Consider the following 218,764-nt stretch of genomic DNA (forward strand, 5'->3'; position numbering starts at 1 on the left):
CCCCCATCCCTCGACAGGCCCTGGTATCTGATGTTCCCCACCCTGTGTCCATGTGTTCTCATTTTTCAACTTCCACTTATGAGTGAGAACATGCAGTGTTTGGTTTTCTGTCCTTGTGATAGTTTACTGAGAATCATAGTTTCCAGCTTCATCCACGTCCATGCAAAGGACATGAACTCATCCTTTTTTAAGGCTCCATGGTGTATATGTGCCACATTTTGTTAATCCAGTCTATCATTGATGAACATTTCAGTTGGTCCCAAGTCTTTGCTATTGTGAATAGTGCTGCAACAAACATACGTGTGCATGTGTCTTTATAGTAGCATGATTTATAATCCTTTGGGTATACACCCAGTAATGGGATGGCTGGGTCAAATGGTATTTCTAGTTCTAGATCCTTGAGGAATCGCCACGCTGTCATCCACAATGGTTGAACTAATTTACACTCCCACCAACAATGTAAAAGCATTCCTATTTCTCCACATCCTCTCCAGCATCTGTTTTTCCTGTTTAATGATTGCCATTTTAACTGGCCTGAGATGGTATCTCATTGTGGTTTTGATTTGCATTTCTCTGATGACCAGTGATGATGAGCATTTTTTCATATGTCTGTTGGCTGCATAAATACCTTCTTTTGAGAAGTGTCTCTTCATATCCTTTGCCCACTTTGTGATGGGGTTGTTTGTTCTTTTCTTGTAAATTTGTTTAAGTTCTTTGTAGATTCTGGATATTAGCCCTTTGTCAGATGAGTAGGTTGTGAAAAGTTTCTCCCATTCTGTAGGTTGCCTGTTCACTCTGATGGTAGTTTCTTTTGCTGTGCAGAAGCTCTTTAGTTTAATTAGATCCCATTTGTCTATTTTGGCTTTTGTTGCCATTGCTTTTGGTGTCTTTGCCCATGCCTATGTCCTGAATGGTATTGCTTAGGTTTTCTTCTAGGGTTTTTATGGTTTTAGGTCTAACATGTAAGTCTTTAATCCATCTTGAGTTAATTTTTATATAAGGTGTAAGGAAGGGATCCACTTTCAGCTTTGTACATATGGCTAGCCAGTTTTCCCAGCACCATTTATTAAATAGGGAATCCTTTCCCCATTGCTTGTTTTTCTCAGGTTTGTCAAAGATCAGATGGTTGTAGAAGTGTGGTGTTATTTCTGAGGCCTCTGTTCCGTTCCATTGGTCTGTACATCTGTTTTGTTACCAGTACCATGCTGTTTTGGTTACTGTAGCCTTGTAGTATAGTTTGAAGTCAGGTAGCATGATGCCTCCAGCTTTGTTCTTTTTGCTTAGGATTATCTTGGCTATGCAGGCTCTTTTTTGGTTCCATTTGAACTTTAAAGTAGTTTTTTCCAATTCTGGAAGAAAGTCATTGGTAGCTTGATGGGGATGGCACTGAATCTATAAATTACCTTGGGCAGTATGGCCATTTTCACAATATTGCTTCTTCCTATCCATGAGCATGGAATGTTCTTCCATTTGTTTGTGTCCTCTTATTTCGTTGAGCAGTGGTTTGTAGTTCTCCTTGAAGAGGTCCTTCACATCCCTTGTAAGTTGGATTCCTAGGTATTTCATTCTCTTTGTAGTAATTGGGAATGGGAGTTCACTCATGATTTGGCTCTCTGTTTGTCTGTTACTGGTGTATAGGAATGCTTGTGATTTTTGCACATTGATTTTGTATCCTGAGACTTTGCTGAAGTTGCTTATCAGCTTAAGGAGATTTTGGGCTGAGACGATGGGGTTTCCTAAATATAAATCACATCATCTGCAAACAGGGACAATTTGACTTCCTCTTTTCCTAATTGAATACCCTTTATTTCTTTCTCTTGGCTGATTGCCCTGGCCAGAACTTCCAACACTATGTTGAATAGGAGTGGTGAGAGAGGGCATCCTTGTCTTGTGGCAGTTTCAAAGGGAATGCTTCCAGTTTTTGCCCATTCAGTATGATATTGGCTGTGGGTTTGTCATTAATAGCTCTTACTATTTTGAGATATGTTCCATCAATACCAAGTTTATTGAGAGTTCTTAGCATTGAAGCTCTGTTGAATATTGTCAAAGACCTTTTCTGCATCTACTGAGATAATCACATGGTTTTTGTCATTGGTTCTGTTTATGTGATGGATTACATTTATTGATTGGCATATGTTGAACCAGCCTTGCATCCCTTGATCGTGGTGGATAAGCTTTTTGATGTACTGCTCGATTTGGTTTGCCAGTATTTTATTGAGGATTTTCACATCGATGTTCATCAGGGATATTGGCCTAAAATTTTCTTTTTTTGTGTGTCTCTGCCAGGCTGTGGTATCAGGATAATGCTGGCCTCATAAAATGAGTTAGGGAGGATTCCCTCTTTTTCTATTGATTGGAATAGTATCAGAAGGAATGGTACCAGCTCCTCTTTATACCTCTGGTAGAATTCAGCTGTGAATCCGTCTGGTCCCGGACTTTTTTTGGTTGGTAGGCTATTAATTATTTCCTCAATTTCAGAACCTGTTATTGGTCTATTCAGAGATTCAACTTCTTCCTGGTTTAGTCTTGGGAGGGTGTATGTGTCCAGGAATTTATCCATTTCTTCTAGAGTTTCTAGTTTATTTGCGTAGAGGTGTTTATAGTATTCTCTGATGGTAGTTTGTATTTCTGTGGGATCGGTGGTGATATCCCTTTTATCATTTTTTATTGCATCTATTTGATTCTTCTCTCTTTTCTTCTTTATTAGTTTTGCTAGTGCTCTATTTTGTTGATTTTTTCAAAAAACCAGCCCCTGGATTCATTGATTTTTTTGAAGAGATTTTTGTGTCTCTATCTCCTTCAGTTCTGCTCTGATCTTAGTTATTTCTTGCCTTCGGCTAGCTTTTGAATGTGTTTGCTCTTGCTTCTGTAGTTCTTTTAATTGTGATGTTAGGGTGTCGATGTTAGATCTTTCTTGCTTTCTCTTGTGGGCATTTAGTGCTATAAATTTCCCTCTACACAATGCTTTAAATGTGTTCCAGAGATTCTGGTACACTGTGTCTTTGTTCTCATTGGTTTCAAAGAACATCTTTATTTCTGCCTTCATTTCGTTTTCTACCCAGTAGCATTCAGGAGCAGGTTGTTCAGTTTCCATGTAGTTGTGTGGTTTTGAGTGAGTTTCTTAATCCTGAGTTCTAATTTGATTGCACTGTGGTCTGAGAGACAGTTTGTTGTGATATCTGTTCTTTTGCATTTGTTGAATATTTTACTTCCAATTATATGGTCAATTTTAGAATAAGTGTGATGTGGTGCTGAGAAGAATGTATATTCTGTTGATTTGGGGTGGAGAGTTCCATAGATGTGTATTAGGTCCACTTGGTCCAGAGCTGAGTTCAAGTCCTGGATATCCTTGTTAATTTTCTGTCTCATTGATCTAATATTGACAATGGGGTGTTAAGATCTCCCATTATTATTGTGTGGGAGTCTAAGTCTCTTTGTAGGTCTCTAAGGACTTGCTTTATGAATCTGGGTGCTCCTGTATTGGGTGCATATATATTTAGGATGGTTAGTTCTTCCTGTTGAATTGATCCCTTTACCAATATGTAATGGCCTTCTTTGTCTCTTTTGAACTTTGTTGGTTTAAAGTATGTTTTATCAGAGACTGGGATTGCAACCCCTGCTTTTTTTTTGCTTTCCATTTGCTTGGTAGATCTTCCTCCATCCTTTTATTTTGAGCCTATGTGTGTCTTTGCATCTGAGATGGGTCTCCTGAATACTGCACACCAATGGGTCTTGACTCTTTATCCAATTTGCCAGTCTGTGTCTTTTAATTGGGGCATTTAGCCCATTTACATTTAAGATTAATATTGTTATGTGTGAATTTGATCCTGTCATTATGATGTTTGCTGGTTATTCTGCCCATTAATTGATGCAGTTTCTTCATAGCGTCAATGGTTTTCACAATTTGGCATGTTTTTGCAGTGGCTGGTACCTGTTGTTCCTTTCCATGTTTAGTGCTTCCTTCAGGGGCTCTTGTAAGGCAAGCCTGGTGGTGACAAAATCTCTCAGCATTTGCTTGTCTGTAAAGGATTTTATTTCTCTTTCACTTATGAAGCTTAGTTTGGCTGGATATGAAATTTTGGGTTTGAAAAGTCTTTTCTATAAGAATGTTGAATATTGGCCCCCACTTTCTTCTGGCTTGCAGGGTTTCTGCTGAGAGATCCGCTGTTAGTCTTATGGGCTTCCCTTTGTGGGTAACCCGACCTTTCTCTCTGGCTGCCCTTAGCATTTTTTCCTTCATTTCAGCCTTGGTGAATCTGACAATTATGTGTCCTGGGGTTGCTCTTCTTGAGGAGCATCTTTGTGGTGTTCTCTGTATTTCCTGAATTTGAATGTTGGCCTGCCTTGCTAGATTGGGGAAGTTCTCCTGGATAATATCCTGAAGAATGTTTTCTAACTTGGATCCATTCTCCCTGTTACTTTCAGGAACACCAATCAAATGTAGATTTGGTCTTTTCACATAGTCCCATATTTCCTGGAGGCTTTGTTCGTTTCTTTTCACTCTTTTTTCTCTAATCCTGTCTTCTCGCTTTATTTCATTAATTTGACCTTTGATCACTGATATCCTTTCTTCCACTTGATCGAGTCGGCTGTTAAAGCTTGTGCATGCATCACGAAGTTCTCATGCTGTGGTTTTCACCTCCATCAGGTCATTTAAGTTCTTCTCTACACTGTTTATTCTAGTTAGCCATTTGTCTAACCTTTTTTCAAGGTTTTTAACTTCCTTGCAGTGGGTTAGAACATGCTCCTTTAGCTTGGAGAAGTTTGTTATTACCGACCTTCTGAAGCCTACTTCTGTCAACTTGTCAAACTCATTCTCTGTCCAGTTTTGTTCCTTTGCTGGCGAGGAGCTGCAATCCTTTGGAGGAAAAGAGGTGCTCCAGTTTTTGGAATTTTCAGCTTTTCTGCTCTGATTTCTCCCCATCTTCGTGGTTTTATCTACCTTTGGTCCTTGATGTTGGTGACCTACAGATGGGGTTTTGGTGTGGATGTGCTTTTTGTTGATGTTGATGCTATTCCTTTCTGTTTGTTAGTTTTCCTTCTAACAGTCGAGCCCCTCAGCTGCAGGTCTGTTGGATTTTGCTGGAGGTCCACTCCAGACCCTGTTTGCCTGGGTATCACCAGTGGAGGGTGCAGAACAGCAAATATTGCTGCCTGATCCTTCCCCTAGAAGCTTCATCCCAGAGGGGCACCTGCCTGTATGAGGTGTCTGTCGGCCCCAAGTGGGAGGTGTCCCCCAGTCAGGCTACACAGGGGTCAGGGACCCACTTGAGGAGGCAGTCTGTCCGTTTTCAGAGATCGAACACCATACTGAGAGAACCACTGCTCTCTTCAGAGCTGTCAGACAGGGACGTTTAGGTCAGCCGAGGCTGTCAGCTGCCTTTTGTTCTGATATGTCCTGCCCCTAGATGTGGAATCTAGAGAGGCAGTAGGCCTTGCTGAGCTGTGGTGGGCTCCGCCCAGTTTAAGCTTCCCAGCCTCTTTGTTTACACTGTGAGCATAAAACCACCTACTCAAGCCTCATCAATGGTGGACGCCCCTCCCCCCACCAAGCTGCAGCATCACAGGTCTACCTCAGACTGCTGCGCTAGCAGTGAGCAATGCTCTGTGGGCGTGGGAGCTGCCAAGCCAGGCAGGGGAGGGAATTTCTTGGTCTGCGGGTTGTGAAGACTGTGGGAAAGCGCAGTATTTGGGCAGGAGTTTACTGGGCAGGAGTTTACTGTTCTTCCAGGTACAGTCCCTCACAGCTTCCCTTGATTAGGAAAGGGAAATCCCCTGACCCCTTGCGCTTCCCAGGTGAGGCAACACCCCGCCCTGCTTCAGCTTGCCCTCCGTGAGCTGCACCTCCTGTCCAACCAGTCTCAATGAGATGAACCAGGTACCTCAGTTGTAAATGCAGAAATCACCAGTCTTCATCGATCTCGCTGGGTGCTGCAGACCGGAGCTGTTACTGTTTGGCCATCTTGGAAGCAACTTCTCGTTTCTTCTTTATAAGGCTGTAATCCCATTGATGAAGGTGTCTACCCTCATGATGTAATTACCTCCTAAAGGCCCAATTTCCTAATACCATCACAATGGAGGTTAAAATTTCAATACAGTCATGTATCACTTAATGACAGGGATATATTCTGAGAAATGTCTTGTTAGGCAATTACATTGTGCAAACATCATAGAGTGGACTTATACAAACCTAGATGGCACAACTACTACACACCTAGGCTATATGGCATAGCCTATTGCTCCTAGGCTACAAACTTGTACAGTGTGTTACTGTACTGAATGCTGTAGGTAATTTTAACACAATGGTAAGTATTTGTGTATCTAAATATAGAAAAGGTAGAGCAAAATATGGAATTATAATATGGGAACACCATCATACATTAGGTCCATTGAAATATTATTATGCAGTGCATGACTCTATAAATTTTAGGTGGGCACACACATTCTGTCCACAACACCTTCCCATAGGATTATTCATTTAAACTCGAAATGAGCCTGTGAGGTCACCAAGCCTGATATCCTTGTCCCTGGGAATCAGAGCTGTTAAGAAACTTACTCAGAATCATGGTAAATGGGAGAATCAGAAAGGAAACCCCTGGTCTTCTGATTCCTGGCTCTAGCTCTTATTACTTCCCAGTATCACTTCTTGTAAACAAGCAGATGGTGAACAAAGTTGCATCCACAGAAGCCAGGTTTGATGACAAAACATCAGAAGGTCCAAAGCCATTAGTGTACTCACAAAATCTCCATGTGGAAAAATAATAGAATTATGATACCTTCAAATTATTTAGTAATTGCTAGCCTAGACATGAGGAAAATATTGTTCAGTGTTATCTTTAGAAAACAGGAAGAAGTATGTTTAGGAAAAAGGCATTCCATAAACAAATTTGAAAACCTTAATATCCCTAATACAAACAATGAAAAAGTTTCAATATACATATCTTGATAATCCCCTAAGTCAGGATGACATTTCATTCTCTTCAGGGTAAAGATACAATTGAAAATTGTTTGTTGAAATAAAGATCTAGGCTACAATAGTCTCAGAACTTAGCAGAGTCAAGACAGCATGAGTTTGGACTATGTCCAGAACTAATGGTAAATTTGCCCCTATGGCCTATTAATACTTAAGTCCATATACAGACTTCTTTTAAATTACTATTTCAGCATTCCACTTGATACTAACTTTCTTAAAATTGTGGTTTTCGATATGCTTTGCTTAAGAACAGGATTCAGTGTTCAAAAGGAATCATATGCTGAAGTCCAACATCGATATACCGTAATCAAGATAAAAGGCAAGTAGTCCTTGTTGAATGTTGAAAGGAGGTAGTGAGGCCAACCCGCCCTCTCTACTCCCCATCTCTATTCCCCTCTCTTCCCCTTCTGCTCACCATAGGCCAAAGGCATGGCCATGGAGCAGCTTCCCTAGATGTTGTGGAGGGGGCCTGAAGGAGAGGCAGATTTGCTTGGTTATTACCTTAGCACAGAATACATTTTCCTGCAGAAACTGTTTCATGGATACTGGTTATAACCTCCACACCAAAAGCAGGGTTTCAAACAGGGAAGCCTTCAGCAGGGCCAAGCATAGAACTAAGGAGATCCTCAGAGCTACCTCGCTGACCCCAGGACCGGACTAGAAATGTTTAGGTCTTAAAGGTGCTCTGTACAATAGGACAAGTTAGACCTGTTGGAGACAAAGTTCTCCATGCCTTGGCACAGTGACCTTAACAAAGCTTCCATTTCCTTATCTATAGAACAGGCATAATACTACTACCTACCTCGGAGGATTGTTGTGAGGATTAGAGGATGTAATGTACATAATGTGGTTAGCATGGAGCTTGGCACAGTCAGTACTCAGTACATGCTAGCTGTTGGCATTTGCCATCCTTGCCCTCTGAGGCATTAGGTCTGAACTCCGAAGACAAAGCACATCCTCAAGGAACAATACTATCATTTTTTGGGGACCATGTGACAGCCACCATACATAAGTTAATCATTAACAGTTTTCTTAAAAAGAATTACACACCATAAAACTCACCCATTTAAAAGGTATATTTCAATGATTTTTACTAAGTTTACAGAGTTGTGTATCCATTGCCACAACCCAATTTTAGAACATTACCTTCACTCCAAAAAGATCCCTAATGCCTGTTTTTAGTCACTCCCTGTTCCTATGCCCAACCCCAGGCAGCTACTAAACTACTTTCTGTCTCTACAGATTTACCTGGACATTTTACATAAATGAATTCATATGTGGGTTTTTTTTAATCTTAGCATAATGTTCTCAAGATTTGTATTGTAGCATATATCAGTATCTTGTTCTTTTTTTATTGCTTAGCAGTATTCTGTTGTATGAATAAACCACGTTTCATTTATCTATTTCACCAGTTGATGGACATTTGAATTGCTTCCAGTTTAGGGCTATTATGAATAAAGCTGTTATGAATACACAAGTCTCCATGGGGACATATGTTTTCATATCTATTGAATCATTTCCTAGGAGTAGAATTTCTGAGTTACATGGTATATTTATGTTTAACTTTGAAAAAAAATTTTTAGTGTGTATAAAAGAATATTTCATTCTGGTTTTAATTCTCATTTCTCTAGTGGCTAATGATGTTGAGCATCATTATGTGTGCTTATTGACCATCCACATCTATTCTTCAGTGAAATGTCTATTTAAATCTTTCGCCAATTTTATAATTAGGTTATTTCTCTTGTTGAGTTATAAAAATTCTTTATATATTAGATATTAATCCTTTATCAGATATAAGATTTGCATATATTTTCTCCCAGTCTGTGACTTGTCATTTTCTTAATGGTGTCTTTTGAAGCAAATAAGTTTTAAATTTTGATAAAGTACACTTCATTAGTTTTTTTATTTTACGAATTATGCTTTTAGCATCATATCTAAGAAATATTTGCCCAATCCAAGTCACAAAGTTATCCTTTATATTTTCTTCTAAAATTGTTATAGTTTTAAGTTTTACATTAGATCTAGAGTCCATTTTGAGTTAACATTTTTGTATGGTGATAGGGTCTAGATTCATCTTTTTACCTGTGGATATCTAATTGTCCCAGCACCATACGTTTCAAAAAAAAAAAACATTCTTTTTCCCCTTTAAATTGTTTTGGACCTTTGTTGAAAAATCAATTGGATATAAACATAAGGGTTTATTTCTGGACTCTTAATTCTCTTACATTGACCTATATGTTATTCCTTATGCCAGTACCACACAATCGTACTTACTGTAGCTTTGCCAGAAGTTTTGATATTGGGAAGTGTAAGTCCTCCAACTTTCAAAATGATTTTGACTATTTTGGGTAGTTTGATCAGCTTGTCAGCTTGTCAATTTTTGTAAAAAAAAAAGTAATAATAATAATAATAGTAAGCCTGCTGAGATTTCTATGGAGATTAAGACGGCAGTCCTCTCCAAAATGACCTATACTGAATCTCAGTTTGGGCGGCATTGCCATCTTAATAATATTGAGTCTTCCAATTTGTAAACATGAAATTTCACATTTTTTCCATTATTTAGTTCTTCTTTAATTTCTCTTAGAAATGTTTTAGTTTCCAATGTATAATATTATGCTTCTTTTGTTAAATTTATTCCTAAATATTTTATTTGATTTGATGCTGTTACTAATGAATTGTTTTCTTAATTTCATTATTGGATTGTTCATGGTTAGTATATAGAAATACAATAGATTTTTGTATACTAGTTTTGTATTCTGTGACCCAGCTGAGCTCATTTATTCTAGTAGGGGTGTGTGTGTGTGTGTGCGCGCGTGCGCGCTCCTCGGAATTTTCTGCATACAGGGTCATGTTGTCTTTACGTAAAGACAGCTTTTTTACTTCTTCTTTCCATTCTGGGAACATTTTCTTTCTTTTCCTTACCTGACTGCACTAGCTAGAAACTCCAGTACAATGTTAAATAGAAGTGGCGAGAGCAGACATGTTTGCCTTGTTCTTGATCTTAAGAGAAAGCTTTTAGTCTTTCATCATTAATTATGATGTTAGCGACAGGTTTTTTGTAGATGCTTTTTATCAAGTTGCAGAAGTTCTCATATAGTCCTAGTTTATTGAGAGTTTTTATGATTGGCCATTAGATTTTGTTAAATGCTTTTTCTGTGTCTGCTGAGATGATCATGGGGTTTTTGTCCTTTATTAATATAGAATATTATATTAACTTTTAAAAGGGATAAACCAATCTTATGTTTCTGGGATAAAGCCTACTTGATCGTGATGTATAATTCCTTTTATATGTTGCTGGATTTTGTCTGCTTATATTTTGTTGAGAATTGTGTCTATATACATGAGGGATATTGGTCTCTAGTTTTCTTGTCATGTCTTTGTCTGGCTTCGGTATCAGGGTAATTTTTGCCTCATAGAGTGAATAGTGAAGTTTTCCCTACTCCTCTGTTTTCTAGAAGAGTTTGTATTATTTATTTAAATGCCAATGAAATTCACTAGTGAAGCTATCTGGTCCGGGCTTTTCTTTGTGGGAAAATTTTAATTATTACTTAATATCTTTCCTTGTTATAGCTCTGTTCAGATTTTCTATTTCTTCTTGAGTCCATTTTGGTGATCTGTGTCTTTTAAACTTGATTTGACCTTTATAATAACCTTGAAAGTAAGAATTAGGCCTATTTTATTTTGAGACTTAAAAGACTGAGTGATAGTATTCCAAGATCAAGTATCTGGAAAATGGCCAGTCTGTGGAGTGCTAACATCTGTGCTGCTTCCACCAGGCCACACTGCCTCTAGCAGACATAGGGCTTCTTGAAGGAAAAGGTGACTCCTCACTGCACCACCAAGGCTGCCACCAAAAACAGCCTTCTTTTGTGGGTGTCCTAGTTCAAGTGTTTTTGTTTGTTTGTTTTGTTTTTCCTCAATGACTTGTGCCTCCTGGGAGTTCCAAATGCTGGCAACAGGGAAGCTAACAAAACCCAAGCCTGCTTCTGCCCAAAGACCAGAGTTCTCCTCACTTGAAAGCCCCCTTGAAAACTGCTGCCTTAGGAGCCCCAGCCTCCTGGGAAAGCACCCAATGATAAGCGCTGTACTTAATTCAGATGGACACGTTTTCCTCCCTTGCCTGCCAAGGAAAGGAAAAACAAAATGCCAAAGGACCAAGGTGTGGTTTGCAATGAACCACACTTGTTTTGATATTTACTGCTGACAACTGATGACCAAGACCTCTGCTAAATAAGAGGAGCTCAGATGCGTTGACTTCCCAAATGTTGTTTACTCACACAGAAATGAAATGGCTGCTCCCTCAACAGGAGGAACCCATCCAAGATCAAACTTACTGGCTCTGTGGGTTTCACATAAAATGAAAAATTAGGCTGAGTGCAGTGGCTCATGCCTGTAATCCTAGCACTTGGGGACACCAAGGCAGGCGGATCACTAGGTCAATAGATCGAGACCAGCCTGGCCAACAGGGTGAAGCCCCGTCTCTGTTAAAAATACAAAAATTAGCTGGGCATGGTGGTGCACACCTGTAGTCCCAGCTACCTGGGAGGCTAAGGCAGGAGAATTGCTTGAACCTGGGAGGCAGAGGTTGCAGTGAGCTGAGATCACGCCACTGCACTCCAGCCTGGCAACACAGCAAGACTTCGTCTCTAAATAAGTAAAATGAAGAATTAAGCTTTTCACTTATCTGGTCAATGTGTCTTTTATCAGGTGTGGTGACCTGCTGCCTCAGTCTTTTAAGGCTGCTATAACAAAATACCTTAGAGTGAGTAATTTATAAACAGAAAATTGTTGCTCACAGTTCCAGAGGCTGGGAAGTCCAAGATCAAGGCACCAGCAGATTTGGTGTCTCAGGAAAGGCCCTTCCTTATAGATGACACCTTCTAGCTATGTCCTCACAGCAGAAGGGACAAACAAGCCCCTTAAGGCCTCTTTTTATAGGGTCAGTAATTGGTCCTCATGATCTAGTCACCTCCTAAAGGCCCCATCTCTTAGTAATATTGCACTGGAGATTACATTTCATATGAATTTTGGGGTAACACAAACACTCACATCATAGCACTTGCCTGAAAAAATTATTATGTAACATAGGGCCAACAGGCTTTTTTGTACTTGAGGTATGCACGACAGATCTCCCTTCATTACAAAATTGTATACATTAAATTGATAAAACAGAAAAGAACTGAGCTATCATTCTTCCCATTTGGTATGATTTCTTTTGGTTTTTGTTTGGTTGGTTGGTTATAAAAACAACATTGCAGCTTGGAAATTCTTCCTTTTCATCAGCTTGAGGAAAATCTTCCAAAAGTCAGTGCTGATTGAGCTGAAACCTTTTCTAATCCTAAATATATCCGTTGGTCATGATAAATTATTTCATGAATCATTACCAAGGAATTTTGATAGATAAAATTATGAGTAATCAAACTAAAACAGTTCTTTGGCTTCAGATAAAATGTTTGCTATATATAAAGTTTACTTCATAACCAAAGTTTTTATATTAACAAGAGTTGCACCCAAGAATTTGGGGAGAGTATATATCCATATACGTGTGTGTATTCATTTATGTGCATATATATGTATATAAATAAATATATATATATACAAAACCCTGAAAATAATCAATAAAACATGAATCGAGAACTGTCCCAGAGCTTGGAAAACAAACATATATCAGTCAGTCATTATTTTTAATATTGAAAATATGAGTACTTAAGAATAGATAGGATTTAATGGCCAAACGTAATAGCCGTATTTTGGAGAAAATACGTTTATTTTATTGAAGATAGTATGCTAAATGTATAAGGCACCCAAAGTTTTGGGGAGAATAAAACTTTAGATATATAAAGATTTAAAAATTCTCAGATGAGAGTGAGATTAACCCAGAAGCTGAATTTTGAGTTGGACCATAAAGGATGAGTTGGAAAAGAAGTGAAGGAAGAAGAAGCTAAGTAAACGGATGTTCTCATGTGCTTGCTACCTGGCTCATCATTCGTTCCACAGAATTCACTGAGAACCCACCAAGGGTCAGACATTGGCCCAGATGCTAGATGATAGCCCACAATCCTGAATAAACATGGATAGTGTGGTCCAATGTTATGTTCATTGGTTAGTTTACCAGTCGACATAGCTGTTTTCTACTTAGATATTCACAAATAAGTTTTAAATAATTTTAAAGATGGTCTTAAGTTGTCAGCTTTACAGAGTTTGTAGCAACACTTTCATGTTTGGATGGAGGTGGAGGAGATGAAGGAAGTGGGAACAGGTTCACCTCATTAGTTTGCCATTTCTTTCACTCAGTTCAGCAGTCAGGTCAAAAAGCATTTCTTGACTGTCTATTGCAAGCCAGGCTGTGCTAGGTTTTAGAGGTATGAAGTTGAGTCAAAAACAATTCATGCTCTCAAAAAGTTCCCAAATGAGTGTCAGACACCTATACAGATCATTAAAAAACAACATGCAATATTAAAAACATGTGCACAGCATTATGGAAGCTCAAACGAAGATACCTAACCCAACTTGGGGGGGCAGGTAGCAGTGTGTGTATTAGGAGAGGGTGGAAAATAGGAGTTATCTAAAAAAGGCTCCCCAAGGAAATGATGTCTAGCTGAGTTTTAGAGGCTCAACAGCAGTTAGCATCAAGGGATAGGAGGGATTGACTTCACAGGCATGTGACACAGGGTCTTGTGCTCAGAAGGGCTTGGTTGAATGCTCTGCTCTTGACATCTTGAACTTAATAATTTTCAAAGCCAGGTCCCTGCATTTTTATTTTGCACTGGGCCCTGCAAATAGTCTACCTGCTCCCGAAGATAGGGTAAGGATGGGAAGCAGATAGTGCTTTTGATTATATCTGTCCCACGGCTTCATAAAGTCATGAACAGGCTATGGGACAAACATAATCAAAACTGTGACATGGAACTCCTGATACAAGTGCCTTTCTTTCATGTTTCTCTGTTCCCTCTTAGGCCACATTTTCTCAAGTTGCATTTACCCTCCAACATACATACACTTATTCTTCCTGCTAAGTACAACTAAAATCTCTGGACTTATATATGAAATAAACACAAGATGACTGAAAGATAGAGAGAGAAGGAAGACTGGCTAGAACCCTCAGGAGCAAAAAAACAAGCTGGTGAGTTTCCTGGATTTTCTTTTTGCCTCATAATTATGGCTTGAATTGTGTTCTCCCAAAATTCATATGTTGCTGTCTTAACCCCTAGTGCCTTAGAATGTGACCTTATGTGGAAATAGGGTCACTGCAGATGTATTAGTTACTAAAACGAGGTCATTTTGGAGTAGAGTGGACCCTTAGTCCATTCTGACTAGTGTCCTTATAAAAGGGGGATATTTAGACACAGTTGCACCCAGGGAGAACACCATGTGAATGTAAAGGTAAATATCAAGGTGATGCTTCCACAAGTCAAGAAGCATCAAAGATCACCAGCCAACCACCAGCAGCTGGGAGAGAGGTCTGGAACAGATTTTCCCTCACAGCAATCAAGAGGAACTAATCTACTGACACCTTGACTTTGGACTTCCAGCCTCCAGAACTGCAAGGCTATACATTTCTGTTGTTTGAGCCACCCAATGTGTAGCACTTTGTTACAGCTGCCCTAGGAAACTACTACACTCATACATCCCAGACTTGGAGCTGAACAAACTGGCAACAGGCACAGACAGAAAAGGCCCCATCAAAAGCCTGCTCTCTCTTGGCAAGGACCGAGAAAGGGGCAGCACAGCCAGACAGAAAACTTACAGATAAGAACCACTAAAATCCAGCCAACCACCCCCAAAAAAGCTGTTGGCCACACTAACACCCACACCAGCAAAGGCAGAGGGAGAGCCTAGACTTCTGCCCTCTCTTCAAACACATAGCAAAGTGGCATCGCAGAGGGCTGAGTAGGGCAAAAGAACTCTCATCCATGCCAGCAGGTGATGCAATGTACACCTCTGCAGCATCAGTACAGATTATGTGGGTATCTCATACAAGGCAGGAACAGGCAACTCTACCCCTCACCCCTAGGGTGGGGCAGTGGAGGCCTGGTGGAGAGTCAGAATATTCACCTGAGCTTAGCGGTAAAAAGGACCCTTCTGCAGAAACTGAAACTGGACCCCTTTCTTACACCTTATGCAAAAATTAATTCAAGATGGATTAAAGACTTAAATGTAAGACCTAAAACCATAAAAGCCCTAGAAGAAAACCTAGGCAATACCATTCAGGACATAGGCATGGGCAAAGACTTCATGACTAAAACACCAAGAGCAATGGCAACAAAAGCCAAAATTCTCAAATGGGATCTAATTAAAGAGCTTCTGAACAGCAAAAGAAACTGTCATGAGAGTGAACAGGCAACCTACAGAATGGGAGAAAATTTTTGCAATCCATCTGACAAAGGGCTAATATCCAGAACCTACAAAGAACTTAAACTAATTTACAAGAAAAAAACAAACAACCCCATCAAAAAGTGGGTGAAGGATATGAACAGACAGATTGAGAAATGTCTTCTCAAAAGAAGACATTTATGCAGCCAGTAAACATGAAAAAAAGCTCATCATCACTGGTCATTAGAGAAATGCAAATCAAAACCAGAGTGAGATACCATCTCAGGCCAGTTTGAATAGCAATCATTAAAAAGTGAGAAAATAAAAGATGCTGGCAAAGATATGGAGAAACAGGAACACTTTTACCCTATTGGTGGGAGTGTAAATTAGTTCAACCATTGTGGAAGACAGTGTGGCGATTCCTCAAGGATCTAGAACTAGAAATACCATTTGATTTAGCAATCCCATTACTGGGTATAAACCCAAAGGATTAGAAATGATTCTACTAGAAAGACACATGCAAAAGTATGTTTATTGCAGCACTATTGACAATAGCAAAGACTTGGAACCAACCCAAATGTCCATCAATGATAGACTAGATAAAGAAAATGGGGCACATATACACCATGGAATACTATGAAGCCATAAAAAAGGATGAGTTCACGTCCTTTGCAGGGACATGGATGAAGCTGGAAACCATCATTCTCAGCAAACTAACACAGGAACAGAAAGCCAAACACTGCATGTTCTCACTCATCAGTGGGAACTGAACAATGAGAACACATGGAGACAGGGAGGGGAACATCACACACCAGGGCCTGTCAGGGGGTTGGTGGGGCTAGGGGAGGGATAGCACTAGGAGAAATACCTAATGTAGGTGACGGGTTGCTGGGTGCAGCAAACCACCATGGCACATGTATACCTGTGTAACAAACCTGCACATTCTGCACATGTATCCCAGAACTTAAAGTATTTAAAAAAAAAAAAAAAAAAGAACTAAGGGAGTAGAATACTCATTAGAATTTTTTTTATTTTTTATGTTTGGGGGAGCAATAATTTATATCTCATTGTATTATCGAAATCCAGAAAATTTAATAAAATGAAATGAAGATCCTTGAAGAGAATCAATAAAATAAATAAAACGATTAAATCACTTAAAAAAAAAAGGGACCCTTCTGGTTCCAAGCTAAAGCAGTGCTAAGAAGGAAATTAATAGCACTAAATGCATACATTAGAAAAGGGGAAAAGTCTCAAATCATCTAAGTTCCCATCTCAAGAACCTAGGGATAAAAAAGACCAAAATAAACCCAAAGCAAGCAGAAGGAAGAGACAATAAAGAGCAAAAGCCAATAAAATGGAAATCAGAAAAATTGAGAAAATCAATGAAATAAAGAGCTGGCTCTTTGAAAAAAATAAATAAAATTAACAAATCTCTAGCAAGACTGACAAAAGAAGGAAGAAAATACAAATTACCATTATCAGGAATGAAACAGAGGATCTCACTGCACACTCTGCAAAAGGCAAAAGGATACAGGACTGCTATGAACACAAATATTTATTTGACAACTTTGTTGAAATGGACCAAGTTCTCAAAAAACACAGATTATTACAATTCACTCAGTAGGAAACTAGTAAATTTAAATAGCCCTAAACTACTGAGGAAACTGAATTCATAATTTTTAAGTTACCAAAAAAGAAATCTCTAGGTCCAAATGATTTCATCAGAAAATTCTAGCAAAAGTTAAAAAAAACAAAACAAAACACGAATTTCAGAAATCTCTTCTAGGAAATAGGAAAGAAAACATTTCCCAATTCATTTGAAAATAATATTCCCATAATAGCAAAATGAGACAAGGACATAGCAAACTACAAACAAAAAATTCTCATGAATATCCATGCAAAAATCCTTAACAAAATATATATATACCATGATTAATTGGGATTTATTCCAGAGATGCAAGGCTGGTTCAAAAGTGAAACAATGTAATCCACCTGAGGACATGAGAAGACTAAAGAAAAAAATTCACATGATCATATGAATTAATGCAGAAAACGCATTTGACAAAATTAAACACTCTTTCATGATTAAAAAAAAAACTTTCAGAAAAATAAGAACAAAGGGAACTTGATAAAGAATGTTTACAAAAACCTATGGATCACATTTTACTTAATGGTAAAAGGCAGAATGTTTTCCCCTTAAGATCAGGAACAAGGGCTGTAACCCCAGCACTTTGGGAAGCCGAGGTGGGCAGATCACGAGGTCAAGAGATCGAGACCATCCTGGCCAACTTGGTGAAACCCCGTCTCTACTAAAAATACAAAAATTAGCTGGGCACAGTGGCAGGCGCCTGTAATCCCACTACTCAGGAGGCTGAGGCAGGAGAATCGCTTGAAACCGGGAGGTGGAGGTTGCAGTGAGCCGAGATCACACCACTGCACTCCAGCCTGGCGACAGAGTGAGACTCCGTCTTAAAAAAAAAGATCAGGAATAAGGCGAAGATGTCCATTCTCACCCTTCTTATTCAACATAGTGCTGGAAGTTCTAGCCAGTGTGATAAGTGACAAAAAATAAAAGGTGCATAAATCAGAAAGGAAGACATAAAACTTTCCCTATTTTCTAGTAAAATGATTGTCTAGTGAAGGTCCCAAGGAATCTACAAAAAAACTTCTAGAACTGATAAGAGAGCCCAGTAAGCTCAAAGGACACAAGATAAATACACAAAAATCAATTGTATATATACCAGCAATAAACACATGGACATTGAAATTAAAAATCTGATAACATTTACAATCACTAAATAAATTAAATACCTAGGTGTAAATCTAACAAAACACATGCAGGATTTGTATGCTGAAAACTGCTAAATGCTGATGAAAGAAATCAAAGACTTTTTAAAATGAAAGACGTACCATCAATTAGAAGACTCGACATAGTAAAGGTCTCAGATATACAGGTTTAGAAATTGATGTACAGATTTAATGCAATTCCAATTAAATGCCAAGACTTTTTGTTACACACAGACAAGGTTATTCTACATTTTATATAGTAAACAAACTAGAATAGCTAAAACAATTTTGAAAAAGAATAAAGAGAAAAGATTCAGTCTACTCAATTTTGAGACAATATATAGGGAAAGTAACGAAGTCTGTGTGATATCAATGAAGAACTCAGAAGTGGACCCACACAAGTACGCCTAACTGATTTTTGACAAATGTACAAAAAGAATTCAATGGAGGAATGATAGCCATCCAATAAACTATGCTGAAGCGATTGGATATCCAAAGGCAAAAATATGAACCTTACGTCTCACACTTTCTATAAAAATTATCTTTTTTTGTAATTAATAAATTATAAAATTAATTATACAAAAATGGATCATGAACTTAAATGTAAAACTATGAAACTTTTAGGGTGAAAACATAGGATAAAAGCTGTGGGACCTAGAGCTAGGCAAAGAATTCTTAGATGTGACAGGAAAAGCACAATCCATGAATGGAAAAATTAAATTGAAAGTTGTAAAAACCAAACACTTTTGCTCTGATAAAAAGTCTGGGCTTTGGGTTCCAAGATGGCCGAATAGGAACAGCTCCAGTCTGCAGCTCCCAGTGTGACTGATGCAGAAGACGGGTGATTTCTGCATTTACAACTGAGGTACCTGGTACATCTCATTGGGACTGGTTGGACAGTGGGTGCAGCCCACAGAAGGCGAGCTGAAGCAGGGTGGGGGATTTCCCTTTCCTAGCCAAGGGAAGCTGTGACAGACTACCTGGAAAATCGGGACACTCCCACCCAAAGGCTGTGCTTTTCCCAAGGTCTTAGCAACCAGCAGACAAGATGATTCTCTCCCATGCCTGACTTAGCGGCTCCCACTCCCACAGAGCCTTGCTCACTGCTAGCACAGCAGTCTGAGATCGATCTGCAAGACGGCAGCCTGGCTGAGGGACGGGCGTCCACCATGGCTGATGCTTGAGGAGGTAAACAAAGTGGCTAGGAAGCTCGAACTGGGCAGAGCTCACGGCAGCTCAATAAGGCCTACTGCCTCTAGACTCCACCTCTGTGGGCAGGGCATAGCTGAACGAAAGGCAGCAGATGACTTCTGCAGACTTAAATGTCCCTGTCTGACAGCTCTGAAGAGAGCAGTGGTTCTCCCAGCATGGCTTTTGAGCTCTGAGAATGGACAGACTGCCTCCTCAAGTGGGTCCCTGACCCCCGTGTAGCCTAACTGGGAGACACGTCCCAGTAGGGGCTGACAGACACCTCATATAGGCGGCTGCCCCTCTGGGATGAAGCTTCTATACGAAGGATCAGGCAGCAATTTTTGCTGTTCTGCAATACTTGCTGTTCTGCAGCCTCCACTGGTGATACAAAGGCAAACAGGGTCTGGAGTGGACCTCCAGCAAAATCCAACAGACCTGCAGCTGAGGGACCTGACTGTTAGAAGGAAAACTAACAAACAGAGAGGAATAGCATCAACATCAACAAAAAGGTCATCCACACCAAAACCCCATCTGTAGGTCACCAACATCAAAGACCAAACGTAAATAAAACCACAAAGATGGGGAGAAGTCAGAGCAGAAAAGCTGAAAATTCTAAAAATCAGAGCACCTCTTCTGCAAAGGATTGCAACTCCTCGTCAGCAATGGGACAAAGATGGATGGAGAATGACTTTAATGAGTTGACAGAAGTAGGCTTCAGAAGGTCGGTAATAACAAACTTCTCCGAGCTAAAAAAGGATGTTCAAACCCATTGCAAGGAAGCTAAAAACCTTGAAAAAAGATTGGACGAATAGCTAACTAGAATAAACAGTGTAGAGAAGACCTTAAATTGCCTGATGGAGCTGAAAACCATGGCATGAGAACTTCGTGACGCATGCACAAGCTTCAATAGCTGATGCGATCAAGCGGAAGAAAGGGTATCAGTGACTGAAGATCAAATTAATGAAATAAAGCAAGAAGGCAAGATTAGAGAAAAAAGAGTGAAAAGAAATGAATAAAGCCTCCAAGAAATATGCGACTATGTGAAAAGACCAAATCTGCGTTTGACTGGTGTACCTGAAAGTGATGGGAAGAATGGAACCAAGTTGGAAAACACTCTTCAGGATATTATCCAGGAGAACTTCCCCAATCTAGCAAGGCTGGCCAACATTCAAATTCAGGAAATACAGAGAACACCACAAAGATACTTCTCGAGAAGAGCAACCCCAAGACACATAATTGAGAGATTCGCCAAGGTTGAAATGAAGGAAAAAATGTTAAGGGCAGCCAGAGAGAAAGGTCGGGTTACCCACAAAGGGAAGCCCATCAGACTAACAGCAGATCCCTCGGCAGAAACTCTACAAGCCAGAAGAGAGTGGGGGCCAATATTCAACATTCTGAAAGAAAAGGATTTTCAACCAGAATTTCATATCCAGCCAAACTAAGCTTCATAAGTAAAGGAGAAATAAAATCCTTTACAGACAAGCAAATGTTGAGAGATTTTGTCACCACCAGGCCTGCCTTACAAGAGCTCCTGAAGGAAGCACCAAACATGAAAAGAAACAACCAGTACCAACCACTGCAAAAACAGGCCAAATTGTAAAGACCATCGATGCTGTGAAGAAACTGCATCAATTAACAGACAAAATAACCAGCGAACATCATAATGACAGGATCAAATTCACACATAACAATATTAACCTTAAACGTAAATGGGCTAAATGCCTCAATTAAAAGACACACACTGGAAAATTGGATAAAGAGTCAAGACCCATCAGTGTACTGTATTCAGGAGACCCATCTCACATGCAAAGACACACATAGGCTCAAAATAAAGGGATGGAGGAAGATCTACCAAGCAAATGGAAAGCAAAAAAAAACAAGGGTTGCAATCCTAGTCTCTGATAAGACAGATTTTAAACCAACAAAGATCAAAAGAGACAAAGAAGGCCATTAGATAATGGTAAAGGGATCAATTTAACAAGAAGAACTAACTATCCTAAATATATATGCACCCAATACAGGAGCACCCAGATTCATAAAGCAAGTCCTTAGAGACCTACAAAGAGACTTAGACTCCCATACAATAATAATGGGAGACTTTAACACCCCACTGTCAACATTAGACACATCAACAAGACAGAAGGTTAACAAGGATATTCAGGACCTGAACTCAGCTCTGCAACAAGCAGACATAATAGACATCTACAGAACTCTCCACCCCAAATCAAAAGAATATATATTCTTCTCAGCACCACAACACACTTATTCTAAAATTGACCACATAATTGGAAGTAAAGCACTCCTCAGCAAATGTAAAACAACAGAAATAACAACAAACTGTCTCTCAGACCACAGTGCAATCAAATTAGAACTCAGGATTAAGAAACTCACTCAAAACTGCACACCTACATGGAAACTGAACAACTTGCTCCTGAATGACTACTGGGTAAATAACGAAGTGAAGGGAGAAATAAAGATGTTCTTTGAAACCAATGAGAACAAAGACATAACGTACCAGAATCTCTGGGACACATTTAAAGCAGTGTGTAGAGGGAAATTTATAGCACTAAATGCCCACAAGAGAAAGCAGGAAAGATCTATAATCGACAACCTAACAACACAATTAAAAGAACTAGAGAAGCAAGAGCAAACACATTCAAAAGCTAGCAGAAGGCAAGAAATTACTAAAATCAGAGCAGAATTGAAGGAGATAGAGGCATAAAAAACCCTTCAAAAAATCAATGAATCCAAGAGCTGGTTTTTTGAAAAGATCAACAAAATTGAAAGACTGCTAGCAAGACTAATAAAGAAGAAAAAAGAGAAGAATCAAATAGATGCAATAAAAAATGATAAAGGGGATATCACCACCGATCCCACAGAAATACACACTACCATCAGAGAATACTATAAACACCTCTATGCAAATAAACTAGAAAATCTAGAAGAAACAAATAAATTCCTAGACACATACACCCTCCCAAGACTAAACCAGGAAGAAGTTGAATCTCTGAATAGACCAATAACAGGATCTGAAATTGAGGCAATAATTCATAGCGTACCAGCGAAAAAAAGTCCAGGACCAGACAGATTCACAGTCGAATTCTATCAGAGGTACAAAGAGGAGCTGGCACCATTCCTTCTGAAACTATTCCAATCAATAGAAAAAGAGGGAATCCTCCCTAACTCATTTTATGAGGCCAGCATCATCCTGATACCAAAGCCGGGCAGAGACACAACAAAAAAAGAGAAGTTTAGACCAGTATCCCTGATGAACATTGATGCAAAAATCCTCAATAAAATACTGGCAAACTGAATCCAGTAGCACACCAAAAAGCTTATCCACCACGATCAAGTCGGCTTCATCCCTGGGATGCACGGCTGGTTCAACATACACAAATCAATAAATGTAATCCATGACATAAACAGAACCAAAGACAAAAACCACATGATTATCTCAATAGATGCAGAAAAGGCCTTTGACAAAATTCAACAGCCCTTCATGCTAAAAACTCTCAATAAATTTGGTATTCATGGAACATATCTCAAAATAATTAGAGCTATTTATGACAAACCCACAGCCAATATCATACTAAATGGGCAAAAACTGGAAGCATTCCCTTTGAAAACTGGCACAAGACAGGGATGCCCTCTCTCACCACTCCTATTCAACATAGTGTTGGAAGTTCTGGCCATGGCAATCAGGCAAGAGAAAGAAATAAAGGGTATTCAATTAAGAAATGAGGAAGTCAAATTGTCCCTGTTTGCAGATGACATGATTGTATCTTTAGAAAACCCCATCGTCTCAGCCCACCATCTCCTTCAGCTGATAAACAACTTCAGCAAAGTCTCAGGATACAAAATCAATGTGCAGAAGTCACAAGCATTCCTATACACCAATAACAGACAAACAGAGAGCCAAATCATGAGTGAACTCCCATTCACAATTGCTTCAAAGAGAATAAAATACCTAGGAATACAACTTACAAGGGATGTGAAGGACTTCTTCAAGGAGAACTACAAACCACTGCTCAACAAAATAAAAGAGAACACAAACAAATGGAGGAATATTCCATGCTCATGGATAGGAAGAATCAATATCATGAAAATGGCAATACTGCCCAAAGCAATTTATAGACTCAATGCCATCCCCATCAAGCTACCAATTACTTTCTTCACAGAATTGAAAAAAACTACCTTAAAGTTCATATGGAACCAAAAAAGAGCCCGCATTGCCAAGACAATCCTAAGCAAAAAGAACAAAGCTGGAGGCATCACGCTACCTGACTTCAAACTATACCACAAGGCTACGGTAACCAAAACAGCATGGTACTGGTAACAAAACAGATATATAGACCAATGGAACAGAACAGAGTCCTCAGAAGTAACACCACACATCTACAACCATCTGGTCTTTGACAAACCTGACAAAAACAAGAAATGGGGAAAGGATTCCCTGTTTAATAAATGGTGCTGGGAAAACTGGCTAGCCATATGTAGAAAGCTGAAAGTGGATCTCTTCCTTACACCTTATACAAAAATTAATTCAAGATGGACTAAAGACTTAAATGTTCGACCTAAAACCATAAAAACCCTAGAAGAAAACCTAGGCAATACCATTCAAGACATAGGCATGTGCAAGGACTTCATGACTAAAGCACCAAAATCAATGGCATCAAAAGCCAAAATAGACAAGTGGGATCTAATTAAACTAAAGAGCTTCTGCACAGCAAAAGAAACTATCATCAGAGTGAACAGGCAACCTATAGAATGGGAGAAAATTTTTGCAATCTACCCGTCTGACAAAAGGCTAATTTCCAGAAGCTACACAAATTTACAAGAAAAAAAACAACCCCATCAAAAAGTGGGCAAAGGATGTGAACAGATACTTCTCAAAAGAAGACATCTATGCAGCCAACAGACACATGAAAAAATGCTCATCATCACTGGTCATCAGAGAAATGCAAATCAAAACCACAATGAGATACCATCTCACGCCAGTTAGAATGGCAATCATTAAAAAGTCAGGAAACAAAAGATGCAGGCATGGATGTTAAGAAATAGGAATGCTTTTACACTGTTGGTGGGAGTGTAAATTAGTTCAACCATTGTGGAAGACAGTGTGGTGATTCCTCAAGGATCTACAACTAGAAATACCATTTGACCCAGCAATCCCATTACTGGGTATATACCCAAAGGATTAGAATTCATGCTGCTATAAAGACACATGCACCCGTATGTTTATTGCAGCACTATTCACAATAGCAAAGACTTGGAACCAACCCAAATGTCCATTAAAGATAAACTGGATAAAGAAAATGTGGCACATATATACCATGGAGTACTATGCAGCCATAAAAAAGGATGAGTTCCTGTCCTTTGCAGAGACATGGATGAAGCTGGAAACCATCATTCTCAGCAAACTATCACAAGGACAGAAAACCAAACACCGCATGTTCTCACTCATAGGTGGGAAATGAACAATGAGATCACTTGGACACAGGATGGGGAACATCACACACCGGGGCATGTCGTGGGGTGGGAGGCTGGGGTAGGGATAGCATTAGGAGAAATACCCAATGTAAATGATGAGTTGATGGGTGCAGCAAACCAACATGGCACATGCATACCTATGTATCAAACCTGCACGTTGTGCACATGTACCCTAGGATTTAAAGTATAATAAAAAAATACTTTTGCTAGTGGAGACACAAACAAATTGAACTAGGTAACTTAAAAAAAAAAGTCTGTTAAGAGGGTGAAAAGAAAAGCTACTGGGAGAAAATATTTGCAAACCACATATCTAACAGGGGACTAACATCTAGAATGTATAAAGATCTATCAAAACTGAACAGAAAAAAAACTGAAGGATCCAATTAGAATATGGAGAAAAGATGTGAGATGCATTGCACTGAAGAGAATAGATAGGTGGCCAGTAAGCTCATGAAAAGGTGTTCAACAGTATTAGCCATTAGGGAAATGCAAATTTAGCCACAGTAAGTTATCACTACACACTTGTCAGAGTAGCTAAAAACAAAAAATAGTGACAACCCTAAATAATGGCAAGAACACAGAGAAACTGATCACATTGCTGGTGGAATGCACAGTGGAACCACTCCTCTGGAAAATAGTTGGACAGTTTCATGCAACTACCATACAACCCAGCATATGAACTCTTCAAAATTTATCCCAGAGAAGTAAATACTTATGTTCACCAAAAAACCTATATGTGAATGCTCAGAGCAGCTTTATTCATAATAGCCAAAAACTAGAAACAGCATAGATATCCTTCAACAGGTGAATGGTTAAAACAAAAAAAAAGTGGTACCTCCATACCATGGAATACTACTCAGCAGTAGAAAAAACAAAAACCGATTGCTTCATGCAAAACCTGGAGGATTCTGCAGAGCATTATGCTGAGCAAAAAGAGGTCAATCTCAAAAGGTTCCATTCTGTACTCTACCATTTATATGACATTCTTGAAATAACAAAATTATGGAAATAGAGACCAGATTAGTGGTTACCAGGGGCTACAGAGCGAGTGGGAGCATGAGGGCAGGGGATGTGGCTATAAAAAGGGAAGCTGAGAAGTCCCTGTGACGATCTGTTCTGTATCTTGGCTGCATCAATGTCAATGTGCTGATCATACTAAGATACTGTACTGTAGGTTTGAAGAAGTTAATACGGGGGGGACTAGGTAAAGGGTATACAGGATCTATCTGTATTACTTCCTACAACTGCATGTGAAAATACAGTTATTTCAAAAAGTTTATTTTTTAAAAATAACTATTCTTAGCTTTCCATCTGTTCAAAAGCAGGTGGCAGGCTAGATTTGGCCCACAGGCTGTAGTAGTTTATAGAGTTTAGTGCAAACACCAAGAAACACTGTATGTTCATTCAATGGTGTTTTAAATGTTAAAACTACAGAGTTCCAAACAGAGAGGTCCTAAAATGTGTTTTCAGTCATTTGGTTCTTATAATTGCAATAGTGGTTTTTCTACAGGGACAATGTCCATCCCAATCCTAATTGGGAGGGGATAGGAGCAGTGGGTATGTAACCTCTAGATTTGGAATCTTCAAAATCCTCTTTGTCTTGTTTTAATATGAGCACCATGAGTTCATCTTCTCCAGTTATATGCTTCCATATACTACATCCTGGATTCTCACTATACCATGGAAGCTGGTGTGTGTTTTATTCAAATGTGTTGCAGGCCACAAAATATGACTGTTCTTTGAATAGGAGTTCGGTTTGAATTGTATATATTGGTTTTAACTTTCTTAGCCCTTCCATTCACAATCTGTTTTGGTCACTGTGCAGCAGAAAAACAAATTTTAAACCATATTTAAAACATATATATTCACATTCACATTAGGAAGTTTATTTTGATCCAAACAGCAATCATCATTCAGTCATTCAGTATGGTCTCTGTTTCCTTTGCATCGCTATTTAATGTTTCCTTATGTTGGCTTCTGTCTTTTAAAAAATATATCATGATCCTTAGCCATCTGCTTGTATTTAAAAGTGGGACACTAAAAATCTCTGTGCCCATGGGTGGGCTCAGTGGAATTTTACTAACCTGGAGCTTTACTGCAGGTGAATCCAAATAGATTTCTTTGGGTAACCCTCAATATTAGTGTCCTTAGGTCTTTTCTCTTGGATCTGTTACATTTCTCAGAGAGGCTGCTTCTAATTTTCTGTCTGAAGGGTATACTCTTCCTTGCCACATTCTGGGGGTCCAGGTGGAAAAAAAAGGTTGAGGATCTCAGCATTCGATATGTATATTACTGGAGCCCATATTTTTAGTACAAGATCTCTTCCTTCAGCTGTACCTGGTGCCGTCAGCCAAGAGACTCTGTGTTCGACTCTCTCTTGAGAATGAATCACCTGCCTTCTGTCACGATTGGGGAAAGAATCTGGTAGTTTAACGAGTTCTTAGGCTGACTTTCTACCAATCCTTCTTCTAGCTTTACCTTCACAGTCACTTCCAGAATAATCTGGGTATACCCATTCCTGAGCTTTGTGAGGATCTGCAGTGACAGTCAGGCTGATTTTGAGATGCTCTCACTGCCAACTATAACTCATTGTTCTCAGGTCTGCTAAGGCAGTTACCACTCAACCCTTTGCTTTCCATTTTTCAAAATGGAGCTGCTCTTACCTCTGCTCCCTTTCTCTTCATGCTAGTGATAGGGACAGGAGGCAGAGAAATTCTAGGCAAGAAAGGGCGGGTCCCTGGCAAAAACCCCACCCTCAAGCTGAAAAGCCTGAAACCATGGCCCAAAATAAGAACTTCTATCCCTGTTTTCCCACTCGAATGTTGCCTTTTCGTGAACTACCCATGGCCCCACCCCTCCCTATCCTGTGCCTATAAAGACCCCAGACTCAGCCAGCAGAGAAGTAGCTGGACGTCAGGACTACAGCTGGATGTCAGGACTGCAGCTGGATGTCAGAGAGAAGCAGCTTGACTTTAGACAGACAGCTTAACAGCATAACTTCAGAGAAGAATCCAGCTGGAGACAGACAGACTTCAGAGGAAGATTACCTTCCCACCCCATTTCGGCTCCCCTTCTCACTGAGAGCCACTTTCATCGGCAGTAAAATCCCCCACATTTACCATCCTTCAATTTGCCTATGCAAACTCATTTTTCCTGGACACCACACAAGAGCTCAGGAGCCATGAGTGCAGAGCACTGTAACATGCCCTCTGGGGCTTTGGGGGTTACAGGTACCCCAACCTAGACACTGCCACAAGGGCCTGCATGGAGTTCTCTCCTGCCAGTGCCGAGGCAGCCAACCAGTTCCAACACTCACACACTCCAGTTCCCACCTCATTTGCTGATGCGCTCCCTCCTGCAAGGAGTTGAGAGCAGCAGGCTGAGTAAATGAGGCACCCCTGTTATGAGTCTTGTGAAGGGGATAGGGAAATATCCTGCTTCACTAGGAATGTATGTCTTTTTTCCTTTTACTTTACTATGGCTTTACCTTTAAGAGGGAGCATGTATTCAACTCACCATCATTAACCAGAAGTCTTTATTCAGCCTGAGCCAACACATAGGAATTGTGGTTGTAAGGGTTTAACATGACATATGAGTTTGTCAGCATCTTTCTTTTTTTTGAGACAAAGTCTCACTCTGTGGCCCAGGCTGGAGTGCAGTGGTGCAATCTTGGTCCACTGCAGCCTCTCCTTCCTGGGTTCAAGCAATTCTCCTGCCTCAGCCTCCCTGAGTTTGTCATCATTCTTATCCAGTTAAGAGCTGGGACATAGGCTCCTCTCCCATACCTGCTTCATGCACATGGACTCAAGTTATTCTGATTGTAGCTAGGATTAATTCTTATCATTACTATAGGTAATGACAAAGACTCTAAGGCAGGGGCCAAATCCCAAGCCTAACTTGAAGGAGAAAGTACAAGATATCCTTATTTGGATATGGAATCTTCTTCAAAATCCTTTTTCTTCTGTTACTTTGTTTTATTTTTTAACACCAGTATTTGGGGCCTATCTTCTCCAGTTCTAGGCTCTCCTAATGCTAGATACTTAATCAGAATCTATCAGGATGCTCCAGGAAGTGGTAGGAGATCTAGCCAGTAAACTCTAAGAAACTTTTCATCTCTAATGTTCTAAAATTCAAATAGGTTTTTTAAGATAGTCTGAAAATCTAACCATGAAATATAGACCTTAATTGCTACATAAATATGGTCTGGGCTCCATGCAGCAAATTTACGTATCAGCAGTAGACTAAATAAGAGCCTCAGGGAGATATTTCCTCAGGGTACAGCAGTGCAGTGGGGCAGATGGACAATGATGGGCAAGAGCAGCTAAGCAGAGCTCCTGGGACCCAGCTCAGGGTGGGTCGGCCCATGTGGTAGGTCTATCCGGAGGACATGTCACCCTGCTTAGGTATAAGCCACTCACAAATCCAGGGGAAGTTAGGATGGGACAAACACAACGTAATGCATTTCCTCACAGGCCATGGCTGACTTGGAAGTTTGCATGAGAGTAATGGGAATTGGAAAGAACTCTTCATATTTATTCAGCTCAACGTTTTGGAAAGTTGACAAATTATCTACGTATGCTTTTATGTATAAAGCAAAGGATTTAGAGCATTCTGCTTTTTAAAAGCTTTGCTGATTTGATAGGTAAAATGATATTCTATTGTTACTTGAACAGAAATTTTTGTTTACACAGCTGTGCTTTTTTTTTTTTCATGAGCATACTGGTCATTTGCATTTTTCTTTTGTGAATTATCTGCTCTTTCACTTTGTAAAAAATATTTATTGATATTCTCTTTTAGCTCTAGGAAAATGGGGTTAACAAGACAGACAACTTCTTTTGAATCTCCTAGAGCTCAGGATTTAGAGGAGATAAACATACATCAGGTAATTTTTTTTTTTTTTTTTTTGAGACAGAGTCTCACACTGTCGCCCAGGCTGTAGTGCAGTGCCATGATAGCTCACTGCAACCTCTGCCTCCCGGGTTCAGGCAATTCACCTGCCTCAGCCTCCCAAGTAGCTGGGATTACAGGAGCACACCACCACATCTGGCTAATTTTTTATATTTTTAGTAGAGACAGGGTTTCACTATGTTGGCCAGACTGGTCTTGAACTCCTGACCTCGTGATCCACCCACCTCGGCCTCCCAAAGTGCTGGGATTACAGGTGTGAGCCACCAAGCCAGGCCAGTAAATAATTTTCGTAAATGTTTCTGAAACTTGAAAAAAAATACATAGCCTCTGTTTTTAGGAACAGTTTGATATGTATGAGTCAGATATATTTTGTCTTCTAAATCCTTATCTTTTATTTACTTGCTCAAATAAAAGATAAGGATTTAGAAGACTCAAAGTCTCCAATTACTAATACATTTCTGTCTATCACTCTTTGTATTTCCTATAATTTCTGTTAAGATAAATTTGGTCATTTTGTATGTATTCATAATTTCTAGATCTTCATTATAAATTGTATACTTTACACCATAAAGTGCCCTTTATCTCTTTTATGCTTTTTGCTCCCAACTTTATTGAATAGTAAGGCTGTAACTACTGCTTCCTGTTTGTTTCCCTGACAATTTCCTGTTCGTAGATACCTGTTTAAAGCTATGAATTTTCATCTGAGCTCTCCTCTAATGGTATTACTTTCTTCTAGATGCATCACTGACATACTTTTGTCCATCTTTTTACTTTCAACTGCTTTGAGTCACTTTAAGGTGTATCTTTTTTATAAGATGTGCATTAGGTTTTCCTTTATATTCCAATTTAAGTCTTTTTTCTTTAAATAAGTATATTCACGCCATTTTCTCAGATTTGATAGCTATGTTTGGTCTTGCTTCTGTCATCATATTTTGCATTACATTATTTCCATCAATGGTTCAAAATAACTTCCAATGTATATATAACTTCCAATATACATAACTTCCAATGTATATAGAAGCTGTATAGCTTGTTTCCTTCACTCGTGTGTGCTGTCATGATTTTATAAGCTTTTATTTTGTCTTAGTTGTTCCTAATGGCTACTTTATTTTTTTTCTCGTTGTCAGGAAGGTTTTTCATTTTTCAAATGATCATTATATATTTTCTACAATTTCCTGATTTTTCCTTTTAATTTCAGCATTTATTTTAGATACAGTGAGTACCTATGCAGGTTTGTTACATGGGTATACTGCACCCAGGTAGTGAGCACAGTACCTGGTAAGTTTTTCAACCTACACACCTGTCTCTCCTTCCCACCTCTGGTAGCCCCCAGTATCTATTGTTCCCATGTTTACGTCCATGGGTGCTCAACGTTTAGCTCTCACTTATAAGTGACAACATGGGGTATTTGGTTTTCTGTTCCTGCATCAGTTAGGATTATGGCCTCCATCCAGCTCCATCAGTGTTGCTACAAAAGACATTATTTCATTCTTTAGGCTGCATAGTATTCCATGTATCACATTTTCTTTATCCAGTTCACACTGATGGGCATCTAAGTTGATTTCCCATCTTTGCTATTGAGAATAGCATGGCAGTGAACATGTGTGCCTGTCTCTTTTTGGTATAAGGTTCTATTTGCCTTTGGGTATATACCCGTAATGGGATGGTGGGTCAAATGTTAACTCTGTTTTAAATTCTTTGAGAAATCTCCTAACTGCTTTCCACAGTGGCTGAACTAATTTACATTCCCACCAATAGCGTATAAGCGTTCCCATTTCTCCATGGCCTCTCCAGAATCTGTTGGTTTTTAACTTTTTAATTGATAAAAATTGTGTATAATTATCATGTATATGTTGTTTTGAAATATGTACACATTGTGGAATGGCTAAATGGAGCTAATTAACATATGCATTACCTCACATAGTTGTCATTTTGTGATGAGAATACTTAAAATCTACTCTTAGTAATTTTCAAGAATACATTAACTGTAGTCACTATGCTGTATTACATGATTTCTTGAACTTATTCCTCCTAACTGAAATTTTGTATTGTTGACCAGTAGCTCTCAAACCCCCTTCCATCCAGCCCCTGCAACTCTTCTATGAGTTCGACCTTTTCAGATTACACATATAAGTGAGATCATGCAGTATTTATCTTTCTGTGCCTGGCTTATTTCATTTAACATAAACCCTTCCAGGTTCATCCATATTGTCACAGATGACAGAATTTCCATCCTTTTAAAGGCTGAACAGTATTCCATTGCGTATATACCTTTTTCTTTATCCATTTATCCACTGATAGACACTTAGGTTGGTTCCATATCTTGGCGGTTGTGAATAGTGTTGCAATGAATATAGGAGTACAGATACCTCTTTGACATACTGATTTCATTTCCTTTAACTATGTACCCAGTAGTGAGATTGGTAGATCACATGGTAGTTCTACTTTTAATGTCTTGGGGAACCTCCATATTTTCCATAATGGCTGTACTAATTTACATTCCCACAAGTAGTATGCAAGTGTTCCCTTCTCCACATCCTCTCCAATACTTGTTTTTTCGTCATTTTGATAACAGCCATTCTAACAGGTACAAGGGTGATATTGTGGTTTTAATTTGCATTTCCCTGATTAGTGAGGTTGAACGTTTTTTCATATACCTGTTGCCCATTTGTATGTCTTTTGAGAAATGTCTATTCAGGTCTTTTGCTCATTTTCTAATTTGTTTTCTTACTATTGAGTTCCATATATATTTATATATATTTGGGGTTTGGGGTTTTTTCTTATTTAAAAATTTACATGATTATATAGTAGGTGTATATATTTATGGGGTACATGAGATGTTTTGATACAGGCATGCTATGTCAAATAAGCACATCATGGAGCATGGGGTATCCATTCCCCCTCAAGCATTTATCCTTTGAGTTACAATCCAACTACATTCATTATTTTAATATACATTATTGACTATAGTCACCCTATTGTGCTATCAAATAGCAGATCTTATTCATTCCACTTTTTGGGGGGCATCCATTAACCGTCTCCCTGTATATATTTTGGATATTAACCCCCTATCAAATATATAGTGTGTACTTTTTTTTTTAACCATCCTGTAGGATGTCTCTTCACTCTGTTGATTGTTTCGTTCGATGTAATCCCATTTGTCTATTTTTGCCTTCGTTGTCTGTGCTTTTGGGTTCATATCCAAAAAAATTATTGCCCAGACCAGCGATACAGAGTTCTCTACCATGTTTTCTTCCAGCACCTTTATTCGTTAATCCTTTATTCCCTTAATTTCTATGTACTGACACCATACCTGAGCAACAATAAAATAATAGCATGCTTCACTTCATACTGGTCCTCCACCAAATAAGCTGATTATATTATTTCTATTTTTTCTTTCAGTACTTACCTTTACACTTCAAAGTATATTATCAGCTTTAAATAATTTAAAGTCCTAACATTAAAAGAGCAAGAAAGAATACTTATGTCACCTCATGTCTTCTCACTTCCAACTTGTTATAACATTTCTGAAACCATAGTTTGCACAGTTGATTTTATTGTAATCCTATAGCAAATTATTTTACTGTAGCTTCTCCATTTCTCTTGTTTGGACACTATGCTCTTATGGTTTCTCCACAAAATACTCATGAAAAATAGTCCCTAATTTTTCCATGTTTAGAAATGCTTATGTATTGCAGTTATACATGTTAGTTTGATGTGTTCCCCTGCTAAAATGTACTCTATTTAATAAAGACAGGAATATTTTACATTTTTCTCACTGATGTATCTCCCAGTACCAAGAACAGTACCTGGCACATAGTTGTTACACTGAAAATAGTTGTTAAATGAGCAACATATTATACAAAGGAAACATACAAAAGAGCTCTTGGGTTGGTCTTTTTCCCCGAGAACTTTGTAGGCATTGCTCCTCAAGTGCTAAATGGTAGAGAAGGTTGAGGCTAGATTTCCATGCCCACTGCTATTTATTTTTGGTTTTTAGTAATTTGACTCTGACATGCCTAGGTGTGGTTTTCTTTGTTTACCCTACTTAGAGCTTGTTGAATTTCTTGAATCTGTGGGTTATTTTCCATCAAAGTTGAAAACAAAGCCAATTTTTATTAACGTTTTTCATGTGCACTCTTAAAAAATTATATTCTCCATTGGGTAAAAGGATCTAGTTTTATATACCATATCAAGCTTATTCATGTGATTATTCAAATCCTCTATATACTTGCTCCTTTCATCTGCTCGATCTATCAACGTCTAAAAGTGCTACCTTAAAAACAACTAAAATTGTGATGTATTTCTTCTCGTGGTCCTGTCAAGTCACTTGCTTTATATATTTTGAAGCTATATTAACATACACATTCATGATCATAATCTTTTTTTTATTACAGTACTAGTATATGTTGGCCAGGCGCGGTGGCTCACGCCTGTAATCCCAGTACTTTGGGAGGCCGAGGTGGGTGGATCACGAAGTCAGGAGATCGAGACCATCCTGGCTAACACGGTGAAGCCCCGTCTCTACTAAAAATACAAAAAAAAAAAAAAAAACCAAAAAAAAACTAGCCGGGTGTGGTGGCAGGTGCCTGTAGTCCCAGCTACTCAGGAGGCTGAGGCAGGAGAATGGCGTGAACCCAGGAGGCGGAGCTGGCAGTGAGCCGAGATCATGCCACTGCACTCTAGCCTGGGCGACAGAGCGAGACTCCATCACAAAAATAAATAAATAAATAAAAATAGAGTACTAGTATATGTCATCCTTTGCCCCCATGGCATGTTCACCTTATATTTCTTTGCTGATGTTAAAACTGTTGCTATCGCTTTTGTTCATATTTGCCTTTTTTCTTTTCACCATTTTGTACATTTTTGCTTTAAATATGTCTTTGTAGACATTGTTACATCTTTTAAAATCCAATCTGGGAGGACTGTGTGAGATAGGGGAATTTCAATGTCTCTGGAGAATTGGGGTGGAGGAAACAGATGGGCAGACCTTTGACAGAATCAGGTGGAGACAGAGAAATTTCAAGGTAGAGGAGTCTGCAAAAGGAGTTCATAATGGGCTTTCTTAATTTATTCTAACCTAAACTTGTTGGCGCCTTTGAAGTTAAGTCTGATCCCAAATGACTTAATATGGTTTCTGAAAAAGCTGGGGTGATCCACGTGTAACCAGTTGTGCCTGTTTCAATTGGAAAGGGAATATTCAAAGGTTGGATGAAAGTTTCCTTGTGGGAAAATTCAAAAGCAGACAACCTTTACGAAACAATGGGGAAGGGAACACAAGGGAAGGAGAGAGACAGACCCTTAACCATGACATTACTGAGCATCCAAATCCTCTCTCAGCTCCACATTCCTTAAGTTGTCACTCAACAGTTCAAGGGACTAAAAGCTTTTTGAAAAGACTGGCTCCTTTCCAAAGAACTGGCAGGCAGGGAGATAATACACATGACAAGACTGAAATACACTGAAGTCAGGGATATTTGCCTTGTAATGAGAAAATACTCAGAAGAGGACTGCCTACTGAAGTACATGATTCATAAGAAAAAATTAGGCCTGATAGAGTAAGAGGTTTGCTGTGTAGAGGCAAACCATATGTGCACAGTTGCTCTGCCTGATATTTGAAGCATGGAGGAAGGGGGACACGGATCCAGAAGACGTACAAACCCTTCTGCAATTCTAGTACAGATACTCTCAAAAGATTTAGAGGAAGCTATTCATATATCTTCTTGATCCCAAAATTCTGTATCTCATTTCTAATGTTTAAGGAAAAGTCTGTGGCAAATATTGTACAGAACACAGAATTAGACAGTTTCAAATACATTCAAAGGCAGACATCTTTGAAAAATATCCTGTATGGGATATTTTCAAGGCAGAGCTATAGGGAATGTGATAGTAGACTTCCAAAAAAAAAACCTGAGGGCCATAATTTCAACAGATTTCCTGATTTTTCTACCTCTGACAAGTAATTAATGGTGTGAGACCCTTTTGGGGAAGAGGGAAGGACAATCATCTCTCAAATTTTCCTAGCGACCTACGGCAATGTCTTAACCATCTCCAGTTCACAGACGAGCTTGGCTGCAGGTTCCCTATCTTACCTCATGAAGGACACATGAAGGATGGATGGGTGCATATTTGCTCTGTCCTTGAACTGACCAGGAAAACTTATAGCTGGCGGCCTCAGGACCAATCAAACTGAACTTAACCTTTACAGGTTTAGACTCATGACCAGTTGGTAGCAACCGCTGCATTTATAGAGCTCTGGGAAGATCACAAGGAGATACACAGTCTACCTTGTAGCTTCTATCCTCAGACCTCTTAGACCAGGTGCCGTTGGTTCTCTGAGCTCCAAGTAAATCTATTCATTCACATAGGTATTTTGTTAACTCTACGTTCACAGAATCTCTGGGATACAAGAGCTCTCAGGAGATTCTATGGTCCAACATACCTATATGAGGTGCCTGGCCAATGTCACACTCTGAGTGGCAGACTGGGTCTAGATCCTTCTTCTCTCAGTCTCATACCCTCCATAATGACAATGATAATCACCAAGATTTTCGTTGGCCAGAAAATGAATACACAAACACATCTTGGTATCAGGACTTTTAAAAAAAATACATCAAATGACACCTTTTAAATCAATGACAATGGTTTCTATTCTTGTCTCCAACTCGGAAGTTGCCCTTCAAGAAACATTAGGCTTGGTAATGAGGACTCCGAAAGCCAAGAGTCCTAGATTCTATTGCAGGAACCCCAGCATGACTTTCTGTGAAACTCCTAATAAATAATTCAGTATTGCCTTGAAGCCATTGAATAGCTGGAAATAATTTGGAACCTGGTGTCTCAAATCATTACCAAGTACACCCATACGAGAGTACTATTTCCCCTGAGAATTGTTAAAATTCCACCGAGCAAGTCCACAGTAAATTGGCATCTGGTCCCTGCCAGGTGACTCACATCAAAATTGTTATCTTTTAAAGGTCCATTTTCAGCCTGCCTTCACCAAGCCTGTCTAGTAGTTGCCTTCTGAAGGTCCAGTTCAAACCAACTAGGCCTCCTGATGGACAACAAAGAGAAAAACAGTGGTGAAAACAGAGCCACAAGCACCTAAAGGATCTATTACACTGTGTGTGGCATGTCCATTTGGCCAGTAGAGCCTTGGGAAGCAGGCCTTCATTTATATTCTGAGTTTTTGAACACACTGACGAAAAGGGAATGGCCATTTATGGGGCCTCCATAATGTACTAGGCACAAAGTATGCCATTTTCATATTTCAATATATCCTCCCAACATCCCTTAGAGAGTAAACCTTACTTCACAGATGTGGGGCAAGTGCGGCTCAGGTCATGGGGCCTGAGTAACGTCATTCAGCTAGAAAGCGGCAGAGGTAGAATTCAGATAATGTCGGTTTCCCAAAGATTATATTCTTTTCACATCATATACAAAATCTCCTAAGCAAGAACACTGAAATGTTTTAAGTAAGGAGCCCATGGAAAAGATTATTTCTCATATCGCTACCAGGTGAGGCTCCTCTTTCACTGAGCAACAGACCAGAGGCTGGGTGGAGTTAGTGCCCACAGGGCAGGCCAAACTCACAGCCCATTTGTCTAAAGATGGCATCAAAGGCTGTTCACCATGACCAGGTGAGGGCTGTTCAAATACCCTGGGCAGGCAAGGTTTCTTTAGACCAGGGGAGTAGAAAAAATTATTTATTGAAAGGCAACAGATTTTAATGATGTAGAAGAGCATGGACTCTGGAGCCAGGCTGCCTGGGTTTAAAATCCCATCTCCTGTTTTGCTCCAAACAGTCCAAGGAATGTGTGCACATGAGGGTGTCTGGATGTGGGGGCAGTGCAGATGGATGGGCAGGAGCAGCCAGTGAGGTTTGCTGAAGAATGGTGAACGGGGACCTGAGGCATGCTGCATCTATTTTTGTATATGTTTAAAATGTACCGTAACAAAAGCTTAAGAATAAACAAACCAGGGCTCCTCCACTCACTAGAGCTGTGTGACATGGACAGGTTTCCTGGCCTGCCTCAGCTTCTTCATGTGTAAGATTGAGTAATAATCATACCTACCTCATGAGGCTGTGTGAGAAATAAATATATGTAAAATATCAAGCTACTATTGTTTACACAGTAACTATGAGTAACTAAGCCCCAGGCGCTAGATTTGGCTTTACAAATACACTATTTCAACTTAACCCTCCCCACAATCCTATGAGGCAAGATAACCTCTAAGTGGACTCAGAGGGGTTCCAGCAGCAAAATCTGCACCAAAACCCAAGTTTGTTCTAAAAGCCTTATTTTCTACTAGGGCTCACCTTCCTGAAAGTGACTTTACCAGTTCTTTACAGACAGGGAAACTGAGGTTCAGTGGGGTTAAGTAATCCACAATTCTGAGTGGTAGACTGGGAACTAAATGCTGATCAGGTAATTGCAAGACATGCAGACTGGGGTCTTTCTGCTGGAGTGGACAGGCTGTCCTTGCTCCATCCTCACAGCATCTGCCCTGGGAAGGGGACTCATCAGCCGCACAGCAGCCCCTGTGAGGAGCAGGGATGGCCGCAGACGCCTTCCTCCACCCTCCAGCCCCTGAATGAGAAAGTCCTTGGGACAGTGGCCTGCAGTCTTTCTCAGACCAGCAAGCACTGAAGTTCATAACAGAACCAAATAAAGGGGAGGAAAACAGAAACCTCAGAGGAACTTGATGCTAGCAGCCTCTGAATTTGGCAAGTATTTTAGCAAATCTCTTACCAGGGCCATTGGCCCTTGAGTGAGCATGAGGAGACACGGAGTCTCTCTGAGACCAGCTCACAGAGCGGGGCCGCAGAGCTCTGTCAGCCTGCTGAGTCCAGGCTCTCCAGGCATCAGCCAGAGAAGTCCTTCCTTTCAATAGCTGCTTCGTCTTCCAGAGAGACTCACTCCAAGAGGCCCCAAATCTCCACTAACAGCCTCTGCCATCTGTGAGCGAGTCGCGCAGCCACGGGGATTAGGAAAAGCACTTCTCTCCCCACAGATCTCCATAATCAGCAATGACAGGAAAACAGACATCCTCAGAACAGTAACCATGAATCTGACTTCCAAAAAGAGGCTGCTCCATCAGGAACCAGGACCGCCTGAGCAGTGCTGTTAGAATAAAATGAGGCAACCATTCCAGCCAATTTGCATTGAAAACTCAGCTGGAATGCCAACAATTTGCATCCTTTCAGCTAAGAACAAAACCAAGCCTGACCTTTACTTCCAGGATCACTCTGTATTGCTGTTTGCACAAACATACCGAGTTGAAGTAGGAAAAACTAACTGGTGTAAAAAGCACCTGTCGTCACAGTCTAATTAGAACTCTCACTTTCTAAAGCAAGCCAATTAATATACCCTTTCTGTCCCTCTCCATCTTAAAATTATCGGTCAAAAAGCATAATTTTACTCAGAAATGATGAGCAGAGGGAGTGCTGGGGAAGGTGGAGAGAGCCACAGGAGAAAGGGAAGGGGAGGGAAGAGGGGCAGACCCGTGGGCAGGGGGAGACCCACAGACAGCACCTCCTTGCAAAACATGATAAGCATCCAGTTTAAGGCTATTATCTCCTTTATTCAAAAAATAAATATTTCACTTTGATTCAACATATTTCAAATCACATTAAGCACAGAGAAGAAATACAGTCCCTTTGGAGATTGTGAACACGTGTTGGAAAGAAGCATGATCCAAACAATGGGAATGAGGTGAGTGTGGATTCCAGCTGTTTCCTGACCCAGAGGTTCCATCCCTCTTCAGGTGGAGCTACTTATCGATTTTTAGGAGAGAAAAAGAAGCACACACACACACACACACACACACACACACACACACACATGCGCGCGCGCTTTGAAGTCTGAAAGGCACATGAAGTGGACCATAAGGTGTATGGCACATTCACTGATAAAACATCCCCTATTCCCTCCCAAGAAAGCGGAGATACTTTAATCAAGTCAAAGACCAGAGAAGACAGGGTGCTCCTGCTTACAGCTCAGCAACATGAACATCTCTGAATATGAAAGCCATTTTTTGTTTGCGTCCCCCTCCCGCGCCTCCTCTCCCTGCCGATGGGGTCCGCAGCCGGCTGCGGGGCTCACTCGGTGATGGTGGGGCGCGTGGCCACGTACACAAACACCACGATCAAGAGCACGACCACGGCCAGCGTGGGCAGCACCACTGTAGTGATCTGCTGCCGGGCCTCCTGCATGGCTTGCTTCCGCTCCTTCTTGTCCTTGGAGGTCTCCTTCTTGGGCTTCCCTTTGAGCTGCCGCATCTTTCCTAGAGGATGCTAGGAGGGTGTGTCCAGAGGGATTCCAGGAAGGGCCACACTCCTCTTGCCAAGGCTGGAACCTCCTGTAGAGAGAACAACTGTGATAGTAGAGAATAAACCAAATAGAAGAAAAAATAAATCACTTAAAGGCAAATACACAACTAGGAAAAATATCTGCAACTTACATGACAAAGGGCTAAGAACAGAGGCCACACCAGGCTCTAAGTTCTCTTGGGATCAGCGCTCTAAGTAGTGGGCACTGGGTCACCGGTGTGCTGTGAGAGGGGCCTCCGCTCCAGCGCCAGCTGGACAAAGCCCTGGGTACCAGACAAATAATACTGTGTTCTGTACATGCCATGAGGTGAAAGGATTGGGAAGCACCAACTACGCCGCCTCCACTCAGAGGAGCGGCTCTCCCTTTCGTGGCTCTAGCTACTTGCTTTCCTGCTCTAAGTTCCATGATCTCCCCAGCCCATCTCCAGCATGGAACTGCAGGCAGCCTGCAGTCTCCAGGCACGTAGCCCCCTTCCTGCCCAAGCCAGGCCAGCCTCATTAAGGCTGCAGAGAGCCCACAGGCATCAACTTCTCTCATCTCTTTGTTGGTTCCTTGGCCCATTCATCCAAACCTTCCCAAGCACCCACCGTGTGCCAAGCATTACTCAAGGAGCTGAGGATAGAGATGAAGGACTCAGTTGTGTCCCCACAGAGGTCACCGTCTAGGGGGCATGATGGAGACCCGGGTCACAGTAATAATGAAGGGAGACGGCTGAGCCCACAGTCCTGCCACCCACTCAACCTGGGATTCTCCTGTTAATTCTGTAGCTCACGGAGGTGCCTAACAGGTGAAGTAGAACTTTCAGGGGCCAGAAGAATGAATACAAATGTTTGGATAACTACAGAGGAACATCTCTATAAAAGTCGGCTTCTTAGCTTTAAGCAGATGAAGCAGACTTCAGCTGATTTAAATCGAGTTTACTTAAAGGCCTTTGGCATCTCACTGATTCCCAGAAAAGCCAAAGAACCAGGCTCAGAAAATGGGCAGGACATTATGCTGTGCTGCCATAACTGGAGCCCAACTCACACTCCCAGTGTGAGGATGCCAGAGCCTGCATCACCACCGTCAGCACTGGACATGGGCACTGGAGCAGGAGGTGCCGAGCCACCATGACCACCCCCAAAAACTAGATGTGGCTGCTGGCACAGTCTCCAGATGAACTCGCCACCCCCCAGCATTCTGCATCACCAGCTTCCATGCATGTGTGACTAGCCAAGCCCCGGCCCATATGCCCACAGCCTAGCCTTCCAATTTGTACAGCAGGAAGAGTACTTTTCAAACACAGTGACGGAGTGGGGTTGGGTATCAGGGCTATATCAAAGGCAGATGTCCATTACAATATTCTCGGAGAGTAGCATGGAGTGAGGGGTTCTTGGAAGCAGAAGAGCACTGAATACCAATGTTCCTCTAGCAGAGGGACCTATGCTGTATACTGTCTGCCCTGTTTTGTCCCAGGGTAGTGGGTGGCCTGTCATCATCTTGAGGAGGAAGATGACATTTACACCTAAGTGACCGAGGTGGTAGAATGTGAACTCAGAGTTGGGAAAGGTCTTACTGACACCATCCTGTTTTTATGAGGGATACTTAATCTCTTACCATTCCTCTCACTCCATTTAGACCCCAAAACCTTTTTTGTATCATTCAAAATCAGGCAGAGTTTCCTAAGGTATGAGATGACAAATATTATTGTGCTAGGATGGCATAATGCCAATCAAAAGCAAACATTAAGGTTCAGCAAATATTAAGGGAAGCGCCATTTGGGCAAATGTATAATTTCCTTCATGAAATAAGGAACAGAGAGAAAAAAAAAAACACCTACTATTACTTTCTTAAGGCCTGAAAGGTATAGGAACCCCTGGCTTTACCAATTCTCCTTTTCAAGTCTTCCAAAGGACTTCCAGGCAGACTTGCCTTCAAATCCAGGACCAATCACTTACAGGCTAAATGGCTTTGAGCAAGTCACTTAACTCCACTAGGCCTCCATGCCATCATCTGAACAATGAGAACAGCTTGTCTTAAAGGATGACTGTGAGAATCTGGAAAACAAATGCATCTGTACCCAGAGCTCTGCCCGCCCGCAGGGACGCGGTACAGGTGGGCTGAGACATCTCCACCCATACCCGTGGGCGGCCCAGGGACGGGTGCACTGAGCTCCTCTAAGCCTGACTGCAGCCTTGAGTGATGCCCACCTTCGCGGGACCGTGGTGAGGATGGAGTAGGAAGCTGTATAACTCAGGGCTTGGCACAGAGCGGGCGGCGAATTCGTGCTAGCTGACATACCAACACCTGGAACACACCCCAACGGCCCTGTGAGTCAGACAGACAGGCTTTATTATCCCCATCACGGAAGGGAGGAAACCAAGGAGCAAAGGGGAAAAATGTCTTGCCAACAGTCACCCAGTTTGTAAATACCCCATGGCTTCTAACAGAGCAATGGACAGCATTCCTGTTCAAAGCTGCAAATGGCAGCCTATTCTCTCCGACACGGCCTCAAAAAAATTGTTTAAAAAGAAACAAGCCATTAGCAGCACTCTGATTCGTGGCCATTTCCTTGTGGAGCTAATGGCCTGTCGGAGCCCGCTGCTGTCTCTCCCAAATTCCTCACAGGACTGGCAGGTGGCACCCCAGGCCTGGGGCTAGCCATGCCCTGGCTGGCTGGCTAGCAGTGCTGGGCCTGACTTCCCTCCTGCACTTCATGCTGCTGTCTGCATCCACCCACACAAGTGTAGTTGACATTCAAAGGCCCCAGCCTCCACAATGACCAGTTCTCAACATTTGTAAGATGCATTCAGAAGTTCCTGGAGGCATGGAAAAAAGCCTCAAGCTGCTGGGGCCAGGGCCGGTCTGGTCAGGATTTAAAGGGCAAACATGCCCGTCTGAATCCTGGGTACTTCATCAGGCTTCAGGAGGAGCAGCGTCTCTGCTCTCACTCACCTGTGAGCTGGGGCAGCAAGGGAAAGCATCTCTGAGATAACGACTGGGGAGGGGACCCTATGGTGAAAAGGGACCAACCAGGAAAAAAGCTGGGAAGAGCACCAGGCAGAGGGCAGAGTGGCCTGAGCCAGGGAGGGCATGGGCACTGGGGAAGGGCGGACTCAAGAAGCGCATTGAGTGCTCTGCATGTGAGGATGCTTCTTAGACATCGTCATGGAAATAATATCAAGGAGGCAATTGGATAAATGAGTCAGGAGCTGGGTCTGGGCTGAAGATCTGTATTTGGAAGTCATCAACTATTGGATTAAGAGAGATCATGTCCAAGGCAGGCAGAGAAAGGGCCCAGGACTGAGTCCTTTCACCCTGACAGCTACAGGGCAGGAAGGGGAAGAGCAAGCATGGGGTACTCAGAGAAAAGGAGTGAGGCAAAAGAGAACGTGCTGTCGTGGGGACCAAGACAGTCAAGAAGGTCAACTGTGAGAAGACAGAGGCATTTGTGCCAGAACATAAGCGAACGCACTGCTTCCTTCCTCGGGAATATTTGGCCAGGGAAAAACTGTCAGTGGCACGTGCTCAGTGCAGAGCTGGCTGACACTCTGCTGCAAGCCCCTCTGTCTTCCGGTAGCTTGTGATGACGGGTCTGCATGCCAGCACGCCAAACAGCACCAGGGCAGAAAACTGCTTTGAAGTTTTGTGGGAAGAATGTGTGTGGCCAAAATGGTTTTTCTTTCTTTTTCTTTAAATAATAAGCGAAACTAGAGAATGATGTTTGAGGGGTCTAATAGAATGGGAGAAAACCCTGACACTGAAAAAAGAAGAGGTCTCTGTAGGAGCAAGACAAGAAGCTGAATGGACAGACCTGCCTTCGAGAGGCAAAGGACCCTTTGAACTCAACAAGAGGAGGTAGGAAGATGGCACTGGGGGCGAGGGGTGGCTCCGTACTGTGAGGGTTGGGGGACTAAAGGCTTCTGTTTTTTTCAATGAAATAGGAGAAGGTTTCAGCTTAAAGTCTGGGAAGTTGGGAGGCAGACTCAGGGAAAGAGAAATCAAGAAGCAATCACTTTTGGAGGGTGGAAAGGCCACCACAGAGCACTGTCCATGCCCGCCTCCCTCTGGGCTAAGGATCGCCTCACCATGGCTCTGGGCCCAGGGGCTGCACCGGGCGGCCTCCTGGGCCAGGGCTGGCTCAAGCACATCTGCTAGGACCTCTGAAATGTGGGCTTGCCTAAAGGAGAAGCTGGGCCAACTGGCCTCTACTTCAAGAATCTAAGAGACATGAATGGACACTGAAGTTGGACAATCACACAGTTGTAGTCACCAGGGAAGCCAGGTGGGAGAGAGGCCTGGGGGTGGAGGGAGCACTCCAGAGAGGCCACAAGAGAAGCCTCCACACTCTCCTCCTTCTAGTCGAGTCCCCTGTGAGGCCAGCTCTACACAGGTTCCTGTCCTCAGGGTACTCCGACGTGTCTCTGTATGTGATGAACGCCTCTTTCAACTTTGGCTGGCTCCAAGGGGTCTCTGTCCCTTACACTGGAAAGAGCTCTGCCTAAAATGACTGCTCCAGTTTCACAAGGAAGAATCCAAGGCCCTGCCACTGACACAAAAGAAAGGACTGGCAGAGTCAAAGGTCAAACCCACATCTGTGACTCTGAAGCCTGGACAGTCCCCACCTTCCTGGGTGTACCCCACTTATCTTCCCGCCCTTCGCCCACTTTGTGCCCCCATCATGGTTCAGCAGCCCCTTGCAGAGAGAAATAAATGAAGCTCACACGCTCAGCCTGGCTTCTGCCCAGCAAGCAGCTCAGGCAGGATGGAAGCTGCAGCCTCCAGCTTCTCAAATGCCAGTGCCCCACGGCCTCTAGCTTCCCTAACCAGGGAAACGGAAACTTCACAAATGCCTGAGTTCTACTAATTCTAATGAAACTCCACCTGCTATGCTCCTACCCCCCACCAGCACACACCCACGGCAACCGGTCAGCATGGGGACACTCCAAATGGTCCCCAGTATGTGTGGGCAGGAGACCAGAGGCAGAGAGGAGGAAAGCAGGGACGCATTCTTCAGCACAGAATTGTTTGTGATTTTTTTTCTGTGATTAGAACTTTCCCGTCTTTTCCTACTTATGTATATAGATATGCATGTATGCACACATGCTAACTTCTTATATGCACTTTTCTCCGATTTGGAGATTATAATGTACACAGAGTGTTAGATCCTATTAAGGAATGGTAGGAACACAGGTTTGAAGTCAGGTTTGTGCCTTAGCTCTGCCCCATCTGGTTAAACGATCTTGGACAAGGTACTAAATCTCTCACGTCCCGACTCTCCTCCTCTGTAAAATGGGTAAGAAACCTGTTTTGCAGACATCGAAAAATTAGAAATAATGTATTATCTGAAGTATGCAGTGGATGAACAGGCCATACCAGAGGCTCAATAAATGGTACACAGTAACTTGCTGTCCAGCGAGGTCTGTGCTGTGGAGATGTACATGAATCTGGGAAACACCAGGGAATTCTTTTTTTTTTTTTTTGCACCATATAACCCATGCATGACAAAATCCCCCAGGTTTTCTCTTTTCCCTGAGGTACCAATTAGCTGTTGGGCAGGTTTGTTCAAAGGTTTGATGCGAGAAGCCTGGTTCAGGCTCTCAGGGGAAGGTCTAAGACAAGGAAGATCACTTTCAACTCTCATCACCCCAGACCTGCTAACCCTGTGCAGCCAATGCAGCAGCCACCGGCCATGTGTTGAACATCTGCAATATGGCTGTGGTCCAAAATCAGCTGTGCTGTGGTATAAAATACACACAAGATTTTGAAGGCTTAGTACCAAAAGAAAGAATGCCAAATAGCTCATTAAAAGTTATTTATGCTGATTATATGTTGAAATAATGTTTTGAATATACTGGGTTAAATAAAATCTATTATTAAAATCGATTTCACCTGTTTTCTTTTCTGTTTTAATGTGGCTACTAGAAAAGTTTTAAATTCCATGAGTAGCTGGCATTATACTTTTACCGGACAGCTTGCCCCATGCAGTCAGGGGCTCACACTGCCCTCCTGTAAGCTTTCCACATCATAGGCTCAGCCCACAAGGCTGAGAACTCCCTAAGCCTTCACAGCCCAGCCCCATTCATTCTTTCCAGCCTCACCACACCCAAATGACCCACTATTACCATCACACCTGAGCCTGCCTGTGGATTCTCACCTCCATGCCTTTGCTGATGGAACATCTATGCTGGAATGCGCTTTTCCCTCACACTGTCACCTGCCTGTGCAGTCTCTCATCTTTGGACAACCATCACATGTGGCCTTTGCCAGCTCCTCCATGCAGAAGCAACAGCTTCCTCCTCAGTGCTATCTCAGGACTTGGTTTATACCTTTACTGCAGCACTGACTGGCAGCTACTGCCTAGCTGGCTGGGCCTCTGACGTCTCCACTTCTCGGGGACTGCAAATGTGCCTTGCTGGTAATAATATTCTCCTGGGCTGGCATGATGCCTTTTATATAACAGGTGCTCAACAAACATCTGCTGGACTGAATATCAAAGCCGGAATATTTTAAGACAAGCAGTTCATCTTAGGCAACTAACCATTGAGTTAGAATAGAAAATTCTGTAATAATAAAGCAGCTAGCTGCCATTTATAAATACTTATTTCATTCCCACCACAATCATACAAGATTGGTATTTTTACCCCCATTTAAATGATGAAACTGGGATTCAGTAAAGTATGCTGTTGTCCAACATCAAAGACTGCTGGGAACAAGCACAATCTCAACTCCACTATAAAACCTGCAATAAGTACTCGTTAAGTATTTAATGAATGACCAACTGAATGAGGATTTGAACTCAGATGTGATTCCAAAGCCCACCCATCCTGTGTGACCCCACAGTGCCTCTCAACCACCCTACAAATAAGAACAGCAGCTACTGCTTCCTGAATGCTCAATACCTATCAAGCGACTGCACTAAAGCCCTCCACAAACATGCAAGCCTCACAGCAGCCTTCATCCCCATTTTGCAGACAAGGGAACTGAGGCTTAGAGCAGGCCCCAGGTGGTTAGAAAGTCAATAGTGCAGCTGGGATTCCAATCAAGCTCTTTCTGGCTCAGAAACCGTGTTGCCCCCACCCCAAGCAGCTGCTTCCAGGGAGGCCAGGCTATCCCCTACAAGGCATGTGGACCAATGGGACACAGATCAAGAGTCCAAGCCTGGTTCCCGCTCATCAGCTTTGGAAGCTGAGGACACAGGGAAGGTTGTGAGAGGAACACAAGCCTTCTTGGTATGTCTCATTTGGCAGCAGGTAAAGTCTGTTGCTTACAATCAGGCTAGCCCTGATGCCTGGAAGGTGCCGCTACACGCTGGCTGGGCAGTCATTCTGGGTTAAAAGATGCACCACATCCCGCTTGAGTTTTCAGTGTGGGCCAGGCTGCTCTGAAGGCCCCCAGGAAAAGTGCAACTCTCTCCACCCACCCCTACACTGCCCAGGGCCTACAGCATGGAGGGAGCCAAGGATGTCACAGGCTGTTGAAGGGGTGCCTGCCGAGAAGAGCTTGACCAGACCTGGAGTCCATGCTAAGTCCCTGTACACTAACGCCCATTACACCCCACTGTACAACCCATGTGAGAACAGTAACCAGGCCCAGACATCCAACCACTAGACTATTCTCAATGCTGTTCTCCTTTTCTAAAGTTTCAAAGCTCTCCTGTCTTCAGAAAAAAACAGTTGAAGGCGCTCCCTAAGAAGTGGCTGCATGTTTCTCCCACTTCAAAATCAGGAACACAAATGAATAAACAACACGAGAAGGGTATATATGGAGAAAGCTCCACCATCTCTTCTTGTAACTGTGTCATTATTACAATATGAGGCATTAGAAGGGCCAAACTGCTCTATGCTTTATGCTATAAGCCCAGGGAAGCTGCCCTGGGTTCAGGGAGACATAAATTCTGCACTTGAGAGCAGCAGCTCTGCGGTTCATCAAGTGTGCTTGCTTCATTTTATGTCCCTGGTATTTAGCCATAACGGGCCTGTGATCACTTCACTCCAGTCTGCGGCAGAGTGGGGGTAGGGGGCAGACAGGCTGACAGGAGAATTGTGCAAGATGGGACTCCGGACACCCGCAAAGCACCTGCTGATAACATAAGCGTCTGCCCCAGGAACATATACATGAACAAACAATGACAGCCACACAGGTGCCAGCTCCACTAGCTCCCTGCTGCCGACAGGCCACAGGGGTCAGGAAAGCTCTTGACCTGAAGGCCAGTGGGTGTATGGAGGGGAGGAGGGATCATAGCTACAGACAGATAAAAGATACACACACACACTTCTCATACCAAGGGCAGAAAAAATAAGAAAATGTTATTTGGCAGCAGTGGCAGCAGCACTGACTACTCCCAAATAAAAATCCAGAAACACAAAAGAATCTTTGAGTGGGTTGCCGAATGACAGAGACATGAAAGCTAGCATTCTCAATAAATCAGATAAGTCACATTTTTTTGGCACACTTGGATTAATAAAGTGCTTTTCTGTGCATTATTCATTTCATCCTCAAAGTAACTGTGTTATGTATTATTGTCCTTAGTCAACAAGAAAAAGCAGCACACGGTAAATTAAGTGCATGTCAGGGTTTCAGTCCCATCCTGGCAATTCTAGGGTCTGTGATCCTGGGCAAGTAACTTAACCTCTTAAGACCTTCAATTACTATGTTGTCAAACAAAGATAAAAGTATCTATCATTCAAATATTTTTTAAGCATACCCTGTATGTCAGGGGACAATGTTGAGGATGCAGCTATGAACAAAACAAGCAAAAATGTTGCCTTCAGGTAATGAAGCTGTCTTCATTCACAGGGAATGTGGAGAGACAGACAACTAACAAATGGATAGAGCATGTGTCAGATGATGCTATGTGCTGCTGGAGGCGCAGAGGCTGTAAATTTAGAGTAACTGATCAGGGAAGGCTTCATGAGAAAGTGACACTGGACCAGAGACTTGAAGGGACCTGTGCAGGGGGAAGATCTTCCAGGCAGGGCAGGACCCATGCACAGACCCTCAGGCGGGGCATCCCTTGCATGTCTGAGAAGCACGCAGGGGCCAGCAAGTCCGGAGAAAGCAAAGGGAGAGCTGAGGGGTCACAGAGGGAGCAGCAGAGGGCAAGATGGGGCCACAGAAGGGTGCTGCTTACATTTTAAAAGAACTCTGTGTGGACAACTGACTGCAGCTGTGAAAGGGCTAAGGCAAGGAAATCAGTGAAGATGCTAATGAATTATTCAGGTAAAACTTAATGTTCCAGGATACGGGTAGATGTGGTGCAAAGTGGTCTGATACCGAGTACACTTTGAAGGCAGAGGCATACAATTTACCGAGATTGGAAATGGAGTGTGAAAAAAAGAAAACAGACTGAAGGTCTCAGGCCTGCGCAACTGGAAGAATGGTGTTGCCATTGAGAGAGGTGGGAAGTTGCAAGGGGGTGTGAGGCGGGTGGGGACAGCTGGAGTTTGACAATCTATCAGCCATCCCTAGTAGAGGCATGAAAAGGCAGCTGGAGGCATGCGCCTGCAAAGCAGGGAGAATGGGCTGGAGACAGGACCCTGGGAGCTGTGGGCCCTTAAAGCTGGGAAGTGGAGTGTGTGCAGAGTAGGGGACTAAGCCCTGGAGCAATCCAAAGTCTAGACCTTGGGGGAGTTGAAGAGGAAGCAGGAAAAGACTGAAAAGGGAGTCAAGAAGAAAACCAGGAAGACGATGGTGGCTTGGAAGGCAAATGAAGAAGGTGTCCTGAGGAAGGGGGAGCTGGCCATCTGGTCTGGCCACATGCAGGTCCTCTATGACTTGCAGAGCAGTTTCAGTGAAGAGGGGTCAGGGGCAAGATTGGAGTAAGTCTGAGGGAGGGTGGCAGCAGGCAGACAGAAGGCAGTGAGAGCAACTCTTCTCCAGACTGCAGTAAACAAGAGCACAGGGAAGACTCGGAGGCAGTGCCGGCCTGAAATCCTAGTTCTGCCGTTTATCGGCCCTGCAACCTCAGGCAGGTTACTTAATCTTTCTGTGCCTCAGATGTCTCACCTGAAAAATGGGGCTAATAATTGGACCTAGAAAACTGATATACAAGAATAGTGACTGGTACATAGTAGGTATAATATAAGCATTAGCTGTCATCATCATAAGGAATAATGACAAAATAATTATGTATGAAAAATAATTCCTCAAAGAAGAGCATCTGCTTAGGAGGCAGGGAGAGAAGGGAGATGTTGGAAGTCTGAAGAGAGAGAAGCCATGAACAGCTGTCCAGGAGGCGATGACTGAATGGGAGGAGTGGCATGACCTGCCACCAGCTTGGGGCCCACTGCAGTTGGAGGCCACACAGCTTGAAGCAGGAAAGTCAGGATGGCACCAACCGCGCAGGTGTAGGCATAGAAAAAGTAGGAGGTTCAATTTAACCAGGGATGGGGTTTCATCAGGCCAGTACGACAAAGTAAGAGAAAGACAATGTGAGGATGACATGAGATTACAAAAGAAAAGTCCCTGGCATAGGCCCTGAACCTGAAATCTGACCGTTGTTCAAAGAGCTTAAGTCATGTGTCCAAGGAGCCCCCTCTCTCCACAGCTGTCCCTCACCTGTCCCCCCACACCTCTCCCCCTCCATCCCCAATGCAGAGTTCAAGATCAGAAAACAATGCTAGACTCTCAACTCTGTTCTTTCAACTAAGCCACATCCCTCCCTTTCCAGTTGGAGGTATTGTCACATCCCTCACACCAAGTTGTGATAAGGTGACTCTCTTGTTTGTGAGAATACTTCCAGGCTCAGGGCAGTCTAGAGACCAAAGCAGCCCGGGTAAGTGCAGGCTCGTCCTCAAAAGCTCCTTCCCAGAGCCAGCAGCAAAGGAGGTTCCTCCTGCCTTGAGGAAAGGCTGCCTTTTAAGGACAGGCCCTAAGATTGCACGAAATCCTCTAGGTGCTCACAACCAGCTTCTCTCACTGAAGGTGGAGTAAGGAAAAAGGAGGAAGCAGAGCTTTTGAACAGGTCTTGTTATTTAACCCTGGCCAGCCAGGAAATGCTCTTCTTTACAGAGCAATCAGAGTTAAATTAATAGCCATCAGCAACCTGAAACACAGCTACTATGTCTTTAACTAGTTGACCTGAAGCAAATTCAACCATTAAAAGGACAAAGATGATAACTAAATAAACGTGAAGTAACTTGAAATTCCTGTAAGAGGGTCCAAAACAATGGCTTTTGAAATGCTTATGATGTGCAGAAAGAATATAACGGCAGCACATGCAACACAAACTGAAATCAGAGTTTTAGAAAATATGTGTTTATATACTCTGATATTTCATTTCATTAAAAAAATGCTGGTTGAGATCCACAAAAGAGATTTCACAATCAGTCAATGAGTTGAGACCTGTAGCTGAAGTCCACCAGACTAAGCCGACCTACCAGTCAAGGCTGCCTCTCGCAGACTTCATATATTTAATGGTTAAATCGCAATGGTTAAATGGCCCAGGTGAGGTTGTGGAAACACTACCTCCAGAGGTCTGTATATTAAAAGGGCATAAATTACAGGTTGAAGAAGTGCTAGATTTAGCTGCGGCTCTAAAAGACAGAACCTAAACCAATGCGTAGAAATTATGGGGAGCCAGACTGAACTGCCTTTGGGGCAGGGAACGCTCTATCTCCCGGAGAAACCAAGCAGGGTCTGAAAGACGAATAGGATGCTGAAGAAGGGACTTCAGAAATCATATCAAACAGATGGACCCAAGAGTTACTGAAGTCTCTTTCCATTCTGACAGTCTTCGCTACCTTGATGAATAAGTGGTTATAAGAATGAAATGCAAGCAATGTGTGTGAAAATGCTCAAATTACAAGCTCCTCTATATACCGTCATTCCTTAGATGGCAGTTCTTTATCCAAACCTGTAGGTTCCCTCGACTTCATTTGCTATTCAAATAGGTACTTTAAAACAGCAGGTACTAAAAGTAAGCATGGCTAATTCATCACTTCCTTAACGGCAGCTCAACTCCAAGGCAAGGCTGGGGAAGAATTCCTGAGAAAGCATGCAAGCCATCCAATGGTGTGCACTGGGTTTTGTTAAGGCAGTGCTTCTCCTAACTTGCCCATCTGAAATATGCAGAAGTAAGTGAATGCCTATCCCTGGAGGCCATGTTAGGGCATGGCCAGGGTAAGAATAAAATTTCCTTTGGCTCCTCTGTTATCTTAAAACATCAAGTGATCACATGAAACATCTGCCTTGTTGTTTACTTACAATGTGCACACACTGTGATAAAGCCTTCCGTGGCTCTCACTGATCCCTGACATCCCCGTGCTGTTGGCTCTACTGCATCACAGGCTCCCACCTTAGAAGTGAGAAATGAGTTTTGAGATTATGTAACTTGCTCAGGACCACTAGGCAAGTAAGTGGTGAGACACAGTCAAACCTAGGCAGTCTGGTTCCACAGCCTGCTCTTAACTACTAAGTGATATTGAATTCTCCTTTAACAAATATCAGTATTGGTTGTAAAATTTTAAAATGTTATTTCTCCCAAATCTTTGGGTTAAATGTGACCCTTGAGGAAGATGACCACACTGACCCTGATCCTTGGCCCCCATGCTGGCATGCTGGTGCACTGGAGCTAGAGAAACACAACTTCGCCAGAACTTGCCAGCCTGTCCCCATGTTTTTATGGCCAGGTGTGGGCTAACAGCCCCTTCTCCCCTAGACACGTAACACAGCCCTCATGTTCTTTTAGGCATGAACTTCATCAACAACCAAGATGCACAAGCACCAGTTGTTTATAACATCTTTAAAATGGAAAATTCACCTCTCAGCTAAATTACAGTAAGTTAATTACAGAGCCTGGCTGATGGCAGACAAACGGAAAGAATGAGGGACTAACTGAATTTATCAAACAGAAACAATAGCACACATCAAAGATTGTGCATCCGGGCCTTCCCCCAATAAAGAAGCTAGGGACTAGCCCCAGAGACAGGCGAGTAAGCTCCAGCAACCGTTCATTTATCCAGCTAACAGTTGCTGAGCACCAGTGTTGGCAACTAACCATGCACAGATTCATTTACTCACTCACCAATTCATTCTTTCAAACACTTCCTGAGCACCTACCACGTGCCACAAGCTGATTAACTGTTGTGAATATACAAACTGATTGACTGGTCCATCTGATCATTCATTGATTCACCAAATACAAGGCAGACTCGATGTGCTGGGTAATGTCCTGGTGACAGGACAGAATAATGAAAACAAAGTTCCTGGTCTCATGGAATTCACAGTCCAATTGAGGGAGATAAAAAATAAACAAATAAAAGTGTAATATGTCAAGGAACAAAGTGCTATGAAGAAAGACAAAAGAGTGTAAGGTGACCAGGTGGGAGACGTGATTTAACCCAGAGAGCATTACAAGGGACTGCCTCTGTGACTGGAGAGCAGAGGCCTGCAGGAAAGGCTGGAGCAAGCCCCAAGGAGACCTCAAAGAAGAGGGTGCCAGGGAAGGGCATGGAGGGCAAAGGCCACAAGGCAGGAGCAGCCTGAAGGTTTTAAGGGGTAGCAAGGGGCCAGGGCGACCAGAGCAGAACGAGTTGATGAACGATGAGCAAGGGGACTAGCCAAGGAGCTGAGACGGCCGGTCCAAAAGGGATTCTGCAAACACACTGTGCACTCTCAATGCTTACCATGTGTGCTTCACTGCAGACCTTTGATTCCTGACAAAATTCATATATTTTGCAAAAGAAAGGCAGTAAGCTAAGCTGCTATCAAATATTTACATAGCGGTGTGTCAATGTTCTCCAAGGTCTCCTAAGAGTCTATTTTAGGGTAGGAGAAAGGGAATGACCCCATCAGAAAATGAACTTGAGCTGCTGAAGTTGCATTTGTCATTAACAAAGTGATAAATATTTGATCTTTAATTTAAATGTCCTCCTTTTTGCTGAACCTTAAGCTGATTTACCAGTCAATGAGAATGGTTTCGGCAATGGCACAGAACAAGAAGGCTTTTGAGCACTGAAGACAAGGTTTATTGATCTTGCCACTGGTCCAACTGCAGACTGCACAGAAGCCTCCAGGTCAGCAAGAGTCAGACCAGCTCCAGTCTTAGGTCCACTCAGGCCACCGTGGGTCCACTGTTAACTAAGGCAAGCCTGGGCACCAGAACAGAGGAGAGCTCTCCCAGTCACCTTCTACTCCACCTTCCCCACGCTGCCCCCACCTGCTCCTGGTTAATAGCTTACCAAGGGCTGCTCATTCTCCTCTGTGTTGACTCTAGAATCTGTATCACACGCCACCCCCAAATAAAATAGAGGCTGCAGACACTGCACGCATACCCATGCCTGTATGTTCTCCCTGCCATTACCGAGTCCTCAGCATCTCCACCCAGATGCCTCCCTTCCTCCAGCCTCCTGATTCCTCAATTTCCAGGGAATGATTTCACAGAAACCCATGTCTGATCTTAGTCCTCTAACTAGAATGTGTTCATGTGTTCCCCACTGTCAACAAAACAGGGTACAGATAGGACCTGGCTTTCAACATCTCTGTGCTGAGCCCAACCCTGACCTCTGACATCGCATCATGCACGGCTGTTCTGTCTGCACATAGTGGGAGAACAAGCCAAACTCTTGCCCACTTCCAAGCCTCCTCATCTTGGCCTGCTTTACTTACTTGCTAGATGATACAAGACTGTCCCTCTCGCCAATGCTGCCCAAGCCAGAAGTCTGGGGATCTCCTAGATACCACCCCTCTCTGTCATTCTCTACATCAGATTGTTCTCCCTTATCCTAAACATCTCTCAGACATACCCCTCTCTCCTTCCCCACAGCCCTCATCTTTATTGATGAGGAAATTGTGATAGCCTCCTCCACTGTTTCTCTGCCTTCACCTTACTGCTTTGTCAAGCCTTAAGTAATGCAAACACTCCTGAGTCCTTTCGAAACCACTGTCCATGGAGGCAAGGCAAGGGATGCCACCCTTGCTCATCTCACATATTTTCCCCTTAGCAGGAAAAAATAATATGGTAGTAACACTGAAGAATCACCAGAGAAGCAAATGTGGGAGACAGAGACATCTTTTGCAAAGGGATATAGACGATGCATCTAAATTTCATACCTGTTTTAAAGTCTAGTTATCATAAACTTTGAAGCCAAAACACATTCCTAGCATAAATATGCATCACTTCAGAGTGCAGGGTTAACCACCAACCAAAAAATGTTAACCAAATAACAAGAAAGCCAAGTTAACAGTATAATTAGACCTCTAGATTCCCAGCAACTTTAAGTTGCTGTCACAAATTCAAGACCTCACTGACGTTGCACTGTCAGAGTGCCATTTCCAAACCCGCAGGAATCCAACCGCCTGTGTCCATGCTCAGCAGGCACCTGGAATGCACCACTGCTGAGCATGGCAACCCAGGGGAGTACAATCATCCAGAAACTCCAGCAGGGCACTAACTTAACACCAATCACATGTCAGTCACTTAGCAACATCCAGCCTACCGTCATACCTAAAATGTGCAAGTCTCTGGAATTTTAAGTCTCACACCCATTAGAACTAATAAAAGGACTTGCATATCTGAATCAGATCACTGACTTTCAGGAGAAGTCTTAGTACAGACCATGCCTACAGAATCCCTATTGTAAAAGACAAACCCGGTCCAGTAACTCCCTAGTATTTAATTCTACAGTGGCATTCCACTGCCTTTAGAATAAAATCCAAATCCCTTGCCTAACCTGGTCCCCAAGGAAGGACCTGCATGATCTGGCTCCTGCCTACCTTTTGCACTCAACTCCCACCCCACCGTGCCCTCCACCACAGCAGCGACCCTCCTCAGTGTTCTCTGGCATGCCACACCCTTGCTGACCTCCCAGGCCTTTATCCATGCAGCTGTCTGAAATGCCCTTTGCACCCCTATTCTCCCAAGCATTCCTTCTGCTTGGCAAAAAAGTAACAAGCAGTTGGTACTTGGCATCTCTTTCAAGACCCATCTCAAGGGTCACATGACTTTCCATCCCCCAGGGTGAGTGAGGGGCCATCTCTGTGTTCCCAGGACTCTGGGTAATAAACTCTATCACAACGCTCATCACACTATTAAAATCACCTTTGCTGGTATTCCCATTACAAACTTTGCTGTAACTCATCAGGCCACAGTGTACCAAACATCCAGCTGGAGTTTCAATATTACCATTAATTACCTTGGGGAAGGCCTGAGAATGGAGAGTATCATGCCTAAGATGAAATTCAGGTACGTGCTTTTCAGATGTGTGCACGGCAGCACACGCAGGACCTCCGACACACACAGGAGTAAAGCTCAAGACTAAGGAAAACAAATCGGCTTCAAGATAGGAAAAACATATTTAAAAAGGAAAGCTGTATGCTAATATTTAGCTTTCTTTTTCCCTTGTATAATAGAATGCCAGTCTTTTCTTGTACCAACCTAGAACCAAGTTTCATTCAAGATTTCATGAGCTAAAATGCTGTTGCACATTTTTATGTCAAAATATGTGGGTGGGGGATGGGGAGGTTGCTTGGGGAGTAGCAAGGAGTATTGCAATTTCAGCTGATTACTTATTGGCTATTAACTTATTAAGGTTACAAATGAAATAGTGGTCCACCTCTGTGTTCTAGGAGTTGTTATTCTGGTGTTTGGAGGAACAAATCACTCCTTGTTCCATTTCCCAGAACACAATATTCATTCTAAGTACACCTTTGAGAGCCTGAGTTATTTTATTGCGTTTGGAAAATTGAAGTCACTGCAATCTTCCTAGGAAGTCAAGAGTGAAGGGGAGAATGTCTCACAAGCTACAACAACATGGTGCCAACAATGCTGTGCCTCTGTAGCCAGGCCTGGGGCCCAGACAGTGCAGTCCACTCCATGGGCTGCACTGGGCTTATGTGTTTCATCAAGTGCAGGATGAGGTCACCAACAGGTTTCAAGCAAGGGAATTACATGATTTGACAAGAATTTTTAAAGATTGCTCTGGGTCCAAATTGATGAGAGGAATAGAAGAAAAGGGGAAGCAGGCAGGGCAGTCAGTTAAGAGGCTTTGGCAGTCACCTGGCAAAGGACGATGTTGGCTTGGACTTGGGGGGCGGATACAGGAAGGCCATGGATGAATTCAAGATGTACTTTAGGAGAGGCATCATTAGGATTTGGTGATTTGGGGGAAGAAAAAGATGAGTATTAACAAATGAAGTACCAGTTTCTGGCCTGACAAAGTGAGTTAACAACTACGTACCTTAATAAGATGGGGGAAGGGAGGAGGCCTAGAAAGGGACTATGGTAGAAGTAGACCAAGAGTTAAAATCTGGACACAGTAAGCTTGAGGTGCCCATGAGATACCAAGTTTGCTAACTGCCATAAAGGGTGTAAGAATGCTATAGAACACAGAGGAGTCCTGGGGCCAGCCTCAGAGGTGACCCCTGTCTATCCTCTCATGGTGTCGGAGGTCCTGCCACTGTGCCAATTCAAGGTGGGCACAACCACTGAGGAGCACCTGGAACCCCACTCAGCCAGGACACATGAGGGTAGCCTCTATGAGGATCCTCACTAATGCAGATCCAGCTTTGGGGTTAAGAAAACAATAACCTTAACAGTAAAATGGTGCTTGCATCATGCCACAACTAAAAGTAAAATGTGAAGCCTGTTTCCTTTGATTACAAGCATCACGATAGGCTTGCAGATTTCTCGATACTGATGCTTCAGATTCCCAGTAAAAGGGTGTTGGTATCTGGTCCTGGGCCCCAACGCTTACACTATGGGGAGTAACCTGTTTGGGGGATTCCAGGTTAGAATTTCCCACAGGAAAATGTTAATCTAAGAGAGTATCAGAGGAAGGTCTCTCAACATAAAAAGACCAGAGATGGTGGCCTGTTTTAGGAAAACAACAATTCACTGAAATCACATCCTGCTTTTAATAGCCCCCCTTCTAGAATAGAAGCTGGTTTTTTATTATGATGGTTCTATTTTCCCATTTCCCCATCAAAGGACAAATCAAAATGTCACCTGACAATCCACTTTCATTAAAAGTTGAGCAATTTTTTAAAAATCACAGTTAACTAAACAATTCCACATGGCAATAAAGCACTGTGCTCTGCTGCCTTGACTGATAGAAACCATTTGCAATGATTTAAAAGAGAAGGAAGCGAAAGAACATCATCAGATACAGCTGAATTAAGCTGATCAAACCTGTTAGTGTCTTCCAGTTTACTCAGAGTAAGACAATGCAGCATTCATGTAAGCTAATTAAATTTCTTGTATTTAAATTAGCCTTAACAAAAACAAAACTTTCAAGACTGACTGGAAGGTCTCAGGAGGAACATATCTGCTTTTTCAAGAAAGCTGCCTGGCTGAGGGTGGAGGGAGCACCAGGGTCAGACTCTCAACAGAAGGTCAAGACTCCCCTCCCTCAAAGGAACACTGAGGGTAGAGACGGTTCTGTGACACTGTTAGTTTGCCATGGCTTCCAAAGGGGGGTACCAAGATCAGATGGTTGGGGGGAACTGAACCCCATTCACATCAGTTCATGATGTTATGCAAGACATTGAACTTCTGAGCTTATTTCCCAACTTTGAAAATGAGAAGTTACCACTTGCCTCTGCCTGCTTCCCAGGACTGGTGGGAGAAGAAAATCTGCCGACGTGTGTCAAAGCACCTTGCAAAAGAGAAAGCACTCTACAAATGTGAGAGACAGTTGCTGGTTACTGTTAGGCAGAAAGGGCTGAGTCAAGTCTTCCAAGATGATGGTGACCAATTAAACTGATTTTCTTTTTTTTGAGAACTGTCAGTTGATTATTTATTTTGTATAAAAGTTACATTGAAAGAAGAGGTTGAAAAGTCAAGTATACTAGATTTGCACACACTTGCGAAGTCTCACAGGATTCAACCACTTGGATAATTTCTTAATTGATAACAGGATATACATATTAAAAGCCTCACACTGAAGCCCAATACACGTCAAACCCAGACAACAATGTGCAGATGAATACGCAAAACAATCTCTGGAAATTTGTATCTCTGGGAACACCCACAATCTATGCTTTGTCCCTCTGGCTATGATGCATAAACTCATAAAATTAATAAGAAACTTTTATGGGATCTTTAGCAGTTACAGTAAACAGTTTGAGAAAAGGAACCTGCTGACTTATTCATTTAAAGGACAAAGGTTGGGGGCAGGGAGGTGGGTTAAGACACAAAGTCACTGAGTGAAGCAGTCGAGAGCATGGCACAGATGGAGAAGGTGATCCACCTGTGCAGCAGATAGGAGGGGCTACAACCACAGCGAGACCTAAAGCCCCCCACATGCAACCCCCACTCACACCCGCCACAAGCGGAGAAGGGGGCTGGGGAGCTGTGCTCCAGTGACCACTGGCATCCAGCTCTGCCTGTCACCTCCCTCCCCACTTCTGGATTCCTGCTCTTAACATGGGTCCAAAATCAAATGTGAAAAAAAAGTATCAGATACAAAAGCTTTGCTATTAGCTTCATTTCACCAATAGCCAAAGGACACCTGGCGAAGATCAGGAATTTCGGATGAATGCTCAAAGATCATAATGTATTTAAGAATGATTCCTAGTACAGGCCCAGTAAGGGAGGCGTGGTGGGGGTACAATGTGGGTCCACACAGGAGCAGGCCTCTTGTGGAGAGGCTCCTTCATGAGTCATTCGAGAAACATTTATGGAATACCGACTGTGTCCCAGGCACAACTCAGATGCACCCTTAAGCAGCTTACTGGGGAAAACACAAAAACAGGCAACGAGAATAAAGCGTGGAAGTAAGTACTATGATGGGGGGTGTGTCACAGACCTCTACCCGACTGGCCAAGAGAGGAAGGGTGAGACCATCAGGGGAAGGGCAAACGAGAACACAAACATCACAGGAAGGAGAAAGTGTCGTGGGGGTTCAACAGCAGGAGAAATCACCCGCAGCCTGGAGGAGATCCTCCACAAAGGACAAAGGTGGCATTTGATAAAGATCTTGAGGGATGAAGAGGAACTTGGCCAGGCAGAGAGAAGGGGTAAAATATTACACACAAAACTAGGCATATGAGAGAAATGACTGGGACAGTAACCTCTCCCCAGACAATGAGTTTCCCTTATAAGAGAATGTTTACCTTTTCTTCAACTTCAAGAATCGTTGATTAATTTCAGCAAACTGATTTCCAGTACAGGTGACTTGAGTTATTCCTGTTGAGAAATTAGAAGAAAGGGTATAATAGCTGCTGGGGAGGTATCCCTCCACAGACTCCTTTTTTGGAACCCCCTCAGCCCATGCTGAGAGGGCAGTCACACGGTTCCCCTCTCCCAACTGGCTTAGGGATAGACACTTGTCACCGCCCTGCTCCAGAAGGGCAGACAGACAGATACACTGGCACATGTGTGCATGTGCGTGATGGACAGGACCAAGCAGCCCCTGCATGGAGTTAGAGGGGCCTTCCCACTCCTGTGCCCAGCAGGCAGTCAAGCTTTGCTTCCTGTATTCCTGGGATTTCTACAACAAACTCGCTGCTAACTTAAGCCGCCATGAGACCATGGCTGTTCCCTGCAATCAAAAATCACTGATTTAAAAATGAAGGATACAGGTTTGGGATTAGAAAAGAAACAAACGCGGAAGGTGAAGGAACAGAGGCTTTTAAACCAAAGCCTTGGGAAAAATAAAAGATGAGAAAGTGACCCAGGCATCCGAACTACCGTCCCATAACATCAGAGAGGAAAGGAAGAGAGATGTGTGACAGCCACAGAGGACAGCCAACAAATTAACTCAAAACCTCAGTGGCATTAAATATTAAGTTGGAAGCCCAGATACTGGGGGAAAGGAGCTTTTAGTATGGGTATTACCCATAAAGCAAAATAAATAAGAGTTCCCTTGAAAGTAAAAAGGTGGGAGACTCCAAAAAGTGTCCATAACAAGCAAGACATAATTGAGTAATGGTACAATGCCTATCATTACTAAAATACGTAAAGATAAATCTTGGTTTACCGTGCTTTTTGTTTTGTTTCAAACAAACATTTCATTTCAAGGTATGGTGGGTCAGCAATCAGTGCTGAGTTCAGCTGGGCTTTTTCTTCTGGTCTTGCCTGGCTTATGTATGTGGCTATAGGCATCTGGTTGCTCCACTGGGCCAGATGGTCTCAGATGACTTTGTTCATGTTAGTGGTTGGTACTGGCTGCTGTGCTGCCTTCATATTCTCTTGCAGTAAATGTAAACAGTTGTTGTTTTTTTATTCCCAAAGAGCTTCACAGATGTATGCCCGACCTCTATCCTCGCCATATTTTTCCATTAGTTCCTGAGTTGGGCAATCACAAACTTACCTACTGTGGGGATTTAAGAACCTAATGTCTTATAGCCTCTTCTACTAGGGAGCACTGATTTTGGTGAAGTCCAGAGATTAAGGTATGTAAAAGGGAGGGATGGGACGCAGAACTGGAAAGGGGAAGGGAGTTGGTTATTCAGGAGTCATGAATGCCAAGTAAAGGAGTTTGGACTTTATCAAAGCAGCATGTAGTCTAGTCCCCATTCTCTAAGAGATAATTGCCATTCTGAAAATATGGAAAGTTAAAATTGGGCTCCAGAGGAAAAATATGACCTGAGTTAGAGGGTCTATAAAGACTGAAGCAGTCAGCTGGAAATTAAGTCATCAGCAAGCCGTGACCTCTACCCTTGACAGGGTTCTTTGCCTGCTGCTGTTGGCTCAGTAGCTGCAGCAAAGGCTCTACCAGTTTGCCCTAGTTTCTAGGCCTTCTGAGCAGCTTGTCGCCCCAGGGGCTCACTGGAGCATCAGCTTTCACTGAACAGGGTACAGAACAGCGACAGGGACACCAGCTGGCCTCCGAAGGGCAACTCTGCTATCTGCTCTCCCCAGATCTGGCCCTGTCTAAATATTCCAAGTAGCAGAGGCACCTGCTGCTCGTCCCAGACCTATAGCACTTTCTCTCACTAGGCCTCAGTTTCTTCATTCATAAAATGATAGAGACTAGATCAGTGGTACTCAACAGGAGTTCTGCAAACCAGTGCCAACTCTGCTGCTGGGTCATGACCAGATAAGTACAGAAATTGGGAGTAAGTGCTCAGAAGCTTTTCTAGCAATATGAGAAAGAGAGAGCCAAGCACATAAACAGCAGAAGTGTCTTGGACAGGGCACAGACTAGTATATGAGTTTCCTGAGGCTGCCATAATTATCACTGGAAGGCTTAAAACAGGAAATGTATTAATTCTGAAGGTCAGAAGTCTGAAATAAACAGGCAATGCCATGCTCCCTCTAGAAGCCGTAGGGGAGAACTCGTTTGTCGCCGCTTCCAGCTTCTGGTGGCTTGGCATTCCCTGGCTTGTGGCCACATCATTCCGACCTCTGCCTCCATCTTGACATATGCCCTCTCCTCTTGGCACACTGCCTTCTCTTCTGTGTCAAATCTCTCTCTGCTTCTCTCTTATAAGAATATCTGTGATGGCACTTAGGGCCTACCAAATAATCCAGGATGATCTCATCTCAAGATCCTTACTTAGTCACATCTGCAAACCCCCTTTTTCCAATTAAGGTAACATTTATAGGTTCCAGGGATGTTCTAATCTAAGCACATCTTTGGGGCCACCATTTAGCCAACTACGGCGGGTTTGGGTATTGTTGAATTTGTGCATGACCTGCTGCACATGGTGTATACTGTACCTTTCCACTGGGGAAACACAGCCACCCTGTTTCTAAATAGCCTGAACAGCAATGGGCCAGATGACGTCAAATGTAGCAGGTTCCCTTGAGCACACACACTTGGAACCCCTGCTATGCCTCTCTATAGCCCAGAGGCCTGGGCTGCACAGGACCAGACTGCAATGGGCACCACCAAGAAAGGAGAGCAGGCTAGCAGGTGACCCAGGGGGCAAAGTACAGATGCAAACTGTTCCCTTAGCCTTTCCCACGGCTGATCTCCCAGATAATCTGGCAGGCAATGCAGGAGCTACCCCTTCCCCACCCCATACTCCTGTCCCTCACATGGCCTTAGTTGTAAAGTGATTACATTAATCTGTTTTCTGTTCAAATGTACCTCCCTCATCCCATCAAATGCTCAGTTTTAAATGTTCACATTTGAGAACAGAAGCAAAACTATGCTATTGAAGTCCCTGTAAACCTAGCATTACCCTGCTACTAACAACCTTTCCCCCAACAGCCCTCCCCCTACCCTCAAAAACACCCAGCAAGTTTCCAGGCTTCATAACAGAATGGAGAAGGCACTGGGGTGACTTCACAAAGCAAGGATTTCATTTTGTGTTAGAGGTTTTCTTGCATGGTCAGAATACTCCTCACTGAATGAAACACAAAATGTAGGGTCCCTATGCTGTACATTTCAGGCTTAAAGGGCAGACTATATCAAAGGACCTCAGAGTATTGAAAATGGTAACATGCGATAACAGGTATGGCCATGGTAAAACAGGTACTCTCATCATTCAACTTTCTGGAAAGCAATTAAACAAATTCTCATTAAGTGGCTTAAAACTATACACACCCTTTGACTTTGTAATTCCATTTCCAGAACTCTACACTAAGGAACAAAACTTAATGCTACACGGCAACATCATACCTGAGATAAAAAATGAAAAAGAAACTTATCCAACAAAAGGACAGAATTAGACAAATTATGGTAGATTCATTTAAAAACTCTTATGCAGCCATTAAAAATGACATCTAACAAAGAATTGTTAATAAAAATCACAAATACAATACTAACAGCTACTCCTTACACAGGCCAGCCACTAACCTGAGCTTTTTAGGTGTTCTGTATATGTTAATCTTTGTAATTTGTATACCAACTCAAGGAGGTAGGTACTATTATTCCCATTTTACAGATCAGAAAGAAGAGGTACTGAGAGTTAAGGCACTTGCTCAAGATTAGATCCCACAGAGTCTGGCTCCAGAGTCCATTGTCTAGAACCCTGTAGAAGGCTGAATAATGGCCCCAGAGAGGTCAGGTCCTGTATCAGTCCATTTTCACGCTGCTGATAAAGACATACCTGAGACTGGGTAATTTATAAAGAAAAAGAGGTTTAATGGACTCACAGTTCCATTGTGAGGCCCCCCCAACCATGGTGAAAGGCAAAAGGCATGTCTTACACGGTGGCAGACAAGAGATAATGAGAACCAAGTGACAGGGGCTTCCCTTATAAAACTATCAGATCTTGTGAGACTTATTCATTACCACAAGAACAGTATGGGGAAAACTGCCCCCATGATTCAATTATCTCCCAACAGTTCCCTCCCACAACACGTGGGAATTATGGGAGCTACAATTCAAGGTGAGATTTGGGTGGGGACACAACCAAACCATATCAGGTCCCAATCCTGAAACCTGGAAATGTTATCTTAGGTGGAAAATGGTCTTTGTAGACATGATTAAGTCAAGAATTGTGAGATAAAGCTGTATTCTTGATTATCTGGATTGGACCTAAATTCACATGCCCTTATAAGAAAGGTAGATTACACACACACAAACACACAGACACACACTGTGAAAACTGAGGCAGATATACGAATGACAAGACCACGTGCCAAGGAATGCTGGCAGCACCAAAGGCTGGGAGAGCAAGGAGTGGAACAGATTCTCCCCTAGAGTCTGTGCACATGGAGCACGGTCCTGCCCATACCTTGATTTCAGACTTCTGGCTTCCAAAACTATGAGAATATATTTGCTATTTTAAGCCACTCTGTTTGTGGAAATGTATTACAGCAGCAACAGGAAACTAATACAAGTCCATGTTGCTCTCAACACAAGAAAAAGTATTCATATGTTAAATGGAATAAGAAGAAATCAAAATTTATACACAATGATCTTAATTATGCATATAAAAATACATGCAAATAAAACAAAATGTTTATAGTGATTATCTCTGAAGAAGGATTATGGGTAATTTTCAGCATTATGCCTTCTGCTATTTACCCAAATTTCTACAATTAGTCTGAATTATTTTTACAAAGAAAAAGTTATTTTAAAAGTAGGAATCCATGATATTTCTGCAACTCCAACTTAATCAAAGAAGATTAGAAATCAAGAGGTCCAAAAACTCAATGGGAATTTCCCTAATTCAATCTCAGAGCAACACCAAAAAATTTAGCAACCTGGATACATGTCATTCCCTAAATGACTCCACTCAACCCTTGGTCTCTTGAAAGCCTGTTGGTTTTCAGACTCTGGCAGGAAGATGATGTGGCTGAAGAAGTTTCAGGCTTCTTTGAAGAGGATAACCTGAAAAGGTAAATATTTTCCTGCTTATCTACCCATACAAGAGAAGGAATGAGAGATTTTTGTGCATTCCCAGAGCTCATCCAGCCCAAAGCCTGTGGCCACATGCCAAAACCAAAAGCACCAGTTAATAAACATGTAAATGTTTGATTTCTCTGTAGGTGACTTTGCAGAATGAAACATCAAATCAAACACTGACCTAATCTTCTTACAAAAGTCCTGACTCCAAGGCTATTCTGTCGCAAAACCCTCCTGCTATCATCTGCCCAGGAAGCCACCAGACCACAGGCCAATTTTACTGTATCAACATCATGCCCTTTGATTAAATATATTCATACAAATAGTATATTAACATTTTCCCCAACGTGTGGGCAGTACTGGATCAAAACAGAAAGATGTGTTTTTCTGTTTTGCATGGTGGGGAAGGGAAGAGTCACTGGATCCATCCAAAATGGGGCCAGGTCAGAGCAAGGGGGTGCAGGAAATGCATGTGAAATGATTTTATTCAGTCCCCCTGTACAGCACAGTGAGTTAGGGCAGTGGGTGAAGAAACCACAGTGTAGGGTTTGTCTTTCAGTCCAGGTTTTTCTAAGTATGTTTATGCATACTTCATGCAGTCTATCAATATGTACAAGTACTTATTAAACATGAGGCACTAAGAGAAAGTTGTCTCACGCTGTAACAGATCATGTCTTCAACATGCTACACTCTCAGATGATGCAGCTGGGCAAATGGACATCTTTACTGATCTTCAGCAGTCTGGATCACAGAGCTGCTAGCAGTGGCAGAACGTTGAGAGGAAGACCTAAATGGGCCTGGCAGAGCTTTGAAAATGAGTAAAACAAAAAACAAATGATTTAGCACTGTCTACTTTCCTACACACCATTCACATAACAGTTCTAATTTCAGTAACTACTTCATTAATGTCTGTACCTCCCACTTAATCATCTACTCCATATAAAAAGTATAATTAACACTTTCCCCAACTCTGTTTTTTTTCACTTGCTATTGTATTACCCAACCTAGCAGTGTCTAACTTTAAGAAGTACTCATTACATATTTGAGGTATAAATTATTGCAAGAATGAATATAGGTCATCAGTTTCCTCATCTGTAAAAATGAAAAGGCCAGACTATGTGATTATTTCCCAAAGAAAATTCCAAGAAACCTAATTTTACGACTTATGCCAAAAAAAGAAGTTTCACAAGTTATTCAGCTTTGGAAATGCTACATTCTATAGCCTCCCATTCCCCTTAAAGATTCACAATATATACCTTATACAACAAAGGATCTTGAAAATCCTTCAATCAAAAATGTATTTGAGCATTCCCAAATCTAGCTGACCACAGATGCCCATTCATCAACACTTACTGATATCACAGAGAACCAATGTTCTAAGGAAACCATGGGAAATACTAACCTAAACTCTTCGTTTGTTAAAAAAGAAAAATGTATTAAGCCCTTGCAATGATGATGATGATGATGATGATGATGATGATGATGATGAAAATAGCTAACATTTAGCAAGTGATTAGCTGTGCCAGACATGGTACTTGGTGCTCCTGCCCACCAAGATAAATATGAAACCTGGCCCATAGTCTACAGCCCACTGGATGAAATCATTGCACACGATTATAACCAGAAATGCTGAATATACACACGTGTGCATTTATACACACATACACACCTATACATGTGTAGATATATAAATATGTGTGAATATGCACACACACACACGGGGAGGGAGAGGTGGTGGTGAAGATGAATGTTCCGGGTAGAGGGGGCATGGAGCCAAGATATGGAAAGCGAGAGAATCTAGAGCATGCAGATGAATGATGGGCAGTTTAGTCTTACCCACTGGTTTTTGAAGTGTGGCCCAAGACCCTTTCTGGGAGTCCCGCCAGGTCAAAACTATCTTCAACTGTGTTGACACTTACATTGCTGGTGCAAAAGCAATAGCAGGTAAAACAACTGGTGGCTTAGCATAAATCAAGGCAGTGGCATCTCACTGTATCAGTGGTCATTATATTCTCTACTGCCACACACACAGCTTTTTTTTTTTTTTTTGAGATGGAGTCTCGCTCTGTCGCCCAGGCTGGAGTACAGTGGCACGATCTCGGCTCACTGCAACCTCCACCTCCCAGGTTCACACCATTCTCCTGCCTCAGCCTCCAGAGTAGCTGGGACTACGGGTGCCCGCCACCACGTCTAGCTAATTTTTTGTTTTTTTTGTAGTAGAGACGGGGTTTCACCATGTTAGCCAGGATGGTCTCGCTCTCCTGACCTCGTGATCCAACCGCCTCGGCCTCCCAAAGTGCTGGGATTACAGGCATGAGCCACCACGCCTGTCCTTAGCTAAGCGTGTCCTTGATGAAGCAGTAAAATTATTAATTTCATTAAATATTGATTCTTGAGTACACATCTTTTTAATATCCCATGTAACAAAATGTTAAGCGCACTCATTCGGCACTTCCGCTGCAGGCCAGAGTGCGGTGGTTGTCTTTGGGAAGAAAAAGTACTTGTGTGACTGAGCTGCAAGCTTAGCCACTGTTTTTCACAGAACACCATCTTTCCTTGAAAGAATGACTGAGAAAAACTATGATTACTCAGATTTGGGTATTTATAGACACTTTGTCAAAAATAAATACAGTGAGCCTGTTATTTCAAGGAAAACTGACGGTATTTGTTGCTAAAGACAAATTTTGGGCTTTCAAGCAAAAATTAAAACTTCGGGGCCGGGTGCGGTGGCTCACGCATGTAATCCCAGCACTTTGGGAGGCCGAGGCAGGCAGATCACCTGAGGTCAGGAGTTCAAGGTCAGCCTGAACAACATGGTGAAACCCTATCTCTACTAAAAATACAAAAATAAGCGTGATGGTGGGTGTCAGTAATCCCAGTTACTCGGGAGGCTGAGGCATGAGAATCACTTGAACCCGGGAAGCGGAGGTTGCAATGACCTGAGATTGTGGCACTGCACTTCAGCCTGGGGGATAGAGACTCTATCTCAAAACAAATAAACAGAACTTTGGAAAACCTGTATCCAGTATTTTCAGCTTTAGAGCATCTCAATACTTAAAGACTTTTCAGATGAGAATGGCAATGACATTAACAAATGTGATATGTTGATATTTTTCTAAACGGTGGTATTAAATGTGATATTTTGATATTTTCCAAATGACTAATGATGCATGATGTTACAAAATGATGTGTAAAAGATCCTTTCAATGGATGTGATAGGACAACAGACTTTAATGTAACAGCATTATGAAAAGTTCATTGATTGGTTTCAGAGTCTATGTTGCAACAAACCTTTACACCTGGGTCAAGTTCTGATATAGTTTCAAAGACTATCCACAATTAACTGAAAGGGCTATTAAAACACTCCTCCCTTTTCTAACTACATGTCTGTGTAAGGCTGGATTTTCTCCATATAGTTCAACCAACACAATATACTGCAACAGAATGAATGCAAAAGCATTTATGAGACTCCAGCTGTCTTCCATTAAGAGAGACATTAAAGAGATTTGGGAAAAAGTAAAACAATGTCACTCTTCTCACTAAATGTTTGTGCTTTGGAAATATTTACTTTTCATTAAAAATGCTACTTTATATTATCATATATCATATAATGGGTTTATTGTTATATTTAAACAAGTTTATAAATATTTTTAAATTTCTTTAATTTTAATTTCTAACACAGTAAATATTACTAGATACAATCTATACAAACAAAAGCTCTTAGGGGAATCTCACTAATTTTTAAGAGTTACATAAAGGGGTCCTGAAACCAATTGTGGAGAACTGCTGAGCTAGTGTCGTAGCGGGCAGGTGAAGGGAGGGGGACACCACTGGTCTCCAACACTGGGATGGGGCATTCAGAGCTGATCTTCAAGAGCCTATGAAGGGTGCTGAGTACGAAAATGGTATGGACAGATTTGCCTTTTAGAAAAAGCAAGGACAGCATAAAAGTGCCTCTGCTCCATGAACATATGATTCTGAAAACAAGTAAGTATGATAAGAAGTCAAACTGTAGGGCGTTGAAGGTCCATTATTACAACCTAAAAAATGAAATACAAATTTCTATAAAAGAGCAGGAAGAGAAGAATATTAAAATGTAATGATTTAAGAAAGAAGAAAAGCAGGGTCTTGCCAAATAGAACTGCAACTGAATGGAATTCTGCAAAATGAGGGAAATCATTAGTAACAAAGTGCAGGGCTTTAAACATCTAAAGATGCCAGAATCAAGATGCATTTCAGGCAAGTCTGGAAAATAAAAATAAAGGAGTCAGCAAAGAGCAATAAACTACAGCAGTAAAGAGGGAAAATGAATGCAGCCAAGAAAAGATGAACAGAAGCAGTTAGAAATAAAAAGAAGTAGTGAGGAGAGAAAATTGGTTCCTATTTCCAGAGCATGGACTCTATCCAATCAGCACACACTCCACCACTGGAGGTGGGAAAAGAAGGAGCAGGAAACACTTCCAGAGCAAAGTAGACCTCTGCAGAGCCTGGACGAGCAGACCCACTGAGCAATGACCTCATCTAGGTAAAACTGGGTTATACCAATTAAGAACAGAGGCCATATAGAAGAGACAAGAGACAACTATTAAAAATTGCTCACGGCCAGGTGCAGTGGCCCATGCCTGTAATCCCAACACTCTGGGAGGCGGAGGTAGGCAATTTACTTCAGCCCAGGAGTTTGAGACCAGCCTGGGCAACATGGTGAAACCCTGTCTCTACCAAAAAAAAAAAAAGTTAGCTGGGCATGGTTGCATATGCCTATAGTCTCAGATACTCGGGAGGCCAAAGCAGGAGGATCGCTTGCACCCAGAAGCTCAAGGCTGCAGTGAGCTATGATTGCACTGCTGTACTTTAGCTAAGCAACAGAATGAGACCCTGACTCAAAAATGGAAAAAAAAAAAAAAAGTTGCTCACAAGGGGCTTACAAACAGCCATCATTTTCTAAGTCAAAGCAATTATGGGAATGCAAACTGGTACAACCACTATGGAAAACAGTGTGGAGATTCCTTAAAGAACTAAAAGTAGGACCACCATTTTATCCAGCAACCCCACAATCCCAGTATCTACCCAGAGGAAAAGAAGTCATTATATGAGAAAGATACTTGCACATGCATGTTTACAGCAGCACAATTCGCATTTGTAAAAATATGGAACCAGCCCAAATGCCCATCAATCAACGAGTGGATAAAGAAACTGTGCTATACATATACCACGAAAGACTACTGCGTCATAATAAAGAATGAAATAATGGCATTTACAGCAACCTGGACGGAACTGGAGATCATTATTCTAAGTGAAGTAACTCAGGAATGGAAAACCAAACATCCTATGTTCTCACTCATAATTGGGAGCTAAGCTATGGGTGCAAAGGCATAAGAATGATGCATAAGAGTGGACTTTGGGGACTTGGTGGGGAAAGGATGGGAGCAGAGTGAGGGATAAAAGGATACACACTGAGTATAGTGTACACTGCTCAGGTGATCAGTGCACCAAAATCTCAGAAATCACCATCAGAGAACTTATTCATATAATCAAACACTACCTCTTCCCCAAAAACCTATTGGAATAAAACTAAAAAAGCAATTAAAAGACTAGTTATAACTAAAAGAGAAGGAGGTCCTATAGAGAACTCCAAACAGGAGACCGCGTCAAGTTTCTCAAACTCTCTGGACTACAGTTTCCTCTTGCATAAAATGGGGAGTCCACCACCTACTTGACAAGGTTGGTGTGAGCATCATGGACTCTGAGTACAGGTCTGGTGAAGGGCAGATGCTCAACAAATGAAAGCTGCAATTAGTATCACCCTAGTTATGACCGCAGGGCCAAAGTGGGACCTACAGTTGTCACTGCACTAGCCTAGGCCAGAAAGCTCTCCAAGCTCAAATGTCAAGGTTTCAACAATCACCAATGTGTGAACCTAAGAAGGAATTTGAATGGCTTTGGCCTTAGGGCTACAGTCACTCTGCTGATGAAAAAACTGCCCTTGACCAACCAAGGCCTGGATCTAAGTGGAAAGGCACACTGCCAAGCACAAGGAGATCCAAGAAAGAAGAGATTTTTAAAAAACAGTCACTTTTCCTGAACAGCCAACACTGCCATGCCAGGGACCTTTTACACAATCTCCCAATTGTCGAAAGCAGCCCAGATGTAGGCTTGTATGCTGTTACCACCCACCCCCAACCCCACTGCACCCCACCACAGTTTTATGGAACAGGAAGCTGTCTCATGGCTGAATTGCAAAGAAGTGGTGTAGTCAGGTCCTCCACCTCTTGATCTGCGGCTCAGGACTCCTTCACTACCACACTGCTCAGCCCACAAGGACTAAGGGCCTGCCCAACAGATGTAAGCCAGCAGCTCTTCATCTAGTTAGAGCAGCACACTGGGGATCCACAGATTAAAAGACAAAAACAGGCCACTGCAGTGGCTCATGCCTGTAATCCAAGCACTTTGGGATGCTGAGGTGGGCGGATCACTTGAGGTCAGGAGTTAAAGACTAGCCTGGCCAACATGGTGAAACCCCATCTCTACTAAAAATACAAAAATTAGCCAGGTATGGTGGCAGGCACCTGTATACCCAGCTACTGCGGAGACTGAGGCAGGAGAATCACTTAAACCCAGGAGGCAGAGGATGCAGTGAACCAAGATTATACCACTGCACTCCAGCCTGAGAGACAGAGCAAGACTCCGTCTCAAAATGGGACAAAAACAAAAAGCCCACTCAAAAGATTTTGACCCACCCACAGAAATAAACATGTCCAATTAAAAAAAAATGCTTTCTAGAAAGGTAAGACAGGAAGAAGAAAGGACTATTTTGACAGGGATAGACGATTCAGCCAAAAATGAGACCCCTCCCTTCCTTCACCTCCCACAGCTAATCAAACACCCAGTTAGGTTTTCCCTGACTGTCATGCCAGACGCTGCCCTAGGGACTGATGCAGGCCAGCCTTTGTGCCCCTGAAGTCAGCAAGGAACTACAGCAGGTCCTCAAATAGCATCATTGCATTATAACGTTGATAAAAAGAAAAAAAAAATCAATTCCCAGCTGGGGCCACTGTCTGTGTGGAGTTTGCACATTCTCTCCATGTCTGTGTGGGTTTTCTCCAGGTACTCTGGTTTCCTCTTACATCCTCTACAAATACCTAACTTGAACATCCCAAAGATGTTGGAGTTAGGCACTTATGTGTCTAATGGTCCCCATCGGAGTGGATGTGAGCGCACCTTGGGATGAAACTGTGTCCTACGCAGGGTGTGCTTATCACCTTGTGCCCTGAGCTGCTGGGAGAGGCTCCAACCACATGCTACTCTACACTGGAATAAGCAGGTTAGAAAATGGATAAATGAATGAATACAAATTATTGTCAAAAAAAAATTCATAAAGTATAATCATACAAATGCAGGACATTAACAATGTGGTCTGAAAGTGCTCAGTGAGCTGCCATATTCGTAATTGTTTTTAAACTGCACGGTAGGAGGAGATGACCCTGGTAATTTTCATTTTGTAAACATGACCACCCTCACTCACTGATCCACCAAAAACTGGGTCAATAGTGATCTCACTTGTTCTTATTAATTTTTCTTAAATGTAGGTATAGCTGCCATTTACTTCAGTGTTTAGTATTAGAAGTGTTTGGGGTCTTTATTTAGAAGTTTGGTGATATTTCTGTGCCAGAAATATGCAATAGGAATTTAACTCTTGTTTACATCAATTAGCCTTCATAAAATTGGTTTCATTATACATGGTTTCACTTCAAGTCATAGTTTCCAAGAACCCATGTATGAGGTTAAATGAGGACTTAGTGTACAGTCACGCACCACATAATGATGTTCTGGTGAACAAAGGACTGCATATATGACAGCAGTCCTCTAAGATTATAATGAAGCTGAAAACGTCCTATTGTCCAATGATGTCATGGCCATCATAAAACCGTAGCACAAAGCATTACTCCGTGTTTGTGGTGATGCTGGCATAAGCATACCTACTGCACTGCCACATAAAGAGTGTACAATGATGTCCCAGGCCTTCACATTCACTCACCACTCAGCCACTGACTCACCCAAAGCAGTTTCCAGTCCTGCAAGCTCCATTCATGGCAAGTACCCTATACAGGTATATATTTTTCAAATCTTTTATACTATATTTTTATTGTACCTTTTATATGTTTAGATACACAAATGCTTACCATTGTGTTATAACTGCCTACAGTATCCAGTATAGCAACATGCTGTAAAGGTTTGTAGCCTAGGAGCAATAGGCTATAGACACATTGTCTAGGTGTGTAGTAGGCCATACCATCTAGGTTTGTGTAAGCACACTCTACAATATTCACACAACAAAACTGCCTAATGATGCATTTCTCAGGATGTGTCCCTGTCATTAAGTGAGGCATTGACCGTATATCTTGGTGGCTCCAGTAAGTGCTGTGAAAGGGTACTACAATACAATACAGGGCAATACAGAGTACTATGGGAGCAGGTCATGAAGGGGCCTAACTAAGTCTGAAAGGCCAAAGGCAAAGGCCCTGAGGTGTTTCAAAGCCTGGCACATCTAGAAGCTGAAAGGCAGTGGGGCAAGAGGATGGTCGGCAGGCCCGAGAGGTGTGGGGAAACCAGATTACACAGGGCCTTATGACCAGACTTTATACTATCCTAAGAGCATGGGACCCATCAATAGTGAAGAATCATCCAACTTGCATTTTATAAGCCTATTGTGGCTGCAGTGTGGGGGCTGGAACACTAATATTCTCTGTGACCCTGGGCCAGCTTCTCAAATTCTCTGAGTTTCAGTTCCCTCTTTTGTAAAATAAGGATAAGCATAATGGTACCTACTATACAGGTTGTTGTGGGAGATAAATAAGTCAATATATGTGAAGACCTTAGCAATGTTAGCCTTTTTTTGTATGTGAAACTATTATACACAAACACAAGTTTGACAAAATAAAACTCAAACTTAAACTACATGTAATTTACTCTAATGTCTCCCATTCTACTATTTTTTTATTTTGTTAAATGATGGGGGGGAACCCCTAAATTAATTTCAGAATGAGGTAACATAGGTCATGACCTGCAGCTGGAGATGGGTTAGACTTGGGTGATAGCAATGGAAGAGAGGGCAATAGAGGTGCCAGGACTTGGTGGATGATCAGATAGAGGTGATGAGGGAGACGGAGGTATCAAAGATGCTCTCAAGCCTCTGGATTGATGACAGTGCCAATTTTGAGATGGAGGGCCCAGGAGGAAGAGCAGGTTTGTCTGTGAGAGGAAGGAAGACTGGACTCCTCAGTGGAAGAGGATTTGGGTGGAGGTGACAAAAGGAATCTTCACTTATACACTTTCCCAACCAAGATACTATATAGAGAGATTTCACATCAGAATCGTAGTTATTAATAAGGAATGCATTTTCCCAGACTGCTCCGTGAGGGGGACAGCCTTTCTGAACCAAGCACAGCAGTAAGTGACTGAGGGAGGACTCTGGGATGTGGGGCTCCCGCCAAATGTCTTTCCTTATCTGACCAACATAAAGCACTAATCACATTTAATTAGAGTCCATTTGCCCATCTGTTTCCTCTACTAACCAAGCTGCTTCAGGGCAGGGACCACCTGGTTTCATCAATCTCTTTATTCCCCAGACCTCCTTTGCATACTGCCCTGCATGCTGCCTGTCGTAGGTGCTCAACAAGCATCTGCTGAATGAATGGTCATGATTCCACATGATGGAACTCCTGAGAAGGCCATTTCCAGTGCAGAAAATTAAAGTGGGGAAAATGGAAGGAGGGATACAGAATCTGTTAGGAGAATTCTGATCACTGAGGGCTATAGGCCAGTGGTTCATGGCAAAAATTAGTCTACAAAGAAAATGCTAAACTCTGGAATGGGCAATTGGCATGGGTCATCAATATAATGATCAGAAACATTAAGCAGATCTGGGAAGGAATCAGGAAGACAAAGGAAAAATAAAACAGGATGAGGCTATATATATATATATATATATATATATATATATATATATATATATATAAAATTTGGTCTCTTCCAAAGATCACCCTAAGTGTGTAATTCCTGACATCAATTCCCTCGCTATATTTTTCCATCAGCTCTACACCTCCAAGAAGCCTCCCCATTTCCAATCCTCTGCCACCCTCCAAACCCCAGCTGCCTCACGTATTACTTTTTTCCATACGTACATGATTTATTTCCCTAATAAACAAACAGGAATGGTGTTACATAACTTCTTATCCACTCCACTGCTACCCCTTGCACAGAGGAGGCACTCAATAGTATATTCAATTAATAGCTGATTAAATGATTTCGGCATTCACATTTTCTAGCCTCATTCCCTTTAGTTGCAAATGGTTTACTGAAGGTATCGTTTTTAATAGTAACAGCTGCATTTGTTCAGCATCTACCACATACCAGACATAGCTAAGGACTTTAAACACATCGTCTCCTATAATCCTCCATCTGCAGGGTTGGGGTAATTATCCCCATTTTACAGACTTCAAGATTGAGGCTCAAAGAGACAACATAGTTAGATAAGTGGCATTCAACACTGGCATTCAAACCCAAGGCTACTTAACTCCAAGGCCAAATAAATGCACCATTACTCTAAAATTTTGGCACCATTATCCCTGGCACAGAAACACGAAGAAAAGCTCATCTGACCTGGAGGCAATACTCTCTGCTCCCCAAAATATAATTAAAACTCAACTCAGAGAAAGCTTTTTTTTAGGTTTGGAAAGGCCATAATTTATCAAGAGCCATTCATTCATTTCCTACAAATACACAGGTCAGGTCAAGCAACTCTGTGATTTTAAAAAGTGGAGCGCGTTATTGGCACCATTTGTTTCTGAAAGAATTTTAACGAGAAAACCAATGATGTGCAGAACAATCAGATCATTAGTGACAGGTAGTTAGTAAAATAATCACAAAATGCTAAAGCCTCCACTTCTTCTATGCTACAGTCCCCCCAAGCTTCCATGTTCATTATTTTATTGGATCATCTCTGTAACTGTGAGGTAATTACTTGTATATCACTGTATACATGAGGAAAAAATTAGAGTAAGGGAAGTTCAATGAGTTAACGAAGGTCATGTCTGTTACTCAGGACCCTTGGTTATAAGTAACAAAACAAAACACCTTGGCAAAAGAAAATTTGAAATAAGGAAGAGAGGCCAGACAGGAGGGAATTTCCAGGCGAATACACTCCCTTCTCTGCTTCTCTCTGCCTACAAGTTCCTCCTACTCCAAGCCAGCTGCAGCAAGCCAGCTTTCTCCTCCAGACAGGAAACCAGGGTCACTGCAGCTTCACGTTCCCATTTCTCTGGCTCCACCACCCCAGAAGAAAAGGCTCTTGGGCCTCAAGTTCAAAATTCCAGGGAGATGGGCTTGAACAAATGTGCACTACACCACTGTACGTCTCCCCAGCCCTATCTATGCTGGGCGGATTGGCAGCAACACAACAGCAGCTCTGTCCAAAGACACCTATCCATCAAATCCTCTCCCCTCTCCAGTCTGACCCCCTTTTAATAGCTTTGACCTGGCAAGGGGTCCAAATGCAGTAAAACTGGTTCTGTTTTTCCTTTGTAATTTCTACACAGGAGGCTGCTTCACATTCATTTGGGGCAGGGAAAGGCCCCATCTTAACATCCTATTACATGGCTGCAATTACTGCCTTGGATTTTCTTGAGGCATTCCGGTTCTCATAATAAATTATCCCTTTTACTAAAAAAGATTTTTTAATTACAAAAATTAATTATAATTAAAATTGTACCAAGACCAAGAACACAGGAGACCAAGAACCATGCTTGGCAGGTCCCGGTAATGGGTAAGGGAGAAGTAACACCCCTGAAGAAGGGAGAATGCCGGTCCCAAAAGAAAGAAGGGGAGTCAGGCAGATAAAGTAAATAGAAATCCTGTAAACATAACTGCTAAGCTCTGTTCTTCAGATCCCAAGTCCAATAATCTTGCTTCTTTCTATACCACAGTTTACATTATTTGGGCACTAAATTGTGAAGTACCAACAGTAAAGAACCACCAATATATAAAAGGTGCTAATTGTGCATAATGACATTTAGCGCAAACGGAATTAGAAAAGAGAGAGATCGTCTAGGCGTGGTGGCTCATGCCTGTAATCCCAGCACTTTGGGAGGCCAAGGCGGGTGGATCACTTGAGGCCTGGAGTTCGAGACCAGCCTAGCCAACATGGTGAAACCCCATCTCTACTAAAAATACAAAAATTAGCCAGCTGTGGTGGTGCGTGCCTGTAGTCCCAGCTACCCGGGAGGCTGAGGCAGGAGAATCGCCTGAACCCAGGAGGTGAAGGTTGCTGTGAGCCGAGATCGTGCCATTGCACTCCAGCCTGGGTGACAAAGCAAGACTCTGTCAAAAAAAAGAAAAAAAAGAAAAAAAAGTAGAGAGAGAGATCTACATACCCATTTACATTCGAGTAGTATCCTAATATTAGAAATCTCTACAATTGTGTGCTAAGAAGAAACAAAAACTTCTTTACCAGTGAAAGTCAGACTAGCCTTCCCTGCCTCATAGCCCTCTGCCTTCCACCTTCCCTTAAAGCTGGATGATGGGAGCCTCTCCTTAGATCCAGGGTTTCTTTGTCCTCTACTCAGCTGGAAGGTTCACCTGGGCCCAGGTGATGATAAAGACCTTTCTTCCAAGGAAGAAAGCAGGAATCAGAAACATAAAATACATTTACAAAGGGGACCCCAGTAGCTGAGTTTCCTACAAATGCCAGAGGGCTAACAAAAGATGCCGGCACATCTCCATCGATGTGTGCTCAACACTGTCTCACAAAACCAGCTCCAGAATGAGACCACCCAAGCATGAAGCAGAGAGCTCAGGAAGGGAAGTGGGCAGGGGCTGTCACCCTACTGCTGCCTTACGACTGCCGTAATCCAATTGGTTTTTTCTTCTTTAATTTAATCAAGCACTTAATTGAGCCCTTGCTGTCTGGCAGGCACTATTCTAAGTGCTTTAGAAATATTCTTTGCTTTAGTTGGTAGAAATCAGCTCCCAATAGCATCACTGACTGCACATGGTTATGGCAACTTCTAAAAAGAAATTTAGAGAACAAGATTTTTAAAATTCTTCTCAAAGGTCTAACCCAAACCTAGATGGCTGAAATCAACTCCAATTTCTCTAGTTCCAGCACTTTGCTTCTCTCCTTGAGTCCACTTTGTTCTTCTCCTTCCACAGAACAGATAAAGGTTAATATTTATTAAGCACTTACAGTGTACCAAGCATTTTATATCCATTATCTCCGCTGATTCTCACAGCAACCCTAGAAAGTAATGCTTTTATGCTCTTTACAGAAGAAAAAACAGGCTGAAAGGGGAGGCAACTCACCAGGCCAACTTGCCCCCAGGCCAAGTGACAAGCCAAGATCCCAGCCCCAGCAGCCTGACTCCACACTCCTTCTCCTACCCGCATTGAAGTACCCTGCTAGACAGCAACTCTTGTATGGTGTCACTGGAAAAGCCATCTTTTGCAAGAACACATATGCTGCCGCTCCAAATTGTTTTTAATTGAAATGAAATGCATATAACATATATCAGACATTTTAAAGTACATAATTCACGGCATTTAGACATTCACAATGTTGTGCAACTGCCACCTCTATCTAGTTTCAAAACATTTTCATCAACCCAAAAGAAAATCAGTATCCACTTGGCAGTCGATCCACACAACCTCTTCCCTCCAGCCCCTGGAAACCATTACTTTGCTTTTTCTCTATCTATGGATTTACCTATTCTGGATAATTTGTATAAATGGAATCATATAATATGTGGCCTTTGGTGTTTGGTTTCTCTTACAAATAACATGTTCTTGCGGTTTATGCAAGTTGTGGCATACATCTGTACATCATTCCTTTTTATTGCTGAACAACATTCCATTGTACAGATATGGAGATACCACATTTTGTCTATCCATGTATCCACTGATGGACACCTGGCTGAGTTACTTCTACCTTTTGACTGTCGCTAATAGTGCTGCCATGAAGATTTGGATTCAAGGATTTAAGTCCCTGATCCAATTCTTTTGAGTATATAACTAGGATGGAGTTGCTGGGTCTTATGATCATTCTATGTTTAACTTTTTGAGGAGCCATGCCTTTTGAAATATTTTTAAAATTTGAAATTCTGCAAAGAAAAGCCAGAAGGAAACTGAAAACAAAATGCAAACCTCAATGAAATCAAAGGAGATAACCAGTCTCATCTCATTTGAATAAGTTCAAATCTGGGCAGAAGAAATCCAAACAGTACACTTCTATGTTTTTGAAAGGCTAAGAGAAAAGATATGTAATTCTACCAAATAACTAAGAAGGGGTTGCTGTATCTCCAGGATATTTTTAACAAAAAAATCACACCTAAGCCAGGGCTCCAGTAGGAGCCATGTGACTGGCTATAAGACTTTTCAACCAAAGAAAACAGTCAAGAGGACAAGCATAGGCCATTAACAGGGGCGGCCTTCTGTGATCAGAGAAGGCTGAATTCCCGCCCTGGTTCTCATTTTTAGTAAGACCACTCTTCTCTTTGGAAAGATACAAGTCTCTAATGTCAAAAAATGACAGCACTCTTTTAAAAACCATCTTGTGTCCCAACCCTTAAAAGACTATTTCTAATTAGTTCTAAACTGTCAGCACTACTTAAGAATGGCTTGCTGGAAATTTAGCCTGGGACCAAGGGAAAGATACGAAAGCATCAGAACCAACCCAGGGTGCACATATGCCCTTGTCCTGCATCTGGTGTTTCAGCATTTTTATGAGGCCTAGTCAGTAATGATCTTAACCAGGAGGACAGTGGCAAGATGGGAATGCAGAGGGACTGTAACAAAGGAGGATGCACGAGTGCCTTTAAATTACATGAAAAAAAGAAAAGTTATCTGAAGAACACAGAAAGTGAACTACAAATGACAAGACTGAGTCTTTGCATACAAGCAAGACACTGACATGACAGGAATGGCTGGCAAATCAGGTAATAGGCAAGTGACTTGGCAGCATTCACTGGGCAGGTGTTCAATTAGGCAGGAAGTGGGCTGAAAACAACTCAATTAATTCATTGTGCATGCCTGTCCAAGAGAACAAGATAAACCTAAAACATCAATGGCAGACCAGAGATTAACTCCACAGCTCCATCTTTTGCAAAAGTAGGGGCTAACAAAGATGCATGTGCAAAATATAAAACTACACCAAGATGAGCTCTGGTGAGCTCTTTAAAAGTTCGAACTAAAACCAAGGCAAAGAAGGAAACAAAGCAAGAAGGTGGCTTATTATGGATCCAGAAAAGCCATTCCTTTCTCATGAGTGGCTCTCAATGGCCAGCCTCAGATATAGGCAGTCCTCAGTACTTGGGTTGAGAAGTGTGACAGGTGCAAACACAAACATATTTAAAAAGTCAACAGCAAAGTGATGGGCTCACCCTTACTTGTAATATCCCCTATGTGTGAGGCTCTCCCAAGCTAAGACTTAACTCCAATGCCAGACCTATAGTCTGAATACACTAGAAAAAAATATAAAACCATGAGGAGTCATTTGGCAGAGCCAGAAAAAGAAAGCTACACTACGAACATAAAATCAAGCAAAGAAAAGCAAAGGTTAGCAGGGCCAACATCTGGCAGAGCCACTATAGGTCCTTACTGGAAAAGGGGACTCAAACCCTTGCAGCCCGGATGGCATCGCTCAGGCCTGATGAGAAACAAAGCATGCTGCAGGTGGGGCAGAACGTTTGTACTAGAGGCATCTGGACAACTCCCTTGTTTTAGAGAAAAGAATCCTGAAGTTTAGGAGTTCAGCAACATACCCAGGGCAACTGTTAGCAACAGCACAGCCAGGTGTATAATTCTGGGCTCCTGGAAAGACCTTCCACTAATAATACTGATGATGATAATGATGACGGTAACAACTCTTATTCACTGAAGAGTTTAGGAGCAGACATTGCATTGAGGGTTTTACATGTTACCCCGTTTAATCCTCTCAACAACTTACAAGGTAGCAATTCTCTTATTAACCCACTTTACACACAGGGTGCAGAGAGGTTAAGGCACCAAAGTCAAACACCTTGTTGGAAGCACAGGCAGGACAGGAACCTAAATCCAGCTAAAAGTTTCTGCTCTTGACCATTATACTTAACTATCCCTAAACTATATTGCTTCCAAACAAGGCAGAAAAGGCTATTTTCAACTAAAGTATAAACCAGCAAGTTTTGACCATTAGATAATTTTTCACATATACTACCTTTTCCTATCAAGATACAAAGACAATCAACACTTCGGGATATAAAGAACAAAATTATTTTGACTTTAAGGAGAAAGAAGGCTCAAAACTCTCCAGCCTGGAAAAGAGAACTGAACAGAGACCCAGACTTGCAAATTAGGGGCTAAAGCCAAAACCAAGTCTCTTTGGGATTTCTGTCCAGTGCCTTTCACCTTCAGCATGTCACGTATTTTCAAGGACTTCGTTCTAAGTGCACAGTGGTGCTGCTAGGCTCAGTGAGTGATTTCAGAAATCAGTATTTACCAAATCTTGGAGTTTCCACTAAAATTATCACTGTGTCGACACAAAACCACCAGTTTAAGCCTATACATTGCTATATTCAGTTTTAGGAAACTGTTGTTTTTGATGAAAATACAAAGCACCTGGCTTTCCTAAGAAATGTCATTTATATTCTCAGATTCCACATGCAGCCATATCTCTGGAAGATGCTGTTTTCTCTAACTGGCAAAACCAGGACATCTCTTTGTATGCACACACCTGCTCTGTTGCAACATTCACTTCCTTTCACTGCCACAGCCAAACCACAGATTAGAGCTACAAGTTTAGATCAAGATCAATAACCATCACAGATCTGCAACTCTAGAAGGGGCTCCTGCAGTGGGCCTGGCTCCAGCTGGTGCCCTGGGACCCAACATGAGTCACTTAATCTCTCTTAATCATAAAACGAAGGGCAGCAGATAATGCTTACTAACTGCTTATCAGATGCCAGGCACTGTGCTAAAGCCACTAAACTCGAGCTAACTCATCTAACTGTCATAATACCTGAGGTAGGTACCCTCATCATACCCTGCCTAAAGATGGACAAAGTCAGGCTTAAAAAAGTTACCCAAAGTCACACAACCATGACACTGCACAAACAGAATTCAAACACAGGTTTCTCAGACTTTAGACCCCAAGCTCTTAACTATCACACTCGGTGTCTTTCTGCTTTCCTCATTCATAAAGCAAGGGTAAGAATACCTGTCATTTCCTTGCAGAGACAGTATTCTGCAAATTGTCCTTAACATCATTCTGACTATTCTTCCAGTCTGAGGGGTGAACTGTTACAAATTCTCCCAGACAGACCAACCAATCAGCTAAGTACTCAGTACTGGACTAAGGATGAAGGGAACATAAAAGAGAGAACATCCCTGCCGCCAAGGACTTCGCAATCTAGCCAATACCAATCGAAGCTATAATCTCTCTCAGATATTTTGATCATTGATCCACAGTCAGAAGTGTATTTCTATTATGGCCTGGGAGGGATGCACCTACACACAGCCTTACTGTGTGTCACACATTGTTATTTTTCACTGTTCTATTTCATTTAAAAATGTATCAACCCACTAAATCAATTCTCTGACTGTGGATTGTGATTAACAGTTTGAAAAGCCCCAACTCTAGCCCCTTTTTGGCACAAACTTTAAAACAAAACAAAAACAAAATGTCAGGAAGTTCTTCCTCAGACTAGTTTAAGTTTCTTGGGCTATCGGGTTAATTGGATTTGTATCGCTGAATATGTCCTCAGGGGCAGATGCACCAGCATATCCGATCTGTGAAGGGTATAAAAAGTGGACTCCTGCAGGCCCACATTCAAATGCTGACTCTCTGGCATGTTAGCTATGTGACTTCTCCAGATCTTGGTCTATAAAACAGAAGATAATTCCACTCACCCCTCTGGCTTTTTACAAGGGACCTACCTGGTACTGGTTCTGTCTTTCTCAGCAGAGGGGCTGTGGGCATGGGAGGAAGGGAGACAAGTCTGGTCATGTGGCACGACCAGTTTACGCAACACAAGACCTGTGGTAGCCAATTCCACCCCTCGGCCTGCTACCATGTTAAGTGATTCGAAATCCTTCAAATCTTTTATGCAGGCATCCGTTGTATTCCACATGGAAGTACAATAAATAAGATGCCTAAGATATAACAGGGCATAGGCCAAGTCTCCGCCATTGTAGAGCTTGCTGTTAATCTAGGCAGGTGGCCAGGTAAACAGGTAACTGTAACTGACCGCACCAGGTGGTATAACATAAGTCTGGGAGTCTGATGAGAGAGTGTCTGATGAGAGAGTGTCTCATGCAGGGAAGTCTAGTCCTTGATCCCATTTGCAATTCCCTTAGTGTCAAAAACCACACCTTGCAAACTTCTAATTTATAACACATAAAGACTTAAAAACCACTACCACCACACTGAGGACAAGAATCCTTGTCTGTAGCCACAGCAATAAGAGGGCTATCAACTCCAGTTCTATCTCCCCTACGAGATGCTAAGTTCCTTGAGACCTGAAGTAAGAGAATTGCTCAAGATCACACAGCAAATACACAAAATTGGAAACCCCAAAGATCAAAAATTGCAGGTCACTTTGCTGGTTCCTCTGGAATTTCCCCTATACTTGTCTAGGCTCAAACATAAAAACTAATGTGGAAAGGAGAGAGAGGAGAAGGGAAAAAAGGTCTGTCACTAGGTGACCAAAAATGTAAGAGCTGGCCAAGCACGGTGGCTCATGCCTGTAATCCCAGCACTTTGGGAGGGCCGAGGTAGGAGGATTGCCTGTCCCAGCTACTCAGGAGAATTTCCTGAGCTCAGGAGATGAGCTGTGATCACGCCACTGCACTCCAGCCTGGGTTACAGAGTGAGACCCTGTCTCAAAAAAAACAAAAAGACTTACCCACTAGACGCTGATTAGGTCTTTGAAGAGGTGAGACCACGCCGGGCATAGTGGCTCACGCCTGTAATCCCAGCACTCTGGGAGGCCAAGGCAGGTGGATTGCTTGAGCTCAGGAGTTCAAGACCAGCCTGGGTAACATGGCAAAACCCTATCTCTACCAAGAATATAAAAAATTAGCTGGACATGGTGGCACATGCCTGTAGTCCCAGCTATTCCGGAGGCAGAGACAGGAGAATCGCCTGAGCCTGGGAGGCAGAGGTTGCAGTGAGCTGAGATCATGCCACCGCACTCTAGCCTGGGCAACAGAGCAAGACCCCGCAAGAAATGAGACCAGAAAACCTCAAATTTAGTTTTTTAAGTCTTTTCAAGATAATTATACAATCAGTGAAAGTGTGTGTGCTAAAAGTGCTGACACGTCCAATATGTAAATTTAAAATACCCCGCTTTCTAAAATCGTGTTTTGGCATTTCCTCATTTTTAAAAATACTGGGCATTTCTGAGAGGCTGTGTGGTTAACATGGACTTCCTTAGTTTTGGTTTCCAGTAAATGAAGCATATATCAGCACCCCATTCCAAAACCAAAAGAATGAGAAAACCTTGGAAAGATTCTAGCTGAAACAGGGTTTTTAAGCTTCATCCTCTCCTTCTTGTTTTGGGGGAGGAAGTGTGCAGGGAAGATCAGTTACTAATGCCCTTCAGGGGAGGGGAGTTTCTCAGGCCTCAACCTCTGTAGCTGAGATCTGTATTTTCTTCAAGCCATCCTGGTTGAAAAATAAAAACAAGCGATTACAACACATTGAGCCTGGGTGATCTCACATACACTATCTCATATATATCTTACCACAGCCTCTTTTAGATTGTACTATCATCACCAATTTATAGGACACAGACTCAGAAAGGTTCAGTAACCAGCTCAGGCTCACAAAGCCAGGAAACGGCCGGGAGGGAACCTAGGATGGGACCACACATTCCTGAGGGAGAAGAGAACCCTACTGTGTACACGATCCCCAGGGCATTTGAAGAGGGCATTCTTTCACTTTCGGAATACAAGCTGATTTTAAACAGGCATCTTCTCGGTTGTGTTTTATGAAACTTACAGGGGAAGCTATGGTATAGAAGTATGCTACCTAAGAGTGACTTCCCTTAAGAATCCCCATCTGTAAAATGGAGATGATGACGACCACTCCCTGGGAGCACTGGACAAGACTTTCTGGGCAAAGTCCTGAAAACTCTGACACTCCACAAACACAAATGACCTGGAGCAGCAGCATTACTGCCAGGCCCCTGGAAGTAGCTTATGGGGACAAACTGAAGAGAAAGGCAAAACACACACTCCCCGCTACAAAAGTGCTTAGTCCTCCAAAATGCAGGGAAGGCACGGAGTACTGATGATGAGGAATGGTGGGTCAACAGCCAGTGCACACAGAGGAGGTGGTGCATCCAATGCGTTCCCCACCTATGTTAACTCACAGATCTCGCCTGCTCACTGCACTCATCCAAGGTCTTGGGCAAGGACCCACAGAAAAATAGTGAAACAGGAAAAAAATCCAACAAAGGGTATAAACTCAGAATTCTGTGATCCAGTCACACCAGAGTGACATCATAAAACATAACTCCAGTTCCACAAAGACAGATGCTTCCCTGGGCTGGGCGGCCCACATCCCCAACACCCACAGCTGGCCTCTACTCAGAGGAAGGTTGCACTCAACCCACAATGGGCCAAGGAGCCACTACTGTACTGCCACTCCCAGCTGTGGTCAGAATACCCTCTCCCAGGGCTCCTGCTGCCACTTCCAGCTGTGGCCAGAACACCTCCCAGGGCTCCTGAGACCACTGTGCTATGCAGCAAAAGGCCACACTCTGATCAGAAGATCTTACGTTTGAATCTCAAGCACTGCTACTTACACACTGGGTCTGTCAGCAAATTACTGCCCCACTGATTCTCAGGTCTTTTCCTCTGTAAAATGGAGAAAATAATAACCACTTTCTGAGCTTGTTGTGAGGATTAAATGAGATAATCTGCATAAAAGGCAAGGCACACAGCAACTGAAGCTATTATCCAACTTGAAGCAGAGGCCAGCTAATATTGGGTAAAAATTAAATTTGATTCCTTGAAAGAAAAAAGTTCCATAGAGTTAGTGAGGATCAGCAATTTTCAGAAAATTTAAGGAAGTGAGGTGGAAAAATTCCACTCCCCCCATTCCTAAAGGGTTTTGAAGCCCACCCACTCCTGGCTCTCCTGCAGGAATAGAGAACTGCAGTGTCTCCAGACTCTTCCCACTTTATAAATACACCCTACGACCAACCAGAGAGTGCTTGCTGCCAAACTCCTGGGCAAACGCGACCAACAGGATTGGATCCGGAAATTAGATGTCCAAGCAGCCCAGTCATACTCAATTCAAAATAGATATCTGTGACCTACTTAGTCTTCGAGTACCATTCTCAAAGCCAAAAAACAAGACAGGGCCACTGACTTCAGCAGAGCCCTGCATGGGCCCCTGCTTTCCTGTCAGATGAAACGTGCACTGCAACAGTGATGACTCAAGAAATTATCTCAGGATAGCTGGACAGAAACCCCAGCTTGGAAAGAGCTGATTCAAACAGTTGTGAAAAAGCAAAAAGTCACAGAAGTCCTGCCAACAGTTTATCCTCTCTGACTATCCCCAATAATCCATCTTCATCCACTTGGACTGAGGGTTACACCTCTCATGACAGGGACTTCTCAAGCTGTCTATCCCTAACACTCATATTGGTTTGAGTATACATATCTTCCCATAAAACAAGGGATTCTGCCTACTGTACCTTGATGTTCTACAAAGCATCAAGCACAGAAAGGGTCCAATGAAGAGCAAGCACCACCCAAGGGGGACCCCCTCCCCTCCCCAGGGGCAGACCACCAGGTTCCAGCCCACTCACACGCTTGGCTGCTCAAGATTAGAGAACAGAAACAGACAAATATTTGCTAAAAAAAAAAAAAAATTAGGAAGACAAACAAGACCAGGGAAAGTTGCTATGTACTTTCAACCACCGCAGTTACAGAATGATCTCCTAAATTACAACTCATTTCACCAAAGAGATGAGAGTTTTGGGGAGAGTGAATCCAAGGAATTTGGCAGGGACAAATTCCAGTGAAATCCTAGAGCATTCAGCACTAGGCAGTACAACACCAGGTAGACAGTGGAACATTATACTTCACCAGTGAAGCGATGGTAGAGGAAACAAGCTGCTGCCAAAAACAAAAATGAAATAAAGCAAACCTGCTGCTCTTCACATCCGCATCCATCCTCCTCACATCTCCAAGGTCAGCCCCACTGTTCTCACGCACCATTGTACACTCAAAATTCTCATCAGAGAAACTTCCTTGAGAGCCCTGTGGTTTCCTCAGCACTTTTTCCCTACATCATGACATTTAATCATCACCACCATCCTGGGAGGCAGGTGGAACAGGCATTTTTATCACTCACTGAGAAATGAGGAAATGGAAGCCTAAGTATGTCTACCACACGGCACAATCAGGACTAAAGTACAGACTAATTCCCAAGTTCAATGTGTGTTCTCCAAAATAACCCAGACCTGACAAGGCCACATATCTGAGCTCTAGGCCATTGCCCTTTCCACTGCACTGCTGAGGACCTTCTAGAGACAGAATTCCGACACACAACCCTCTCAGTACAGCAGCCCACTCTTCAACCTTCTCAAGACACAACAGAGCTCACAAACCAACCTTGGCAACCGCTGACAGGCAGCACCTGCGTCAGCCACACACCCTAAATCGGGCTGACCACCACCTCACTGGCAAACACAATCCAACCCCTAGAGTTTCAAAAAAGAGACATACACTAGCAAATGGCTTTCTACTGTCAAATGGTGGGCAGAGGCAGAAGAGTGATCATGGACTCCAACTGTTATATACCACAGATCCCAGGAACCTGGGACCTTTCTGAGTATGTCAGTTCTGGGTTCAAATCCTGCCTCTGAAGCTGACTAGCTCTGTGACTTTGGGCAGGTAGCTTTGTTTCTGTAAGTCTCAGCGTCCTCATTTATCACATAAGGGGTTCCAAAAAAAAATCTCTCAGGGGATGTGGTTAAGGCCACAAAACTATACACTTAAAAATAGTTGAAAAGGCAATTTTTTTCCTTGAGACATGGTCTCACTGTCACCCAGGCTGGAGTGCAGGGACATGATCACAGCTCACTGCAACTTCAGCTTCTTGGGCTCAAGCGACCTTCCCAACTCAGCCTCTTAAGTAGCTGGGACTACAGGCACACACCACCACGCATAACTAATTTTTTAAAAATTTTTTTGTAGAGATGGGGTCTCACTATATTGTCCAGGCTGGTCTCCAACTCCTAGGCTCAAGTGATCCTCCTGCCTCAGTCTCCCAAAGGGCTGGGATTATAGGCATGAGACACCACAACCAGCCTAAAAAAGCAATTTTTACGTATATTTCACCACAATAACAAAAATTAGGTTAATATTTGTTTGCTTTTAAGAAACAGGATGGGTTTTGCTATGTAGCCCTCAAACTCCTGGGTTCAGGTGATCTTCCCAACTCAGCCTCCTGAGTAGCTGGGCCTATAGGTACAAGTCACCACACCCAGTATATTTTGTTTTTTTAAAATAGGAATGTCATAGGTTCACAGTGAGAATTAAATAAGATACTGTAATGGCAAGTTCTTACATTGTCTGGCACATACTAAATCCTAATAAATAATAATTAATTATCATTAATAATTTTAATAGTTATAAAGACAGTACATGCTCATTGTAAAAAAAATGCTTAAAAAGCCCTCCTATAATATGAAAATCCAGAGATGACCACTAAAATAAAGTACTTTATGGTCTTTTTCCTACACATAGATATTTCTTAACAAATTTGGAATGTAATTGATATAAAATTTTGTAGTTATGATCCATTCTTTTCTGCCTTACTTATAAATACAAAAACTTCTCACAACATCATCCAGAAATAAAAAGCCTTTGTTCAAGGAAAGGATAAAAAGTTGTGTGAAACTTGAGAAAAGAACAAGGAGATCAGGTTGAGCAACTGGAGACACCCGCCTCCAGAGCCAGAATGGAGATTTAGCCAAATCCTCCACCACCTGCTCGTCTCTGCCTCCAAGTTGGCCCAGAAAGCAAGAACTCTGGGGGTCTGGCCAGACAGGCCATCAGGGAGCACCAGGGCTGAAGCATGTTGAGTTCTGGGGAAGCCCTGTATTTATCAGGCTGGCTGGGATAAAAAGTTCATGTTCCCTGTGCCTAAACCGGCTCTACCTTCCAGGAGCTCGCACTGTGACCAGGGAGACAGTGCAAGGGGCTGCCCAGAGTGGGTGGAGAGGTGAAGGGAGACCCCCATGCCAATCATTTCATCCAACCCTCTAGATTAAAGATGAGAGAACTGAGGCCCAGGGAGGCAAGTAACTTATCGAAGGCAGCAGTGATGAAATCAGAACTTAATGTTCCAGTACCAATCTGGATACCAGAAGACCAACTTCTCAGGGTTCTAAGTGAAATCACAGCATGCCGCCTACTCAGAGCCCAGCAAAGATGCCAGGGCCCACATCCAATACATCCTGTCCATCAACAAGTACGTATTTACTAGATGTTGGGGGCATGTCAGCAGAGACAAAAGCCACCCCTGGGCATAGGACAAGGAGGCTGTCTTATGGGAGGGGAACACGTGGAGCCCTGTCTGGCTCCCACTCGTGGGCAAGGCCTTTCTGTTCTAACTATAACAAGGAAGCAAAGCCTGCCTCCACAGATTCTGAAGGAACACTACCTGAGTCAAAACTTCCTGTAGCACTCTGGCAGAGAAAGGCTGTGCAATTTAAAAGGCAGTTCCTCTAAGGAAGCTCTTTTGATGTGCTAAGGAAAGAACACCCTAAAAATAACTTCTGGAATTACACACTCACAAAACACATTTGTAACACTCACTTTTCTAGCTAGGAATCATCTTCACAACTTTCATTTTGGATGGGTGTGTTTTGTTTGGGAGGAAGGAGGGGCCCCAAAGGCAACTCCTGAAACACTACGGAAGAGCAGCTGCTCCTGGCACTGGAGAATTCTATTTTCATCTCCACTTACACATAATTATCTTCTAAAGCGATGCTCCCCAGAGGGGTCACAATGACATCGGCCTCCCAGATAACCTCCCCAAGCAGGCTGCTTCTGGCACTATCTTGGTAAGTGGAGGCAGGAGAGTCTGAAATCAGGCCCCCGCACAGCCCAGAGAGAGTCTGAAATCAGGCCCCCATATAGCCCACTTCCCCCGAGCCCTCATTACACAAGGGCCAGGCCCCTTCCTTTGGAGGCAAAAAGGAAATTAAATGTCAACCAAATAAGGATATTTCCCTTTAACTCCAAGGCCAAGGAATCTGAAGTAGTGATTCCCCCAGTAACTGGGCAAACTGAACCGACGACACAGGCCACAGACCAGCAGGCCAGGCCCGCTGAGGGCCAGCCTCCGCCTGGAGTTCCTTCTTCTTTTTAATGACCAATACTCAGATTGCAGGCTGAAGTGTTTTTATGACAAATAAGAACAACAATGTGTGAACACTTTGTAGGCCAGTAACAAGGCTGGCAGCAGAGGGCCCTGGGCCCACGTACCAAGACCACACAGCCATCTACTCACTGTCTCCAAAGGTCCTCTTGGATGTTCCTCCCTGTCCCACATTTTCAAGGCCAAATGTGGCCTGCTGACCAGGAGAGCTGACTCAACTCTTTTCACAGCATAGTGATTTTATACACAGAAGAATCCTGGAAGCCCAGAAGAATCCACATAGCTTGCACACTGACCTTGGCATTTTCTAAATCTACCCAGGTTAAAGACCACCTGAATGGCAGGCATGGCGTTCACCAGGCAGGCCCAAGGCTGAAGGGGTCGTGGGGGGAAGAGCCCACCAGTTCACACGTGTGAGGCCCTGCAGCTCACAGCAGGGCAGCTAAGCACACAGTTTCCTAGCAATTCCTGCCACCACAGCCTTGTCTGTTTGCTCTCTCTTCTTCGTGTTTGTGGTTTATGTGTGGGTGGGTGGGTAGGTGAAAAGCATACAGAAAGGAAAGGGTGGTGGATCAAGGGTCAGTACAGCACTAACATTTTTTAAAAACCTGCCTAGAAACAGCTGCTGCAAAATATCTAGGCACACACACAGCTCAGCTACATCCATCTGAACTTAGAAAAGTCCTCAATGAGCTGGCCCACACTACCTGCTTTCATTCATGCTCACAGGCACAACAGTGGCTCCCATCTTACTAGAACAAAGGCCACAGTCCACGCAAAGAAGGACCTCTTGATCCTCATCCTCTTCTTTACTCCCAACCTCTCCCTTTCCTCCCCTGACACAATGGACTCAAATTGTACTGTCCCTACACTTCAGGGCCTCTGCCTGTGCTGTCCCCTTCACACAGAATCCTCTTCCTCCACACAGCAGCTCCTCCCTCTCTCCCCCTTCTCCAGCCCCAAGTGCACACATTCCTTCTCAGCAAAGCCCTCCTTGACCACCTCACCTTCCCCTCTGCTGCGGGACTCTTCCACTTTTTCAGCAGTCACCAATATCTCACATACCACCTGGACAGAACAGAGTCCCAAAAAACTCATGTCCACCTGGAACCTCAGAATATGAGCTTATTTAGAAATAGGGTCTTTGCAGATATAATATTTTAAGATGAGTGTGATGGTTAATTTCATGTGTCAACTTGACTGGGCCATGGGTGCCCAGACTTTTGGCCAAAGATTATTCCTTGTATGTCTGTGAGGATGTTTTCTGGATACAATTAACATTTGAATGGGTAGACTGAATAAAGCAGAATGCCTTCCCTCATCTGGGTGGACTTCATCTAATCAAATGAAGATCTGAACAGAACAAACAGCCTGAGTAAGAGGGAATTCCTCTTGCAGTGTATGTAAGCTTGAGCTGGGACATTGGTCTTTTCTGCCTTTGGACTGACCTGAACTGAGAAACTGGCTCTTCCTGGGTCTCAAGCCTGCTGGCTTTTGGACTAGAACTTACACCATTGGCTCTTCTGGAACTCAAGGTCTCAGTACCTGGATTGGAACTGACACCATTGGCTCTCCTGGGTCTCAAGGCCTCAGTACTTGGATTGGAACTTACACCATTGGCTCTCTGGGGTCTCAAACTTGCTGACTGCAGCTCTTAGGACTTCTTAACCTTCATAAACATGTGAGCCAACACCTTATAATGAATCTCTTTATATACATACACATAACCCTATTGGTTCTGTTTCTCTGCAGAACTCTAACACAATGAGGTCATACTGATGCATAGTAATGTGCAGACAGGTAACACTAATTAATATATTGTACACTTAAAAATGGTTAAGATGGTAAATTTTATGGGGTTTTTTGCCACAGTTTTAAAAAAAGGCAGTTGTGAAAGGAAAATAAATCTTGGGGCCCCCAAATCACTAAGCTAAAGGGAAAAGTCAAGCTGGGAACTGCTTAGGCAAACCTGCCTCCCTTTCTTTTCAAAGTCGCCCCTCTGCTCCCTGAGATAAATGCATATCTGCTTGCTTCCTTTGGAGAGGCTAATCAGAAACTCAGAAGAATGCAACCATTTGTCTCTTATCTACCTATAAGCTGGAAGCCCCTGCCCCATTTCGAGTTGTCCCACCTTTCTGGACCAAATCAATGTTCATCTTACATACACTGATTGTCTCATATCTCCCTAAAATGTATAAAACCAAGCTGTGCTCAGACCCCCTTGGGCACATGTCATCAGGACCTTCTGAGGCTGTGTCACAGGTGCATGTCACAGGCGCATGTCAAAATAAACTCCCTAAACTGATTGAGACCTGTCTCAGATATTCAGAGTTCACACAGTCATACTAGAATAGGGTGGGCCCTAATCCAATGACTAGTGTCCTTATAAGAAAACAGAGACACACACCGTAATGGTTAATTTTAGATGTCAACTTGACTGAACTAAAAGATATCCAGATAGCTAGTAAAGTACTACATCATCTGGGTGTTTCCAGAACAGACTGGTATTTGAATCAGGCAACTGAGTAAGAAAGACTTGCACCAGCACATCCTGCCCCCAAACCCCCAGGTTCTCAGGTCTTCAACCTCAAACTGAGACTTACACCATCAGCTTTCCTAGTTCTGAGGCTTTTAGACTTGGACGGAGTCCCGCTGCCAGCCTTCCTTGTTCTCCAGCCTGCAGACACCCTGTCACAGGCCTTCTCAGCCTCCAAAGTCATGTGAGCCAATTCCCCTAATAAATCCCCTCTCATCTATCTGTCTATGTCCTATTGGTTCTGTCTCTCTGGAGCACCCTGACTCATACACAGACACAGGGGAATGCCATGAGACAGCAGAGGCAGAGACTGAAGCTATGCTCCCACAAGCCAAGAATACCAAGGACGGCCAGCAACCACCAGAAGCTGGAAGGGAGGCATGGAACAGACTCCCCTCAGAGCCCCCAGATCCATGGGAAAACATACTCCTGCTGTTTAAGCCACTCAGTTTCTGGCACTTTGTTACAGCAGCCCTGGGAACCTAATAAACATGTCGTGTATTTTAATCACTATTGTCTGTCATCCTCACTAGAAAATAGGCCCCATGAGAACAGGATTTTGGCTCCTTCTGTTCAGTGCAAAATCACCAACACCTAGAACAGTGTATTTCCTGAATGAATTCTGAGTGAAGGAGGATAAGCTTAAAGGCAGGCAGGGGTGCTATACTAATCCCAGAGGGCCAAACGGAGAGGCAGATGTTCTCTTTTCAGAGACACGAGAGCCAGGGAAAGACTGAATTGGATCTTGCTCATTTATTCGATAAATAATACTGACTGCCACACCAGTCCCCAGGAGAGCTGCTCCATGCAGGAAAAACTAACGACATACATGGTGTGGTGGGAAAGAGGGAGCAGGATCCAGTCTTTGCCCTCCCCTTGATTACAGGTGACCAGGGGAATGAAACCAGCAGACATCAACCTGTGGCTGGCACTGTAGGAATAGAAGAACATGCATATCTCAACCTCATCTCACAAGAACCTTGGGAGGAGTAAACGGCAGACCTTTGTAAAGTGCCTAACACCATGTCTCTTTCCTGCATCTGGCTATAAGCAACACATGGCAGTGCAGGGAAGAAGGGAAAGAAATCTCAACTCCCCAGAGCACAGAGAGCTGGGCCTACTTGTGCTCTGTCCTGGCCATCTGTGTAGCTTGAGGCAGACACTTTGGCTTTCAGGGCCCCACTCAGCCACCTCGAAATAAAGGGTAGAGGTTGCACTAGCAATCCCCTAACCCTCAGTCTATCTAAAAAAAGAGAAAAGGCCTCTGCGTGTGGGGCTCTGATGTGCACAAAGGAGGGGATTCTGCAGGAGCAATGGTATTGGAAGAGAACATCCCAACTCAACTCTCCTGCCCCACCTAAGGCCTCCACCGAAGCCTCCCACCTTCATCCCTTTTAATTCCCATAGCCCCCACCCTCATCTGCCCCGACAGCTACTAATCTCCTGACCTCTTCTCTTTAATGTTACCAGATTAAGTCTACTTATGTAATATGCAAATATGATATGTAGTCACTCATTTTAAAACAGTTATTAGCCAGGTGTGGTAGCTCACGCCTGTAATCCCAACACTTGTGGAGGCCAAGGTGGGCAGATCACTTTAAGTCCAGGGTTCAAGACCAGCCTGGCCAACAAACACAGTGAAACCCCATCTCTACTAAAAATACAAAAATTAGCCAGGCGTGGTGGCGCACACCTGTAATTCCAGCTACTAGGGAGGCTGAGGCAGGAGAATTGCTTGAACCTGGGAGGCAGAGGTTGAAATGAGCTAAGATCGCGGCACAGCACTCCAGCCTGGGCGACAAAATGAGACTCCGTCTCAAAAAAAAAAAAAAAATATATATATACACACACACACACACACACACACACACACACACACACACACACACAAACACATATATATATACATATATACACACACACATATATATACATATATACACATATATACACATATACATATATACACATATATATACACATACATATATATATATATATATAGAGAGAGAGAGAGAGAGAGATACATATATATATGGAAAAGGGAACACAAATAGGTGGAGTTACTTACAATTACCAAGTACTAATTAGGTAATATGCTGAGAGATTTATAAACATTATTCTTTTAATCTTCACAACAACCCTGTGAGGCAGGTACTAATTATTATTCCTAACTTACAGGGAAAAGCTGAGGCCCAGGGAGATAAAATAGCTGCTCAAGGCACACACCCATAAGGTGCTGAATGGGAGCTGGGTCCAGTGTGGCTCAACTCTGCAGTCCCTTCATCTCCCAAGGGTTCCCCCTCCACCACTCCTGCTCTCTGCCCCTTTGAGCAATAGGTAAAGGACTCTGTGGTCCAGTAAGCCAGGGCTTTCCGAAGCCCACTGTGTCCACTGGACAGCCCAGCCTGCAGGGAGGGCCCCGAGATCAGCCCATTCATGGAAGCCACCAGACGCCTTCTCTGCCAGCCCATTGTGTCACACCCCTCAAACACCTTCTAAGAAGTCATCGCTTCTCCCCAGAGCATCCTGCTAAGGGTCAAAGCACCACAATATTCCCATAGCAAGCCAGGAGAGGGGGAATAATCACATGCAACTAGAAGAAAACATCTGCTTTACCACATTCCTGGAGGCTTTTCCAGAAGCAACAGTGCCTGATTTTCCAGCACGCAATCTTTAAGTGTCTTCCCAGTGCCCCTCCCCAGTCTCCAATCCACGCCTCAGCAGCACAGGACAGACTGATCTTAATACTTACGGACCCTTGATTCCTCAGATGAAAGGTTTGGAGAAATACTCTGGCAAGTTACACCAAAATTAAAATGTCCTATTACCATAACTAGCATCCGGGAGAAACAGAGAATGTGAAATCAGGAGCTCTTGCTTCCAGGTACCACAATGCCACCACTGGTGGCATGACGCTTACACCACCCTGAGCTGAGCCATGGTCCTTGAGGGTTTGGTTCCCTCATCTTCTATAGTTGCTATGGACCCACCACTCTTAACATCTACGATCTCAGCAATAAGAATCAAGAAGCCAAATAACCAGTTCTCACTGCTAGGGGCTTAAGCAGAGGGAGTCGAGCCAGAGTCGCCGCGATGGTGTTGTTGGAGAGCGAGCAGCTCCTGACGGAGCTGACCAGACTTTTCCAGAAGTGCTGGACATCAGGCAGCATCATATCACCTTGAAGAAGTATGACAGTCGAACCAAATCCATTCCAAAGAAAGGTACTGTGGAGGGCTTTGAGCCTGCAGACAACAAGTGTCTGTTAAGAGCTACCGATGGGAAAAAGAAGATCAGCACAGTGGTGAGCTCCGAGGAAGTGAATAAGTTTCAGATGGCTTATTCAAACCTCCTGAGAGCTAACATGGATGGGCTGAAGAAGAGAGACAAAAAGAACAAAACTAAGAAGACCAAAGCAGCAGCAGCAGCAGCAACAGCAGCACAGTAAAGGACATACATTTCCTGCTTTCACCAATTAACCACTGAATTGCTATTTTTTCCTTTTGGCCACATAGCTAGGTTTCTGGTTCCCCCACAGTAGGTGTTTTCACATAAGATTAGGGTCTTTTTGGAAAGAATAGTTGCAGTGTTTATAGGATAGTTGTGGTAAGAATCTAGTTTATTTTGCATTTGGCTAATTGGTCTGTGCTGCATGGTTATATACTCCTGGATTATAGATAAAAAGTCTCCGTAGACATCTCTGTGAAGAGCAAGCTATCATTAAACATGTCTGTTTATCAAGAAAAAAAAAAGAAGCCAAATGATGAGGTTTGCAACCTCACCAATAATAAATGAAATGCCTACTGAACAATGATCCATTTCTTTCACCCAGGGGAATGGCAGCCCATTACCACTGACAACAGGAACTAGCACATCTCTTGAGAGCATAGTATGGGTACTGCTGCAACATTTTAAATGAATTTAACATTTGACATGCCAATTCTACTCCTAGAGAAACATGTGCATACTAATATGTATGAATGAAGATATAATAGCAAAACTAATGAGTTAGTTTATATGTCTACCAGTAGGGGACCAATTCATAAATTATGACATAACTACACTGGAAAATATTTTGTAGGCAAATAAAAGACAAATTAAAAGAACAGAGAAGAGCTACATGCATGAAAAGCTCTCGAAAATATACTATGTGAAAAAAGCAGTATGATGCAATCAGATTCATGCTTCTAAAAGAAGGAAAACCATAGTGTATTTGTGTATACAGGCTTGACAGTTTCAGGACACGGATCCAACTGCTAACACCAGTTATCTCTGAGGACCTGGAGGAGCTGGCACCTGGGGAGGGGTGCTGGGTGAAGGGGAATGTGACAAGTCTGCTGTGTCCTTCTGCACTATTTAAATGCAAGGGCAGGCTGCAGGAGAATACATTTACATATTACCTATATGATTTCAGAAAAAAAGCACCTAAACTGATTAAAAAACCACCACCACCAAAACAAGCTACTTATGCTGATGTGAAATTGCTGCACCAATTTGAACAGGTTTCTATGCTGCACTTCCAGGTCTTCCCAAGACTGACAAAGTTCAAGCCAATTTCTGCAGTACTGATGACAGACTGAATTGGGACTAACAAGGAAGAAGGAAAATGTGGGATGCAAGGAAAACATCTGTAAAAGCTCTGTGGAAGCTGCAAACCAGTCCTACCCTGAACCTGCTCATCACCAAAACTCACTAGTTCTGGGGCCTTCCTCCCTCTCATCCCTATAGGATGAGAAATAAGCCAAAACCGGAATCAAGAGAGAATTCCCTTTCCCACGGCAGAGGGAGGCCTCCACTGTCACCAGCAGAGCTGCTCCCAGGCAAAGCCAAAGAAACGGCCTGGCCAAACTCCACCTTCCTGACAAAGGCACCATGTGCCAGGCTCCTGGGATTGCAGGGACAGCCAAGACTGGCAGCCCTGAAGCCCACGCATTTGAGTCCCTCCACTTCGGCAAACAGCCCAGGAATCTTTTCACACTCACTACTGAAATCCAAACTGAACCAGTATACAAATCAGATGGTCCTGCCAACAAAACAGGAACAAAATGGAAAAAAGGGTGATAAATCAATGATATCCTGGCTAAATATATACTTCTTCTTTCTGCTTGCAGGGGCACTGCTATAGATTTAAACCTTTGATAAATATCTTTTTTGCTTCCCAGTAATAATTAAAGCAAACACACCCAAACACGCACCTAAACACGAAGCAAAAAGAACGAGAAAAGGGCTTTGCTCAGGACATAATGTTCAAGAGGTAGGCATGACAGCTCATATCCACAGGCAGAAATGCTCTTCTCCCATTAAAACATGTACCTGTCTGGCACGGGTTCTTACCCCACAAAAGAAACAACTGGACACTCTAGGGGACTGCCGAGAAGTGCCCTCAGAACAAGAAGAGGTTCCCTCTTTGAGGGAAAAGTGTAAACATCAAGCAGAAAGTGGGTGAGCAGACTCTTGCACGGAGTGACTCACCGGCAGAGACAGCTTGTTGCTGGAGATGCTGGGAGCAGGCAGGTCCAACAGAGGTAACCTGGCTTCCTCCTCGCAGCGAGAACACAGCCCAAATAAAGCCAGAATCTGACCACCTGACCTCCGGCCTGACCAGAGCCAGCACAAACTCTCAGAAGGGCAGGGATGTTGCACAATTTGGAAAAACGGAAGCCCAAAAGCAAGTTTATGACCACGTCTGGCACTGACTAGGGGAAAGGGCACAAAACCAGTATATTCCTGACATGGCAACAGTGCGTCCTACCGATGACAGGACATGCAGACCCCAGCCAATCATCTCCTTGGGCTCTGATGCCCGCTTCCCTGAGCATGGCTTGGCGCCCCGCAGAGACTGCACCCGTCAGAGGAGGCTGGCCTCGACTCCTCTTGGGGCTGGCCATTATGTTCACTGCCACTCCTGCTTCCCAGTCAACCCCTGCAAGTTTGGTGACCACAAGTTAACCCCATCTAGGGCAGATCAACTCTTATGGAATAGCCAAAACTGAGGACCAAACCCTGGTGGGTCCCCTGTGCCACCAGGGAAGAGGGGTGTGCAGACAATACCCCAGGAAGGCGTCTTCCCTTCCACACTTCTAACCTTGACTAGCATTTCCCAAAATGCAGTCTGAGGAATCCAACTTCATTCTCTGCGATGCTCCTGGAAAGTTAGGAATGATAAGGCTGGGGTGGCACAGGGAAGGGAAGGCCCTTTCGGACTGTGCTCAGCCACCTTTCTCTAGCTGTTAGCAGAGACCAAAGGAGGCACTTTTGGTTTCTGCAGAGATTGCTTTTAGCCTGCACATAGTCAGCATCTCCAACACCCATCCCTGGGGCATCAGACCTGAAATGGGAAGGGATGATGCAATTCTAGTATCCAAAGGCACTAAGCTCTATGGATTCCAACAAGCCCCCTCTTCTCCGCAACCACTGCCACTGTCTTAATGTCTTCTGTTCAGGCCCTCATCTCTCAAGACATTACTTTAATGAACTAGTTTCTCTACACCTAATTTCTACTTGCTTCACTTCAAAACTCCAGACAGCCACCGAGCTACCTTTCTAGAATACAGGCCTGACCCTCTCTGCCTACAGGACTAAGTCCCAACCCTGGCACAGCATGCAAGGCCCCTGCCTGCCTTTCCAGCTGGAAGCATGGGCTTTGGAGTCCTACAGATCATTGCAGTGACACTTAGATAAACCACTTGCTGGCTATGTGAACACACATGTGTTTCTGCACCCATTTCCACATCTGTGTGTTGGGAATAGCATGATCAGCCTCCCAGAGCTACTGTGAGGACCGAATCCAAGTTCTAAAGAGCCTAGATCTCACCAACCTAGCTCCAGGGTCCTCTCTCTTTCCCATCTTGCTATACCAGCTCTTCATAATCAATGAGAATTGACTCAAGGGTAAAAAAAAAAAAATACATGCAAGATCTAAAAATGAAGGGTCATAAATTTAAAAATTAGGCCACCACAATGTGAAAGAAACCAAAATTAACTCATTATCAAAATAATGTAGGAGGACGGAAGGAACAGGAAGAGAAGGAAAACAGTACATTTAGGAAGAAATGCTTTTAAAATATAAGTCTCTATGATGTTTTGAGCCTCATTTGCTCCAAAGATTTAGGAAGATGACATTTCAAAAGCTCACAAAGACGACACTTCTACTTTTTAAAAACTATTTCCTAATTATTATCTTCAGAGAACTAAGAAGTACTTTCACAGACTGAATGTTAATAAAATTCTCAGAGGAAATTCTGGCATCAGTCACAACAAACACCCTCTTGGAATTTAATTTCCTTTCAGCATACAATTTACTATGGAAACTCATTTGTGATGCCACCACAACCAGTCAAAATCTGCCTGGAGCACAAAAACTTCAGAGTCCCAAAAGAGGGCCTTAAAGGACTAGATGGAAATTGGTCCCATATTAAGCCAAATCCTGCATCTAACAGAAATTTCCCCCACACCAAACTAGCTTTGACCGTCAGCCAGCCCACTCCTCTCTCTAGCTGCCCTATACTATAGGCTCTTCCAGGGCCCCCTTCCAGCTAGAACCCCCTGAATTCTGTATCTTTTCCCTGTCCAACAAAATTAATTTAAAAAAAAAAAAAAGGAGGAAGGCCACAAAATGGGCAAAGGGAAACCAGCTACATCCATTTTCAACTTTCTATCAAAGACCTGTCCTTTCTGGCTTACGATTTTTTCAATTCCCTTGGACAAGACAATCACAGGCCCTGGAATATTCATTGCGCGTGCTGGGGCTTAGGGTGGGAAGGCAAAAAGGCTAGAAGAATCATTGATAAGTACAAAAAGTACTTTAAGCCTTTTCCCCCTGAGGACAACTGCTGAAAGACTTACTCAATCCCATTGACCCAAGTACCTGTGTGCAAGGGAAAGGAGTGGATGCCAATCTTTACTCAGCACCCACTGCAATTAGTGGGTACATTTCTTGAATATAAGACAGACAGTATTATCCTGATTTTACACATGTGGAAACCAGGCTCAGAGAGGTCAGGCAGCAGGTTCAGTATTTACACCCAGGCCTGCCAGACTCCCAAGACGCTTGAACTTAACCACTTCACCACACTGCTTCCAGAGTCTACAAGTGTTTATGTTAAAATGTGCTGGGTTAGGGAGCCCGTTAAGAGTTTACTTGTTGCTCTTCACATACAGTATCTCATTTAACTAGCACAACCCTGTAGGATAGCTGAGAATTCCTTTTCCACTGTTAACAAAATGGTACATGGATTGAAAGATCATCAGTAACTTATGCACGACAGCTGTACCAGAGTCGTGCCATCTCTTGGCTTTGTTTTCTCTCCTGTAAAATGATGCTCACTCCTACCTCACAATGCCTGCTCAATGGCAGGGGCTCAAATGGTGACGATTATGATTTTTATCAATACTTCTCAATTAAAGTAAAATTTATACACACACAAACACTAGATATTTTAAAGACTCAACCTAATTAATCAAGCCTTTACTTGTTGGAGAAGATATCATTTTTAACACTACCTCATCTGGTCTGAAAAGGAAAGTAGTTTAAAAAATATTTGGAAAAAATTGTTTAATAATAAAATACCACTACCTCAAACTCAGAGAGAACCACTAACTGCAGCTTCCAAAAAGCTGACAAAAAAGGATTACTGAAAATGATGTGGTCAAACCCAATATGGATTTTGAAAGCTACTAATGGACAAGAACAGGAACATTCAGTTATGACAAAATACACACACAAAAAAAATTCCTCTTCTTCCAGCACCATGGCTTGATCATTAATGTGTGGTGTGACCCTGGCCAAGTCACTTCAATGCTGTGATGGCCCTCAGCACCCAAAATGTCAAGGCCAGCTTATGACCAGGAAGCTCTAGTGAGAAGTTGCCCAGGGGGTCTAGGGGACAGGAGCGGGGTGGAGGGGACACAGATGATTGCCTGGAGCAATTTTTAATGTGCTGCCTCTAACTCACTGCTTGCCTTTTACTACACTCATCTGAAAAGAAATGAGAAGTCTGGGCATGCCAGAGGCAAGAGGAACCAGCTCACCACTTCTCAAGCCAGAATGGAAAAGATGGCAGAAGCATAGTTGTACAAGGACCCCAGCATCAGTCAGACAGAAGGAAACCTATAATATTATGCAATGAGAGACCCTGAGGATGTTCTTCAGACAAACCCCAGCAGGACCAATCCAACTCCAAGCTTGAGCGTCCACTCCAAGCTTGAAGATTAAACAATAAGAAAAAATTCGGGTCCACAGGTGAAATACACACTTTCTAAGCACAATGAGCAACTTTATAGTAGATAGCTGGACAACCAAGTACACTAACTGCAAGCATAAGAACAGTATTCATGTTGTAAATCGAGTACCAACTACTATTAGTTTTTTGTTGTTTTGCTTTTTGCAATATTTCTTCTCATATTTTATTTTAAATCTAAGCTAATTTCTTTATAAGAACAGGCTAAGGCTTATTTTCTGTGGCTGATCCAGCCTTACAAGAAAAAAGATTTCACTGTGTCCCTCAGAAACCTACTCCTGTCTACATCACACTGTCGAGCTCTCTCTTTATACCCCATGTGACAGATAAGAAAACAGAAGTCCAGAGAGAGCAAGTGACTCATCCAAGGTCAAACTTCTTGCTAACACATCTAGGACGAGAATAAGGGCTCAAGAAGCCCACTATGGGTCTCTTGCCGTATCACTGCTGCAAATGACCAGGCATACTGGTGTCTTGAATACAAAGTTTATTTGTAAAGGGGAAAAAAAAAAAGCCAACATGAGTCATCTGCATTGTCAACGGGCTCCACACAGGTTGTTCTAATAAAGCATCCAGCACCTCCAGAACCACTTGTTTCTGAAAGCACCAACCTACGCAGACACTAGCAGGCCATGTCTTCCACCCTTGCCACCCTCGAGGCTGTGAGCAGATGCGCTGTTGGGCTCTGGGGATCTAGAGGTGTCACTTAAAGAGCAAGGGAGCCTGGAGCTTGGCAGTACTGACTGGATGAGTGGATGGGTGGGTGTATGAGGACATGGGAGTGTTTTCTGACAGCTCCCGGAGATAGTTATGATATCATGCAGCCTAATCCCACTCATCTTGGAACACCCCAAACATCTCATCCGCTCAGCTGTCCCTCCTCAACTTCCTCAGGGCAAAAGCACTGCAGTCTGAGGTGAATCTGGCCGCTGGGGAGGGGCGGTAGTCGGCCCCAGCAGCAGAGGAAGCAACGCTCAGCTCCCTCCTCCACCCACCCCGTACAGGAACTCCCCACTGGGTCTTCAGATGCCAGAGGCGTACCCAGCTCGGAGCCTGCCCCGGGTCTCAGGGTCGGTCCCGAAAGAACGGGGGAGGAGGAAGGCTCTATCCCGCCCCCGCCTCACCTCTACTCCCCGACCCCCAGGCGCCGACCCTTCTCACCCGCAAGGTCCGCCGCCGGACTCTTGTCCACTCCCAGAGACCCTGAGCGCACCCCTTTCTCGGCGTCCTCAAAGGACCCGCGTTTCCCACCTTCCCATACGGGGCCCTCCCGGCCGCCCCGGCCCAAGCCCTTTGCACTGCGTCCCCCGGCCCCTGAGTCCGCCCCGCACCCGCACTTCCCGCCCGGCCCCGCGGGCTCGCGGTCCGCCCCAACTTTTCCCAGCCCCCGCCCCGCAGCAACCGGGATGCAGCGTCTCGAGCCGCGACGGGCAGGCGAGCTCGAGTCCCTCGGGCCCCCAACCCCGCCCGCACGAGTTGCGCTCGGGACCCGCCGGGCGCCCAGGCCTGGGTCAGCAGCACTGCGCGGAGGCGGAGCCGGCGTGGCGGGAACCGTACTGTCCCGGCGCCGCACCCCCGCCCGGTGCCCGGTGCCCCGTGCCCCGCGCCCGCCCGCCGGCTCGCCCGCCCCGCCGCCGCCGCCGCCGCGCCGCTCCCAGCCCACCTGCCCGCGGGCGCCGCCGCCGCCGCCGCCACCACTGCCGGGAATACGTGGCAGTGGCCGCCGCCGCTTGCGCTCCCCGCCTCGCCTCTCCTCTCGGCGCCCGCGCGGGCGACTCTGGCGCGCCAGACCGCAGCGCCAGGCGCCCTCTGCCGCCGGGAAGCCGAATCCTCCCGTCCTAACCCTAACTCGCTGGCTGCCCCCGCCCGGGCCTCGGCTCCCGCCCCCTCTTCCCCGTTCCCGGCTCAGACTGTCGCTTCCGAGCGACCTGGGTTCTCGCCCGGCCTGCTGCTGCCGCTGCCTCCAGGAAGTTCGCCCTGACCACCTCTGCAGGCTCAGCGCGCTTCCTCCGGCTCCCGCGCAGCGGGTGCTTAAGTCACCCCCTTGTTGATATATTTCCTGCTTCTTTGAACGCCTCGCCCGTGAGATAGCAGAATCGGAAAGGGGATAGTTGGAGGCAAACGCCATGTCTGTTGTGTTCACCATTCTCTCCTCCAGGGCAAGGTTAGCGCCCTGTCTGGAATACTGAAGTGCGCAATAAATACTTGTGAAGAGAGCAAACGAGTAGATGAATGAGTTGAGACTTTTACCGCTGTCTACCCAAGTAGGCTTTGAAACCTCAAGCGGACAGAGATCCTGACCTGGATTTGTTTTTTGTAACTTACACGTGCATATGTGTGCGCAGCTCAGCATAAATAAATGAGATTCACAATTCCCCACCTCGGACCAGCGCCAAATCCGCAAGAGGCCCACGGCTAAATGTTATTCAGGGCTTTTGGTCAAACACGTTTAGGTTTGAGATCTACCTCTTAAAAGCTGGGCAATCGCGGGAAAGCTCATCTCCCTGGCCCACAGTGAACACGTCTATAAATTAAGAATAATAAAACCTACTTCACAGAGTTGTGAGAATTAATTGAGATGGTGCACTATAAAGTTCTTTACGCAGCCCCGATGTGTGCGGTGGTATGTAAATGGTAGTTATTGTTGTATTACTACTGATGCAGTAGGTGATTTTAAAAACTATCTTCGAAATGTAAAATATTGACTACCTTTTCACCTTAAAACCTTTATATGTGTGGTATTGTCACCTGCTCAGCAAGGCCAGCCCGGGGAGCAAGGCCACTCCTGTAACCTCTTCCCCTCCACCGGTAAAAATATAACAAGTCTTGGGGTTTTTTTGTTCTGTTTTGAAGAATTGTGGAACCCACTCTTCTGCAGGTTTTCCACCTGGATTTCTGTGGCCAATCTCTTAATTAACAAGTTTTTATTTTAGGGATGTCAAAGACAGGGAGCCCTTTGAAAGCACCTGCAGTCTACTGGCTCTTCCTGTTTTCTTCCTGACCCTCTCTCAAACAACTTAAGGCTTTTTTTTTCATTTTTACAGGAAGTGTCCTTCCTGCTGCGTACAAAAGGCAGCAATGCAGTAGAGTGGGATCAGAGGGGATTGGGCTGCATACACCTTGGGCTTTCTGCACCTCAGTCCCCTCAACGGTAAACTGTGGAGAATAAGACCTTGTCACATTGGGAGATCATTCATGATCCGGTCTGTGAAGGAAATAAGGAAATACCTGAAACACAAAGATATTTAATAAAAGGCAACTATTGATCAGTTTATTTAGCATGTATTTAAGGAGCATCTTTTTAGTGTTCTATGCGCTGAAAGAATGAGGGGAACACGCGTGTGTGAGGTAAGTTTCCTACCTTCAAAGGAGTTTGAGCTGTAGCTCCACACTAGGGCAGAGGGATTGGGAGCATATGGGATGCAGCTAAATATGAAATTAGCAAGCCTCAAGGTTTAAATTGGGGCAGTGGTACTGCCGTGTGAATTGCTTTAATTCATTATCATTGTAAATGCCATTTTCCTCTAAATATTATGTACACAACTTCCCAAGGCCACTGCTAAAAATTAATGAATAATTTTATGAGGCAAGCAGAGCCACTGATGTAGGACTCAGTCCCTTAATAAGGTGACTCCACATGCTCCCTTATAGTAGTAATAACATAGATATTGTGTCTGTGAAAGTGCCATCCTTGGCTGGGCGTGGTGGCTTACCCCTGTAATCCCTGCACTTTGGGAGGCCGAGGTGGGTGGATCACCTGAGGTCAGGAGTTCGGGATCAACCTGGCCAACACGATGAACCCCGTCTCTACTGAAAATACAAAAACTAGCTGGGCGTGGTGGCAGGCACCTATAATCCCAGCTACTTGGGAGGCCTGAGGCAGGAGAATCACCTGAACCCAGAAGGCGGAGGTTGTAGTGAGCTGAGATCATGCCACTGCACTCCAGCCTGGGCAACAAGAGTGAAACTCTGTCTCAAAAAAAAAAAAAAAAAAAAAGAGAGAGAGAGAGAAAAGAAAAAGAAAGTGTCATCCTTTATAGGTTAGAGTTGTGTATCTTGCAATGCAAGTCTCAGAGGAAAAGTTTACACATTTTACACTAATGGCTTCTAATGAATCACCCCTACTGAGTTGTCCTTCTGTAGCTCCCTCCCACGTTGACCCTGGAGTTGGCCTTGTGACTTCCTTTAGCTACTGGGACATGAACAAATATGACACAAGCAGGGGCTTTCGATGTGCACTTGTGCCTTGCTCCTTGCTTTCTTGAAATGCTATCCTGAGACTGCCATGAAGAAACCTGGTCCAACTCCTTGAAGAGGAAAGACCCTGAGAAGAGAAAGCCTTGCTGTCCCAGCTATGCAGCCCACCAGCTCTCAGCCACATGAGTGAGCTCCAGGGAAAGCCAGCCAAAAATAGTCCAGCCAACCCAGGAATTGTGAGAAATAAAATGGTGGTTGTTTCAAATCACTAAGTGTTAGGGTGGTTTGTTATACAGTAATAGATAACTGACACACAGATCACTCACAGGCACTCCTGCAGTTACAAGTTCTAGATGAAATTCACCCAAGAATCAGTACTCTTGCTAGCGTTTTCTGTTATGAAGCATTCAGTTGAAGTCACTAAATCTAAGCTTAGCAGAGCATCACACTTCATGTAAATACCCTCTTTGAAAGTTCTTCATTGAATTGGTTACTGAGCCTAGTACTGTTTAAAATCCTTTGGCAGTCAACATAACAATGGGCTGGCAAAATCAGCTTGTAAGCTACCAAAAGCTTTAAACGTTAGAACTCCCTGGAACATCAACAGCAGGTATCATAGAGGTTAGGTGTGTTTATCTCTCCCACTTGATTGTAAGCTCCTTAATGACAATTACATTTATTGGCATGGTTTTATCATAGATCACGAAACATCAGAGATGGAGTTAGAGATCATCTAACCCACCACCTCATTTTACAGATGAGAAAACTGGGGCTAAGAGAAATCATCAGAGCCTTACAAATATCCAAGGTCCTGGAGCTGGCTCAGAGCAGAACTGGGATGACCAATTCACAGTTCTTTACGCTGTTAGTTGAACTCTTCTGTTTTTCCTTTGTGACATTTTTGCTATTTAAAATATTCTTCCCATGCTCAAAATATGTCTGTAACTTTCCTATGTGCTGGTGATAAAATCTAAACGATTATACATGGCCCCATGAGGTCTGGTGCAGCTTGCCCCTACAGAGATATTGGTACTGTTCTGCCCCTCACTCAGCACACTTTGCCCAACTGGCTTTCTTTCTGTTCCCCAAACCAGCAAGCTCTTCTCTTCTTCACAGAAAGCCCCTTCCACATGCTGTTCCTTCCACTGACGTGCTCTTTCCCAAACTCTTCACTTTGCTAAATCCCGCTTTCCAGAACCCATTAGAGTTCTGTGGTACATTATTTGGGAAATAATGTAAACAAAAAAATTTGGTGCACATAGAGGTAGCTCTCAGTCTCTTCAGCCAAGTTTTGGAAAGCTCAAAGACCAAACAGCTCAGGAATCTTATGGAGATTTGATTCCTAACAGACACCTTGTTGAGGCTCAACCAGTGGAACAAGCCACTCTGGTTTTTCTGTTTTTGCATCACTCCACTCAAGATTCCAAACCCTAGAAGAACGTCAGCCTTGGTTAGCTTGGCCACATGCCTACCCTCAGCCAGAGAAGAACAGGACACCTTGAATGAAAGCCTCCAAACATAATCATCAGGGCATTGTTACCAAAGAAGGGAAAGTTGATCAAGGATAACAAAACCAGTGAATGTCCACTACATAATCTCTCGGGCCTTGCCTTAAATGTCGTCTTCTCAGAGAAGCTTTTCTTAACCACCCCATCTGTTGCACGCTTTCATGACACTCCTTGTTTTTTTCACTGTTCTCATCATATTTTTATAGTTACATATTCTCATGTGTTTGTGTCTCTCGAATTCTCCCTCCACGAGAAAAGGGACTGCGTTTGCTTGCCCACTACTATACCTTCAATACCTAGCATGGAGCCTGGTGCATACAGGAACTCAATAAATATGTATTAAATCAATCAATAAATGAGCAAACAAATGAATGAATAATATAAGCCTTGTGAGTCTTCTGACTTAATCCATGTGATATTAACTTTGTAGGAAGAAGGAGAAAAGACAAAGAGAATATAATGAGTGTAGGCTGTGGAAGATTCTCTCTGCTGGGTCCCTTTGTGATGCTGTGGGGAGGACAAAGACTCGTGTGCAGGATAAATGAAGAAACACAACCTTGTGCATCAGAGATAAGCCATGTGTTGTGCTATGCTGTACTGTCCTTGAGGGATAAATTATGCAAGTAATGAAGTAAGAGGGGGAGGCCTAGAATGGTGGTCTGCATGTCTCAGAATGTTTGCAGAAGTAGGAACCCTCAAAACTGCTGCCTGACTGCAGCTGCCAGGAGCTGAGGTCAGGAATGTATGTTCATAAACCTACTCCCTTGGCCCCTGTTCATGCCTGGCTGTGCATTCTCTGTAGCAGAAGTTCCAGAGTTATCTGCCGATGGCTGCAAATCCACAGACAGGTTTTTCACAACTCAGAGGTAAAATGAGAGTAATCAGAGCAATGTAAAGCTAAATGTATGCAATTCTTGTATCAATGATTATTATATTTGTAATCATTTGGATGTGGGTTTTTTGTTTTGGTCATTTTTTGGCAAAATAAAAAGTTGACAGCCTCAGTTTCCATTCCCACTCCCAAAATGTTTTTGTAATGGTTTTGGTCTATGAAATCTGAAAGCCTCAGAAATTCTCACTTTATAATCTCAGAGACCTGGACAATCCCTGCAAAGGCTTCAGACCCATCAGAAAATCAACTGTTGTTGTTTTGTTGTTTCTCATGTTTTAATCATGTAGCCTGTTTCCTTTTCTGCCTCATACCTACTTGGCAGTCATTTAACTCCAGTGGTTAAAACATGGGGTTAAGGGGACTTCACTGCCAGAATCACATCTGTGGCTGTGGGTCAGGAGGGAGCTGGGCCTTGGTTCTGTCCTGTCCACAAGGAAGACCTGGACTTGAGGTCTGGTTGTTACCAGTGGAGGGTCCAGGTTCTTGGCATTTCGAACATTTGAACAAAGAACTGGAGAAAACACACAAACAAAGCAAGGAAAGAGTGAAGCAACAAAAGCAGAAATTTATTGAAAATGAAACTCTACAGGGTGGGAACAGCCTCAAGCAGGTGGCTCAAGGGCCCTGGGTACAGAATTTTCTGGGGCTTAAATACCCTCTAGAGGTTTCCCACTGGTTACTTGGTGTATACCCTGCATAAATAAAGAGGCTGAAGTGAAGTTGCAAAGTTATTTATTTGGTGTACACTCTATGCGTATGAAGAGGTTATTTCCTGTCATAGCTGAAGTAGAGTTACAGAGTTATTTACTTGGTCGTAGAAAGTTGGGGTTTTTCCGTTTGATTTGCTTCTAGGAAGTCCTTAGTTTTCCTGCCCTGAGACTCTATTCCCCTGCCTTATGGTCAGTGGCCATGAGTGTGTGTGTACACTCACATGCATGTGTGTGTACTTATGGCAGGGAGAGTCCTTGGGTGTCCCCAACACTCTTCCACCGTAGGGGAGCTACTTAACCCTAAGAGGAGATATTGTTCTTAATCCCTGTTTTACAAAGAAGGAAAATAAGACTTAGAACGTTTAAGCAATTCACCCCAAGCCTGGTTAAATACAAAGTTCAAATACTTAATTAACCTTAACCTCTTTGGTCATAGTTCAGGTGCTTGATTGGTGTTACCTGAAGTTAAATCTGATATGAATTCCCAGAAGCCAACATTATGGAAAGACTTTTCTAGAACTAGGAAAGAGGTAAAAAAAATTTTTTTGAGTCAGGGTCTCACTCTGTTGCCCAGGCTGGAGTGCAGTGGCACAATCACATCTCACTGCAGCTTCAACCTCCTGGGCTCAAACGATCCTCCTGCCTCAGCCTCCCCAGTAGCTTGGACCACAGGCATGCACCACCATGCTTAACTAATTTATTTATTTTTTTTTTTTTTATGTTGAGACAAGGTCTCACTATGTTGCCCAGGCTGTTCTTGAACTCCTGGGCTCAAGTGATCCTTCCACCTCAGCCTCCCGAAGTGCTGTGATTACAGACACAAACCATCATGTTTGGCCAAGAGGTAAAACTTACCCTCCCTAAGTTAAGAGGGAAAACTACCAGCTTCTTGGATTTAAGAAGCCGTAGAGCTTGAAGTCCTGTACATTTATGTAAGTATCAAGTGTTATAATAAAAATGTCTTTTTCTCACTGGTAGTAATTCTTTTAAAGACTTCAAACAAAATTATACCTATTCTTGGAAATTAAGTAAGCATGCCCATTTTCATAAAGCTGTGAAATCCCATATAAGGAAAAGTTTTAAGATCTCTGCTTTCGTTTGAAAAAAGCACCAGAGCGCTACTGAAAAGTTCAACCCAAATCTTCATGCTTACTGCCCTGTTTTCTGAAATTTAAGTCTCTAGCTAAAGAATGGGAAGGAATTCCTACTCTACCCCTGCTGCCGGCAACCAAAGCATGCTCTCAAGCCAAGAACACCAGTGAACCCTTTAAATTTCTCCACAACTTTCTCCCTGCTGGCAAATGTCAAGTTTCTATTTCAAAAGAAATAAGAGCGTCATTAACATGCCTGTCTTCATGCTCTTCTAACTCCTTTCAGAATTTTGGGGGGTTTTGCTTGAGAAAGTAAGACCACACTAAAATCACAACTCCCCAGGGTGTATCATTAAAGGTGGAACTCGGCCAGGCATGGTGCCTCATGCCTGTAATCCCAACAATTTGGGAGACTGAGGTAGGAGGACCGCTTGAGCTCAGGAGTTCGAGATCAGCCTGGGCAACATGGTGAAACCGCATCTCTACAAAAAATTTTAAAAAATTAAAAAATAAAAATAGCCAGGCGTGGTGGCACACCCTGGTAGTCCCAGCTACTTGGGGGGCTGAGGCAGGAGGAGCACTTGAGCTCAGGAATTTGAGGCTACAGTGAGCTGTTATCGCACCATTGCACTCCAGCCTGGGTGACAGTGAGACCCTGAATTTTTTTTATTTTTATTTTTATTTTATTTTTTCAGGGAAAGTATGTGGCAGAGAAGAAAAAACAAAAATGGAACTGTTGGTGTGTTTAGAAGGGAGCAGGGGAGCTCCACTTTTATTCCATAGGCTGTAAATAGCCCACTATCATTTTTAAATCCCAAAGTAAAAAATAACACTTAATTACCTTAACTTTCAAACCTATAACCACAAGATCTTCATTAGTGACTCATATACCAGCTGTACCTTTTGGTCTGGCACATTTTTTAACATCAAAGGTGTTTCCTATCAACTATGTCTTTTTCCCCAAGGGAGCTTCATCTTTATCAGAAAGCAATGAGAACGTTTCTAGTCTATACTTAACTCTTCAATCACTTCACATGTATTTACGGAACACCTAGTACATGCAGGCAATTTATCGAGTTGTGTGAATATAAAAGCAAAAAAGACATATACTCCTTTCCTTCCCTAGAGAAACTCACAGATCAGTGGAGAGAAAAAATGTATATAATTACAAATTTTACAAATGATGTTAAGCGTGCTGAAGAGAAAGAACAAGGTTCTATGAGAAAGTTTTATAAAGAGAACAAGTTTTATATTGAAAGGTCAGAGAAGACCTTTCTGGAAGTGATCTGAAAGTTTGACCAAAGAGATGAACAGGTATTGGCCCAGTGAGGAACCTCCTGGGGACGTGGTCCTCCTCACCCAAGGCTTCTCTATGTCTCGGACAATGATCAGGACAAGAAGTGCAACTTCTCGGTGCATCATTGCTTTCAGAGAGGAGTCTTGGGGCCCTGTCTCCCCAGAGGTGCAGAGGCAAGACAGGGAGTCCCCAGCTTCTTCCACAGGGGCTTCCTTCTCTATCCAACCCACACTCTGCTCTCTGAATTCCTGACTCCCCTCAGCTGCAGCACTTAGGTGAGTATTTTACTCCAGGTGAGTATTTTGCTAGTTCCTGTGCATATGCAGTCTCTGCACCTAAACTGTCAGTGCCTGGAGAGCGGATGGCTCTATCTAACTCTCCTTTTTTAATGCTCATAGTGTCTACAAGAGAACTTGATTCATAGCCACCATTCAACAAACACCTGTTTAATGGGATTGAATTTTCAGCATTTAGTAGTGTACTAAACATCTGATGTGAAATAAGAGCCAAATTAGGCAAAGTAAGCATGATTTAGAAGTGCAGAGATGGAAAGAAAATGGTATGAAGAGCATTGGTGTAGAAGTACTTCCTGAAACTTGAAGGAATCCATCTGGTATCGCTTTGATTGACTTTGTTAAGGACACAATTCCTAGGTTCTGAGACTCCTCAACTCTAAGATGCAACAGTCATTGAACAACAGTTTACTTTTTGAGGGGTGAAAAATGGCTGCTTTCAATGTTTACATATATTGAGAGCCATAGAGCCATATTCTGACTTTGGAAACACTAAAATGTTTCCAAAAAGTATGTTTTATAATTTAAAAAAAAGTCAGTACTCATCACTACTTTTTTTTTTTTTTTTTTTTTTGAGACACAGTTTCACTCTGTCGCTCAGGCTGAAGTGCAGTGGCACAATCTCGGCTCACTGCAATCTCCTCCTCCAGGGTTCAAGCCTTCCAAGTAATTGGGATTACAGGCATGCACCACCACAGCCAGCTAATTTTTGTATTTTTAGTAGAGATGGGGTTTCACCCTGTTGGCCAGGCTGGTTTCAAACTCCCAGCCTCAGGTGATCCACCCACCTCGGCCTCCCAAAGTGCTGGGATTACAGGCGTAGGCCACCGTGCCCAGCCACGTTATTATTATTATTATTATTATTATTATTATTATTATTATTATTTTTGAGACAGAGTCTCGATCTGTTCCCCAGGCTGTAGTACAATGGCGTGATCTCGGCTCACTGCAACCTCTGTCTCCCGGGTTCAAGCGATTCTCCTGCCTCAGCCTCCTGAGTAGCTGGGATTACAGGCACCCGCTAACAAGCCCGGCTAATTTTTGTATTTTTAGTAGAGACAGGGTTTCACCATGTCGTTTAGGCTGGTCCCAAAGTCCTAACCTCAGGTGATCCACCTGCCTCAGCCTCCCAAAGTGCTGGGATTACAGGCGTGAGCCACCGCACCTGGCCCACATTATTACTTTTAACAGGACTTTGTTTTCTCTTTTGCCTACCTCATGTCCACATCAATTTAATTTTTTTTTTGTAATAGTGCCTCAAATTCCTTTTAGGAAATTATTCTTCCTTATTATATACAGCCTGCTGGGTTATTTCATCAAGGTGTGCAACTTTCCCCTAGTGAAGGGATTGAGGGACACCCTACCCAAGCTAGACTATTCAGATGTGTCAACAGTGACCAGAACGTCAAAGGCCTGGCCACAGATGGAGCTTACTCATTCCAGGCATGGGATGTAGACAAGACTGTCCAGAGCTTCTGCTACAAAAAGCCTCTAAAACCACATGGTTCCAAAGTCCATTTCTGTTATTTACAGGCAAAGAATTCTAAATGGGACAGTGCTTTTTGCTGATAGTACATCTAAAACTGAAGTTCTTAATCTGAGGTCCAGAGACTTGGACATGGTTCATGGGTGGGTGTCAGGGTTCAACAGATAAGATATAATTTTTATATCTGCTGATGAGTTTATTTTCCCAGTGAGATGGTCTACAGGCAGCTTTGATCAGATTCTCAAAGGGGTCTATGGCTGAAAATGGATTAGAAACAATTGATCCCAGAGCAGGAGTTCTTAATAAGTCTGTGTATAAACTCAGATGGGCAAAAATTATATCTTTGTTTGTACTAACTTCCATTCATGGTTGCTTATTTATGAATGTTGGTAACAAACCACAGTATTATTAGCAATTCCCATGAATTTGCTACCAGTAGAAATCAGATATTTTCATATCATGTTACAGTGTTGCAGATCTCAAAACATAATTTACACCTTTCACTGCTTTAAAATTACAGTGTTAGTAGACCCAAGCTAGATCTTGTTATTCAATGTGTTAATAAAGAAGCATATATATTACTTGATCACCAGATACTTTAATATTTTAAAGCTGCATCTTAACATAACTGGTTTCCTTGGTAATCTGTATGCTTTAGTTTCTTCAAAACATTATTCTAAGTAGTCCAAGGGCTTCATCAGACTGCCAAGCCTATAATACCAAAAAGTCACTAGCCCTCTTAGGAAAATCTTGGTAGGACCAAGCCTCCTAGCCTTACCTTTATTTGCTCTACAAAGCCAGGTTCTATCTGGTAGTTCCTCTCCTTTCAATAACCTGACATCTTGGTTCCCAGCATTGCAACTTCTGAATACTTCCAAAGCAGCAGGCATTGCCTAAGTCCAGAAAAACACAAACTTATACAAACCATAGGACAAAACAAGAGCAAAAAGAGAGAGAAAGAGAGAGAGATCCAGAATAGGTGGATCCAGAGAGGCAGAAAGCAGATTGGTGGTTGCAAGGGCCTGCAGCGAGGGGGAAACAGGGAGTGACAGCTTAATGGGGGGATTGACCCCATAATGGGTACAGGATTTCCTTTTGGGGTGATGAAAATGTGTTGGAAATTGATAGAGGTGATGATGGAACAGCACTGTGATGGTACTGGATGGTAATGAATTACATATGGCAAAAAAGCTAATTTTATGTTCTACGAATTAGCATTCATTAGCTCAATAAAACAAAAACAAATAAGAAATAAATAAATAAAAGGCAACTCCATAACAAATTCACCTGGGAATTATGTAAAGTCCTACTTAGGGGAATAAAGAAAAAAATAATCCCAAAGTTTAACGGTATTCTATTTCCCTTTTTCCCCCTCAACCCACCCTCCCATCAAGTTGCTTCTGTACGCTGCAATTTGAGATCACTTACGAAATTGCTAATGTGTACTTTAGCCTACATATTAAATTCCGGTTTGCACTTATGCATATTAAAACACACCACTAAATACTCATCTGACAAGCTATATTTTAAACCCCAAACTAGGCTTTATTGTGCCTGGATGCATTTTTAATATACCCACTAAATTTCAGCCAGACTGAAGACTGGCTGGCAATAATGATTTATAAGGGAGGGTAGAGTCCCTCACTTTCTATCCCAGAGTCCGCTCCCACTTGAGGGTCTGGGGGTTGGCAGCCCCCTACTGCCTGCTGGCTCTGTGGAGCTTTTAGGAAAAGATTTCAAGCACGATCTCACGGCCTCAACCAGGATCTGAAAGATGACTGAAGGGCTTCCCATTCTGGTAATAGACCCCACCCAGGACCTCAGCATATCCCATTAGAGCTCGCCAGCCTCCAACACAGCAGGATTGGATTGGCTGTCCACCGGCCCCTCTCATATCCTCCTCCATCGTTCTCTCTCTGCCAGGCTTTTGAAGTTCCTTTTCCTGCTCACGAACCCTGCTGGCACCACATAGCCTACAGGATAGTGTCCAAGTGCCTCAGTCGGGAAAGCAAGAACTGACCTTTTTTTGAAGCCCCACACAATAGAAAGCTTTCATATCAAGCACCCCATTTAACTTCATGAAAACCACGACTAGGCTTATTATGGCCATTTAGGGATGAAGACACTAAGGCAAAAGATCATATAAAGTCACACAACTGGTCAAGCTTTCACCACATTTCTATTTCTCCTTCCTTTCCAACATTTTCTCTACCACTCACTCCTTTGTGTCAGCCAGGCAGGCCCCCTACTCACTGTCCCCTGACTGTCACACCTTGCCCACAGGGCCCCTCCACCTAAGGGCCTCCCCTTTCTGCATTCCAAATCCCACCCATTCCTCAAGGTTTGGCTCAAGTCTCCCCTTCTCCAAAAAGCTTTCTTAGACCCCAGTTCTCTCCCCATCCTCTGAATTTCCACTTATTACGCCACTACTCCTTGAACATATCCAGGTATTGCCTGGTGTGGAGTGTGTGTCTGGCCTCCTCCAGTAAAAACTAAACTCCCTGAGGACAGGAATTGTGTCTTATTCCTTTTGTATTTGCTACAAGTACCCTGTAGGATTGAGAGATCAAAACCGCTTGATTCTCTCAATCAGCAAGAGATTGATTTTTTTCAGGCCAAAGCATTGATCCTTTTTCCCAGTTTCTGTACTTCTCCCCTGTCTCCTGCCACATTCCCTACACAAGTCTCACGGGGCTCCCAGTCATCCTCTCCAGGCCGCCCTGCACAAGAGAGCCCCGCCTTGCACAGGGCTCCTTCCCTGCTGCATCATCTCCCCTAGATGCAGCCTGCTTCCTTTCCAGCTGGAGGATGAAGAAGGTTCTTTTTTCCTTTTACATGTCTAATGACATTGTTTTTTTCAGACAGGGACTTTGGGAAAAGTCATGGCAATGAAGTATGGAGCTTATTCAGAGAATGAGCAGGTTGTGTCCTATCTCCAGGTGTGTGACAGCTGCCAAGAGGGTAGTATGTGGACTGTTTTGGCAGGAGAAGGGGGTTCAGTGGTATTAAGCGCTCACAGGAAAGGACAGGGGCTTTGGGATGGGGGACACAGATGAAAAGCACTGTTGCCTGCATCATGTAATTTGACAGATACTGTAAGACTCCAGAGGTTCCCAACCATGTCCCTTTGAACTTATAATGTTTTCTTCTTTCCTTCTGTGTTCAAAATTCCTCACATTTTAGTTTTTCTCTGTTTTAGATGATGTGGTTAGCTAATATTTTGCAACAAAATTTATGTTTTCTTCTCTTTTTTTCTACCACGTCTTCTCCCACAACTTCCAAAAGTGCCTTATTTTTTCAGGGATGTGGCAGGGAAGAAATCAGGGATTAATCAGTAATATCTCTAGGACTTTGTTTTCCAAAGTCCTCTATCTTTTGAAGACCTAAGAGGGTTCACGAAGGAGGTTAAAGAAAGAGGCAATTCATAGAGTAACTTGAGCATTTGAATCAAGGCATTGGGAATAAGAAAGGATCCTCCCAAGACCATACAGCCAACCCCAGGCCAAGGCAGAAAAGAAAGAGGGTGTATGATTCCAAAGAGGAATAGTTGCAAGCTCAGATGTTCAAATGCCTTCAAAGAATCAGAAGGTATTATGAACAAATAAATGAGTAAAGCTGGTAAAGAGACAAGCGGGAGTGGTAAGGATTAAGTCTACCTGGGGTTTTATGTCCTAAGTATATAATTTTGTTTAAAAAATGTATACTATGCTGGTGAAAAAAACACATCTTGGGCTTCATTCCACCCACTGGCAATCTCTGAATCTAGCTAGTTGTGATAGCCTTGTAAAAGATTTTTGTGCCTCAAGCATGAAATAAAATCTGCAGAGCCAGCCACAGTGCTGTGCACCTGTAGACTAAGCTACTCCAGAGGTGGGGCAGGAGGATTGCTTGAGCCCAGGAGATCTGTGCTGTAGTGCACTATGCCAATGGGATGTCTGCACTAAATGCAACATCAATATGGTGACCTCCCAGGAGCAGAGGACCAGCAGGATGCCTATGGAGGGGTGATCCAGCCCGGGTCAGAAACAGAGCAGGACAAAACTTCCATGCTGATCAGCAGTGGGATCACATCTGTGAATAGCCACTGCCAGTCTGGACAACATAGAAAGACCCTATCTCTAAAAAAATAAATAAATAAATAAATAAATAAATAAATAAATAAATAAATGATACAGAGAGGCAGTAGTTCTAATACAGCCCTGTAGACAGCAGAAAACTGTAAACCAATGACCTGGTAACAAGGGAGACATCTCCCCACATCAGATGCCTGGGGAATGTGAATGACCATGGAACTGTGATCTAAATTCTGGGCTTGGAGGGGGCAGAGAAAGTCCAAGAATGGCTTAGGTTAAGTAGCCCTTCCCCAGCTACAAGCCCAGTGGGATGGGAAAAATTAGGTTAATTTATAAAAATATTTTAAAGGTACAATATTTGTGTATAAAGTTGAAATTCCTATAACTACAAACATTGAAGGATATGTTTGGGTTAATTCAATTCTCCATACATCTACTCTGCACTGCCTATATATCTCTGCTGTGTGTATATGTGTCTCTTACATAGATATTGAATTGAGTTGTACTGTAATGGATCTGTCCCATTTGAGTCTTGGAATAAAATAAAGCCACATCCTTGTGTTCAGAAGATGGAGTCACATTTAGAGTAATGGACACTTCTGGTGTTGGTGGTCCTGAGAAACAGTGGAACTTGGAAGAAGTGAGGGATTAGAAGACAGGACTTAGACCGGGGTAAGGAAAGAATGTCTTCCTTTCTCTGATATGGCTCTCTTGAGCTCAAGCTCCCACAAGTTTAGCAAGGCTTGAATGTCCTACCTGGTAGGGGGGATGAAAAATGACTCTTGCCATTTGAAGCTGGATAGGGAGGCAGATCTGGAGGGGCTCCCCAAGGATGGGCAGGTGCAGGTGATTAGAACAACCATTTATTCACCCAAGAGTTTCATGAATCATTCTATGCTATTAGCACAAAGCTTTAACTTAAGCACAGCTGTTCTGAAAGATACTAAAAGAAGAGAATTGGCCCATCCTTAGGGTAGAAAGGTAAGGACTTTTATGCCACCTAAGGTCATGACAGCAGTGGAAGCAGCAATCGAAGACATTCCCTAGAAGAAAGTGACGTTGGAGGAACAAGTGTTAGGCCTTTACAGGGATCCTTTCACAATTGCCCACCTTGAGGGATCACAGAGTGTTATTTTATTAAGCCAGTTGGTGAGTTCCTTGGTCAGACACAGCTGAATTCTGAGGGATGACTAAGACAGAGCCTCTGCCCTCTAGAAAAAGTGGACACATTTTTATGGTGGGGGAGCTTAAGTATGATATGTCTTAAAAAAAATTTAGAGTGTTTCTCTAAAGAAACACTGGATGAATAGAATATTAGGGACAAAGGTGTAGCTGGGAGTGTGTTCCAAGTGGAGTAGACAGCAGGAACCACGGCATAGACATGGGGAGCCCCTTTTGATCAGGAGAGATGGAGCTACACCCTCTGGCTGTATCATAGAGACATGAAAAGAGTGAAGCCTGGAGAAACAGCTGACATCACAACAGGCAAAGCCTCAGTTGCAAGGGAAGACATTTGCTCTTAATCCGAAGACAAAAAAAAAAAAGACTATGCACTTTGAGACTTCTTAGTTACAAACAACCATTCCAGGGAGTTTAAATAGAAAATAAATTAATTAAAAGACATTACAGACGTGTACTTGTACAAAGAATAAATTCTGCAGACCCAATGTACAGCACAGTGACTATAGTTAATAATAATGTACTGTGTACTTGCAATTTGCTAAGAGAGTAGATCTTAAGTAATCTGATCACCAAAAAAAGGTAATTATGTGATGTGAGAGATGGGTTAACTAACCTGATTGCAGTAATCATGTCACAATGTATACATATATCAAAACATCATGTTGTATATCTAGAATATATACTATTGTTATTTGTCAATTATACCTCAACAAAGCTGAAAAATTGGGGGTAATTTGAGTAAAAATATTGAGATACTGGGTAATTTACAGGAACTCTGGGAGGGCAAAGAACAAAACTTGAAAACCAAGCAGTTAATCCACCCTCTGTGCTAATTCCATGGAGGCCCACATTTACTACCACCAGGCACTAGACGCAAGACCTCATCTCTACTTCCAGAAAATGGATCCCACTCCATGTGGCTTCCTGGTGGTGCTCTCCTCTGAACCTAAGTCTACCGAGAGCAGTCTATGGGCAGAACAAGGGTCCTGGGCCTGTGCTCCAGCTGCAAGGGATGCTGGGTAAGAGTTTCTAGCATCTGCCTTGGGAAGGCAGGACTCCTAATTGCACATTTCCCTAAATGTAAAAAGGCTTTCAGAAGATGCTGAGCAGCAGTAAAGCATAGAAAATGTCACTACAATTGCCAGTAAAGTTTTTCGAGAAGGAGAGTAAACATAATCTAAGCACATGTTAGGAAGATTAATTAGAGGTTGGATGGGTAATGCCCACATGTTTTCTGGGAAGACTGACCCAACTGGAGAAGGGCAAGGAAGTCCTGAATGAGTAGCCTTCATTCTACTTCTGCAGAGGACTAATTGTCACTCTGTGGACAGTTTGACAGGTCCAGGGAGTCAGAATGGCAGGACAGATAAGTCAGGAGTAGGGTAGGATAGTAAGAAAGCATCTACAGGAGGAAAAGACTGAAGGTGAGTGGGGAAGTGGACATGAACGTGTTGACAAAGGTCAGCCTGACCAGCTCCCTGAGTTGGGGCAAGCCCAGGTGAGGCCCAGCACCAGGCCATGGAAATCCAGCCACTACAATGCCAAGTGAAAGGTGAGAGTTTAGAGTTTAGACTGGTATTGGCAGAGCCACATGAGAGATGAAGGAAGAGCAGCCAGGAGCTGCGAGTGGGCAGGAAGTGGGGATGAGTGGCGTCCACTGCAGGTTCTCCCTGCAGGACAGAGCTCCAAGCCAGAAGGGAAAGGAAGCAGAGGAGTGCTCTGAAAAAGCAGCAGCCCTGCAGCCGAGGGACCGAGGGGCTGAACGGTTTCTCCACTGAGAGATCCAGTTCTCAGGTAGGAACTGAGAATCAGAAACAAGGGAGAGGCACATCCTGTTTTACGAGAAAAATCAAGGTCTTCAAAGATAACTGTAATAGGTTTCCATTTGTCTGTTTTTATTGTGGTAAAATATGTGTAACATAAAACTTACCGTTTTAACCAATATAAAGTGTACAATTCAGTGGCATTAAGTACACTCACAGTGCTATGCAGCTATCACCACTATCCAGGTCCAGAACATTTTCACCACCGCAAATGCAAACTCCACCCTCATCAAGCAGTTGCTCTCCATTCCCCACTCCCCACCAGTCCCTGGCAACCACTCATCTGCTCACTGTTTCTATGGATTTGCCTATCCTGGATATTTTATATAAATAGAATCATGTAATATGTGACCTTTTGTGTCTGGTGTCTTTCTCATGGCATGTTTCTGAGGTTTATCCATGTGATAGCATATAATGGTCAATTTTATGTGCCAATTTGACTGGGCCATAGAGTGCCAGGTATTTGGTTAAACGTTATTCTGGGTGTGTCTGTGAGGGTGTCTCTGGATGAAATTAACATCTGAATTGATGGCCTGAGAAAGGAGGTTGCCCTTCCCAGAGTGGGTGGGCCCCATGCAATCAATTAAAGGCTTGAATAGAACAAAAAGGCTGTGTAAGAAAGGATTTGTTCTCTCTCTATATGAATGTCTTCCAGTGAGACATTGGTCTTCTGCCTTTGGACTTGGACTCAGAATAGACCTTACACCATTGACTCTCCTGGTTCTCAGGCCTTTGGATTAGGACTGAAACTATACCATAGACTTTCCTGGTTCTCCAGCTTGTCAACCAAAGATCTTGGGACTTCTCAGCCTCCATAATTGCATGAGTCAATTCTTTTTTTTTTTTTTTTTCTTGAGACAGGATCTGGCTCTGTTGCCCAGGCTGGAGTGCAGTGGCACAATCTTGGCTCACTGCAACCTCTGCCTTCCGGGTTCAAGCGATTCTCCTGCCTCAGCCTTCTGAGTAGCTGGGATTACAGGTGCCCGCCACCATGCCTGGCTAATTTTTGTATTTTTTTTTGTAGAGACGAGGTTTCACCATATTGGCCAGGCTGGTGTCAAACTCCTGACCTCAAGTGATCCACCCACCTCGGCCTCCCAAAGTGCTGGGATTACAGGGATGAGCCACCACGCCCAGCCTCCAGTTCTTTATGATAAATCTCTCTGTGTGTGTGTGTGTGTGTGTGTGTGTGTGTGTGTGTGTGTGTGTATACATATATACATACACTCATACATATATCCTATTGGTTCTTTTTTTTTGAGAATCCTCACTAATACATAGCATGTATCATTACTTTATTTCTTTAATGGCTGCATAATATTCCATTGTATGGATATATCACATTTTGTTTATCCATTCATCAGCTGATCAGCATTTGGGTTGTTTTCATCATGCGCCAAGGTTTTAAAATCCTGGTTCCCCATTTACATTGCAGGGTGGCTTGGTCAAATCACTTACCCTCTCTGGGCATCTGTTTCATCACATGTTAAATTATTAGGAGGGTTAAATGAAATGAAGTATGTAAAAGCCTGACATAGAGAGGACAATTGGCAAGCAATCAAAAATTGATTCCCTTAACTGGAGTTGGAACTCAGATCAGAGTGGGCCCAGCAGCAGCAATAACTTGCAATAGATCAGGGCCCCTTAAATTCCTCCCAAATCAGAACTGGACCCACAGCCAGGGCAGGGTAGATACCTGCAGGTAGAGGACAAAGAAGTCTTAATTCTGAGGCAAGAAACTGGACCCTCCCTTGCCTTCTTGCCTCTTCCTAGTGTGCATGCTTGGGGAATTAGGGGTTCTAAATCAGGACCCTAAAACATGGCTATGCCTCTGTTTCACAAAGTCTTAGGCAATAAATATTGTGTGGAAATATCTCATGTTTAAACTGTTAGAAATATTACACATTTTACAGATATTTGAAAGATAAGCATATACTTCTATCATATCTTATCTTAAAAATGAGTACCCTTCAGGTTTATTTACAACTTTTGTTCAGATGATTCCATAGCATGCACTTACATTATATAAAACCTGTGAAAAAATAACACCTATCATTCCCTAAATCACAGTAATTTCAGAAGTTTACACTTGCATTCATTTTTCTTTTAATGTTCTGTAACCATAAATGTCCCTCTCCTAGGTGTCATAAAAGGCAACATAAAAAGTGAGTTTAAATGCACCCAGTCTTCCTTGCTAAAGGCACATAAGCAGAATTTCTTACTCCACAATCAGCGGTGAAAAATTCAATAGCTGACCCAGGAACACAGGCCTGGGGGTCACGAGGCCCTTGGTGCATGCTCCAGTGGGGCCCTGAACATATTCCTCAGTTTCCTTATCTGTGCAATCCATTCATTCAGCAGCAATCCCTGAGGACCACAGTGGGCTAGGCCAGGCTGTAGAGTTACAGGATCAATAAGACCTGCATCCCCATTCTCAGAAACCCATAGTCTAGCAAGAAAGCAGCAAAAAAACTTAATGATTATTGTGTACCAGGGATTGTTCTTCCATTTTCCATGTATTAGCTCATTAAATCCTTCCAACAACCCTCTGAAATAAACAGTATTTCCTATGATTCGACTGTTTGTGTCTCCCACCCGCAGAGTCATATGTGGAAATCCTACCGGGCAAGCTTATGGCTTTAGGAGATGGGGCTTTGGGAAGATGATCAGGTCATGATGGCTCATGAATGAAATTAGTGCCCTTATGAAAGAGGTCTGGGAGAGGCCCTTACCCCTCCTGCTTTTGAGAAGGCAAAAGTGAGATGACTATCTATGAGGAAGCAACTCCTCACCAAACATCAAATCTGCTGGCACTTTGATCTTGGATTTCCCAGCCTTCAGAACTGTGAGAAATAAATTTCTGTTGTTTATAAGCCACCAGTCTATAATATTTTGTTGTATCAGCTAGATCAGACTAAGACACTATTAGTAAAAATACCACTATTATCTTCATTTTACAGATGAGGAAACTAAAGCACAAAGCAGGTCAGTGACTTAGCCCAAAACAAACCTTGGCAGCCTAGCTTTATAAAGTCCACACCATTAATTATCATGTGAGTATGCCTTATGTGTTTTACATAATAGACCTTAATGTGAGTAACACAGGTGCATACAGCACAGCAATTAATTTTACCTGAACAAAGTTAAGGAAGGCACTGGACATGACTCTGTATCTCGGCCAAGAAAAATGATTTCACACAGCAGGGATGGAAGAGAAAAATGAAGAACTGAGGGACCAGCAAGAGGAAACAACCGGAGATGTGGCAGAGTTGGGGACATTGAAGGAGCCCCTAATGGAAACAGCAAGACCAAGCAGGTGAAAATAAAGAATAAAGGCACAGGTCTCCTCTGAAGCTCCTTTTAGTTCTCAATCCTATGACATACCTAAAAATTGCATCTACAATCCTTCGTTTAGGGACATGCGATGCTTGTCTATGCATTAACCACGCTGTGGTTTAAGAAGGGATTATCTCTATCCTACCACCTACATCAATTTTCCTTTAACCAGTTTGTATAATGTGTTGTATATTTAAATATGCATATTTTAAATACTTGATATTATTGAACAAACATGCTGAGCATTAGCTCAGTGCACAGCATCCTCTTCATTCTGACCACACTACCTTAGTGGAGGGAGTGCCTCGTGTCTTGCCTGCAGTATTTGCTTTCTCCATCCAAGTCCCCTCTTCTATATGACATTAACCTAATCATGATTTTTTAAGCCCCTCCCCATTTCCAAGGCCATTGCTTCCAGCACAAAATCTGTCCTCCTTAGCACAGCACTCACCACCTTTCTCCATTGTTTGCAGTCTAACCTTCAGTCTCATCTTCTGCCACTCCTCATCCCTCCATCCTTATCCTATCTATCCCAAGCTCCACCCACACCAAGCCACCACCCACCCAAAGAGGATTCACCTGCTGCCTGAATTATCATCAGCCTTTCTGACAGCCCCAGACAGCTCATCACTCCTTCCTCCACAGCTCTCTGTTCTAACAGTGTGCTAGTACTCACCTTATCATCCAGCCATATCTAAAACACCTAGGTAGGTTTCCCTAAGGTTCATCTGGACCTGCTTTTCTTATGATCACTTAGCCAACAAATACACACACATCTAGTGACCATATAAAATCCAGGCTTGCCGGATGTGGTGGCTCACGCCTATAACCCCAGAATTTTGGGAGGCTAAGGCGGGTGGATCACCTGAGGTCGCGAGTTCAAGACCAGCCTGACCAACATAGAGAAACCCCATCTCTACTAAAAATACAAAATTAGTCGGGCGTGGTGGCACATGCCCGTAATCCCAGCTACTCTGGAGGCTGAGGCAGAAGAATCGCTTGAACCCAGGAGGCGTAAGTTGCAGTGGGCCGAGATCGCGCCATTGCGCTCCAGGCTGGGCAACAAGAGCAAAACTCCGTCAAAAAAAAAAAAAAAAGAAATAGAAAAAGAAATCCGGGCCTGCTAAATTATTAAATATTGACCTGAGTAGATGGTCATTACTTAGAAGAAATGTATGGGCTGTTTTTTTTTTTAGCATTTATTACTTAATATTCATAAGATACATTTATCAACTCATTTGTCATATACATATTGAGCCTCTGTTCCTTGCACATACCATGCACTGGTGTAGTAAACAAGACAGTGGTGAGGAAGATGCCATCACAAAGCTTACAAAACATTCCAGATGGGGAAATAGACAAGCACAATAAAAGACATAAACATGACCGTGAAAGGCTCCAGTAAATTATCAGCAAGAACCCATCAGCAGAAAAGGACATCATAACTGGAGAAAGTTGCTTAGATTGGGTAGTCAAGGGCAGCCTCTCCAAAGAGGTGATATTTGAGCTGACACCTGGTGGGTGCACACAAGCCAACTGTGAGAAGAGCTGGAGCTAGCATTTCCAAGGCCAAGGGGACAGCGAGTACAAAGGCCCTGGGGGTAGGAAAGAGCTCTGCGAGCATTTGGAACAGAAAGGAGCAAAGTACGGCTGCCACATAAATTAGAGAGGAGGAGAGATAAGGTTGTCATGAAGATTAAATGAAATTCTAGCTAATTCTGGTTGGTATTTTTTTAAAAAAAGATTAAATGAGAGTAAGCATATAAAGTGCTTAGTGGATGCTCAATAAATGCAGTCTATTTTTCATCATCATCATCATCATCGTCATCATCATATCAGTTTGGACAGATAGGAGATAGATCATGTAGATCACTGCAGCCCATGATAAGAAATTTGGGTTTTAATCTAACAACAATTCTGAGTTATTAATGGGCTTTTAGCTGGTAAGGGACATGGTCTGATTTATTGTTTTAAAAGATCACCTGGCTGCTCTGTGCAGGGGGATTAAAGCAGGGTACAGAAGAAAAGGGGAGATAGTTGGGAGGTCTTTGTAATAATCTGGACAGGAACTTAATAACACAAAATGTTTAAACATCCATCTTTTATTTTGTTCATAAAGATGAAATCTATATGTTTTAAGTCTGCTACACAATTTTCACAATTTTGACAGAAGATGTTTGTATTTTCTGATGCCCATGTTTAGTTATGAACATATTTATGTTGGTCTCTCAAGAAGCCCACTGTGGTGTTTTCCACTTCCAGCGACCAATTCACTAATTTTCTGAGAAGCAACTGAGCGTCCTATGATTCAACTAAATTCCAACACTACTCAGAGTTAGTGTCAGATCCCACAAGGTAAAGGCTCAGTCTCACAGTACTACTCGCACTGCAGACACCAGTCACAGGTCCCACGGCACCTGTACTTCTGACTGACTGGCTATAAATCAGGAGTTCCCATGACCCCTCCTAAGGTTTGATAATTTGCTAGGATGGCTCACAGAACTCAGGAAGGCATCTTACTTACATTTATCAGTTTATTATAAAGGATACAACTCAGAAGCAGCCAAATGGGAGATGCAGAGGAGCAAAAAAGGAAGGGTAGCAGGTAGAGTTTCCATACTCTCTCTAGAAGCACGACCCTCCCAGCACCTCAACATGCTCACCAACGTGGAAGCTCTCCAAATCCCAAAGTTTAGGAGTTTTTATGGAGGTTTCATCATATAGGGAACCTCTCTCCCCCTTCCCAGAGGTTAGGGTTTGGGGCTGAAAATTTCAGGCTGCTTATCAAGGTTTGGTCTTTCTGGTGACTACCCCCATCCAAGAGCCTACCAAGAGTTATCTCATTAGAACAAGAGATGTTCCTATCACTCCAGAGGTTCCAAGGGATATGGGAGCTGTGTGTCAGAAACCCTGGGCAAAGACCAAATACATATTTCTTATTATGCCACACCACCATTGGATTAATTTAACTATTTTTATGAGAATACTCTTGTTAATTGCATTTAGAATAAAATACAAGATAAATACATAAAATATGTGAATAGTCTATAAATAGCTGGTAAGAACTGCTAGAATTGCATACCCTATGTGGGGTCAACCTTGTTATTTTGTAATAACTCATTGACTTCCCTGGGTATTACCCTGCATAGGATTATTAGCTCCCAAAGAGCGGGCCCAGTGACTTTTTGCCTTTTTATTGGCAAATGCTTGGCATAATCCCTGGCACATAATAAGTGCTCAATAAATATTTCCCAAATGCATGAATGAATACTATGGAAACACTGCAGTGGAAATGGTCCCACACCACTGCATTCCCGCCTGGGTGACTCTATTTATTGATTTATTTATTTTAGAGCCAGGTTGGCATTAATTTATTTTAGAGCCAGGTCCTTTCCCTCAAGAAACTATTGAAGTAATTGTGGGTTTTGCCACTGAAAGTAATGGCAAAACCATTACTTCTGCACCAACCTAATAGAAACCATTTGGGAAGAAAATAGAGACATGAATACTTAAATAATAATTCTTTTCACAACCGTCACAAGACAGAGATACCAATATGTGGTGAAAGCTCTTAGACTTTGGAGTTAACCTGGACTCTCAATGTGTGTGCTCACTGTGTGCTCTTCGGTGAGTTACTTCATCTCTCTTCACTTTCATGTCTTTTCCTGCAAAGGGTGCTTGTGAGAGACAGATAATTCAGAAAAAGAGCTTAGGGACAGCACCTGAAACAAAGAAAATGCTATCAATTTGAATCCCAAAAAGGATATCATTTTTGTCCTGAATAACACTGGAGCCAAGGCCAGAATATTTGTTTGGGTTAATAAGAAACAAGATTAATAATGAGAAGACGGAAGGCCTGTGTGATTTGGCATCCTGTGAATCTCGGAGGCTTAGCCTCAACCCAGCTGGGAGGTCTCCGGTCGTCAAAAGAGCAACTCACATTGGCAGCCCCTGCTGTGACACCAGGACCTTGGCGGGTCCTCCTGGGGCCCTGCTGTGAAGTGTTGGCTTGGGAATGACCCAGGGCATGGCTGTGGCTGAACCATCTCCAAGAAGCCAGCTTCTCTGCTTTTGGCTGGAGGGAGGTTTGGGTGTCCACTACTGCCAATTTCAGCTGGGCACTTGCCACGTTTTGGCAGCGAAGCTCTGGGAAAATGTGACCTCTTGTTTTACTATATTCTGCACAGGCTCATTGCCAGAGCTGGATTTTGGCCTGCACCATGGAGCTGGTGCACAGCAAGGAAGCAGTGGCTGCTTTACGGAGTGAGTGATTCATTAGCCTAGGCTCCACCCAAGTAGTGTCAAGCAAGCTAACGCTGCCTGTCTGGCCTGTCACCCCTACTCCAGCTGGAATATGGTGCCCACCCAGTAGTTTTCCCTTGCTGTCTTTGCAATACCATGAATTCAAAATGCTGAAAACAAGGCTCAGAGCCAAACCATCATTCTTCCCCTCAGTCCCATCCCTCACCCACCCTTTCCAAACTAACAAAAGTATGTTGCACTTCAGAAAACCAAACAAGAGAAGCCCAGCAGAAAGTAAAGGTGATGTGCCAAGGTGCTCAACCCTTGACACATCAAATTCTTCAACTGCACTCAAATGCTGACACATTTCTAGAGCATGACATTTTTACATAAAAATGAATATGATTATGGGACTCCTTTCTAAGGTTGCCCCAAATCTAGTTCAATGATGCAACCCGTTGCCCTTCCTGTCAATTGTCCATTGTTTCTTCTTTCTATTTACATAACATATTCATTTAAATTAGAATTTATTGTATATTTTATCTTTACTATAAGGAGACAGAATATCATGGTATTGAAGTCCAAGTGATAAAGTCTGATTGCCTGGGTTGGAATCACAGCCACAACACTTACTAATAGGTAACCTAGAGTAAGTTATATAACCTCTCTGTGCCTCAGTTGCCTCATCTGTAAAAATGGGATAAATGGAGTTTTCATGAAGCACAAATAAAATTATTCATGTAAAATACTAAGAGGAGCACCTGAAATACAGGAAGCTCTCAGTGAACACTTGTATTTGGTTTTGAGTATTTGCCAGTAACATTGTTATTCCCAAAACTTCTGATCAGTTATATATATCGTTACCTCTTTTCATTCTTTAGCTCTACTGAGTACAAATATAACAGGCATTTCATTCATTCATTTATCAAACTTTCTAATAGAAAATTTAAGTATTTTAACTTACGATGATTGTACTATTTAGGATTCTCCAGGATATATAGAGAGCTATCCTATATATAGGACACATATAGGAAATTTATAGGAATTGGCTTATGTGATTATGGAGGCTGAGAAGTCCCACAACCCGACATCTATAAGCTGGAGAACCAAGAAAGCCAGTGGTGTAATTTAGTGTACATTGGAACTTCAGCCTTTGGACTGAGATAAGGGGGTAATGGTGTCAATTCCAGCCCAAAGGCCAAAGAACCAGAAGTGCCAATGTCCAGGGTAGGAGAAGATGGATGTCCCAACCTAAGCAGAAAAAACAAATCTGTCCTTCCTCCACTTTTATGTTCTCTTCAGGCCCTCAACAGATTGGAGAATGCCCTCCTGCATTGGTAAGGTCGATCTTCTTTACTCAGTCTACTAATTAAAATACTATTCTCTTCCAGAAACACCATATCAGACACACTCAGAAATAATGTTTTACCAGCTATCTGGGCATCCCTTAGCCCAGACAAGTTGACACATAAAATTAAACAACGCAATCATGACAAAAATAATATTAAATAGTAGCAGTTAATATTTATTTAGTGTTTTCTGTGTGCCAGGCTCTACACTCAGCTATTTATACATATTATCTCATTTCATCTTCATTATTAATGGATTCAAGAGTCTGGACACAGATGGTGCTGGTGTAAGACTAAAGTTTTCACCAGCCTAAAATAAGGATGTTAGAAAGTATTTTTCTTTTTAAAGATATTTCTGTTTAAGGAAATTTATCTTTCTCACTTTTTGGTGTTAGATACTCTTCCTTTTATGGTGACAGTAGATGATAGTTTCTTTTCTGGAACATTCTTACTTGAAAAAATAAAAGGTTAGTACTAGACTTTGGTTTGGATGCATTAAATACAAAAGTCTAAAATCTGTTTCTCACCACAACTCTGTGATATAGATGTTATTATTCCTATTATATAGATAAGAAGCCAAGGCTCAGAGAGGTTAGGTGACTTGCCCAAGGTCACACAGCCAGCAAATGTAGAACCTGGATGCAATCTCAGGATCTAGTTCTTAATTCCTTGACAATCACATTTATTAGTACCTACTACATACAGGACACATATCTCATTTCACTCCCTCAGCAGCCCTGTGAGGAAGTGAGATTCCCTTTTACAGAATAATGGAACTTGCAGAGTTTAAGCATTTGCCATAATTCCACAGTTTGAAAATACGAGGGCAGGATTGGAGCACAGAGCTCTGATTCTAGCTCCCTTTCTCTTTGCAACTACCATGTGCCACACACCATAACAAAAGCTAGACCTATCACAGATAGCTAAGAAACGTGCTCTGTCCTCAAAGGCTCACAGTCTCAGCAGAGACTGTCAACAATTTATTATCATGCCCAAATAAGCACTATAGTGAGGTGTGTCTAAGGCACTTTAAGAGCACTAAGAAGGGAAAAATTAATTCTGAGGCTTTTGCAAACATTTCTGACAACATCATAATATCTTGCTATATCATATTTAAAGAATCCCATGTGAAACTTTGGATTTCATGTGACTGCTTTTTATGAACATTTGGCAGGAAAATCTTTTCCATTAACATGTTTTTGCATTATATGATGCCCTGATTAGTTAACTTGGTGAGAATTTTCTGGCATCTTGTAGACTAACACATTATTTTTTAGTAGCGACAGGGTCTTGCTACATTGCCCAGGTTGGTCTCGAACTCCTAGCCTCAAGTGATCCTCCCACCTCAGCCTGTCAAAGTGCTGGCATTAGAAGCATGAGCAATCACACCCAGCCCCATATTTTATTTTTAAAGTTAGAAAGGATTTTTAATAACAAACACATACACAAAAAAACATAAAACACTAAATCCTCCAGCTTCTGTTGTATCCCAAAGTAACAAAACATTTCTCCTTGTGTCTTTAACTATGGCTAAAGACTGAAGAGAACTTGATTCAGCTTGATTTTTCAGCTGATCGAGCCTCAGCTCTGCATTCTGATTTTTATCTAATAGTTCTTAAATAATAAAATACAAGGAAATACAAATGCACTAGCAAATGAAAGTTAAATCATACCAGGGCAGGCTGGAGGGGTGGCATAAAGGCTGCATTTCACTTTAAACCCTAAAACAAACAGCAGGTGAAATGTCTTCAGGTCAAACTCTTCCCTCCAAATTGCACTGTGGAGGCTGAGTCAGACACGCTGAGCACAGGGAACTCTCACTGACGTCAGTGCATATTTGGAGAATCAGCTATTAAAGCTGCAGTCAGGCAGGCAGCTCTTGCAGCAAAATTGTGCCCTTGGACTTTGCCTTTGAGGGTTAATGTCTCACTGTGTTTTCAAAAGTGTGGGCAGCCAACTGGCTTTCGACATAGGGTATTGGGAATTGGCAAGTCAAAATCTTTGGAGAGAGATATGTTTCCTGGCCTAATAGGGCAAATGCCTCCGCAATTTATAGTGTCCTTGAATCTCATTCACTCAAAGTAAATGATTCTCTGACCCAAGAAGACTTAGAGGCTAGGCTTGCATCGTTCTATAGATTTTTTTTTATTAATCCATTTCCTAAGGGTCCATTTACTCTTTAACAAATATTTATTGAGGACTTGCTATAAGCAAGGTCCAGATACATGGAAAAGCAAGCAGAGACAGGTATGTATGGTTCAAGCCTGTATGAAACTCAGAGTCAAGTTAAGAGCCAGCCATTAATCCATCAAATCAATGACACTAGTGAATGTGTCATACTGAATAGGGATAAATAGACTTACGAGGGAAATAAGGTTCTTTAAGAGCGAATAGGCCGGGCACGGTGGCTCATGCTTGTAATCCCAGCACTTTGGGAGGCTGAGGCAGGTGGATCACGAGGCCAGGAGATCGACTCCATCCTGGCTAACACAGTGAAACCCCGTCTCTACTAAAAAAAAAAAAATACAAAAAATTATCCGAGTGTGGTGGGGGGAGGCTGAGGCAGGAGAATCGCTCAAACCCAGGAGGCAGAGGTTGCAGTGAGCCGAGATCGCGCCATTGCACTCCAGCCTGGGAGACACAGCAAGACTCCGTCTTTAAAAAAAAAAAAAAAAAGTGAATAATAAAGGAACCTGACCTAGACCGAGGACTCAGGAGTGAGGCAGCTGAGGAAGAGATTTCCAGGCAAAGGCTGGGCTGCAGAAGAGACAGAGAGGAGGTGGTGTGGCTGGAGAGCAGAGGCAGCATGGTAAAAGGGCAGTTGAGAGCCAGGCAAGCCACATCAGGCAGGACCTTAAAGGCCTAGTTAAGGATTTGATCCTTGTCTTAAGAATGATAGGAGGCTTTGGAGGGTCCTAAGCAGGGGGTGATGTGACCAGATATGCCTTTTGGGAAGATGGTCTGACAGCAACGTAGAGAAGAGAATTGGTAGGGGAGGCTGTCAGATAATATTGGTAGGAAGACCAATTAGGAGATTATTGGGACTGACCACACGAAAGGCTGGAGAGGATGTGGAAAAACAAGAACTCATTCATTGCTGGTGGGAATGCAAAATGGTGCAGCCACTACGGTTTGGTAGTTCTTTATAAAACTAAAACACTCTTATCACATGATGCAGCAATTGTACTCCTGGCCTTAGTATCTACCTAAGGTAAGGTGATACTATCTACCTAAGAGATAAGAGATACTATCTACTTACTTACTACCTAAGAGATACTATCTACCTAAGATACTATCTACCTAGGAGATAAGTATCTACCTGAGTATCTGCCTTAGTATCTACCTGAAGGAGTTGAATTTGTATGTCCACACAAAAACCAGTCTGCAGATATCTATAGCAGCTTTATTCATAATTGCCAAAACTTGGAAGTAACCAAATTGTCTTTCAGTAGGTAAATGGATAAACAAATTATGGTGCATCTGCACAAGGGAACATTATTCAGCACTAAATCAAAATAAGCTATCGAGCCAAAAAAAAAGACATGGAGAGAACTTAAATGCATATTACTAAGAAAAAGAAACCAATCTAGAAGGGCTGTATACTAGATGATTACAGCTATATGACATTCTGAAAAAAGCACAAGTATAGAGAAAGTAAAAAGATCAGGGTTGAGGTCAGAGGGAAGGGATGAATAGGCAGAGCATAAAAGATTTTTAGGGCAGTAAAAATACCCAGTATGATACTATAAAGTGGATACAAATCACTCAAACCGTAGAATGTACCACAGCAAGGATGAATCCTAATGTAAATATGTACCTTGGGAGATTATGAGTCAATTGTAGGTTTATCAGTTATAACGAATGTAGCACTCCGGTGGGGGATGTTGATAATGGGGAGGATGTGCATGTATAAGGACTAGGGGTATATGGGAACTCCCTGTACCTTCCTCTCAATTTTGCTGTGAACCCAAAATGTCACTAAAAGATTAAGACTTTAACAGCAACACCTTTAAGGAAAAAAAAAAGGAAGAAGACTATTGTGGTGGTCCAGCCAAGATGTGGCATTACCTTGGCTAGGGATGGTGACAATGAAGATGATGAGAAGGGGTATTTAAGGTAAATGTGACAGGCTGAAGATAAGTTTGATATAAGCATGGGGGAGGATGAGGTGTTAAGGATGGTGCCCAGGTACCCAGCTTTTGGAACTGGGTAGATGCTGATGTCATTTGGTGAGATGGGAGTCCTACAAAGGGACCGGAAGGTGAGGGAAAAGATAATGATTCAGCCTAAGCCACAGGAAGTTTGCAGTGCCTTTGCAATACCCAAGTGGAGATGACTGTCTAAGCACCAGACAGAGAGGCCAGAGCTTGAGATACAGACTCAGGAGTCATCAGTCAGTTGTGGCCATGTAAGATGGGAAGGAAGTCTTCAAAGCCAGGGGAGTATATAGCATTAAAGAGAAAAGGGCTTTTATGTGTCTTTAGGAATTCCACCCCATGGCATTGGAAAAGAAGATGGGCATTAAAAAAAAAAAGAAAGAAAGAAAAGAAAGAAAGCCTGAGGTGGATTTGCTGCGAAATAATTCTCTACCTTGTATGAGTCCCATCCAAGGCCTTTTATTTATAATTTTGTATTCCTTTAAAGATAGCCCCCCAAAATAAAAACGCTTCAAGTCCAAAAATCTGCTCATGCCCTGGCATTCTTAGATGTAGGGGAAAACTTAGGGAAACGTGCAACACACAAAATCAACAGAAGAGAGTTTTCATGGTAGGAGGAACTGCAGAAAGGCTGCTGAGTGAAGTAAGATGATGTTTAGAATGTGGATCTCACAGGACTCAAAAACCATCAGGTAGGTAGGAGAAAAGAACATGAGTGAGAGTTGAGGACCCCTCCCAGGCTTCCAGCTTGTGGGACAGAGTAGATGTGCTGCTGAGGAAGGAATTCAGGAAGAGGAGCAAGATTGGTCCAATATGTCTTGGGGCCACAGAGAATTCCCTTCCAGTCACGGAAATCAACTATCACTATCCCGCTGGCCTCAAACTCCCTTCTTGAAGTGAACCATTACCTTTTTCTTCTACCATTCTCATTACTTTCCTCTGAACAAGCTCCACACTCAGAAACTGAAGGCTCTCTCCCAGATGTAGTCCAAGCAGCCTGGAGGAGCACACTCTACAGCCCAACATCTTGGTTCTAGAGACGCCATCCCAGTGGCTCTCCACGGGCGCTTCCTTTCCCATCCTTGCCAACTTGTCCACTTTCTGTTCATGTTCTGCTTCTTTTTTATTTTATTTTATTTTAGAGACAGAGTGTCACTCTGTCACCCAGGCCAGATTGCAGTGGGGCAATCATGGCTCACTGCAGGCTCGAATTTCTGGCCTCAAACAAGACTCCTGCCTCAGTCTCCCAAAGTGCTGAGATTCCAGGCATGAGCCACTGAGGCTGGCCCATGTTCTGCTTCCAAGCCACATCTCCCCCATCCTATATTTGTACCATTGAACTTTTTTTGTACCCAAATGCCATGTTTTACGTTTGTCAGTGTAAAATTTCAAATTCATAGATTTGGTCCATCTCTCTAGCTTATTAAAAATGTTTTCCAGCCCTGATTCTTAGTGAATTGTCACTTCAGGGATGTCTGTACTGTATTGTGGCATGGTCTTCTGCACAGTAGCCAAAAAAAGGAATGTCATGTATTATGACAGGCAAATTATAATAATCCTGACTGCATTACATAACATATTCTCTGCTTACAGAGTCAGACTACATCTAGTTGAATATTCATGCATGCATACATGCTGTAACTTACTCATTAAATTATAGTTACAAGTCAATGTAAACACATGGACACAGGGAGGGGAACAACACACACAGGGGCCTGGTGGTGGAGGGATGGGGGAGGAAGAACATCAGGTAAAATAGCTAGTGCATGCTGGGCTTAATACCTAGGTGATCGATTGATAGGTGAAGCAAACCACCATGGCACATATTTACCTATATAACAAACTTGCACATCCTGCATATATACCCCGGAACTTGAAATTTAAAAAAAATTATAGTTACAACTATCAACATGGATAAATCTAAAAATATAATGTTGAGCCAAAACAAAAATCAAATTGCAGAATATCTGCAGCATTATATTATTTGTATAAAGTTTTAAAATATGTAAAGCAATACCATGAATTGTTTATGAATTCATACATACGTGGTATAAAAATATGCAAATAAATGAAAAACACCAAACTTAGGAGAGTGATTGCCTTCAAAAGGGAGGACGGGAATGGCATTGGGAAAGGGTGCCAGGAGGCTTCCACTGTATAAACAAATGTTACATTTACTTTTTGAAAACATCTGAAACAAAGCAAAAATGCTAAGATTTGACAAAATGAGAGTACCTAGGAGGTTTTTTTTACTATTCCCTATACAGTACTTTTCTAGGTGCTTAAAATATTTCAAAAAAAATTTAAGTTCACAATCTAGTGGAAGAATAATAAGTGATACAAGAGAGGCATTGATAAAAGATATGGGAGAATAGGAGAGGAAAACAATTTTAATAGGAGAATTTATATTGCTAACTTCATCGTCAATAGAAATATGGCCAATGTATGTGTCTGATTCTTGTAATTCAATAAAGATTTTTTAAGCCCCAACATATTAGTTGTTAGAGGCACAGGTATGACCATGGCAGAGTCTGTAACATCAAATCATACACAGTCTACAAAGGAAACAGACTTCACAGACACAATGAAGCAATAACCAACCAATGTTGTGTTAGGATTACATAAAAGGTTCTGAGATCCCTATGTCTGCCTGGGTAAAATCTTCACAGACAAGGAAATATCTCAGCTAGACCTTCAGAAATAAATGGGAAGAGAGAGACAGAAAGGTAAAACCAGTGACAGGGTCAGCATATAAGAGATGAGGAGTCGTGAAAATTCAATGTAACTAACGATGAGCCTGAAAAGGGACAAATTTATGAAATGGTTCTTCTCGATGTGCCAAATGCCTGCCTCTTTCCAACAAGTATTTGTTGAAGGAAGGAATCTGTATCTCAACCTATGGACAAAAGGCAGCCAATGGAAGAATTTCATTAAGGGAGTATGAATAGAAGTGGTGAGAAGGAAGATGTTGGCTGGATTGAGTAGGGGAGGGGAGCAAGACCAGAGGTTCTCAGACTGGTACAGTGGAGAGGAGCTGGGGACCTAAACTAATACTGAGCAGTTGAGAGGGTGACAAGAGAAACTCACTGGAGATAAATGTTTGAAGTCGAGTGAGCAGATTTCATAATTCATTAGTTGTAGGGAGTAACAAAAAGGAGGAAGTGGAAAACATTTTAAAATCCCAGTTGGCCAGATAAATCAATTTTATAAAGATATACTTTACATAAAATAAAAATGCACCTATTTTAAGTATACAGTTCAGTAAGATTGGGCAAATGCATATATTCATGTAAGCACAACCAAGATATAGAATATTTCCATCATCCAAAAAGTTATCCTAGGACTTCTATAGTGAGTAAACCACTCTCTGACTCTGCCAAATCCAGATAGCCACGAATGTGTTTTCTGTCATTATAACTTAGTTTTTTTCTTTTCTGAAATTTCATAAAAATTTCATAAAAGTAGAATTGTACAGTGTGAACCCTTTTGTCTGCCTTCATGTTAAAATATTGTGTCTGCATAATATTTTTGAAATTCATCAATTTTTTGGTCTTTATAAGTAGTTTGTGCCTTTGTATTGCCAAGTAATGTTCCCTTTTGTGGATATACCATGTTTAATTTATTTATTCACCTGCTGATGGATGTTTGAGTTGGTTCCAATATGGGGCTATTACAAATAAAGCTGCTATGAAGCTGGGTGTGGTGGCTCATGCCTGTAATCCCAGCACTTTGCGAGGCCGAGTCAGGCAGATCAATTGAGGCCAGGAGTTGGAGACCAGCCTGGCCAACATGGTGAAATCACATCTCTACTAAAAATAGAAAAATTAGCCAGACATAGTGCTGCATGCCTGTAATCCCAGCTACTCTGGAGGCTGAGTCATAAGAGTCGCTTGAACCCAGGAGGCGGAGGTTGCAGTAAGCTGAGATCACACCACTGCACTCCAGCATGGGAGACAGAGCAAGACCTTGCCTCAAAATAAATAAATAAATGAAGCTGCTATGAACATTTATGTACAAGTCTTTGCGTGGACATATGTTTTTATTTCTCATGAGGGAAATAGCTAGGAGTGAAATTGCTAAAGCACATGGTAAGTGTGAAGTGAACTGTACAAGAAACCGTCAATCAGTCTCCAAAGTGGCTGTACCATTTTATATTCCCATCAGCAATACAGGCAAGCTCCAGTTGCTCCATATCATTGCCAACACTTGCTTGTCAGTCTTTTAAATTTTAGACATTCTTGTGGGTGTATAATGGTGTCTCATTGTGAATTTAATTTTTATTTGTCTGATGACTAATGGTGTTGAGCATCTATTCATGTGCTTGTCCATTTGTACATATTCTTTTAAAAATTGTCTATTCAGGCTGGGTGCAGTGGCTCATGCCTGTAATTCCAGAGTTTTGGGAGGCTAATGTGGGAAGACAGCTTGCAACCAGAAGTTTGAGACCAGCCCGGTAACATAACAACACCCTGTCTCTAGGAAAAAAAAAAATTATCTTAATGTGATGGCATATGCCTGTAGTCCCAGCTTTGTTTTTGGGAGGCTGAGGAGGGAAGATCACTTGATCCTAAGAGTTTGAGGCTGCAATGTGCTATGATCATGCCACTGCACTCCAGCCTGGGTGACAAAGTGAGACCCTGTCTCTAAAAAAGAAAAAAAATGTCTATTTAATCTTGGTTGAACTCTATTCAACTCTTGGTTGGAAGAGTTCTTTATATATTTCAGGAGACTGGGAAGGTAGAGAACACATCAAAGTGAGCTGGGGAGCAGTGGAGAAAGAGCAGCTTTAAAAGGTTGGAGAAGGAGGCAGGAAGTACATACAAGACTTTTTTTTTTTTTTTTTTTTTGAGATAGAGTTTCACTCTTGTCGCCCAGGCTGGAATGCAATGGCACGATCTCAGCTTACTGCAACTTCCGCCTCCTGAGCTCAAGCAATTCTCCCGCCTCAGCCTCCCAAGTAGCTGGGATTACAGGTGCCCACCACCATACCCGGCTAATTTTTGTACTTTTAGTAGACATGGGGTTTCGCCATGTTGGCCAGGTTGGTCTCGAACTCTTGACTCCAAGTGAACCACCCGCCTCGGCCTCCCAAAATGCTGGGATTACAGGCATGAGCCACCGCACCAGGCCATACAAGACATGTTGGTCGAGGTGCAGGAAGAAAGCTGGAAATGTGTTCTGAAGCCCATGAAAGGGTGATCTGCAAAGAGACTGAGTTTCAAGATAACAGAATCTTATCTAAGTGTCAACTGCCACAAAAAGGTCGAGTAAAATAAAGACAAAAAAAGTGGACTTCAACAGTGGTTTTTAAACTGTGGGCAACAGCCTGTTAGAAACCAATTTAGTAGAGTCTGACCAGTATTTCTTTTAAAAAAATTAAATAGAATAGAAAAGTGTATTGCAGGTACTAAGGTTAAGTGTAGTTCCATGAAATTTTTCTCTGTTATATATGTGTATTGTGTTCTGGGTCACAGAGTAAGATATATCTTTAACTTTGGGTTATGGTAAAAGAAAATCTTGGAAGAAGAAAGGAGGCTACTGATGTCCATCCCAACATTATCCTAGAATAGGGCAGTGGCTAATAATTTGGACCCAGATCTGGCTTCAAGCCCAGGCTTCCTCCCCTTTGTTAGATGTGTGATCTTGAATAAGTTACGGAAACTCTCTAATTCTCACTTTCACTTTTCTTAAATACAAGTTGGGAATAATGATAATGTTTACCTCGAAGAGCCGTTAACAGAGCTGCTTTTGGGCACACTGGAGCCCAGTGCCTCCCTCTCAGGACAGATACAACCTGAGCAAGGGGCTCAGCTGAACCAATGAAGTCTGGATTAGATTTTAGCCCTGGCCCCTCTGCTGGGATGCTAGTGTGAAAGCAAACTACACAAGCTTCTGCTCTTATCAGGGTTAAATGGGATTATGCTTGCAAAATATTCTGTATGATGTCCAGAACAGGGCAAGCTCTCCCATAACCATGGGCTGTCATCATTACTGATTGTTACCCTTGTTAGAGAAGATGCCAAATCTCAATAGATTAAGGATATGGAGATATTGCATAGAATCTATCCTTAAAACAATCTAAATTTGGTGGAAACAACCTAAATATCCATTAACTGATCAACAAAATATGGTATATCCATATAATGGAATACTATCCAGTCATAAAAAAGAATGGAGAACTGATGTGTGTTACAAAGTGGATAAACCTAAGTGAAAGAAGCTAGTCACAAAAGGTCACATACTGAATATAAAATATTCAGAATATGCAAATCCATAGAGACAACAAGTGGATTAGTCATTGCTAGGGGCTGAGTGGGAGGAGGGAAGGGGAGTGGCTGCTTAACTGATGCGGGTTTCTTTACGGGTAGATGGAAATGTTCTGAAGCTGCATAGTGGTGATGGTTTTACAACACTGTGAATGTACTAAATGCCACTAAATTGCACACTTTTAACTGGTTTAAGTGGTAAATTGTATGTGTATTTTACAACTTTTTTTAAAAGCCCCATTCAACTTAAGGATGCTTCACCACTGCCCTTTCATCATTTTCCCAAGCTATCTCAAAGAAAAGAGTTTGCTTGGGAGCACAATGGAAAAGATTAGCTCGAGAGAGTGGTAGAGCTGAGGGAAGGTTTTCCTGAGAATGGGCAGAAAAGAGCAGGTTTGGAAGGAAGGGAGCCGGGGGAATGGAAAGTGACAGAGGAAGAGGGGAACAACACACTGTAGTCTCCCCTGCTGCACTTTGATGCAGCTCTGAAGGCTTCTTAAGGACCTGTGTTACCTGCTGGAAGGTTCTTGGGGCCACCGCAGCACAATCTCTTTGTTAGAAGGACCCTGAAGCAGTGGGGTGAACACAGATGGGCCCCTCCTCCCCTCCTTAGATGTGGCATGTATACTGTTGCTGTTCCTAAGGGAGAAATAATTGGACAGATAATTAATAATAATAATACCTCATGACTGCCTCTCTGGCAGGTGCTTAGCTATAGCCCCAGGAGCTTGGTAGCTGAATAATCCTCTATTATAAATTGATTTCTCAGTGAATAGTATTATTGGTATTAATAATTAGAGCCAATTTACTATTACATACACTATTGAGGGGAGCAACAATGTGTGTAATCTGCAGCACAAGATGACTTTTTAAATGCTTTGCATTGTGTCACGGGTATTTGGCTGTCCTTCAATATATTTACTTTCTTGATTATGTCTGACTTGGGATAATTTGAAAGTCACTTTGCATTCCCAGAGGAGGGCCATGCAAGTATCACTCTCCTGGTTTCTTTCCTTCCTGCAAACATGCTTAGCTCTCCCCATTCTAATAAATGTTGACCTTAAACTAAAAACCAGCTTTTAAAAATTCTATAAATAATATAATTGAGAGCAAGATATATTAGAATGATGGTAGCAGTAATTAATGAGTCTCAGTCTAATCTGCCTTAAAACATTTGGGCAATGTTTACTAGTCAATAACATTTAAATCTCCTTGATAGTCGTTCATCCAATAAACAAATTTTGAGGGCCATATAGCGGGTGCAGAAGATACAGAAATAAATAAGATCATTGCTCTCAAGGAACCACTGCTCTAGCAGAGGAAACAGATGTAGAAACAAATCTTTCCTCTCAAATTTAATAAATATAAGGAAAAAGCAATCAACTCAGCCTGGAATCAAGGCCTTCAGTGAGGATATACATGAGAGCTATCTAAAAATACTACCTCATGTAGCTATAAAATATTTGATTTTTTCCACTTAAGCATATTTATTTATTTTTCATTTCATATAATTTCAACTTTTATTTTAGATTCAGGGGCAAATGTGCAGAATTGTTACATAGATATATTGTGTGATGCTGAGGTTTGGGGTATGAATGATCCCATCACCCATGTAGTGAGCATAGTACCCAATAGGTAGTTTTGCAACCCTTGCCCTCTTCAACCTCTCCCCTCTTTTAGCCTCCAGTGTCTATTATTGCCCTCTTTATGTCTATGAGTACCCAATGTTTAGCACCCACTTATAAGTGAGAACACACAGTATTTGGTTTTCTGTTCCTTTGGATTATGGCATCCAGATGCATCCATGTTGCTGCCAAAGGCATTAGTTTGTTCTTTCTTTTTATGGCTGCATAGTATTCTATGGTGTATATGTACCACATTTTCTTTATCCAGTCCATCTTGGATGGACACCTGGGTTCATTCCATGTGTTTACTATTGTGAATAGTACTGCAATGAACATACAAGTACATGCGTCTTTTGGTAGAATGACTTATTTTCCTTAGAGTATATATCTAGTAATGGGATTTCTGAGTTGAATGGTAGTTCTGTTTTAAGTTCTTTGAGAAATCTCCAAACTGCTTTCCACATTGGCTGGATTAATTTACATTCCTTCACAGTGTATAAGTGTTCTCTTTTACCTGCAGCTTCACCAGCTTCTGTCGTTTATGACGTTTTAATAATGGCCATTCTGACTGGTGTGAGATGGTATCTCATTTTGGTTTTGATTTGCATTTCTCTGATGATCAGTGATGTTGAGCATTTTTTCATGTTTGTTAGCTGCCTGCATGTCTTCTTTGAGAAGTTCCCGTCTTTTGCCCACTCTTTAACGGGGTTATTTGTTTTTCGCTTGTTGAATTGCTTAAGTTCTGTATAGATTATGGGTATTAGATCTTTGACAGATGTGTAGTTTGTGAATATTTTCTCCCATTCTGTAGGGTTTCTGTTTCCTCTGATGATAGTTTCTTTTGCTGTGCAGAAACTCTTTAGTTTCATTAAATCCCACTTGTGAATTTTTGCTTCTGTTGCAATTACTTTTGAGGATTTCGTCGTAAGTTCTTTCCCAAGGCCAATGTCCACAGGGTCTTTCTGAGGTTTTCTTCTAGATTCTTGAAGTTTGAGGTCTTACATTTAAATCTTTAATTCATCTTTTCTTTTTTTTTTTTTTTTTGAGACAGAGTCTTGCACTGTTTCCCAGGCTGGAGTGCAGCGGCTGATCTCGGCTCACTGCAAGCTCCGCCTCCTGGGTTCATGCCATTCTCCTGGCTCAGCCTCCCAAGTAGTTGGGACTACAGGCACCCGCCACCACGCCTGGCTAATTTTTTATACTTTTAGTAGAGACAGGGTTTCACCGTGTTAGCCAGGTTGGTCTCAATCTCCTCACCTCGTGATCCGCCTGCCTCGGCCTCCCAAAGCGCTGGGATTACAGGCATGAGCCACCACGCCCGGCCAATTCATCTTTTGTATATGATGAAAGCTAGGGGTTCAGTTTCATTCTTCTACATACATCCAGCCAGCTATACCAGCATTATTTATTGAATGGGGAGTCCCTTCCACATTGCCTATTTTTGTCATCTTTAATGATGATCACGTGGCTGTAGGTATATGGCTTTATTTCTGGGTTCTCTATCCTGTTCCAGTGACCTATGTGTCTGTTTTTGTAACAGTACCAAGCTGTTTCAGTTACTGTAGCCTTATAGTATAGTTTGAAGTTAGGCAGTGTGATGCTTCTGGCTTTGTTCCTTTTGCTTAAGATTGCTTTGGCTATTTGGGCTATTTTTCTGGTTCCATATGAGTTTTAGAATAGTTTTTTCTAGTTCTGTCAAAAATGGCATTGATAGTTTGATAGGAATGACATTGAATCTATAGATTGCTTTGGGCAGTATGGCCATTTTAATGATATCAATTCTTCCAATCCATGAGCATGAAATGTTTTTTCATTTGTTTATGTCATCTACAATTTCTTTCAGCAGTGTTTTGTAACTTTTGTAGAAACCTTTCACCTCCTTGGTTAGATGTACTCCCAGGTATTTGTGCATGTGTGTGTGGCTATTGTAAATGGGATCGTGTTCTTGATTTGGCTCTCGGCTTGAACATCATTTCTGTATAGAAATGCTACTGAGTTTTGTACATTGATTTTTGTATCCTGAAACTTTACTGAAGTCAGTTCCAGAAGCCTTCTGTCAGAGTCTTCAGGGTTTTCTAGGTAGCCAATCATATCATCAGTGAAGAGATATTTTGAGTTCTTCTTTTCCTATTTGATGCCTTTTATTTCTTTCTCTTGATTTCTCTGGTTAGGACTTCCAAGATATTTTATTCATGTATGTAGAGCCAACCCAATCAAAGATTATAATTAACCTATTTTTAGTGCACCTCAGACTTTACCTGTTTAAACTATTATTAACATTTTTTTATTTATTATTATTACTTATATTGCACTATTATTGTCACCTTTATTGACATGTGCTAGCATCTTTCATCAACCTAAAGGAATTTCATAGCTGAAAAAGCCTAACTGCTTATGCTGTGCTAGCAAATGTCTCAGGCCAAAGTTCATAAATAGGAGTTTCTGACCATCTGCAAGAAGACTGATGATCACACCCAGACTTCAGCTGTGGGCTAAAGCAGATCATCTGCTGGACTGTCAATGTCATTGTGGTGTGTGACACTTGGCCTTGGCTGATTTACTGCCTTTCTTTGTAATCAACCTATCTCTGCAGTACAGTCCAGACACTCTAGGTCCAGGGCACTGTTAATGCATTGGTGATTAAGACATTGGTAGGACAATAAATGAGCAGAATTTTCACCTCTCCCAGGTCTCTAGATAGATATCAGTGTGGTTCAGTATTCTACATATCTTATTCCCTCTGGCTGGGGGGATGTCTCTTAAATACCATCCCTGTGGAAGAGTAAAGAAGGAAAAGGCAATTGAATCCTAGGTTGGAACAGATACAGACCTTAAAGGTCATCTCAACTCATCACTCATTCATTGATTTATTCATGCATCAATATTTAATGAGTGCCTACTGTATGCCAGGCACTGTTCATGGTGCTAGGAACAAAACATTCCATGGCTGATCTATGGAATTTATAGTCTAGTAGGGGAGAAAGACAGGAAACAAGTAAACCAATAAACGAGACAATAACAGATCTGAATCAATGCAGAAATGAGAAGGTAGAGGGGTAGGATGGTGTGGGCATTGAGGTGGTAGGCACTTCAGATAGGGTGGCAATGCTAATTAGAACCAGGAGACTAATGCCAGATGTCACCAAATTAGGGCTGGGAGCTTTAGCTAGAGAAATGGAAAAAGTATAAAAATAAGAGTTTAGCTATAACACAAGGGTCCTATAACAAGACCCAAAAACAAGTCTGAGTCTGCAGAGAGGTTTGATCTAGCTTTCACTGGGCACACAATTGTAGAGATTATTTAGCTGTTAGGGGCTAAATTTTGTCCCCCCAAATTCATATGTTACTAACACTGGTAACTCAGAATTTGAGATTGGGCCTTCAAAGAGCTGGTTAAGTTAAAATGAGGCCATTAAGATAGGCCTTAATCTAATCTGACTTGTGTCCTTATAAGAAGAGATTAAGACACACAAACAGACACCAGGAGTACCCATGCACAGAGAGTTGACCATGTGAGGACATAGTGAGAAGATGCCCATCTATAAGCCAAGGAGAGAGGCCTCAGAAGAAACTAAATCCTCTGACACCTTGATCTTGGAGTTCCAGCCTCCAGAACTGTAGAAAAATTAATTTCTGTTGCTTAAACCACCCAGCCTATTATGGTATTGTGTTATGGCAGCCCTAGCAAACTAATGTACTAGCCCAGGATCACTTGTATCAAATACTTTTTTATTCTTTTTTTATTTTAATTTTTACCTTCAACCAACTTACACTATCAGATACTTTTTAATATGCAGAATCTCATGTTCTGTGCCCCATCCAGGCTAAATAAACAAAAATTTGTGTGGGAAAAGTGATAGAAATCTGGATTTTCAATAAGCACCTCCTCCAAATAAAATAAGTTTAGATTCTCATCACACTTTAATTTTAGCAGTTTGAGAGCTACTAGAATTAAGACCAACTTGGGCCAGACATAGTGGCTCACCCCTGTAATCCTAGCACTTTGGGAGGCCAAGGTGGGTGGATTGCTTGAGCCCAGGAGTTCAAGACCAGCCTGGGCAACATGGCAAAAACCCATCTCTACTAAAAATACAAAAATTAGGCCGGGTGAGGTGACTCATGCCTGTAATCCCAGCACTTTGGGAGGCTGAGGTGGGTAGATCACTTGAGGTCAGGAGTTCAAGACCAGCCGGGCCAACATAGTGAAATCCCGTCTTTACTGAAATCACAAAAATTAATCAGGTGTGGTGGTGCATGCCTGTAATCCCAGCTACTCGGGAAGCTGAGGCACCAGAATCACTTGAATCCAGGAGACGGAGGTTGCAGTGAGCCAAGATTGTGCCACTGCACTCCAGCCTGGGTGACAGAGTGAGACTCTGTCTCAAAAAAAAAAAAAAAAAAAAAATACAAAAATCATCAGGGCATAGTGGTGCGCCTGTAGTCCCAGCTACTCGGGAGGCTGGTGGGAGCAGAGGTTGCAGTGAACCGAGATTGTGCCACTGCACTCCAGCCTGGGCAACAGAGTGACACCCTGTCTCAAAAAAAGAAGAGAGAGAGAGAGAAAGACAGGAAGGCAGGCAGGTAGGCAGGCAGGCAGGCAGGCTGGCAGGCAGGCAGGCAGGCAAGAAGGAAGGAAGGAAGGAAGAAAGGAAGGAAGGAGAAGAGAGAAAGGAGGGGAGAGAGGGAGGAAGAAAGGAAGGAAGGAAGGAAGGAAAGAAAGAAGGAAGGAAATATTGTTCATTTTACAGATGAGAAAACTGGGGCCAAAAGAAGGAAAACAATATGTGGAGTAGGACCTGCAAGCCAAGCTTCCTAACACAGAGCTTGCTGCTCTTCCCACTGCCCCAGCTGCCCCAGCAGGCCTGGGAAGCATGCTGTTGAGTCAGAGCTGGACTCACAGCAGAGACTGCCCAGCAATGCTGATTAGGCAATTGGCTGTAGTAGCTCCAGTAAACTCTCTCACTGGAACTGAGATTGAGGGTGTGTGGGCATGGTGGGTAATGGAGATCTACAGAAAGTAGGGCACGGAGCTTCTGATCACTCAACGACGCTGAGGCTATGCCCTTTGCTAACACAGCCCGGCTCATGGACTCAACAATTCCATAATGAGGTCGCATTACAGCTTCTAAACTCTGCTTGCTGTAGGGGAAGCCTATTTCTTCTTATTTTCTCTGACTGGGAAAGAAAAATAATTGACGACTAATGTGGTCAATAATAACTCTTCATATAATTAAAGGTATTGACTGATAAAAATTCAATTTTTTCCTTGAGCAGACAACCACTTTCTGCAGCCTTTTAGCAACACCCATTTCTTGACCCTTTTATCAATTTTGTTGTTTTCATAGTTTTTCAAATGAGTTCCACATTATGGAACCCCAAACTAGCCATAATTTACATTTAATACATTATTATTGAATAATTACATGAATAAAAGAAGGAATGGTTCTCCTTTTGTTCTCTCCTTCCTTCTAGGCTATGAGTTTCTGTGGTTTTAAAATACATATATGTAACAACAAAAAAAAACTCCTGACTTTACTCATAGAAAATCAGTCGGGCAAAATGTTAGCTTATGAGAAAAACAGATAGATTGTGTCAATTTTAATGTAATTACCAGCTTGTACTGACCTGGTCTCTCACAGTCTTATCTGGTTCTTTAGATATTGTGTTCATTTTCTGTCTTCTGATTATGTTGTCTTTTAGCTCAATCTTGTTTTTATCACCTTTTATTTTAAAGCAATTTAAAAAAAAAATAATGAGTTGTCATGGAAAACCTCAGTTCAGCTATTTACGTAGCTGTACCAGGGGCTCACAGAGAGGGAGTAAAGGATCTTTGGGGACATGAATAGATCTCAGGCACATTAAAATAGCTATGTAAATAAGGAAGGGTCTGAATGAGATCAGACTGGACTTATGTTTTAATAACTTACCAAGACATAAACGGATTCTGTTGCTCTCCTGCTCAAATATGTGTGTATGTACACATATATGTGTATAGATACACACATACATGTATAGCTTAACATGGATTTTGGCATAGCAATTGGTAGCAATTGATTATGAGAAGGAGGGGAAGAAGAGATGATTTTCCAAGCAGCCAGAGCATGCTTTCAAGGATAATGGAAAAATGTGTTAATGGACTTGTCTGTATGGGGGGAAATGCTTGATGAAGGGGCATTTTCATGGGCCCTGAACTGTACAGGACTTTAGGGGTGCACTTATCTAAATGCCTGGCCCTTAGGGTCGAGATAGCTGGTGGCTAATATAATCCAACAGTCCATCAAACATCAGTTCAGTCCAGCTGACTGGCTGGGTCTGTTATCAGCAGTGCCAATCACAAGAACCTGGTCATAGAATCTCAAAGTTGGACAGAGCGCTAGAAACCACTGCAACCACTCTTCCACCCAGACACAGTAACAGTACTACCTCATAAGGCTGTCATGAGAATGAAATGGGTTAATATTTGCTGAATACTTACAATAGTGTCTGATGCATAATAAGACCTTTGTGAGGTCAGTTAAATAAACACTGTTTGCTGAGCACCTGCCAACCATGGGCACTAGTCAAGGTGCTGTACCCACAGTCATATCATTTAACCCTCTCTCCAGCCCAGATGTCCTGATCCTAAGGGCCAGGCAGTTAGATGGGTATACCCCTAAAGTCCTATACAACTCAGGGCCCCTGAAAATGCCCCCTCATCCAGCATTTTCCCTACATATGGAAACAAACACCATTGTTTGAAAAAAGTAAAAAACCTTCTTTACACTGAGCTGAAATTTGCCTCCAGTGATTTCTTCTTGGACTACACCGAATAAGTTTCTTGCTCTTCCACTCCATAAGCCTACAAAATACTGGAGAACAGCTGTCAGGAGAGATAACAAACCCGAAGCCTGGAAATCACTCATCAAACCAGTTTTCTTCCTTTTAAGTGACAAATATGTGGGTTGGGTCAAAACTGGAAGAGAAGATCTGCTGCCAGGCCACAGTGCCCTTTGGTTTTTGCTTTCCAGATGCTCGGGAGCCATTCTGCAGGCAAGCAGACCTATTTGCAGGGACGGGCAATTGTTGCTGTGGTGCAATGAAGCAAGTGGGGCTGGGAAAGAATCCTTAAGAAGATGGTTCCTGCCAGATTTCTTTCTGCCAGTGCCACAAACTTTAATTAAAGCGAGCCCTCAGGCTGCACCAGGGACTACAGGTGCTGTGATGTTGGTGTCCAATGGGGTCAACAGAAAGAACTGCTAACTGTGAGTGAGGCAGCAGCCAAGATGCAAGCACCAGCCAACATGCAAAGAGAAAAGAGAAAATGAACCTGTGTTCCCTTCCGATAAGACAGTATTTACAAACCGGAGATCTGGAGACTGACAGGCGGGGTCCCAAACTCAGCTCTGGCACTTGAATAAACCAGATGACTTGGGACAAACTACTTAATGCTCCTACCTCCCCTCTTCCACACCTTTTCTTCCTCTATATAAGGAGGATGATAATATCTACTCTGTGGAGTTGTTTTTAATGATTTACCAAAATGAACAAATGTCAGGTATATTAGTTGTTATTATTTGAAAATTTCCCATATACAATCCTTACAGATACATTTGGAGCAGTCGTTACTAATCCTACTCTCCTACTCTTCTGTTTTTCTTTAATAGAGTCTTGCTTTGTTGCCCAGTCTGGAGTGAGTGGTGTGATCACAGCTCACTGCAGCCTCAACCTCCTGGGCTCAAGCGATCCTCCCACCTCAGCCTCCCAAGTAGCTGCGGCTACAGGCACATGCCACCACATCTGGCTAATTTGTTGTAGAGATGAGGTTTCACCATGTTGCCCAGGCTGGTCTCAACTGGCCTCAAGCAATCCACCTGCCTTGGACCTCCCAAAGTGCTGGGATTACAGATGTGAGCCACAGAGCCCAGCCCTTTTTTCTTAAGAGTAAAGGTCTCACTATGTTGCCCAGGTTGAAGTGCAGTGGTGTGATCATAGCTGACTGTAGCCTCTAACTCCTGGACTCAAGTAATCCTCCTGCCTCAGCCTCCCAAGAAGCTAGGACTACAGGCAGGCACACCATGCCCAGCTAATTTTTAGATAATTTCTCGTATAGACAGGGTCTCACTGTGTTGCCCAGGCTGATCTTGAACTCCTAGCCTCAAGCAATCCTCCTGTCTTGTTGGCCTCCTAAAGTGCTGGGATTATTAAAGGAGTGTCCCACTGCACCTGGCTGTAATCTCATTTTATAAATGAAGAAACTGAGGTTTAGAAAATTAACTCACTTGCCCAAGGTCACCAAGTTATAGACCGAGGAATGAAAATTTGATGTATCTGAGGTCCTCTTTTCACCCACTCCAGTAACAAACAAGAAAGCTCACAGCCCAGGGAAATCAGCCCCACCTGGTACAGAGGTGAGGGTGTGGAAAAGACAGGAGAGATAAACAGGAAACAGCATAGCACTAGGGTGGAACCAGGACAGGCAATGAATAGGAGACCAGAATAAAGCATGATTAAAAGAACTCTGTGCAGGCCAGGGAGTGGGAGGTGGGGAGAAGGTGTCAAGTTCATTGGACTGGTTGGAACCATCAAAAAAGGTTACTTGCACAGTATGCTGTGCAGATAGCCCATAGCTTGTTCCAGGAAGAAAGCCCTCCAAAGCCTCAACCTTCCTAACTCCTTAATCCAGGCAGGGAAGTGGTCCACATCAATTCAGTCTCCATCCCCAAAATACCCACAACCCTCATCTATAGTACCTGTTGCCCAAGAGTCCTTTAATAAGGTAAAGAAACTTTTATTCTGCTATCTGAGAAAACTGTAAAGCAGATCTGCTTAAAAAGCAGACACTCTGGGGAAAGCAACACACTGACTTTAAGACTGTGCTCTTTCTTAAAAAATTTCAACTTTTATCTTAGATCCAAGGGGTACATATGCAGGTCTGCACAGATACATTGCATGATGCTGGGGTTTAGGGTAAGAATGACTCTGTCACCCAGGTGGTGAGCATAGTACCAAACAGGTAGCTTTTCCAGCCCACACCTCCCTCCCTCCCTGCTCTAGTAGCCCCCAGTGTCTGTTGTTCCCATCTTTATATGGGAACACCGAAACTTATTCGGTGTAGTCCAAGAAGAAATCACTGGAGGCAAATTTCAGCTCAGTGTAAAGAAGGTTTTTTACTTTTTTCAAACAATGGTGTTTGTTTCCATATGCAGGGAAAATGCTGGATGAGGGGGCATTTTCAGGGGCCCTGAGTTGTATAGGACTTTAGGGGTATACCCATCTAACTGCCTGGCCCTTAGGATCAGGACATCTGGGCTGGAGAGAGGGTTAAATGATATGACTGTGGGTACAGCACCTTGACTAGTGCCCATGGTTGGCAGGTGCTCAGCAAACAGTGGTTATGTTTATGTTCAATGTTTATATGTTCAATGTTTAGCTCCCACTTATAAGTGAGAACATGCTGTATTTGGTTTTCTGCATTAATTCACTTAGGATTATGCCCTCCAGCTCCATCCATTTTGCTGCAAAGGACATGATTTTTTTTATGGCAACATAGTATTCCATGGTATATATGTACCATATTTTCTTTATCCAATCCACTGTTGATGGGCACCTAGGTTGAGCCCATGTGTTTCCTATTGTGAATAATGCTTCAATAAACATATGAGTGTGTGCGTCTTTTTGGTAGGATAATTTATTTTCCTTTGGGTATATACCCAGTGATGGGATTGCTGGATCAAATGGTAGCTCTGTTTCAGGTTCTTTAAGTGGTGCTACTCATATACAGAAGAATGAAACTAGACTCCTACTTTTCACCATATACAAAAATTATCTCAAGATGGATTAAAGATTTAAATGTAGGACCTAAAACTAGAAAAATCCTAAAAGAAAATCTAGGAAATACCCTTATTGACATTAGCCTTGGCAAAGAATTTTTGGTGAAGTCCCCAAAAGCAATTGCAACAACAAAAATTGATATATGGGATTTAATTAAATGAAAGAGCTTCAGCACAGAAAAAGGAACTATCAACTGAATAAACAGATAATTTACAGAATGGAAGAAAATATTCGCAAACTATACATCTGACAAAGGTGTAATATCCAGAATTTATAAGGAACTTAAACAAATAAGCAAGCAAAAAACAAATAACCCCACTGGGAAATGGGCAAAGGGCTGGGTGCAATGACTCATGCCTTTAATCCCAACACTTTGGGAGGCCAAGGCAGGAGGATCGATTCAGGCGAGAAGTTTGAGACAAACCTGGGCAACATAAGGAGACCTTGTCTCTACAAAACACTGGGGCATGGTGGCGCATGCCTGTGGTCCCTGCTACTCAGGAAGCTGAGGTGGGAGGAACAGTTAAGCTCAGGAGGTCAAGGCTGTAAGTGAGTCATGATTGCACCACTGCACTCCAGCCTGGGAAATGGAGTGAGACCCTGTCTCAAAAAAAAAAAAAAAAAAAAAAAAAACAAAAAAACAGGCAAAGGAAATGAGCAGACACTTCTCAAAAGAAGGCATACAAGTGATCAACGAACATGAAAAAATGCTCATCATCACTAATCATCAGAGAAATGCAAATCAAAACCACAATGAGACCATTTCACACTAGTCAGAATGGCTATTACTAAGAAGTCAGAAAATAACAGAAGCTGACAAGACTGCAGAGACAAGGGAACATTTATATACTGTTCGTAGGAATGTAAATCAGTTCAGCCACCATGGAAAGTAGTTCGAATACTATACTATTAGACTCTAAGTACATAGGTGTTTATTGGTGAAACACCAGCCCCTAGATTTACCCTTAAAAAAGACTGTGTGTAGGCCAGGTGCAGTGGCTCATGCCTGTAATGCCAGCACTTTGGGAGGCCAAGGCAGGTGGATCACCTGAGGTCAGGAGTTCAAGACCAGACTGGCCAACATGGCGAAACCCAGTGTCTACTAAAAATACAAAAATTAGCCGTGCATGGTGGCGTGCATCTGTAATCCCAGCTACTCGGGAGGCTGAGGCAGGAGAGTCGCTTGAACCTGGGAGGCAGAGGTTGCAGTTAGCAGAGATCATGCCATTGTACTCCAGCCTGGGTGACAGAGAAAGACTTCGTCTCAAAAAAAAAAAGACTCTGTGTGTATATATATGTAGACATAAGTAAACATATAATTAATGGATACCAAACTATTGTCTGAGAACAGATTTTCTATTTTATTTATTTTTCTTTTTTTTTGAGACAGTCTCACTCTGTCACCCAGGCTGGAGTGCAGTGGCACAATCTTGGCTCACTGCAGCCTCTGCCTCCCAGGTTCAAAAGATTTTCCTCCCTCAGCCTCCCGAGTAGCTGGGTTTATAGGCACCCACCACCATGCCTGGCTAGTTTCTGTATTTTTAGTAGACAAGATTTCGCCATGTTGGCCAGACTGGTCTCAAACTCCTGACCTCAAGTGATCCACCCACCTCAGCCTCCCAAGATGCTGGGATTACAGGCATGAGCCATCTCGCCCAGCCTGAGAACAGGTTTTCTAGTGTCTGACACTAAGTGTTCAATAAATGTGGAAATTAAATGATATTGTTACAGAAAGAGCACCTTGTGAAGGCAAAGGAGATCAAATCAGCCAATTTTGCAATTTTGTTGAACCAGTTTTATTATAATTGCTCTTTACTGTTTGTGTAAGACTTGATATCTCTGGTTTGCAATTTTGTAGGAAAAGAAAAAAGAGTGATCAGAAGGAAATGGTACACTTGATTAAAACTATTTAAAAGGAATGAAAACACTAGCTGGGTATGGTGGCACACACCTGTAATCCCAGCTACTACTTGGGAGGCTGAGGCAGGAGGATCGCTTGAGCCCTAGAGGTTGAGGTTGCAATGAGACGTGATTGTGCCACTGCACTCCAGCCTGGGCAACAGAGTAAGATCCTGTCTCAAAAAAAAAAAAAAAAAAAAAAGAAATGAAAACATAGGCATGGGCATGTGTGTTAGCAGGTGTGTGTATGTGAGTGTATCACCAAAGATTTCCAGAACTAATTAATAAAGAACAGTTTTAATAGATTATATAGATCAAATAGGCCTGGCATATTGTGGGGCTTAATAAATGTCTGATATATAAACTGAACAGTTTTAAATAAATATATAAGTATATGCATATATATATTAACTGAACAGTTAATATATATAACTGTTCAGTATATATATATTAACTGAACAGTTAATATATATAACTGTTCAGTATATATATATTAACTGAACAGTTAATATAACTGATATGTTAACTGAACAGTTCTGAATAAATATATGTATATACATACATACATCAAATATATATGTATATACATGTGTGTATATATATGTGTATATATACACACACGTATATATGTGTATATATACCTATATGTATATATGTGTGTATACATGTATATTTATACATATATACACACATATATAAACATATAGGTATATATACATATATACACATGTATACATGTGTGTATATATACACACCTATATACCTATATACCTATAGGTGTATATATATACACACATCAAATATATATGTATATACATATATATTTGATGTGTGTGTATATATATGTGTGTGTGTGTGTATATATATATGTGTGTGTATATATGTGTGTGTGTGTGTGTGTGTGTGTGTGTGTGTGTGTGTGTGTGTGTATATATATACCTATGTAAGAAACTGAACTTTAAAAGAGAATTTTCAAGCAAAGTTTGCCTTAGGACATAGGTCAGGCTGGTCATCCACCTTTGGGTTGGTGCATTATTTTGGTGCAGTTGAAGAATTTACTTTAGTCCGAGCTGAGAAGCAGATTGATAAGTACTTGCATTGCTCTATTTGGGGCCCTCATCCCTTGTTTTAACCGTTATCTTCCTTGTTTCTCCCGTGTTTCCTTTTCCTTTTATTCTTTTGAATCTATAACACTGCCACAATGATTTTTCTGTTTATATGCACAAGATGTGTATTAATGACAAGGAGCATTCACTTAACAACGAAACTTTTCTCAAAGGAACTATCTTTGGTTATGGTTCATTTCTCATGGACGCTCCAAGGTTGTTCAATTTTCTTTTATCAGAGAAGCATTTCCCCAGGTCGCATTTCTGATCCTGAGAATTGCTAGACCTGTATAAGTGATTTGAGATCAAGTTGGAAATTAGGCATCTAAAACTGCAATATTTCCTATTGGTTCCAAAGGAATGTTGTGAACCAGAAGAAAAATTAAAAAATAAAATAAAAAATAAAAATAAAACTGCAATATTTCCTTAATGTCTCAATATAGTAACACCTCAGCCACATCAAATGTTGGAGGATGGGTAAAAATAATGAGCAAGTAAATAATTAAGGAAAATGGTGGGTAAAAGAGAAGTGTTTTGCTGGCATTGCCACAAATAAAATATTTCTTATCATTGAAATTTAAATGTAGTGGAAACTCTGCTCCTAAATTTTTTTTTTGAGATGGAGTTTCACTCTTGTTGCCCAGGCTGGAATGCAATGACACGATCTTGGCTGACTGCAACCTCTGCCTTGTGAGTTCAAGCGATTCTCCTGCCTCAGCCTCCCAAGTAGCTGGGATTACAGGCATGCGCCACCATGCCTGGCTAATTTTGTATTTTTATTTTATTTTATTTTTGAGACAGAGTCTCACTCTGTCAGCCAGGATGGAGTGCAGTGGCGCACCCTCAGCTCATTGCAACCTCCACATCCTGGGTTTAAGGGATTCTTCTGCCTCAGCCTCCTGAGTAGCTGGTACTACAAGCGCCCGCCAACATGCCTGGCTAATTTTTTTGTATTTTTAGTAGAGACAGGGTTTCACCATGTTAGCCAGGATAGTCTCAATCTCCTGACCTCGTGATCCGCCCGCTTCGGCCTCCCAAAGTGCTGGGATTACAGATGTGAGCCACTGCGCCTGGCCCTAATTTTGTATTTTTAGTAGAGGCAGGGTTTCTCCATGTTGGTCAGGCTGGTCTCGAACTTCCGACCTCAGGTGATCCGCCCGCCTTGGCCTCCCAAAGTGCTGGGATTACAGGTGTGAGCCACCGTGCCCGGCCCTAAAACATTTTAATATTTTAAATATTTTCCCACTTTAATGGGAGTCCATTTTACATAACTTAATCTTTGCTTGATTACTCAGTCATATTTTTCTGCACCATAAAATAAAAATATGTTTAGAGGTTTTTGAAGCAGTTTATTCCCTACGTTAAAGACTCTGGATTGACAGGCATTGAGTTTGGATGTCTTCTAGATGTATTAGATTATGTCTTCTCCTTCAGTATTAAATTATTGGCAATCACAGCTGCCACTGCCAGCACAGGTTGCTTCTAATCGTCAGTTGGCTAAGAAATCAGCCATTCAGTCCAGTTAAAATTATGTCTAAAATAAGAGTAAATCCATTCTAAGTGAAAACTCATGAAGCTCTAGTATAAGGAACAGTGCATGTGATGTGAGGCCATCTGTTTTATTTGCTCAGTACTTGATTTTCCTTCAGAGGCTTTTTGTTGATGGTATTTTTTGGTGGGGTGGGACAGATTTTATTTTATTTTTTGGCTATCTTCTAGGTTATCTATTTTGTTTCCGCTAGTTAAGGCTGCTACCTAAATGATTCCTGATTACTCTTTGATCTCAAGAGCTAGTCCCAAGGCTCTTTGTGTCTTTTGTTGGGACTCAGAAAACAATACCCCAAAATGAAGGTCTAGGAAACAGAAGTTTTTCTCTGACCTTTTGCCCTCCTGTCTCCAATTCTCCCCTGGGGTAGCCATAGAAACTAAAACCGCTCTTCCCCAGGTCATCAAAACCAGAACCTCTTTTTCTCACAGCCAGCCATAAACTAACTTTCTCTCCATCTCTCCACTTTTTTCTTTTTTTTTTTTTGAGATAGAGTCTTGCTCTGTTGCCCTGGCTGGAGTACAGTGGTGTGATCTCGGCTCACTGAAAACTCCGCCTCCCCGGTTCAAGCGATTCTCGTGCCTCAACCTCCCGAGTAGCTGGGGCTACAGGCACACACCTCCAGGCCTGGCTAATTTTTGTATTTTTAGTGGAGACAGAGTTTCACCATGTTGCCCAGGCTGGTCTCAAACTTCTGGCTTCAAGTGATCCTTCTGCCTTGGCCTCCCAAAGTGCTGGAATTACAGGCGTGAGCCACTGCGCCTGGCCTCCTTCCACCTTTCTATGTAAAAAGTTGCCACAAATAAATTATCTGACTACTTTGTTTGACTGTAGGTATAAGACCTCCATTCCAGAGAGGGTTCTGCCCCATACTCAGAAGGAAGGAATGCATGCTTAGAAAGGCCAAGAAGAATCTGGACACACAGGCCTTGCTGTGTTTCCCCTACTCACTCTGCTAACATTAGATCATACTCTTTCTGTCTAATCATATTTATGTATGGCTATCCATAGTTTGTTGAACCTAAGCATAAAAATGGACAATTTCCCCTGTATCTTTGGGTCTTCATTCTGAAGGCCCCTATGTATACATATTAAATAAATTTGTATTTCTTATCTCCAACTAACCTGCCTTTTGCAAGTTGATTTTTCAGCGAAACTTCAGAGGGCCAAGGGGAACTCTTGGCCCCTACACACCTTTGAGGGAGAATATTTGGCATTTCAAGAATTAGTTGAGTAGATTTAATTATAAGAATCTCTGTATTCAGAATTCCTGGCTTCTAATACAAAATCCCCTAATTCAGAGTCTGAAACATGCTATATACTAGAAAAATATCAATTCATGTCCCCTAAGACTGTGCCCTTATCCCCATCTTCGGAACTTATATGACATCTTGGCCTATAACTTGGATCTTCCTCTTCTCTTTCCTTTGTTTAAAAATAAAATGGCTTCACACACACACACACACACACACACACACACACACACACACACATCCTCCTTAATTGAAGTCCCATTAACTATAAATTCATGAAACATAAACAGGACTGAAGTTTATTTCTGAAAGATTACTAAGGTAAAGAAAGTTGCAAGAACATTGAATGCTGAAAACTAAAATGTGCTTAAAAGACATCACTTTAGAAGGATCAACCTACTGCACACATAGTCACTATGCTAATTATAAGCCCTTGTCAGCTCTAGTCACAAAACTGGCCCTCCCAGAACACCCACCTAGCTAAATTTTCACCTGGCTTGAGTTACTATTTGTATTGAAGAGTATAAAAATTGCATTTCTTTGAAAACATTCCGTAAGTCAGACGTTTCTTCTCCCAGGTTAGTTTCAATAAGCAAGGTTTGGCAGAGCAGCCCAGAGAAAGGAATTGAACCAAAGCAAAGCCAGGTATGCACTTTACTCATTTTCACCTTTCATTTTACAAAGAAGAGGGACTCTAATCTTTGGATTTGCCTAATGTATTTTGACAGCATGATCCTAGCTGCTCTTACAAAGATGCTGAATCCCAGGACGATCTTCCACTGGAGCCATTATGCCTTTCCCCCTACACCTTTTAAGCATGGCATCCTCCACAGACAATTATTCTTATATAGATAAGGCAGGCTATATTTTAAGAATTTCTGAGTTCAATCAGCATAATGGGTATACTGCAGGGGAGACACATTTTAAAGTGTTATTACCAGATGAGTATTTCCCAAATCCCTAAGTCATAAGGATAGAGATAGCAATTTATAAAGAGTATAGCAAAAAGTGCATTTCATAAAATGGATTGAACTTCATGAATTTCAATGTGGCAGGATATTCACTCTGCTGTTCTGCCATTACCAAACAAGATGCTTGTTATAAAAAAGAAATATGCATGACTGTTGAGGATGTTGCTTTATTAATGACCGTGTTCTGCATGCTGTGAAATACTTCACTGGAATGTCACCTGCACTGAAAGATATACACAAACTTTCTCACTAAATTATCTTACTGAAGACATTCAGAATTTGCTAACTCCACAAATCCCCAAATAAAAAAGCCAGCTTAACAAGCTCCCATGTCTTTAAATTTAAAGTGGGAATAAAAATACCAGAACCCTGACATGTAGGGATGATCCTTTTCCAGTGAGTTGTAAGATAGTTCTCTTTATTTAATTGCTCCAGTTCAGTTAAGTTTAATAAGCAAAAGCTGTGTAAAAAGCCAAGTGACTTATATTTTTAATCTGAGAATATATGATTGCCTTATGAAGTATTGTTAGAAGTAAAAATGCACGGTGCTTATTAGTCTGAAGATAATGAGCAGCAATTCTATAGAGGGGGCCGGGATTTCCTCTGCTGGGGGTTGGTGGGGGGACAGTGTATGTATGAACAGAATATACGTGCTTCCTTTCTGAGAGTAACCACTCCTCCTGAGCTCTTGGTTTTTACCTTTTCCAGGCTTTTTCAGGATTTAGTTCTTTTTTAATATATCGTCAGTCTCTCTTTTTTCTACTGGCTCCTCCCCCTCAGCCTATAATTCTGCTCAAATCTGCCTCAGCTTGAAAATCTTTCATTTGTCCTTTCACAATAGTATAAGGTCCATGCCTAAAATAAATCCTTATTCCATAGTATTCACAGTGGGTCAGCTTCCCTGACTGGACCCTGTCTGCTACACCTGCCCCCTCCCCTCCTTTCCAGTGCCTTTATCTTCAGCACTCAAACCCTCGTAGTAATGGCCTAACTGCTTCCTCTCCCATCAGTGCATCTTGACCAATGCTGCCAGCCTCATCTTTATCATGATATTCAAAGGATGAAGGGTATCTACCCATTGCCTGCAAAATACAATCTGAAGCGTGGTCAGGATCCTAACTTTCCAGGTTTATCTCCCACATTCTTACATGAATATTTTCTGCCAAATTGATCTAATCACTGTCACCTGATACTCCTTGTTCTTACCCACTCTACCTATTCCTTGACTTCACTTACCATCTTTCCTTCCACGGTATACTTCTGATTCATTTGTTCAAAGCCAATACATCCTGGAGATGCCAGTTCAAACCCCCTCCTCCTCTGCAAAGACTTTTCTGTCTCAGCTAGAACTGATTGCTGTTTATGGAGCAACTTCCTAAAGTAATTAGAGCCTTCTCTTGACATGTCTTTTCTATTATATGTGCCAAAATGCTGATTCTAAAAACACTTTTCCATTTGACACAAGATGAAACTATAATACAGAATTTCAATTTTAGTAGACCTCAGTCACCACTAAAAAGGAAACAAGCACTATTTAATGTTGAAATATATTTTCAAACAGAATAAAACATATTACTTATATGAAATGTTATAACCCTCTGTCTTCTAACATGAACTGAACTCTCCTCCCTTTTGATCAGTGCTGAAGATTCAGCTAACACAGCCAGTGAGGTCAGAAGGGCCAGGGCCAAGGATGTGTGGGGTCAGACTGGTGGAGGTGGGAATGAAGAGACATCCTGCACGGTCAGGAGGTCGCCTACATACAGAGGGATGGAGAAAATAAGTAAATGTGTTGATGATGATTGGAGAGGGGAAGACTAGAACAAACTTACAGTGATTGGTTAGAATTAGAGGTGTTGGTATGAACTCACATATTTGTAAATACAGAAATAGATGTGTATGTGTGCGTGTGTGTGTGTGTTGCAGATTGGGCTCTCTAGAAGCAAATGCTGAGATGAACTTAGGTGTGTAGGGTATTATTAGGGATCGAAATATGTGGAAGCAAACGTATTAGGCAGAAGAAATTGAACTGCAATGCAGGCTCAAGAGAGCTTTGGCCAACCCCATTCTTGAGCATGTGTGGCCTGTCAGAGTTGTTCCTCATTGGACCAAAATGACCAGCCTTTATAATCTTTTCCTAATCAGTATAAGATGTGCACTACCCCAGGCAAGGTGTGACACTAGGCAAGGCAATTCTTTGCAACAAGTCCTCTCTTAAAGGAGTCTCTGAGAGATACATGATTGTGTCCACCACAGTGTGTGTGTGTGTGTGTGTGTGTGTGTGTGTATACCTATATTTCCTAGCTCTGAGAAGGCCTAGAAGCAATGAAACTACAGTAGAATGAGCATATCTACTGCCCAGATCCTGGTTGCTAAATAACATTCTCCACTCAAAGAAACCAAGGATCCTTGGAAAATAGCTCATTCCAAGGCTGACACAGGGAAAGAAGAAGATGACTGGAATATCTTCTGCCAGAAAGCAAGGAATTGATCCACGAGTGATAAGGACCTGTCAAAAGGACACCATCCCAAAGAGGCTCAACTTAGCCAAATCCACAATGTTTTGCCATCAAAACAAATAATGATAGTATATTATAACCCACTGCATAAAATAGAAATCCATGAGACCATATTAATATAAATGAAGAAATTGGGGAGAAGGGAAGTATCTACCTTACAGTAGAATGACAACTAGTAATATTAGAAGGGTTAGTGAAATTTTAAAAATCACTCTTTGGCAACCATAATAGAAATAATCGATTCAGACAAGAATCACCAAAAGATACTAAAACCAGTAGGTAAAAGTTTAAGGAGGATTGGGTATTTAAATAGTCTCAATGTAGTCTCTCCATAAAATGCCTATTAATTACTTATTAAATAAGGTATAATATATTCTTTATCTTGACAGCAGAGAAACATGGCTAGACACCGTCTTATCAAGTGATAAAAATTAACACCTAAGTGAAATTCAAAAAAGAAAGAAAGAAGGTGAACGTCTCTAGTAATGGGGCAAGTCATCATCACACGCTCCTGAGATGAGGCACTGCAAAGAGCACAGTGTCACTTCTGTGAAATTCCTGCCACAGAGGGCATACACTGAATATAAATGTGAAGAAGTAGCAGACAAACCCAAACTGAAGGCCATGCTACAAAGTACCTGCTCTGTACTTGTAAAACAAACAAACAAACAAAACAAACATAGTCATGAAACACAAGGAAAGACCGAGGAATGAGGAACGGTCAGTGGTACATTGGAGCCAGCTGGTACTGGCTCTGCCCCACTCTAGAAAACTGATGCTGATCCCAACTGTGCAGTTCAGTGCCACAAAGCTGGTAACCTGAAATCAGCCAGAATGGGAATATTCACACCATAATCATTGGCAGCCACTACAAATCAGACCCCCTACCCCACCACATAAGCAGTTTAGCAGCACACCACAGGAAGGGTTCCCAGCTGAAGAGACTAAGGACTCAGACAGCTAAATGCAACACGTGATCCTGGAACTATAAAGGACATTATTGGGATTATCAGAGAAATATGATTGGGCTCTGAGGTAGTATTTACATGCATACCAATTAATACAATAGTATCGATTACATGGTAGTATTGTATTAATGTTACTTTCCTGATTTTGATGACTGTACTCTGGTTATATAAGAGGGTGTCCTTGTCTTTAGGACATATACATTGATGTGTTAAGGAGTAAGAGATATATCTGCAACTTATTCTCAAAGGTTTAAAAAAAACTATCTAGGTGCAGTGGTGCGTACCTGTAGTCCCAGCTACTTGAGAGGCTGAGGTGAAAGTTTCCCTATAGCGCACGAGTTTGAGTCCAGCCTCAACATGGCAAGGTCCCTCTTTTTGTTTTAAGAGGCAGGGGCAACATAGCAAGGCCCTTGCCTCTTAAAACTAAAAAAAAAAAAAAAAACCCTAAATATATAAATACATTTAGAGAAAGCATGAAAGGCAAAGGTGGTAAAATATTAATATCAAATTAGGAAATTAGGGATTAGGAAAGAAATAAAGGGTATATGAGAGTTCATTTTACTATTAGTGTATCTTTTCTATGAATTTAAAATTATTTCAAAAAATTATTAAGGAATTATATTTCGATCAAGTGCCAGTCTATGGCTCTCTTCCTTTTCTGCTGGAAGCTCAACCCCTTTCTCATTCAACAAAGTTAGAGAAATGCCAAAGGAGGAAACAGTGACTTTAGGAAGTGCTCATTTGCAGTACTGTGTAACTAAATGCTATCTCTGCTGGGCTGTTGTCCTCCTCTTTAGAAATATTTTGCTGTATACCATTCAGGACATAGACATGGGTAAGGACTTCATGGCTAAAACACCAAAGCAATGGCAATAAAAGCCAAAATTGGCAAATGGGATCTAATTAAACTAAAGAGCTTCTGCACAGCAAAAGAAACTACCATCAGAGTGAACAGGCAACCGACAGAATGGGAGAAAATTTTTACAATCTACCCATCTGACAAAGGGCTAATATCCAGAATCTACAAAGAACTTAAACAAATTTACAAGAAAAAAATCAAACAACCCCATCAAAAACTGGGTGAAAGATATGAACAGACACTTCTCAAAAGAAGACATTTATGCAGCCAACAGACACATGAAAAAATGCTCATCATCACTGGCCATCAGAGAAATGCAAATCAAAACCACAATGAGGGAGATACCATCTCACGCCAGTTAGAATGGTGATCATTAAAAAGTTAGGAAACAACAGGTGCTGGAGAGGATGTGGAGGAATAGGAATGCTTTTACACTGTTGGTGGGACTGTAAACTAGTTCAACCATTGTGGAAGACAGTGTGGCAATTCGTCAAGGATCTAGAACTAGAAATACCATTTGACCCAGCCATCCCATTACTTGTTATATACCCAAAGGATTATAAATCGTGCTGCTATAAAGACACATGCACACATATGTTTATTGTGGCACTATTCACAATAGCAAAGACTTGGAACCAACCCAAATGTCCAACAATGATAGACTGGATTAAGAAAATGTGGCACATATACACCATGGAATACTATATAGTCATAAAAATGATGAGTTCATGTCTTTTGTAGGGACATGGATGAAGCTGGAAACCATCATTCTGAGCAAACTATCACAAGGACAGAAAACCAAACACCACATGTTCTCACTCATAGGTGGGAACTGAACAATGAGAACACTTGGACACAGGGTGGGGAACATCACAAACTGGGGCCTGTCGTGGGGTGGGAGGACGTGGGAGGGATAGCATTAGGAGAAACACCTAAGGTAAATGACGAGTTAATGGGTGCAAGCACACCAATATGGCACATGTATACATATGTAACAAACCTGCACGTTGTGCACATGTACTCTAGAACTTAAAGTACAATTTAAATAAATAAATAAATAAATAAATAAAAAATACTTTGCTGTTTCCTTTTGGTTTGGTCTGGTTTGGCTTAATAGATACTAAGATACGGTAGTGTAATATTCTCAACCTTCATTACTAGATATTAAATATTATTTATTAAAATGCTAATAATTCACTAGTTTAAAAATTAAAAGTTGAGCCTCTAATAAATTCTTAAACAATTCAATTTAATGAACAGAAATAAAAAGGAGAGCAGGAATTTTTCCAAAATTTTTTCTTCCTTCCTTCCTTCCTTTTTTCCTTTTTTCCTTCCTTCCTTCCCTCCCTCCCTCCCTCCGTCCTTGTTTCCTTCCTTCCTTCTTCCTTCCTTCCTTCCCTCCTTCCTTCCTGTGGTGAATAAGCACTGTGTGTATGCTTAATCATCTCAAGCAGATTCAGAACTCCCTGAGACTTACACTTCTTTTGTCTCCCACTACACCTACCTGCAGTATCAGCCTTTTACATGGGTAATTGGGTTGCTGAATGAGACAACAGAGTTTACTGCTAATGCTGAAAAACCAGTGAGCCCCTTGGGGACAATAATCTGAATTGTCACCATAATTAATCAGAGAGTCAGGATGGAACCAAGTCCTGACAAAGAGTCCAGTGATCTGATGGGAATAAAGGTCTTCTCCACCTATCCCGTTGTCGCAAAGCAATTTATAGGAGAAAGTAGGAATGTGATGTGAAGGGCTTGCTGTGAACCATTTAGCAACATTTTTTTCTTAGGCTGTCCAGGTTTGTCAAATGCTCTCAACCTGACATTTAAGAGGGCCCTGCTGTGTTTCTCTTTAGGGAAGACTAATAATGCCAATCAGGAATTTCTATGCCTGTTTACTTGTAGTCAGATCAGTTCAGTTCCCTCTATTCCTTAAGTTCAAAAAGATGCAAAGGAGAAAGTTCAGGGTTGGTTACACGAATAATTAACAAGATCTGCTGCTCTGTAAGTGCATTTGCAAGGGAACCACCAGTCACCTAAGAGTGCCTGGGAGGAGCCGCCTAGGAGGATGCATGCCCACTGATTCTAGCAGCTTTCTCCCAGCTTGTGGGCCTAAGCATGGACAACGAGTAGTAGCCTTGGGCTTGACCATCAAGGGTGGCCTTTCTGGCAAAAACACATAGAACTCACACTAACAAATTGTGTGTCCACTATTGTTAACTCATAAATATAGATATTAAATCATACTATCACATTGGGGATTAGGAAGAAAAAGAGAAAAATTTAAAATCAACTTAACTTTTTTCAATCTTTAGAACATATTTTTCTCTGCATTTTGGTAACTCCCTAGTGACATTGCAAATGAGGTGCTTTTGCAATAGGGCCTTCGGGTTTGTAAGTATTGCTTAGGGAGCAGGAGGAAGCATTTAGGGCTGTTTCTGTTCCCCTCTCTCAGACTAAACCTCCCCCCAACCATAGAAGTATGTTCAAATTAGCCAACAATTAAAAATTTTGATTGAGGATAATTTATGGATAGTAAAACAATTAAAAATTTTAATTATTTTAATTATATTCAGTAAATACTATCACAGGAGGGATAAATCAAGGCATATTGGTATTTATCCTCTAAAATACCATTGTTTTATATCTCAAAACTTCCCCTTTTCCCTAATGATTTATACACATTAACTAGCAATTTCTTGCAAATACAGTGTGCCTTAAATTATTGTTTTATGTAAGGCTAGGCACGGTGGCTCACACCTGTAATCCCAGCAATTTGGGAGGCCGAGGCGGGTGGATCACCTGAGGTCAGGAGTTCGAGACCATCCTGGCCAACATGGTGAAACCCTGTCTCTACTAAAAATACAAAAAATTAGCAGGGTGTGGTGGCAGCTACCTGTAATCCCATCTACTCAGAAGGCTTAGGCAAGGAAATTGCTTGAACCCGGGAGGTGGAGGTTGCAGTGAGCTGAGGCTGCACCATTGCACTCCAGCCTGGGCAACAAGAACAAGACTCCATCTCAAAAAAAAAAAAAAATATTGCTTTATGTAAACAAAAAAGCAGAAACTGTGGAATATAACCCTTTCAGCACATCCTACAGATTTAATTTTAAATGTTCGATCAGGTGTTTTATACATGTTATGAATGAGTATAACTTTTTAAAAATTCCTATATTAAAATTATTCTTATTCTTCTGTCACCTTTTTGTAGCTGGTTATGTTTAGCAACCATTTAAAATACCCTTTAATTACATAATGCCAATCAAAATCTTGTCACGGTGGGCCGTGTGAGAGTCCTAGTCCTTAATCAACATTGCATTGTTTCTAATTTCACTTCCAAAGTATATTCTCATCTGGAGTGACAACATGTAAAAAAAAAAAATTCTTACATTTCACATCTCACACTTACAATCTAAACTGCACGGGACACAGTGGTAATCAGACTATATTGTTTCAATCCTAAATCTAACAGTAGGAGGACATGGGGCTCCTAATGGAAAGAATTAATCAGGGGCTTTTTTTGGTATTCATGGAAGGGGGAGATAATCTTTCTGCAGAGTGACATCCTTTTGAGAGAGCTCAGCTTCTGGCTGTGAAACCCATTCCCATGTGATTTCTTTCTAACAAGCCAGAAAGCTGCTTTAATCTTTAAACATGAAGGATCCTGCTTACAGTATCAAAGGTAGGCAAGTTCTCTTACTGAGGTTCAAAAGCAGATAATAATAAGAACCCAGTTGCTACTGTCAGGCTGATGTCAGGTCTGAAATCACTTTTCACTTGATTGAGCTATTTTGTCCTCAGAATCACTTTGTTCCTTTTGGCTGGATTTCCACCAGCCCCTAATTGTGAGCAGCACATCGATGCTTCCCCAGTGGCTTCATGTCAGAAGTTAGAGCCTCTGCATAGTAGACATGTTATTTAATATCCAGACTCCGTGTAGCCCAGGGATAGCCAGGTAGTTCTTCTCCACGGTGCTCCAGGATCACTTGCCCTGCTGCCCCAGGTGCACGCAACTTCCCAGCACGGCTCAGGGAGGAGGTCCACTCCAACCAGGCAGGTAACCAGGATGCCAGGCTTTTCTTTTCTTTTAAGGGATGAATTCTTCCTTCCTCTGCCTTTTATTTTATGTACGCCCTCAACAAATTGGATGATGCCCACCCACCTTGGGGATGGCAATCTCCTTTACTGAGTCCCCCAATTCAAATGCAAATGTCCTCTGTAAACACAGTCAAGACACTCCAGAGTAATGTTTAAACACATATCTGGCACCCTGTGGCCTATTCAAATTGACATATAAAATTAACCATCACAAGTTTACCCTTGTCAACTTGGCACCCATACACATCTCCTTAAACCATACGTAACTGCCACATAAAGACAATAACAAGGTCATAATTCCATCTAACATGATTAACAATCCAGCATTCTACCAGAAACACACGAACCCATTTCCCAGAAGGGAAGGTAAAGTCTTCATGTGATATTTACTCTCTCCTTGATATCCCATAACTTAAATAATATGATGTAAAATTAATCAAGGTTGAACATTGGAGCTAGTTTTAAAAATTAACAATATTTAAACACTATGCTATAAAATCAATGCATCTTATGTTACAGAATAAGGAAATGAGAAGAAAGAAAACAAAGCTACACACACACAAAATGGAGTCATAGCAAAATATGGAGGACGACAATCACAGTCTGTTTCTGTAACTGGTCATACGATCAAAGCTAGTATTTCTTCCACCACTTATTCTGTATTCCCTTTGCCTTCAGCAAGCACCTCATCTGGTCATGGTATTTACCCAGTGGTGACCCAAACCTTTATTCCTGAAAGGTCTGAGTCATTAGTGGTCCTGTCTGAATTAGGTTGTAGTTTTCCACTGACCTTAATCACAGGGCATGGTAACATTAAGAGATGCCCTAAGGAATCTCGTGTCTTTCTGACATAGTTTTCCTTACCACCATCTGGGGGTAGTCCAGTTTCTACTTGGTAGTCAGGAACAATCACCCAGCCAGCACTGTAATTCATTTGTCTATTGAGTTAGAGACATGAGAAGCACAAAATGGCTGAGGAGCAGTCTTAAACTTGCAGTTCAATTAAATCATTATTGTGTCTCTCAGAGGAAAACTTTCCACCCTATGTAAGACCTCTAGGCCAGCAGAGCATAAGTCATGGGAACAGGAAGCAAAAATTGTACTAGTGGGTCACTAGGGCTAATAGCGAATGGTGTCCCACCTACTTTGACCCCTTGATTCCTGAACCTGTGAATCCCAGTCTTAAGAGAAATGCACCATATACTGGATGCTGATTCAGAGCATAGACAGCCTTCTAGAGAACCTTGTCCCAGCCCTACAAGGCACTGCTATATAGCTGGTGCGATTACTGTCTTCAAAATGTCATTCCACTGCTCTATGTAGCCAGTTGATTCAGGATAGTAGGGAACATGGTAAGACCAGTTAATTCCATGAGCATGGGCCCACTGCCACACTTTTGCTGTGAACTGAGTTCCTTGTAATGCTGTGTGGAATACCATGGTCGTAGATGAGACATTCTGTAAGTCCACGGATGGTAGTTTTAGTAGAAGCATGGCGCGAAGGGAAAGCAAATCTGTATCCAGAGTAAGCGCTATTTCAGTAAGGAAAAAACACTATCCCTTCAACGATGGAGGTGGATCAATGTAATTAACCTGCCACTAGGCAGCTGACTGATGACTCTAGGGAATGGTGTCATAATCAGGGGCTCAGTGTTGGTCTCTGCTGCTGGCAGACGGGGGACTCATAGGTAGCCTTGGCCAGGTCAGCCTCAGTGAGTAGAAGTCCACATTGCTGAGCCCATGCACAACCTCTATCCTTGTCACCATGGCTACTTTGTTCATGAGACAACTGAGTGATGATGGGGTGGCTGGAGAAAGAGGCCTACTGGTATCCACAGAACAGGTTATCTTGTCCACTTTATTAAAATCCTTCTTTGCTAACCCTTTGGTGAGCATTCACATAGGGCACAAATATCTTCACCCTTTTTGCCCATTCAGTATCTATCCACACACCTCATCTCCAAATTTCTTTGTCACCAATTTTCCAGTTACGTTCAACTCCCTGACCATCCAGCCAAATCACTGGCCACAGCCTATGAATTGGCATATAATTGAATATCTAGCCATTTTTCCTTCTAAGCAAAGTCAACCAGGGGGACTGCTCAAAATTCTGTCCACTGGGAGGATTTCCCTTCACCACTGTCCTTCAAGGTAGCCCAGAGATGAGCTGTAGTGCTGCAGCTGTCCACTTTTGGGTGGTACCTGCATATCATACAGAATCCTCTGTAAACCAGGCCTAAGTCTTCTCTTTCTCTGTCAGCTGATCGCAGGGAAGTTCCCATGAAGTCATAGATGCAGGCTGGAAGAGAGAAGGCAGATAGCAGAAGTGGGAACTATGGAAATTTGGCTTACTTCTTCATGTAACTTCCTTGTGCCTTCAGGGCCTGCTCAGGCCCAATCATGTGTATACCATTTCCATCTGATGAAGGAGTGTTGCTGTGCATATCCAACTTTGTGTGTTGGTGGCTCAGATAACAACCAGTTCATGATGGGCAGCTCAGGTTGCATGGTAACTTGGTGACTCATTAAGTATCAGTCTCTACTAAGGCCCAGTAGCAGGCCAAGAGCTATTTCTCAAAAAGAGACTAGTTATTTGTTGGTAATGGCAGGGTTTCGCTCTAAAATCCTAAACCAAGATTCACCTATAGGGACCTCCCAGAAGCTTTAAACAGCATCCCTATCTGCCACTGCCACTTAAACACCACTGGATCTGCTGGATCATATGACCAAGTGGCAGAGCAGGTTGCACAGCAGCCTGGACCTATTGCAGAGACTTTTCTTGTTCTGGGCCCTACTCAAAACTAGCAGCTTTTTGAGTCAATTGGTAAATGGGCTGGAGTAACATAATGAAATTGGGAAATGTTGCCTCCAAAACCCAAACAGGCCCACTAAGTATTGTGCCTCTTTCTTGGTTGTAAGAGCAGCAAGATGCAACTACTTATCCTTCACCTTAGAAGAAATATTCCAACATGCCCCATGTCACTGGATCTCTACCAATTTCACTAAGGTAGAAGGTCCTTGAATTGTAGTCATATTTATTTCCTTCCCTCTGATGCAAATGTCTTTCCACTAAGTCTAGTGTAGTTTCTACTTCTTGCTCACTAGGTCAAATCAACATAATGTCATTAATATAACCAATCAGTGTAATATTTTGTGGAAGGGAAAGGCAATCAAGATCTCTATGAACTAAATTATGACATAGAGTTGGAGAGTTGATATACACCGGAGATACAACAATGAAGGTGTATTGCTGGCCCTGCCATCTGAAAGCAAACTGCCTTTATGGACTGGTATGAAAAAAAAGACATTTGCCAGATCAATTCTGTTGCCTTACTAAATAATGCTGAAATAAATATTTCATACATAACTTTTATATTTAAAATGCAAATTATAAATATAAGATACATATTTACTTATACTTGTGCAAATAATTCTATAGGCCTGAGTGAAAGGGAATGTTCCACCTTTCTACCTTTTTTTTAATGACAAATTTCTGATAAAATTCCTTTTTACCTAATGAATGACTTCAGTTTCAAGATATGCTAAATGCATTCAGTTTCCAGTAGCACTGGGCACACATTGTATGCTAGAACTTGGTGAACTTGAGGACTGAAAGTTTCTTGGCCTGCTTGTCTGGAAAGTGCAGTGGTTCCTTGCAGACCTTTTGTCTTCATTATTTTCCAAATGTCTTCTGGGTTGTTTTCTTTAATGGTAACTAAATAGAATAATCCTTTTGGTGAAAGGAGATCTGGAACAAGGGGGAAAAACCTGTGCATGACTTCCTGACCATTTCTGCCAGCAGCCCAAGCTGCCTCTATTCCATGACTTCCTACCTCTTCAGGTGGAGTCACTACATAGAGGGGATTAAACACCAGAAGATCAACTTTTCCTTCAATATTGGTAGCAAACATTTGACCACATCTGTAATAACTGGTTGAATGTGGACTTTGTTACACCGTGCTGTCTTTAGGGTACAAGCTGCTGCCTCAGGGTTGATATCAGTGCACATGTACAAAGCCTGAGGACCTATCACAGAGGCTAGGAATGCAGATACTACACCAGACCCTGCCCCTATTTCCAGGCATATTTCCACTCCCGCCAGCTCGGCAGCCGCTACCTGGAGTACGTCCAGAAGCAGAAACGTGTCCTCCACAGGCTCATACACATCACTGAACATGCCTCAGCCCACATGCCCTTGCAATGGCGTGGGGAAGCTCTGGGCTGCCATCTTCCTTCACTGCCAATGCCAGGCTTTTCTTTTTGCCCAAAAGGCCTAGAGAGATGCTGGGTTTTGTGAAGATTTTCAGTATTCACTTATGCAATTTCAAGAGCCATGCTATAAAAAAGTCTCCCACCAAAAACAGAGTAGGGGAAATAGATAAAATAACTCTGACAGTGAAATTCTGTCAGATAAAAGCAAAGCTGAGATAAAGGAAAGCCAGATAAATACATCCCTCCACAGACCATTAGCATTTAGCAATTTATACACCTGCAACTCCAGATTTGAGTGAATGGACAGTCTGTAGTTTGAGGTATAACCCAAGGTTTGTGAAGTCCGCAAACTCCTACCATCAGTCTCAGGCTCACAGTCATTTTTTTTTTTAATCCACTAAAATTTTTTTTTGTATGTTGGACCCAAACAGTCAGTCTGAGGCTCTTTTGGAGGCCAGTTCTGGACCACAGTATATTCTCTACACTTCCTAACTTGAGGCAGGTCCTGGCATGACCGAGGATCTTCCTCTCTCCCTGCTTACAGTTCACTGTTTGCATAGGGTTTCCTATGGCTGCTATACCAAATTACCACAAGTTGATGGCTTAGAACAACAGAACTTCTTCTCTCACAGTTCTGGAAGCTGGAAAGAAGTTGCAGATCAAGGTGTTGGCAGGGCCAGCCTCCCTCCAGAGGCTCCAGGGGAGAACCCGTTCCTTGCCGCTTCAGCCCTGGTGGCTGCTGGCATTCCTTGACTTGCAGCTGCGTGACTCTAGTCTCTGCCTCTGTGGCCACCTTGCCTTCTTTTTTGTCAGTGTCACATCTCCCTCTGCTTCCCTCTTAAAAGGACACTGGTGATTGCAGTTAGTGTCCACTTGGATGATCCAGGATAATCTCCCCATCTCAAGACCTGTAACTTAATTTCATCTGCAAAGTACTTTTGTGCCGTGTAAGGTACCATGCAACGGCTCCGAGCATTAGGACATGGACATCTTTGGGGAGGGGGCACATGGTTCAGCCTATCATACTGTTCCTGAATGCTAAGACATGGCCTTTCTGTCACCTTAAGGTAGAGGCTAAGAGAAGAGAGCCAAGGAGTATATCTCAGTTTGGCATCATAGGGCATCCTAGGCTCCCAGGGCCTTCCTTTATTTAAACTACCAAATATAAAACAGAATTCCAGTCAGGTTGAGAGCCTCCAGATAATCGAGTAAGTTATGGAAGGCCTTTCAAGCAACCTTAAAACTCCCTTTTGGAGGATCCACAAAAAGACCTGTGTTTGATTCAACATACCATGTAAATTAAATACCATGTAAACCAAAGAAGTCACAGGCAGAGTCTACATGTAAAGGTGCCAGGGAAACTGCACCACATCATTTTACCACCTTTTTGGTCACCCATTGCTATGAGCAAATAGTTAATTGTATAGGACTTCAACAACCTCTCAGTGGGCGAGAGCAGAAGTTGGTGGCATTTGAATGTTTAAATCTGGCCCATAAGTCTTGGTGGGTTTCCAGCATGACCTTAATCTAAAATACATTCTGACCTAAATCACCTGGCTTTGCTAGCCTATGCCAACCAAATATACTGGATAATTATGCAGTATTGGACTTTGCACTGGTTGGGCACACACCTTTTAGCTTATCTTATCAAAGACAGCAATACAGCAATGCAACTTGGAAATGTAGAAAAACCAGACCTCAGCTGCAGCGCTGGATTTAATGGGCAATGCATAAGTAATGAGAAGAGCAATACGTGAAAAATAAAAGCAAGGGACCAAGAAACCTTGCCAGTAAGCTGGTGAGACATTGAAAGCTTTCCTTATAAACCTCAAAGCCTGCTTGCTCAGCTTGTGACCTAGGCCCACCCTGAGCTGCTCAGCAGTAAAGTCTACTCTGTATTCACTCTGAACCCATTCATTTTGCAAAATGTCCAGTAATAATAATGTCCCTGAGCTGCTAATTGATTGAGAAATGCTTTAAGAGCTTTATGACGGAGGGAAGGCACAATTAATTATTATTAGACCATGCAATTTATTAACTTTAAGGGCAAACAAAACCTCAACTGCAAGTGTTTCTTCATATTTCCTGTGAGAAAATAGACTTGTCAGGCCACTGTTCTCTGCTATTAGCAACGTCATCTCCTCACCAGGAATAGAATTTGCATATAGTGTCACAATATAAAGTTTTCTTATAAATATAGTTGGGAGCACTAATTTAGGGAATGTTTCATCTAAAATATAATTTGGCCATCATGTCTAATAACTGGATTCAAATGTAAATGCTTTTTAAGTATCTTAAATATCATAGACGTAAAAGTAGAAGTCATGAATTTGACATTGTTAGAAACCCATCAAAGGAACTCCACATCTATATAGAAAAAAAGGTTCAAAGCTATAAGATTGCTTTAAAAAGAAATATTTAAATGGCACTTACAAAATAATCTTCCGTATATGAATTAATACTGATACTATACTGTTTTCTGGTCCTAAAATATTTTCTAAGTGAGAAGTCTGATGTCTTTCTTTGGGAATCACCAGCCTATAGCTATACGCTAGCTACTACTCTGAAAAGCCTCTTTAAAAATGGGGAAGCCATAGATTGAAAAGCGTCCTCAAGAAATAAACCTAGAAATCAAGTTTTGGGTCTGTGATTAGTTATCCCACTAGTCGGATAAAAATTTTACTGAAAGTGTTTTCATATATATTCCATCTGTTTGGAAACTATCTAGATTCTTTGCTTGCGAGTGACAGACATCCAACTCTGCCATGGTAAACTAGGTAATGTAATACATTACCATTGTATACCATAATATATATAAAGTATACATTATGTATACTTTGTATACTTTATATACATTATCTTCCTCCCCATAACTTGTATAGCCATGGAAAGAGAAAGGAAGGAGCTGGTCTTAGGGATATGTATATCTAGGGACTCAAATGCTTTGGGGACTTTGTCCAACTTGTTTCTGGTCCTTTCTGCATTCTGGCTTCATTCACTTTGTTACAAGTAGAATTTCTTCACATAGCAAGGTATATGGCACAGGCCACTCTGGGCTTGCAGCCTCCTAGCTTAATGATCCTAAAGGAAAGAGAACTTCTCTCTTCCAGGTGTATTTGAAAAATTCCAGGGAAGGGCTCTTGGCTTACTTGAACCACATGATTATACATAGATCAATCACTGAGGACAGAGAGATGGTATATTATCAATAATATAATATAACTGACCTAGCCTGAGTAATGTGCCTATAATGCCCCCCTGATTAGTAGGGCAAGGGCTGTTTATTAATAAATAAATAAATAAATTCATCTATGAATTTATTGATTAATAAATTAATGAATTTATTGATTAATAAATTAATGAATTTATTGATAAATAAATTCATTAATGAGTTTATTGATTAATAAATTAATGAATTTATTGATGAATTTATTAATAAATTCATTATTTTTAATTTATTGATGAATTTATTAATAAATTCATTATTTTTAATTTATTGATAAATTAATTTTTAAATTTATTAATAAATTCATTAATAAATCAATTAATTTTTAAATTTATTAATAACTTTATTGCTAAATTAATTAATTTTTAAATTTATTAATAAATTAATTTTTAAATTATTAATAAATTAATTTTTAAATCTATTAATAAATTAATTTTTAAATTTATTAATAAATTTATTAAGAAACTGATTTTTAAATTTATTAAGAAATTTATTAATAAATTAATTTTTAATTTATTAATAAATTTATTAATGATTGACAAATGAATAATAAGAAGGTGTATTCGTTCATTTGGGCTGCTAGAACAAAATACCTTAGACCAGGTAATTTATAAACAACAGAAATGTATTGTTTACAGCTCTGGAGGCTAGGAATTCCAAGATCAAGGCACCAGCAGATTTGGTGCCTGGTGAAGGCTCATACTCTCCTTAAAAAATGGCACTTTCTCACTGTGACTGCACATGGTGAAAGGGGCAAATGGTTCCCTCAAGCCTCTTTTATAAGAGCACTAATCTCACTCATGAGGGCAAAGCCTAAAGGCCCTACTGCTTAATGTCATCACAATGGGGATTAGATTTCAACATGAATTTTGGAGGAACATGAACATTCAGACCATAGCAGAGGGACAGCACAGTTACTAAGAAAAGTGAGGGGATAGCCTCCGCCACTAAGGAAAGTGTTCTGTCACCCCCCTTCCACCCCCAGCTGGTATCTACTGCATTCTCTGTGCACACACAGAATGGCCACTTGAGGCAGACATCCCTAGTTAGCGGTGCAAAGTGCGTGGTCTTTGATGTCAGATAGAACAGAGTTTGAATCATGCCTCTGACCCTAACTTGTTGCATTACCTTAGGCAGATTACTAAACCATTCTAACCCTTAGTTTTCTCATATTAAAAATGGGGATTATAATACCTGATGTATAGCATGTGGTGATTAAATTAAATAAGGTAGGTAAAGGGGGCTATTTGTTGACTAAATGAGTGTCAGACCAGGACCAGGCACTAGGAGTTAATGGCATTCACACACACACACACACACACACACACACACACACATGAACACACACCTCAAAAGACCCAGACACTATTCCTGCCCTCAAGGAACCTAATCTAAACCACTTCTGGTTTGGGACAGCAAGACCTTAGATAGCTATGGACCCTCAAAACCTTCTTGTAATTTCAAATTCCATGTGACTCGTTTGGACCTTAGCCACACCCCTGGACTGGATCCTAGCCTTGGCTGCCCAGGCTTTGGTCTAGGGTATTCTCTCTGCTCCTCTCTCCAGGTCTCTGACCTCCCACCACTTAGTGAACAGCTACTATGCACCAAAGGTTACTATGATAATACTTTATATACATTATCTTCCTCCCCACAACTCTAGAAGGTTGCCCCCATTTTAGAGATGAGAAAATGGAAGCTAAGAGAAATCATGTGATTTGACCAGTTAACGTAAGCAGCAGGAAGTGGAGTCAGAGTTCAAACCCAGATCTGTCTGATTCTAGAGCCCACTCCCTCAAACACTCACAGCCTAGCCTCACAGCCTCCAAACTTTCCCTATTTCAGCCTGGGGTGTCTGGCCACTCCTCTTGGCGATAGCTCACTTCCCAGGACCTGCTCTCTGCCCCCTGGGCTTACCGCTGCAGTCCTTTCTCACCTGACACAACTCCCAGTCCTGGTCCCCACAGCACAACTCTGCTACCACCCATAATGCTGCATGAACTTAAGAAGCTGACAGTGTTTCCTGCCACCCAACATCACCTAACAGATGAGACTGAATTTTTCCAGTCTTCAAATCAGTTTTTTTAGTATAAAGGAAACTTCTTTGGGGATAGTCACTGAATAGCTCAAGCTTCTCTCTCCATCTGAGGAAAGCATTTTTGTTTGGACAGAAAGGAAAACAACATCTTCTCTTATGGGCTAACTCTTGTCTGTCCCTCCTCTGAATTCATATGTTGAAGCCCTAACTCCCGGTGCCTCAGAATGTGATTGTGTTTAGAGATTAAGTCTTTGTAGCAGGGTGCTGTGGCTTATGCCTGTAATCCCAGCACTTTGGGAGGCTGAGGCAGGCGGATCACTTGAGGTCAAGAGTTTGAGGCCAGTGTGGCCAACATGGTGAAACCCCGTCTTTACTAAAAAAATACAAAAAATTAGCCAGGCATGGTGGTGGAAGCCTGTAATCCCTGCTACTTGGGAGGCTGAGGCAGGAGAATTGCTTGAGCCTGGGAGGCAGAGGTTATAGTGAGCCGAGATAGTGCCACTGCACTCCAGCCTGGGTGACAAAGCGAGACTCCATCTTAAAAAAAAGAGATAAAGTCTTTGCGGAAGTAAGTAAATTAAAATGAAGTCATTGTGGTGGATCCTAATCCAATATGACTGGTGTTCTTATAAGAAGAAGATTCGGAGACCAAGCACAGTGGCTCAGACCTGTAATCCCAACACTTTGGGAGGCTGAGGCAGGTGGATTCCTCGAGCATAAGAGTTTGAGGCCACCCCGGGCAACATAGCAAGACCCTGTCTCTACAAAAAAAAAGTACAAAAATCAGCTGGGTGTGGTGGTGCATGCCCGTAGTCCCAGCTACTAAGGAGTCTGAGGTGGGAACATAACCTAGGCCTGGGGAGGTCAAGGCTACAATAAGCCATGATTGTGTCACTGCACTCCAACATTTTTTGAGATAGAGTAAGACCCTGTCTCAAAAAAAATAAAAATAAAAAAGAAGAAGAAGATTTGGAAACAGACCTGGACAGAAGGAAGATGATGTGAAGGCACAGGGATAAGATGGCCATCTGTAAGCTAAGGAGAAAGGTCTGGAATAAATTCTTTTCTCATGACCCTTGAAAGAAACCAACTCTGCTGACACCTTGATCTATCTTACACTTCTAGTCTCCAGAACCATGAGAAAATACATTTCTATTCATCCACTCACTCTGTGGGACTTTGTTACAGTAGTCCTAGCAAATCAATACATCTTCCCACAGTCACCCCCATCACCAGCAAATGAGCTTCCACAACTCTTTCCAAAGGAAGAGAAATCCATCAACAACCACTTGCTCCACAGTGACCAGTAAGGTGTCCGGCATTGTGCTTATGCACAGGAGCTACAAGGTGAGTAAGGAAGGACTGTCAGGAGCATGTGTTCCTTTTATTTTTTTTAACCTCCACATTCATTGGCTAACATAGCCATATCCAGGAATAGCAAATTCAAGGCACATGTATGTACAAAGTTACCCGCACACTCATAACCAGGATCAAGATCCAAATCAACCACTGAACCCTACCCACTGAGCCTGGATCACTGCCTCAGAATCCTTTCTAACACAGAGCTCTATGAATCACTACAAATAAGGCCAGATTCCCACTTGACATGAAACGTATGTGCCCTATGAGGGAGAAGCTCCTTATTGCTTTCCTAATATCTGTTTTCTTCTTCCTTACTGAGACAGCCTGTTTTTATTCAAGTAAAAGCAGCATTTCTCACCTTTTCTTTAATACTGTTCAGTGAAATACAATGGAAGATACTGACGGGAAGTCTCCTCAAAAGGACAAGTGACAATTGTATGCAATCTTATGTTTCCTATTCATCCATTCTACTTTCTGGGATGAAACAGTGATGACTGGAACTTCAGCAGCCATTTTGGATTATGAGTCCATGATGAGGATGGAAGCTAACACTGAGGATGAAGTAAAAGAAAGGTAGAAGAAATATGCTTTCTTGATGATTGTGGAGCCTGCATACCAGCCCTAGATTGCCTACAGCCAGACCCATGTGTTTGAACTATTATTATTTGGGTTTTCTTGTTATATGCTGCCAGACCTAAAATTTATTGATACAGCACCTATGACAATTATTGCAAAATGGCTTACTCAACACCAGTGATCAACTTCTTGCTGTATTCCTCTATTATAGAGGCTGGAAAGCTAAAAATACAAATTCCTGGTTCCCTTCCTTGCAGCTGGGGCAGCCATATGAAATGTAAGCCAGTTCTGCCATTGAATGCAAGCAGAAGTCTGCTGATGATTTCTGAAAAAGACTCTTTCATTTTCTTTCTTCTTTCCACCTGGAATGCAGATGCATGGCTGGGTGGCTCCATGGCCACTTTCGATCATGAGGCAACAAGCATGAGGACAAAGACACCAACAAACAGCCAAGCACCAGGCTCATGCCTGTAATCCCAGAACTTTGGAGGGCCAAGGCAGGAGGATCACGTTAGCCCAGGAGTTTGAGACCGGCCTGAGCAACATACTGAGACCCCATCTCTACAAAAAGTTTAAAAATTAGCTGTGTATGGTGGTGCATGCCTGTAGTGCCAACTACTTGGGAGGCTAAGGCAGGAAGATTGCTTGAGCCCAGAAGTTCAGGGCTGCAGTGAGCCATGATCTTACCACTGTGCTCTAGCCTGGGCAACAGTGAGACCCTGTCTCAAAGAAGAAGAAGAAAAAAAAGACACCAACAACCTAGAGATAGTAACGTGGAAATACAGGAAGGACCCGGTCCTCCATGGCATTAAGCAAGGGTCCTGCACTGCTTATCTCTGGACTTCTTGTTATGGGAAAGAAACAAACCCTATTTGTCTAAGCTACTTTGGATGGGTTTTCCATATTTTGTGGCTGAACACATTCCCCAAACCATCCCTATACTAGCCCTTCAGTTCTCAGCTGAGGCATTACCTTGTCTGAGATCACCCCAAGCCTGGGTGACTGTATTAGCTTCCTAAAGCTACCGTAACAAATTGCCACAAATTCAGTGCCTTAAAACAACGTAAATTTATTACCTCATAGTCCAAGAGGCCAGAAGTCCTAAATCAAGGTGGCCATAGGGTTAGTTCCTTCTGGAGGCTCTGAAAGAGAAATCATCTCCCAGCTGCTCTCCTGGCTTCTAGCAGATCCCAGCAATTCTTGGTGTTCCTTGGCTATAGCTACATTACTCCAATCTGCGTCAGTCTTCATATGCCCTTCTTCCCTCTGTGTGTGTGTGTGTGTGTGTGTGTGTGTGTGTGTGTATGTGTTTGTGTGTTTCCCTTAAAAGGACACCAGTCATTTGATTTAGGGCCCTCCCTAACCCAGTATGACCTCATCTTAACTTGATTACATCTGCAAAGACCCTATTTCCAAATAAGGTCACATTCACGGTACTGGGGTTAGGACTTAAACATGTCATTTGTAGGGACACAATTCAACCCAACGCCCCCTTGGAGACCTGTACTTACCATGTTAGTCACACACCACACTCAATTCATTACACTATGAAGAGCCTATATAATGGGACTTCAGACTGGCTTCTTGTTTCAGCCATCTCACTAATTATTTTAATGATTTTTAGCTCTGCAATAACTCAGTTTCTTCATCAGTTATATGGAAATAAAAATACTTGCTTTGTCTACAAGGTTAACATGCAATGCCACTGAAATAATGTAGATGACACAGCCTTGAAAAACATAAAGCTTTTTTAAGAAGTGAGACCTTTTGGAATTCCTCTCCTTCTTCAACAGCATCCTCATTATTCACCTCGGATTTTTGAATTTTTAACCATGAAAAGGAAAATAGGAATGAGCTTGGGTAGCTGGGAACAGTAAGTAGAGACAAGTGAGCATTCAACCTATTTTCTGCTTGCAGAGGGTACCCCAAAGACAGGTCAGGGGGAAGCAGGAGAGGGGCTGGAGCATTATCAATTGGACCAGGGCTGGGCTCAAAGGAAATGGTCCTGAGATGGCAGGCTGATGGGCCACCAGGCAAGCCACCAGGCACTTCACAAGCTGCAACTTCAAATACAATCTACGTTCTCCAAATTTTATCTTTCGTATTTACCTGGACCTCACAGCCTTGCTATCATTCTTTAGGGGTTCTAAAAACACAAACTGTTTAAAACGTAAGAAAAATACAGTAAGCAATGTAATAAAAGCACTTGTTATTCCTACTCAGATTTAACATAGGATAATATTTTGCCACATTGAACCCAAATCCTTTTTAAGAAACAAAGCATAAAATACAATGAAGTCTTCGCTTTGTGATGCCAGTTCCCTCCCCCATTCCCATTGTTTTGAAGTTGGTGTGTATCCTCCTGTGGTTTTGATACGTTTCTGCATATGCAGGTAGCCATATTAAAAATATTTAATGTCATTCCCTGCATTTTAAAATTTTCATAAAAGCATCATTCTGTATATACACTGCACTTGCTTTTTTTACTCAGCATGACTTTGAGATTTATCCCTGTTGCTACATATAAATCTAGTTTATTCATTTTAACTACTAAATGTTATTACATTATATGAATAAACCACAGTTCATTTTTCTATTCCCCTACTGTGGAACAATTAGACTGTTTCTAATTTCTTTAATATTATAACCAATGCTTCAGTGAACAAACTTTTGCATTCCTCTTCATGCCTGTGTATGAGAGTTTCTCTAGATCTATCCATAACCAATAACCATACAAGTACTGGGCTGTAGGGTATTCACATCTTCAACTTCACATAAGTTTTAAGCTTTAATATAATTGGAGTTAATCAGTTTATTCAATATGTTTTGAGCTTTGGTGTCTAATTTAGGAAATACTCGTCTCCACTTAAGGTCCTAGAAATAATATCATATCCTCTTCACTTGTTTACATTTAAGCCTTTAATTCACCTGAAATTAATTTTTGTGTATGGTATGAAGTAGGAATCTAATTTTGTGCTTTTTCATATGTATGGCTGGTTGTCCAGAACCATTCTTCAAAGGGTCCATTCCTTCTGCATTTATTCATAACCCATCCTGCTGGTATAGCCATTCCTCCAAATGGTGGAGGCTAATCGTCAGCTCTTTGTACTTTCTAAATTCTTCAAAATTCTCTCCTGCCTGTTCTTGGCTAAGTACTTTCTTAAGGAAAAATTTTAACTGGGTGAGTCAAAGCTGTCAACTTAAAGGAGCAACATATTTGATGGAAGAAGTTTAACTAAAAACCTGTTAGTACCTTTTGTTAGTGAGCAGAAGGCAGGCTTAGAAAGAGTCTGAACATAAGAGACCTTCAGATAGGGAAAGGAAGCAGTGAGTCTTGACTGGTGTGGCCCAGGTCAGGGAAGACCTGAGGTGGGACATTCTGGAGGGCTAGATACTTGAGGAAAGTGGAGGCAGGATGCCCCATTCTGCACCTTTCACGGCTTGCTGCAGGGAACCCCTGCACTACTGGGTCTCTAAGCCTCAGATTCCTAATATGTAAAATGGGTATAACAATACCATCCTTCCCATGCTGTTTTCTAGAAGATAGAAATGATGCACCTAACATCACACCTAACACACACTAAGGGAGCACTTAATGAAGAGTAGCTATACTTGTTATCACTATCAATTATCATTGGTTTATCCAGATTCATTCAATAATACTGGCAATCCTCAATTTCCTGGAACAAACTTTTAAGCATCAGTTCAAATGCATTTTACCATTGTGTTGGATGTCTCCAAAAAGGGCTGTGTATTAGTCCGTTTTCACACTGCTATAAAGAAATAACTGAGACTGGGTAATTTAGAAAGGAAAAAGGTTTAATTGATTCACAGTTCTGCATGGCTGGGGAGGCCTCAGGAAACTTACAATCATGGCAGAAGGTGAAGGAGGCACAAGGCATGTCTTATATGGCAGCAGAAAAGAGAGGGAGAGAGTGGGGAAGTGCCACGCACTTATCAAACAACCAGATCTCACTCACTGCAAGTCCCTCCCTTGACACATGGGGATTACAATTCCAGCTGAGATTTTGTCAGAGGCGTGTGAACCAGAGCAATTCCATCTTGAATAGGATGGAGGCTGAGATTTACTGGGCTGCATTCCCAGATGGTTAAGGCATTCTAAGTCACAGGATGAGACAGGAGGTTGGCACTAGATAGAGGTTGGCACAAGATACAGGTCATAAAGACCTTGCTGATAAAACAGGTTGCAGTAAAGAAGCAGGCCAAAACCCACCAAAACCAAGATGGCGACAAGAGTGACCCCTGGTCATCCTTTCTCACTGCTATCCCACCAGCACCACAACAGTTTACAGATGCCATGGCAAAGTCAGGAAATTATCCTATATGGTCTAAAAGGGGGAGGCATGAATAATCTATCCCTTGTTTAGCATATCATCAAGAAATAACCATAAAAATGGGCAACCAGCAGCCCTAGAAGCTGCTCTATGGAATAGCCATAATTTTATTCCTATACTTTCCTAATAAACTTGATTTCACTTTACTGTATGGACTCACCCTGAATCCTTTCTTGTGCAAGATCCAAGAACCCTATCTTGGGATCTGGATTGGGACCACTTTCCTGTAACAATTTGGGTGGAGACACAGAGCTAAACCATATCAGGCTGCCATCAATTCCTCCCCCACCTCATTGTGCATGCTGCTTCTGCCACCAAGAGGTGAAGTTGGTTCCTCTTTCCTTTGAATCTGGGCTGGATTTGTCACTTGCATTGGCCAACAAAATATGGACAAAGTGACCCTATGCTAGTCCTGGACCACCCCTTAAGAGTTTAAGAAGCCTGGCATTTATTTTTCCTCTTAGAGCCCAGCAACCACACTGTAAGGAAGTGCAGGCTATCCTCTGGAGATGAGAGGACCTGGAGGATGAGACCTATGTGGAGAGGCAGATACATGGAGGAAAACAGAGGTGCCCAGTGGACAGTCAGCACCAGGTCCCAGATATGTGAGAGAGACCTTCAGGGACCCTCTAGCCCAGTCCATCTGCCAGCTGAATGAAGCTGTAAGAGAGCCCAAACAGCACCACATCTGGCTGAAGAACTGCCTGGCCAACCCACAAAATTTAGGAAGATAATGAATTGCTGTTGTTTCAAGACACTAAATTTTGGGGTGCTTTGTTACCCAAAAGTAGATAACAGAAATAATCATAGATACGACAGCTCAAATATGATGGTTGTATTGTTCTAATACTAGCAGGAATGGCTGTTTAATCCATAAACATGATACATTTGCAATGAGAAATAATAGAAAATTCTACATACTGATGCAGAATGCCTAGAAAATCCAAGAGGGCCTGGGTAATGACATGCAAATGAAGACAAGAATTCCTCATCAGAATCAGACAAACTAGAAAAGTGCTCACAGTCTACCTGAATTCTTATTCTTTACCCTGGGACAATCTGGTTTTTTGTTTTGTTTTTTTTTAAAGAAAAGAGAGAAAGTATCATTTTTAAAAAGAAAAAAAACCCTTCAGTTCCAATCACTTTTCAAACTTAAGCAGAACGACTTTCACAGCTTCAGTCAAGTTTGTCAAAAAGTAATTTTCTACCTAATTTACTTTCACAGACCTTCTCAGAGGCCGGAGGAAAAATTCCTTTCTGACAAGGGTGAGAATGGAACTCACATTTCCTCCAAGGTTTCCTTCCCTCTGGCTACTTTGCACGTGTCAGGGGCACCAAGGACAGGCTCTGCTTAACCCAGCAGGCAGCCTGGAGGCAGAAAGTGTTGTGAATCCCTCAGCAGCAGGGCCAGGAACTTGCTTGCAATTCTCTGCCATGGCTGATCTGTTAGCCCCAGAATTGTGGTCAATTGGAAAGTGAAAACCTGGTTTCTTGGGGCTGTTCTACAGCTAAGAGTATGAGGAAATCCAGTGTGGCTTCTTGTTTACACAGGGGTCAAATAGAGGTGGAACAAACTGAAAACCAATTTTACTCCACTGTTCCTAAGTAATTTATGACAATGTGGACAGATAGAAATCTTCCCAGAAAAGAAAAGCAGACAGGTAAATTACTGTGGCTTTTTAAGTGATCTGTAGTATTTTTGCTTATCTTCTCTCTTTTTTCTTAAGCTGCTCCTTTGCCTCATTATTTCTGCATATAAATGAGAAGATTTTGTATTAGTGAATGGTCCTGAAGGACGACACCATTTCCCAAGCACAGACATCTCTGTGTTTGGTGTGCCCACCCCCACCAACTCACCCCAATCTTTTCCTTTGTGCCCTGAATCCAGCTGGGGGGCTGTCATGAAACATTAGTGATATTTAATTACAGGGCCTAATAACAGTGATTGAAATGATCATGCAGAGAATAATTCAGTGTATGTACCAGCACACTCAGACCTTTGCATTGTGCTTTTATTTGCATTCCTGGACTCACTTGTGCTTGCCATGTGCTGTGGGAAAAAGTTAAGGAGGTGGCCAAATCCCCTTGTAACCTCTGCAATTAACTTGTACAAAATATGGGCAGTTTTGACATAGTGGAGAGTACATGATCTTCGGCAGACTCTAAATGCACACTGACCATAGGGAAGCCTGCTAAGTCCAGAGTTCAGCTTTGCCACAAAGAGGAAACTGGAGGAGAGAATACCATGGTTGAGAGGGAGAGGATGGGCCTCCTGAACTACATTGGTTCAGCACCTGTTATGGACTGGGCTAGAACTTTATACATCTACATTTTCTCCATTAATTCTCCCACAAGCTCCGTGTGTTAAGTATTCCTATCACTCTGTTATTGATGGTTACTTCTCCTCCACCTCAAACAGTCTCCTCTCTAACCAGCCCTAGCTCTCTCCTAGTTACCTCCTACTAACCCTTGTGAAAGGAAAATAAATCCTGGGGCTCCAAAATCACTAAGTGAAAGGGAAAAGTCAAGCTGGGAACTGCTTAGGGCAAACCTGCCTCCCATTCTATTCAAAGTTACCCCTCTGCTCATGAAGATAAATGCATATCTGATTGCCTCCTTTGGAGAGGCTAATCAGAAACTCAAAAGAATGTAACCATTTGTCTCTTATCTATTTATGACCTGGAAGCCCCCTCCCCTGCTTCAATCCCGCCTTTGCTTCGAGTTGTCCCACCTTTTCCGAACCAAACCAATGCTTATCGTACATGTGTTGATTGATGTCTCATGTCTCCCTAAAACATATAAAACTAAACTGTGCACTAACCACCTTGGGCACATGTCGTCAGGACCTCCTGAGGCAATGTCACTGGCGTGTGTCCTCAACCTTGGCAAATTAAACTTTCTGAATTAACTGAGACCTGTCGCAGACATTTCAGGTTCACACTCATTAGGACTCATTCAGTTATTACCCAGTTCCTCTGAGAACGTTTCCCTTACCCTCCCCTGGGCCTCAGCTCCCACAGCCGCCTGCGATGACAGCTGGTATGCTATGCTATGCGGTAATTAGTTGTTTACTTTTCTGACAGCCTCCACTAGACTCCAAGAGGGAGAAATTTCATCTTACTCATTTTCGTGTCTCTCAAACTTAGCACAGTGCCTGGCATGTGATCTGTGCTCCGTTAAAATTTGTAGAATGAACTGAGTAAACTGCTCATAGGGATACAGTTAGCTTCCGCTTCCGTTTAGGTCTATTTGGCTCCAAAGCCTTATCACAAAAGTTTCTATTGAAGACTTTTTATTAAGTAGACATAGTATTCAGAGCACTGTTTCAGCAAAAAAAAAAAAAAAAAAAAAAAAAAAAAAAAAAAAAAAAGAGAGAGAGAAGAAAACTCATTATCCAAGTTTAAATTGATGTTAGAGGTCAGGGAGAATCTCCTGGCATTCTCCAAGAAAAGGCATTGAGTGATATGTTGCTGGTTGAGTACGAGGGTGAGTGCTGCAGCGCTGTGTAGAATGTATTAGTTGTTTGTAAATACTAGAGTAATTCTGCCCCCTTTCCAATCCTTCTGTGGCCCATGGGGTCACTGGGAGCAGAGGACAATAGCGTCTCCTGCTGCCTTTCCTAAGAGTACAATTTCAGAATATCTGGAAGAATACCCAGCCGAAGGATTTAATCTTGTCCCCCAAAGTAAAAACTAAACAAATAACTTTAATTTTCAAGCTTTGGCAAGGTATTCCAAGTATCCAACTGGTGGCCTTTAATTTATAGATGGCCAAAATTGACACCTTTTTTTTTTTTTCACTAAGGTGGCACAGGAAAAGAAACGTTTTAAAGAGATTGACAAAACTCTGCATAGCAATATAATATTCTACTTCTATCACGGGCAAGAGCATTTTAGTGGACCATATTTTAATTATAAATATGTTTCATTTCATCAGTATGGATTTAGACTGTAGTGTGTGTGTGTGTGTGTGTGTGTGTGTGTGTATTGTGAGGGTGTCCAAGTGAACTAATAGCTATATAGAGGATCACCAAGAAGGATGAGGAGCCCTATATGCACTTTATCCCAGCTAAAAGATCATGGAGGAAATAGTTAAAGCCCATCCTAAACTATTCTGCTAAAATCTGGACTAGTGTATATACAGGCATACCTCATAAATATTGCATGTACAGATCCAGATCACTGCAAAAAAAGCAATTATCATAATAAAGTGAGTAACATGAATTTTTTGGTGTTCCAGTATATATAGAAGATATGTTTATACTATGCTGTACTCTATTAATTGCGCAATTGTGTGTATCATTATGTCTATAAAAACAATATACATACCTTAATTTTAAAATGCTTTCTTACTAAAAAGTGCAAAGGATCATCTGAGCCTTCAGTGAGTCATAATCTTTTTGCTGGTGGAGAGTCTTGCCTGGATGTTGATGGCTGCTGACTGATCAGGGTGGTAGTTGCTGAAGGTTGGGGAGGTTGTGGCAATTTCTTAACATAACAATGATATTTGCCACATCAATTGACTCTTCCTTTCATGAAAGATTTCTCTGTAACATGTGATGCTATTAGGTAGCATTGTACCCACAGTGGCACTGCTTTCAAAATTTCACTCAGTCCTCTCAAATCCTGCCACTGCTTTAGCAACTAAGTTTATGTAATATTCTAAACCCTTTGCTGTCCTTTCAATAGTGTTCACAGCATCTTCACCAGGGGTACATTCTATCTCAGTAAACCACTTTCTTTGTTTAATCTATAAAAAGCAATTCCTCATCAATTCAACTTTCATCATGAGAGTGCAGCAATCCAGTCACATTTTTCAGGCTCCACTTCTAATTCTAGTTTTCTTGCTATTTCCATCACATCTGCAGTTATTTCCTCCACTAAAGTCTTGAGCCCCTCCAAGTCACTCATGAGGATCTGGGTTATCAGTAAAATAATTTTATTTATTTATTCATTTATTGTATTCTTTTTTAGGGACAGGGTCTCATTCTGTTGCCCAGGCTGGAGTACAGTGGTGCAATGATGGCTCACTGCAGTCCTGACCTTCCAAACTCAAGTGATCCTCCCACCTCAGCCTCCTGAGTAGTTGGGACTACAGGTGCAACATCACCACACCTGGCTAATTTCTGTATTTTTTCTAGAGACAGGATCTCACCATGTTGCCCAGGCTGGTCTTGAGCTCCTGAGCTGAAGCAATCCTCCTGCCTCAGCCTCCAAAAGTGTGCGGATTACAGGAATGAGCCACCATGCCTCGCTAGTAAAATAACTTGTAAAAAGTCATCCATGAAGATTGGAATCAACTTCTTCCTAACTCCTATTAGTGTTAATATTTCAACCTCCTCCTATGAATCATGAATGTTCTGAATGGTGAATCCTTTCCAGAAAGTTTTCAATCTATTTTGCCCCAATCCATCAGAGTAATCACTATCTATGGCAAGTATATAGCCTTACAAAATGTATTTCTGAAATGATAAAACTTAAATGTTAAAATTATTCTTTGATCCATGGATATTGTGTTATCAGGCATGAAAACAACATTAATCTCCTTGTACATCTCCATCAGAGCTCTTGGGTGACTAGGTGCATTGTCAATAAGCACTAACATTTTGAAAGGAATCTTTTTCTCTGAGCAGTAAGTATCATCAACGGTGGACTTAAAATATTCAGTAAACCATGCTGTACACAAATGTGTCATCATCAGGCTTTGTTGTTCCATTTATAGAGCACAGGCAGTAGATTTAGCATAATTCTTAAGGGCCCTAGGATTTTTAGAATGCTAAATAAGCACTGGCTTCAACTTAGAGTAGGTGCACTAGTCCCTAACAAGAGAGTCAGCCTGTCCTTTGAGAGTCAGGCCTTGACATCCTCTCTAGCTAAGAAAATTCTAGATGGTATCTTCTTCCAATGGAAGGGTGTTTCATCTACATTGAAAATGTGTTGATGGCATAGGAAAAAGAAATAATGCTGACTATTAGTGACTCCTGGGTTTTGGAAATCTGTGCTATGCATAGGATATTGAAGTTGAGCTTGAGTCTGTGAAAGGAAAATAAATCTTGGGACCCCAAAATCATTCAGCCAAAGGGAAAAGTCAAGCTGGGAACTGCAGGCAAACCTGCCTCTCATTCTATTCCCAAATAAGATAGGTACAAAGATTAAAAAGCTACATACCTCCATCACAATTTACCTACAAAGAAATTACTTGTGGACAAAGGACAGGCAGAACTCAAAGTCATTCTTGTGCTCACGTGAGACAAATGCATCTCTGATTTCTTCCTTTGCCCTATTTCACTAAGCCAGACTAATGCATAAGTGATGATTCCTGTAAATTGGACATTGGGTGAAAAGCTAATAAGAAACTCAAAAGAATGCAATCGTTCGTCTCTTATCTAACTATGACCTGGAAGCTCCTTCCCCTCTTCGAGTTGTCCCTCCTTTCCAGACCGAACCAATGTACATCTTACATATATTGACTGATGTCTCATGTCTCCCTGAAATGTATAAAACCAAGCTGTGTGCCAACCACCTTGGGCACATGTCATCAGGACCTCCCAAGGCTGTGTCATGGGCGAGTTCTTAACTTTGGCAAAATAAACTTTCTAAATCAATTGTGACCTGTCTCAGATACCTCTTAGTTTACAATTCAGTCCTCCATTTTAAGAGCCCAAGCCAGTAGAACTCTCTGGAATGATGGAAATGTCCTATATTTGCACTGTCCAGAACAATAATATGATATTTGAAAAATATTTTTGGTCTTTGAACCTGTTTCCTGGCATGCAACTCCTAAAATTCTTAGAAACTCCAAAGTTACGCCTTTTTGTATGCTAATAATTGATTGATGGCTGTCAGCCCCTAGGTAGCTTCAGGATAGAGGCTGATCCTGGAAAGACCAAGGCATGATTGGAGGGTTGGGACTTTCAGTCCATCCCACAACCTCTGAAGAGGAGCTGAAGGTTAAGTTAATTACCAATGGCCAATGGTTTATTAAATTATGTTTATGTAATAAAGCCTCCATAAAACCCCAAAAGAAGAGGGTTCAAGGAGCTTTTGGATAGCTGAACACATGGAGTTTCCTGGAGGGTGGTGTGCCTGTGGAGAGCATGAAACCTCCTTGCCCCTTCCCCCATACCTCATCCTATGCATCTCTTCATCTGTATCTTCTGTAATATCCTTTATAATAAACCAGTAAACATAAGTGATTCCCTGAGTTCTATGAGCCACTCTAGCAAATTAATGTAACCCAAAGAGGGTGTCCTGGGAACCCCAACTTGAAGACCATTGGTCAGAAGTTCCTGAGGCCTGGAGTTGTGATCTGTGGGAAGTGGGGCGCCGTCCTGTGGGACTAAGCCCTCAATATATGGTTTTTGAGGCTATCTCCCAGGTAGAACGCATCAGGATTGAACTGGAGGATACCCAGCTGGTGTCCACTGCAAAATTAATTGCTTGCTTAAGTATGTGAGGAAAAACCCCCATACATTTGGTCATAGAGGTCTTCTGTATTGATTGTTGTTGGTAGTGTGAAAGCAGAGGAAAACACTTTGAGTTTGAGTGTGTTTCCTATTAGAAGTAGCCACTAGCCACATGTGGATATAGAGCACTTAACATGTGGCTAGTGTGACTGAGAAACCAAATTTTTCAAATTAATGTTTATTACTTTAAATTTAAATTTAAATAACCACATGTGGCTAGTGGCTGCCATATTGGTTCAGCACAGGATTCTAGACAATCAAGTCAGGCAAACTTGAATTCAAATCCCAAATCTGTGTGACCTTACTTCTCTGAGCCCCAGTACCCTAAAATGGACATAACAAGATTTACTTCTAACCACATCAAGAAGGGAAGTTTCTGGAAGAAATATCATCACCCAACACTGAGAACTGTCTCTCTTTCGGGAGAGAGAATCTGATTTGCTATGTTCAGCCACTGCTTTGCCCACCCCATGCCCCCAATTCCTGGTGCAATCTATAGTGACAGCAGAACTGGCCTCACCACAGTGGAAACATGGCCACACAGCAGGGAGAAAGGGGAGACATGACTGATGCTGGTTTATCCTTAAGTAATGTCTCCCACATTCTTTATATTTTAGGAGTTCTTGTAAGCTGTCTTCAGTGTTTTTTGGAAAAAGATGGGAGAGAGGGAGATGGCAGGAGAGGCTAGGGATCTCAGGGAGCAAGGATGCAATTATCAAACAAACATTTCTCGAGTACCTACAACACAAAACTATGTAAGACACGATTATAATACAGTAAGCCCAAAGAAACTTTAGCCTCAGTGTCAACTTTGGCTCCAGTTGCCAACACCTGCTCTTCAGCTTTTAGATTCTCAGGCCTGTGTGATGAAAGCCAGTGTTCAGAGCAATGACCCAGACACTCCAAGAGCTTCCATCACCACTGAAAGATGAACTAACATGTTCCTGGAACTGTCTGAGGACAAGAAAATAGACTTGCTCATTTGGAAATATTTTCAACAAGATATGGACAAAAGAGCCCTCATAGCTAATTTTAAGTTAATCTTTATCTTTCAGTAAACAGAACACTCCATTCCCCATCAAAGCCCTCACTGTAAAAAATTTGTGTCGGCGAGAGTTGATAAGTAAAAAGAGATCAGAGAGAAAACAAACAACCCTGGAGAAGTATCATTTGGTGGTAGATGATCAGATTATTTCTGGCTTGCATGATCTGCATGTACCTGCAAAACTATGCAAAAGATACGACAAACACAAAACTAAGGGAAACACAAAACTAAGCCTACTATTTTTACACATCTGAGGGAGGAACTTCAGGAAAATCCTACAGGGGCCACCGCAGAGTAATTATGATAGTTAACACAGCAGGCACCACTGTTAGGCACTTAGTATATAGTAACTTATTTAAATAAGATACATATATATATGCATATACATATATACACATACATATACATATATACACATACATATACATATATATGTATGTGTCTTGTATATAATTCTGAAAGGTAGAGATTATCATCACTCCCACTTTACAGATGAGGAAACAGAGTTAATGAGTGAAGAAAACCTTTGGTTTACATGACACTATCTATTTTTAAAGAATTTTTGGTGGCCTAATAAGTCAATGTCTAAAGAGCCAAATATAAAGTTGAAAATAAACTAACATTCAGTAGTTGTCCAGACACCCAACCCAGATAGTTCTGGCTCAGAAATGGATTTTGGAGGGTCCAAATTAGTCATTCATCCAAGCAGGTGTTAATTCTGCAATTTTTAGAACTGCGGGTGTCTCTACGGAATCTACAATTTAAATTAGCAACAACCTCCACCCCAAATCATACATTAAGGTGACAACCACTTATAAAAGTCACTAAGATGTCCAACTTCTCAACTTTTGAGTTCAGTTGTGGAACTCAGCCAAGAGGCTTTTTAACTCAAGCACAGACACAGTGGGATGGCATAATTGCATTGAGTCAAGATCAAATTTGACAACAGGGAAGTCATCTATTAAAGAAAATCACTCAAAGAGCACACAGAATTGCTCGTTAAAAGTGATCATAAACCATGGTACAAATATTGATGTTTATTAACATTTTTATTATGGCCATTTTAAATGGATAGCTTAGCAGACTATTCATTTATCTGTTCTGTGGGCCCCTAACTTGGCTCTAATGAGTTTGCCTTATAACATTACTGAAATCAGACCATGCTGTAAAAGCCAGAGCTGAGCAGCCCTGTGGGGGTTTCTCAGCAAAATCAACAATGGACATATACCGTGTTATTGGAAAGGGACAGTGCCATGTAGAATGGCAGAACGAATGAAGTCACCATTGGCAAGAATATAAAATTAGGTAGTTTTGGAACAACAGGAAAGGAGAAAGCATTTACATTTTCTGTTTTGCAGTCACCATTGTGGGTGACACTCTGTCCTCTGCATTCCTTTTTCTTTCTAGTTTAACTTTTCCTCCTCTTGGCCCTAGAGGACTTTTCTCCAGGCTCTTTGAACAGAATAAAACATCCCTTCTATTCCTCTGCCCACTAACCTCTGGGCATGTATGCACTTCTCTCCCTCCCCTTTCTCCTCACCACACTGCATCTGTCTGTTTCAGCATTATCTTGCTTCGCTATGATCTGGGCCACAAGGACAGAAAGCCAATGTCTCTGGCAGGAGAGCAGGTGGGCAGGGCTCTCTTGACTGATGCCAGGCCCCACCTGCACATGCTGTGTGTTCCTGCCTATCCATATTCCCATTCTGGGTGCTCACCAGAGCTCTGCATACCCCTTTTGTGAACAGCTGGCAGGGTCATCATCGGAGCAGCTATGACAGTCATGGAAGTTCTCAAGTAGTATAAAAGGGAAAATTAAAAGTTAGATTTTAAGGCATGCGTAAAGGAGAATGGGATATTCTGAAAAGGGGTTTTGGAGACTAGAACATTTAAAATACAGTTAAAAATATAAGAAACTAGTTACAGTGGTTGCTTCTGGGGAGAGGGACCTGAAGACTGGGACAAAGTGGAAGGATGACTTCCTTTTAATTGTACTTAATCCTTTTGCAGGTTTTGGATGTTGTATCATGTGTATTTTTTTAAATCAGGCTTTAATGGACATTGGGGGTCATCTAGTTGAAGCTGAGATGTAAGGCATTATTTTTTAAGAAACAGAACCCCTGATAACTGCTCATCTGCCTTTCGCCAGATCTCCCTGAAGTCCTCTCAGATGGAGGCAACCCATTTACCCAGTCCCCATGTTTGCCCAGAGAATTGACACAAGGATGGGCAGCAGGTGGGACTCGTACTCTTCATACTGTGCTCAACTCATTTCTCATGCATCTTCATCTAAAAACTACTCCTTCAATGCTTTTGCCCTCCAGTATTCCACACTTAATAATGTCTACATTTATTGAGTTTTAACTAAATATATAGCATTGCTAAATGCTCTAAATACATAATCTAATTTCTTCCCATTCATAGATGTGAAAGCTGACACTAAGAGAAGTTAAGTGATTCCATGGCTGCTGTGTGCTAACCCTAAGATTCAAATCTAGGTGTATCCAAAACCTACACTCTCAATTCCAGCACAATACTAGCTTTCCTTCCACTCTCTGTTGCTTGCTTCTATTACCTCCTGTCACCCCCACATCCACTGAAGAGTTTTCCATGTGACATGGAATTTCTATCTTCTCCTTACCTCACTGTCACCCTGCCGTTAGGAAAGTGATTAGGCTGTCCTGTCTAATGGTTTTTGTGAATAAGGAAGAGAAGGAAAAAAGGAAGAGTGGAAAAAGGAGATGATAGGAGTGTGTAGTAAGGGAGAAAAAAGAGAGATAGAAAGAAGGCTGAGGGAAAATAAGAAAAGTAATGCAACAAGCACCTGGATAATTTTTAGAGATGTTCTTTCTATGAGTTTAAGAATTCACATGGAAACCCTGGGAGGATGGTAAAGAAGGCCAGGTAGGAAAAGTAGAGGAAGCATAATTAAAACCATTAGGAAAAAAGTAACCATCGGGAATATCCAGACATTACCTCTTTCTCACTCTCTATCACCACCTCCTCCCCCAACACATACACACACACACACACACACACACACACACACACACACAGAGTAAAGCACAGACAAATGTAGATTCCATTGTCGAGGATTCTGCTTCTCTTCTTCCTAGGACCTTGTGCTTTGGCTTTTCATTTCATGGTGTTTTATTTTTATTTATTTTTATTTTTATTTTTTTTTGAGATGGAGTCTCCCTCTGTCGCCTAGGCTGGAGTGCAGTGGCACAATCTCAGCTCACTGCAACCTCCACCTCCCAAGTTCAAGCAGTTCTCCTGCCTCAGCCTCCCTAGTAGCTGGGATTACAGGCAAGTGCCACCATGCCCAGTTAATTTTTGTATTTTTAGTAGAGACCGGGTTCCACCATGTTGGCTGGTCTCCTAAACCATAGTTTCTAATCCTGTGGCTAATGTTAATCCTACAAAGGCAATCTAGTCCTTAGGCAAGAAGGAGGTCTGCTTTGGGAAAGGGCTGTTACCGTCTTTGTTTAAACTATAAACTATAAATTGTTTCTGTCTAAGTTAGTTCAGCTTACGCCCAGGAATAAACAAGGACAGCTTGAAGGTTAAAAGCAAGATGGAGTCGGTTAAGTTAAATCTCTTTCACTGTCTGTTATATTTTTGCAAAGGCAGTTTCACTGGGATCAGGGAAGCTCAGGAGGACAGAGAGAGAAAGAGACATGTCTTAGTCTTCTTGGGCTGCCATAAAAAATTGCCATAGACTGGGTGGCTTAAGCAATACACATTCATTTCTCACAGTCCCGAAGGCTGGGAAGTCTAAGATCAAGGCACCAGCAGATTGGATGTCTGGTGAGGACCTGCTTCTCGGTTTGTTGATGGCTGCCTTCTCACTCTGTGTTCACGTGGCAGAGAGCAGAGAGAGAAAGGAAGTTTCCTTGCATTTCTTCTTATAAGGGCATTGACCTCATTCATGAAGACTCTACCCTCATGATCTCATCTAACCCTAATTAATGCCCAAAGGCCCTATCTTCCAATACTATCACATTGGGGGTTAGGATTTCATCATACACATTTGGAGGAGAGAGGGGAGACACAAACATTCAGGCCATAGCAGGACTTTTTTATTTTTTTTCCCTGAGACAGAGTCTCACTTTGTCACCCAGGCTGGAGTGCAGTGGCACAATCTAGGCTCACTGCAACCTCTGCCTCCTGGGTTCAAGCAATTCTCCTGCCTCAGCCTCCAGAGTAGCTGGGATTATAGGCATGCACCACCACACCTGGCTAATTTTTATATTTTAGTAGAGATGGGGGTCATCATGTTGGACAGGCTGGTCTTGAACTCCTGACCTCAAGTTATCTGCCCGCCTCGGCCTCCCAAAGTACTGGGATTACAGGTGTGAGCCACCATGCCCAGCCAGGACTTTTTTTTTAATTCAAAATTTACAAAGCAATTCTAGAAATAAAAAAGCATATCATCTCTCTCCCCCTACTCCCTGGCTAATTGATGGCCTGAAAGTAAATAACAATTATTGTCCTCCTCTCAGCCATCCCAATAAGCCATCCTACAGTGAAAAACAAAACAAAACAAAAACTACAGCCAGTTTGTGTACTAGGAACAAATAAGTAGAGAGTTCGTGTTTGGTTTTTGAACTCAAAAGTGCTTGCCATAGCCTTACTAAGGGACATGGGCGAGCGCTCACACACACAGACACACACACACACATACACATGCGCACACACACAGACACACACACACACATACACATGCGCGCACACACACACACACACACACACACAAATAGGACAATTATCTAGATAAGTAGACATCTTTGAATCTTTTAAGTTTCCTACAGCCTGTGTCCCAGGCAGAAAAGATGTTTCAAGTTCTGACGGGACTGGTTTGAAAGAGAAACTTTGAAGGATTTAAACAGTTTTCTGAACAAGGCAAAACTCAAACTGTCAAGAAGATTCGCATTACTTTCCTTATTTTCCCTCAGCCTTCTTTCTATTTCTCTTTTTTCTCCCTTGCTACACACTCCAGTCATCTCTTTTTTCCACTCCTCCTTTTTTCCTTCTTCACCAATGCGATTAGACAGGACAGGCAATCATGTTGTTCTGACTGTATCACAGTGTTTGGGGAATTAGAAAAAAATAAATGCCATACCTCATTAGAAGACTGTCAGCCTGGGAAAAAAAATCCAAGTAAGAGTCATGGGAGCAGAATATTTGGAGCTCTCAGGGAGCTCTCAGCTCATAATCAGGGAGATGAGAAGAGCTGCCTCTTCAGGGGATGATTTTACTTAATTAGCTGGGTTGATGGTAACAGGTATTCAAATCTTTTTACCGATGTTTGCACCATAAGCATGGGGCCAACCCTATAGCAGTTCCCAATAAATATTACCTCATTAGCATATTTTGGCAGAACATAAAAGCAAGGTCTGAAACATTATGCCACTGGCTTGCAAGCCACCGTGAACCCTTTTGTCAGAGACAATGGTAGCAACAAGCACCTGAATAATTTTTAGAGATGTCCTTTCTAAGAATTTGAGCATCCACATGGAAATCCCAGGGGGATGGTAAAGAGCCCTAAATTAGGAATCAGGCAAAGCAAATAACAAGTACTGTGTGCCACACATGTGCTGAGGAAGCTTGCAGATTCTGCCCTGGAAGCGCTGAAGTCGGCTGATGAGATAAAAAGTAAAGAAAAAATAATATACTGGTATAAATGCAACAATAAGGTTGAGAATATGTATGGAAGAATACACCCCTCTTTGATGAGCAGAAACCCAGAAAGCTAGCAACCTGTAGCCTCCACTTTCTTCTGCCCTAACCAGCTGCATTCTCTTCTCACCTTTTGGTTCCTGTCTGTGGCCCTGGGCCCACCCAAATGCTGACATGACTCCTGCCAAGACAGCTTTATAACAAAGATTCTTCATCTCTGAGAACTCCCAGTCTGCCGTTGACCCTGGTAGCCAGTAGCCCTTTGTGGTTCTCCATGCTCCTCACTTTTAGCGTATTTCAGACCAGAAATGACCATTCATGCCTTAGCCCCTACCTAGAATTTTGGACACCTGACTTCTGTCTGTTCCTGTCCACTGATATCCCACTCTCACAGGTCTTTGGCATACCCACACCTGGTAATTTGCCTCATGCCCAGACCCCAATGCTTCCTACTTTCCCATCCCTCTCCTTGGCCTGGTGGAGTCCTAATCTATGTCTGATTGGGTGGAAGGTGAAGACCCAGTATTCTTGCCCCAGTTAAGTGAGTTACATTATAATAATAAAAGAATGGAAAATGGTAGAATTTCCTCTTGTTATGACTTGTCATCCTTGTCTAGGTGAAATTACCCAATCAGTCCCTGTGATATGGTTTAGCTCTGTGTCCCCACCCAAATCTCATCATGGAATCAGGAATCCCATGATTCCTATGTGCTGTGGGAGGGACCCAGTGGGAGATAACCGAATCACGGGGGCAGTTTCCCCCATAGTGTTCTCATCATGGTAGTGAATAAGTCTCACAAGATCTGATGATTTTATAAGGGGTTTTCCCTTTCTTTTGGCTCTCATTCTCTCTTGCCTGCTGCCATGTAAGACATGCCTTTTGCCTTCCACCATGATTGTGAGGCCGCCCCAGCCACGTGGAACTGTGAGTCCATTAAACCTCTTTTTATTTATAAATTACCCAGTCTTTAGTATGTCTTTATCAGCAGCGTGAAAATGGTTTGTAAGGTTTGGAATCCAGAAAGAGGTCTCCATAGCTTTAAGAGACCAACCAAGAGGTCACCACCATATTAGAGTGATCCTCTTCCTCCTCTTAGTTATAAAATGAATTAACCCCACAGAGGAAGTCAGCAAGTATTATCACTACCTTCAAGAGTGCCAAAAAGTACTGCAGCTAAACCTTTTAATTGTTCAGGAGGTGGTGACGGACTGGGTATATTAAGGTCTGGTTCCTTGTGTGGCTCAAGTCCACATGAGGAAGGAGCAAGGGAGAGCTCACCAAGGGGACAGCCATGCCATCTGCCTTCTCTTTCTTTCTCCTGATCTGTACATCAGATTTGAAAATACTTCTTCCACTTTGCAATGGGGTGCTGAGGAAATATTGTGGGTCTCCCCACTGTACTAGAAGTCCCTAGGATGGAGGCAGCAACTTGCTTATCTCTATACCCCTATGCTTAGGTCAGTGTCTGGCACATAGTGACAGCATGATTAGTGCTTAGTGAACAAATTAATAGGCCTGTGTTTCACTCTGTTTTGAATCTACCAATTAAATATTCTTTCAGTTAATACTTCTTGAATTGAATTCAGTTATTAATAGAGATTAGGGGGCCCTTTCTGAAATGTTGGCTTAGGAGACCCAAAATTTTTAATTAAAGTACCAAGTCTCCTTCTATTTAGGCAGCACATAATCTTTGGCAAAAAAAAAAAAAAATAATTAATTCAGATCCAACCTAATCTAGATTGTAAGGATTCCTTTCTTAAGGTTGATGTCATTGAACTGTGACCTTCAGAGATTAGTCTGGCATTTTGAAGTTGGAGCCTCAGGTTCAACTAAGGTTCAGAGCAATCCAGTGAATGAAATTGACTAATAATTTTTCATTTGGACAAATTTCAAACATTCATGTAAAAATTATATGGTGTTTTCTTCACACACGGCAGGAATACTAATGGAAAAGAAGGTGCAAGCATCTCTCTCTCTCTCTCTCTCTCTCTCGTAATTCTGAAGCACTTAATTGGAATCTTGAATAACAGTGATGACTTGGAAATGGCTTTTGGAGCAGAGACAGTGCCTAAGAATTGCTTCGCCTGAACCTGAAATGCATTCACATGTCTACTAACCCAGACAGTTTTGAATAGGCACATGGGACCTACTGAAGATTAGTGGAGCCAGGACCCAATCCAATGGGAAATCTGTTCTATTTTCCTCAAAATACTAATGCATTCTCCCAGAGTTGTACTAATGCATAACTCCTAGGGAGTTAATAAGGCATTTTCTAAACTTCTTAATGATCTCCCAGTCACAAGGCCATTCTCTACACTGTTTGGTCTAAATTATCACATCGTCTTGCCAAGATGTGGCTGGTTCCTAGTGCAGACTGGCTCGAGGTGGAACTGGAAAGATGTCCGCATTTGTGTTTGTGGCCCAATTCAATGTTCTGCATCTTCCCCTACCCACTCTGTGCCATGTCCCAAGGCTGATGACCCTTCAGAAACCCCAGGCCTACAGAAGAAAGTTCTTCCCCAATCTCTGCTTTCAGGAAAAGATTGACATGTGAATTCATGTGATTGAATTTTCTGTTCTAAAATGTGTTCTTGCAGAATGAAAGTCTTTGTTCTCTCTAACTTGGGGTGGAGGGATGGAGAGAGATGTGTGTAGGTCGATGTGTGTACATGTATATATATATGTCTACATGGCTAAGGAAGCCCTTGCCCCATACCCTTCAAGCTCAACAAGTGTATTCTAAGCACTTTGCAAAGATAAAACAGTGTAGGGCAGTGACCCTCAACCTTTACTACATATTAGGATTACTGGAGAGGCTTTTGAAACACACCAATGCCTGGGCCTTACTCCAGCCCAGGTAACCAGACTCTCAGCCAATGTTTAGAACTACTGGCACAATGGAACATATCTGGGCATTGGCATTAGCAGATGTGGGTTCAAATCTCAGCTCTGATATTTACGAATGGCACAAACAAGGCCGTGATACTAATACTAATCACACTGCATTATAAAGCAGTAAAATGATCAGCAGGGCACCTTTCTCATAGCAGAGGCTCACTAATTTTGCTTCCTTTACCCCAGTCTGTCAGACATTTAAGCTAGGTGCTAGAAATTACTCACACAAAAAAACAAGTATCATGTCCATATCTGGCTCTATGAACAGATACTTTCCTTTTAAAGAAAAAAAAGTTCCCTAAAACTTCTTCCAGAGTAGTGATTTCTCACCTCTGGATACACATCAGAAGCACTCTCAGAGTCTCAGAGTTAAAAAAAAGAAAAGAAAGAAAAGAAAAGAAAAAAGAAAGGAAAAGAAAAAGAAACAATGCAGATGGATATTGGCTCCACCCCAAAGATTCTGATTTAATTTAATTGACCTCAAATAGGGCAGGCATCAGTATTTTTAAAAGCTTCTAATGTGAGTTCAGGATTGAAAAGATAGTATTCTAGAACAAGGATACACGTACTATTGTGAAAAAAAACAATAAATAAGTGGTCAAAAGATGGGTTTGCCTCCAGCTCTGCCACTGACAGTATGACCTTAGATACATCACATAAATTCTCCAGAATTGAAAATGGAGATAATAGTGTGTGGCTTAAAGAATAGTCATAAGAATGAAATGATATAATGTAAGTGAAAGTGCATTTTAAACCACAAAGCACTGCACAATTTTAGCTCTTATCATTCTGGAGATGATGATGTCTTGGGTTAGCTGCATGATTAGTCTACAATCCTTTCGAGATTGTCCAGTACCTGGGTCTAAGAAGGAGGGTTTGGATATGGGAATACATAAGGATTGATAACTGTCACAAGACTTTGATGACTTTCTCCAAATGGCAAAAGAGAAAGATTTCCTCTGGGTCAAGAATCCATTGAACTTCAAGGCAAATTGAAACAGAAAATTTCTTACCATCCCAAACAATTTATCTGATGGGTAATTAGTTGCTGAGACTGTATTTTTGCAATACAGTTTCTACTTCCCAAATTTGGCTTCCTCCTGATCCTCCAATACTCCCCCACTGACAGGTTTTTGAGGTAGACTGGAATAGTAAATCATTCCAATCACACAGGTCCTGGGTATCGGGTTTAATTTAGCTACCTGTGCAGTAGGATGCTGGGGTATTTTCAAATCTTTAGCCTCCGGCACCATAAATCAGTGTGAATGTCAGCCAAGAAAAGTATTGAGATGTGAGTTAGCCTTGTGTCTACAAATACCGCTCATTATTTCTGTAAGAAGGAGAAAAAAAAATAAATGTTCCATTTAAACCCTACTTGTGGCAGGTCTTAAAAATCAAGAAAGATGAATTGGGGAAGTTTCCTAAAAGCTGCTATGATTTCCCCCTCCCCCTCAGTTTTCAGACCCTCATTGCAGGCTGTAGCCATGTGTCATTCCGAGATTTCTTTAAACAGTGGTTCTCAACCTTGGTCGTGTCATTTGGGAATCTAGGAGAAATCAGAATCTCAGGCCCCACCTCAGACTTGCTGATTTAGAATCTGCATTTTTTTCTTTTTTTTCCTTTTTTTTTTTTTGAGATGGAATCTCTCTCTGTTGCCCAGGCTAGAGTAAAATGGCGTGATCTCGGCTCACTGCAACCTCCACCTCCTAGATTCAAGCAATTCTCATGCCTCAGCCTCCCAAGTAGCTAGGATTACAGGCATACACCACCACACCCTGCTAATTATTTTTGTATTTTTAGTAGAGACAGTGTTTCGCTATGTTGGCCAGGGAGGTCTGGAACCCCTGACTTCAAGTGATCCACCCGCCTTGGCCTCCCAAAGTGCTGAGATTACAGGCATGAGCCACAGCCTAGAATCTGAATTTTAACCTGGATTTCTCAGAGGTGATTCCAAAGCCCATTACAGGCATGAGCCAGCCTAGAATCTGAATTTTAACCTGGATTTCTCAGAGGTGACTCCAAAGCCCATTAAAGTTTGAGAAGCCCTGTCTGACAGAATCATCTCATCAAAGCCTCCCAAACCAATATGGCAGTTATTAAAACAAACTCAGCCAGGAGCCATTACGGGACTAGGTCAGGACCACACAGTTAGTTACTGACAAGCTGAGATGGGTCCCACAGGCCCCAGATCTGCTGGTTTCAAAAGCAGAGCACTTTCCACCTCACAACATTGGCCCTGATGTAGGGTTGTTTGGGTTTTGTTTAAACAATCATTGAGGACACAGTGTCTATAATTTATTTTACATCTTCTGCACAAAGCAGCTTCTCGGGGATTATTCTTCACAGACTAACTGCAGATAGAAGTAAAAGAGAAAAGTTGTAAGAGACACACCATCCAGAAAATGAAGATGATGAAAAAAATTCTACTGATAAGGACCTTGACAAGAAAGCTGGAGAAAGGCTTTAATCTATGGATTTCTGGTAACCCTGGAAACCGGCACCTCTGAAGCACTGGGATAAAAATCCTCAAAGGACTGGGATGAAGATTAGTAACATCATTAGATAGATGGCAGACAGAGCCCTTTGAGAAATAAATCAATACCCATACAGATGCAGAATACCAATATAGGAACCTTCCCCCACCAGGTGATGCCCCGTGGCAAAACACTGTGGCCATGTCCTAGGTATACCAAACATCAGTGGCTTTGACAGATGATGTGGCCCTGCCATCTTGCACTTTCACCCGCCTGATCCAAACTCTAAGCACCAGCAGTCCAGGCCGTGCCAGAGGCTGAAGGAGCAGCACTACATGAAGAAAGATCACTGGATTGGGTATAGAGAAACTAATTAGGTAAGTCACTTAATCCCTCTGTCAGTTTCCACATCCATAAAATGGGGGATAATAAACCTGCACTGCCTCCATCATAGGCTTTTTGAGTATCAACAAAGTTAATCCACGTGAAAGTGCTTGGGAAATCATGAAGGCTGATGATAAATTATAACTAGTGTTACAATGACTAGTTTTTTCCTGACCATGCAGGCATAGACACCTGAGACCCAGATTCACAACTATCTTGAAGAAAAGTGGTACAGGGGCCAGGTGCGGTGCCCCACACCAATAATCCCAGCACTTTGGAAGGCTGAGGCAGGCAGATCACCTAAGGTCAGGAGTTCGAGACCAGCCTGGTCAACATGGCAAAACCCCATCTCTACTAAATACAAAAATTAGCCGGGTATGGTGGCAGGCGCCTGTAATCCCAGCTACTCAGGAGGCTGAGGTGTAAGAATAGCTTGAACCCAGGAGGCAGAGGTTGCAGTGAGCCGAGATTATGCCACTGCACTCCAGCCTGGGGGATAGATCAAGACTCTGTCTCAAAAAAAAAAAAAAAAAAAAAAAAAAAGAGAAGAAAAAAAAAGAAAAAGAAAAAGAAAAGAAAAGTGGTACAGTACTATGCAGAAGCCACCAGCAGCTGGGCTGCTTGAATTGTTTGTCAAGCTGGGTGCTCATAAATACAGGTTATTTAGAAGAGACTAGAAATAAACCAGGGAAGGGCCCCTAACAAAACAACTCCCCTACTGGCAAGCTGCATTGCCTCATATTGCACCATTACGGCAGTCTTTTCTTAGTTGAAGCATTGTCCTTGGGAAGATTTTAAATGCAAATTTTCCTAGGAAGAGTAACATATTGACTGGTTACCAGTCATTTATTCTGAGTTAGTCTATTCACAGATTCCTCAGGTAGTGCTCTTAAACAAGGAAATTAAACGGTAATTTCAATAGTGGGAAAAAGATTTGGGACACTGAGACAGGCCTTGAGAGGCAAATCTGGGTAGTACATGTATTGAGTGGGATGCAAGACGGCAGAGGAGGCACAGTTTCCAAACTCGTGAGATGAACACTAAATAAAGGAGCGGTAAAGACTGCTGAACCAAACTCACTTACACTTTTTCTCAAGGTCTAAAAGGGGAAGAATTGGATCCTGTGCTTCTTTGCCTAATCCAAGTTCCTGTTTGCACTGATTCTTTGTCTTTTCCTCTAGGTAGCAGAGTTTACCTTGATATTGCTCCAAGTAATAGAAAAACAAAGCTAATTTAACATTCTTGATTATTTCTCCTCATATATCACCATTTATCCCAGACAAGTAGCTATCTGCAAGGCTCTCCTAATGGGTTTTTTAAATCAAAAGTTCTTTAAAGTGGGTTGGAAGGCTTTTAATATAAATTAAAAGCCTTCAATATAAATTATTGGACTCATATAATAAGTCCAATATAAATTGGACTTATTATATAAGTCCAATATAAATTATCTATTTTAAGAAAGAAGTACTCGATGTCCAAAAATGATCCTCTTAAGGCCATAGACCTGGGAAATGTTCTAGAACCCTCACTGGTATAACATGCTGCCTCAGTTTCCCCAGGGTGATCAGTGTGGAGAGCAGAAAACAAGGCAATGAGGGTCAGCAAACACCAGATGGACAGCTCACACTACTCAGATGGACCCTAACAAGCTGTGTTCCCAAAGTCTGCACATTTGTGAACCTTTAAGCCAGCCAGCTCATCCATGTCCCAGCTAGCACCTATCAGGGAACACAAACTGCCCAGGGTGTCCATACAGTCCCACTTGATCCCACCCTTGCTCCGAATCCCTGTGCTCCTCAGTTCTGGTGGATTGTAGCCTTACTGGTCTTCCCTTTCATTTATGGCCCTGCTGTCATGCATTGTACTTGACCCCTGAATTTTGATCCCAAATGTGTTCCTCAAAACCCTCGACTCATTGCAGTAGACTAGATTTACTTGCCACCAAATATTCTGATTCTCCTTTCTGTGAGGATTATAGAAGCCTTCCCTGTTGAACTCCAGAGTAGCTAAGGCTGACATGGCCAGTGAAAAGTGAGAAGTGCCACTAGGAACCAGAGCATGGCTTGCCATCTCTTTTCCCCAGGTCTCAACAACAGGGAATGCTTCAGGAAGAGACTGGCCTATCAGCCTGGACTCAGCACAGAGATGTGGAACACAGCTGCAACTGGCCCATGCTGGAAATAGGAGTGAGAAATAAACTTTTATTGTTATAAATATTGATATTTGGGAGTCTCATTCGTTACTACAGCATAACTGATTCACACATCCTTGAATTCCTACCACATACAGCAACTTCATACAGACAGACTGCCAGGTTTGACTCCAGCCCCAACACACCTTGATCTTCAGAGAGGAAAGATAGGCCCAGGGAAAAGCATTGTGATTTTTGATGATTTCAGCACCTGGGTAGTGGTATGTCATGTCCTGAGACCTCTGATTTCATCTTTCTAAGTTAAAACCTTTAACAAAATCTCATCTCAGAACATATAATCCTACTTGATACTAGGGTCACCTTTGAATAAACTAAGCATTATCATATGGGAAGGCCGGGGTGGACTCTCATTACATGGATCTCTTTTAGACCTTATAAAACGAAATCAACCACGTAGCCTTCCCAGGCCATCCTTCTACTCGTTTAGTAAATTACCAAACTCGATACAATACTACAAAATTGAATTTCCAAAAACCCAGCCATAATCATTAGAGGTGTTATTTTTCTATGTCAAATTTTCTTCATGTATGGATTTCATTTCTTCTCTTTATCGCCTTCTCAACAATGTAAATAAGATTGTAAGGTCAGAAGAACGCTGCTCTAGAGTTTGACAACGTAGGTTTAATTATGCCACATTCCCCCATTGTACCCATGGGCATGTTTTTAACTCTCTTGGGGCTTCCCCTCCTCATCTGCAAGTTTGGGATAACTACTCAGAGACTGCCAGTTGCTGTGGGGCGTGTCTGGCACAGAGTAAGTAGGCATTCCAGAACTGCTGGCTTCTCACTGTATTGCATTTTCCAAGCCCAGATTTCCTCCTTATTGATAACAGATAAATTCCAGGGAGATCTATTTTCAGGAGGCATTGCCCCCATTAAGCTAACGTGTTAAAATTGTGTACATGTGTGTTTTTCCTCCTGTCCCTACCCTACTACTCCAGGATGAGCATGGTATCTTGAGGGTGGAGATTGTGATATACTCTCATTTGCCACTTAAGTAGCTACCAAATGGCCTAGAGTGTAACAAATGTTCAATATATATATATATATAAAATGACTGAGTGGACTCAAAATGGTGAGTCTTAGCAAGTAATTTACCACTACTGATCCTTTCCACTTTTCTTTTTTTTTTTTTTTTTTTTTGGAGACAGAGTCTCACTCTGTTTCCCCCAGGCTGGAGTGCAGTGGCACAATCTCAGCTCACTGCAACCTTTGCCTCCCGGGTTCAAGTGATTCTCATGCTTCAGCCCCCCAAGTAGCTGGGATTACAGGCATGTGCCACAATGCTTGGCTAATTTTTGTATTTTCAGCACAGATGGGATTTCACCATGTTGGCCAGGCTGGTCTCGAACTCCTGATCTCAAGTGATCTGCCCACTGCGGCCTCCCAAAGTGCTGGGATTACAGGCATGAGCCGCCGTGCCCAGCCTTCATTCTACTTTCACTTTAGTTCTCTTCCTGTTTGTACATCCTTGTGGTAAGCATCAGATGAAGGCAATAGGAATGTGAGTGTGTGCGTGCATGCATGCGTCTATGTGTGTGTGTACACAGAGCACCCTGAGGTCTTCAGGAGAGGAGTATTGTGTCAAACAAAACATGTTTTAAAAATGTATTTTGTTGAAATAAAATTCAAGAGGAGAGATCCTGCACCTCTGTGGCTAGTCATCGTTCATCCCTTTTTAACTTTGCCATGCCCTTAGAGGTTCAGCACTGAACAGACCCATTCTGCTGTACCGGCTGATTTTTATTGTGTTCAGGGTGTACACAATTTATTAGCAGGAGTTACAGCCACCCAGTGATTTAAATTATACATGAAATCTAATAAAATTTTTAAAAGGTAACCAACATCCCTGTCTGTGTTAAGTTTTGGAAAGTGTGAAAAATAAGCTTTTTGGTTTATTCTCGAATAGATCTGGGTCTTTATCTGGCCTCCTTCATGCTTTCTCCCAAAGCTTGGGATTAGATCCAGAGGTGCCTAGGGGATCTCAATCCAGCACTTGGTAAAAAAAAAAAAAAAAAAAAAACTTTATTACTATCAGTCAAGCTCTCATTTTGAGGTGCTTTGAAAATATAGGGTAGTTCTCTCCCCAAAAGTACTTTTGGTAAATATAATAAAGTGCCAGTGCTTTGCAAATTGTGTTCTGCAGTCACCTCCCTCGAAGTTCCTGGGATGGAAGGGTTAAAATGCTGATTTCTGGGCTCTGCTTCAGATGGGTTGGATCAGAATTTCAGGGAGAAAGCTCAGGAATCAATATTGTTAATAAGCTCCCTAGGTAAATCTTCTATATACTAAATTGCGAGAATCACTGATATATTTGTTATGAATGTGGGTTCTAGACTCAGGTGGAGCCAAGTTTGAATTCTTACTAGCAGATTACTTAACTTCCCTAGACCTCAACACCCACACATCTGAAAAATTACCTTGTAATTTGTTGGAAAGATAAAGTGAAACGAGATTATGCATGTAAAGCAGTGCTTCTCAAACTCTGTGTGCATAGAAATCACCTGGGGATTTTGTTAAAATGCACATTCTGATGCAGTGGATGTGAGTTGGGGCCTGAGATTCTTACTTCTTGTAGCAAGCTTCCTAGTAAAGCCAGTGCTGCTGGTCCTCTATCCACACGTTGGGCAATTAGCAGGCCTACAGTAAGTTTTAATAATCATTAGCTCTTCCATTATTCAGCTTGGTGAAGATGGAAAGAGAGAGTGTGCAGTGATTTTTACGAAACCTTCATCATCCATTGGAATCACATGTGGTGCTTTGAAAAATGCAGATGCCAAGCCAGGTGTGGTGGCACATCTGAGGTGGGAGGATCACTTAAACCAGGAAGCTCAAGACCAGCCTGGGCAACACAGCAAGACCCCGGTCCCTTAAAAAATTTTAAATGAAAAAAATGCAGATGCCTGAACTCCTGTCTCTGAAGATGCTGATTTGGTATCTTCTCGGTGGAGCCCAGGAATCTATGTTTTTAAAGTGCTACAAGTGATCCAGAATAGATAGATGTAAAGTAATAAGTATCTTGGGTAAAACTTATTTTGTAGCCACTGAGAAAGTGTCCAAATGTCCCCCTGGTACAAAACTCTTATTCACCATAATGCCAGTCTAAAACACACTATCTGAGTCATGGCCATCCAAAGAGGAGATAAAAAATTTTTGCCTTAGACCCTAGGCTGCTCTAGAGCCTCTAGCAATTCTAGAGCCAGTCTCCATTGCCCTTCTATCCTTTACTGTGCAAAGGAAGAATGGGTTATAAGAGGCAAACACCATGGGAAATCCAACTCCATCACTTACTAGCTATGGGATCTTGGGCATGACTTTAATTTCCTGTTCCTCAGGTACCTCATCTATAAAATGTGGATAATATCAAACTCACCTACCTCATAAACACATTGTGAGAATAAAATGAATACCCTATAACCTTGCTGCTCAAAATGTGGTCCGTGGACCATCAGTATCAGCATCACCTGAGAGCTTGCTTGATATGCCAAATCTCAGATCTACTAAATAAGAATCTGCATTTTAACAAGATACCTTCCCCACAGTGATCCCTATGCAAAGTTTGCAAAACACCACTTTATAGTATTAAAAAATTATGAGGAAGAGTTATAAGATAAAATAGTCCTTATTCTTTAAGATCTCACAGTCTCATTAAGAAGGGGCAAGCTTTATATTATATGTGAACAATTAGAGAGGGCTACAAAGCCCACAAAATCAAATGATAAATAGTGTCCATACTTTTCCAGAAAACAGAGCAATTTAAAAAACAATAGCAGCAACCACATTGTTTGATCATCTTCCTAGGTCTGATTATAATAATCAGTGCTCTCCAAATGTTCTCGCAATCAAGAAACAAAGAATGATAATACATTGAAGTGGAATTAAAGGATGATGTTGTTCAAAACCAGAGTCAATTGTTTTGGGCACAGCTTCTGAACTTCCTGGCAAATCACCTGGACATCTGTGACAATGCAGATTCTGAAACTCCCAGAAAATGTCCATGCTGCTAGTCCACAAACAGTACTTTGAGGAGTAAGGGTTGGGGATTCAGGCCACCCAGGGCCTCTACCAGCAGCCATGTTTACCAGGAATAAATATGTCAGTACACTTTAACCCATCTGTGGGACAATGGATGGAAAGCGCTACCCTAACTCATCCCATTTATACTGGGACGAGAAAGTATTGTTTCTGCACCTGAGGACATCTTTAGTGCCTGATACACAGGGGGATGAGAGGGAGACAGCTGCCTTAGCTATGCTTATGTATAGCACCACTTAGTGGTGATATATGTCAGCCAATACTGCTGAGGAAACAAGGGAAATTGCTGTTGGATATATGATTCTACTGCCTGAGAAGCCTGTCAGTGTAAACTTTTCTGTTTCTCCAGAACCTGTGGAGTTGTGTTCATTTATGTGTCTCTCCTCGGAGCAGAACCTTGTGAGTGCACAGTTTCCAGGAACTATACGATGTTCTCCCTCTGACACCTGCTTTACGTATAGATGTTTAACAACTGTGCCAGCTCACCCTTCCCTGAACTCCCCAAGTAATTGGCTTCATGTCACTTTGCCTTGGTATAGCATTCCTACTCCCCAGATTCATGGTACTATATGTTTGATGGGTCACGTAGTGCTGTACCACCTCCTTCTACCTACTCATGATATAAAACTTTATCAAGACATTTACCTCCAAGGAAAGAATATGCTTAATAAACATTACCAAGAAAGCCTAAGAAGGCTCAATATTCAAATATTCATTCACATAACTATGTTCTTATTGGAGAAATCAAAAACTACAAGGGAAAAATGAATGATTTTGCATTAAAAATTTACCTTCTTTTTGGCAAAAACACCAAAAATAAGATGAAAAGACAAATGCTAAACTGAAAAAAAAATGGCAATTTAAACAAAGATTTAATGCAGAAAGAACAAGTCAGTACAGGAAATAATTGCAATAGAAAAGTGGACAAAGAATAAAATCTAGGAATTCACACAAATGATATATATAAACGGTCAAGAAATATATACAGAAAAACATTCAAATAATCCTAAAATGTAAATATTTGCCTATCAGACTACTAAAGATGAAAAGTATTGACAAAGTTGATAGGTTTTGTCAATACTTTTTCATCTTTAGTAATCTGATAGGCAAATATTTTCAGTTGGGTCAATAGTACTCTGTTGATGGGAACATAAATGGTTGAATGTGTCAAATATGTCTTTAATATTCATACCCTTGGTGTCAGTAATCCCACTCCTAAAAACCTATCATAAAAAGATAACTACACTAGAAGATGAATATTCATTATTTCATCCAACAGATATTTGCTGAGCTCTTATATGTGCAAGGCATTAGATTAGGAGTTAGGGATATTCTTTACTGGGCCAAGAACAAAATAAGCAAAGAAGCATTCATTATAGTCAAAGGAGACAAATGACAAAAACTGTGTGTGTGTGGTGGGGAGGTGTATGTGTGGGTGGGTGGGTGGGTAGTGGTGGTAGTGCTGGTGGTGAGAATGGTCAGGGCAAGAGAAGATGGAATGTCCTGCTCCTACAGGGTGATTAGGAAAGGGCTCTCTGTTAAGGACACATTTGAGAAGAGACTTTAAGGAACCAGGGAAACAAGACATAGAGATACCCATGAAGAGATGATTCCAAGTGAGGGAACAACAGGTGTGGAGATGGGAGCATGTTGGTGTGTCTAAGGATCAGCAAGGAGGCCGGTGAAACTGGAGCACAGTGAGGGAGGATGGAAACTGAAGCAGGTTGGATGGGGCCGAGGGATAGTGCTCTGAGATAATGCAGGACATTGTCAGCCATAGTAAGACCGTGAGGTTTACTTTCAATGAGACAGGCAGAACCGGAGAGCCCTATGCAGAGCAGTGATGAGCAATGACTTGAATTTGTAAAGACCCTCTGACTTCTTGGTAAGCAGAAAAGCCACTTGGAAGCCATGATAATCCAGATAAGATATGATGGGGGAGAGGACAGCAGAGGTGGCTGAAAGTGGTTGAGTTCCAGATACGTTTTGAAGATAGAGCCATCAGGATTTCCTCACGATACAGATGTGAGTTGTAAAAGAAAGGAGTCAAGGATGATTCTGAGATTTGCACTTGTTAGTATTATATTTATTGAGATGGGGAAGCCCGAGGAAGAAAATTTGGGTGAGGTAGACTCAGAAAAATCAAGGGCTTTCCACTTGTCAAGTTTGAGATGTGTCTTAGACATCTAAGTAGAGATGTTAGGCAAGCAGTTGGGTTATGAATCTGGAGTTCAGGGAAAGGTCTAGGTTGGAGATATATATGTGGGAGTAGAATGCTGGGATTTAGTCCTGAGTCCAGATGAGATCACCTAAGGAACAAATGTAGGTAAGGAACAGAAAAGTTCTGAGAATGGAACCCCACGATAGTCCAAGATTTGGAGGTCAGGAAGATGAGGAGAAACAGACAAAAGGGACTGAAGAGCAGTGGCCAATAAAATAGGAGAGCCTCCTAGAAGGTGGTGTCCTGGAAGGCAAACGAATTCCAACAAGTAATGATCAGGTGTCAAGTGCGGTTCAGAGGTCAAGGAAGATGAAGTTGGAGGACAAACCAAGGGCTTGACAACATGGAGGTCATGGTGACCTTGGCAAGAACTATGTGTGGAGGAATGTGGACAAAACCTGATGGAGTGGGTTTAGGAGAAGCAAGAAAAGATGATGCAAGGCTGATAAGAATAAACAACTCTGTCAAGCATTCCAGGTGTCTAAGGAAACAAGAAAATGGGCTGGAGTTGGAGGTGGAGTGATATCAAAGAAAAAAATTTTTTTTAAAAGATGTAGTCTCATTCTGTTGCCCAGGCTGGAGTGCAGTGGCGCAGTCTCGGCTCACTGCAATCTCTGCCTCCTGGGGTCAAGCAATTCTCCTGCCTCAGCCTCCCAGGTAGCTGGAATTACAGGCATGCACAACCACACAGCTAATTTTTGTGTTTTTTTTAGTAGGGATGGGATTTCACCATGTTGGCCAGGCTGGTCTCAAACTCCTGGCCTCAAATGATCTGCTCGCCTCAGCCTCCCAAAGTGTTGGGATTACAGGTGTGAGCTACTATGCCCGGCCCAAAGAAGATTTTTTTTAACGAGATGGGCGTTATTATCTCATATCTGTTTGCTAAAGAAACAGTATAGCACAGAGAGGAAAAATGGCAAAGGAAAAACAGGGACAACTGTTTGATTAAGGGAGATAGGATGAGATCTAATAAATAAAAGAGAAGATACCTTGGAAAGAAGCAAACACAAAGAATTTATTACACAATTGTTTATAGTGGTAAAAAACCTGAAAATTAATAAAAAGTTTATCAGCAGGTACTGGGTAAGCAATTTAAGGGGTTTAAGTACAAAACAACAAAACATAATCATTAAAACTGTTAGTGAAGATTCTATATTTATTTACATGGTAATGCATGCACAATAAAAAGCAAAACGAAACAAAACAAAAACCAGCATAGTCAAGTCCTGACTAAAAATGATTAAAAGTGCTTTATCTACATAAGATTCGAAGATAGTTTCTGCTTTCTTCTTTATGATATTCCATATTATTTTTTACAATAGACACATATAATATGCTTAAAACTCTTTTCTCTCCTTAGAGCCACTGCCTAAGGCAGGCAGTGCCTCTCGCTGAAGCTCTGTTAGAGGCTTTGAATGGTGACTTAATATCAAGTCCTTTCAAGACTTCCTCCTTAACCTATCTACCACTCCCCACAAACAGCAATACAAATCCCAACTCTGCCACGTATTAGCTGCTTGCTTTCGAGCAATGTATTTAACCTTCACAAGCCTATTCCTTCACCCGTAAAATAATGATTTGAAAAATCTGCCTCAGAAGATTGCTGTGTGGGTCAAGGAAGACAATGTAGGTAAAGTGCCTAGCACAGTGCCTGGCACGTAACAGGTACTGAATACCAGGCTGTTGTTACCTGGGTGTGCTACCCTCGTGCACTAACACATTTCGAGAGGATGACAATGGGGGACCCTGCTCTTGCCAGTAGCAATGCTGCTGCCTTTGCTTTTTCCTATTTCTGGTGATGCTGTTCTCCTCTTGTCTGATGCAGGGGAATTTGTGAGAATAGGAAAAGAAAAAATTTCTGAGTCTTCTCACTCGCCCACAAATATTCCAAAATTTGGCTAATCCGCCCCCTAGTGGCAGACATTATAATTTCTGTCACTTTTTTTCCAACTGGAATTGCAAGAAAATACCCATAAAGGATTCATTTGAGATATTTGCCGCATCTCCTACTACCGGCCTTGTCACTACCATGTAAAGGCAGGACAGTGCCTAAACTGGCCCATTGCTTGCTTCCTTATGTTAAGGCTTTGAATGTCTTTCTTAAAATGCAAACATGCGCCTAGGAAGAGTAGTCTAACTGAATCCTTCAGCCTGAACTAGCTAGCCTGAAGGACGAGATGCAGAGTAGATGAGGGTCAGGAGAGGCCATGAGAGGCTAGCCATAAAGGTGAGTCATCAAGGGGGCCTGTGGCTATCTCAGGGGTGAGGAGCAGAAGGCACAGGTGCCAAAAATGCTTTCCCTGCTCCCTCAAAAATCATAAATGTTTATCTAGGAGTCATACCTTAGAACAGAGATGGATGTCATAAAACTAGAACATAGCTTTTTTTTTTTTTTTTTTTGAGACAGGGTCTCAAAAAGTTGCCGTGCAGTGGCGTGATCATGGCTCACTTCAGCATCTATCTCCTGGGCTCCAGTGATCCTCCCGTCTCAGCCTCTTGAGTAATTGGGACCACAGGCACATGCCACCACACCCAGCTAATTTTTTTTTTATTGTTAGTAGAGATAAGGTTTCACTATGTTGCCCAGGCGGGTCTCAAACTCCTGAGCTCAAGTGATCTGCCTGCCTTGGCTTCCCAAAGTGCTGGGATTACAGATGTGAGCCACTATGCCTGGCCTGGAACCTACCGTTCTTGAAGGAAAGGAATGCAAAATTTCCTAGCCCAAAAGGTGACTCTTTTTAACATGTTAGTATGCATTTGTGCTGGCAAAAAGACCCTTAGATTTTGAGTCAAAAGACCAGGGATTGAGTGCTCCTCTTGTGGTTGACAAGATGAGTAATAACAGGCAAGCTATTTAGCCTTTCTGAGCGTGAATTTTGTCATCTGTAGAATGGGCATGATGGTGGTAATTCTGCTCTCAGTGAAATGTGTATGGTTTTGTTTGTTATTTAGGTCTTCCTGAGATTGGCGTGCCGTGACTAGGGTTGAAGGTGAAAGAGGGACATTTACTGAAAAGGTACACACCTCTTCTGACCTGGGCCTGGCGGCTTGATGACATTAGATTGTGAAGCCCTTAGCTCTTTAATAAAGCTGAGGAGAGAATGTGCAGGATGCATAGATCCCTATCAGAGAGCTTGGGGAAAATCCCAAAAGTGAAATCCCAATAGTGAAGTCTTAGGAGCAAAGATGGGAGGGTAGAGAAAAAGAAAGTGGGGGAAAAGGCAGGGGCAGAATAGAAGCTTGAAACTTGCTAAGTATTACTGGAGATGAGATTTCAAAGAAGTAGGATAAGGGCTTTATCTAACGGAGAAAGGTCAACATGAGCCCAAATGTGGAACCCACAGACATGGTGTGAGGGAGATGGAACATGCTGGAGGGGCCTCCGGGAGCTCCAGAAAAGGTGATTCTGTAATGGGTGGTGCATGACTGAAATGGTGATAAGACCATATGCAACAGATCTGACTTCAGAATTGGGTCATCAGGTGCCACTCAATAGGAACAAGTCAAGTAAAAGAGGGTACACCAGGCACAAAGTTTAATCACACCAGACATATAGTGGAAAAGGCCTCCCTACTAGCCAATGAATTAAAGCCCAGAATTATTTTTTAAGCTAGATCATACTACAATAATCAGGACATGGATCTGAAAAACAGTCTATTATTTGTGAGTACATACATTCTTTCATTTGTTCATCAGATATTTATTGAGGATTACCTATTGTTCTAGCCCCGTAGAGATGCGGTTTCCTTCAAGGTAGAAGGTGTGATTAAAGTTTAGCAGAGAAAGTTCAGGATACCTACAGATCACAGCTGGCTAGAAGAGAAACACATATAGCATAGACCATTGTTCACACAAGAACTCAGTAAATATTTATTGAGTGATATGTTTTGGCTCTGCATCCCCACCCAAATCTCACCTCGAATTGTAATCCCCACATGTTGAGGGAGGGACCTGCAATTCCCATGTGTCGAAGGAGGGACGTGACTGGATCATGGGGGTGGTTTTTCCCATGCTGTGCTCATGATAGTGAGTGAGTTATGGTTTTATAAATGTTTGGAAGTTCCTCCTTCGTGCTTCTCTCTCTCTTCTGCTACCCATGTAAGACTTGCCTGCTTCCCCTTCCACCATGATTATAAGTTTCCTGAGGTCTCCCCAGCCATGCAGACTGTGAATCAATTAAACCTCTTTTCCTTATAAATTACCCCATCTTGGGTATTTCTTAAGAGCAGTGCAAAAAAAGGAATAATACATTGAGTGATTGGGGTGGAGTCAAATACAATGGGGTGAGCAGAAAGGAATGGGAAGGGTATGGACTTTACTGTTAGAAATGTCTGGGTAAAAACCCCAGCTCTGTCACTTGAGCCATGTAATACCAGGCTACTTAAGGACTCAATAAAATGGTAGACATTAGAATTTGTAAGACAACATTTGCCTTGAAAGATGGGTAGCTTTTAGATTTGTGGCTATGAAGGGAAGGGCATTTTTATCTCACTACTTATCAGTGCATACTTAGCTTGATGCTCTCAGGAATCATCCTTTCCATAGACAAGCTCACATTTTAAGCCAGCAGCACAGCAGGCATACTAGGAAGATGTGGGCAACACTTGGAGTCACACAACAGTAATTCCACACTAATAAGAAGCAACTATTCCACCTACTTTGCCCATGCAAAATATTATGATTTTATACTGCGAAATCCTGAGTTGGGAGTCATATGAACAAACGGGGTTGTTTCAAGTACTTCACAATCCTTGCACTAGCTTCAAGAGGAAGTGTTAGGACTTAACTGTGTTCCTCAGGAAACCATATGTTGAAATCTCAAGCCCCAACACCTCTGCATGTGACTTTGTTTGGAAATAGGATCATTGCAGATGTAATTAAAGATGAGATTATACTAGAGTAGAGTGGGCCCCAAACCTAGTATGACTGGTGTCCTTGGAAAAAGGGGAAATTTGGACACATACACACACACACACATACACACACACACACAAACACACACAAACACACCCACACACAGGGAGAACGCCATCTGAAGCTGAAGGCAGATATTGGGATGACGCATCTGCAAGTCAAGGAACTACCAGAAGCTAGGAGGTTTAGAACAGACCCTTCCCTAGAATCTTCAGAGGGAATATGGCCCTGCCAACAGATACTTTGATCTCATACTTCTAGCCTCAAGAATTGTGAGATAATTAACATCTGTTGTTTAAGTTACTCAGTTTGCAGGACTTTGTTATGGCAGCCATAGCAAACTATTAAAGGAAGTCTTTACAGTTTTTAAGAAAGGAGAGAGAGAATGTTTGGGGTAGAAACAAGATACCCTGCCCAAGGAGGGAAAAGCAAAAATGCAAGGAGACAGCTGAAGAAAACGACCCCCAGAGATGAGTGTCTGAGGCTGGATCAGATGTGTAGATAATACTGAGAGGGAGGAAGTTGAAGAGACAAAATTTCCTTTGAACAACAATACATCATAATGACTCTAAGAGATAAGATCTGTACATAGGAGACTTATACTGAAGGGTCTGCTATAATGCAATGAGAAAACTAAGCTTGTGGTTAGGAAATATCACCAATTCACCTGTTGATTCCAAAATGTCCAGTATAGCATCGAGCTTATTTACCTCATATAGGGCTTTGTGTAGAACAGTGTTTCTCAAACTTTCATGTGTATACACATTGCCTGCAGATCTAGTTAAAACACAGATTCTGGTTCAGCAGGTTTGGGGAGAAGCCTCAGAGTCTGCATTCCTAACAAGCTCCCAGGTGATGCCAACACTGCTGGTCCTTGGACCACCCTTTGGGTAGCAAGGGTGTAGGTTACAGTTATGTTCACAGGTAAATGAAAATAATTTTGGACAAAGGGAATGCTAAGTAAACAGAACTGATTGATGTTCTTGTTCTCTGTAAGCTGGATCAGTTCAAGTGAGTCAAATGGCAGTAACAAAGAAATGGTGGTACGGCAGTCACCTGCCCTGAGTCTGGACTGGTGGCTAAATCATAGGAGGATCTTTTATAGTTATTTATATGCTTCTATGTAAGATATTTAGAAATTTTCTATTTGATCTTTACGACGCAAAATTTTAAAATGTAATCTTTACAACTGCTCTATGAGATAGGGTAGGTATTAATATTTCTGGCACACATGGTGCATAATAAATGTTTGGTATTTTTATCCCTATTTTATAAATAGAGATTGAGCTTTGGAGGTTAACTGTTGGTCAAGTAGATGTTCAAACACACATCTTCAAAACTCTTCCCCACCCTACCCAAGCCCCCTCAATGGCTATGTACTTTTTTGGGTTGTATATGATTTCCTTTTTTTTTCTTTTTAACTAGACTTCTCTCTCTCTCTTTAAGCATGAAACTCAAACTCTACCCACTTATGTCTTAACAGGTATTCGTATTTTTGATACACATCATATTAGCAATGTGCTGGGAAAGATTTAAAAGATGGAACAGAGCCAGTGAATTTCCCTATTATCTCCTCTTGCTTCTTACTGTCTTTAAGCAAGTGGCTCAATTCCTTGGCTCAACTCCTACCCTATACCTCTAAAAAATATTTACAGCTTTTAAAAGTTTTTCTCAGCCTATCCTTCCTCTCCTGCCTGGCACTCTTAATTTCACTCCTGGTAGTAGCTCTAAATTATTCTACCGAGACACCGTCACTTGTTAAGCTCCTGTGGTGTGTATATTAGGGAGAAAGAGGGCAGTTAGCATATGGTCAGATGGAAGTTCTTTGATTACTTTTGTTCTTGCAGAGATCCCCCTTTTTTCTGGTGTTTATACATAAGAATTATTGAGGGTTCCTCCCCACTTAAATATCATTTGCTTATATTGGATGTGGATAAAGATGAAACAGTGAAACCGTTGCCATCAGAGAAACATCTTAAACTGTTCAAATCTTAAATGGCTTCAGTTGCATTTTGAAGAGTGGCAGCATTATAAACCAGTGACACTAATGTCATTACTGCTGAGGACAATTCTTCCTCTTGATCACTGGTTACTGAGGTTCATTCTCAATAGGTTAACAATACTAGAAACTAAATACACATACTTCTCCCTAGGCCTAAACTCTACAAAAAGACTGAATTAAAAATCAAACCAGGCCGGGTGTGGTGGCTCATGCCTGTAATCACAGCACTTTGGGAGGCCAAGGTGGGAGGATCACTTGAGTCCAGGAGTTGAAACCAACATGGGCAACAAAGCAATAGCCCATCTCTACTAAAAAAGAAAAAAAAAAATCAAATCCAAAACACCAATAAACACATTTAAGAGTTTGGGTTTTTTTCCCTCTCTTGTATTCTAAAATGAATGTATTAAAATTAAAGCCAAAAAAGGTAACATTTATTGCACATGTTGTGCCAGACATTGTTTCAAGAGCTTTAAACCTCACAAGAACCTGAGTACTTTCACTACATCTCTTTAAGAGATGAGGAAACAGACTTTTAAAGAAGTCCAGTAACTAGCTCAAAGTCACAGAGTTAGCCAGAAATTTAAATCCATTTGGAAGAAATCTATGTAACATTTTTATTTTTCAGACAGGGTCTCACTCAGTTGCCCAAAGTTTACTTACTGCAGTGGCACAATCATAGCTCACTGCAGCCTTGACCTCCTGGGCTCAAGCTATCCTCCCACCTCAGTCTCCCAAGTAGCTAGGACT

General features: G+C 42.1%; 1 protein-coding gene and 3 pseudogenes across 6 annotated transcripts, besides 12 other annotated features; 2 read left to right on the plus strand and 2 right to left on the minus strand.

The window, feature by feature from the left end:
• Positions 5,136–5,708: an enhancer, noted in NCBI's record as "NANOG-H3K27ac hESC enhancer chr11:93177550-93178122 (GRCh37/hg19 assembly coordinates)". NCBI's record gives its function as "activates a minimal SCP1, AML or CMV promoter by ChIP-STARR-seq in naive H9 embryonic stem cells {active_cell/tissue: H9 hESC(naive)}" and the evidence as "EXISTENCE:reporter gene assay evidence [ECO:0000049][PMID:30033119]".
• SMCO4 (single-pass membrane protein with coiled-coil domains 4) lies at positions 39,224–114,731 on the minus strand. Of its 6 annotated transcripts, none has more exons than XM_017018020.1 (4): positions 65,817–65,965; positions 65,018–65,144; positions 60,028–60,100; positions 39,224–40,036 (listed from the first exon to the last, which is right to left on the minus strand). In XM_017018020.1, the coding sequence occupies exons 2-4, from the start codon at positions 65,025–65,027 to the stop codon at positions 39,622–39,624; spliced, it is 498 nt and encodes a 165-aa protein (XP_016873509.1). In that variant the 5' UTR covers positions 65,028–65,144; positions 65,817–65,965; the 3' UTR covers positions 39,224–39,621. The 6 variants fall into 6 exon arrangements, with proteins under 6 accessions (XP_016873509.1, XP_047283222.1, XP_011541211.1 ...); XM_047427266.1 differs by having other exon boundaries at positions 39,224–40,021; positions 65,817–65,960; XM_011542909.1 differs by lacking the exons at positions 65,018–65,144; positions 65,817–65,965 and adding an exon at positions 114,617–114,731 and having other exon boundaries at positions 39,224–40,021.
• Positions 72,818–72,877: an enhancer, noted in NCBI's record as "active region_5390". NCBI's record gives its function as "activates an Ori minimal core promoter by ATAC-STARR-seq in GM12878 lymphoblastoid cells {active_cell/tissue: GM12878}" and the evidence as "EXISTENCE:reporter gene assay evidence [ECO:0000049][PMID:35858748]".
• Positions 73,588–73,637: an enhancer, noted in NCBI's record as "active region_5391". NCBI's record gives its function as "activates an Ori minimal core promoter by ATAC-STARR-seq in GM12878 lymphoblastoid cells {active_cell/tissue: GM12878}" and the evidence as "EXISTENCE:reporter gene assay evidence [ECO:0000049][PMID:35858748]".
• Positions 84,852–84,951: an enhancer, noted in NCBI's record as "active region_5392". NCBI's record gives its function as "activates an Ori minimal core promoter by ATAC-STARR-seq in GM12878 lymphoblastoid cells {active_cell/tissue: GM12878}" and the evidence as "EXISTENCE:reporter gene assay evidence [ECO:0000049][PMID:35858748]".
• Positions 87,400–87,499: an enhancer, noted in NCBI's record as "active region_5393". NCBI's record gives its function as "activates an Ori minimal core promoter by ATAC-STARR-seq in GM12878 lymphoblastoid cells {active_cell/tissue: GM12878}" and the evidence as "EXISTENCE:reporter gene assay evidence [ECO:0000049][PMID:35858748]".
• Positions 87,530–87,699: an enhancer, noted in NCBI's record as "active region_5394". NCBI's record gives its function as "activates an Ori minimal core promoter by ATAC-STARR-seq in GM12878 lymphoblastoid cells {active_cell/tissue: GM12878}" and the evidence as "EXISTENCE:reporter gene assay evidence [ECO:0000049][PMID:35858748]".
• Positions 88,080–88,129: an enhancer, noted in NCBI's record as "active region_5395". NCBI's record gives its function as "activates an Ori minimal core promoter by ATAC-STARR-seq in GM12878 lymphoblastoid cells {active_cell/tissue: GM12878}" and the evidence as "EXISTENCE:reporter gene assay evidence [ECO:0000049][PMID:35858748]".
• On the plus strand, positions 96,220–96,568 carry SRP14P2 (SRP14 pseudogene 2; annotated as a pseudogene).
• Positions 96,753–96,822: an enhancer, noted in NCBI's record as "active region_5396". NCBI's record gives its function as "activates an Ori minimal core promoter by ATAC-STARR-seq in GM12878 lymphoblastoid cells {active_cell/tissue: GM12878}" and the evidence as "EXISTENCE:reporter gene assay evidence [ECO:0000049][PMID:35858748]".
• Positions 98,416–98,962: an enhancer, noted in NCBI's record as "H3K4me1 hESC enhancer chr11:93270830-93271376 (GRCh37/hg19 assembly coordinates)". NCBI's record gives its function as "activates a minimal SCP1, AML or CMV promoter by ChIP-STARR-seq in primed H9 embryonic stem cells {active_cell/tissue: H9 hESC(primed)}" and the evidence as "EXISTENCE:reporter gene assay evidence [ECO:0000049][PMID:30033119]".
• Positions 103,634–103,873: a silencer, noted in NCBI's record as "silent region_3836". NCBI's record gives its function as "represses an Ori minimal core promoter by ATAC-STARR-seq in GM12878 lymphoblastoid cells {active_cell/tissue: GM12878}" and the evidence as "EXISTENCE:reporter gene assay evidence [ECO:0000049][PMID:35858748]".
• Positions 104,004–104,053: a silencer, noted in NCBI's record as "silent region_3837". NCBI's record gives its function as "represses an Ori minimal core promoter by ATAC-STARR-seq in GM12878 lymphoblastoid cells {active_cell/tissue: GM12878}" and the evidence as "EXISTENCE:reporter gene assay evidence [ECO:0000049][PMID:35858748]".
• Positions 104,214–104,343: a silencer, noted in NCBI's record as "silent region_3838". NCBI's record gives its function as "represses an Ori minimal core promoter by ATAC-STARR-seq in GM12878 lymphoblastoid cells {active_cell/tissue: GM12878}" and the evidence as "EXISTENCE:reporter gene assay evidence [ECO:0000049][PMID:35858748]".
• RN7SL223P (RNA, 7SL, cytoplasmic 223, pseudogene) lies at positions 117,665–117,958 on the plus strand (annotated as a pseudogene).
• Positions 170,184–171,166, minus strand: LOC642897 (HemK methyltransferase 2, ETF1 glutamine and histone H4 lysine pseudogene; annotated as a pseudogene).

Source organism: Homo sapiens, chromosome 11, assembly GCF_000001405.40.
Source record: "Homo sapiens chromosome 11, GRCh38.p14 Primary Assembly".
NCBI classification, from domain to species: domain Eukaryota; kingdom Metazoa; phylum Chordata; class Mammalia; order Primates; family Hominidae; genus Homo; species Homo sapiens.

Coding starts and splice junctions, on each gene's coding strand:
- SMCO4 (XM_011542907.1), bottom strand. CDS start 114,728: ATGCCTGCTGCTTTGGAAGTATTCAGAAGTTGCAATGCTGGGAACCAA. Junction 60,101..114,616: donor GCTTTGTAGAGCAAATAAAG/GTAAGGCTAGGA, acceptor ATTTCTCAACAG/GAATAACTCAAGTCACCTGT. Junction 40,037..60,027: donor TTCTTGAAGTTGAAGAAAAG/GTAAACATTCTC, acceptor CTACTATCACAG/TTGTTCTCTCTACAGGAGGT.